The sequence below is a fragment of the Syzygium oleosum genome, unplaced genomic scaffold (genome assembly GCF_021117445.2).
Source record: "Syzygium oleosum isolate NSW1041296 unplaced genomic scaffold, Sole_v2.1 Sole_v2.02, whole genome shotgun sequence".
Lineage (NCBI taxonomy): Eukaryota > Viridiplantae > Streptophyta > Magnoliopsida > Myrtales > Myrtaceae > Syzygium > Syzygium oleosum.
Genome location: NW_026607486.1, coordinates 338,681 through 571,925, shown reverse-complemented (window position 1 = coordinate 571,925; position 233,245 = coordinate 338,681). Strand labels below are relative to the sequence as shown.

General features: G+C 40.5%; 23 protein-coding genes and 4 pseudogenes across 34 annotated transcripts; 12 read left to right on the top strand and 15 right to left on the bottom strand.

Moving 5' to 3' along the window:
• Positions 1 to 17,803: 17,803 nt before the first annotated feature.
• LOC130137413 (putative 12-oxophytodienoate reductase 11) lies at positions 17,804 to 21,602 on the bottom strand. Its single transcript, XM_056308652.1, has 5 exons — positions 21,340 to 21,602; positions 20,013 to 20,153; positions 19,781 to 19,911; positions 19,115 to 19,291; positions 17,804 to 18,595 (listed from the first exon to the last, which is right to left on the bottom strand). The coding sequence occupies exons 1-5, from the start codon at positions 21,576 to 21,578 to the stop codon at positions 18,003 to 18,005; spliced, it is 1,281 nt and encodes a 426-aa protein (XP_056164627.1). The 5' UTR covers positions 21,579 to 21,602; the 3' UTR covers positions 17,804 to 18,002.
• Positions 21,603 to 23,713: 2,111 nt separating this feature from the next.
• Positions 23,714 to 27,320, bottom strand: LOC130136740 (12-oxophytodienoate reductase 2-like). Its single transcript, XM_056307005.1, has 5 exons — positions 27,079 to 27,320; positions 25,752 to 25,892; positions 25,520 to 25,650; positions 24,854 to 25,030; positions 23,714 to 24,336 (listed from the first exon to the last, which is right to left on the bottom strand). Exons 1-5 carry the CDS (start codon positions 27,150 to 27,152, stop codon positions 23,744 to 23,746), a joined length of 1,116 nt encoding a protein of 371 aa, XP_056162980.1. The 5' UTR covers positions 27,153 to 27,320; the 3' UTR covers positions 23,714 to 23,743.
• A 2,637-nt stretch (positions 27,321 to 29,957) lies between these two features.
• On the bottom strand, positions 29,958 to 43,603 carry LOC115692043 (phospholipase SGR2). Its single transcript, XM_056306999.1, has 21 exons — positions 43,120 to 43,603; positions 41,764 to 41,864; positions 41,158 to 41,340; positions 40,553 to 40,708; positions 40,203 to 40,274; positions 39,943 to 40,095; positions 38,885 to 38,935; positions 36,939 to 37,109; positions 36,456 to 36,605; positions 35,532 to 35,597; positions 34,893 to 35,444; positions 34,728 to 34,806; positions 34,517 to 34,593; positions 34,083 to 34,155; positions 33,542 to 33,644; positions 32,816 to 32,909; positions 32,648 to 32,710; positions 31,941 to 31,989; positions 31,749 to 31,852; positions 30,996 to 31,042; positions 29,958 to 30,734 (listed from the first exon to the last, which is right to left on the bottom strand). The coding sequence occupies exons 1-21, from the start codon at positions 43,340 to 43,342 to the stop codon at positions 30,497 to 30,499; spliced, it is 2,805 nt and encodes a 934-aa protein (XP_056162974.1). The 5' UTR covers positions 43,343 to 43,603; the 3' UTR covers positions 29,958 to 30,496.
• A 1,419-nt stretch (positions 43,604 to 45,022) lies between these two features.
• Positions 45,023 to 50,807, bottom strand: LOC115692069 (uncharacterized). The gene is made up of 7 exons (XM_030618821.2): positions 50,208 to 50,807; positions 48,769 to 48,821; positions 48,356 to 48,448; positions 48,052 to 48,275; positions 47,367 to 47,433; positions 45,828 to 45,938; positions 45,023 to 45,261 (listed from the first exon to the last, which is right to left on the bottom strand). The coding sequence occupies exons 1-7, from the start codon at positions 50,695 to 50,697 to the stop codon at positions 45,238 to 45,240; spliced, it is 1,062 nt and encodes a 353-aa protein (XP_030474681.1). The 5' UTR covers positions 50,698 to 50,807; the 3' UTR covers positions 45,023 to 45,237.
• Positions 50,808 to 53,132: 2,325 nt separating this feature from the next.
• On the bottom strand, positions 53,133 to 63,959 carry LOC115692033 (bifunctional aspartokinase/homoserine dehydrogenase 1, chloroplastic-like). Of its 2 annotated transcripts, none has more exons than XM_056308236.1 (18): positions 63,748 to 63,959; positions 62,939 to 63,003; positions 62,414 to 62,779; positions 61,910 to 61,998; positions 61,503 to 61,806; positions 61,300 to 61,352; positions 61,009 to 61,223; positions 60,795 to 60,882; positions 60,602 to 60,715; positions 59,695 to 59,793; positions 59,271 to 59,465; positions 58,377 to 58,459; positions 56,282 to 56,531; positions 55,541 to 55,686; positions 55,264 to 55,399; positions 54,488 to 54,571; positions 54,305 to 54,397; positions 53,133 to 53,847 (listed from the first exon to the last, which is right to left on the bottom strand). In XM_056308236.1, exons 1-18 carry the CDS (start codon positions 63,933 to 63,935, stop codon positions 53,602 to 53,604), a joined length of 2,814 nt encoding a protein of 937 aa, XP_056164211.1. In that variant the 5' UTR covers positions 63,936 to 63,959; the 3' UTR covers positions 53,133 to 53,601. The 2 variants fall into 2 exon arrangements, with proteins under 2 accessions (XP_056164211.1, XP_030474640.2); XM_030618780.2 differs by having other exon boundaries at positions 56,282 to 56,507; positions 63,748 to 63,954.
• A 2,420-nt stretch (positions 63,960 to 66,379) lies between these two features.
• LOC115692034 (probable protein phosphatase 2C 2) lies at positions 66,380 to 70,070 on the top strand. The gene is made up of 5 exons (XM_056305242.1): positions 66,380 to 67,436; positions 67,997 to 68,170; positions 68,910 to 69,080; positions 69,175 to 69,354; positions 69,517 to 70,070. Exons 1-5 carry the CDS (start codon positions 66,741 to 66,743, stop codon positions 69,661 to 69,663), a joined length of 1,368 nt encoding a protein of 455 aa, XP_056161217.1. The 5' UTR covers positions 66,380 to 66,740; the 3' UTR covers positions 69,664 to 70,070.
• A 5,329-nt stretch (positions 70,071 to 75,399) lies between these two features.
• On the bottom strand, positions 75,400 to 76,966 carry LOC115692035 (nuclear pore complex protein NUP50A-like). Its single transcript, XM_030618783.2, has one exon. It carries the CDS (start codon positions 76,964 to 76,966, stop codon positions 75,716 to 75,718), a length of 1,251 nt encoding a protein of 416 aa, XP_030474643.1. The 3' UTR covers positions 75,400 to 75,715.
• A 6,944-nt stretch (positions 76,967 to 83,910) lies between these two features.
• On the top strand, positions 83,911 to 91,067 carry LOC115692075 (histidine--tRNA ligase, cytoplasmic). Its single transcript, XM_030618830.2, has 7 exons — positions 83,911 to 85,365; positions 86,051 to 86,230; positions 86,527 to 86,784; positions 87,260 to 87,394; positions 88,042 to 88,323; positions 89,098 to 89,238; positions 90,530 to 91,067. Exons 1-7 carry the CDS (start codon positions 83,992 to 83,994, stop codon positions 90,821 to 90,823), a joined length of 2,664 nt encoding a protein of 887 aa, XP_030474690.1. The 5' UTR covers positions 83,911 to 83,991; the 3' UTR covers positions 90,824 to 91,067.
• A 4,328-nt stretch (positions 91,068 to 95,395) lies between these two features.
• On the top strand, positions 95,396 to 102,706 carry LOC115692076 (histidine--tRNA ligase, cytoplasmic-like). The gene is made up of 7 exons (XM_030618831.2): positions 95,396 to 96,781; positions 97,484 to 97,663; positions 97,969 to 98,226; positions 98,699 to 98,833; positions 99,520 to 99,801; positions 100,732 to 100,872; positions 102,146 to 102,706. The coding sequence occupies exons 1-7, from the start codon at positions 95,396 to 95,398 to the stop codon at positions 102,461 to 102,463; spliced, it is 2,700 nt and encodes an 899-aa protein (XP_030474691.2). The 3' UTR covers positions 102,464 to 102,706.
• Positions 102,707 to 108,206: 5,500 nt separating this feature from the next.
• Positions 108,207 to 112,481, top strand: LOC115692077 (uncharacterized). Its single transcript, XM_030618835.2, has 2 exons — positions 108,207 to 109,295; positions 112,067 to 112,481. The coding sequence occupies exons 1-2, from the start codon at positions 108,342 to 108,344 to the stop codon at positions 112,196 to 112,198; spliced, it is 1,086 nt and encodes a 361-aa protein (XP_030474695.2). The 5' UTR covers positions 108,207 to 108,341; the 3' UTR covers positions 112,199 to 112,481.
• Positions 112,482 to 113,230: 749 nt separating this feature from the next.
• LOC115692036 (molybdopterin synthase sulfur carrier subunit) lies at positions 113,231 to 114,888 on the bottom strand. The gene is made up of 2 exons (XM_030618784.2): positions 114,795 to 114,888; positions 113,231 to 113,813 (listed from the first exon to the last, which is right to left on the bottom strand). Exon 2 carries the CDS (start codon positions 113,775 to 113,777, stop codon positions 113,460 to 113,462), a length of 318 nt encoding a protein of 105 aa, XP_030474644.1. The 5' UTR covers positions 113,778 to 113,813; positions 114,795 to 114,888; the 3' UTR covers positions 113,231 to 113,459.
• An 8,529-nt stretch (positions 114,889 to 123,417) lies between these two features.
• LOC115665299 (uncharacterized) lies at positions 123,418 to 124,168 on the bottom strand (annotated as a pseudogene).
• A 7,432-nt stretch (positions 124,169 to 131,600) lies between these two features.
• LOC115668323 (mannan endo-1,4-beta-mannosidase 5-like) lies at positions 131,601 to 133,325 on the bottom strand. The gene is made up of 5 exons (XM_030589787.1): positions 132,996 to 133,325; positions 132,710 to 132,904; positions 132,480 to 132,602; positions 132,181 to 132,383; positions 131,601 to 131,967 (listed from the first exon to the last, which is right to left on the bottom strand). The coding sequence occupies exons 1-5, from the start codon at positions 133,323 to 133,325 to the stop codon at positions 131,601 to 131,603; spliced, it is 1,218 nt and encodes a 405-aa protein (XP_030445647.1).
• Positions 133,326 to 137,972: 4,647 nt separating this feature from the next.
• LOC115665617 (mannan endo-1,4-beta-mannosidase 5-like) lies at positions 137,973 to 140,306 on the bottom strand (annotated as a pseudogene).
• A 9,080-nt stretch (positions 140,307 to 149,386) lies between these two features.
• LOC115692044 (endoglucanase 3) lies at positions 149,387 to 152,106 on the top strand. Of its 3 annotated transcripts, none has more exons than XM_030618796.2 (6): positions 149,387 to 149,644; positions 150,129 to 150,632; positions 150,748 to 150,897; positions 151,065 to 151,176; positions 151,287 to 151,450; positions 151,526 to 152,106. In XM_030618796.2, the coding sequence occupies exons 1-6, from the start codon at positions 149,435 to 149,437 to the stop codon at positions 151,856 to 151,858; spliced, it is 1,473 nt and encodes a 490-aa protein (XP_030474656.1). In that variant the 5' UTR covers positions 149,387 to 149,434; the 3' UTR covers positions 151,859 to 152,106. The 3 variants fall into 3 exon arrangements, with proteins under 3 accessions (XP_030474656.1, XP_056162028.1, XP_030474655.1); XM_056306053.1 differs by having other exon boundaries at positions 150,748 to 150,923; positions 151,091 to 151,176; XM_030618795.2 differs by having other exon boundaries at positions 151,287 to 152,106.
• Positions 152,107 to 152,621: 515 nt separating this feature from the next.
• LOC115692045 (uncharacterized) lies at positions 152,622 to 154,828 on the bottom strand. Its single transcript, XM_030618797.2, has 4 exons — positions 154,672 to 154,828; positions 153,770 to 153,981; positions 153,232 to 153,385; positions 152,622 to 153,128 (listed from the first exon to the last, which is right to left on the bottom strand). The coding sequence occupies exons 1-4, from the start codon at positions 154,703 to 154,705 to the stop codon at positions 152,965 to 152,967; spliced, it is 564 nt and encodes a 187-aa protein (XP_030474657.1). The 5' UTR covers positions 154,706 to 154,828; the 3' UTR covers positions 152,622 to 152,964.
• Positions 154,829 to 157,477: 2,649 nt separating this feature from the next.
• LOC115692038 (pentatricopeptide repeat-containing protein At1g71420) lies at positions 157,478 to 161,297 on the bottom strand. Its single transcript, XM_056306018.1, has 2 exons — positions 158,697 to 161,297; positions 157,478 to 158,114 (listed from the first exon to the last, which is right to left on the bottom strand). The coding sequence occupies exon 1, from the start codon at positions 161,052 to 161,054 to the stop codon at positions 158,820 to 158,822; it is 2,235 nt and encodes a 744-aa protein (XP_056161993.1). The 5' UTR covers positions 161,055 to 161,297; the 3' UTR covers positions 157,478 to 158,114; positions 158,697 to 158,819.
• A 9,110-nt stretch (positions 161,298 to 170,407) lies between these two features.
• Positions 170,408 to 174,886, top strand: LOC115692047 (SUN domain-containing protein 4). 5 transcript variants are annotated; one of them, XM_056306039.1, is made up of 5 exons: positions 170,408 to 170,820; positions 171,662 to 171,879; positions 172,499 to 173,754; positions 173,837 to 173,922; positions 174,540 to 174,668. In XM_056306039.1, the coding sequence occupies exons 2-5, from the start codon at positions 171,720 to 171,722 to the stop codon at positions 174,583 to 174,585; spliced, it is 1,548 nt and encodes a 515-aa protein (XP_056162014.1). In that variant the 5' UTR covers positions 170,408 to 170,820; positions 171,662 to 171,719; the 3' UTR covers positions 174,586 to 174,668. The 5 variants fall into 5 exon arrangements, with proteins under 5 accessions (XP_056162014.1, XP_030474660.1, XP_056162002.1 ...); XM_030618800.2 differs by having other exon boundaries at positions 170,410 to 170,820; positions 174,613 to 174,886; XM_056306027.1 differs by lacking the exon at positions 170,408 to 170,820 and adding an exon at positions 170,828 to 171,183 and having other exon boundaries at positions 174,613 to 174,886.
• A 5,763-nt stretch (positions 174,887 to 180,649) lies between these two features.
• On the bottom strand, positions 180,650 to 182,107 carry LOC115668262 (uncharacterized; annotated as a pseudogene).
• Positions 182,108 to 183,089: 982 nt separating this feature from the next.
• On the top strand, positions 183,090 to 184,607 carry LOC115667742 (uncharacterized). The gene is made up of 2 exons (XM_030589286.2): positions 183,090 to 183,621; positions 184,201 to 184,607. Exons 1-2 carry the CDS (start codon positions 183,214 to 183,216, stop codon positions 184,465 to 184,467), a joined length of 675 nt encoding a protein of 224 aa, XP_030445146.2. The 5' UTR covers positions 183,090 to 183,213; the 3' UTR covers positions 184,468 to 184,607.
• Positions 184,608 to 184,869: 262 nt separating this feature from the next.
• Positions 184,870 to 221,172, top strand: LOC115692070 (putative clathrin assembly protein At1g33340). Its single transcript, XM_056303922.1, has 3 exons — positions 184,870 to 184,881; positions 218,019 to 219,616; positions 219,931 to 221,172. The coding sequence occupies exons 2-3, from the start codon at positions 219,561 to 219,563 to the stop codon at positions 221,141 to 221,143; spliced, it is 1,269 nt and encodes a 422-aa protein (XP_056159897.1). The 5' UTR covers positions 184,870 to 184,881; positions 218,019 to 219,560; the 3' UTR covers positions 221,144 to 221,172.
• Positions 187,274 to 188,628, top strand: LOC115692065 (uncharacterized; annotated as a pseudogene).
• Positions 194,123 to 196,432, bottom strand: LOC115692049 (trans-cinnamate:CoA ligase, peroxisomal-like). Its single transcript, XM_030618803.2, is given in 3 exon segments — positions 194,123 to 195,127; positions 195,130 to 195,745; positions 196,198 to 196,432. Coding segments are annotated over 3 exon segments (1,683 nt in total). The 5' UTR covers positions 196,396 to 196,432; the 3' UTR covers positions 194,123 to 194,258.
• LOC115692048 (sucrose-phosphate synthase 4) lies at positions 204,344 to 212,858 on the top strand. Of its 4 annotated transcripts, none has more exons than XM_030618802.2 (15): positions 204,344 to 204,528; positions 204,627 to 204,980; positions 206,751 to 206,840; positions 207,562 to 207,788; positions 208,118 to 208,181; positions 208,341 to 208,540; positions 208,644 to 209,121; positions 209,323 to 209,454; positions 209,646 to 209,777; positions 209,870 to 210,046; positions 210,401 to 210,454; positions 210,623 to 210,685; positions 211,156 to 211,998; positions 212,074 to 212,201; positions 212,384 to 212,858. In XM_030618802.2, exons 2-15 carry the CDS (start codon positions 204,747 to 204,749, stop codon positions 212,658 to 212,660), a joined length of 3,099 nt encoding a protein of 1,032 aa, XP_030474662.2. In that variant the 5' UTR covers positions 204,344 to 204,528; positions 204,627 to 204,746; the 3' UTR covers positions 212,661 to 212,858. The 4 variants fall into 4 exon arrangements, with proteins under 4 accessions (XP_030474662.2, XP_056159889.1, XP_056159880.1 ...); XM_056303914.1 differs by having other exon boundaries at positions 209,870 to 210,050; positions 210,405 to 210,454; XM_056303905.1 differs by having other exon boundaries at positions 204,612 to 204,980.
• Positions 213,408 to 218,382, top strand: LOC115692071 (uncharacterized). Its single transcript, XM_056303945.1, has 6 exons — positions 213,408 to 213,938; positions 214,135 to 214,210; positions 214,753 to 214,883; positions 215,408 to 215,478; positions 215,671 to 215,752; positions 217,741 to 218,382. Exons 1-6 carry the CDS (start codon positions 213,507 to 213,509, stop codon positions 217,759 to 217,761), a joined length of 813 nt encoding a protein of 270 aa, XP_056159920.1. The 5' UTR covers positions 213,408 to 213,506; the 3' UTR covers positions 217,762 to 218,382.
• A 708-nt stretch (positions 221,173 to 221,880) lies between the features above and the next one.
• LOC115692058 (glycerophosphodiester phosphodiesterase GDPD4) lies at positions 221,881 to 230,226 on the bottom strand. 2 transcript variants are annotated; one of them, XM_056303926.1, is made up of 9 exons: positions 229,882 to 230,226; positions 227,640 to 227,726; positions 227,202 to 227,299; positions 226,076 to 226,136; positions 225,254 to 225,334; positions 225,041 to 225,133; positions 223,303 to 223,435; positions 222,655 to 222,778; positions 221,881 to 222,277 (listed from the first exon to the last, which is right to left on the bottom strand). In XM_056303926.1, exons 1-9 carry the CDS (start codon positions 230,056 to 230,058, stop codon positions 222,115 to 222,117), a joined length of 1,017 nt encoding a protein of 338 aa, XP_056159901.1. In that variant the 5' UTR covers positions 230,059 to 230,226; the 3' UTR covers positions 221,881 to 222,114. The 2 variants fall into 2 exon arrangements, with proteins under 2 accessions (XP_056159901.1, XP_030474674.2); XM_030618814.2 differs by having other exon boundaries at positions 222,655 to 222,782; positions 223,346 to 223,435; positions 229,882 to 230,221.
• A 529-nt stretch (positions 230,227 to 230,755) lies between these two features.
• Positions 230,756 to 232,956, top strand: LOC115692056 (pentatricopeptide repeat-containing protein At5g66520-like). Its single transcript, XM_056308323.1, has one exon. The coding sequence runs from the start codon at positions 231,018 to 231,020 to the stop codon at positions 232,617 to 232,619; it is 1,602 nt and encodes a 533-aa protein (XP_056164298.1). The 5' UTR covers positions 230,756 to 231,017; the 3' UTR covers positions 232,620 to 232,956.
• Positions 232,957 to 233,245: the final 289 nt, after the last annotated feature.

Here is a 233,245-nt window from a genome sequence, read left to right as displayed (position 1 = left end):
AGAAGCAAATAGATCCACCTCAGTCCACAAAAGAATACATATAATCAACACATGCACAAAATCATCGACGTTAGCTTGTGACTGAAAAAAAGAGTAGCTGCCCCTAAGAGATCAAATTCTTCCTTGCAGTGAAAGGATAGCAAGAGTGAGTTACAGGGGCAGTAGTAAGCAGCACCAGATAGTCCACAATTTAAAAACTCAAGCACAAGAACCGTGTGTCATAAGTATGTGAGAGTGGTTGAGATGCAAAAGCAAATAAAACCAGTTAGAGACCTCACTATCTCGTTTGCGGTCATGAATAACTTTGGTGACGTACATAGCCTCGAGTGCAGGCTTGCAAGCCTTCATGAGCATCTCACCTCCCTGAATGGCATCAACCAAATATATAGCATCTGGAAAAGCTAGCTGCAGATTACACAATGCTTGAATCATCGGAAAAGAACTCCAATTTTCCAAAAAAATGAGTTCTTAGGTGGAACTATTAGAGACTCTACTCGATTACAAGCACGAAAACCTAAAGGACATTCAACATTCAATGAGCAGAAAGAGACTAAGGAAGCAACACAGTATGGAAAATAGGATTCAAATGCTTCTTAACAGCATATATGAACTGGACACATAAAATTATTCCTACAATGGACAAGACCTACCACATTACTTCATACCTCTATGGAAATGCAGACCCCTAGTGGCCCAAAGTATCATGGAACGAGTTGCTTTGACACATACAAGTGAAAATGAAGTAAATCCCACTTGCTTGCTTAAAAGATAATCGAAACAAGATGAAGATTTACTTTCTATTACAAATACCTCACTTCGAGACAATCTACAATCTGTATATTCACACAAATTTTTTTTTCTTTTCTTTTACGTCAAGCAACCTTCAAGGTAGTGTAAATTTAGTTAAAATCCTTTCGCAATGCATTGACAGAACAATGGCAAATCCCAATGCACCGCCGCCTTAGCCGGCTTCTCAAATAACTTTTCCCATCCCCTGTCCATAAGCACGGCTCCACAAGACTCAACACAAAACCACCAAGCCAAAGGCAGCGAGAATTAGCCAACCGGATTAAAAGCAAGCAACTTTAGCGCTCGACAAATTAGGTTTTTCACGCACTCAAGAGCTCCGTCACAAGCAAATTTTCTCGCGATTTGACACTATTACGTTACGTCACGTCACGTCACGTTTCCCTTCCTTCCGGCATTTCACTGGAATCAACATAGGCGAGGAAGACGAAGAAACATCAACCTCGCCACCCTACAAACGAAGGGTTCGACTCGAGAGAACGATCGACTCCCGAAATCGACACAGAGTGTTCAGCCAGACAGACACTTTCGCGAGAACGGCGGAATTCGGAGGATGATCGGAAGGCGGGTTTACGGGGGTCCGGCGGCAGAGGGTCCTGCGTCTGGGCCGACGGAGGAGGAGGTGCGGAAGACCCCAGCTTTCTCTCTCTCTCGCGAAGCTGATCAAATCTCTTGCTTCGAAAAGCTCGTTTTCGAAGCTCGGCTGGGTACTTGCTCCAGTTGAGCGACGGGTCCTATAGGGGTGAGTAGCCAGCCCCGGAGGTGTAAAGCGGGTCGGGTCTGGGTCTTGTCAAGGACCAGCCGAGGCGTCGAGGACGGCGACAACGTCCACAGGGAGTTCGACTTCGCCTCTCTTCTGGGTCGTCCGGCTAAAACCACGACTCGCGTCAGTCTCTCTCTCCGACAACCTTTTCTTCAGAGGGAAGCTCGTGCCATCAGCCCTCCGACCCCGACTCCACTCCACCAAGCCTCCGTCGTTTTCCAGCGGCGCATTCGGCGATGGTCATCCAGAGATGATCCTTAGATTTTGCGAGACGAAGAGAGGGAGGTGCGAAGCGCGAGGTCTGAAATTTTGAAATAAAGAAAGAGAGAGGGTGGGGGAGAAGAGGACGGAAATGAAAAGAGACAGAGCGCGCCTTCGAAAAAACCTATTTTCTCTTCTTCTTTTTTCCACGTCACTTGACACGTGTCAACTTCTTAATGGAACAGATACGCCATGTAGGACAATGACATGGCAGTATCATACCACTGAATATTTTCTCCACCTTTAGAGGTTCTCTGGGAATAGTACAATATGGCGTGTGGCTGAGGAACATTCTTGTAAGATCTTTGTCTGGTCAAGGGTGCTAGAACAACTCTGAAAATACAAGTACCGCAAAGGCAGTTTATTAGATGATCTGTTTCTGCTTGAACTTTGGAATAGCATCAAATAAAAAAACATTAGATCCTTTGGCTATTCTAACAGATCAACAATGGTTTGCTAACCGTTTGCGCTACCAATAAAGCAACACCACTGAAGCACCTGCACTCAGTCATTATAGTTGGGGTATAACAACTCCCACTTATTGCCGAAAGCTTAGCAATTTGACAACTAGCTATGTTTCAGCATGTCAAACCATTTAACAGTCTAAAGCAATGACCTTTCAGTTCAAGGGATGGTCCGGCATATTCTAGGGTCCTAATGTTTAGCACATTCAGGCATGCTGCCTAAGGCTGCGCATGGCAACCATTCTGTGCCCGGGAACAGATTCTGATCAGAAATGATTCTTTTTTATTCTGTGCCCAGGAACTGATTCTGAGCATTTGAAGGCATTTGGTAACGGCCCAAAATTTCTATTCCTGAAATAGTAAAAGAACATAAATGCGTTTGGTAACGGCATAAAATTTCTTTTTATTAATAACATTTTAAATATTTTAATATTTCTTTCTTTTCTTTTTTTCTTCTCCTCCTTCTTGGCCATGGCCAGTAAAATATTTTTTAATTAATAATTTTTTTATTAAAAATAATTTCCTATAAATAATTTTTTTATTAATAATTTTTTTTAAATATTTTATTAAAAAATATTTTTATTGAAAATATTTTTTTTCTTTTTTTTTCGCCATGGCCTGGTCGTTGGCCATGGCCGGTAAAATATTTTTATTGAAATTATTATTTTTATTTTTTTTTGCCATGGCCTGGTCGCTGGCTATGGCCGGTAAAATATTTTTTTATAAATAGTTTTTTTATTAATACTATTTTAATCAAAATATTTTTATCAAAAAAAAATTTCTTTTTTCGCCATGGCCTGGTCGCTGGCCATGGCCAGTAAATTTTTTTTTATTAATAATATTTTTTTTATATTTTTCGCCATGGCCGGTAAAATTTTTTTATTAATAATTTTTTTTTATTAAAATATTTTAATATCGCCAGATACGGCGAGGGTGGCCCTCGCACCAGACATTAGAAGCTATATTAAAAACAAAGAAAAAGAAGAAGAAAAAAAAACTGATTCTCATTTTTGTTCCGAAAATCAAGAAGCTACTTTTTTTTTATTCTTGATTCTGCTCCAAAACTGATTCTGGGTACAAATTTGCAAGAATTTGTGCCCAGAATAAAAAAACTTAAACAAATGGATTTCTATTCCACAACTGATTCTGGGAACAAAAGAACAGAATCAAACACTATTTGGCAAGTTACCATACGCAGCCTAAGAGTCGGGGTTCAAACCCCATCACCGGAAAAGCAAAAGAATACAGGACTGAGAGATTTAAGCACTAAGATGAAAAAAGCAAGTCTCTCTCTATAGTTTAACAAAATGGCTTTGGATAGTGTACAGGGAGTAAAGGGAAGAGGCGCTCTATGAAAACCAAAATTACAAGGACAACTATAAGAGAGTAAGATAAACTCAAAAAGGGTTTGGCAAGGCATGCGGCAACCAATCTTTCCATGTACTATGTATGAAAATAAAACCCGATTGACATACTAGAGTAAGGCTTGATCAGAGAAGCATATGGGTTCAATATCACCCATTACTACAGTAAATGCAGCCTATGCTCTAGGAAAGAATGAAGCAGCGGAATCATAAGCAAGTAAAACGACAGATAAATTGATCCATCATTCTCACACCCAGTCTAAGAGGAAAAATTACAAAAATGATTTACTTGCAGCATCAGTAACAGTCATTCAAACATTTAGGAGCTGTATGCTCATTTGATCACTTAAATGCATGCTCAACTTACCTTGAATTTCCAAGTCTCTGTGACAGAGAATACATTTCATGTTGAACTTGTTCTAGCTGTCAAGAATTAGAACCTTGACAGCTAGAAAAATCACAATTTGAAACACCCCGTTGACTTCCCAGAACAACGTCCAATGTAAAGATCAAATTTTGACACGCCACAACAACAACAAAGCTTTCCCACTTAAAGGGAAAGATCAATGAAGGAACTCCAACTGAGTAAAACAGTAGATGGCATGAAGAGCAAGCACGAAACAAGATCGAATATGAAAGAGAAATTTTCAAGAACAAGAAGATGGGAACCTGTGGGAAAGATCGAATCTTCCCATTTTGTAGGGAGTGAGGAGAGGAGGGGTGGGCATTTCCTGGGCAGACATGTTGTGGGTGTTGCTGAATCTCACTCTCTCTGTGTCGGTCGTGTCGTGAAGATGGTGTTCCTGAGCTTGAGCTTCCATTTTTTCCCTCGACTAAAGAAGTTATGGTCGCAAATTGAGACAATCAGCATGTCGTTTGGACCCTCTTTATAGGAGCACCGCACCATGAAAGCATCCACGAAGAAGGTCCCTCCACTCCCACTTTTGAGAGAGAGAGTCTGCATTCATTGACCGGTTTAATTCAATTTCGTCTCGAAGACACTGCCAAGATTACGTGAGCAGGTGCGTCGTTAAGGCTCGAAGCCTCGAAGTGAAGTCATGACCAGACCGGTCCAAAATGAAGGGTGATTTGGTTTAAAATAACGTCCCAACTCGCCCACTGGCCAGAATTATCGCTGACTAAAGTAAAGGCAATTTTATCCAAAATTTGCAGCTGGATGAAAATGGACAAAATATTCTTTGTGGTTCGTGATCATTGTATCATTTATTTTTTCAACTTTAGGACATGAATTCAAACGTCACTTTAGGGCATTTATTCTTTTTTTTTTCTTTTTTTGATCGGAAGGTGTAACGACGTGGTTCGACGAAAGCATTATCATGATAGGTGATCTTTTGAAAAAATGCCTATTCGTATGTTGAAAGGCACAATGCGAGATTTGATGTCGAACAGGTCAAAGCGGGAGAAATGTCGAACTTGTTAAATCTTGAGGATATCGCAAGAGGGGCATTAATTCAAACTTGGTACATTAATGACCCATTTTTTATGGTCATAAAGGGTACGAACGTAAAAAGTCCACAATTTCGTACGTAAGCAAACAAATTCGAAACGGAAGCCTCCCTCTTTTTATATTGAAAATATCAGGATTATCATATACAACTTTGTTGCGATGGTTCTTAGTAATACAATATGTTATATGGACACACATATATAGATATATAAATGGGTAAAAGCTACCAAAAATCCTAAATTATATTCACCTTGATACATTTACCCTAAAATATTTTCTATGACATCAAAAATTTCAAATTTATACCTGTATGACACATTTACCTTTCATTTATCAATAAGAACCGTTAAAAATTTACCTAGATGGACTTTAGAAAGCAAATAGTATTGACATGGCGCCCACTTGGATTAAGTGAAATAAAAACGATATTATTTTGACTGAAATGTCACATAGGTACAAGTTTGGGGTTTTTGATATTACAAAAAAAAAATAGGTTAATACCACGAAAAAATCTAAAACTGATACTCTTGTGACAAATTTACCCTTCGTTATTCTGTTAAATTGGATTAATACCACGAAAAACCAAAAGCTCGTGCACCTGTAAAAGACGGAGGGTAAAACCACGAAACTAGTATACCCATCATTGCCACATATCATCCAATTGAGCAATTTGACCGTAAAATTTAACGAAACTAACAGAGGGTAAATTTGTCACAAGTATACCATTTTGGGATTTTTTGTGGTCAAAAAGTTGGTTCGGATAAATTTATTATAGATATACCAGTTATGGGATTTTCGTGGTATTAACCTAAAAAAATTTAGGATAAATATGTCACGGTAAGTATAATTTGTAATTTTTTGTGGCTTTTTCTCTATATAAAGCCATATAATGATGATGATGATAATGACATCTGAAAATGGACAGGCAAGCAGACAATTGAGGATCTGGATGGCACGCATGTCCAGATTCGGACTAAAAGGAACAACGTGAGGGAGACAAACCTCATGGGCGGCCAGCCAATAGCGCTTCCCGTATTCAACAGAATTCGAACATGTCTTTTCAGCCTCAGCTCGTTTATGTAGAAGAAGAAAGTCATCAACTTCGAGCTGCACTTGGATTTCTTACTTCTGTTTTTCTTTTTTTCGTTTTCGGTGTCGTTCAGGAAAATATCAGAAACTGCGAATTACATACTTTTAGACTTTTAATACACTGGCGTTGGACTTTGTTATTGCTGAAATTAACGCCCTTAATCATTACTGCTTCTAATCAAGTAATTTCTCGGATAGCTCTTATTTATTCGAACAATTATAGAAAGAAATGAACACTAAATCAGGGTGCAATGTACATTCATGACTTGTCCTATATATAGGATCAAACTTAAGTGTTTATAAATTGAAAGGTTAAGGACTGAATTGGCATCCGTACAATAAGTTTAGCACTTTTTTCGATAATTCTCGTCAAATACATACACATATAAGAAAATAATCACGTATATTTTGTCGGTAACTTCAAAGAATTTGTCTCCTTTTTTTATAGGGTTAATACAACAAAAAACCCCAAACTTGTACACCTATAACAATTTTACCATAAACTAATTTTTTTACCATCAAAAACCTCAAATTGGTACATCTATGACAATTTTACCTTGTGTTAGTTTCCGTTAAATTTTACTGTTAAATTGCTTTGTTAAAGACACGCGGTAATTGATGAATATACCAGTTTTGGATTTTACCCTCCATTTATCACATGTGTACCAGTTTGTGATTTTTTTTTTTTTTGCATTAATCCAATTAAATGGAAACTAACAGAGGGTAAATTTATCACAAATGTACCAGTTTGGGGTTTTTTGTGGTCAAAAAATTAATTTTGGGTAAAATTATCACAAGTGTACCAATTTGAGGTTTTTGGTAGTCAAAAAATTAATTTTAAGTAAATTTATCACAGGTGTACCGGTTTGGAATTTTTCGTGGTATTAACTCTTTCTTATGTATCCTCGATGGATGGATAAAATAAGGGTTGAGACAGCTAAGAGCCCGTTTGGCAACGTACCAAATAGTGAAAATTTCTGTTCTTTTGTTCCCAGAATCAGTTTAGGATAAAAATTTTATGCCCGGGCACAATTTTGCAAAAAATTGATCCCAGAATCAGTTTTGGAACAGAATCAAGAAGCAAAAAAAAGTAGCTTCTTGATTCTGGAATAATTTTTCCGGAATTGACTCTTCTTGGTTTTCTTCTTTCTTTTTTATTTGTTCTTCATCTTCTTCTCGGCCCGCCGCCGGCGACCGGCCACCAGCCAGGGACGGCGAGGTCGGCCTTGCCAGATCTGGGCGAGGTTGAGCCTCGCTCGACCAAGGCGAGGCCGACCTCGTTGTCGCCACCTTCCCCGCAAAACCCGTCCCGTTGTTGTCGCTAATGCATGCTACTTTCGGAGTTGATCAGAAACTCTCCCAGATAACGGGCACAGTCAGTTAATCGGGAGAAATGAATGAAATTTTTCTTTCGAAAAAAAACCGTTTAAAGGCCGGATCCATCAGTTTGGATAAATTAGAGATGTTCGCTGGACAGGATTGAATCGAGCCTCTATGTTTCGCAAAAAATAAATAATTTTTAAAAATAAAAATTTAAAAATAATTTCATATATAACCCACAACAATAAATGAATGAAAATGTTTTTCATCGTTCACGAAAATGTTTAAATATAAATTTTTATTGATAATGAAAACATTATTTATTGATTAAGTGATCATTTTTAGAAAAATATTTTCCAATTCATTCATTTTTCGCGAGACAAACGGAGCCTAACGTCGGCCTAACTTTTTACTCAAGAGATTTTGATCTATGTGGATCCGATCGAGTTTAATAATATATGTTGGTCGATCAAAAATTACACAGTAAAGAGTTGCGTCTCTCCCTTTACACATATACATCAGAACACATGAAACACAATGCACATTTGGATTCCGTTTGTTTCACAGAAAATAATTGATTTGGAAATCATTTTTCGATAAGCAATCGCTTATATCGCTTACAAAAATAAATAAATAAATAATATTTTCATTGTCCACAAAATAAATGGAGTCTTAGTTTTTTCCTAACTATTTTTTTTTTTCAATCGGCGTGTCGCTGTAATATAGTGAATAGCCTTCATCACATGAACACAAGGGTGCAATACATTAAAAAATAATTGAATCAACCAAATAGCTCGATCAACCCTTTGGGAAAGCGAAGGGCAAAAGAGAAACAGAAGGAACTATTGGGAAAATCAAGTGGAGGATCTTGATATGTGATATACAGGTGAAATTATCCAATCAGTCCTCAACCTATTGTACAGATGTCAATTCAGTTCTAAACTTTTGTGCGAAATTTCAATTCAGTCCTTTCGGCCAATTTACATAGGAAATCGCCAATATGACAGTGCAACACGTAGGATGGCCGGCGATAATTGAACTGCCATGTTAGCAATTTCTGACAAAAATTGGTCAGAATGACTATATTAAAATTTTGTGCAAAAGTTTAGGACTAAATCGACAAAATTGAAAAGTTTATGACTGAATTGGTAACTATACAATAGGACTCAATATGATTGGTTTATCTTCCCAATAAAGATGCGTCATTGTAAATGACTAGCTACAACGAACAATTTTTTCCCATTGGAATTTAACCAAATGATCTTCTGTTCTTTGTATCTGTTAAAGCAAACAGTAAATAAAATGAGATGAGGGGATGAATCAATCCAAGCATCCTTAAAAAACACACATTTCGACAAAGCATGCTTTTGGCAACTAAAATTATGCTGTCGGAACAACCGTAGCTACTTAATTTTACTTACTCTCTAAGCTAGCCTAGTCTGTCCAAAACTGGAGCTTTTGAGACATCAAAACTTACCTTTTCTATAGGAAATTTCACTAATAACATAAGAGAAGTCATTAAGTTTCGATGGCAAATCAATACAACCTTTCTTTTTTTTAGGGTTAATATCACGAAAAACCCCAAACTAGTACACCTGTAACAAATTTACTCTAAACTAATTTTTTGACAACAAAAAACCCCCAAACTGGTATATTTGTGACAAATTTACCCTCCGTTAGTTTCCGTTAAATTGGATAAATACCACAAAAAATCACAAACTGGTACCTATGTGGCAAACGGAAGGTAAAACCCTAAACTGGTACATCCATTAACTGCCGCGTGTAAATTTAACAAAGTAACTTGACAGTAAAATTTAACGGAAACTAACGAAGGGTAAATTTGTCACAAATGTACCAGTTTATGGGTTTTGGTGGTCAAAAAATTAGTTTTGGGTAAATTTATCATAGGTGTACCAATTTGAGATTTTTTGTGATCAAAAAATTAGTTTTTGGTAAATTTATCACGAATGTACCAATTTGGGATTTTTCATGATATTAATCCTTTTTTTCTGAAATGGAAAGTTAATAAACATGCTGGAAAATGCTCAATATAAGAGTTGCTGGGTAAAAACCGTATGAGGGAGTTATTGATATTTGATAAGTTAAAAAGGATTCTTTTTTCTCTATAGTGCTTCAAAGGGTTAATTACCAAAAAAGTTATAAACCTCTTGCACTTATATCAATTCAATCATAAACCTTTCAATTTGATCAATCTAGTCTTAAACCTTTAAACAATTTGCCAATTGAGTCATTCTAGCTAATTTTAATCGAAAAACGCTAACGTGACGTTGGACAATTTTTGTAATTATTTTAAAAAATTATCTTTTTTGTTATTTTTTTCTTTCTTTATTTTCCTTTCATTTTGGCCAGCGAGGCTTGCTGGCCTTTGCTAGATCTCGATGAGGGCTGCCTTGCCCGCTGCTGACAGGGCTATGAAGGCCCTCTCCCAAACTAGCGAGGGCCTTCACACCCACACCCGCAGCCGATGAGACCACGATGGCCTTGCCCAAGGCCTTCACAGCACTACCTAGATCTAGCTAGGGCCATCATGCCCTCGCCCGGGCAAGGCCTTCACGACAGGCGAGGGCCCTCACCAACCACAATGAAAAAAAAAGAAAAATATGAAATTAAATAAAGATTAAAAAATTACAAAAAATGTCCACGTCAGCACCGGTCGTGTCACGTAGAACGACCGGCGTCCACATCAGCTATTTCTGATCAAAATTGGCCGTAACGACTCAATTGGTTGATAAAGGTTTATGACTAAATTGAACTAGAAAGATAAATTTGCTAAATTGAAATGTTTGGGACTGAGTTGGTACAAATATAGTATGGGTTAATGACCTTTTTGGGTTATTTTCCCTGCTTTAAAGTTTGTCCCAACAGGGTTATCCTTTGAAATGTAATGGCCAAACTCCACTTGAATTGCACATAATGACCCGAATAATAACTCTTAACTGGATGATTTGAAATAGTTTAGAATTGGAATTATGATTATAAATCTATAACAACTCAAACTTATCAATATTACATTCAACTCATTAATAGGAGCAATACTCTGATTCTACGGCATAACCAATTGCCCTGCTGATTTTAAGATTAAGATAGGATGTCGTAGCCTTCGATCGATTTGAACTTATAAAAAAAACTGTTTATACACTAGATTTAGTAACTGAGGTTCTGTTTCTTTCGCAAAAAATAAATAATTTGAAAAATATTTTCCTAAAAATAATCATTTATATCGCTTGAAATAATTGATCAATAGAAAATGTTTTTGTTATCGATAACAATTTATGTATATTCATTTTCATAGACGATGAAAATATTTTTTGTTTATTTATTTTTATAAGTGATACAAGCTAACTTTTTTTAGAAAAATATTTTTTAAATCATTCTTTTTTCCGCAAAATAAACATAGCTTATGATTCATCACGTCTTACCAAGCTATAGGATGCTTCGAAAAAATCTAATCTGTCATCGAAAGATGTCCTGTGTCACATTAGCGAGAACAATGCTCTCATTACGATTCCAGCATTCATACTTTGATATTATTCTTATTGAAAAGAAGAAAAATAATAACAAGACTGATCGATTATTATAATATATATGAGTGGAATGTGATTAGCCTCCGCATTTGCCTTTACATTTAACATAAGAAACGTCCAATCACCTGACAGATAAATTAGATTATGGTTAACCAAGAAGCACACAAAGAAAAAACGGTATGCTGTCCCCGGATAATTTAACACACCAAATGCTCAAAGTAAGGTAATTAACCAATATTAGACCCATCATTAGAACAGCCAATCAAATCCAAGAGATTCCCTTGTGGGGCTTGTCACGCCCCGTACTCTACCGGAACGCAACATCCCGTCGACGGTCGATTATGGTGCACCCAGGAAGCGTTGCCGACCCAACGCCCAATCAGAGATCAAACACATACGGAAGCAACGTATATAAATAAATATATACACCCATACAATTTATCGCATGAGACTAAGGATAGCCAAGCAATAAACAACGATCAACGCAGAAAATATGTACATACTTATATCACTATTTTAAAACTTTTTTTACAATGCTCCCAACAACTCAAGTAAAACACCAACTCCTAGGAATAACCAAACAGCCACTTCTCCGATCTGCTCCGTCTCCACTGGGGTGCACGCTCAACGACCGCTGGATGAATTGCAGCATCCCAAAAAGTGGTGTTGTCCTCGGCATCCTACGGCTGAGGGTCTGAAAATATTTCGGTTTACACATCCGTGAGACGAATCTCAGCGAGTATGACCCCCTAAACCTAGGCTAGGCTAACATGCAATCTCCTGACCGACAGCACAAAACAACATAACCAACCAATTTATAAATAAACTCCGACCTAGGCCCTCTGACCCAGATCTCTTACCTGGCTGACCCTGCAGGTTATTGACAATCATGATTTAAATCAAGTCACATACGCGAGCACTCGGTTCACGCGTACGTCAAACGTATGCTCATACTTAATAATGGTAATAACGCGTGTCAATCACCGAGTCCCGCACACCCGCAAACCGGCCCATGCATTCTTATGTATGCAATGCTATCGTCACACCATACTCATGCCTCGGCTCACTAGCCCACACTGGCACCTTGGCACTTGCTCAATTTATCATTTATTACGACCCGCGTAAAACGCATCAGGTCTCTTCATTTAATCACAACACTTCGTGGCCCGCGTTAAAACGCATCAACTGGCCCAGTGTCTCTAGCCCGCGTCAAAATGCATCAGGCGCAACACCGATCTCCTTACGATCCAGAGCCCGCGTAAAACGCATCAGGTTGGTCGTCTTCCGGACGTACCGAGCATCGTCCCGCGTAAAACGCATCAGGACGGCACGCCCCGCGTAACATGCATCAGGGCGAAATTGTGATCACACATACACACAATCAATTATTATTTGCGCCCCGCGTATCACGCATCAGGGCATTTAGGTGATCACGTGCTCATGGCAGGCACGCATTCTCGCACAATTCATCACACGCCTCGTTCCCGGCATTCACTATGCGTGCCATGAAATGCAAAACAATGCAACATGAGCATCAGCACAATTCAAGCATTCAGTTAATTTCATGCCGCAACAATCGTTCACTGGCCAATTAATACCATGCGGCTCAATTCCACAATGTGCAATTCAATAATCCAACCAAGCCATCATATGGCCAATCACACTCCGCACAAGTCGGCCACGCAGTCACGCGACATGGCATTACTCAATTTCCCAACAATTGGGTACAGAAATCAACCAGTCAATCAACCCGGGCATACCCAGCAGTCCAATCACATAATCCCCGATTAATCTGTGCTAGTCCAATAATTATTTCTAATAATCCCACTAAATTCCTTAGACTTAATTTCCAACGATCGATCCTCAATCCAATCCGAATTACACACCGGTACTACTTAACCCAGTCCAGACTACACCGATAATACCTAAGCCAACATGCCGAACACAATCATTCACCAAATCAACGAATTCAACGCATCCTTGGCACATTCAATATATTTCCACTTTGGTTCAACGAATCCCACATTCATTCGCACGTTCATTCCAAGGTAGTTCAATGCATTAAAGGCCTACCCTGGGCAAATCCATCTCAATAGTTGTTCTCACCACTTCGGGGTCATTCAATAGGATTTATACACGTCCTAATCATCCCCTAAAAATGCCTAAATTCTTGTCATTAGTCCATTATTCTTAGAATATTCAACTTGGGCACAAATTAGGCATTTTCGGTACTGAATGAACAGTACCAGGAAAAATTAACATTTAGGCACTAAACCACCTTTAAACCATCTCATTAAGGCCTAATCACCTACCCCAAACATCCAACCACCAAATACATATAATTAAGCCTCAAATGAGCTTAATTAACACTTGAATTGTCTAATTTCAAGCCTTGAATCATTGAATTCAATTAGTGCAAAACTTAGACAAATATGCACATTTTCGGTACTTTGTGAACAGTACCAGAACATGGGCTGTTTTGAACACTAATCCACACTCAAATAACCTCATTAAGCCCTAATGACCTATCATAATCATCCTACACCCAAATAAACATCATTAGGTCCTAAATGAGCTTAATTAACCCCTAATTACCCCCTAAGAACACAATTAGACTAATTAAGGGTTTAGGGGTTTATACTCGCCTATTAGCGACTCGGGACGACGGTAACGGGCGGTCGATCACCGACGCGCGGTATGGATCGACGGCGGCGTTCCGGGTGCAAGCCGGCGGTCACGGCGACGACGGAAACGACGATCCGCGGCTAATTCTGTTCTGTTCAGGGCTAGAACAGGGGCTATGGTGGCTGAACAGGTGAGAGGGAGGTCCAAGGGTGCTGTGGCGACGGCTGGTGGGCGGCCAGCAGCTCCGGATGGTACTGTTCCGGCGTGAACAGTACCAGGACGTGCAGAATTGTGCACGGCAGAACAGAAATGGCGATGAAGAGAGGAAATGGGAGGGAGCTCTCGGCAGATCAGCAGAATGGAAGAGAGAGAGAGAGATTTCTGGTCAAATATCGGTCAAATTTGGTCTTAGTAGAGTCCAAGTGTCAAGATCTAGGCCAATTGGACAATTTTGCCCTTGATCCAAGGGCTATCCTTCCTTCTCATCCAATAATTTAGGGGTAAAATGGTCATTGATCCTTAACCCAAGCTGACCAGACCTGGTTTAGCCCTAACTCACCTTGGTTAGTCCCCTAATTAAATCCAAAATTCGGAATTACCAAAAATGGGTCCAAGGGCATTTTGGTAATTTTTCGGTCCCGGGTCAAAATTTCAATTTTCGCACATACGCGTTCCATATGTGCGTGGCCAACATAATATGGCGTCAGAATCACGAAAATTCACTTTTTAAATCCTCGAAAACTTACTGCAAAGTTTCGGGAATAAATAATATTATTTTTCCAATTTTTGTCAATATTCCACTTTTTGGCCAAAACCACTCTAAATGTGCGTGGCCACCCCAAAATGACATTGGCCGCGAAAAATAACCTCAAACGGCCTCCGAATCCGGCCTCGGTGCCCACAGGGGCAAAACCGTAATTTCTCACCCTCTTACCGAAATTCCAATTTTCTCTCGTACTAACCCCAAACGTGTGTGGCCAGCGTAATATGGCGTCAGATTCCCAAAAATAGTCTCTTAAGCCTTCGAAAATCGACCTCGAAATCCGGGCTCAATTCCGTGAACAAAACTCGCTAAACTTTCAATTTCAGGGTCTCTCACTAACGGGCAACTGTCTAGGAGTTACGCGTATCGACCTAGGGCTATCCATATCGTAATGGTCTCGATCATTGAGAGAATGAGAAATTATCATTAGTTTCAGAGGTCACGATCACTCGGTTCAAGTTCAAGACTGGTTGGCCACGTGTACTTTCGGTCTTGCAGAATCACCTGCGATCCGATGGTACATCGTTGGCCTTGGCCAAACCAGATCCGTTACCTTTCCTAAGATCGGTCCATACTGGTTCATAATATTCTCTCGTCATTTCTCGAGATCGGTGCCCAATTCACGATCGGGTCCCTGGTCCACGTACCATTTTCCTAGTTAGCCATACCACATTGGTTAGTATCCCGAGAGTGATCAGCTCTAGGCGAGACTTACTAAAATGAAATGCGAAATATTTTCAATTTATTAATCCCGAAATTACATCGAAATTCAGGCTGTTACAGGGCTATTCGCTTTATTCATGTGATTCCTTAAAGAGGAGGGTGGTTCACACCCGATCATGTTTTTTTTTTCCTTTTTCTTCCCTTTCTTTTTTTTTTAATTTGCTAAGCTGACATATTTGAATATTATCTTGTTTACACCAAAAATATCGGGTTGTCGACATGAGTAAACACATGCTTGATACATGAGCAAGAAGAGTCATGTGAATATCGTTACACATGACGTCTTGTCGACGACTATAGAGACTAGCGGTCGATACCGATGTACATCCATGGTACATATTCGGTTGTTGATATACGACGACGAGTAGATAGTAGCTGTTGATACAGATAGGCAAATAGCAAAATGCCAGTAAAATCATTCGAAAGCACAAAAAACATAAGGGTATAGTTGCTAGTGCAAGATGAAACAATTGGAAACATTAGAATGAACGTCTGGGATTCGCTAGAAGGGGCATAGAAGCATAAAACAAAGCCGATGGATCTGAAGAGGAATGGGCATGTATGCCTGGAGGGAACAGTTATCATTTGAAAATGAGATAGTGAGACATGTCATGGAGTGGCAAGATCGTGTGGCAGTTATTGTTGAGCCATTATCAGCCATCATTCAAGGATAAACATATGGGACGGCCTACAGGGAACAATCATCATTTGAAAATAAGATCACGAGACATGTCATGGGGCGGTAAGATCTTGAGGCTGAGTTATCAATGAGCAGTTATCAACCATCATTCAAGAACAAGCATGTGGGACGGTGGTGGGATCGTGATATAGCTAGTGCAAAGAAACCAACCATTCGAAAAAGTGGCATTAGGCGCTAGATTTTGAAGCCGAGAGGCGCAGAAGAAACCGCTTGAAACCACCTTAAAGCAGCTATCGTTATACAATTATAAATACCACCAGTCGTCCACTAAAAAGCTTCCCGCACAAATTAAACAAACTTATCATTATCTTTACTTTCTTACACTATACTTTACTTTCTTTACCTGTAGCATTCAAATTCGCATCGTTGATTAAATTCTGGCATGTATCTCTATCCTGGCCGCTTGGATGCTGCGTTATCGTTTAAATTCTAGCGTTGTCACGTTGTCAAGCTTTGTTGTCAATTAAATTCCAACAGGATTTGTCACCGTTTGGTTCGTTTGTACCAATTGTACTTTCCAAGTTTGGTCGTCAATTAAATTCCAGCAAGGCTTGTGCTTGTATAATTCTATTTGGAATAAAGCTGTCGAGTATTGTATTTTCCTGGATATTTCCTATCCCGAATCACCACAAGACCTGATCTCCTTCAATTCAAAGCCTAAGAACTATTTTCGGTGAAAGGTATTTCGTCACCGGAGCAATTCCGGTGAAACAAATCTAATATAAGATTAGACAACACTCCTTGTCGATGCACTTTATAAAAATGTTCATTGTTGTCTTTGAACTTGAAATAATTGAAAGACAATATTGAATATTTTCATATAGTCTAGGGACTACATTGACCAGATACCAGAAGTCTGAGACTACATTGAACGAGTTAAGAGTTCATGGACAACATTGCACATTAGAATAAAGTTCAGGGATCATATTGAATAAATAAAAAATTTAGGGACCATATTGCACATTATGCACAAATTCACGGATCATTTGTGTCATTATCCCTATCTAATACAAGATTAGACAACATTCCTCGTCAATGCATAAATTGATCTCCTTAGGGCTAGTCAACGATTGAGATAACTTAATGTGTAGATCCACCAGTCACTTGTTCATGAATTACTCGAACTTGGTTTGATTATTATCAAGTTAAAATCTTAGAAGATGACACGGCATCTTTATCGCGGTTGCACTATCGACAATGTCTTCCAACAGTCGAATGTAAATTCAAAAAAAAAAAAAAGATATTTCTCGAGTCTAGCTTGGAAACATTCTGAATGTGAAGTACACTTTTGCAAATACAATTTCGTTTGAATAAATGCCAATGAAAATTTGTGTGTGCAATTGGGCAATTTTCCTTTGATCTTTCAATTGGTCAATTTAGCAAACTGTGTCGCTTGTTTGCACTTACTTGCTAATGGGTTTGCAGATGTAATATATGGCAATTGGCTAGCAAGCCCATATGAAATTAGTGGGTCGATTAGGAAGAGAATGATCCAGCAACTCCAAGGTCTCAATGCTGTTGTCATTGATTCAACTTCAATTCTTGTTTCTGTTCATCGCGGATGAGCTTCATCATCTCACCAGGCACACCCCATCCCTTTGTGTATTTGTCTTCATTTCATGTTTTGAGTTTTCTTTTAAGACTTAACACTCCGCCATCATCTGACGACCCATGTACGACGCCGCTATATGTTTATTGCGGTCGTCTTTGAACAAATGGTAAGATATTGGGAAACCTTTCTGATTGTATGATCGCAACTCGATCCCGTGCTTATCGGAGCGGATTTTTCCAAATTGGGAACTTTTAAACTACCTATCTCTTAGCTCGGTGGTGCTCAACAGTGCAGTAACGGAACTTAGGACGACGATCACATTCTCATGCAATCCATCAAAAGGAACAGATGCCAAACTATTCCAAATCAAGCAATTCATTGATCAGCTCGTGGCCCGTCATTGTATCAAGACATACAATTTTCTTACGTATCAATGCAACAGAGCTACAAGGGCAAGAAAATTCTCACCAGCATACATAAAAGTAGGCAAGAATCAACGATGAGCTATTTTATTCCATGTCATGTCCGGCAGTGACTTAAGCCGTGTCCGGCAGTGACTTAAGCCGTGTCCTCCAAGAACGGATAATCGGAGTACCCAATCACCGGGTCCGATGTGTAGAACGTCTCTATATTATACTTATTCAAAGGTGCGTCCAACTCAAACCTCTTAGGCAAATCCGGATTGGCCAAGAATAAACGGCCGTAAGCAACAAGATCAGCACGGTTCTCGGCCACAGCACCGTTTCCATCTTCCCAGGTATAACCTCCGGCTACAATGAAAGTTCCCTTGAACAAGTTCCTCATCGGGACGAGACTGTGCGGACATTGGCTTATTTCGCCCACGGTCTCCATTCTCGGCTCAACCATGTGGCAGTAAAGGATCCCATACTTATTTAATTGTTCGACCATGTAGTTTCCTAGTGCTTTGGGGTTCGAGTCTCCTGCTTCCGAGTAGGTTGCAAAAGGGGAAAGCCTGATCCCGACTCTGTCTGCGCCTATTTCATTAACAATGGCCTCAACGATCTCGAGAGCGAAACGACACCGATTCTCCAGAGAACCTCCATACTGGTCTGTTCTGTCGTTTACCTGGTCTTTCATGAATTGTTCTATTAAGTAGCCATGAGCACCGTGTATTTCAACACCGTCAAAACCTATGTCGTGCATGCAAAATAGGCATCACTGAGATAGTATCATAAAGCAAGAGTTGGTATTTAACGGAAGCTTATATGATCCGACGTATGGGACAGCAATCACACACTTCTTAAATTGTTAGGCACCAAAATGTAGATTCTAAAGCCAAACTCAAACAATACAATATGTAAAACTGATGTGAAAAATTTTCCGCTAGTATTTCTACATAGTTTCCTTTTTGTCGTTACCAGCTACTTCATTTTTTCGCCACCTAGAGAAACATTGAGTGATTTCTTGTCATACTTTTGAACTTCTCTTGTGCCATTATATTCAGATCTGCTGAGGCTTTAGATATATGGAGATCATTGTCATGTGATTAAAACTTTCTTCGGTCTCTTATACAGCCCTTTCTTTTTCCTGGTCGTGCTCTTACACAGGTTCAGATGACAAAAACCACACCGTAATAACCAAACTCATCGTAGTAAAGCTCCCATTATTGACTTGAAAAAAGAAAACACAAAAAACGGAAAAGGATATACCAGCTTCCATTGCATTCCTTGCAGCAAGTCTAAAGTCATTGACAATGTTTGGAATTTCATCAGTCCTTAGTCGCCTTGGAGGCGTGAACTGACCAACATCAAAGCCATTACTTGGAAGTTGAGGAGTCAATGACTTGTCAGAGGATGAAATTGGAGCTTGCCCATTTGGCTGAAAACCTGCAGAGAAAATACAGATGCAATAAATAGAGAGATTATGTTAATTGCCACTGAGAAAAAAATTCCTGTTCCAGTATTATATACTGGCTTCATCTCATCTAGTCATTTTCTTTCAAGGAAAATCATCTATCCATCCAGAAGAATTCGACCTACATCACTTCTAAAACTGATAAGACTTGATATGTCATAAAAACTCATAGCCCCCATTCATTTTCACGAAGATGCACATAAAACCAGCAACAAAGCTCAAGCAGACAACATATCGTTTGCACAAAAGTATTGTCAGCAGGACTATGCAAACTTTTTTCTCCTCATTGTGTATAGACGTCATCACTTATCTTGCATGTCTAAAAGTTCTAAGCAGGGGTTCAAACTATTTCAGTTGAAAATCACAGCCAATTTGCATCAAGTTGAAAATCAAATTGAGCATTTCTTTTGCGCCAATTATTTAAAAACAATATTTATATAGGAAATGGAACACAAACAAACCTGCACTTGAGACCCTCCCCACATGCCTGATCTGACAAAAGAAGATACCACCTTTGGCATGAACAGCATCTACAATGGGTTTCCAAGCCTCGACTTGCTCTTTTGTCCATATGCCAGGTGTATCTGGATACCTAAAGAAACGGGTGCAGGAAGTTAAACTCGAGCTTGGGGAAGAAAGTTGAACCTCACATGCTTGGCAAAGTCTATTGGCTGTACAAGTGAGATTGGTTACCCTTGTGCAGTGTCAGAGACTCCTGTGGCTTCGGCAATGAGAAGGCCACCTTTAGAGGTTCTCTGGGAATAGTACAATATGGCGTGTGGCTGAGGAACATTCTTGTAAGATCTTTGTCTGGTCAAGGGTGCTAGAACAACTCTGAAAATACAAGTACCGCAAAGGCAGTTTATTAGATGATCTGTTTCTGCTTGAACTTTGTAATAGCTTCAGATAAAAAAAACATTAGATCCTTTGGCTATTCTAACAAATCAACAATGGTTTGCTAACCGTTTGCGCTACCAATAAAGCAACACCACTGAAGCACCTGCACTCAGTCATTATAGTTGGGGTATAACAACTCCCACTTATTGCCGAAAGCTTAGCAATTTGACGACTAGCTCTGTTTCAGCATGTCAAACCATTTAACAGTCTAAAGCAATGACCTTTCAGTTCAAGGGATGGTCCAACATATTCTAGGGTCCTAATGTTTAGCACATTCAGGCATGCTGCCTAAGAGTCGGGGTTCAAACCCCATCACCGGAAAAGCAAAAGAATACAGGACTGAGAGATTTAAGCACTAAGATGAAAAAAGCAAGTCGCTCTCTATAGTTTAACAAAATGGCTTCAGATAGTGTACAGGGAGTAAAGGGAAGAGGCGCTCTATGAAAACCAAAATTACAAAGACAACTATAAGAGAGTAAGATAAACTCAAAAAGGGTTTGGCAAGGCATGCGGCAACCAATCTTTCCATGTACTATGTATGAAAATAAAACCCGATTGACATACTAGAGTAAGGCTTGATCAGAGAAGCATGTGGGTTCGATATCACCCTTTACTACAGTAAATGCAGCCTATGCGCTAGGAAAGAATGAAGCAGCGGAATCATTAGCAAGTAAAACGACAGATAAATTGATCCATCATTCTCACACCCAGTCTAAGAGGAAAAATTACAAAAATGATTTATTTGCAGCATCAATAACATTCATTCAAACATTTAGGAGCTGTATGCTCATTTGATCACTGAAATGCATGCTCAAGTCACCTCGAATTTCCAAGTCTCTGTGACAGAGAATACATTTCATGTTGAACTTGTTCTAGCTGTCAAGAATTAGAACCTTGACAGCTAGAAAAATCACAATTTGAAACACCCCGTCAACTTCCCAGAACAAATTCCAATGTAAAGATCAAATGTTGACACGCCATAACAACAACAAAGCTTTCCCACTTAATGGGAAAGATCAATCAAGGGAACTCGAACCGAGTAAAACAGTAGATGGCATGAAGAGCAAGCACGAAACAAGATCGAATATGAAAGAGAAATTTTCAAAAACAAGAAGATGAGAACCTGTGGGAAAGATCGAATCTTCCCATTTTGTAGGGAGTGAGGAGAGGAGGGGTGGGCATTTCCTGGGCTGACATGTTGTGGGTGTTGCTGAATCTCTCTCTCTTTCTGTCGGTCGTGTCGTGAAGATGGTGTTCCTGAGCTTTGAGCTTCCACTTTTTCCCTCGACTAAAGAAGTTATGGTCGCAAATTGAGACAATCAGCATGTCGTTTGGACCCTTTTTATAGGAGCACCGCACCATGAAAGCATCCACGAAGAAGGTCCCACCACTCCCACTTTTGAGAGAGAGAGAGTCTGCATTCATTGACTGGGTTAATTCAATTTCGTCACGATGACACTGCCAAGATTACGTGAGCAGGTGCGTCGTTAAGGCTCGAAGTCAGGTCATGAGCAGACCGGTCCCAAATAAAGGGTGATTTGATTTAAAATAACGTCCCAACTCACCGATCGGCTAGAATTTTCGCAGTCAGACTGCTTTACCTTAGTCAACAACGTGGAAGCTTCACAGAAACTGCCGTGGGAACAGAGGGCCCTAATCTGCGAAGCTCGCGGGCTGCTTCTTTCTTTCTGTAATGTTAACCTCCAATATTGAAATAGAAATAGAAATAGAAATAGAAATAGAGTGACGGACTGGGTAGCGAAGGCCTACAGGAAAAAAAAGCTCTCTCAACACTGGTTGACTAGTCCTCCGCAGGTCCTCACTGAACTGCTTTGTTTTGAGACCCCGTTACTGGGTTCCTCTGTCTCTGGTTATCAATGAGAAGCCTTTAGTTCTGACCAAAAAAAAAAAAAAGTAAAGGCAATTTTATCCAAAATTTGCAGCTGGATGAAAATGGACAAAATATTCTCTGTGATTCGTGATCATTATATCATTTATTTTTTCACTTTAGGACATGAATTCAAACGTCACTTTAGAGCATTTATTCTTTCTTTCTTTTTCTTTTTTTGATCGGAAGGTATAACGACGCGGTTCGACGAGAGCATTATCATGATACGTGATCTTTTGAAAAAATGCCTATACGTATGTTGAAAGACACAACGCGAGATTCGATGTCGAACATATCAAAGCGGGAGAAATGTCGAACTTGTTAAATCTTGAGGATATCGCAAGAGGGGCATTAATTCAAACTTGGTACATTATTGACCCATTTTTTATGGTCAAAATGGGTACGAACGTAAAAAGTCCATTATTTCGTACGCAAGCAAACAAATTCAAAACGGAAGCCTCCCTCTTTTTATATTGAAAATATCAGGATTATCATGTATAACTTTGTTGCGATGGTTCTTAGTAATACAATATGTTATATGGACACATATATATATAGATATATAAATGGGTGAAAGCTACCAAAAAACCCTAAATTATATTCACTCTTGATACATTTACCCTAAAAAAATTTCTGTGACATCAAAAATCTCAAATTTATACCTGTGTGACACATTTACTTTCCGTTTATCAATAAGAACCGTTAAAAATCTACCTAGATGGACTTTAGAAAGCAAATAGTATTGACATGGTGCCCATTTGGCTTAAATAAAATAAAAACAATATTATTTTGACCGAAATGTCACATAGGTAGACATGGCCACGGTTCGGAACCGGCCGATTCCGGTTTGTGGCCATGTATAAACCGGAACCGAAACCGCCCCTGGCGGTTCCGGTTCCAGTTCCGGCCGGTAAAAATTTAAAAAATAAATTATGAAATAAAAAAATAATGAATTATAAAATTTTGAAATAATGAATTATTCAATATAAAATGTAATCAAAATATACATTGTAATCAAATTTGGGGAAAAAAAGAGTTTCTCCACTGATCTTTAGTTTTTTTTTTTGGAACCGTTTCCGAAACCGGCATTTCCGGGCCGGTTCCAAAATTGTTGGAACCGGAACCGGTTCCGAACCGCAGGCCCGGTTAATGGGCCGGTCCCGGGTTTGACCCCGGCCAAAACCGGCCCGTGGCCATGCCTACACATAGGTACAAGTTTGGGGTTTTTGATATTACAAAAAAAAAATAGATTAATATCACTAAAAAATCTAAAACTGATACTCTTGTGACAAATTTACCCTTCGTTAATTTCCGTTAAATTGGATTAATACCACGAAAAACCAAAAGCTCATGCACCTGTAAAAGACGAAGGGTAAAACCACATAACTAATATACCCATCATTGCCGCATATCATTCAACTAAGCAATTTGATGGTAAAATTTAACCAAACCAAGCAGAGGGTACATTTATTATCACAAATATGTCACGGTGGGTATAATTTGCAATTTTTTGTGGCTTTTTTCTCTATATAAAGCCATATAATGATGATGATGATAAAGACATCTAAAAATGGACAGGCGAGCAGACAATTGAGGATCTGGATGAGCTATTTTATTCCAAGTCATGTCCGGCAGTGACTTAAGCCTTGTCCTCCAGGAATGGATAATCGGAGTACCCAACCACCGGGTCCGATACGTAGAACGTCTCTCTATTATACTTATTCATAGGTGCGTCCAACTCAAACCTCTTAGGCAAATCCGGATTGGCCAAGAACAAACGGCCGTAAGCAACAAGATCAGCACGGTTCTCGGCCACAGCACCGTTTCCATCTTCCCGGGTATAACCTCCGGCTGCAATGAAAGTTCCCTTGAACAAGTTCCTCATCGGGACGAGACTGTGCGGACATTGGCTTATTTCGCCCACGGTCTTCATTCTCGGCTCAACCATGTGGCAGTAAAGGATCCCATACTTATTTAATTGTTCGACCATGTAGTTTCCTAGTGCTTTGGGGTTCGAGTCTCCTGCTTCCGAGTAGGTTGCAAAAGGGGAAAGCCTGATCCCGACTCTGTCTGCGCCTAATTCATTAACAATGGCCTCAACGATCTCGAGAGCGAAACGACACCGATTCTCCAGAGAACCTCCATACTGGTCCGTTCTGTCGTTTACCTGGTCTTTCATGAATTGTTCTATTAAGTAGCCATGAGCACCGTGTATTTCAACACCGTCAAAACCTATGTCGTGCACGCAAAATAGGCATCACTGAGTTAGTATCATAGAGCAAGAGTTGGTATTTAATGGAAGCTTATATGATCAGACGTATGGGACAGCAATCACACACTTCTTAAATTGTTAGGCACCAAAATGTAGATTCTAAAGCCAAATTCAACAATACAATATGTAAAACTGATGTGAAAAATTTTCCGCTAGTATTTCTACATAGTTTCCTTTTTGTCGTTACCAGCTACTTCATTTTTTCGCCGCCTAGAGAAACATTAAGTGATTTCTTGTCATACTTTTGAACTTCTCTTGTGCCATTATGTTCAGATCTGCTGAGGCTTTAGATATATGGAGATCATTGTCATGTGATTAAAACTTTCTTCGGTCTCTTATACAGCCCTTTCTTTTTCCTGGCCGTACTCTTACACAGGTTCAGATGACAAAAACCACACCGTAATAACCAAACTCATCGTAGTAAAGCTCCCATTATTGACTTCAAAAAAAAAAAACAGAAAACGGAAAAGGATATACCAGCTTCCATTGCATTCCTTGCAGCAAGTCTAAAGTCATTGACAATGTTTGGAATTTCATCAGTCCTTAGTCGCCTTGGAGGTGTGAACTGAGCAACATCAATGCCATTACTTCGAAGTTGAGGAGTCAATGGCTTGTCAGAGGATGAGATTGGAGCTTGCCCATTTGGCTGAAAACCTGCAGAGAAAATACAGATGCAATAAATAGAGAGATCATGCTAATTGCCACTTAGAAAAAAATTCCTGTTCCAGTATTATATACTGGCTTCATCTCATCTAGTCATTTTCTTTCAAGGAAAATCATCTATCCATCCAGAAGAATTCGACCTACATCACTTCTAAAACTGATAAGACTTGACATGTCATAAAAACTCATAGCCCCCATTCATTTTCACGAAGATGCACATAAAACCAGCAACAAAGCTCAAGCAGACAACATATCGTTTGCACAAAAGTATTGTCAGCAGGACTATGGAAACTTTTTTCTCCTCATTGTGTATAGACATCATCACTTATCTTGCATGTCTAAAAGTTCTAAGCAGGGGTTCAAACTATTTCAGTTGAAAATCACAGCCAATTTGCATCAAGTTGAAAATCAAATTGAGCATTTCTTTGGCGCCAATTATTTAAAAACAATATTTATATAGGAAATGGAACACAAACAGACCTGCATTTGAGACCCTCCCCACATGCCAGATCTGACAAAAGAAGATACCACCTTTGGCATGAACAGCATCTACAATGGGTTTCCAAGCCTCGACTTGCTCTTTTGTCCATATGCCAGGTGTATCTGGATACCTAAAGAAACAGGTGCCGGAAGTTAAACTCGAGCTTGGGGAAGAAAGCTGAACCTCACATGCTTGGCAAAGTCTATTGGCTGTACAAGTGAGATTGATTACCCTTGTGCAGTGTCAGAGACTCCTGTGGCTTCGGCAATGAGAAGGCCACCTTTAGAGGTTCTCTGGGAATAGTACAATATGGCGTGTGGCTGAGGAACATTCTTGTAAGATCTTTGTCTGGTCAAGGGTGCTAGAACAACTCTGAAAATACAAGTACCGCAAAGGCAGTTTATTAGATGATCTGTTTCTGCTTGAACTTTGGAATAGCTTCAAATAAAAAAAACATTAGATCCTTTGGCTATTCTAACAAATCAACAATGGTTTGCTAACCGTTTGCACTACCAATAAAGCAACACCACTGAAGCACCTGCACTCAGTCATCATAGTTGGGGTATAACAACTCCCACTTATTGCCGAAAGCTTAGCAATTTGACGACTAGCTCTGTTTCAGCATGTCAAACCATTTAACAGTCCAAAGCAATGACTTTTCAGTTTAAGGGATGGTCCAACATATTCTAGGGTCCTAATGTTTAGCACATTCAGGCATACTGCCTAAGAGTCGGGGTTCAAACCCCATCACCGGAAAAGCAAAAGAATACAGGACTGAGAGATTTAAGCACTAAGATGAAAAAGGCAAGTCGCTCTCTATAGTTTAACAAAATGGCTTCAGATAGTGTACAGGGAGTAAAGGGAAGAGGCGCTCTATGAAAACCAAAATTACAAGGACAACTATAAGAGAGTAAGATTAACTCAAAAAGGGTTTGGCAAGGCATGCGGCAACCAATCTTTCCATGTACTATGTATGAAAATAAAACCCGATTGACATACTAGAGTAAGGCTTGATCAGAGAAGCATATGGGTTCAATATCACCCGTTACTACAGTAAATGCAGCCTATGCGCTAGGAAAGATTGATGCAGCGGAATCATAAGCAAGTAAAACGACAGATAAATTGATCCATCATTCTCACACCCAGTCTAAGAGTAAAAATTACAAAAATGATTTATTTGCAGCATCAACAACATTCATTCAAACATTTAGGAGCTGTATGCTCATTTGATCACTGAAATGCATGCTCAACTTACCTTGAATTTCCAAGTCTCTGTGACAGAGAATACATTTCATGTTGAACTTGTTCTAGCTGTCAAGAATTAGAACCTTGACAGCTAGAAAAATCACAATTAGAAACACCCCGTCAACTTCCCAGAACAACGTCCAATGTAAAGATCAAATGTTGACACGCCATAACAACAACAAAGCTTTCCCACTTAATGGGAAAGATCAATCAAGGGAACTCGAACCGAGTAAAACAGTAGATGGCATGAAGAGCAAGCACGAAACAAGATCGAACATGAAAGAGAAATTTTCAAGAACAAGAAGATGGGAACCTGTGGGAAAGATCGAATCTTCCCATTTTGTAGGGAGTGAGGAGAGGAGGGGTGGGCATTTCCTGGGCAGACATGTTGTGGGTATTGCTGAATCTCTCTCTCTCTCTCTCTCTCTCTCTCTCTCTCTCTCTCTCTCTGTGTCGGTCGTGTCGTGAAAATGGTGTTCCTGAGCTTTAAGCTTCCACTTTTTCCCTCGACTAAAGAAGTTATGATCGCAAATTGAGACAATCAGCATGTCGTTTGGACCCCCTTTTATAGGAGCACTGCACCATGAAAGCATCAACGAAGAAGGTCCCTCCACTCCCACTTTTGAGAGAGAGAGTCTGCATTCATTGACTGGGTTAATTCAATTTCGTCTCGAAGACACTGCCAAGATTACGTGAGCAGGTGCGTCGTTAAGGCTCGAAGTGAAGTCATGACCAGACCGGTCCCAAATAAAGGGTGATTTGGTTTAACATAACGTCCCAACTCGCCAGACCGGCCAGAATATTCGCCGACTGAAGTAAAGGCAATTTTATCCAAAATTTGCAGCTGGATGAAAATGGACAAAATATTTCTTTGTGGTTCGTGATCATTGTATCATTTATTTTTTCACTTTAGGACATGAATTCAAACGCCAATTTAGGGCATTTATTCTTTCTTTTTTTTCCTTTTTTGATTGGGAGGTGTAACGATGTGGTTCGACAAGAGCATTACCATAATAGGCAATCTCTTAAAAAAATGCCTATTCGTATGTTGAAAGACAAAACGCGAGATTCAATGTCGGACAGGTCAAAGCGGAAGAAATCTCAAACTCGTTAAATCCCGAGGATATCGCAACAGGGGCATTAATTCAACCTTGGTACATTATTGACCCATTTTTTATGGTCAAAAACTGTCCGAACCAAAAAAGTCAACAATTTCGTACGCAAGGAAACAAATTCGAAATGGAAGCCTCCCTCTTTTTTTATTGAAAATATCAAGATTATCATGTTCAACTTTGTTGCGATGGTTCTTAGTAATACAATATGCTATATGGACACACATATATAGATATATAAATGGGTAAAAGCTACCAAAAATCATAAACTATATTCACCGTAATATATTTACCCTAAAATTTTTTTCGTGACACCAAAAATCTCAAATTTGTACCTGTGTGACACATTTACCTTTCGTCTATCAATGAGAATCGTTAAAAATCTGCCTAGATGGACTCTAGAAAGCAAACAATGGAGCCCACTTGGCTTAAGTGAAATAAAAACGATATTATTTTGACTGAAATGTCACATAAGTTCAAGTTTGGGGTTTTTGATATTACAAAAAAAAATGGATTAATACCACGAAAAAATCTAAAACTGATACACTTGTAACAAATTTACCCTCCGTTAGTTTTCGTTAAATTGGATTAATACCACGAAAAACCAAAAGCCCATACACCTATGGTAAAACCACAAAACTAGTATGCATGTCATCCAACTAAGCAATTTGATAATAAAATTTAATCGAAACTAAAAATGGGTAAATTTGTCATAAGTGTACTAGTTTTGAATTTTTTGTGGTCAAAAAGTTGGTTCGGGATAAATTTATCACAGATATACCAGTTAGGAGTTTTTCGTAGTATTAACCGAAAAAATTTTAGGATAAATATATCACGGTAGGTATAATTTGTAATTTTTTTGTGGCTTTTTCTCTATATAAAGCCATATAATGATGATGACGAATGATGGTGATAACGACATCTACAAATGGACAGGCGAGCAGACAATTAAGGATCTGGATGGCACGCATGTCCAGATTCGGACTAAAGGGAACAACGTGAGGGAGACAAACCTCAGAATGTGGGCGGCCGGCCAATAGCGCTTCCCGTATTCAACATAATTCGAACATGTCTCTTCAGCCTCAGGTCGTTTATGTAGAAGAAGAAAGTCATCAACTTCGAGCTGTACTTGGATTTCTTACTTCTTTTTTCTTTTTTGGTGTCGTTCAGGAAAATATCAGAAACTGCAAATTACATACTTTTAGACTTTTAATACACTGGCATTGGACTTTGTTATTGCTGAAATTAACGCCTTTAATCATTACTGCTTCTAATCAAGTAATTTCTCGGGTAGCTCTTATTTATTCAGACAATTATAGAAAGAAATGAGCACTCATTGCCAAAATCAGGGTGTAATGTACATTCATGACTCGTACTATATATAGGATCGAATTTAGGTGTTTCTAAATTGAAATGTTTAGGACTGAATTGGTATCCGTATACTAAGTTTAGCACTTTTCGATAATTCCCGTCGAATACATACACATATAAGAAAATAATCATGTATCTTTTGTCGGTAACTTCAAAGAATTTGTCTCCTTTTTCTTATATATCCTCGATTGATGGATAAAATAAGCGTTGAGGCGAGAAGCAACTGGTCTTTTTCCTCCGTTGCTCCTCCGATTATGGAGACTCATACTTTTGTAGGGTAGTGATGAGAGAGACCCACCCCTCAATGATTAAATATTTCAAAAGTGAGCACGATTGGGTTACTCTCTTTTCTTGTATGGTTATAGATCACCGCTAATGTGTTTCGTCCGATCCTTAACTTTACGGCATGAAATTTGTCAATTGTAAGCACGAGACGAGATTATTCAACCAATCTGCGCACTAATATATAGAAACATGCATCATTTTTGTCCATGTTCTTTTCTTAAAGTTTGAAATACCTTTTGGGTTCCAGAATTTTGCACCAAAAATCGGGGAGACAAAGTGTGCCAAGAATCCACTACTTTCGTGGCACGATACGACAAGGACATTATGACAAGTTTGAAAATGGAAGGGAACACTTCCATTTCCTTCTGCTGTCTCGGAAACTTTTCCACCCGATTTCCCCGACATACAGCCCAAGAGATTGGACTTGACGAAAATGACAGGAATTGTTCTTTAAAAATAGAGAAAGTTTACAGGAGAAATTTCTGAGGCAGCAGGAGCAAAGATAAGCTCCTTCCATTTACACATTCTTCTATTGATTTGTACACATGGAAACAGGGAACTTCTTTGGTACGTTAGTTTTACATTTCAACGTGTATGTATATATCATATAAGCGACCGTCCTAATTATTTTGCACAAAGAAACTGTATCCAACACAAACGATCAATTTTCCTGCAGCAGTCTGAACCTGCTTCTTCGTTTTTATGTACTGGGTGGGCACTGAAAGCGAAAGATACCAAGCAAAATGCGATAAAGCAACAAGCTATGCCGTGTACAGTTGAGGGCCAACGCCATACCGTTGATAACGGAAAGTCCCTGCAGCTCGTCATGGCACGTATGGCTGATGGCCCGAGGGTCCGTTGTTGCTAGTTTGCGCAAATGCCACTTTGGCACTGTCAGAAATTGCTCCATCCAGAAGGTATATCTGCATTTGCTGGGGTTCCGTAAGGCATGTGCACGATTGTTCAAGGTTTCGTGACTTTTTTAGCTTTCTTAGAGAAGCTTCTGACTAAGATTTTGTCCGAAAATGTTAAGGGAAGCTCTTCTTCAGCAATCTCTCTACCTTCGCACCAACCTGCATCACCAGCCCCATTTTTTGCACCAGATACTTCAGGGTCTCGAGAGAAATATGGTTCGTCGGGTATTTCTCGATACAAGTGTTTCAATATAAATAGGGCAGTGTCATGATCCCTCCAATAATTTCTGCATCATCCAAATGAAAAGATAAATGCAACATTGGGTAAGTCATTGGGTAATGAGTACATCTTTTCATGCTTGCAAACATAAAAAGGCAGAACGCCGATATCGCGAAGCAACATATGCACGAAACAACTTTTGGCAGTTTGCACATTACTTATGAAGAGAATCAAACAAAACTCAAGACCATGAAGAATGCACAAAAAAATCGAAGTGCTTAGAAGACCCAAAGTACTGAGAACTTGGATATTATGTCTTAATACTTACGTATGTGAACCCAGGGCTGATATATAAGGATGCTGAAATGTTTTATCCTGCAACCCAAGTAAAATAACTAGCATTAGCAAATCACAAACTATAAAACATGAGTAGAATGAGTACTTAACAACAATCCAGCCACAACAGTTTATATCCAAGACCGAAAATGTTATGACAAAACTTGTATCTCATATGAAGAGGACTCTAATCTCAAAGACCAGAAGACACTGCATATTTTGAAACATCAAAAATGTAAAGATACAACCAAAAGCTTTCAGGACCAACACATTCGGGGAGATTACAATTGGAATGGGAACTAAAACATATAATTGACTCAACAGGAAGATGACGTCTTAAGCTTGTCTATTTTCACCAGGAATACAATGAATGCCCAGTTTACAAGATCTAAGGACAACCTACAGGAGATTTCTTGGCTGCACCATTTCACAACTTATTTGAAATGGGATACACTACTTTCTGATCACAAATTCTCATCCTCACATCTCATTATTTTCACATCAGTCTTTGGGCAATGATTACCACTGAGAGTAACATAAGGAGAAATTTCACCACACATGCAAAATGTAAAGAATCTTCAAACAAAACAAGATGTCAACAGGTTTTGAGCAGCAAAGAGCAACAGTTTAAAGTAAGACAACATCTCGCTGTGAAGGCAACTTGAGGTCAACATGTATTCGTAGAACATCATTCATCTTACACAAAAGAACACATATAAACACTTAAATAAGTAAGACAACACACTTGAAGCACGTGATCTATCCTTCCTTCTTCTCTTCTAGTTAGTTGCTCCATCATAAGCGAACCATATGATCTCTCTTGTTTCTCCTGGGCATCTTCTGCTGCTTCTGCAGATTTACAAGAGACAGTTTCCCATCACTTCACTTAATCATGTATGTGCATTCATGGGTATACCATTTCTTTGGTGTACAGTACCTTCAAGGCAGTCTCTGTTTTTTGATTGGCATACCGTGAGAACCTTGACCTGATAGACCATTACAGCACTAAAATTTAGAGTTCAGTTCTTCATGAAATAACATTAAATAAATAACAACTCCATCATTGCTGATTCAAGTTGGCAAGTCTAGGTAAAAATTTAAGCCATTTTCAAATCAGAGAGAGAGAGAATTTTGTTTTTTTTTTTCTTGGGGGTGGAGGGGGAGGGGTGTTGGTTGGTTTCGTATACCATAAGCAGATAATTCCATGTAACATCACAATTCAATTCTCGTCCAACGGCCCCTCTTGCAAAGCATAACCCAATGTAGTCACCAGAAATCCTATTAATTAAGTAAAATGGGCACGACTGGTTGTCCATAATGCATCTCTCACATATTTTACTGCACAGTGAACCTACGATCTCTCTCTTTCGAAATACTTTTCACTCACGGCACTTGAAATAGAGTACCAGAGACTACATCGTGTTTCTTTTTTCTTTTCCCTTTTTCATTGCTGGAAAATACAATTTCATCTTTCAGAATGGATCAAAAATATCTTCCCCAATGTTAACTACAGAAAATGCTGACCTCTAGGGCCAATGGTTGATAGATGTTACCTAATCAAACAATAAAAGAATTTTCATCCACAATGAGTGTGTGTGTGTGTGCGCGCGAGAGAGAGAGAGAGGGAGGTCTGACAGAACCCACCCTCACAAAGTTTAGGTTATCCATTATTGCCTGAGAACGCGCAGCTAAATCTTCAGTAAATTCCTACAGTAGGAAAAGATATAATCAGTAACTGCTTAAACATGATAAGGTATAAATGGAAATTTCCAGGTTAAAGTCAATATCAACATGATCGATAGTTTATCCAACCTGGAATCCAATATGCAGCCTCTTTCCACCTCTGTGGTATGGAACAATCACAGGACGTTTGTCGGCGTATTCCTTACAGACCAATGGTTCCACTCTGCATCAGAAATGTGAGTGCTTGCTAAATGAGGAACTCTAACGCTAGGAAACCTTATAGACCAGACTTTAAAGAATGAAAGGACCCCAGTTTGAAATGAATGAATGAAGGAATATGTGAAGTGTGTTGACAACAAGGAGGGAATCAATCGAACAAGCCTCCATTTTCTAATCCTTAATATGAACAATGCCAGACTGCATTATTCATTATATACGTACCCATTTATTTATATGAATATATATATGAAAGGACCCAGTTTGAAATTAATGAATGACATGTGTTGACAACAAGGGCAAAAAGAATCCAACTAGAGTTCATTTTCTAATTCTTGTATGAGAATGCAAGACTGCATTATCTCATTATACTATACAATGCAAGGCTGTACTATTTCATTATATTAGTGGAAGCTTGTTGGATCTACATACACACACACATTTATATACAGCACGTCTTGCACACAACACCAACCAGACGCCTTTGTTTGCCCAAGCTTGGCGAATCACTGTTAGTTGGGCTTGGAAATGGATCACATACATCCAAAGAGTCAAAAAAGAAATTTCAAAACGATATGTCTGAAAGGGGAGAATGAGTTTTCTGAATATCTCTCAGCCGACGTAGGCACTGGAACAAACCTGTATGCTACTGGATCAAAAGGGTGAAAAATGTTGAACATTTGACGACACGCAGGCATCTCTTCAGTTATGTTTTCTTCACACCAATAGTCTTTCCCTTTCCCTAAAAACAACAAAAGTGGGAAGCAAATGATCTCATTACATACAAGAGACCTGATGGACAACCAAAAGTCTATACAACTAACAGCTCAATTATTAAAGAGCATGAGAGCTTTGATATACTCCGGCTGTGATGACAGCCAAGTTGGATTGCTATTAATGATGCTATTCAATCCTTGTCCCTAACAGATTTAGACACTTCCTCATATATACCAACAGGAGATTTTAGACTGAAATGATACAGAGAGCATAAGCATCCTAAAAACAAGTCAGAATTCTGTTGACATAAATCATGAGCAACGTATCTATAATTTTTACGTGCAGGATGGTAATATCTGGTGCCTGTCCTTTGTGTAATTGGTAATCCATCTACTTCATATATCACAAATTTGAAACCTTGCAGAAAAAAGGAATAAATATAAATGAGGGTCAAGGCCATTACCAATTCCTAGCCGAATATTGCGAAGAGCAAGAAAGAGACCAAGGGGCGATCCAACCGCAAAGAATGTATCAACCTAACGTAAGAAAAAGAACATTGGTCATGGACCCAATCAAAAAAATTAGCTATATGCAGAATACCTTTCATCTTCGGATATACATTGAAAGGAACGAAATAAAGTGAACCATGCCAAATACATTTTGTTCAAACTCCAACGAGAAAGAGAAGCATGAAAACTACTTATGCTCTACAGAATATGAAAAGGCTAAGTCTCCAGAACACTACCTAGTGATACGAGTGCAATAATTAAACTTTCGCTAGTATTGAGGACTCATTAACATTAAATTCTTCCCATTTCCTACAGAAACCTCCCACATCAAAGTCAAAATAACCTGATCAATTGCAATTGACAAGAGTATCTTTTTCATATTCCCTACCTTGAACCCAAGCTTTGTATACTTGATATAAGGGGTATAACTCCTAGAAGCTTCATCATTTTGCCCAAGAGAATAATCTGCAGATATAGATTGCATTGTGTTATGCCTCTAATTTCCTGAAGGAGTGATGCAATAGAAGTCAAAGCCAATCTAGAAATTCCTCTTAATGAAAAGAGGTGCATGACATGAACAGTTCTCAAGCAATAATTACCTTGTGGCAATACTTCATCCGCTTTCTTTCCAAAAGATTGCAATTCCAATTCAGCAATTTTTGCTTTCAGAGAATCAATCTGAACGAACAGTCAGATACGGAGTTTCAAGACAATGAGATAGGTAGCTTATGGAAAAAAATACATTATTCAGTTTAAACTCCCACCTCCTCTTTTAGAAACTCTATTACACTTTCCTTGTTCTCAGCATCTTCATATGCCCTATGATTCAACCTTTCTTCGCTGCCTTCTTTTGATCCACAGTTTTTATTTGTTGCTTCATCTAAGCTGTCTCTATCTTGGGAAAGCATGTTAGTGGATTCATCAAGGGATTGATGAATATCATCCTCATTCTTTGGTTGGTTGGATGCAGAAGCCCATGGAGAAAGCTCGTCAGAATCTGGTTTTGCAGGAGCAGCAGAACAGGAACTCTGAGTACATTCTTCGTCATGCACTGATGGAGAAGGCTCTGTGCTCTCCTCATCCTTGCTAGTGGGAAACAGCTTCTCGGAGGATTTATCCATTGATGAAACAGTCCTATGTTCCATGTCTGTCAATGATTTGCTTTTAAGATCTTGGTGGTTACCAGACAAAGATTTTTCATTCTCATTTTGTTCCTTATACACCACGTTCATTGGAAATGGAGATGATAGGTTTTCTTGTTGGCAAAGTATGTCGTATGAAAGGACACTTCCCAAAGAATGCCCGTATATAGAAACCTAATCAGGAACTCTTTCAGAATTAGAACATCTGACTGAATCAGCCACAAGTAACAGAAGGCTAATCACAAGGCAGAGGTCTAATACCTTTCCACTGTAACCAGGATTCCTTTTCAAAAACTTCAGATACAATCGATTCAACTGATTGGAGACCTGGAAAGAAGTGATTACTCATCACCTTGCACAGAATAGCACAATTCACATATTTTAGAAATTGCAAATAGGACAACAGCAACCGGTGTTGTTCATCTCCTTAAGTGAACCGGCAAGACCAATAAAAATAGTAGCGTACTACTTTGAGTCCCCTGGTAGGGCTCTTGAGATCATAGGCTTCTCCGGGTATTGAAATGCTTAAGGCAGGCTAAGGGTACAAATGCTGTTTACTTCAAAGACATGGTTGTTCAAGGTGGGTCTTTACCTATTAACATCACAAGACTTCTCATATCCAATCTGGGTTTATGGTGTTACAAACTCCACCATTTAAAGCACCAACATCCTCGTGAGTATTAACCCATGTTGCCTAGGGATATCCCAGATGTAATATGTGATTTGCTCATTCCTGCCCCTCCGCTCTCCTAGAAGCCTACTATGAGCCACACCTTGTTCGAGCCCCTTTCCAATACAGCCCTTGTCAAGTCGGATTAAGGGCCTAGCCTGTCTTCGAATCACAAGCCTACTAGAAGGTGTGTTGCTTTGATACCGTCTCTAAGGATAAGACCTGGTCCACGAGTCAAGCTGGTGACCACTTAGGGTTGGTTCTTACAAATGAATTACGTCACATTAAAAAGCTATATCACTTGTGGTGTTCAATCATCAAAATGAAGATATACTGCACACCCAGTACTTTAATCAAAGGCTTCTCTTAAATGTGGTCTTAAGAGAATTTACCTTAAAAAGCTATATCACGGCATTATCCGACACAAACTACTTCCATTAACAGTAAAAATATAAATTTGTATGCACGAGCAGTGTTTATGCAACATAATTTCTCCAAGAGAGAGAGAGAGATACCGAATCTATGATATCCTGACAATAAATAGGGCTCATATAGTATAACACATCGTGAACAGTAGCACTCAGGGTGACACGTAAACCACGAACACCATCCAGGGTAATCTTGTCAACTGCAGCTTCACCACTGAGCTTCAAGCCCTTTCTCCACTGAAACCAAACAGAGCAATATATGTAGAAAATGCATCAAGTACAGTGCGAATTGAGATTGATCGCTCACTCAAATTAGAAAAGAGAATATGTGACAACTGACAGAACACAAGATATTAGATGGATATATGCAATAGTTTCGTCTGTGGTGTCTCACAATATCCGAGAACTCTCAGATTTTCCAATTGATAATGTGATACTCTTTCTAAGCATCACTTACTAAACAAATAAAAGTTCAAGTGGTTGATATGCAAAAGGACTTCATTAATGATAACTAATCTAGAATCTCCAAAAGACCATGTATATAAAAGTATAAGAGAGCTTATTGTCTACCTGGCAGGGGATGAAAAGAACCCTTTGGGTACCCTGTTGGTGAGGAGTCAAGTGTTCTTCAGCAAGACTTGCTGTGACATGCCGAAAGTTGCCAACATCATCGACCAAATTAGATTTTTCCAGCCTTTGCCCGATACCGTGAACCATAAAAACTAAGTGCCCAACAGGAACCTAAAATCAAGGACGTATTTTTATATTATCAGCAATCTAACAAACTAATTGCATAGAGGAGAGATTAAACAGCATTGTAAAGGAATCTTTTTTTCTGATGATAGGTCAATAAACAAGAAGATGTGCATACTGAACTCACAGATGGTTTTCATGTTACGTAAATGCAATTAACCATCTAATAGATTGTTTGTACTTAAGATTATCTCAAATCCATCAGTATAAAAAATATATAAATAGTTGCCCATAATCTTTCTAGAAATATGAAACCACTGCCTCAAATCTAAAAGCCTAAATTGTTAAATAAAGGCATAATCTAATAGTTTACACGCTTCTACACATTCTTTAAGCTTGAATTGCTTATAAATAGGGAAAGAAACTTCGGACTTGAAGATACTCAAACATAGGACTTACTGGCAGGGTATAATGTACAAATATTTCAGATCACTACCAACTTTTCTTAAAACTTAAACTGTTAAATAAAGATGTGGTGTATTACTAAGTGCATGATAAATTCTTCCTGCTGGACATCCTTTTTTTCCCTCCCCAATCTTTGGTGTGTATTGGTTATATGACTCTGAATGCAAATATTTACGTTTTGAAACTATGAGTTATGATCAAATTTATTGACCACATGTTATAGTCAATTATGAAAGATCAATCAGATCCAAACACCGAAAGTACTGCTAACATCAAAAAATTTTAGATCACAGAATCCTGACAGACACAAATTGTTAAGAAAATTAGTTCTGCCTCATCCAAAGAAAGATTTTCGAAAACAATAGCCGATGCCAGAATGAATAATTCTCGAGAAAAGATAAAAATGAACTAAGTATATCTTTATGTTGACAACAAAGACAGGGAAACAATTTTTAGGGGGCGAAGCATTAATGAGCTTCAACTACATCGTTATCTGATGCTGCTAAATTTTCAAATCCTCCCTTTTTGTTTCAAGTGAAATCTGAAGATAGTGCTGGAAAAATTTATAGTTTTGGTCGTGGCTCATGCTTTCCCAGTTATCTATATATCAAAAACAGTGTCATATTAACTATCAAGATATGATTACCATTTTCCATGTTTCCAAATAAGATCATTAGAGTTCTAATCCTACCAAAAGTCCACTTCCACCTTACAATAAATAAATTAAAGCAGTACACTGAGCACAGATAGAAAGTGATAATCTCAAAATCTTCAAACGAAACTAAATATTGTGAGCTTCCCCAGAAGAAATAGTATGCAAGTTCTGGAAAATAATTTCACACTGAAGAAGTTCCCTATCCTAGAAGCTTCCACATTTAAAGGAACTCATCCAAGATGTAGAGCATTAGCTTAGTTGAAACGAAAACTGTGCCAATATTTCAGTGTTTAACTGGGTTAAGTCATGTTTAATATATATTATAACCTGACAAAGTCCTAGACTTTCGTTCTCAGCCTCTAATCTCAATATCCCCTTGTTGATCTCCTGTTTGCTACACATTGTTTACATACTCTCTCTGCAACTTCTATAAAAAACAACAATCAAGGAAACTGAGATTGGATATTTACAGTTAAGTTCTTTCTAACAAGTCATCACTAATGTCGGCCAAAATAAAACAAGGTATCACTAATTACAGATACGGGAGTGTTGCTATGGGACTGGTTATATCCAACCCTACTTAGTCGCCGGAGTTCTGTTTTCCACCAGATTATTTTATTGAAAAATATTCGATGCCGTATCTAATAGCCAACATCTTTAAATGCATTTTTTAATGCAAAGCAATAGGTGGATGCTGCAGTACCTGTGAACAGTAATCATCCATTTGCTCCTCCTTCTGCTGACGCAGTTCATTCTGCAGCAAACAAAACTCTCACTTAAAGCATCAAAGATTTCATATATTCAACATAACTAAAATAGATGGGAACCCCAAAAAAAAAAAAATCTACTCCAGCACTGGCCCAAGACAAACAAATCGACCAACTTAGCCAATTCAGTGATGATTTTCACATGATTTTGCCCATACATTTCATGACATGTTCTGTGATCCAAAAATGAGTTTATAAGTGTCCATCATTTTATATGCCAAAACTGTTTATAAATTTCATTTTAAGTCGATTTTTAGTACTTCAAAATGTAATTGAAAAGTTTCCCAATATTCCAAAGCTCGATACCACATTTAGAGCAAGTTGCCCGAGTGAAACAAACTTCCAGTTCAAAACCAAAATCTCGAACTATCACAAAATCTCTCTGACCCATCTTAACCATTCATATGACAGAAAAGGTTACAAACAAAAGGGGAAAAGAAGAGGATTCTGGCAGCTCCTGACTCCTCTCCACATGCAAGAGCAAAAGCCTCTAATGGTTGAGAACATACTGAGTAAGACGAATTCCAACAAAACTTCTTTTAAAAGTGTCAAGATGCTCAAGTTAACCAGGCGAAGCCCAGGCAATGACAATGCTTGCAGCTACTTATATCCATTTAGTTGGAGACAAATAATTTGTACCTGTGACTTTTCAAAGGAATGGTAGGTTGATTTTAGAATAAAAGAAATTAATAAGAAGATCAAAGTTCACATGAAGACACCATTTGGATTAGCAGGTACTGCATAACCAGATAAATGGCCTGAAATTCATACAAGTCTCCTCAACCAGATGCAATCATGACGGAACTTCTCCTCTCATCATTCCGTGTCCAGCACGAAAGAAATTTAAAGTTCCAAAATATTTAGCTGATGGTCTGAGAAGACCAGCAGCAAATATCATCATTCTTTTTTCGCCAGGACAGTACTTGACAACAATCCATCAGTTAAAATCGTAATCTCAGTCCTAAGGTATTAACAGCATGCAAAAATAATTCACCTGTGTCGGTTTTGGTGACTGAGATGCAGAAAAGCCACGCCTCAGTTTTATCCCATTCCCAGAAAAACCAATAGCACCAGAAAAACCAGAGGAATCAACATTTAGCCAAGCCTCCCAAGTGTCATCTTCTCCAGTGAAAAGAGCATGCAATCCCTACATATACAGTGGCAGAATGACTGAAAGAGTAAAAAACATCCAATGTGGATCTTCAAATATAGTGTATTCATACTAGGTTAGTTCTAACGAAAAGTGTTTCGTACAGGGGTAGAGCCTTGCACATCAACTCGAGCCGCAAATAATCCAGATGGTTGAAACGTTCTCCTGTGCCACACCTAGAGAAACCAATCACAAATTTGACTGACATAACAATAAACCTATAACAAAAGAAAAACTGTCGTTCTTTTGCCTAAAAGTATGTACAGAACTTTTCCCATCTTATTGTTGCTAACCGTTATAGAAACTTCTTGTAAAAGTTACTTATAAGCCTGAACATCATAAAATTTAAGTAATAAGACATCATTTTATCTTTTGTTTTTTTTGGTAAGGGACATCATTTTATCTTTTATCAATGCAAAAAGTCAAGAATGCAAAAGAAACAGCACTCGTATACCTGGCATCGGTATGCAAACTCTAACTGCTCTGCGACGTCTTCACGGAGAGGAAGCCAATCAAGCCCTCCCTTTCGAGCAAACCAATGCCCTCGTAAGACACGTCGGTTTTCACCATCCCAATAAACAGGAAAACAATGTCTTCTCACCAAGTCTACCTATCACAATGTGTCACAGAAATTCCACATCATGTCAACACACATGCAAAGAAATTCAATTTTGCTGTCATGGAGGAATAAGCTGGCGTGATAAATCCAGAGATTTCTTCATAGAGATGGAAAATGCGAAAGCGATACAATGCAATAAAGAAGATTTCTTGCATGAGTAGTGGTCGTGAGGGTCTCATGCAACATGCTCTTGAGGAAATGCTTCATTTTCAAATCTTTTTTCCAACCATCATGGGCAATACAATAAATCTCTTTAAACTTTACCACAAAGTAAGTAGTTTTTGCCCCTTGTATTTATGATACAGAGAGGAGAGCAACAAACTTAGTTTCAAGTGCTAATTGCTTGGTCATTTAAAAGTTCAGAAGACCTTTCTCACAATAACAAGGAGGAGATGGTTCAAAGTGATAAAAGCCCGAAAAGACTTGAAAGCAAGACACACCTCATAAAGTCCTCCTTTGACTGGAACACCAACTCTCTCTTCCTCGACTTCATATAGCTGAGTTGACAGATCGGTGGATGTTCTTGACTGTGGATCCTCACTACTTGAGATTAGCCTTGCTCTTGGACCATCACTACACTCTGCATACTCTTTCCACCAACAGGATAGCAATTCGTCCTCTCTCTGTGATTCAGAAATCGAATAAAAACAGAACCCTCAGTACCCAAACTGAGAAAGAATTTCTCGCATGAAGCACATGAGCTAAACTTCAGGCAATCGAAATGATGACAAGAAGTCGAACAAGTTATATAGTAATCAGCAGAAGAATCCACCATCACAAGGACAGATTTAAGGAGTCTGTTATGGAAAAAGAAGGCACCCATATGGTTGGAGAAAACAATAAGACCCACCCTGCATCTTAATGCGGTTAATTTTATACTTAACAGACTGTCTTTGAGAAAAATACTTTTGGATACCAATTTGACAAAAATACGTGATGTAATTGAAAGATGGCAAAGTAGGAAAATGTATTCTATTGCCAACTGGATTAGCTAAGAAAGAATAAAAATATCCTGAGGAATTATACCAGGGGTCACAAGAAATTACCTGTAAAAATGAGGCTTCTATTGCCAGAGAATCTCTCATACCAAATCGAAGATATTCACTCTTTCCCACTATCTCAGTGCGAGGAACAGAGGCAGCTAACTCTGCAATAAAAAACAAAAGAAAGTACACAAAGTTAAGCAATAGGCTGACCGACGTCAGAACTAAGAAGCATAGAAACACTGATTGATGCCATCTGAAACATCAACAACATGAGATCAGACTAGACTAAACATTAAGTGGATGTGGCCCAAAAATGTAAAATACATCCACTCTGCCACAAAAGGGACCAGACAGAATTTGAATTGTGTTGTTTGTGCAAGTTTATTTTTCCGACGGTTCTTATGTAATTAAATCCTCTCAGAAACCCAAGTTTTACAATCAAGTCCATCTATAATGTCCCTGATACACCGACATGGCAACTTCAATTTTTAAAGAAAAGAATATCAAGATAGATTGCTAAAAGTCTGATATCTATTAGCAAAATCAAAAATAAAAATAAAAGCAAGAGGGAAAATAACAATGAATAATCTAACCTACTCTTACAAATTGAAGCAATACACTAATATATATAAGTGGGTGATGCACCCAAAGTGATTGCACCAGATTGCATGACCAAAAGAGCATCACCTGTTAATTTCTTTGCATCTAGTACTCTTATACTGTCATTCAGAGCACGCGTATTTGGCGTATTCCACTATTTATTATACATGTTTTGTCCTCAACAATGATTATTCTTCTTATTGTCACGACCCATTACTTCTTTGCATTTAGTATTCCTATTCCAGCATTGAGTGCACGTGTTCAATTTATTCCACAATTTGACACAAGTATACTATAAATTCACTGATAATACTTATACTTATATTGGTAAGTTACGAAGAAAGGGAAATGCATAAAAAAAAATCAAGCAAACACCACGTAAAGTCAAAATTACTTGTTGAAATTTTGTTAGTTTTAATACGGTTTTACTCTCCGGTTCCACTGTGTACAAAGAAAATCAAGCAAGTAAGCATGTCATACCAAACGATTACTTCGAATGAATCGTTCTTGTTAGAATAATTAAATATTAAATCACGTCTTCGTCTAACAGCTTAAGCTTTTAGAACAATTGACTGTGGTCTCATAGTTCTTATGCCTAAAAACGCTCCCCATGATTTCCGAAGCTTCAATGACACAAAAGAGTGCCCATTCATTTCCACTTTGTAACTTATAATCAGTTTGTTCAAGCTTCAGCTTACTCAAATAGCTTCCTAGACTAACATCAACTAACTCTCACAAAGCATCTCATGGAAGAAACAAAATGAACCAAACCAATGCACGAAAGCAGAGAACGAGAAGGGACAGAAAGAACCGCACCATTCACGGCCAAAGGGACCTTGTAGAAATACCACCGGACATCGCTGCCGTCCGAGGGACTCCGAGTCCGAGCCAAGTACTTCCGCCGCCCCTCGCAATGCTCGATCACATCCTCCAACCTCGCGATGTTCGAAGGCGTGTTCTTCAGCAAATCGGGCGTGGCCTCCTCGATCCCGGACCCGTCCCCCTCCCCTCCGGGCTTCGCCTCGGAGCCGCCGGCCATCGGAAGCAGGGCCCCACCCGCCGAGACCGCCCGATTTCCACTCGAATCCGCCCCCGAGACCGCGACCCGCAACCGGCGTATCACATCAGCACGCACCCCAAATCCCTCAATCGATCGAGCAAGTCCCCGGACGAACCCAAACGGCTCCCCGAAATCTCAATCTGGCCGCAGGCGCAGGCAGGGCCCCGAGCGGCACGAATCGGCGGGTTCACGTTCCGCGAATGGGGAGAAGAGGGAGTTGACCCCACGCAAGCAATCGCTTGCGCCCGCGCTCCGCACGAATAGCAACAAGGAGCGGAGGTTCCGTGAGGGCGACGCACCGTGCTTCCTTCACGGAAGCGAGATGCTTCGACCAATGCAAGAACTTGGAGAGAGAGAGAGAAAGAAGAGAGAGAGAGAGAGAGAGAATGAAGAAGAAGGAGAAGGAGGCCTCCGGAGGAGGACAGGTTGGAGTTGAACGTTCGGTGGGAGCAGCAAAACCAGAAGAGGAACAACCCAGCAACCCAAAAATGGCGGTTGCAATCAATTTTTTGTATTTATATATATGCTCTTTTCCCCCATTTTCTTTTTTTCTTTTTCTTTTTTTGGGCTTTTTTTTTATTCCCTGTTTTTTTTTCTCTCTTCTCAATTGTTGAGAAATTGAAAAATAGCAGAGATGTCCTTTACAGTTTAAACGATGGGTGGCCTGGAAAATAATATTGATAGTAGTGAGCATCATGAGCTCGCGTAATTGAACCACGAATTAAGGTTTTGTAGAGGATTCAAAATATCTTGTTAATTATGGATATTTACATGTCTGGAAAATGAGATTTTACACCGGGCGAGCGACGTTGAAAGAGCTCGAACTATTTACAAGGAGAGAACCCACTTATGTGCAGCGTGAATCGATGCCTGTGTTGGGAGGGAAGAGAAAGAGTTCTAACTACACAACCGAGTTTGGGAGGAAGAGAAAAGACGGATGAAAAGAATTAGGAAGGATTTGGGGAGACACAAAAGAGACTGGTACTTTTTATTAGGAGACGTTGGGAGGGAAGAGAAAGAGTTCTAAATACACAACCGAGTTTTGGAAGGAAGGAAAAGGACGGATGGAAAGAATTAGGAGGGATTTGGGAGACACAAAAGAGATTGGTCCAAATCGGATCATACATTTTAGTAAATTCATTATTCGATCCCTTCAAACCCTCTCATCTTTTCTCTCGTAATTATCTTAATCCCTTCTCTTATGCAATATCAGATAATTCCTTCTCTTATGCAACAACGCATGCACAAATTGATATTCAATTAAAATAATCGTTTATATCGCTTAAAATAATTAATCAATACAAAACACTTTTTATTATTTCATTAATATTTTCGTGGGCAACGAAAACATTTTTTATTCGTCCATTTTTGCGAGCGATACAAGAAATCATTTTTTATGAAAATACAATCCAATTCATTCGTTTTCCGCAAAATAAACGACAACTAATACAACAAAAGGTTTCATTTTCCTATATTGTTTCCTAGACAAAGCATATTCTCTTCTAATTGGCTTTTTGGCGGTCATTGACATGTCCGAAACAAATTGACAACCTACGAGTTCTCCGTCCTCGACCGCTAGGTCGTTTTGTAACTCCCGATCAATACGACGTGCCGCATCTACAAGCGGCAGTGTGCGATGTAGTACCAGAGAGAGCCAAGGAAATAAAATCATCATGGACTTTCTAGCTATATATTTATAATTACAGGAAAGGTCAAAAATGGGAAGCACGTTAGTAGTTGGAACAAAAATGGAGGGATGAACAGAAATCTACTCTGATTTCACTGAGAATGCGACTTTGCTATATCTTTACATGCGGCTAAGTTCATCCTTAATTTTACAGTTTCCCACCTACGGTCTGACCAGCGACCGGCGATCACTCGATGTCTTTCACGGCATCCTGCACGGCCGCAATAAAACACAGGGCGAAAAAATTAGGTGATGTAAGAGAACATGCGTTTTTCATCGCAAATACAAATGCTAAGAATGACCGTGAATCAACACGAGCACATAGGCAAAAGGGCATGCTCAGCTTTTGTGCGAGCGTCTGCGTGCGCAAGAGAGAGAGAGAGTTGTTGTCTGCCATCATTTGAGACTTGAAAGAGTTTTAACGTTTCTCCAAGTCCCCAATTAAACAAATTTAGCTCTGTACATCAGAGCCAAACAAGAATCCGCACTTTACTATATACGAAAGAAGCAAATATCTAACATGCGCCAACAGGAACTCAGAAACAATCATGATAATGATATAATGCTCTCGCTGACAGACGAAAGGATTGCCCCATACGATCACAGTATTTGCCAGTGATACGGGTCAACTGAAATTGTGACCCAGTCCATTCGTGTGGAAACATTACGCGTTTTCTTTTGTCCATTTAAGTAGCTCACTTGGGTACACTAAGCCCCCAAGCAACAGTTGTGCTTACGGAGGGTAGAAGAAGAGTGTACCATGAGTGGAGGTATTACCTTTGCAAGCTTGGTCACATAGGTTGCCGCTAATGCAGTGGCCAAAAGTCCAAGCCCAAGGGTCAGCAGCTGACCATTTCCTCCAGCTAAACCAATCTCGGATTCTTCTTGCTGCAAAGATCGCATGGTAATTAACAAATAAAGCCTTCAGCCTTACTCTAATCACTACATCACCTTCCCAGAAGAGCTCGAAGTTTGAAATCTGAACTCATCAATACAAGGAATATGGCGTGCTCAAACATACAAAAAGAACAGTGAAGTAAAAGCTACTTCGACAAGTTATTTGGCTAGATCTCAAACAGAATAACATTTCAGGGTATACCGTCAAGGTCTTGAGGTTATTTTGCTAGCAGTGAGTCCCTGGAAACTATTTCGAGGTGTCCTTCTAAAAATAAGTGCCTCTAGGCTCTAGCAATAGACAATCTACAGGTGCTACACTTCCAGCTACTTCGACAGGTTACATTTAGACATCCTTTAATGCCACTTATTGAAGTATCTCCTTACACAACACAAGAGCATACAACTAGTCCTGATGAAATTTATGCAACTAACAGGCTGCTTCTTGACACCAGAATATTGTTTATCACCGAAGATAAGACTACTGCATGGTTAATTCAAATAGGGCTATTCGTTATACTTTGAAGGCTAGGAATTATGTGCTGCATGATACATGCGCTCATTGTGGCGATGTAGTTGTCAAAAGAATTAAGTTTGCCTTTACAACTTGTCTAGAAGGATATGAGAGCTTGTGTAGAAAAAGTTGCAATGACATGCACAGAAAACTGTGTTAATTGGGTAAATAAAAGGGTTAATGACACCGCCAGTACCCCACTTTATAATTGAGTACCTAAATTTTTTTTGTTCAATCAACTCCCTCAACTTTTCAAAATATGGATCAATGTGAGGCCTCCTGTAAAATCGCGGACTGAAATTGCCAACATGGACACTAACGCCATTGAATAGACATTAACTATCTACATTGGCATCCAATGTAGCCACTTGAGACAGCACTCTCTCTCCCCTAATCACCCAACACCTAAATGCAGATGACACCATTATTGCTAAATAAGCAAGCCACGTCAAAAATTGTGCTTAAATTTTGTCAACTAAGCAAGCCACGTAAGCGAAATCACATTACATGGCAATTTATTTAAACGATGTCTCACATTGAGCTAAATTTGAAAGTTGAGAAACTTGATTGAACAAAAAAAAAGTTAAGGTACTCGATTGTAAAACGGCAAAAGTTCAGTACTTGCAGTATCATTGCCCCTAATTAAAATTTGATTATCAGCATGTATTGGCCATGTTGTTGGGGCAGTACTCCTGCAAATGTTTCTTGAGTAGGCAGAACAAGTGTTGCTCACTTATCCAAGAAAAAGAAAACATAATATGGTCTTCTCCATACTACTTATGAGAATTAGGTTTCTTTGGAGCAAAACAACCAAATGACTAAAAAATATATGAAGTAACAGCCACTCAATCAATAACAAGATTTTGTTCCAAAAAAAATTAATAACAAGATGGAAAAGGTCAACATACAATGATCGCTCGCCCGAAAGCACCAGCACTAACATATGCCCACGTTCCTGGAAGCATTCCTAACCAACTGCATCCAAAGTAATGAGAAATTTGACCCATGGGGAAGGGTTAGAATAGGATTCCCAGTAGTATCCACCAAATGCACATGAATCTAGCTCATCCCTATATCCACATTTTTTTTATTCTTGCACATTAGCAATATCTTTTAAGTCCAGCGAAAAGAGTTGTCTAACAAATTACACGGAAATTATAAGGGACTTTATTACTTGACCTCGTGATTGAGAGAGAGAACATAACAGATCAATGTGATCATTATCACCTCACTTGATAAATCCAATTTTCAAACAACTAAAAACCATACAGACAACAAAAAAATGAGAACTGCTGATAGCTCAAGAGCAAAGAAGACAAAAAAGCCATTATCTCATATCTGGCTGTTACAACTTATCAGCAGGCCAGAGATAGCACTAACTACGAAACTTTCCTTTAGTCGAAATAGTTTGCATCTCTTAGTACACAAAAACTGCAATAAATCTAGTTCAATAATATTGAGACGTATATGACCTTCTAAAGAGATTGCAGTCGCACGCTCATATGCTCATTAAACCATAAAATTCTTGGATCACAAAAGTTCGCAATGGTATACATGGCATTAATAATAATCAAATTCAACAAAGATATATACCTTCCCAATACGTATGGGACAAATTTGACAGATGTGAGTCCATACAAATAATTCCCAAGAGAAAATGGAAGCAAAGGGCTCAGACGCAGAAGGGTAACGACTCTGAAGCCATTTTCCCCAATAGCTCTGTCAATTGCAAGAAATTTCTTATTTCCTTCAACTAACTTAAGAATTCGCTCCCTAGCAAAATATCTGGCAATGAGAAAAGCAACACTTGCAGCCACCTGAAAGAGGCAGAATAAGAACATGGTTAACAGTGAATGTCTACTATACCAATTAGCATGCTCTGGAATCCAGAACTCACCGTTCCACTGATGGAGACAATGATTGTGCCAATTACGGAACCGAAAAGAAGTCCAGCTGACATTGTTAAAGGGATTGCGGGGATTGCAAGGATCTACATTGAGATGAACCAGTTACCGACGGGTTCCATGAAGATTCGGAAATCATAAAAACAGCTAGTAGAAAAACATAGCGAAAAGCCAAGAAACGAAAGGTATCATGCCATGACAAGTTCGAGAGATGTGGTGGCTCAGACCAACAAACCCAAACCCACTCTCTGCTTTAACAAAGAATAGCATGCATGCTTAGGAAAGTAAAGGAGGTTACATTTAAATTTCTGAAACATTCTAACAGGAAATAAAAAACATTTAGATGAAAAGGCGGAAAGTATAGGAGTCGCGTTGCAATGATCAAGTCGGAGAATAGAATTTTTACTTCTAGACCAGCATAAACAGCTACAAATAGAGCATATCCTGCTGGGCCATAACCTGTAAATGAGAAGAAACAGTTTGAAATAAAAATGTTAGCCAGGAAAAAAAAAACAGGTGAAAAGATATGAAAAGAAATAAGTTGGATGACATGAATGAAATCACTAATTCTACTTCCACACACTGTAAAAGGTGAACGTGAATATAAGGTTATAAAACAAGATAAGTGCCGCTACTTCCCCCCATAGTGCTCCTAGAATTAAAAGTCTACAATAATTAGATAAATGTGTTCACAATATACCAACTCACAAGTCTGAACCTGTGAACCAACAAAGTAAAATGTGAACTATGACATGTTATGACAGGTATGGGTGCGTGTGAGCCTGAGGTATTTGAAAAAGGGATTTGCTAGAAAACTTAGAACAATGAAATTTCCTGCATTGGATCTGAAGTGGTGGCGCTTCCACTGCTTATGCAGGAAGAGCTGCCGCAAAGAGGGAGACAATAACTTGGCACGACCTTGTTGCTGATCAGATTGTTTTGAAAAAGCCTGAGTAACTTAAAAGGCACGACTACAAAGTAACATCTTCATTAGAACGAAAAAGGGACGTCTAACTTCATTAAACAGGCACTTTGATAAAATTGAATATTCAATATAAGCATAAACTGGTTGAGAGTGAGATGCCTTTGTCTACTATGCAAAAGCTTCCTGATAAATGCAGGCTTCCTAGACAAGCACATCGACCGTTAATAACTCGCATAAGGAGGAAACTTTCGTAACTATGTTCATTCTCCCCCAAAGCATTAGTCGACACAGTGGACCCCATGGACTGTGATCTTCTAATTAGGGGATTAAGCTAAGTTGTGGCAGAATGAGAAGAGCAACTTAAATGCTTAAGAGGGAGAGAAACAGGAGACCATTGGATTGAATTAGAAAGATTTTGTGCGTATTAACTTTTGGCTGGAAACAATCTTAGTTTCGATTTTTTGACACACATTTAAAAAATAAAAAAAAAGGTTCAACTATGAACTCTGAAGAGGACTAAAACTCCCTTGTTCTCTTGCCAATCAAATATTCCTTTCACTATGATTATCGACATTGACCTCGGGCCACAGCACTACTGTCCAAAATGACCACATTCAGGCACAAAACCTCGGCTTTTCTCCATATAATCAGAGGTAATACTGATTCATTTCGCAGTGCCCAAATGCCACGCACAGCAATACTGCTTCTTTCATGACAACAATCATCAATGCCTTGATTGAATGCCCATCCCCACTACCAATCGCAAGATATCAACAATGGGGTCCTCAAAAATTTCAACTTTAACAAGCAATCACAAGAAATTGAGAGCAACAAGATTCAGACAGAAACCCGTCTCTACCTCACACACACACACACGGATGACAAGAGAAGCAGCAATTAAATTAGACTCGCATCATTACCGTCAATGAAGGTAGAGAACTGGGTCAAGAAGGCGTTGATCTGGTCCCTGTACACGTACCCAACGGTGCCGAACCCGCCCACCACGCCCACCAGCAACACGCCGGCCAAGATGGTCCCCTTCACCGCCGCGTCACCTTCCAACGCGCCGCCGCCCTCGCCCTCGCCCTCTCCCTCTCCCTGGAGCTGCTGCGGCGGCTTCTTCTCGTCGTCCCCGTCGCCCTTGGGGCCGAAGAACCACTTGAGGCTCTGCGGGGCGCTCGTCTTCTGGAGCGACTGCCGCTTCTTGGTCTGCTTGAGGGACGAGCATGGCTTGAGGAAGTGGAAGCGCTTGTTGGGTCTGAAGCTGAAGAGGAAGGAGCAAGGCGGGGACGCGAAATGGAGGTTGTACACGAGATATGACGACGATGACGACGGCGACAGCGGCGGCGGCGGCGGCGGCGGCGACGAAGAAGAGGGTGGTAGCGGGGGTCTCAGCCGGAGAGAGTGCATCTTAGGCTTGAGAGCGAGGAGGCCACAAGTGACATCTACCTCGTATGGAGAGAGAGAGAGAGATATCAGAATGAGAATGCCATGGATGAATCTGTATATTGGCTGTGGTTTCGTGGAGTTTCTTCTGGTCAGGGTGGAGCCATGGGGGCGATAAGGCGGAGTGTGTCCCTGCTTCTTCTTCTGCCTCGCGATGGCACCACGTGTAACTGCGCGGAATATTCTTTTTTCTCCCCAGAAAACGAAACAAATAATCTCTGAGCTTTGGCATAATGTACAATTTGATTCTTGAACTTTTAATTTGTTCAATGTAATCTCTGAACTTTAGCCTAATATTCAATATAGTCCCTGAACTTTTAATCTACATTGAACATTTTCATATAGTTCATGACTAAATCAATACGCGAACCACATCAAAAATTAAAAGTCGTGGATTACATCAACAAATTAAAAATTTCGTGGACTACATTGAATATTAGGCTAAATTTCAGGGACTATATTGAACAAATTAAAAGTTCAAGGACTAAATTGCATATTAAGCCAAAGTAAAAAGACTGTTTGTATCATTATCACAAACAAAATCTGTCTTTTCAATTTACTCCGGTAGCTAAGAGCGCGAATGATAAAATTTCTCTTCCCCGACCCTATTTCTGATCTATTCCCCGGATGAATTTTTGAGCGACACAAATTTTTGTGCATGGAATAGAAATTCGTTTGATTCGTTTGATTGGTTATTCTTAAATTTCTATTTCCGGCGGCCAACCGGCAAGTGGAAGCGGCAAGCGAGTAGACAGCTAGCGGGCGGCAGCGACGGACAACTAGCAAGTGGACGACCGACGAGCAGCAGCGACAGACAGCCGGCAGGCGGCGACAATAGACGGGCGGCGAACAACAGACGGCGTGGCCATTTATGTTACAAACCTAAAAATATGTCTCGGAAATAGAAAATTTATATTATTTTACCAAATAAATTTCTATTCCAAACCTATTCTCCGGATAAAAAAAATTAGAAAAACAGGGAAACAGAATGGTTATCATTCGCACCCTAAATCATGTAAAAGTCGTTCGACCCCAAAAAAAAATCATACAAGAGTCAATAACAGGCATGCGGCCCTGCTAGTAAGGGGATTAGGGGTGGGACTGAAAAGCATTAGGTCCGAGATTTGATCTCCGTGAGCAATGCACACACTTGTACATAGGAGAGAGAAGTAAGACCAAAAAAAGAAAAATCATATAAGAGTCGCCTATCTTTCATGAAACTACAAGTTCTAGTAGCTGTCGAGAACTCACCTCCGCTCAACTTATGACTTGGACATTTGCTACCTCTTAGGACTAGACCGCCACATCAACGGAGTTATATTGATAAGCTTTAAATCTCGAATTTTTCGAGTTTTGGATGAATTACATGGTACGATGCCTAATGTAGGGACGACCCCCTACTAAGTTACAACGGTCGCCGTTCGCATTTTGCGCGTATGACAAAAGTTAATCGTTTGTTTTTAATGTAAGGTCGAGTCCTATAAATTGATCCTCCCATGATCTTGTTTTTCCTCCACTTTTGTGGCGCCTTAGTTCATTTCCTTTCCCGACGGAGCGATTCGAGTTTCGCCTTGGGCTAATTCCCCGGAATCCATGAACACCCTGTTAGCCCGTGGCTCGATTAAGCCGCGGGCGTTGTCCCAAACAGGTGCGCCATGAGGAAACGGCAGGACTCGCGGACAAGGGCAATCGAACTCGCGACGTGGTCGCCATCACAATAGCTCATGTTGCAATACCTCGTCGACGAAGATGGTGCGATGAACCTCGACGATTATTGACTAGGCTCAAGCCCGATGGTACATGTCTTCTACCTCTTTCTTCCTTTTCTGGCTAGCAAATATGCATGTGAGTTGCCTGAGCGTTAAAAATTATAATGTAGAACATTGAGGTTGTCAATTGACAAGGCCATTGAAACTCCACGATTTAAAGCCTTTTCTTTTTTGAGATCCTCTTTCAATTGCCATGTATATGAACCCTTTTGTTTAGAACTTTTATCTCCAATGTCCCCAATTCAGAATATAAGGGTGTGTTTGTTACCGAAAAAAACTTACCAAATCGTCTTTCAGGAAAAAGCTTTCTTCTTATCGGGTTAGGAAATCTATTTTTCTAACTTCAAGCATGCACATTTTCTTTGACCGTAAATGATTTTCCATTGACTGATCAGTTTCGGCAAACCAGATGCATAAGAGTTTAGAATACTAAATCGCAGAAAATTCTTCCGCTCAAACAAATACACCCTAAGCTTCTGTCTTTTTTGTAAGATCTAGATTTTCTCCATCGCAAATAATATTGCAAAGCAGCATGAAGAATAGTTGCCTTCCCAAGTAGGAAACACTTTCTTAGAGTGAACTTCCCCTTCGTAGTTCTTCTGGAATGACTAGACATAAGAGTGAAACTCATTACTTCGATTCTTATTCAATTGCATTTATTCATTATTCTTTATTCCTTCTCTAAACTCACAAATGCAGAAGTCAAGAAGAATGTGTCTCAGTTACAGCACTAACAAACTTCAGCACTACGCCATAACCTAATAAATTAGACCCCGAGACGAATTACACTTCCATCTCGCATTGCTCCCATTCTGGCCCGACTCTACCTGTCTGCTGCAGTAAGATTCTTACCCCGACACATGAAAATGTCAACTTAAGCAGCTACTAATCACCAAATCCGGCATGTTCAAGGGACCAGCAGAAGTTTAACCCATCCAACGCAGTATCACTGAAAACCACATAGGACGGCCAAAAGTAGCAAAAGAAAGCAACACAATGTATCTTAACCGAAGTAACAGAAAAATCGTGTCACCCAAGGTTGGAAGAACATCAACACGCTTGAGAGGAGGAGACTTTCTTTAGGCACTATATCACTCAGCTAAGATGGGGCACCGAGATAAGAGGCGAGCCGAAGTATGTCGCTGAATATGCCACCAGCAGTGACCTGAGCCCCGGCACCTGGCCCACGGACTATCAAAGGCTGCTTACTATACCTTGTAGTGGTGAAAGCAATTATGTTGTCGGTGCCTGAAAGTTGAGCGAATGCATCATCCTTCTTGTATGTCCGCAGCTCCACCGCCCCTCTATGATTCAACAAATCCACTACACCCACATATCTCAGTACCTGCAAATGGGACATGTTTCATCATAGAGGAAGAATAGGAGAAAAGTTGACTATGGCATGCTAAAAAAGCAGACGGAATTTCAAAGACGAATTCTACATGCACCGATAGGATGTATACAGATAATTATGGACTCCACCATACCCACCAAAGAAGAGAAGTTCAATGAAGCTATGAAGTTAGGAGAAGGGGGTCATTAACACCCCAAACTCCTTGGAAGCAGTGGCTATAGCTAGTGCAGTTTCTTGCCGTAGTAGTACATCAAATGGAAGATCAAAATAACACTGCACTTAGATTTCATACACCTGATTTTAGTATGCTTCCAACTACATACAGATGAACTTCATCACAAGATAATCTCATCTGACTTTAGTGAAATTAGAGGTTTCATTGAAGTACTAACACCAGAAGGCAACTATTGGATATAATCTAAGTAGTATTATGAGTTTATATACTCACTTTGCCAGCAGCCTCGGCTTCCTGTTGCTTGTTAGTCCATTCTTGATCAAATTGCGGTAGCTTCTCCATAAACTCCTCAGCTGATGCACTAGTCTACGTAGCATAATCAGATAAATGCATCATAAAGTATATTCCCAATAATTCAACTGTTAGATCTATAATTGGGGAAAACTGAATTCTCACTCTTAATGGTTCTGGAACAAGATTGTCCACAGGGATATCAGAAAGTTCCAGCTTCAGACCAGATTCTCTAGCAAGAATAATCACCTGAATTGTCGAGACTGTGTGAGATGCATCGATATTGGAAGAGGAACTTAAGGTTTTCATGTATGAATCGATGAAAACAAATCAAAGTCCATGGGCTAAAGAATTATATTCAATATTATATCAAGAATCCAGAAAACTTCGGGAGAAAGTAAAGAAAAAAGGCTACTTCATACAAAACCATCACAACAAATAAGATATCCACCAGAACATAAGAATTCACATGTGACAGTAAGGGCATCAGTCTTTTGTCATGCACACCTACTCTGAAAGGAATTACGTAAGTAACCAATTTATCAGACAAGAGTGCTGAGGCAGTGCATGTTTTTAGGTCCTTAAAGGAATCGTTGAAAGACAAAGGTAAATTACAGTCCAGATGCTCTGCAGATCCATTAGTTTAGAAAGCTGTCTCCCTATGAAGAAAACTCTCTTCGGAAAACACATTTAAATGGAAACAAGCCATTGAAGATCACACAAAAACATCTTGACAAACAGAGGATGTAAGTTTGTTCCCCCTCTCCTCAACAACACGCTGCGTGTCCATTGGGCACCATACTTTCATATGAGGTTTAAGATTTTTGAAAATCACCCTGAAAGATACTACTGCTCTAACGTATAAACACTCTCCTAGTAAGTAATAATCCTCTGAACTGCAGTTATTTAAAGCATCTTCACATATTCAAAATAGGACATACCTTTCTTTGAACATCTGTCCCAGAGAGATCATCTCTTGGGTCTGGCTCTGTATAACCTGCCTGTTTTGCCTCTGCTACCACCTCACTGAACGATCGCTCGCCAATGAAGTTGTTGAATATATAGCTCAATGTACCACTGCAACAGCATAAGAAGAATTTAACAACTCGGAAAGGATACACTGCACGCACAAGCATGCATTCAATACCTTGCTCCACGTGCAATATCCTGAAGGCCCTGAACTGCAAATATAAAAAAGAAAGTCCAAGATGAACATACCTAAATATGCCTTCAATACGGAGAATCTTATCTCCAGTTTCGAGAAGACCTCGTAGAGTGCTAACAATTGGGAGACCAGCACCAACCGTAGCTTCATAAAAGTAATGAGTATATGATTGCCGTTGTAGAGCTCTCAATTTCAAGTACTGCCCAAGGAATAATTGATGTAAAAATTCCATGGCATCGCCTCAAAGTCTCAACATGACTATGAAAAGCAATGGGTACAAGACAGTTCAAAACTGTAAATAGCATTCAAGCATATGGCATTCACAGCTTTATAAGAAACAAAGATTTTCAATGAGCTCTGTTAGATAAAAGTCTGCGACCGTCTTGAAAGTGAAAATCATCTATAAATAGGGTTTTTGGCAGTGTCCATTATTGGTTATGAGCTGATTCCCTTGATGTCTCCAAAGAGACAGTTCAGCTAATCTAGGTTTATCCAGTCTGTTTCTTTTTGTATCTATCCCTAAACCTCTAATCCACTAACGTTTGTCAAAATAGTTTTTGGCAATGGAAAGGGTAACATAGAACTGCATGCATTGCAGAAATGCAGGGAAAGAGTGCTCGACAATTATGCCACCATTATTATGATCATACATGAATCTTAATTCAATATCAAATTCGTCAAAAAGCTAAGTGGCAGAGTCATACAGGACAAATGAAGGATCTGTGTCATTCATAACATTTTCAAATCTAGAAAATTAACTGCTCTTTTCATCATGATGCTGGTAGAGATATTACCTGATCAAGTGGCCCAGAATTCGCCTTTTTATTTGGAGTGATCACATGAATTCCCCGTCGCAACCAATTGTAGTAATGACTAGCAACAACAGAATCTGCTGTACAATCTACTATCACAGTATTGGGAATAAAGCCATTTCCATGCACATGCTGAACAAATTTCTCCAAATTAGCCACTTCTCCTTTCTCCTTTAAGAGCTCTTGCCATTGAGATAAGTCAATACCTCTACAACCAGAATTATCAATTGAGCTATTACAATAAACAGAAACTTCATATGGGTTAGTGTTGCTAAGTTCTACCCTTGAAAATGATTCAGACAGAGATAGAGAGCAAAACATAAGCATGCATAGGAGAATTACACCCTTTACTGATAAATGACACATAGCAAGAAATTGCAGATGTCCAGAGAAAGGTTTAGTGGGCAACCATTGTGGTAATTGAAGATTTTCAGGTCGATAGTGGTGTGCTTTGAAGAAGATCATTACCGTATCACAAGATGTTCCCTCAAAAATGTGTGTATACATTTTCTAAAACATGCATTTCAATTAAAGCTCATACTTGTTGGTAGCATTTACAAAAATAATCCACGTCCCATTCATGTTATGATATATGATATAGCTTTTTCCACTTTGATTTGTTAGTAAGCCAGACTAGCGGAATATGAGAGGATGCCAATGAATGAACCATCTAATTAAGCACCAGTTTTTTATTCTGTGCAAGATGAACAATGGAGCAAAAAGCAGAGGGAAATTGGAACTTGGCCAGAGATGGTTGGGGAGAAGTAAAACAAACTGATGCAAAGCCCAAATTCAGAAGTGGAATGACTGTGGTGTAAAATGTATCTTCTGCCACATAGATTGTGGTGAACAAAACTAGCAGCATTACAACTGGCCATTACAAGCAGCTCTCAACCATCTTAGTTAACATATATATAAGGGAAAGATTCTAAGGCTAGCAGATTTTGATGGTTGACGTATGGCAACCCATATTAACAGCCATCAAAGTGACTATGATTCAGATTTTGACAGCTGGTTCAATTTGAAGGAGAATAATGGAGTCCATTTGACAAGCTGGGAAGAACTAAAGAACAAGCATGATGTTCCGTACAAGAGTACTTTCAAAACCATAACCACTGGTTGAAAGTTAAATAATTTAGCTTATTTTCAAAATGTTCAGGGTAAATTTATGGAAATGCGTCATGCAAGAATATAGCATGCATTATACTTTTTGTCCAGATGATCTGTGCGTAAACTGATGTGCACCTCTATGTTAGTTCGCCAGTAGAAAATATTAGTTCCTTATTTTCTCATAAGGAATTTATGCCATCATAAAAACCTATCATTTCCATTTTATGAAAGATTTGAATAATCTAAATTCAGGCACAGGGGGCAATACCATACTTTAACACTCCCATAAAGTTGGATCCTTATTTGATCCATCTACTTATCTAATTTAACATTCTACACAATGATTTTCCAGCCCAAGACCTAATCTACATCATTACAAATTTCTAAAATTTCCACAGTTTTCACAATGAGAAAACTGGGATTCTTCATCTTATAGACTAGAAGTGAACGTGACCTAAAATATCACACTTGAAGAACTTTATTAGGAGCTCCAAGACTTTTGCTCTCTCCCAAAGCACCTCAACCATTTACGATGTGAAGTTGAATTCTATGAAGTGCATTATACCCCATGACCAATGGTTGACATGCATAGGTAGCAATGCTCCAGGAGTATGTAACAATTACTCCTTGGGTATGAGAAACTGTCTCGACTCTCAAGAGGCCAACATATAGACGCTACTAAACTAAAACGGGATATATTATTTAAATTCATGACGATTCTGCCAGCTGCACATTATTAACTGGACAAAGTAATTGTTATACCATAGCTGTTAACACAAATCAGCTACAGACCAGAGTGAGCTTGAAATGAGAAAAGAGTTAATCATCTTCTTATTAACAGTGAAGCAGTAATGATATGGCACAACAGGTGAATAACACACAGAGCTTTACAAAAAGTACTTAATTTTGAAACTGTCACCGGATGATTTCTGTAGCAAGAAAATTTATTCAGAGTCTTATGACTTACGCTTCACTCAAAAGCATCGACCTTGATCCCGCGATTCCCATGACACGCAAGTCAATATTGAAATCTTCCTTAAGAACAGCTGCCTGCGCAACAAATATAGTGTTTGTTTACATGTACAACATACATAGAGAAAATGGAAAATTTTGCACATGAACCAGCACAGAAAAATGGAACACACTAGTACTAAGCATATCTGAGAGCTCCATACAATACTTCCATTACTTTTAATTTAGCTGCTTTTATGCTAGATTTTCAACAAAAAGACTTGAGACAAGCTATACCCTTCTTGTCTGATGAGGACATAGCATCTAAAAGACAGCGGTTTTTTAGGGGCACGGCAGCCTCCTACCACTTGCAAGAATGAGAATCTAGAAAGCACCTTTTTAAAACATACACTTAACGGCTGTCTTCATGATCTAATCCACCAAAATTCTCACAACCACAGATCCAAGTATGCTGAACTTTCCACCTCTTCTCTTTGTACATTATAATAATATCGCTTTGTCAACCCAACATGAAACATCTATTGCTATAGCATAGAAATAACATTGAACCAGCATTGAGGAACCAAACTTCTGCAACTAAGTCCATAACAGATATATTTGGGTCTTCAAGGACAATGTCAAATGGGCCAGGTCTAACCGCAACAGCTTGTGCTTTGTTCAACAATTCACCCTTCAATTATGTGTTACCATTATGTTGTTAACCATCCGGATTTAAAAAGAAAAAAAAAGCTCATAATACGACATCGGAAAAAAAACAATATGATCCCAAACCTTAAGTAAAGCAACATTTTCTTCCAGCACGTTCTTATTAAATTACCAAATACTATGGTGAGCGCCACAAGCAAGTACTACATGCTTTTAAGTAACATAGACTATCACCGAGATGCACCTGATCCCTCAGTTGCTCGAGTAAGGTGCTGCCTATTAATCCAGGTCCAATGATACCCATTGCAATCGTTGTCCTTGAAAGATAGAACCTTGAGTGGACAGCCCTAAGGGCTCTTATACAATCTTCCCGCATTACAACTACTGTGATATTATATTCAGAGCAGCCTTGAGCTATCGCGCGGACATTGATATTTGCCTGCATCAGATAAAGACAATTTCAGAGGACTGATTGCTTAAAGTTCAAGGAGAAACAAAATCTCTTGGACCACATCTAAAAAGATGACAACACACCCAGATTAAGTAGCATGTACTTAAGAATAAAATTCAATTTCGGAATCAGTAACACAAGAAAAGAGACAAGTAATGAATTATCTTTATTTCAGCAAGCAATCACAATAGACCTAGAGGATATATAAATTTCTAACCTTTGCCAGGGCATTGAAGAGTGTGGCACTGACTCCTGGGGTACTAGCCATTTTCTGGCCAACTGCTGCCAATATACTACAGTTTGGAATCACTTGAACCTGAAAAGAACTGAGTTATTTAAAAATCCACTAAACTGATATATAAATTTGACATTTTCTGGAATTCTGAGAAAAAAGCAACTAACGTACTCAAGTGTGTTTATTCCTCAGGATAAAATCTACAGTCGGAGGCAAAATTTGATGCACTCTATTTCAAAACATGAACTTCTGTTACAAAGTCCGGCACTGTTTAAGTATTGTCCCACATCGCTTGACAATGGATCCTAAATGCTCTTTATATTTATGTGGTCTATCTCCACCTATTAGCTTAAGTTTTCGGGTTGGACTTTCTAACAGGCACCAAATAGAAAAGCAACTTAATGGGGCAACCTCCCTTCCCCACTCTCTCTCTGACACACACACACACACAAACACAATGCCATGTGCATTGATGCAACTGGTAATGAACACAAAACTGAGATCTCATGATAGGGAGAAAGCTAACAAATTATCTTCTGGTGAGCCTTAGAAGACAGTCTCAATAATAAAGAAAATCAGGGACACAGTAATAACGGCAAAAATAAGCCAAAACACTGAAGGCCATAGCCAAAAGAAAGTATAAAGACTAAAGGCTTGCTCAAAAAAAACTTCCATCATGCAGGATTGTTTCTGGTATGCTGCACAGCTTTCTATATAGAGAGTCTGTGACACTCAGCAACACTGAGGTCAGTTTCCTCTGTTTGCAAATGCAGGCACTGCCTATTTCATACAAACTAATAATAGGTGCATAAGGTATTTCCCACAAGTGACCATAACCAAATAAGCATCTACACACTAGATGAACCCCGATTACAAAAGATGTAAACACCTTTGAGAGACGCCCAGCATCAAGAGCCTGACGAAATCTGGACTGGAGAGCCTCAGCAACCGCCTCAACTTCCTTCTCAGGTACAGCAAAACAAACAGAATGCTCACTGCTAGCCTACAGTGCATCGTATAAGATTCTTGATCATACATTACTTAACCAAATGTAGTATCCATCAAACTGAAGATTGAGGTACCTGAGATATCATGATAACATTGGCTCCTACATCCTTCACAGCACCAAATATGGCACTGGCAGTACCGGGAACACCAGCCATTCCAGTTCTGGCAAGGGGAAAAAAACAGAGGATATGAAAGAGACTCAACCATACAAAAATTGCAAAATCCTACGTAAATTGAAATAGTGATATGGAAGCAACTTGTACTGGCCATAATATGCAGTCCCCTCACCCCTCAACATTAACGAGGGCCAGATTGTCTATTGTTGCAAATCCCTTCACATAAGACTCCAGCATGTGAGAATCCTCATCTTCGCACACAGATGGATGGCAAATCTTTGTTCCAGGTGCAGAGAGATTAAAGATATTTCTTATCACTATTGGAATGTCGTAACGCATCACTGGGATTATGGTGCGAGGGTGTAAAACATTAGCCCCGAAGTATGACTGCAGATAAATGTAAATGAATGAGAAGCAGAGTAGATCGATGTTTGATTGGTATTTAAATAGTCATCTTGTTCACCATTTCCCAAGCCTCTTGATAGGACAGGGTCTTTAGTATCACAGCCTCACCAACTGCAACAAGACAAGCCCAACATTTCAAACAGATATCTCCCGGTTAGCACCAGTTATCATTGGTACCAATACCAAATACTATCTCCAAGAATCAGAAACTTTTAATTGGCTATCTTGGCTCATAACCAAGAGAACAGAACCATCACAAACCTTTTCTTGGATCAGCGCTATAAACACCATCTACATCTGTCCATATAGTGACCTGTCGCGCTCTAAGTAGAGCACCCATAATTGCAGCTGAGAAGTCACTCCCGTCTCTTTTCAATGTTGTAGGAATATTATACGGAGTGCTAGCAATAAAACCAGTGGCAATTATGGTCTTAGATGGATTCTGGGAGTACCATTTCTCTAGTCTTTGTTCAGACTCAGGAAAGTCAGGATCCACTTGATTAGAATTAGTAGGACATACAATTAGGACTTCCCTTGTATCCATCCATTGGCAATCGATCCCATTCTGCAGTGAGCAGAAAAACAGTATAGAGCAGATGCTAATATCAGCACATCAGATATCAATAATAATAAAAATTTGCCGAAGAAGGAAGTGGATATGATAAAACCTTCTTAATGACAGAGGAAAGCAGTTGAGCTGACCAGAGCTCCCCATGCCCTACGACAAAATCTGTGAAAGATTCTGTTGCGTGGCCAGCTGCAGGACAGCATAGACAGTCAATCTAAGAACCTACTATGTGCAACATGATATCACCCAAAGAAATGGCGGCATTGGTTGCCACAACAAAACTAAAGGTGGCAATAAACATTAATTGAATGAATTAAATGAAAAATCTGGGTACATAAATAAAATAAAACAAGTTTCTACCGTAAGCTATGAAAGTTAGGTATATTCACTCTTTAGGCTCTGATCATTAACAGTCCAAAGGGTCTTTGAAATGTACAAGTGGCAAGGATATTCTCTACTCCTTGAGATGAGCATACCCTTTTAGCGGCCAACATCATACAAATGCAAATGTAAGGTGCAAAATGCTAAAGTCTAAGGTAACATCTACAGATGGCCACAAATAATGTACACAGAGAGAGAGAGAGAGAGAGAGAGAGCTTGATACCAATATATATTGCTCGAAGCATGGCTTTTAGGTTATTGATGTCGTCATCCAACTGTGATAGAAAATTTGCAAGATCGTTCCCCTCGAGTAGATCAAGTGCCGTTGATCTATGTTTTTCTAAAACATTGTCTAGTGCAAACACATAGGTATCATCTCGTGACTGTGCCTTATCGATAAGGTCATACATCATATCAGTCACCTTTGACATTGCAGAGACAACCGCTAATTTCCGTTCTGAATCATCCTTCATAATTATATTGGCCACATTCTTTATCCTCTGAGAGTTTCCTACGCAAGTGCCACCAAATTTATGAACTGACCATGTTTCACCTTTAGGGAGCTGAACCTCTTCCGTAGCTATATCCACTGAAACATCCGGCAGCAATTCGACACGAGGAGTTGATGGGAAAAAAGTTAGCTTAGAGTACCATTGTGTTCTATATGTTGACAATTACATTGAAAGATAAATATTACTACATATGCTGATAATTACACAAACAAGAGACAAATGCTGAGGGATCGAACCTGTGACAGATGCATGAATGGTCTTTGATAGATCTCTTCTTCTCTGAGACGGTACAACACCTACTCTGCAATGGCAACATGTAGAAACAGATTCTCGGTGATTTTTGGACAACTACGAAGGTATTTACAGCAGCTCCTTATTAGAACAAACGTACTGCCATAAACTCACGAGCAAGCTAGCAAAATTAGGATACCTAAGACAGAAGAAAATTGAATATGTCCCAAATAACTAGAATCATAAGGAAAAAAAAGAAAGGCGTTGATTAGCGTTCCAATCCTACGAGAATCTATCGCGATGCAGCCCGAGTTTCTGGGACCTCTCAAACTCCACGATTTTCTGTATGAGTAAATTGCTGTTCATGAACCGTAGACGAGCGTCATGCGTCCAACTAAGCAACTGCTTCTTCAAGGGTGAAAAGGAATCTCTAATGAAGGAATTACAAACTAATCGAACAAGTTCTGTACAAGAATTATTCTTAGCAACGGCAATGTAAAAATGCCAAAAGACCGCAGCAAACATTCGTCGCCACAAGGTACGCCGGTTGCTCGCGAAGCAGCTAATTACAATGCTCGGTGGGCTATAGCCACGCATTTCACGCGCATTATTCCCTGTCTCCGCTGAAGACTAGCGAGAAAGTCAGAAACTTTCATCCACCCACGCAAAATCCGTCCCATTGGGTAACCTGTGCCGGAGCTCTTTCGCGGAATCAAAATGAAAAACAAATCTAAACTCTCTCGTTTCATTTTCGCCCCTTCCGGCGAACTTCCCCGGGGAGAGGCCAAGGAAGCGCGAGCGAGAGGACACGCACCTGCGAGCGAGGGAGCGCGGGAGGGGAGAGAGAAGGGACGGAGGGCAGCGGGCGGCGGCGGCGGCGGCGGCGGCGGCGGCGGTCCTCCTCCTCCCCTCCCTCGGCTTCTCTGCTCCGCCGAGCAATGCGCGCGGGGGCGGGGGCAGCGAGGAGGGGCGGCAGGAGATCGAAGCGGAGAGCGACGCCATGGCCACTGCCGAGCTCCACCAGAAGAGCAAGAGCGAGAGAGAGGAGAGAGAGTTTAGAGAGAGAGAAAAGAGAGAGTTTTGCGGTTGCAGGGTGGGCTGCTGCTCCTGCGCGTGCTTCCGGTCTTGGCCTTCTTGGCGGCTTTCGCTATGCTCTCTCTTTCTTGGGAGCGGCGCGCGCACCCCGCTTTTCACTTTGATTTGCGCTGAGACATACGTCTTGTCTCTCCTCCCCCCCGCCCACCGTTAGGGATTGATCGCCTGCGCCCGGAACTAGCGTTCGCCCATCTCCTTGCGCCTGCCCTACGTCTCCGGACGTTAGATTCATCATCACGTGGCCCTCCGTCCACCCATCCATCGAGAGCGTGCTTAGTGACGGGATTACATCACACGGCGACCTTTGGTACCTTTTTTTTTATCGAAAACGAAAGGGAATGCCGTTGGGTTCCCCAAAAAAGTGTACGGCCCTTTGGATCATTACGCCCCTGTTAAACGGTGTGCGTCGGTCCGTCGGGTGAAGAATGATCCGACCCAAATCGGCTCATTTAATCATTGTTTGACTTATTTCTACGCGATACAAATCTAGTAACTCATATCCGATCGCACCCTATTGCTAAGATAAGTCTGTATCTAACCCAATCTGCTATAACTCATACGCAAAATTGAGGTGAGAGGACGGAGTGACCGAGCCCGAGATCAAATGGGGCGAGAGAGAGAGCGAAGAGAGAGTCAGAGAAGTGAGTTGAGTTTAAGAAAAGTTATGAATCCATTTAACGCTCGTATTATTTTGGGTTTTACCGTTCTAAAGCCATCTATAACACATTTATCGAATATAACTAACTCATATGGTAATTTTAGACATGGGTCTATAATCCATTTCGACAGGCCTACCAACATGGACTTCGACATGGACAGGATGCGAGTCTTTCGATCTTACTCTCGACATGATTATGGCCGATCCGATCTAGTCTGTCCGGCCATTCTGAAACGTGCCCTAGAAAATGTTCGATGCGTGACGAAAGCGCACATCGAAAGCAGCCAATGCGCATTTTTTTGTACTAGAAAAATCTATTCTATATGATAAAATATGCGGAATTAATCTATATGCAATGTTAGAGATTCTTCACCTGCGAAAATGCCTTATAAGTGACCAAGCATGCGATGCATGACTTTTATTTCTCTTTTTCTTTAATGTTGCGCAAATACGGATTAACTAATGTGAAAATAGCAAAAAGATAAATAAATCACTTAATTTGTCCAAAAATAATAATAATAAATCACTTAAATGATCCTGAATGCGCATCAATTCGAAATTTTTACATGATCTTTTTATTTCTTTAATGCGGTGCGAATATGAGACTCGTTAATCAAGCGAGAGATATTTGATTTTGTTTTTTTGTTTTTATGCACACCAATTCTATGTTTAGAAGAACTATTGAGACTTTGCGAGTTGATTGATGTTGATGGAAACCAAAAAAATTCAAACATCAGATTGTCTCCATCGTCAAGCTCTTCGATCGCATGCCATCATGACAAGTGGTGTTAATTGTTAAACCCTCCTTCCAACCAGCAACTGTCTAACAAAAGTCAATATTGATGTTGTCCTTCGATTTGTACATATTTATAACATGCTATCCGGCACATGAATACGGAGAAATGTACCAAAAGTTTTCAATCTATTTCATTAGTATCAATTCGATCATAAATATTTTCATAATTTGATCAATTTAGTTATAAATAAATTTTAAATCTGTATTAATTCATTCCATCTAGCCAATTTAGAGCGGAAATTGCTAACTTGGTGTCAGCCGTCCTACCTGACACATTCGGCATATGACCGGCGGTGACGTTGACATTTTTAATAATACTTTAATCATTTTTGAATTATTTTTTCCCCTTTTTTTTCTTTTTTTTTCCTTCTCTTTCCTTTGGCTTGTGGCCGGTCAGCGACCCCCGCCACAGGTGAGGGTCACGCTTGCCAGATCCACGTTAGCGCCGGTCGTTCGTCGGCCGTGCCACGTCAGGACGGCCGGCGTCCACATCAGTAATTTCCAGCCTAAATTCGCCGGATGCACTAAATTGGTACCAATATAAAAATGGTTAGGGCTAAATCGATCCAATTGAAATGTTTAGGATTGACTCGGTACAAATGCAACAGGTTTAGAATTAGCACCTCTCCCCCCGTGAATACGCAATCAGCATTTCCTCCTAGCATTACTTATAATACAAGGTAAGCTTTATGATAGCCGACACGGTGGGAAAAGAACTCAAAACGCTCAACCCCAAAATAACAGGCGAGCAAAAACGCCAGAAAGAGGTCAAAGATTTAGGTGGCTTTACCCAGTCAAACGATCTTGTTTCCTTATCGGGCAAGCTTTGAATCAGCAAAAGGGAAACCCCCAAAGCGAAGTTAGACGCCGAAACCCTCATATAACAATACAAACACGCACTCTTTTGCCGATTCCTAGGGGCAACGACCACTTCCTTGGCTTTGAAGTTTTCAAGAAAACCTTGGCCTTTGTTCATCTCTCTCTTTGTCTCTGCCTTCGTGGGCAAACACACTACGTCCTCGTAATCCACCAAAACTCCCGTCGTTGCTAATTCCGTTGACCCAATCCTCGTCCCTTTCACCGTCCACCCTTTCCAAATTGGATCAAGACTTCCATATTCTTCCTTGCTTTGCAGACACAATCATCCCTTACAGGCCTTTCACGAATCACACATCGTGCATGGTTTCCAGAGGGGTCTCTCTCTTCATTCCCATGCAGCGTCACCAGCTTCCCAATCCTCGTCCTTTTTCATCCAGTGATGATGATTGATTTGCATGAGCTTCTGTGGGGCTTCTCTGTTGTCTCTCTGGTGCTGTTCTTGATCCGAAGGCTCCGGAGCCTGATGATGTCTGTCGCTGTTGGGCACGAGTCTTCGGCGTTCCCGGCGTCTCCCGGTCCCCTGCCGTCGCTTGCCAAGGTCCTCGCGGCATGGAGAGGGCCGTCCCCGGCTTCTCCGAGCTTCCGGCCTGAAACCCTAGAAAGCCTAGCTTCCACAAAGGGAGAGATATCGATCCTCAGGAACGGGAGCGCCCCTAGAGAAGGCGAAATCTCCCACGCCGAACCGGAAGATTCACAGGACGAATCGCATCCAGCGAAATATGATGATTTGTTGAGGCACGAGCAATGTAGAGAAGTGCGTGAAAAAGGTATGCACGATGTAGGTGCACACGAGATTGATTCCGAGGCCATGTCAGATGTCCCGGCTTTATCGGTGGAGAAAGTGATTGCCGGCGAAAAGGGGAGTGCTAACAAGCTCAGGAAGAGGCCGGCGAGGCTTATTTTGCCGGAGAATTTCCCGGTTCTCGAATTGGGCTGCGAAAGGTCGAAGAAGAGAGAGAACAAGGAGTTTGAGATTGAGGGAAGAGATTACTGTTTGGCTAGCAAGAAAGGGAGGAGAGATGTAATGGAGGACAGGTATGGAGTCACGGTCGATGTCGCCGGAGATCCCAAGCAGGTAGGGTTTAAATTTATTCGCAGGCATTTTGTTCTTTTTATTTTTCATGTTTTTGCGAATTGATGATGATTCATTCTTTCATAGTAATTCTACTAGCTTTGCTATATTGGTGACCATCATTATTTCGTAACCAGTCTTCCGATTCTCGTTCATCACGAGCCATAACGCTACACTATTAGTGTCGACCTTTTCGCAGTCGGTGGTAAGAAACCATGGATCATGGATAGTTTTGGATTCCTCACTGGTACAGAATGATTTAAACAGAAGAATTCTTGTCGAGGATGACGCAGAGTCTATCGCCACACAGGCGAATGGATTGGTCATTCTTAGGTGCTGATTAGTATTTTGGACGATTGCATTCGGCATGGAGCGAGTGACGATTAGTCTGCTCGTTCCTACCTTGACCTTGCTGTTTTCCGTGAGATCAATTTTAATGTGTGAATCAGGACTTGATCCGGTTGTCCTAATTATTCAACTTCAGAGCTTATTATTTGCGAATGCATAGGAAGTGCTATACTTTCCGACACTCTTGGAGGTATAATAATTCCTCTCATCCGCAGGCGTTCTTCGCTGTGATAGACGGACACGGAGGCCGAGCCGCGGCTGATTACGTCGCTGAAAATCTAGGAAACAACATCCTTAGAGAAGTCGAAACCCGGGGGAAGGAAAGAGGTTCTCTAGAAGGGGCCATTCGCAAGGGCTACTTGGTCACAGACAAGGAGTTTCTCAGTCAGGTAAGCCGTCTGCTTTCAGGAAATAATATAAGAAATAGTGATGAGTCTCATGTTACATGCATGTGCTTTGGGGAATTTCAAATGGGGACTAAACAATTGAGAGTTGAATCAGTTGATTGAAGACCTGAAATTTGCTTAGGAAACCTTGCAGTCTAGATGATTGGGCTTGGTCGCTGCTCCTCGTTTTGGAATTTTGACCCTGAGACCTCGTCCTACTGTTTTTAATAACGTGCTTTCTGCTTTTAAAATCTGTAAGCAGAAATATTCAAAGGACAATTCACCCAGAAATTGCGCCATATTATGACTTTGCTCAATAACCCAAAAGTCATCTTAGATGATTTCTTGGACTTTGAAACGAGTCGAGTCGAGCTTTTTTTAAGCTACTTGAATTTGACTCCGCCTAATAACCATACTCCACACAGACTTTGGCTATTCCTTGCAAAACTGAGTCGAGTCGAGCTCGAGTACACTGAATAGTTTGGTCAGTGAAGACCGATAGCTAGATAAATGAAGATCAACCGAGTTTTGAGTGAGTATGGATTGTCGAGTCGACTGTTCCCCTTGAGTCGGCATAGTATAGGTGATGGTTACTTGGCCAAACTAGATCTTACTTGTACAATCTCCAAGAGAGTTTTCCTTCATGAACATCATCATTCTAACGCTTTCTGTTTAGTTTTACTAAGGAATTGCCAGAGCTGATACAGTTTGATAACAGCCAAAAGGATTCACATAAATGCAGGGTGTAGCTAGTGGAGCTTGTGCAGCTAGTGTGCTGCTGAAGGATGGGCATTTACATGTAGCAAATGTAGGTGATTGTAGGGTAGTTCTATGTAGGAAAGGAGTAGCTGACACATTGACCAGAGACCACCAGGTTAGCCAAGAAGACGAGCGCCTCCGGATCGAGAACTCGGTAAGTCGTCTTTCCGATTTCAGAGCTCAATAGCATTCTTCATTACCCCACGAATGAGGGTCGGACATCTAATGAAGAATCGATAACTTTGCAGGGCGGCTTCGTACATAGCCGTAACGGGGTGTGGAGAGTACATGGCTCTCTAGCAATTTCTAGAGCAATCGGGGACTCGCATTTGAAAGAATGGATAATTTCCGAGCCAGAGATTAAGATGTGTCAGATAACACCGGACTGTGAGTTCATCGTCATGGCCTCAGATGGATTGTGGGACAAGGTAAGGTCATACTGCTAAGGGTCGCAGTTATATTGTTATCAAAGACATTCAGGTTCATATGGTTAAAAAGAAATTATCCGAATCTGATGCAATCAAACTTAAAGGTCATGACTACAACACGAGAACCTTGAATCTCGGCTCAACCACCTCGTTTTGTTACAGGTCAGTGATCAAGAAGCAGTTGATCTGGTGTCCAAACAGATCAACTTGCAAGAATCTTGCAAGAAGCTTGTGGAACTAGCTTGTTCCAGAGGCAGCATGGATGACATAACCGTGATGCTCATCAATCTTCAGAACTTTCGTTCCTGACAGCCGCTTCCGGCTCAAATTAAAACGTCGATCCACAACAAGCTGGAGGAAGCATCACGCACATGTCTTTGTCCTGGAAGGACCGGATGAAATGTCACGCACCTCGCGAGTGGGCGAGTAATACTGCATGATACAGTTTTGCAAGCAGCAGCGTGTTTAAGTGTATATACGGAGAGTTCTATACTATGAAGAATGCTAGTTTGGACTGCAAATCAGGAGTAGATTCACATGCCTTCCCCCAGAGAACATGCAGATGTAAAATTAAAGTGGATTTCACATTCCTTTCGTTACTTCAATTGTCATCGTTCTCTTGCAAATTAAGCCCGCCCCATCTTTGGAATTTGTACTTGGAATGATGTATTCTTTCCACTGAATTCGTTTCTAATCCTCAAATTAGTGATTGGCTCGCCGAACGCAGGCAAAATATATTATGAAGGAAAATAACTTTTAGTGCAGTAATAAACCCACTCAACCGTTCGACTGATATAAATATAAATGTAACCATGTAGACACCTAGATAGATTGATGGAGGTAGACCTGTTAAACGGGTGGGTCGGGTCGGGTTTGGGTCGGGTCATAAATGGTCCGACCCAAATTGATCAATTAACCCGTTTATGACCCATTTATTCATAGTGTAAATATCTCGACCCATACCCGACCCGACCCATACCCAACCCATACCCGACCCGATCCATATTGCTAAAACACTTTTATATTTAACCTAATCTAGGAATACTTATTTCTTATGATTTTTTTTTTAAATTATACTGCTAAAACATTTTATGCAATACAAAGCTAGTGAAAATTTTTTATAATTTTTTTTAAAATTGAGGTTCTGTTTGTTTTGCGAAAAATGCGACATTTCTAGAAAATATTTTCCATAAAGTCATTATCCAAGAAAATAAAAAAAAATTAATATTTTTTTTATTTTTTAAATCGAATTTTTAATTATTTTTTATTTTTCCTTTATTTTTGGCCGATCGCCGGTCGCCGTGGCCGGCGACCGACCACAGGCGAGGACGAGCTCGCCGGAGGCCGGCGAAGCTCGTTCTCGCCGATCTGGGCGAGGCTCCAGCCTCGCCGATCCGGCGAGCTCGAGCTTCGCCGCCTCGGCTCGCGATCGGGGCGAGCCTCGAGGTCGCCGAGTCCGGGCGAGCTCGAGGCTCGCCGATCGGCGAGGCTCGAGCCTCGCCCGAGGCCGGCGAGCTCGAGCTTCGCCGGCCTCCGGCGAGGTCGTCTCGTCCCGGTGGCCGGTTGTACGTGGGCCGACCACCGGCCGGAATAAAAAAAAAAAGAAAAAGAAAGAAGAGAAAATAAAAAATAAAAGAAAAAGAGAAAAAATAAAAATAATTAAATTTCGATTTTTTTTAAACATTTTTGTAAAGAGGGAGAGAGTATGTGGATGGGTCTAGTAGGTGGGTTGGACATGGGTTCCAAACTCAACCCATTTATTTTTAAACTTTAAAAATTTAAAACCCATTTAAGGTTGGCTCTTTAAAATTAAAGTGATATGACCCATTTATTTTTAAATGGGTCATATATGAATTTAAGACCCATTTTGACACCTCTAGATGGAGGGTTGCGTGTCGCCAATCCGTAGTCCCCCTCCCCATAAAAGGGTTAATACCACGAAAAATCCTAAACTCATACACGTAGGACAAATTTATCTCGAACTAATTTTTGATCACCAAAAACCCTAAACCGGTACACCCGTGACAAATTTACCCCAAACTAATTTTTTGACCACAAAAAACGTCAAAGTAGTACATTTGTGACAAATTTAGCCTCTGTTAAATTGGATTAATACCACGAACAACCACAAATTGGTAAATATATAACAAATGGAGGGACAAAACCCCAAATTATTACACTCATCAACTACCACGTGTCATCCAACTCAGCAATTTGACAGTAAAATTTAAAGGAGAGTAAATTTGTCACGGGTGTACCATTTTGGGAGTTTTGGTGGTCAAAAAATTAGTTTTGGGTAAATTTGTCACATGTGTACCGGTTTTGAGTTTTTTTTTGGCATTAACTAAAGAAAAAGGAGAGAATTGATTAACTAACCGCAAGTGCCATATCCGCCGCTAACTGCATGAAAACCATTCTGGTTCTGTCCAGAACTGATTTTTTGTTCCCAGAATCAGTTTTGGACCAAAAACCCGTTTGGTAACGCAATTTCATTTTTCTATTTCCGGGACAAGTTTGCTTCCAAAACTGATTCTGAAACCAGAAATGAGAACCAAAAAAAAGTTGGTTTTTCATTTCTAGAACAAAAGTTAGAACCATTTCTAAGGAATTCATTTTCTTCAACACACATATTCATATGGAAGTCACGATCTTTGAGGTGAGAAAAAAAAGCAAAAAATCAAAAATTTCAAAACTTAACAAAATGGTTTAGAATCTGTGGCTACCCACTTTCAGTGAAATTTAAATTTTTTTAGGTACCGAAAAAAATAAATAAAAATAAAAAATTTCAAAATTTCACAAAATGGCTTAGAAAACCTATGGCCACCCACTTTGAGCAAAATTTAATTTTTTTAGTTGCCAAAAAAAATAAAAAATTCTAAAATTTAAAAACTTCACAAAATATCTTAGAATACCTGTGGCCACCCAATTTGAGCGAAATTTTATTTTTTTAGGTGCCGAAAAAATAAAAAAAAGCAAAAAATCAAAAATTTCAAAACTTCACAGAATGGCTTAGAATACTTGTGGCCATCCACTTTGAGTGAAATTTAAATTTTTTTAGGTGCCGAAAAAAATAAAAAAAATAAAAAATTTCAAAACTTCACAAAATAGCTTAAAATACCTGTGGCCACCCACTTTGAGTGAAATTTAAATTTTTTTATATGCCAAAAAAAATAAAAATAAGCAAAAAAGTAAAAATTTCAAAACTTTACAGAATGGCTTAAAATACCTGTGGCCACCCACTTTGAGCGAAATTTTATTTTTTTAGGTGCCGAAAAAAATAAAAAAAAAAAAAAAAAAAGAAAAAATTTCAAAACTTCACAAAATGGCTTAGAATACCTGTGGCCATCCACTTTAAGCGAAATTTAAATTTTTTTAGGTGCCGAAAAATATAAAAAATAAAAAACTTCACATAATTGCTTAGAATACCTGTGGCCACCCACTTTGAGTCAAATTTAATTTTTTTTAGGTGTCGAAAAAAAAAAAAAAAAAATAAGCAAAAAAGAAAAATTTTCAAAACTTCACAGAGTGGCTTAGAATACATGTGGCCATCCACTTTGAGTGAAATTTAATTTTTTTTAGGAACCAAAAAAAATAAATAAAAAATAAAAAATACCATTTGGGCATCTAAAAAAATTAAATTTTACTCAAAGTGGGTGGCTAGAGGTATTGTAAGTCATTCTGTGAAGTTTTGAAATTTTTGATTTTTTATGTTTTTTTTCACCTAAAAAAATTTAAATTTCACTTAAAGTGGATGGCCACATGTATTCTAAGTCATTCTGTGAAGTTTTGAAATTTTTGATTTTTTGCTTTTTTTTCACCTCCAAAAATTAAAATTTCACTCAAAGTGGGTGGCCACATGTATTCTAAGCCATTCTATAAAGTTTTGAAATTTTTGAGTTTTTGAATTTTTTTGGGCAACTTAAAAAATTTAAATTTCACTCAAAGTGGGTGGCCACATGTATTCTAAACTATTCTGTGAAGTTTTGAAATTTTTGATTTTTTGATTTTTTTTGGGCACCTAAAAAAATTTAAATTTCACTAAAAGTGGGTGGCCACAGGTATTCTAGGCAATTCTGTGAAGTTTTGAAATTTTTGATTTCTTGATTTTTTTTAAAAAAAATTCAACAAATTTCCTATTTTCCCGAAATCTAAATTTTTTTTATTTTCTCGACATTTTGATGATTTTTTCTGGAATTTTTCAATTTTTTGGGATTTTCTGAATTTTTTTAAAGATTTTTATGAATTTTTCGGATTTTTTATTATTTTTATTCCATTTCTAAAAAAATGGATTTTTGTTCCTGGAAATAGAATTTTCTGTTGTTTATCAAACGGGTTTTTATTTCAGGAAATAGAAATTTTGTGTTGTTATCAAACGGGTTTCTGTTCTAGAAATAGAAATTTTTGGTCATTATCAAACGGGTTTTTTTTCTCAGAAACTCATCCAGGAACCAGAAATAGAAAAATCTATTTCTGGTTCAGGAACTCATTCCGGAACAGAATGGTTATCATTCGCTACCTAATATTTTCAATGAAATCGGGAAACTCTTTTACTTGGTGAACAGAAAATATCCCAGAAAATCTCACTTGGGATTTGCTCAAATCTCATTAGGTGAGGTCCTTGAATATTAAAAAGAAAAAGCAAGGGAAAATTTTAATTTGAAGAAAATTGAACACTACAATATGATAATCACAGGTATCAAAATAGTATCTCTAAAACGAGATTGTTAAAGCCATTAAAAATAAGAATTAGATTTCCAAAAAGAAAATAACATTAGAATTAGGCCTTCTTCGGTGCCTTTTCGAGTTCTCAACGAGTCGAGAAGGTTGCCTACAAGCTTGAGCTTCCCCCAAAGTTAAAGTTCCATCCAATGTTCGATGTAAGTATACTCGAGTCATATCACAAACACACGGATGATGTGTCTTTTACATTAATGAAGATATTATTGTACGCTTACGGGGCTTCTCATTCTACGTGCTTGGTTAAGTTGGTTCGAAAGGGCTTTTTGCTATTTGTCTCAAACTCCGCTAGAGGAATTCTCGCCATTGTTAAACAATCGAATTGACTTTGGCCGATCCATTTTTCATCTAGTGCAACAAAAAACCGCACCCTAGCTTTTTTCTCTCTATTTTTTTGTTTTCTACGATTTTGAAACTATAACGCAAAATATATTTAGCACTTAATTTAAATAATTTATACGTGATATTGTCATCCTTTTATTTATTTAAATTTTGAAAAAGAACTAGCTTTTCTTTAGAAAAATTTCTGAAACAGCAAAAACAACACACTAAATTTTGCAACCGTATTATATTCATCTATATATTACAAATAAAGTATTATAGACAGATTACACTAGATTTTGGAATGATATACATCGCCTCAAATTTGCAGTTGAATATCCCATGGCCTTTTTTTTTTGGCTTGAATAATATCCTTGGATTTATTTCCTTAAATGCATCAAACTATCTCTAATCCTCGTTCCGGTTGTCCCATCTTCCCCAAATTGCAATACGTGGTCATCCTTGCACCGCAAAAGAGATTGTGGGTGCATAGTAAGGGTGCTGTCCTACTAGCAAGAAATGCTAAAAAAAAAATAGTGAAAAGAGATTGTGGGCGAGTGCAAGGATGCGGAAAACCCAAAATTTGGTGCGCCAATCCTAACGAATTAACCTTTTTAATATCCTATATATTAGAAAAGAAGCCTCATCACTGGTAGACTCCTGTACTTACCGAGACGACATTCTTGATTTGAATTTGACCAACCACAGACAAATTATCAATGCCATGCAAATTTCAAAACAGATGTCTTTATCCTATTATAGACCCACCCAGAGAAGGCTATAGCTCTCCCGTTGGAACATGGAAGGACTAGACCACTACTACTCAGTTCAAGCATTCAGTCGCTCTTCCTAAGGGAACAGAGGATATAATTGACAAATCAGAGAAAATATGGACACAGTGAATTCTAGTCTAAGGCAGTGTAGACTGTAGAGCCAAGTTTAATGACTGCTATTATGAGCTAATCGCTTCATGCTTAGCAACCCAGGAGAAAAAATGAAGCTGCTTCATTATGTCCTATGACCGGTTAACTCGTCGAGTAACTATCCCATCGGGACAATAGCTAATCCTCTCGTTGCTCCGTACTCTCAGGTTTGTAAATGATAGTTGACAGTTTAAGACGCGATACATGAGAAAGGTAAAAACATGTCAGCAAAGGCCAACTCGACCAAAAAGATCATATACCCTAAACTCTGCTTCACGAGGACCCGGAAATTTGCTTAGTTATGAGATTATTCTCACGAACGACTTCCACAAACGACATCGACCCATAACAGAATCATCTATTCGGACGTCTACTACCTTTCACTCACTTGAATCTTCAGGGGAATTTTCTGGAGTCTTCAAAACCTCGGCTGCATCATCTTTCTGTGCTGTATTACCTTGGTGCCTTGTGACAGACTCACGGAACTCTTCTAAGATGGAGACATCTTTGAACTTAAGAGCAAACGTAGAAAGATTGCCCTTTTCTTCAGTGATGCTGTTAACGCATGCAAAAGTGATGCCTTTCTTGTCCATATTTGTGAGCTTCATTTCTGGGTAAAGACCGGCATTCAAAATAAGCCTGTAATTCCCCTTAGTTCTCATGAGGAGTCTGGCTTTCTCATTACCAGTTGTCGACACATTCACTTTGATTTCACCCTTACCACGTTCCTTCCAGCTAGCCTCTACATATTCAAACAACACAGAATCAGCAGAAAAAACCACGTTCTCATTTTCTTCACCCGTCTCAACCACAACCTCCTGCAGAGTCGTGACACCGCTATTCTCCCCCTTGGACACGACAGAAGCGCCAAAAATTGAGGAGTTCCCATTACTGGAGAGACCAAACCCAAAAGAAGGTTGGTCACCTTTGAGTCCAAAAAGAGAACCAGAACCAGTGCCTGTTGCAGACCCTTCCTTCGGAATAGACCCAAATGAGAAGGTAGAAGTAGAAAAGCCAGTACCAGCAAGACCAGTGAATGCATTTTGTGTACTTGAAAGCTGTTGGAATGAGCTCAGCGGAGTAGTTTCAGTAGTTGAATTTGAATTTTCGTCGTCTTTCTTGACATTGCTTTCGCTTTTTTCGCCTCCAGTTGCTGCCTCACCCTCTGGCTTTTGTTCGGGTGAGTTTTTAGCATCATCGTCAACATCCTTATCTGCAACATCCTCCTTATCTGCAGCAGATTCCGTTCCGACCTCATCAGTTTTGCTTTCTGCTTGTTTATTATCACCATTGGTGTCCTTCTCGGTCTCTTTATCCTCTTCATCCAAACCAGCAGTAGCCTTCTCACTCACAGCTTCCTCTTCAGGGCTCACCTCCGCGGACTTTGCCTCAGCAGGTGGAACCAAGCGAATTCCAGCAAAAGGATTGGAAGAAGGGGCAGATGTGCCTTGATTTCGACGTACTTTGACAATTCTCCTGGTTGCTAGCACTTCATTACTTGCCCTCTTGAAGGTCCCGCTCTCTTGTTCTGATGCATCCTCCTCATCATCAAGTTCAGGTCTGTCGCGATTAAGTTCTCTACCAGCAGCCCTTTTCTTTGAGGGAGGAAGGGCGTTCTCTGCGTCTCCCATGGAAAATACAGACTAAATTCCTGCATGGTTGAGATAAACTGCTAGAGTCAATACACCCATGAACTTCTTCCCTGAAAATTATATTAGAAGCATAGCGGTATACATCCTCATAAAGAGTGTAACTAGACATGGCAAATGACATGTTATTGCCTGTTCCTTCTAATGCAAACAGCAAAAAGATTGCTGCGACCTAAGGTTTAGCAGAGTTGGTCAATACTCAACACCAGATTGCCCCTCAAGAAGTGAGGCCATGATTCACGTCCCAGCAAGCCCCAGTGAAGGCAACTTTCTTATGGTCATCAACCAACCTTGTACCTCAGTAATGATCCCATTGCAGAACAAGCCACACAGTTTCATGGATGCTCTAAGACACCTGATCAACCAACATCTTAAAGAAAAAACAACAAGAAATTGACCCAAAAGGATTTAAGTATTTTCATTCAACTTTCGCTTTACATCAATTCAAGAGCAAATAAAGGCTGAAAGACAACTCACTATATTTCGTGCCACCGTTCTGGAAAATTACATAAAGTGATCTCGAATGAACGCTCTCGAACAACTATTTCAAATGACAACTGAGACCCCCGCATTTTTCAAATCTAAATGAAGAATAACCAGCATCCCGACCAACATAAAACTGAAACAACATCAAGTCGAGAACACGACGCATACTCGCCGAATCACTAAGCCAATTTCTCATACACACAAATCAAAGAGGGAGTCTGAACGAACATATAACCAAATACACCGAACTGAAATTCCGAATACTACGAGCAATCCTAGAAGGAAATCTAGTCACACGCATCGCGTAACTGTCGACTACAGCTGTTGAAGCATGCACACAACCCGTGCGCCTTATCACCAAAACACACGCACGAAAGAAAAAGGCCTGTAACCGAATCTATGCAATCGGCAAAGAACACAGCAATCTACAATCCGGTATATCTTCGCATTCCAATTAATAGAGACCAAAACCTAATTTCAACAGCGACAGCAATCACTGTACGAAACTCCATGTTTCGCAATTATTTATTCAAAGAAATGAAGACCAGGTCACCACTCACTCACTCCCGACGATTCCGCGAAGCTACCGCCATTTCTGCGGAAGACGAAGCTACTACCCCCAACAAACAATAGAGAGAGAGAGAGAGAGAGAAGGAACAAACCTGAGAGAGAGAGACAGAGAGAGAGCGAACAAACGCTGACGAGAAGAGCACGAACCGCACGAACCGACGGCTCAAATGGAGGACTCCGGCTTGATCTGAGAGAGCACGAACCGCATGGACTTGGCGGCCGAACGAAGGAGCTCCGATCTCCGACGACCGCTCGCCGGAGGCAGCGGAAGTTTCTGGAAGCTGGAACTTTGGAAGAAGAAGAAGATGCTCCGCGAGAGAGAGAGAAGAGAGAGAGAGAGAGAGGGGGGAATGAAAGTGGAAATTAGGGTTTAGACACGGCCATGTTAATTGAAAAGACGAAAGTAACCTCGCAAGAGGATCACGCCCGCAGAGACCACCATAGACAAACCAATGTGAGCCTTTGATACCTCGGAGCTGAGACGGTCCTGCCTGGACCGGGTCGATGGTCTCTACGGGCCCATTTGATAACCGGCTAAATAGTACCTGATTCTATTCTTTTATTCTCGAGAAAAAAAAAAACAAAAATTTATTTGGAAAATTTTTTGTTTCCGGACATAAATTTATTCCCAGAATCAGTTTTGGAACATGATTCTTGATCCTGGGAACAAGAATCGAAAATGGAAAAAGATTTTTTTTTTCTTGTTTCTGGAAACAGAATGATTACAAAACACACCCATGTATGCAATCATTTTAGTTCGGTAGACATGACCGGAGTATACCAAATTGAGATTTTTGTGATATTAATTTTATTTTTAAATATTTTAGAATGTTCATATAACTTGATATCAATATTGTCACGATAAATTATACGTGTTGATTATTTCTATGAAAATTAAGATTATCATTTTTTTTTCTCTTTTTCATCCACATTCTGATTGTTAGGATTCCCTCATTACTATGTCATAATCTATCGGGATTAATACCATAAAAAAAACTCAAATCGGTGTATCTATTCTGTTTTTACGCCAAACTAAATTTTGTGTCACAAAAACTCCTATACTAGTATAATCGTGTCATTTTACCCTATACAAGGGCACCCGTACCATATTTACCCCAAACAAATTTTTTATATCATAAGAAATCTCAAACCGTGCAACCGTACCACATCCATCCCAAACATGTGCACCCGTGTCACGTTTACCCAAAAAAAGTCATAGATTTACCACAATTTAGGGTAAAAGTGGCACGGTTATATTAGTATGGGGAAATGTGATAAATCTTTGTGACACAAAAATTAATTTGGGGTAAACATGATTGAATGTACTAGTTTGAGGTTTTTGATAGTATTAATACAATCCATAAAAATCTCCACAGTGAACAATGCTCGATAATGTTTCGACAAAAAAAAAAAACAATGCTCAATAATGCGTGTATGAAAGTTAGCAAGCTAAGCTTGGCTAAATTGACTCCGTGCTCCAAGTATGTATCATTATTGAATAATATTAAACAATTCAATCGTGACATTTCCTTCAAATATATCATAAATTTATAAAACTGGTTATCCACCGAGTAAACAAAAGGAAAGGAGCATAAAAAAAAGTAAGAAATACTCTTCACCAAAGCCAACATAAGAAGTGGACCTTGGCAAAAAAAGAAGTCAAAGCTCGAGAAGTGGACATGTGCAAAATAGTATCATTTTAAACCCCTTTAAGATTTGATCAACGATGAATCTAGAACAACTTTGTCCAAATATTGTGGTAGGTTGATGATAAGACCCATCTATCTTTCACGAGAATACATTTTCGACAGGAAAAGTGTCAAAAAAGTCCTAAACATTTTGCATTGGTGCCAATTTAGTCTTTAAACATTTTGTATTTGTGCTAATTCAGTCTTAAATCTTTTTGTCTTTGTGCCAATTCAGTCTTTCCAATCAATTTTGGCCGGATTTTGCTGACGTGGACGCTGGTTGTTTATTGGCGCTGTCGTGGATAAATTTTAATAATATTTTTAATATTTTTTGAATTTTTATTTATTTATTTATTCTTTTCTTTTCTTTTCTTTTTCCTCCCTCCTTCCTCCAGCCGGTCACAGGATCGGCGACCGGCCAAAGGCCGGCGAGTTCGACCTTGCCGGAGGCTGCGACGAAGGCCTTTAGTGAGGTCCAACCTCGCCGGTCGCTAGGCGAGGCACGACCTCGCTAGATTTGGCGAGGCTCGCCTTCGCCGTTGCCGACGACCGGCTTGAGGAAGGAGGGAGGGGAGGGAAAAAAAAAAGAAAATAAATAAATAAAAATTCAAAAAAATATTAAAATATTATTAAAAAGTTGTCCACGTCAGCAAAATCTGGCCAAATTTGGCCGGATGGACTGAATATGCACAAAAACAAAAAGGTTTAGGACTGAATTGACATCAATACAAAAGATTTAGGACTGAATTGGCACCAAAAAAAGATTTAGGACTAAATTGGCACCAATGCAAAAGGTTTAGGATTGAATTGGCACCAAAAAAAGGTTTATGACTAAATTGGCACCAATGCAAAAGGTTTAGGACTTTTTTGGCTCTTTTCCCCATTTTTGACTCCCAAAACCGAAAATGATCGTTTGGTTTTTGCACTAACTTTATTACTATCTCGAACTACCGCAATACGAGTAAAATGTTAAATGTGTTTATTTTAATGAGTTAGTAAAAAGAGAGGTAGGTAGGTTACTAAACGACGAAGTTATGATATTATGTCGACGTGCATAATTAGACAAATTGGGTACTAGACTCATCAAACTGACAGGTCAGGTCGAAAGTGGTTTAACCCAAATTAACCTATTTATGTGCAAACAATTTTAGCAATCCATACTCAACCCAACCGGAGATCCATTTTTAGCAATTTTTCTCTTTAAATTGTTGCTTTTGAAGAATGGGCGACTCCATGCACAAGTTCATCTAGTTAGCAAAGGAGCTCAGGGGTCAAGTTTTGGATGGGCTGTGAAGGTGGTGATGAAAGTTTGACCCTGATCATCCACAAATAATGATACAAAAATAAAAAAATATATGCAATCGATCCGATCTGGTCCGGTTCCCTTTGGAATCGGGAACCGGACCGGAACGCTCGGATATCAATTCTGCTTTTAGGAACTGAAAACTGGACCTACACTCCGGAGAATTGGACCAAACCGGCCGGTCCGGTCCGAACGATTCCCGATTTAGACAACACCCCTAGGTCAAGCTAGTTTCTTCACCACAAGAGTCACTGATTCAATCAAAGTGCTAAAAGACTTGCACCAAAAGCTACGACATAGGGGTTGTACCAACACCTGGTGGGCATTGCCTATGAATCTTAACATTCTCTACGAATTTCTCTCCACTATACAAACCTTGACTTAGATAGCATCCATCAAACTCTCCTTCTCCCCCTTGCTCGTGCGGCCGCAAGTGATCCTCACAACCCACTAAGTGTGGCCCCCGTGGTCACGCCCAAAACCCGTGAATTTGGTACCTGCTCTCATCAACAACACGCTCCCCCGCATCCCTATTCACCAGGTCCCTCAGTTTCCCCATGGCCTGGTTCCACAAATTCATGCTCTGGATGGTCTAGAGCTCGAACCTCTTGTGGAGTTGCGACACACAGACGAGCCCGTCGACTAAGCCGACAACCTCGAAGGAGAACGTGCGCTTGTCAAAAGGGATGGCAAACTTTGTGCGGAGGATGAAGGAGCCAGAGATAGGGTTGGAGCATAGGACGAAGCAGAAGTCGGCGTCGTGGGCGGGAATGGGCCAGTCGTGCGGAACGCGAGGCAAGTGGAGGGGGAGGAGGTTCTGGTGAGGTTTGGAGCGGGAGAGGGGGAGACGGAGGTGCCCGGTGGCGAAGGACAAGGGGTGGATGAGCGAGCTCCATGACTTACAGACGCGACGGAGGTCAAGGAGTGTTTCGACGGGGGAGTCTTGAGAGTATGTCTACGATGAATCTTGTGGGAGGTGGCAAGGGAGCCGCGAACAGAGCCGTCAAGATCACGGGCGGCAAGGGAAAAGCTCGCAAGTCAAAGAGAGAAGAGAGTCCGAGAGTTGTCTAGCAAGGATGAAAAAAAGAAGAAAAATTATTAGCGAGTGTATTTTTCTTTTTGCCTGTCCCACTGAAACTCTCAATTCACTCTCAGATTTTTACTCCGCCTCTTTACAGAGTGGAGTCGAAATCCACATCTAAAATTAAACGTCCCCACTTCTAATCCCATAAAAAAGTGGAGAATTCGATTCCCCACCTCCCTTTTTAGATAAGTTGGAATTGGGTTCATGACATAACCCATTTAAATCCATTTACTCGTGGCTTGCGCGCGCTTCTCTTACTGTGCTTTTCAACAAGCTCCTTTGCCTCATTCCTTCCGGTACGCGAACGGTGCTCGGCGACCTCATTTCAGATTACCTTAAGTTCTGTCCCTCCTAAGGCATGCTCGGACTTTGACAATTTGGCCGTGACCGATGAAGAACTGTGTGTGGAATTTAGGCTGTTTTGGACAACTATTCTCTCTGTTGGCTGAGTCAAATATTTTTTTTTAAATGATAAAAAGGATAGATCTTTCACATTTTTGTATTAGAATTTTTTAGTCAAATTTTTATAGTTCGTGATTCTCAACTTAACTGAAAATGTTAGAAATTCTTCTCAATTGAAAGTCGCCGGTTTGGGAGTTATATAAAATTTCTTCGAACTTTTCTTCCGAAATGCAAAAACCTAAAGAACTTAGTTTGAATCTTAGAAAACTACGAGTGAAGGATATGTATCGTTGTCTCGATAGTTTAAAATTTTTCAAGTGTTTCGTATCAAATAAAATACTTGTAAGTATGCAAGCATATATATCCACACAATAATATAGGGCCAAAACTGAATTAATTGTGTGCTATACAATTCGAAGTATATCAAGATTAGGCTGAATTCAATTAAATAATACATCACGAAACAGAAATAGTATGTAAAACTGTATTAATTATATTACTTTTTGTGATGAATATCTTTAATCATTTTTACATAAATACGAGTCTACTTCATAAAACAAATGGTAAAATTGCATCTTTTTTTGTCCAATGCAACACGTAATAGAATTGTTATTTATTATGCTAACTAGAAGGGTGAAGAAAGTATATATGTAAGTCACTTTAATTTTTTATTATATTTTCAGTTTTTTCATTGTTTTTTTAATCTCGCATGTCAAATTTCATGATACTTGTCACAATATTTTTAAAAATATTAAATTTTGATAGAAGCGGGATGCATAAAATTAGAGAAGAAACTTTAATAAGTACGAGCACTTGCACTGCTTATAAGTTGAAATAGTCTCCGGCCTACGGTATTGAGTAGATTGGCACCGTATTGTTTTTCTTAAAATTTAGCTTTTTGGTTATTGAAGTATAATTTTCACTTTTTTTTTTCCCAAACGAATCTATTCTTTTAGGGAAAATGATTAAAATAGTCTTGAACTTTGACCCAATATATAATGTGATCCTTAAATTTTCGGTACATGTTTAAGTTAGTCCTTGGATTAAATGAAAATATTCAATATCATCATTCCATTAAGTTAAGTTCAAGGACAACATTGAATATTTTCATATAGTTGAAGAACTAAATTGAGCATGTATCAAAAGTTCATGTTGAACAAATTAAAAGTTTAGGCTGAACAAATTACACATGGGGCTAAAGTTCAGGGACTATATTGAATAAAATAAAATTTCAATGGCCACATTACACATTAAATTAAAATTCATGGATTGTTTGTGCCATGTTTCCGTTCTTTTCACAAAAAAAAGTGATTTTTGTTTTTTGCAGAGAATTTTTTATTCTCTTTTGGTTGATAAAAAGTCCGGATGCGTTGTTTCCAAGCTAAACTGCCCAAACCTCCCAAAACCCTAGACGCCGCCATCGGAGCTTCTTCGCCTGGAAAGAAAGCCAGCCTTCTTCACATCTGCTCTTGCAATGGCCGACGGCGGCGAAACCGCCACCGCCACCGCCGCCGCCACCGCCACCGCCGTGGTGGTGACTCTGGGAGGCAAGGGCTCCTCCCTCTCCGCGTCCTCGTCATACGCGGTCGCCGCCGGTACCGCCCGCTTGCGCGTAGACTCGTCGGCGAGCGATCGCCTCGCGGCTTCGCCGGCCAATCGGATCTCTCCGGCCGCCAATTTCCAGATATCCTTCCCCCCTTACTTCAGCGTTGTGGAAACCCGCGCTTCTCTCACGGTGCTTCTCAACAAGCTCCTTCTGTCGGGTTCTTCCGGCACGCGCACGGTACTCGTCGATCTCATTTTGGATTCCTTGAGTTCCGTGCCTCCTCGGGATTTTGGAAATCTCGCCGTGACCGATGAAGAAGTATGCATATTGGAGAATGCGCATTCCAGTTTGTACGGGATTTGTGCGGTCTTGGACCACTTGTCGACGGCCTTGTCCACGACGGTCGATGCGGTTGCTGCATTGTCGTGCGAGGCCATCAAAGCTAACGTGGCGGTCTTCAATCCGATGGACTCGGGTGATGGGTTTGTCCAGAAGGATGAGATCGGAGTTGCTAGTGATATGAAAGTCTTGCTTAATGGGTCTAAGCTGGTGGGTGAGGTGGAGAGCGAGGCAATTTCGTGCATTCCCAAAGTTCATGCGACATTGAGAAGGGTGGTCAAATCGGTGCATTCAGAGGTGCGAGTGTACCTGCATTCGTCTGTTAGAATACAGAAAACTGGGTCCGCCGCTGATGGCGCGGCAGATGACGTTGTGAATGTGTTGTTGCCGCTGGCTGATGCGCTGCTGAGGATCGGTAAGAGCTCTTTGTGCCGTGCGAAGATGAATTTAGATTCAATTGCTGCCGATGCCCTGAAAAGCAGCTTAACAGGTATGTTTGAGAAGGACTGTGTACGTATGGATGATTTGGAGAATGAGAAAAAGGTTATCGTGGATGCATATATTGGCGGAGATTTTGAGAAGTTTGTGCATGAATTGTATGTGCTTTGTGATCGTGTCTGGAAAATAGTGGCTTGGGAGGCAATTACCGCATTTGTTGCGCTTGAGGGAAGTGAATTGATCGAAAAGGGAAAGCATGATGAAATTAATGGAGTGCAAGCAGATAAGAAAAGTGAGAAGAAAAAGAAGAAGAAGGTGTTGTTGGGGAGAGGGACAGCTGTTGTGGTGCAATTGATTAAGGATAGATTTCAGAGGAATGGAGATAGTACAGGGTCGCTGGAGAAACTTGTAAAAGATTTATTACTGTTCCTAGACACGAGGGGTCCGGAATTTGACAATTTCTTGAACAAAGTGAAGGACATTGTGGACAGTAATGAGAGTAGAAGGCTGCCCAAGCTTGCCAAGGTAATTTATTCAAGCTATGAAATGATTAGTATGATATCAACAGAATTGCTTTTATCTACTTTTTTTTTTGTAGCCCTAGCATGCTATGGTTTGTCATATGATTTGTTTGTTTCGAAAACTTTGAATGGACTATATCGACCTCATTCATGATGTGGCTGCTTGATGACTAAAGGCAGGGTAAACTAATTAACTAATAGAAATTTTGGTGTTCCTAATGAGGCTGCTGAAAACTTAAGTTGGGGTGTGGACTTAGCAGAACTGGTTTCTGTACGTTTACTTCTTCATAGTTCTAAGTAGTTTATGGAGAGAGAGAGTAGTATCAAGTTAAGTAACTTATGTTGAGGATAGCATGTGATTGCAGGACAAGAAATATTGAGCTTCTCTTGAGATATCTGTTCGGTCCATGCAATTTCCTGAGTTCTATCGAAGCACACCTTTGTGATAGGTTAAGTTGTTGCTTCAACTCACATTCAAAATAGTCATGAATTATTCTGCTTACAGACAAGGCCATCTTTGTTTAACTTTCACATTAGAATATCATTTTCTATGATTGGAAGAACTTTATCCTGTATCGGAACCTGCGAAAGCCGTTGCTGACTTCAACCATTTTGATTAATGTCGACTACTTTTGATGTCTGTCGGAGATTTCAGTCAGTTTGACATTTGCATGGTATGGTCCATGCAGGGAACTCGTGATTTTGCGAAAGAACAAATGGCAATAAGAGAGAAAGCATTCTCTATTATAACAGAGGTTTTCAAGAAGCATGGTGCCACGGCACTTGATACTCCTGTTTTTGAACTGAGAGAGACTCTGATGGGAAAATACGGCGAGGACTCAAAGTTGATATACGATCTTGCTGACCAGGTAAACATCGAGGATATTTTATTAAGTTCACCTTGCTTCCTACCTTAGATGTATTGATGGCTGATATTCTTATGCATGTCATGCTTAAGAAAGTTCTTAAAGTTGCTAAAATCCCTTGCTCTGCGAATGTGACGTTCTCACTGACTTGGAGAACCAGGGATTGGCGTAATTGATTCACTGTACTAATGTTACGTATTTTCTGTGTTGTGAGCCATACTCATGTTTTTCCTTGACATCTGAAATGATGAATGATCTTTTGTCTTCCCTCTGAAGGTTACTGTCCTTTTGTTTGACAGGGTGGAGAGCTTTGTTCTCTACGATACGACTTGACTGTTCCATTTGCGAGATATATGGCTATGAATGGACTTACGTCATTGAAGAGACACCAAATAGCTAAAGTATACAGGAGGGATAACCCTTCTAAGGGTAGATACCGCGAGTTTTACCAATGTGACTTTGACATTGCTGGGCAAAATGTAAGGATGGGGCCAGATTATGAGGTCGTAGTAATTCTTATCGACTTGCTTGATAAACTGAATATTGGAGACTATGAGGTAAACATCCTCTCTCTTGTCCTCCACCCGTCCTTCACATGTTTTATCCATATCCTGAAATTTAGAAGACAGATTAAAAGAAGAAACAAAAAAATAAAGTTTGAAAAGGAAAATGAAAAAGAATGCAATATCTTGATGGTTAAATGGGTGAGGCTTGTTTGCCCTCAAGGATTGTCCTTTTATAATGTAATAATTATGTCCTCGTTGTTGATGTTCAGGATGGCGTTTTAATGTTTATGTAGAAATTCAGGAAAGATGTTGCACTTCAGTCGTAAGGTTTCTGACTGTCTTTATAGTTACTTTCTGGATTTAATGATTGCTGGTAAATATTTAGTATCTGGTGTTCAGACTAGATATGTACATGGAAAAAGATGTTCTTGATATTTGGCATTTTCGTCGGAGTTTAAATACCTTCTTCTCAGCTGTTGTTGTTTTTGTTTTTCTTATTAATTTTGCTCATAATGTTTGTTCTCAGGTAAAGCTGAACCACCGGAAGTTATTGGACGGTATGCTGGAAATATGTGGTGTGCCATCAGAGAAATTCAGAACTATTTGCTCAAGTATCGACAAGTTAGACAAACAGCCATTTGAGCAGATCTGGAAGGAGATGGTAAGAGATTATACCATCGTTGTATGCATGCTTATGTCTGAATTAGGAAGGTAATGATGAGAAACTCTTTAGTAGCCTTGCATGTATACTTGTGTCTGAATAACTGTCGGACCAGATCAAAACCAGGTTTGGTATGTGGTGTTGTGAATGTCATTTTCTTTGTGAACTCAATTTTTGTTCGACTTTATTTGTACAATATGTTCAATTGATTCCGATGGAGGAAAAGATAGCATTGGGTGATTTAAATGTGGACATGCTTGAAAGCACTTGCTAGATCTCTGTTTTTATATTTAGCTGTTGACAATCGATTTGTCATTCGCCATTGGAGGGAAGAGTTTACGCACATTTTAGGCTCCTCAAATGAATGCATGAGTCCTGAAATATCCAGAGAAGTTAAAGGTAACAAGCATGTGTTATCATTCAGTAAATATCAGCTAGTTGTGTTTTGTTCCAATTCACTGCTTATGCATGAATATGTACTCAGTTGTCATCTATTTGATGGGGCTCTTTAACAACTTTATTGTTGGGTTGTTTGTCATGTGCTGTGGTGATTATGGAAACATGTGTTCTTTGGGTGGATAAACTGATCTTTTCACATGGTGTTTTATTGTTAAACAAACGAGGCCAAATTTCTTAACATCATTTAGGTGGAGGAAAAAGGTTTAACTGCTGAGACAGCGGACCGCATTGGCAATTTTGTAAAGGAAAGGGGTGCACCTCTGGAATTGTTGTCAAAGCTTCAACAGGAGGGGAGCAAATTTTTGGAAAATGAAGGATCTGTGCATGCCCTGAATGACTTGGAGATATTGTTCAATGCCTTGGAAAAGTCAAAGTGTATCAACAAAGTTGTTTTTGACTTGAGTCTTGCCAGAGGTCTCGATTATTATACAGGGGTGATATTTGAAGCAGTTTTTAAAGGGGCCACACAGGTAATTCCTTGCAAGCACTTCCTATTTAATATTCCATGTATAAGCAATTTTTATCTGACATTTATGTTTGTGAAAGATAGGACATAGAAGTAACCGCTTCTGATTACAAAATGGAGGAGTTGCCTTGCAGTTGCAGTTTTCTTGTCACCATGGTCATTTCTAAACGTTTCAAAGAACACGCTCGTGCCAGAGTGAGACATATGAAAGATTTGAGGCGTAAAATTTGCTAAGAGATGTTGATGAGGTCTTATTGCTAAATTGTTTGCATCTTGATAGGATACTTTTCACTTTATTATGTTAATGTTCACATGAAAAATCTGGAGCATAGTTACGGAATGTACCAAAGGCTTCTCTTTGGGAAGACTGATGAACTGAATAATTGCACCGCCTGAGTTGTTTAGAGAAGCTACCAAATTAAATTATTATGCCAGGTTTTGAAAGTGAATGTGAACTGCCATCCACATTTCAGAGCCTTGTTTTTTCTGGTCTTACACAGGTACTGCTTCTTGGAAGCTCCAATGGAACAAATATTTGCACTTAGCCACTGTTGCAAGAGATGAAAGAGTCGAGTGCTTTAGTGATCTTGGATGGTGATGTGGTTGAATGTGGTAGATATAGCTTTTGATCCATTACATGGTGCTTGTCATGATAGGATTCGATGAAACTGCAATTTTTGCTTTTTATAAGGATAGAATAGTGCAATCAATTTCATGCTTTTAATCATCTGATTGATCTTGTTGGTCATTAGACTGTAATAACAGATTATATGCACAGGTTGGAACAATTGCTGCTGGAGGGCGTTATGACAACCTTATAGGAATGTTTGGTACAAAGCAGGTTCCGGCAGTTGGTGTCAGTCTAGGAATTGAACGAGTATTTGCAATAATGGAGCAGCTTCAGAAAGATCAGAACCAGGTACTCATTTAAGATCTATCTGTAATTCTACTTGCTTCACTTCTCTCCTTGGTCTCTCTTATTGTGTTTAAGCATTCTCGGAGATTTTGAGAACTTGTACCTTGACTTACTGTATTAATTGCAGAAGCAGTTGGATAGTTTAGATGCCTTTCTATAGCTAATTAACTGAGATAATCTTTGAGAAGGTATAGATGACCCACTATTTATTAACAGAAATGTGGATGGCTCATAGATTGATTATTTTGTGGCAAAGCAAAAGAGTAATAAATTTGTTGTATTGGTGTTACGGACCATTTGAAGGTACTTTCTGGGATTTAGAGATCGTAATGGCCATAGGAGGCTAATGTCAAATATCAATAGGAACCTTAGCTTGTATGCCCCACCAGAGCCAAGACTTCCGTTTTTTTATCCTAGGGGTTCTAAACCTTTTTTTGCCTACTTTTTGGTTTGAAACGTGATAAGTAAGATTTTGAGTAATTAATTTTCATCCTCCAATTAGTTTTTTTTTTTTTTGGTAAGGACCCCACGGCGGCAGCGGACGCTCCTCCAATTAGTTTTATCTCTTCTTATGACTAAAATCTCTCTAGGCTCTTCCTTAATTGTGAAAAAAGTAAATTGTTTTGTTTGCTTCAATCCGATTCTTGGAGGAGTGTTAGATTACGTTTATCAAAGTTTTTTGAATAGTTATGACGATAAGTACAAAAGAGCACTTAGTGGGTGCAGCTTACCATTCTAACCAGTTTATTTGTTTCTGTAATACCATGCCTGCATTCTTTATTTTTTTTATGACTTGCTCATTTCGAGATAGTAGGAGGCTTTATTTGAACTGTGAGTGAACTAAGCGAAGAAAAATATTGACGGGCACTTTTGTTTGATTTTTCCATGCTAGTTGACGTGAGATTAATTTTATAATCTCAGCAGTCGCTGGACCTTTCCACCATTGTCAATTTCTCATATCCTTATGCAGGATTGAAATCCCCGAGCATATAAAAGAACAAAAATTTCTGATGAAAAAAGTTTGAAATTTTTCCAGAATTCAATCTATTCTTTGTAACCGAATATTAGGATCATTGCTTTCTGTCACCTTCACAGAGATCTAATTCTGACAACTGAGCTTAACATTCTCTTTTAGCATCTCCCATTTTAGATGGAAGTTAACTATTTGAAAGTTTTAGATGTTCTGTAGACTTTCAGTAGTTGAATTTACGTAACGTCCTAAACTTATGGATGATGAGAATATCATTTGGAAAATGTAAATAGAGTCATCTGATTTCCTTTTTCACATCAACAGATAATTCGAGCTACAGAGACACAAGTGTTGGTTGGATTTTTGGGGGATGATCTGCCTTTAGCAGCAGAGCTAGCGAAGGAGTTCTGGGATGCCGGATTGAAAGCAGAATTCCTGGTCAGTAAAAGAGTGATGAAACACATTGATTACGTCAAAGAGTACCGAATCCCCTGGATGGTTCTAGTAGGCGAGCGGGAACTGAGGGAAGGCGTGGTAAAGTTGAAAGATTTTGAGAATGCCAAAGAGGAAGTAGTTCCTCGAAGCGCAATCGTTCAAGAACTTCTCAACCGTTTATGATCTGTGAGAACTTAGATTACGCTACTAGTGCTATACTGTTCATGCTTTTAATGCCACATACAAGCCTCTATCGGCGGTAACATGCTGCTTCCAGCAACAAGATTGAAACAATGAAAAAAGATAGGGAGGGACGATCAGCCTAACTATCTCCTGTTGTTTTCCCTATTTAGTGGAACATACTGTCATTAACCATTTTGATGTTGGAGAAACTCTTAATACAAAATTTCTCTGGTTGTAGCTGAAATTGTATGATTTCTTTTCTATTGAAAGTCGCCTGTGTGGGAACTTACAGAATTACTCATTTGTTCTGCTTCGAACTTTATTAAAATATGTGGAACTTTAAAGAACTCGGTTCGGATCTTAGAAAACATCGAGAAAAGTATACCTGACTCTACATTATCATTCTGTGAATACTTTGAAAGATTTCAAGTGAATTGTGAGTATTGCAGAATATGCAGAAAGTTAGAAGTCCAAGTCACTATAGTCCATTTAACTCTATAGTAAGGCGTCTACAGTTAATTCCACTCAGACCAGAAGGCAAGATGAATGCTTGAAACTCAGAAGGCCAATTCTATCGGCATGAAACATGATTCAGGCAACTTGATGATAATGGCAAGGATTGACTTGGACAATGTGTGGATATTAGTGCACAGAATGTCGGCCTCATGTCTAAGGAATTCACACTCTCACGCAAGCAAAAGATTAGCGAGCTGATCTAAGTTTTGCAGTGAGTCCCGTATAATTTCTCTAAGTTAATAGTGAGTCTATAGTACCTAATTTGTAACTCAAGCTCAAGGGACCCATATCATTTTCGAGAATTCAGAGTTGTGATTTATCTCCCTCGATCGAATTTATTATCGCAATATGTGAATGACTCATAGATTTGAAAAATCAAAAAGAGAATAGGCCGCGGAGAAATTCGTATATGGCAATATTTATTAGACAAAGAAATATGAAAAAAAAAAGTTACATTATAAAGTGTATTATACATTTGTCAATCATTCTGAAATAGAAGGTGGATTACATAACATGTGTCTATATTTACATAGTCAATAGAGTATGAAGAGAATTAATATAACAAAAAAGAAGTAGGAGGATAATTAAAATCTTTCAAAGTCGAAGACTCTATTTGTTCCATGAAAAATGAAAATATTTTTTTAAAATAATTTTCAAAATCATTTATTTTCAACGAAACAACCGGAATCGTAGTAAAGAAATCTTCCCCCACAAGTTGATACAAAATTAATTCCAAACCCACGACAATTTAATTTGACTGCTGCGGCATGGAATAAAACCGATCCCTGTTCAGTTAAGTAGGTCCATTAGAATGCAATTGGACCTCATGCTCATTAAATCGGTAATTTAGTGACTTAGATTCTATGTGGGGACCAGAATTTTTTTTTTTTTGGTCAAGATGTGGGGACCAGAATTGAACATGCAATGAATTAGGTAGACATTCTTAATCAATTGCCTCTTCCAGACATGGAAGTGAGACTGAGCAATTCCTAACCTATTAAGCTTAAGACTCACAAAAGTCGAAACGAATTGACATGCCTTGGATGAATTCGAAAATTTTAATCGCGAACGGAAGTACCATATTTAATTCGAAAAACAATTTGGGGTTGGATCATATAATATAAAATTTTTCCTATTTTAACCGGCTAGACCTTTTTTTGGTCATCCTTGTGGAGGGTGACGTGTCACTGTGGGTCCAGTCTACGTACGTTTGGTGTCTGCGTGCATGCATGGTTTGTGTTTGCAGAGGGGATGATTTATTGATTTGTTTTATCTATTTAATCACACCCTTTTCCTGGGAAGCAGGAGCAGAATTCCTATTATTCGTATTTCTAAAAATAATCGCCAGTATCACTTATAAAAATAAATAAACGAAAAATATTTTTATCGCTCACAAAAATATTTTGGTATAAATCATTGTCGATAATGAAATCATTGCCGATAATGAAAGTATTTTTCATCGACTAATTATTTTAAACGAAACAATAAATTATTTTTAGGAAACTTTTTTCAAATTATTCAATTTTTCACGAAACTAATGGAGGCCGAGCACTCTTCAATGCTCTTGTTTCTCTGTTTGCTTAATCGACCACTTAACATCGGAGCCCTTGGTGGTTACTTGCTCTTGATCTCGCAAGAGTCAGATTATGAAGAACATTAAAATACCCAATGCATTTCCAATTTCCTAATAATCTATTGATCTTAATTTCTCTGTTATGTGAAAGCAAAGAATGTTTGAAATCCCTTCCTCTAGCAAAAACTATCCGATACCTCGACTCCCACGTTCTGTAAAGAGGCTAAGCAAAAATCTGAGAGTGAATTAAGAGTTAAAATAGAACATACCAAAAAAAAAAAAATCAACTGGCTACCAATGAATATCATTATTAATTATTTGTGATAAGAATTATGTGCAGAAGGGAGAATCAAGAAATTTCTTTATAATTTCGACGTTACCTAATGAAAAGTACATGAGCCTATGTGTAGGTTTTATTCGATATCTATTTAATGTAATCAAATCAAGTACAAGCAATCAAGATACACAAAATCGTGGATATAGAGAATCTCCCAAATATATGAACAATGGCTAAATCACGAGAAATATGAAAAATATCCTAAATATCTCTAGAAGATATCCTAATTATCTCTAATAATTTAAACGCCAGAGATATCAAAGTCTTTACTTATTTGGATATTTTCGTAAGGACCGTAATACAGAAATATACGGAAAAACTTGTGAAAATTTTCCTCTCCTTATTCTCAAACAAGCCCTCGATTGTATAACTGAATTTTAAGTAGAAATTCTTAGTACATAGTTACTAAATGAAGAAGTTGTGATATTATGTCAACTTACGCAATTAAATTAAGATTGCCACATAAATTTAGTGATGGAGTGTTGCTAGTGTTCTACGCAACATAATGAATTTCTCCTCTTGTTGCAGCCACAAAAAAAGCAGTCCCCTTTGTGTAAATCTTAAAAAGAAAACATCAATATTCAACAAATTCATCTCTTTATGATGTCTATTCAATCGCCATGTATGTCCATTTGGATTTTGGGCTGATTCCAATAAAAAAGCACAAACTTTACCTCGAGTAATATTTCTGATTCCAAAATTTTTTTTTGTCTCAATAATAAGTTCCAATTTTTACTCTAGTCCCAAATCTGACGCCTATGATGTCAAATTTTCAGATTGTTCGAACTAGATTTGGGATTAAAGTGAAAGTTGGTGAATTTTTATAAGACAAAAAGAAAGTTCGGGCCACAATTGTCATTTAAGGTAAAGTTGATACTTTTTTTTTTGCTGGAATTAGGCCTTATCGAGACGGTGAAATATGGATAAACATCTCATCTAATCTAATATAATCTAAAATAATATATTCAATTTCCCTCTTTGTACCTAATACTGTATCATTAACAATATCAAAGGGATTGTTGTTAAATTATGTTCATGATTTTGTCTAGAGTTCTTTTCCTGAACGCAATCTAATTGCTCAAGTCTGTTATATCCCCGAACGGTCTTTAATATTTTCGACTCTGGGTAAAGAAAACAAAATCGTACGAATTTTTTTGGCAATAGGAGAGTATTCATAATCATAGACTTGAATTTATTTTATTCGGTTGTTCGCATCATTCCATGTGATAAAAGAGAAAACTTATAAATACACAAGCATATATATACCACACGATAATATAGGGCCAAAATTAATTGTGTGCTACAATTCTCAGTATATCAAGATTAGGCTGAATTCAAAAAAAAAAAACACGTCATAGTATGTAAAACCGTATCGATAATATTACTTTTTGTGATGTAGATATACCTTTAATCATTTTCACATAAATACGAGTCTACTTCATAAAACAGATAGTAAAATTACATCTTTATTTTTTGTCCAACACAACATGTAATAGCTTTGCTATTTATTATGCTAACTAGAAGGATGGACAAAGTATATAGGTAACTGAATTTATATGTAAATCGCTTCGATTTATGGTATTGCATATATTCTTTTCACAGGATTTTTTCCGTTTTTTTCGTAGTTTTTTTTTATCTCATACTTCAAATTTCATGATCGTCATCGCAATAATTTTAAAAATATTAAATTTTGACCTAAGCGGAATGCACAAAATTAGAGAAGAAACTTTGACAAGTATAATTTGTTTTTTAGAAATTAAAAATGACAAAACCCATGTGAAGCACGAGCACTTACGCCACTTATAAGTTGAAATAGGCTCCGGCCTACGTTTTCGAGTAGATCGGCACCGTATTACTTTTCTTAAAAATCAGTCTTTGGGTTATCGAAGTATAATTTTTTCCTTTTTTTTTTCAAATGAATTAATTTTTTTAAAAGGATAAATTTTAGCCTAATATACAACGTGATTCCTAATATGAATTTATTTTTTTGATTATCGAAGCGTAATTTTTTAAATAAAAAAATATGATTTTCTCCGTACAGAGAGAATTTTTTCTTCCCTATATTATTAGTTGATAAAATCCCGGTTGCCCATTCTCCAAGCCAACTCCCCAAAACCCCCAGAGACCGCCATTGGAGCTCTTTGTAATGGCTGACGGCGGCGACACCGTCGCCGGAGCGGTGGTTTTGGGAGGCCAGGGTTCTTCCGTCTCTTCGTCCTCAGTATACGCGATATGCGCCGGCACTGCTCGCGTGCGCGCAGACTCGTCGGCGCGCGATCGCCTCGCGGCGTCTTCTTCGTCGTCGCCGGCCGGTCGGATCTCTCCTGCCGCCGCCGCCTCCGATTTCCAGATAACCTTCCCTCCTTACTTCAGCGTTGCGGAAACGCGCGCTGCTCTGACGGTGCTTCTCAACAAGCTCCTTATCTCTGGTTGTTCCGGTACGCGAACGGACCTTGTCGACCGTATTTCGGACTCCTTGAATTCTGTCCCTCCCCCGCAGGGACGCCTTAATGTTGGGAACGCCCTTACCCATGAAGAGCTTTATATATTAGAACATTCGCACGCTACTTTGTATGGGATTTGTGCGGTCTTGGACCACTTGTCCACGGCCTTGTCCACGACGGTCGATGCGGTTGCTGCATTGTCGTGTGAGGCCATCGAAGCTGACGTGGCGGTCTTCAATCTTATCGACTCGGGGGATCCTTTTGCCTCAAAGGAGGAGATCGGGTTCGCTAGTGATATGAAAGTCTTGCTTAATGGGTCTAAATTGGTGGGTAAAGTAGAGTGCGACGCAATTTCGTGCATTCCCAAAGTTCATGCGACATTGAGAAGGGTGGTGAAGTCAGTGCATTCGGAGGTGCGAGTGTACCTGAATTCGCGAGTTAGGATACAGAAAGTTGGGTCTACCGCTGATGGCGCGGCCAAGGCCGTTGTGAATGTGTTGTGGCCGCTGGCTGATGTGCTGCTGGATATTGGTAGGACCTCTTTATGCCGAGCAAAGATGAATTTAGATTCAATCGGTGCCGATGCCCTGAAAAGCAGGTTAACAGGTATGTTTGAGAAGGAGTGTGTAAGTATGGATGATTTGGAGAACGAGAACAAGGTGCTCAATAATGCGAAAATGGGCGGAGATTTTGAGAAGTTTGTGCATGAATCGTATGTGCTTTGTGGTCGTGTCTGGAAAATAGTGGCTTGGGAGGCAATTACCGCATTTGTTGCGCTTGAGGGAAGTGAGTTGATCGAAAAGGGAAAGCATGAGGAAATTAATGGAGTGCAAGCAGATAAGAAAAGTGAGAAGAAGAAGAAGAAGGTGTTGTTGGGGAGAGGGACGGCTGTTGTGGTGCAATTGATTAAGGATAGATTTCAGAGGAACGGAGAAACTGACAGTGATAGTTCAATTTTACTAGAGAAACTTGTACAAGATTTATTACTGTTCCTGGACACGAGGGGTCCAGAATTTGACGATTTCTTGAACAAAGTGAAGGACATTGTGGACAGTAATGAGAGTAGAAGGCTGCCCAAGCTTCCCAAGGTAAATTATTCAAGCTATGAAATGATTAGTATGATATCAACAGAATTGCTTTTATCTACTTTTTTTTTTGTAGCCCTAGCATGCTATGGTTTGTCATATGATTTGTTTGTTCTGAAAACTTTGAATGGACTATATCGACCTCATTCATGATGTGGCTGCTTGATGACTAAAGGCAGGGTAAACTAATTAACTAATAGAAATTTTGGTGTTCCTAATGAGGCTGCTGAAAACTTAAGTTGGGGTGTGGACTAGCAGAACTGGTTTCTGTACGTTTACTTCTGCATAGTTATGAGTAGTTTATGGAGAGAGAGAGAGAGAGAGAGAGAGAGAGTAATATCAAGTTAAGTAACTTATGTTGAGGATAGCATGTGATTGCAGGACAAGAAATATTGAGCTTCTCTTGAGATATCTGTTCGGTCCATGCAATTTCCTGAGTTCTATCGAAGCACACCTTTATGATAGGTTAAGTTGTTGCTTCAACTCACATTCAAAATAGTCATGAATTATTCTGCTTACAGACAGGGCCATCTTTGTTTAACTTTCACATTAGAATATCATTTTCTATGATTGGATGAACTTTATCCTGTATCGGAACTTGCGAAAGCCGTTGCTGACTTCTACCATTTCGATAAATGTTAACTACTTTCAATGTTTGTCGGAGATTTGAGTCAGTTTGACATTTGCACGGTATGGTCCATGTAGGGAACTCGTGATTTTATGAAAGAACAAATGGCAATAAGAGAAAAAGCATTCTCCATTATAACAGAGGTTTTCAAGAAGTATGGTGCTACGGCACTTGCTACTCCTGTTTTTGAATTGAGAGAGACTCTGATGGGAAAATACGGCGAGGACTCAAAGTTGATATACGATCTTGCTGACCAGGTAAACATCGAGGATATTTTATTAAGTTCACCTTGCTTGTTACCTTAGATGTATTGATGGTTGATATTCTTATGCATATCATGCTTAAGAAAGTTCTTAAAGTTGATAAAACTCCCTTGCTCCCTTGCTCCGCGAATGTAAAGCCCTCATTGACTAGGAGAACCAGGGATTGGCATAATTGATTCACTGTACTAATGTTAGGTATTCTCTGTGTTGTGAGTCATACTCATGTTTCTGCTTTACATTTAATATGATCAATGATCTTTTGTCTTCCCTCTGAAGGTTATTGTCCTTTTGTTTGACAGGGTGGAGAGCTTTGTTCTCTAAGATACGACTTGACTGTTCCATTTGCGAGATGTATGGCGATGAATGGACTTACATCATTGAAGAGATACCAAATAGCTACAGTATACAGGAGGGATAAACCTTCTAAGGGTAGATACCGCGAGTTTTACCAATGTGACTTTGACATTGCTGGGCAAAATGTAAGGATGGGGCCAGATTTTGAGGTCATAAAAATTCTAACTGAGCTGCTTGATAAACTGAATATTGGAGATTATGAGGTAAACATCCTCTCTCCTGCTCTCCCGTCGCCACCCCAACATCCCCCCCCCTACATTGTTTATCTATATTTTGAAATTTAGACGACAGATAAAAAGAAGAAGCAATAAAATTTTAAACAGGAAATGAAGAAGAACGGAAGGAGAGTTTTTGATGGTTAAATGGGTGACAGTTGGCTGCCTCCCTCAAGAATTGCCCTTTTGTGATGTAATATTTATATCTTTGTTGTTGATGTCCATGATGGTGTATGATGTGTACGTAGAAATTCAAGAAAGATGTCGAAAGGTTTGAGACTATCATTATATTTACTTTCAGGATTTAATGACTGCTGGTAAATATTTAGTATCTGGTATTCAGACTAGAGATGCACATGGAAAAAGATATTCTTTATGCTTGGCAATTTTGTCATGGTTTGAATACCTTCACCTCAGTTTTTTTCATTATTTTAATTTTGTTCATAATGTTTATTCTCAGATAAAGTTGAACCGCCGGAAGTTATTGGACGGTATGTTGGAAATATGTGGTGTGCCATCAGAGAAATTCAGAACTATTTGCTCAAGTATCGACAAGTTAGACAAGCAGTCATTTGAGCACATTAGGAAGGAGATGGTAAGAGATTATACCATCCTTGTCTGCATACTTGTGTCTGAATTAGGAAGGCAATGGTGAGAAATTTTTAGTGACCTTGCATGTATACTTGCGTCTGAAGTAACTGTCAGACCAGATCAAAACCAGATTTTTGGTGTTGTGAATGTCATTTTCTTTGTAAAACTCTTTTTTTTTTTTTCAACTTTCTTTGTACTATTGTTTCAATTTTGCAATGGAGGAAAAGATATCATTGAGCGATTGAAAATGTGGACATACTTGAAAGCACTTGCAATGCAAGAGCTCTGTTTTTGTAATTATCCGTTGACAATTGATTTGCCCTTCAACATTGGAAAAAGTTATTAATACTTTTCTCTGGAATGAAGAGTTTAAGCACATTTGAGGCTCCTCAAAAGAATGCGTGGTTCACGAAATATCCAGAGAAGTTGAAGGTGAAGTGCATGTGTAATCATTCAGTAAATATCAGCTAGTTGCATTGTGTTCTTCACTGCTTATGTATGAACTTGTACTCAGTTCTCATCTATTTGATGGGGCTCTTTAACAACTTAATTGTTGGGTTGATTGTCATGAGCTGTGGTGATTATGGAAACATATGTGTTCTTTGGGTGGATAAACTGATATTTTCACGCAGTATCTTATTGTTAAATAAATGAGCTCATATTACTGCTAACAATTTTAACATCGTTTAGGTGGAAAAAAAAGGTTTAACTGCCGAGATGGTAGACAGGATTGGCAATTTTGTAAAGGAAAGGGGTCACCCTCTGGAATTGTTGTCAAAGCTTCAACAGAAGGGGAGCCGATTTCTGGAAAATGAAGGATCTGTGCATGCCCTGAATGACTTGGAAAGATTGTTCAAGGCCTTGAAAGAGTCAAAGTGCACCGACAAAGTTGTTTTTGATTTGAGTCTTGCCAGAGGTCTAGATTATTATACAGGGGTGATATTTGAAGCAGTTTTTAAAGGGGACACACAGGTAACTCCTTGCAAGTACTTCCCGCTTAATATTCCATGTAAAAGCAATTTCTGTTGGACAGTTTGTTTGCGAAAGCTAGGATAGAGAAGTTATCGCTTCCTTTTTTACAGAATGGAGGAGTTGCCTTGTAGTTGCTGTTGTATTGTAGTGTTGGTCAGTTTTGCACATGCAAAAGCAAGCGTGCGAGGAGAGGGGGGGGGGGGGGGGGGGGGGGGGAGGGAGGGAGGGAGCGGGAAAGGGAGAGGGAGAGAGGGAGGGAGAGGGCACGAAAGGGGGAGGGGATGAGGGAGAGGTTGAGAGAGAGAGAGAGAGAGATGTAAAATTTGCTAAGTGACATTGATGAGGTCTTATTGCTGAGTTGTCTGCATCTTGGTAGAATACAGTGCGCAAATTATCACTTTATTTTGTTACTGAAAAATCTGTAACATAGTTACAGAATGTATCAAAGGCCTCTTTATGCGAATAGAGATGAACTGAATAATTGCAAGGCCTGAGATGTTTAGAGAAGCTACCGAATTAAATTAAGATGCCAGGTTATGAAAGTGAACGTGAACTGTCATCCACATATCAGAGCCTTGTTTTTGTTTTTTTTAAGGTCGTAAGAGCCTTGTTTTTTCTGTTCTTGCACATGTACAACTGCTTTGAAGCCCCAGCGGAACAAATATTTGCCCTTAGCCACTCTCGCAAGAGATGACAGAGTTGAGTGCTTTGGTGATTTTAGATGGTGATGTGGTTGAATGTGGTAGATGTAGCTTTCGATCCATCGCGTGGTGCTTGTCATGATAGGATTTGAGATTTGATGTAACTTCAATTATTGCTTTCTATAACGATAGAATAGTGCAATCACTTTATGGATTTTCTTCATGCTTTTAATCTTCTGATTGATCTTGTTAGTCATTAGACTGTATTAATAATAGATTATATATGCAGGTTGGATCAATTGGTGCCGGGGGGCGTTATGACAACCTTATAGGAATGTTTGGTACAAAGCAAGTTCCAGTAGTTGGTGTTAGTCTAGGAATTGAACGAGTATTTGCAATAATGGAGCAGCGTCAGAAAGATCAGGGTCAGGTACTCATATTTAAGATCTATCTGTAATTCTATGTATTTCTTTTTTTTTCCTTGGTCTCCCTTAACGTGTTTAAGCCTTCTAGGAGATTTTAAGAACTTGTGGCTTGACTTACTGTATTAATTGCGTAATCAATTTAACAGTGCAGATACCTTGAAATTCTTTAGCTAACTGACCGAGATGATCTTTCAGAAGGCATAGGTGACACACTATTTTTTAACAGAAATGTGGATGTGTCAAAAGATCTATAATTTTATGTTAAAATAAAAGAGTAATTAAATTTGTTGTATAGGTGGTACTGACCATTTGAAGGTACTTTCTGGGATTTAGACATCGTAATGGCCATAGGCTAATGTTAAATATCAATTGGACCCTTAGCTTGTATGGCATACCAGAGCCAAGACTTCTGGCCTTTTGTTTTCAAGGGGTTCCAAACCCGTTTTCGCCTAGTTTTGGTTTGGAATGTGATAAGTAAGATTTTGACTAATTAATTTTCACTTTCCAATAAGTTTCATGTCTTCTTATGACTACAATCTCTCTAGGCTCTTTCTTAATTGTGAAAAGTAAATGTTTTGTTTGCTTCGTTCCGATTCTTGGAGGAATGTTAGATTACGTTTATCAAAGTTCTTCAATAGTTATGAGGATAAGTAAAAGAAAGCTCTTAGTGGGTGCTGCTTACCGTTCTATCCAAATTATTTGTTTCTGTAATATCATGCCTGCATTCGTTTATGCATTTTATAAGTTGCTCATGTCCAGATAATAATAGGCCTTCCTTTTTGAGCTGTGAGTGAACGTAGTTGAGGAAAATTTTGACGAGCACTTTTGTTGATTTTTCCATGCTAGTTGACACGAGGGATTAATTTTATAACCTTAGTAGTCTCTGGACCTTTCCGTCATTCTCATATCCTTATACAGGATTGAAATCCCTGAGCATATAAAAGAACAGAAAAGTCGGATGAAAATAGTTATAAATTTTTCCAGAATTTCATCTATTCTTTGCAACCGAATATTAGTGAGGGTCATTGCTTTCTGTCACCTTCACAGACATCTAATTCTGACAACTGAGCTTAACATTCTCGCTTAGCATCTCCCGTTTTAGACGGAAGTTAACTACTCGAAGGTTTTATATGTTCTGTAGACTCCTAGGAGTTGAATGTACGTAACGTCATAGACTTGACTCATACTGCTGAGGAAAGATGAGAAACTTATGAATGATGAGAATACCATTTGAAAAATGTAAAGATTGAGTCATCATATTTCTTTTTTTCACATCAGAGGATAATTCGAGCTACAGAGACGCAAGTGTTGCTCGGATATTTGGGGGATGAGGATGACTTGCATACAGCTTCAGGTCTAGTGACTGAGTTACGGGATGCCGAATTGAGAGCAGACTACATGCTCCATAAGAAAGTGATGAAGCACATTGATTTCGCCAGAAAAAACCAGATCCCCTGGCTGGTGCTAGTAGGTGCGCGGGAATTGAGTGAAGGTGTGGTGAAGTTGAAAGATATGGAGAATGCCAAAGAGGAAGTGGTTCCTAGAAGCGCCATGGTTCAAGAACTTCTCAACCGTTTGAAAGTTGTGAGAACTTAAATTACATTACTACTTCTATACTGTTCATCCATTTTTAACTTTGCTACTTCTATACTGCTTCGGTACTGTTCATCCATTTTTAACATTACCGGCAAGCAATAGTAGTTGTCTTTCATGCTTATGATGCCAAATAGAAGCCTCTACGGGTTGTAAAATGCTGCTTCTAGCATTAGCAACAAGGTTGAAACAATAGAAAATATTATTTAATATTCATTTATATGTAGAAATTGTTGCCAGGACTTACTACAGGAATTCTGAATTGTAGGAGTCAAATCTTTTTCTTTTTTTATATAGTAAAATGGATAGGAAGGAGCGACTAGCTCACCAACCTTTTGTGATGTAGGAGTCAAATCTATATTTGAATTGGAGCTGCGCTTTTTCCCTATCTATTAAGACGCACTCATTGTCGTCTGTTTTGTGGAAAACAGCTTCCACAAAGAAGTTTTCCGAATTTTTCGGTGTTTGGTTTATAGAAAATAAATTGGTCAAGCAAAACATTATCGATCAATAAAAAAAAAAAACACATTCAAAAGCGGAAAAATAGTTCCTCTTTTTCTCCTCCGTGCACTCTTTCTCCTTCCTCTTCTTGCCTGTGCACTCCTTATCTCTCTTTGGCTCTATAGCTCCTCCTTCGTCTCTTCGCCAATCCCTTAAAGTCATTTTCCTAAAAAACATTTTCCAAAAAATGTTACATTTTTCGCGGAACAGATGGAATCTTAATTCTGCTTTGAACTTTCCTTACAAATTGTCGGATCCTAAAGAAACTTAGTTTGAGTATTAGAAATCTGTGTACATGATACCACATGCGATTCTTTGATTACTTTTAAAGATTTCTACTATTCCATATCAAATGAAAATGGTTGAAGTCTGAGTACTATAAATATGCGGAGAGTTAAAAAAAGTGTAGGTCAACCTAAACAAAGCTAGTGCCCTGTACTCCATTCATTCCACACCGTGCGTGACGGTATGATTTGTCTAAAGCTAATGGCCAGACGAATACTTGGACTCTGAAGGCCAAATCTATCAGCATGAAGTATGGTTAATCGTGGGTCTCGATTGGATTGGTACATATGAAATCAAACAACTTGATTGTAAGGATTGTCTCGGACATTCCGTGTTGTAATTTATCTCCCTTGATCGAATTTATACTCGCAATATATTAAGGACGAGCATAAATGAAAAGAAACAAGAAAGAAGTGTGGACCGCGGACAAAAAATCATATGTGGCAATATACATTGGACTTGGAAAGATCAAAAAGAGTCCCATCATAAAATGCACTGTACCTTTTCTCTATCACTGTGAAATGGAACTGGCGTGTTTGACAAGCATGAGGTCGGTCACACGTCTATAGCAAGTGAACATGACAGATAAACGTTTTCATTGTTGCTCAGGAGTATAGTTTGACTCTAGGGAAAGGCATGGTGTGCGTAGGGGCAAGATCCGACATTACGCAGTCAATAAAGTATGAAAGAGAATTAACATAGCAACAAAGAAGAAAGAGTCCAAGGAGAAATGAGAAATCTATGAAAGTCAAAGTAAAGAAAATCCGCGCCACAAGTTATGTAGCGTCAAACACCACGCCCACGGCGGTTAAATTAGGTGAAGATTTCATGATTGATTGCCTCTTCAAGACCTGGAAAGGAGACTAGCACTTCTTGAATTCTTGGTATTGTGCTTGTGCTCCTACCAGGGCCTCTGCAGCTTGTCCACTTCCACGAGTGGTGGCAGGCTCCACCGATGCACTTCTTATTTTAACATACCGGGGTCAACACGCCTTGCACTTCTCAATTCCGCTGTAGTTATATTAGATGGACATTTCTTGATCAATTGCCTCTTCAAGACATAGAAAGGAGACGAACACTTCTTGGATTCTTGGTATGGTTAAGGTGCTTGCGCTCCTGTAAGGGCCTCCGTAGCCTCTCCACTTCCACGAGTGGTGGCGGGCTCTACTGATGCACTCTTTATTTTAATGTGTCGAGACCCACACGCTTTGCACCTCTCAATTTCACGACAGTTATATTAGGTGAACATTTCTTGATCAATTGCCTTTTCAAGGCATAGAAAGGAGACGAGCACTTTTTGGATTCTTGGTATGGTTAAGGTGCTTGCGCTCCTACAAAGGCCTCCGTAGCCTCTCCACTTCCACACCTTATTTTAACATGCCGGGGGCCTGCACGCCTTGCATCCTCAAATTCCTTCCCGTTCTTTGTCTTTCCAGAAGAGTGAAAACACCCTATAATTACTTTAGATTCCGGGGACTTCGAGACCCAGGATGAAGCCCTCTTTAGGTCTTGCTTAGGACCATTAATCAATTGCCTCTTCAAGACATGGAAAGGAGACGGGCAATTCCAGGCCCTATGAAGTGTAGAGACTCGTAAAGTAAGGCATGAATTGACATGCCTTGGATGGATTCACCTGCAGGGCGCGCTCAAACCGGTTGCGCTGCTTCTGGGGGGTGGAATTTGGGTTGGTTTGTTGACCCCATTTTGGCTAAGTTTGTGCTGATAACGCGTGCTGGTACAATGGCACTTGAGTCTGTCATCACGCTTCGTCGTTCCGCTGTCAAGACACCGACCGATGCCACTGAATTCCGTCCCAGGCGCTCGAATTGGGCTCGATTACTGGGCGAGCTCAAGCCGGGCTCGCGCGCACTGGGAAATCGGCGGAATTCCGTTTCCCCCCGTGCCAAACACGACACGACTATTATTACCCGTTAAGGAAAATTCTGATCACAAACAGAAGGACCATACTTAGGGTAAAAAACAATTTGAGGGCTCATTGATATAATACAACATAACAATTTTTCCATATTTTAACCGGGCCACTGCGACGTGTCGTCCCGGGGGCCGTTCCACGTGTGCATGGTGCCTGGCTGGAGGGGCACGATTTATTTTCTCTATTTAATCATATCCTTTCTTCTGGAAATCTGGAGGAGGGATGCACATTTATTCATTTTTTTTTTAATTTTTAATTTTTTTTATTATTGGAATTTTGCGGACTGGATAATGCACTGTCGGAAAATACAGTAATGGCAAGCGATAAAATACGACGGCACGTGAGGATCGCAATTGGGTTAATAAATAGGGATGGGAGCTTGCCTGCCTTTCGTCCTTTTTATACATGCTTCCCTATATTCTAGTATTTATGTGGTCCGTCGCGCCGAAAAAAAAAAGAAAGGAAAAAAATTCGCACTTCATTTATCCTGATATTGTAAGTTCAGGACCGACATGAGAAGAAATTGATTTTTTAATCTTTTTTTTTTGGGGGTTTTATGAGACGTTTTCGGAGAGTTTTGATCCGATGTGCCAAAAAAAATTGTGTTTTCGGACGAGTCTACAATCCGACCAAATGCACTCTTGATTGCCGTGTCTTTAGTGTTAGATTCTTGTTAGATCTTCGTAGATGACCCCCTACATCAACCGCTCATAGGTAAAGTACCCCCGCGAAAGAAACATCTTTAAATCATTTAGGGGCTTGAAGGCAATCGATCGATTGAATTGTTATCGAAACTCACTCCCACGTTTTGGGAAAAAACATCAGAAAAACCCAAATTTATCGTTTTGTCAACACCATACAACATTTAATTTTTTAACCCTTTTACTCACTTTTCCTTTTTTGCCATTCTTACGTAAGTGACGTCCGTCCTGAACATGGACAATATTTCAATTTTTTTAATTTTTCTTTTTACTTCTCTTTTCCTTTTTTCCTTTTACCGTGGTCCTATGAGGCTGGCTTCGCCAGCGGCCGTAGTAAAAAGAAGAGGGAAAAAAATAAGGAGGAAAATGTTTTCCATTGAAAATTATCTTTCAAGTAAAACGGTCACTTTTCATTTGTTCATTGATTTATGGAAAGTGATTTCCTTCTTACCCAAAAAAAAAATATCGATTTCCTCTTATTTAAGCTCGTGGTTTTCGCTTTTTAGTCCACGAAAAATATTTTCTTTTAATCGATTAATTCCCCCTCATTGTTCAAATACCGAAAAATCAGACCCCTGTACAAACAAAGGGACCCTTTCTCGCCAAATCTATGGATCTCAGTTTCTCTGCCACGTCAAGCAAGGCATGTCTCGACACCCTCTTCTTCAATCCACTGGCCACCCCCCAACCAAAAAAAAAAAGGAAAAAAAAGGAAAGAAAGAAAAATGCAATACCAGCATTAAATTATTGCAAAAAGCGTAGAGAAATCAAAGTCATAGTCATAACCAAACCTTACCTGGCCCCTTGCGCTTCGCAAAGCCATCCCAAGTCCCACAATTAGGGGTATGCAAAAGAACCGGGACTCGTCCGGACCGCTCGGAATCGCTCGGAACCGGTGGATCCCAAGGAAACCGGTCCGGTTCCCGGTTCCAATTTTTTGAAACCGGTACTGTTTGGGCCGGTTCCCGGTTCCCGGTGTGGAACCGCTCACCCGCCCACCCGGACCGAACCGGTAATATAATAATAATATATTTTTATTTTTTTAAATTTTTAATTAAAAAAATCTGACCAAAAAAAATTTAAAAAAAGAAGAAATTTTGTTATCATGTCTGAAACTCTTGTGAGGTTGGGATACCTTGGTCATTTTTCTCAATAATTAATGGGTACCCATTTGATTTATGGATGACGTGGTTATTATAATCGATCATAGTGTAGGAATTGTATGAAAAGTTATGTTCTTTTCCTTTTGTTCTGTTGATCCGATGTTGGTCCATAGATTTTTTTTTTATTTGTCTAGGAAAACTTGTTAAGACCGGTTCCATGGACCCGCCCAAGAACCGGACCGGACCGGCGGTCCGGTTCTCGGGCGGGTCCATGAAACCGACGGGCGGTTCTCGGTTCCAATTTTTGGAACCGGTCCTGTAGCGGACGGTCCACGATTCCGGGATGGGAACCGCCCACCCGGACCATGCACACCCCTACCTACAACCAGTAAAGCAGCAGCGATCCCAACTCGCACCCCCATCCATCCCATTCTGACAGATTTCCACAAAATGATCCGCAAATTACCAAACATAATCAGCCCAAACATTTTTAAAAAATAAACAGCGCTTAATGTAAGATTAAAACAACTCGTTTATTAAAAAAAATAAATAATCACCATCGTCTACGAAAATCTACTAATAAACCGCGAATGACGTGGGGCCCCCGAGCTGTCGGATCTCGCATTCTCTATCTCCTCTGGGGGGTGAGCATGGTCCGGACGCGCGGTTCCCAAACATGAAACCGGGAATTGCCCCACTAAGGACCGATTCCGAGAAATTGGAGCCAGGAAACCGCCCGCCGATGGGATCATGGAACCGGTTCCATCAAGTTTTCCGCAAGTGGAGGTGACCGAGAGTATGAGAGAGGTGGGCAATGAACTGCTAGAGGCGCGACCGTAAATTTACGAGAGTTGAGAGTTGAGTTTCAAATTATGGATTTTATGGTTTGCCGGTTCTTGTGCCGGTCCGATCCGATCCGGTCCCAGACTGTTCCCGATTCTTCTGAACATCACTAATCTCCACCGCTCCAGATATCTCAAAAAAAAAAAATAAATCATAAAGGTTATTATTTTTTTGGGTCTGACAATTATGAAAATTACAAAAACAAATGGTGGTAAAGTAAAGTTAGAGAGAGAGAGAGAGAGAATGTGACATCCTCGGTGGGTTTTTTTAGAGAGAGAAATGACGAGGGGAGGTGTGTGCTGTTGGTAAGAACACATCAACTGCTTCAAAGTTTTTCCCCCATTATTAATATATTGTCTCACCCATAAAAACGGCCTCCTCTTCCTCCTCCTCCACATCTTCCTTCCTTCCTTCCTTCGTGCGGTTCCGGCCGCCGCTCGTTCCTGTAAGAATTTCCCTCCTCTTCCTTTTCCCTTCTGGGTTTCTCGCGGCGCGACCCCCCCGATTTGCCTGCCATGGAAGGCGAGTTCCAGGATTGGGAATTGCTCCACAGCTCCTCCTCCTCCGCCTCCTCCGACGACACCGACTCGGTCGTCCGAGGGGTCAACCCTAAGAGCCTCGACGACATCGAGGCCGAATCCGGGGGCATGATCCGGCCTGATTACTTCTCGATCGACGGCTCCGGCCCGTACCCCAGGTCCGCCGCCGCCGCCGCCGCCGCCGCCAGCGAGGAGGGCGACTCCGTCCACTCCGACAACCCGAGCTGGATCGATCCCGCCGGGCCCGAGGCTCGGTACCCGCGGAAGGACTCCGGCGAGTTCTGGTCCGACTCCGGCAGCGACCTCTCCGACGAGCGCAAGCTCGTGGATTTGGATCCGAAGGTGGGCGAGCTCGTTGCGGCCGCGGCGTTGGCGGGGAGCGCGAAGGTGGCCGCGGAGGCGGAGGCGGCCGGGGGATTGGTGGGGAAGAGCGAGAAGTCGGGTTTCGGGTTGGGGGAGTTCGATTTGGGGGATTTGGGCGTGGAGGGCGAGTATGGTTTCTCCGGAAGCGGCAAGAAGGAGGTCGATGTTGGTGAAATTCAAGGTCCCGGCGAGGATTCTCCTAAGTTCTGGTCTGCTTCGGGTGGGGAGAGATTGGGTGCGATGAAACTTGGAGAGGACATGAGCGGGGAAGAGGTGTTGGGGGTTCGAAATGATCAGGCGGCGGAGGCAGAGGGTGGGGACGGAGCAGTCGAGGACGAAAGCCTCGCGATCAAAGCGGCGAAGCCGGAGGGTGATGAAGATAAAAGAGGAACGGTGTGGTGGAAGGTGCCTTTTGAGCTGTTGAGGTACTGTGTTTTTAGGGTCAGTCCCTTTTGGTCGCTCTCTGTAGCTGCTGCTTTTTTGGGATTTGTCATCCTGGGAAGGAGGCTGTACAAGACGAAGCAGAAGACCCGCACTTTGCAGCTGAAGATTACCGTGGATGACAAGGTCAATCTGCTTTTCTTTTCCTTGTCTCGATTGAACTCAGCTCGAGCCTTTTCTCTGTCCTGTTTGCTGATATTATACACGATGTGCTTTGAATTGGTAAAATTGGTTGGTTGTTTGGTTGTTTTCCTTCGTTGCTTCGCAAAGTGGCAACGTTCTTTGTTCTATGGGCATTGTTCTATTGACAAGACTGGATTCAAAATGCTATATACTGTTTCGTAGTACCCTCCCGTTATTATATACCTGACAGAGTGTCTGGATTGAGGGAATGACCATTCCATTCCCAGCCCATTCTTGATGATGACTGTTCCGTTTCTCGATTTTAACAGTTATTGGGTAGCGTCTATCTAGGTGTATTCTACTCGTTTTTATTCCCACGGAATTACCATTCCTTTGGTTCATTTCCACAAACCAAGCTTGCCATGAGAGTTACATGGCTGATTAATGAGGTTAAATTAACTTTTTTTGAAAATTTTTTGGAAGGGGTTGCATTGTTAATATTCCCATTCTTATCTCCAATAAATATTCTCTTTTTTGTATTGGATTGATGTCAATTCCATCTCCTAGAACCAATAACAAGTGCTTTTTTGACGTTGGATTGATGCCATAATTGTTTGATTGTCTTAGCAAGTACATGGTCGTTATGACTTGATGATGTTTCTTTTGTTTGGAGGTACTTCTGCTTTTTGTTGTTGTGGGACATTGCATTTTCTTTGAATTAGCACAGACGCCTGTCAGTCTCTCCTTCGAGGTGTACCTACTATCAGATCTTCATTCTCTCTTTATGTGTCCCAATCATTACTGCGCTGTGATTCTTATGAAATAATGGATGCTTCTGTTACATTATTGTTCGGCTTTTCTAAGAAATGTTACAGGCTCTGAGTAAGTTCTCTCATCCTCTATTCAGTTTTGGCACTTTCTCATTGTAAATAATTCTTCTGGTGGCTATTTTGGCCAAATTGTCAATTACCATCAAGTGCACTGATGTTGTGGCTGCTATGAAGTCCTTATATTTACGAACTTTGTGGCTGTATAATCTGCGTGGATCTATTAAGTTTTGAGTCAATTTGGTTGATGATCCCTTCAAGCACGTCCTTTTAATCTAGTTTGATAAAATTACATTTGAAAGCATGTTTCCACTACCAAGGTCTCGTCCTGGTGCAAATACACTGTACTCCAGCTTGACATAATATGGATATTTTTTGTTCTGCTGTCCACATCTGATAATCTACTCAAAAGAATGCTTAGGCTCACAAAGAACATGTTCACAATTTATAATATGTTTGGACTTGATGCTATTCAGGTTCAGTATTTGTTAAAAATTCCAATGCAAAAGCTTAAGCTGATAGGTGGAGGAGGCCACATGAATATAAAAAGCATTTAGGACCCGTTGTCAATCGATGGGATAATACTTCAACAATATTAGCGTTATCAATATTCACTTATAGCATGGATATGCCATTATGTTTAGCACGGTTAGGTTTCTTCTGGTAGTTGGATAATGAATTATTAAAAGCTAAATCTGAACGTGTAATTAATTTTCTCATTTAGCCGCAACAAAAAGGAGTAATTTTCTTATGTTAGCGGCAGGTACATAGTCAACCAGATTTTGATGCTTCTGATATTTTGATGTTGTGTGCTGATGGTGATTTCATCATTACTATGACATGTATAGCAAATTATCATTATGAGGAAAAATAATCTTATCCTCTGAGCATGCTGTCACATATGAGAGATGTGGAAATAACTGTACTCTATGACTAGTCATCTTCTGAGTTTCAGGCTGAAGCTATCTTATCAGATCTGGCGGTGCTTTACACTTTTCTCTAGGCACATCAATTCAGTTTGTGTATCCAAATGGATTTTCCATGTGTTTGGACCTTAGAAAATCTTTTTAATACGGTGCCGTTGATTTATCAAAAACAGGAAGGTTGACACAGTAATATACCCAAGTAGCACCTTAAGAATCTGTGCAAGTGCAGTATTCTTATCTAATTGCGTGGGTTTGTCGGAATCCTCTATACAGAAAAGAGAGAACCTGTTCTTCTTTATATAAAAGGGGTAAATAGTCTAAAAAGCTACTGTACTTTAGGGTCGAAAATACTGTACTTTGGGGTACACATTGACGAAAACGGTCCTGCCATACAACTTCTATCAGGTTTTAATGGAGCTAGGTCTTGAAACTCCACTAGAACCCCTTTAGGAGTTGGCCTGAGGTATTTTTTAATCATTATATACAAGAACATTGACTGGTTATCACCAAGTTCAAAAGTATGGAAACTCAACATTACAAAAAGGATGCACGGAAAAAGGTTCGGGCCTAGGAAAAGATTGGGCGTTGTCATCTTATACAAGAGTGTGACTCGGGAAAGAAAGACATGTACCCTATGAAAAGTTTTCACTATTATAGTAGATGTCCTATTCTTTCGAAATCTTAAAAGAAAAGGACATGGAAGTTTTTGTGTTTCAATAGTTTTATCTTCTTGGAAGAGACTAAAATACCTGATTGTTCACATTTGTTAAACAAGCTGTTGAGAAGTGCCTCTTCCGTACTATGTTAGAGTTGGAATGAAACTAGATGCTGTTTGTTGTACGCCTTCCTCTTGCCCCTCTCATTTTTTGCATGTTGTCAATGAAGAAGTAAGCTTTATATATAATTTGCCTGTTACTAAGACCGAGTTTGCCCTCCTTCGGGAGTTGAGGAACGCTTCGGGTCAAGTCTTTTTGCGGGAATCATATCTGACTCCCTTCAAATCTATGATTAATGCTCGCAGAAGGTGTCCCAGTTCATGAGTCGTGCAGCACGTCTCAATGAAGCTTTTTCAGTGGTGAAACGCGTCCCGATTGTGCGGCCTGCACTTCCTGCGGCTGGTGTTGCTGCATGGCCTGTCATGAGTTTGAGATAAACGTCTTTGAGACGGTCACAAGGAGCAGCAGTATGTTCACTGGGAAACTCTTCAGAGTAAATTGTCGTGTTTTTATTGGTATGTGTTGTATCGATGAAAGTGGTACAACTGTTTGTGTATAATCTCTCAAATATGTCTGTCTGGGCTTGTTTAAAAAGATATTGGACCTTGTGGGATTTGGCATTAAATCTTCTATCTTTTGCTGTGCTTTTTCTGGGGGTATGTACTCATGTAATTATGTTTCTGGTGCATATGAATGAAAAATCTGATGAAACCATTTTAATGTGAGGTACACCACATGCCCACGTTTCATTTCTCCTCAATTCATGCTCCCACCTGAGGCACCCCTGCAAAGGAATTTGGGAATCAAGTGTATGGCAGTTCCGATCTATTATCTGATACTCCGTTTGGTGAAGAAGATCCGATCCGTTATATATTCGCGCGTGGCGTTGTGGGAACAGGTGGACACAGGCCTTCGACCAAAGCTGGGTTGTATGTTTCATATATACTCGATTTGATTTAGCTCCACTGGTTATTAGTGAATAGAGACAATTTGACAAAAAGAATGCTGATGGAAAAGAATGGTAGTTACTGTGTGTTAGGAAGAACCTGCGATTTTGGTTAGGTTGTTAGTCAGAGTCCGCAAAATCAGAGAGGGTTCCGCTCAAATCAAAGTGTAACGTCGCGTCTCTAAACCGTGTCTGCCTCATAATAAGACATAACTTACGGACATGTCAACCTCCTCCCTGCAGGGACTAAAATGGCCAACTTCAAACGAAGGCAGAACCCCTGTCAGCCTCCTCTCCTCTCCTTAAGTATATTTCTTTCTCTAAAATCCACACGCATCAGATTCTGCAGTTTCTTAACAAGTCTGCAAGTTCAATTTGTTTTTCTTCTTTCTAATTTAGAAGACAAGACCACCTCAGTTGCATAGATAGTGATACCATCCTAGAGCCCGAATTTCTTGAAGTTCTTTAGACTGCTATGAAAACCCGAATTTGGCAGACTGTAGACTTTATTAAACATATCTCATTTGAGGAATTGGTCCTTGATGGGTTTTCCCATACAAATGCAAATCAGGAGTTAATCTTTACAGTGTTCCATACAAGGGAGGAAAGTGGTGTTTGAAACAAACAAATTACACACCAGTAACTGGGTCTTAGTAATTTCAACAGTACCCCTCTCTCTAGATGAAACATGTATGACATAATAGCTTGTGTTTGTGGGTGATGATTGCGCCAATGGCTGCTAACAGGAAGAATCATCCCCCGCTTATGGGAGGGATGATGGCCAGTTCGTCGTTCTCCTTAATAACGGTTGATTCGCTTGCATATTCTTCATTCAGTGCCAGAACTATGCATTGACGGATCTCTTCCAGGCCCGGAAATCTTACAGCGAGCTCCTTTAAACAGTCACTTGCAGTGCTACCAAAAGGGACCTCCAAACGCACATCACTCAACCCAGTCAAATCACGAGCTCTCGCAAAAAACAAGACTTTTATGCCAACCGACGAGCCCTCTTCCTTCTTAGGCATACATTGCATGGTATCATAATTGGATTCTCCTTTAACAGCATCCATGGGGAAAACACCTTACCAACTCATGAGATTTCTCGTCTGCAACCAGAAATCAACAATTTGAATCTACACAACATGGTTAGACCAAGTAAAACTCGCCAGTACAGTAGGATAAGCTAAGCTAAGCTGGCAGCAACTATTCTCGCGTGTAGAACAAGAACATACAAGGTCAAGCGAAGGTCACGAGATTGTTCAAATGAAAATTTCTCGAGAACAATACCAATCAAGGGTTTCAAAACTCAAAATCATGTAAAGATAATAATCTCAACAGCAAATTCAGCACAGAAATTTACCCACTAAGTCCTTAGATAATTATAAAGAATACCCACCAAGTCCTCTGAATACGTTCTTTCATAAACAGCCATCCCCGTTTACGCGAAGACAAGCTGAACATATACATATCATAGCACATAACAGACTATGAATTTCGATTGCAACTTCTTTTCACAGGGTTCAAAAGAGTGAAGCATAGATCCAGACCCACATGCATGATCTTCTTTTTCTTTATCAAGAAAACTCACTGGCACACACCAGTCAGTTACAAGAATTCTCTTGTGCCTCGAGCGCATTAATGGGTAGCAAGCACCATCATATATCCACTCAGGATTCACCAAATCCTAATAGCTCGACGGTCTCTTTTCTTTAACATTGCATAAACAATAAGCTTCAAGCCAATGTTGTAACGTTCCTATACCCACGGAAACCAATCCATGCTCAAAACACCAGACAAGTCAAAAGCCCAAATTCACGTCGTGACCAAACAGGAAGAGCAACAACACATGACGCAAGCGCATGGAGTTACTACAGCCAAAAGTCTCGATTTTGCGGATGCCCAAATAGAACACAAAATCAAACTAGCGGAATTCAGGCGATTCTGGTGATGGGTTAGCGACTGATCAAGTGAAACCCATCGAATTGGGTTCCAGAAAAGAAAGGGAATTACACAGGAAACTGGAACATCGGAACCCAGGAATTCATGCAGAGAGAGAGAGAGAGAGAGAGAGAGAGAGAGAGAGTGACCTTCAAATCCTTTGTAGACGTCCTTCAGAGAATCGCAGGTGAATGGCCGAAGAGGGCGTCTATATGAAGGGGCTTCTTCGGGAGCGGAAAGTCCACTCATTGATTATATGACTATTTCCACAGCTTTTTCTGTGAAGAGACGGAACTACCCTTTCTACAGTCTCGCGGGCCTATCCACGGCAAAAGAGGGAATTGCTAAAACATTAAATAAGAAAATTTGTGAAGAACTGAACAAAAATCTATTTATTAGATTATGGAGACTTGTGAGTGCTATCGAATGGAGAATTCCAAAGTCAAAAATCAATTCTGGAAAATGAGAGGGGAAAAAAAACAAAAAACTTCCAACAACCGAAAGCATTCGACTCATGTGAGGGCATTTTCGTCACTTTAGTTGATAAATATCGTGCATATAGCTCTTTAGAACGTGGAAATAATGCATCCCTTTATTTATTTTTTCTACATTAACAATTAATTTCAATCACCGATATCTCCATATATCTAAACGTTTGAGCCTTTTGAATTGGAAAAAAAGAGGTTGGAATCGTAAAAGTAGCAAAAATTGCAAGAGACAAAACGCAAAAAAAAGTAGGTCATTCCAAACAGAATCGTAACAAGCGCGTATTTCATCTTTTATTCTTATCATCTTATAATCCCAACCATTTCATTAAAAAGGGCCAAAATGACCTAATTAACAACAAAATGAATCCTGTAAGTGAGCTGACTTAACTGCACCTGTCTCTTTAGAACTCTTAAAGAAACAAAAGAAGATGTAAAAAAGAGATGTTCGTCTAATTTATATGCAAGAATGAGAAGAACTAACTTACAATCACGTAAAAGAAGAAATCACGTAGAAGAAGAGGCACAGTAATAGAAGAATAAAGCTCTTTTTAATTAGCAAAAGATATCGTAATTCTTTTACCATAAATAACAGATCTCCCCCAGTTTTCTATGTTTAAGTTTTTTTTTTATATTAAAATGAGGAAAAATTCAAAGTAAGGGCCTTAAAGTGCCATCATTTTCTCAAATAAAGGTTCAAAATGCCCACAGTTTCACAGATAAGGGCGAAAAGTGGCTATAACAATTTCAAATAAGGGCCTAACCTCGCCGATCGACCAAATTTTCCGGTCGGCGAAGGGCATTTTTTGTAACAGCCCGAATTTCGATGTAGTTCCGGAATCAATAAAATTGACAATATTTCGCATTTCATTTTAGTAAGTCTCGCCCAGAGCTGATCACTCTGGGGATACTAACCAATAGGGTATGGCTAATTAGAAAGCGGTACGTGGACCAAGGATCCGATCGCGAAGCGGACACCGATCACGAGAAATGATGAGAGAATATTGTCGCGACCTCCCCGAACCGGTCCCGCCGCCTAAGGGGTTTGGCTAATGGATTACTAAGTTAAACCTAGCTCGAGCTCTCCCAAGCCCATACCAATTCGCGACTTAAGTTTAAGTTGTTAACATGCAAATAAATTTCATCTAGGAGTCGCCACTAATCGATTTTTGGTGGGTCGATTAGACACCCAAGTAAAGCACGGGAGAAATGCTTTACTTCTACGAACCAGAGATTCAATGGGTACGGAAACTTAATTACACTAATTGACTAATTAGTGCCCTTTCGGTACCTAATCTTGTTCAATTCACCACCTAACGTGTTCACACCAATCGGGAGTCTCAAAATCCCATTCCTAACTAAGCTAAGGGAAGCAACAATTAATATCTAAACCTAACTTGCATAATCAATCGCATGCGAGATTAAATTAAACGCGCAATTCAGAGTGTGTGCACCAAGCAACGTGCGATCGAATGTGATAGTGATCACACAAAAACGGAGTGAAAAACAATTTTAAAACCTAATTTCCAATTTTTGATTTTTCGAAATTTTTTTAATTTTTAAAAAAAAATAAAAAAAAATTTGAGAAATTTTTTAATATTAAAATAATAAAATAATATATAAAGAGACCGGGTCGGATCTCCACATCCGACCCGGATAAAATATTTTTTTTCAAATAAATTTTTAATTAATTTTTTTTAATATTAAAATAATAAAATAATATAAAAATCGGATCCGGGTCGGATCTCCACATCTGACCCGGATCGAGACTGACCCGGGCGCGCCGGCCCGGGTCCACGACCAAACCGGGCTCATTTGTTGAGCCCGGTGTGGCGAAATTTTTTTTAAGAAAGAGGGCCCAGCCCGAAAAAAAAAAAAAATTTAAAACAAATTAAAGTCCAATCAAACAATTAAAACACCAAAACCCTAAACACTCCAGCCCACTACCTATTTCAGCCCCTCTAAATAAAACCCTAGAGTCAAACCCTACCCGGTTCGCGACCCACACCCGACCCGGAAAATGCGGCCGCCGCCCCGGATTACCAAAAACCCTACCCGACTACAGCCCGTGCGCCCGAGCCGACCACCGGTCGCCGACCCGACTCCCGGCCGCCACCCTGAGTCGCCCAACCTGGTTCGCGGTCGCCACCCGACGGCGAGCCGCCGATCCTACTAGCTCCGGCCTCCGCGGCCGGCGCCCCGCCTAGGTCCGCATCGCCGCCCCTCGGGGCGGCGAGCGTTTTCCACCCGGGTCATCGCCGTGGTGACCGGTGATCGACCGAGGCCATCCAAGCCCTGACGAAGGGCTGGACAGCCGCGAATCAGCCAAGTCCCGGCGAGGGACTGCCGGTCGCCTCCTCCCGCGGTCACGCTCGTGGCAACCGGCGTCCAACCGAGACCACCAGGTGTTCCAGCACAGAAAACTCATCAGCACATAGACAAATTCAAGGAGCTCGGTTCAGACACAACAACAAACAGTTGGAACGCGCGGCAAAAAACGATGGATTTCTGGCACGATCGAGGCTCAAACTCGCCGGAAAATCACACACAACAACACGCGGAGCAGTAGGACCGAGCCCGAGGTGTCACTGGCCGGAACTCGCGCAAGCCGGACGGCCGCGAGCTCCGGCCAGTGAGCCCAAGACAAGACCAAACGGCAGAAACAGGGGAAGAAAGAAAAACAGGGGAGGGGGGCTGTGGCACTCCCTATCCGGCTCGGCGGCGGCGAACAGCGGCGAACTCGACAGATCGGACTACGTCCGGTCGCCTCGCACGCCTCCGAGCCGAAGTCCTCGGGAAATCGGCCCCGGGTCAGACCAAACCAAAGTAAAATCCGGCGAGTGCCCGGATCCGGACCTACCGTGACAGAGGATCTTCGGCCACGGCTTGGGCACGGCGGTCGCCGGCGAAGGACCCCTCCGCCTCGGCCTCTCGCTCTCTCTTCGGAACTGCCTCTCTCGGGTCTCTCTCTCTCGGGTCTGTCCGTTCTCCCCCCTCCCTCTTGCGATCTCCCTCTCGGCTTTAAGGTCGGCCGGCAGGCGCGCATGGCCCCTGCCACCGCTAGCCCGCGCTGCCGGCCTGGCCCCGACCCGCGGATCACGCTGGGTGATCGCCTACTCCCCCGCGCCCCTGCTCTGCCTCTGCTCCTGCCTCTCTGTTGATGCTGTGGCTGTGGCATTTTGCCACTGTTCCCCGTCTTCTCCCCCCCGTACGCTCAGAAATGTTGACTGGGGGGAGGTTTGAACAGTGCGCGGGCCGGCCCACGCGAAAAATAAAAAGAAGGAAGAGCTAGATGGGCCACACGAGAGGATGGATCGACTAACTTGGCTCGGAAACCCTTTTTTTTTTTTTTTTTTTGAAATTTAAGTAAAATATGTCCTAATCGATCATGTTAATGCAAATGCACCTAATGTCTATATGGCATGCAATTTAATGAAAATATTTTTGTTAAGGGGTTAAAAGATTAAACCCTAATTTTTATGCGATAAAACCCTAAATGATTTGGGCAAAATTTAGGTGTCAACAGCTGCCCCTCTTTGAAGGGGAGCTCGAAGAGGTTCCTTTCAAATATAAGAGACGCCTAAATTTTGTTGACGGAGGGAACGGGATGATGCAATGCAAGAAAGAGGAGAGAGAAAATAAAATAAAATCTAAATAAACGAAAAGCATAGTTTAAAGAAAATGTGGTTTAAGGTTGGACCACAAACCTTTGGAAGCGTGGTTTAAGGTTGGACCACAAACCTTTGATGCGTGGTTTAAGGTTGGACCACAAACCTTTGAAGCGTGGTTTAAGGTTGGACCACAAACCTTTTGGAAAAACGTGGTTTAAGGTTGGACCACAAACCTTTGGAAACGTGGTTTAAGGTTGGACCACAAACCTCTTGGAAAGCGTGGTTTAAGGTTGGACCACAAACCTTTGGAAACGTGGTTTAAGGTTGGACCATAAACCTTTGATGCGTGGTTTAAGGTTGGACCACAAACCTTTGAAGCGTGATTACAAACCTTTTGGAAAAACGTGATTTAAGGTTGGACCACAAACCTTTGAAAAACGTGGTTTAAGGTTGGACCACAAACCTTTGATGCGTGGTTTAAGGTTGGACCACAAACCTTGGAAGCGTGGTTTAAGGTTGGACCACAAACCTTTTGGAAAAACGTGGTTTAAGGTTGGACCACAAACCTTTGAAAAACGTGGTTTAAGGTTGGACCACAAACCTTTGATGCGTGGTTTAAGGTTGGACCACAAACCTTGGAAGCGTACCTGGGTTTACATACCTGTAGGTTGGATCAGATTGCTCAGAGGCTCTTTGCCAGCGAGGCTTGAAAAGATTCAGTGAATGAGCACTCGGGGTTCTTCACCCGAGAATTTGATAGATTGTGCCTAAGTTTCTCACGAAGGACTTGAGGTGCCTAAGTTTCTCTCAAAGGATTTGACATAAGGAGCATGGCTCAGGGACATACCTATGAAGGCCCCATTTTTCTTTTTTTATTTTTTTTTATTTTTTTTTAAAAGAGGGTAAAAAATACTTACCTGATGTTTACAAGAGAAATAAAGGAAACTCCGGGCTGCAAAAGTTCACCGTGCAAGGAAGAAGACTCTGGGCTGCGAAAGCTTGCCAGGTCGAAGGGGTGCTCCGGGCTGCAGAAGCTCACCGTGCAATGAAAAAGACTCTGGGCTGCAAAGGCTCGCCAAGTCAGTAGGGTGCTCCGGGCTGCAAAAGCTCACCGTGCAATTCTGAGGCTGTAAACCTATCCATCAAGAAGATTCCGAAATGGCCACTGCACATCTAACGGAATATGTTATAACAGATGCCCTGGTAGGGAAAGCATACCGGGCGAGATTGATGTTATTCGAATGTCATGAATGACACTATCAAAATAATACATTCACTGAGAAAGTGTCGATTGCATGAGTGAATCAAACTAAATTCAATTGTTTGGAAAACATTCAATATCATTCAATATCACAAGATTGCCATCAGGCTTGAGAAGTGTTATTAATCATCAAATTCCCTTAGGAGAAAGTTTTTTGTCAAAATGATCTTAACTTGTGAAAAGGGCTTGTTAAACATGCCAAACAAGAGCTGCATAGTCGGAAAGGGCTTCTCATAACTCTCAAGAAAGCTATTTGATCCAATCCCTTAATGTGGGAAATAGTATGATCTCTCTGTATACCTCACATTATTCGTGTCGGAGGCTTCGAGAATCATTCGCAATAAGCACACATTGACCAATCCAAGAGGTCTTTTGTAAGGACTATAATGCGGGCTTAGTCATGGATGGTTTCAACAACGGATAAGCATTGACGGCTAAGAAATGAAATAATCATTGATCATCATTTTCGCCAGGTTTACAAGTCAAGAAACCTTTAGATGAGATAAGACAACCTTGCCTCCACTTCTTCAAGCGACAGCTTCTTTGTAAAGTCCTTATTTTCACTTGAATCATCCCAATCAGAAGAGACTTTGGGAAATGGTTGTAATATTGGTTCAGCGAAAGTCTCGAAAGGCTCAGAAATTCTCAAATGGGATTTAGGAGTTGGTGATTATCATGGCATCATTACCATATCATCCAATCTTTTTGAAGGCACTCGACTTTTGAAATCCAACTTGTCTCGAAAGTCCATTGACTAATCATTTTAATGTAAGAGCTTTGCTCTTTTCTCTAACGACTTTTGCATTTGCAATGATTTTTTTTTTGCAAGCATTTTGCTTTTGACATTCCCCTTTTTTTCATGAGAATTTTCTCTTGATGCAACTTCTTTTTTTTTTTTTTTGCTCTTTTTTTTACAATGGGCATTGGCCTTGCTTTTACCAGGCACACTGTTTTTTCATGCCCCCTAGTTTTCATTTGACTTTTGCTCTTTTCATTTTTTGAGTTTTTAAAACTTTCGAGATGTTTTTCATACTGTCTCATGAGTACCAATTGTCTTGATAAATCACGTGCTTTGCCCCAGTGTAGGGAGGTAATCACCATTCGGGCTTTAGAAAGGAATATTCAGGCTCAACTTGGCTGAACAAAGGGTATGAGTGTTTGGATAGAGAAAGAAATGCTCCTCTTTATTTTGGGATGTTTCAAGCTTCCATAAGTACTCACCTGAAGTTATCACAAAAAGATTAATACAAGTAAGGGCAAAGAAGTCTTTCTCATCTTTTCCTCCAAAGAACGTCAACCAAAACCTCCAAATTTGCCCCAATTGTGGGGTGGTTCTTGACAGGGGTATTTTGAGAATTCTTCACATTTAAAGGCTCAAATGGGCTTAACTGTGATCACCTGTAGTGTATAGGATATAAGAAGGAAATGCCTCTTTTCATTTCGATCTGTATACTATTCACGAATGAATCTCTCGTCCTTAAACAACACGAGTTTCTCTTTTTCGCTCCTCTCAAAGTGTTTACAGGACGTGTTTGGGAATGGTTTGTCTTTCCTCATCTTAAGTGTTTCTCACTTGGCATAATTTACATCTCCTTTCACTTCGTTGAGATCATCATGAATTGATCAATCTCCACAGGGAATTTTGATTCAAAATGAATGATCTGCCAAGCATCAAGGCAATTTTTGGATAAAGACGATTTTCAAAATTTTCGTGAAAAGTTTGCTTTCACAATTCTACTTTTGTGCTCTTTTCTCAAATACATCAGAAACTCCCCCATTTTTTCGTGAAGAAAATTTTCATTTGATTTTCATTTGAATTTTGGAGGAAGGGTACTTACCTGCGGTATGGCGACTTGGCAACCCTGTAAAGAATAAGAAAGAATGTGTTAGTTAAAGACCCTTTAGGGATTGGAAAATTGAGAACGATACAACATTACCCCTCGTTTGCATTTGTCCTTCAGGTCTTTAATGCTTCCTATCAAAGGAAAAGAGAATCATGTCAAGAATTGTATTAAAATGGATAGTTGGAAACGATACAATTTACCCTTCATTTGAATTCGCCTTCTTGGGTATTTGACAACGCCCCTTCATGCGCTTTTGTTAACATTTCCTAAATGAATGATTTGGCCTCATCGTGTTTCTTTTGTTGGAGATGTTGCTCATGTGGTCAATGCACGCCCTTTTTGTGCTGAATCGAATGACTCCGCTTTATCATGCATCATGGATGAGGGTTACTGCCCTTTCAGTGACCTGCCCTGTTTATCACCCTGCAAAAAAGAAATGGAATATGTTATCTCCATTCTCGATTGAACTTAATTTAGGAACGATACATCCTTTTGTGCTAAGTTGGATGGTTTTGTCACGATTTGTTGACGAGAGGCGTTGCCCCTATGATCAGATACACGCCTCTTCAATGTGTGTTGCCTCATCATGCTTGGAGGAAGTTGTTGTCCCCATGGTCAAACACATCATTTCATCTGCAAAACGAGAGATGACACTAGTCATTTCCATTCTCAGTTGGACTAATTTGGGAACGATATACACCCTTTTTTTTGGGATGGCGCAGTTCTGGGCTAAGTTGTCCTCCTCATGCAATCCTGTGGATTCCCGGGAATTTGCCTTACATCAACTCTTTTTTTGTCCTCACGAATTCTGCACAAAGGGGAGGAACAAGTCATTCTTTAAATAAATCGAATTTAACTTGGAACGATTACAACCTTTTGCTCGGGGGCACCATTTGATGGCTGATTCTTGCTCGTGTACATCCATGCCTTGAAGGATCATTTCGCGAACCACCGATAATCATCTCCACGCTGGATTAAATGCCGAGAAGCTATTTGAAGGCGTAAAAATTGCAACTACTAATGCTCAGCAATTCCAAATGGATCATAGCTCATTCCTCTTCTTGTCTTTTGACAATATTGTTTGGATAGTCCGCATCCATATATGTGGACCCGTCAAAGAGCTTCCCATGAGTTATAGATGCCACCAACCCAGGAAGTAGCCTTGGTGCCGAGGAATCTTCGTACATTTCTTCTTTTGAGAAGGTTGTCAAATTGATATGAGATTCTCCAAGATGAGAAATTTTTTGTGGACTCTGCTCTAAGAACAATAGGGATTACTTGAAGCACAAATTTTAAGAGCATTTCTTCATCCACGTTGACGATTGAAGAAAGAAGTGGATTCACAAATGTGACCCTAAGGTCAAATTTCAAATTTAGGAATGTTCAGATGTCATCCCTCCTCGGTCTCATTTCCCGAAAATGGTGACGCGTAAAGGCTTAGTGGATTCTTGAAATGGAGCTCTTTATGAACACTAGGGTATCATCGTCTATGCCAAGAGCCGCAAGTCCTTCCATCCTTCATCAGTGGGAGACTAGCCTTTTCCATATTGCTTCAAGGTAAGCATGAGAGATCATGATGATCTCTTACCATTAGTCAAATTTGAAATCTCCTTTTTTAAGCTTCCAACCATTGGCTCGAATTCTGGAAATATAATCAAGTAAAGCTGGTCTTCACTTGTGTCGGGATCCCTATTAGGCACAATGTCATGGTGCGTATCATACCTTCACGCCTGAGAAGTCTTCTTCTAATGTCCACGATTGCTAGTAGCGGAAGGTTTCCCCGATTTACAATGTCCAGAGAGACCTCAACAATGAAAATTATTCCTCCAATCTCGTGGTTCTTTGCAACAAAATGAGAAACTTTCTAATGAAACCATCGTGGAATCTCACTCCCAGCGATATTCAAGTTGTCCAAATGCTTTGGAGCAACCTTTTCAATTCTTCTCTTCACTACTAGGATGCATGCCTTGCAACCAACCAAGAATAAAATGCCTTAGACGCTTCATGGAGACCAGGGACATCAACTAAATTGCTACAATTAGTAAAGTCCAGCTCCATCTAAACCATCCACATTTGTCAAGTTGTACATGCGCTCCAACGCATTACAGTTCACCATATTTGATTCAAGCAAGCTCACGAGAGTGTGGAGGCAGATACAATGAGATAAATTGAGTTTTTTTTTTTTTTAGAAGTACAAGGCTCCCTCAGACTGGATGGAAAGATGGAAAAATCGTTACGACCCAAATCCAAATCCTGCAAGGAGGCAGTTCTTTCAAAATTATCGGGGATTCTTCCCAAAAATCCCCAAGCATGAGCACCCATTTCCTAAAGCCTTAGTTGCTTTGAATCCAGAAGTTGCCTCTATTCCAGTTTAAAATCTCAAGGATGCGAGCAGACTTCATCATGCAAATGTATGCATGAATCAAATGCCAATCCAATGTGTGTTCCAAGAGATTACTTATGGAGTTTGAGAAGACGGGCAGTATACTTTGAAACTTCAAGAAATTATGTCTTCTAGACCTGCCAATTTGTACTCTCTATGACGCAATTCCTTCGACGCTCATGCCTTGCTGCATGCGCCTCGAGTTCAAAGGGCCCACACTTTGGTTTTGTAGGGAAAGTGAATGCCAATCTCGAACAACCCTTTCATTTTACCTGTTTTCATAAAAAAATGGAAAACAAGTCAATTGCTGCATGAGAAGTTCTTATTGGAACGACGACATTTTACCATCCCAGAATGTTTCTCCCAAGTCTCCGTGGAAATTCAATCCATATGGGTGGATTGCAGCATCTCCAATTGGACCCAAGGCAAAAAGCTACTTATGACCTTGAATTTGAGTTGCATGATTTACAAAAACATTCAATTGGGTTCACAATCAATGTCCAAAACGCGAAACATGATTCCTACTAAGAATAAAGACGATGACAAAGTACAAAAAACTCTTGCATAGAAGAGTGCAAATCTCGTCCTAGCTTCTAAGTCCACTTCTTGGCGTGATCGAGCGAGAAGATTCCAAAGAAGGCCGTTGCGTATAACCTTCAAAAGGAAGACAATGTTAGTACGTGAATGGAAAAAGTGATCTCTCAATGAAGCCGCCTCTTATAACGAAAGCAAGGCGACGATACGTGCCCCATGATCCCTATTTGCGAGGATTTGGTATTTCGCCAAGGTTTCGTAGTAAAAGGAGACATTATTAAAAGATCAAATCGTGGCTATCAATCGAATGCCCATTCTATTCCAAAAGTTTAATGTGCAAGATGTGGCATCAATTGTGAAAAACTGATTTGTGATTTCGGATTTTTGGAAAGACGAGACAATTCTTGTTTTAAGAAAAATACATAAAATGTGATTTGAATTCCAATTCCGGAATGTGAACAAGAAATAATTTGTTGAAAATGTGATTTCAATTTTATGCCCCAAAATACAATCTTGACTTGGAAGAAATTCTATACAAACTGTGATTTTAAACCCATCATTGAAAATTTAGACAGGATCATCTGTTTTGTAGGGCCAAATCAGAGATGTTTGAGATTCATGCTCCAGGCTCACTGTCAAGAGTGATTGTCCGAAATTTTCAATTATGAGCTTAGATCACCTAGGGCATTCGCTTGATTTCCACGAATTTCAAAAATGAAAGTTTTGACCAAAAGTGAACAAGTAAAGAGAGAAATCATACTTACAGTGGATGACAAACTTTCAATCACATAAACATGCGAATGTAACGTGCAGCTCGACTTCTACTCTAGATGGCTTAACAAATTGGAGTTACGAGGGTGGGATGACTAGTCGCGGCCTCACGCACTAAGCCAAGTCCTCGTAACTCCGGCTCGGTCAAGAATGATACCCCGATGCGACGCGGCCTCGCGGGCAAAGGTAAGGATTCTTGACACCAAGAAAGAAGCTTTCGGGATTGAGTTGGGCAACCTCTACTACGCGGCCTCGCGGTCGAAGTCGTATCCAACTCAATACCATCCTAAACATTCCTAGTGCAGCCAGGTCCGGCAGCATGGTTGTGTGTGCAACAGTGTAGTGCTAAAACATTTAAAGCATGCACAACAGTTTATAAGCAAACAATGCTTCAAGCATCCGAAAAAATAACCATTCATTCCCCAAATCCCAAACCTGCAAAATAAGGGGTCAATGGCAAGAACATTCACGTTAGGGATGTATTTGAACAAGATAAACAGCCTAAGTCCTCTAAAAACTCCCCAGCGGAGTGGCCAAGCTGTCGCGACCTCCCCGAACCGGTCCCGCCGCCTAAGGGGTTTGGCTAATGGATTACTAAGTTAAACCTAGCTCGAGCTCTCCCAAGCCCATACCAATTCGCGACTTAAGTTTAAGTTGTTAACATGCAAATAAATTTCATCTAGGAGTCGCCACTAATCGATTTTTGGTGGGTCGATTAGACACCCAAGTAAAGCACGGGAGAAATGCTTTACTTCTACGAACCAGAGATTCAATGGGTACGGAGACTTGATTACACTAATTGACTAATTAGTGCCCTTTCGGTACCTAATCTTGTTCAATTCACCACCCAACGTGTTCACACCAATCGGGAGTCTCAAAATCCCATTCCTAACTAAGCTAAGGGAAGCAACAATTAATATCTAAACCTAACTTGCATAATCAATCGCATGCGAGATTAAATTAAACGCGCAATTCAGAGTGTGTGCACCAAGCAACGTGCGATCGAATGTGATAGTGATCACACAAAAACGGAGTGAAAAACAATTTTAAAACCTAATTTCCAATTTTTGATTTTTCGAAATTTTTTTAATTTTTAAAAAAAAATAAAAATTTTTTTAAAAAAATAAAAAAAAAAAAAAAAAATTTGAGAAATTTTTTAATATTAAAATAATAAAATAAAATATATAAAGAGACCGGGTCGGATCTCCACATCCGACCCGGATAAAATATTTTTTTTCAAATAAATTTTTAATTAATTTTTTTTAATATTAAAATAATAAAATAATATAAAAATCGGATCCGGGTCGGATCTCCACATCTGACCCGGATCGAGACTGACCCGGGCGCGCCGGCCCGGGTCCACGACCAAACCGGGCTCATTTGTTGAGCCCGGTGTGGCGAAATTTTTTTTAAGAAAGAGGGCCCAGCCCGGAAAAAAAAAAAATTTAAAACAAATTAAAGCCCAATCAAAAAATTAAAACACCAAAACCCTAAACACTCCAGCCCACTACCTATTTCAGCCCATCTAAATAAAACCCTAGAGTCAAACCCTACCCGGTTCGCGACCCATACCCGACCCGGAAAATGCGGCCGCCGCCCCGGATTACCAAAAACCCTACCCGACTACAGCCCGTGCGCCCGAGCCGACCACCGGTCGCCGACCCGATTCCTGGCCGCCACCCTGAGTCGCCCAACCTGGTTCGCGGTTGCCACCCGACGGCGAGCCGCCGATCCTACTAGCTCCGGCCTCCGCGGCCGGCGCCCCGCCTAGGTCCGCATCGCCGCCCCTCGGGGCGGCGAGCGTTTTCCACCCGGGTCACCGCCGTGGTGACCGGTGATCGACCGAGGCCATCCAAGCCCTGACGAAGGGCTGGACAGCCGCGAATCAGCCAAGTCCCGGCGAGGGACTGCCGGTCGCCTCCTCCCGCGGTCACGCTCGTGGCAACCGGCGACCAACCGAGACCACCAGGTGTTCCAGCACAGAAAACTCATCAGCACATAGACAAATTCAAGGAGCTCGGTTCAGACACAACAACAAACAGTTGGAACGCGCGGCAAAAAACGATGGATTTCTGGCACGATCGAGGCTCAAACTCGCCGGAAAATCACACACAACAACACGCGGAGCAGTAGGACCGAGCCCGAGGTGTCACTGGCCGGAACTCGCGCAAGCCGGACGGCCGCGAGCTCCGGCCAGTGAGCCCAAGACAAGACCGAACGGCAGAAACAGGGGAAGAAAGAAAAACAGGGGAGGGGGGCTGTGGCACTCCCTATCCGGCTCGGCGGCGGCGAACAGCGGCGAACTCGACAGATCGGACTACGTCCGGTCGCCTCGCACGCCTCCGAGCCGAAGTCCTCGGGAAATCGGCCCCGGGTCAGACCAAACCAAAGTAAAATCCGGCGAGTGCCCGGATCCGGACCTACCGTGACAGAGGATCTTCGGCCACGGCTTGGGCACGGCGGTCGCCGGCGAAGGACCCCTCCGCCTCGGCCTCTCGCTCTCTCTTCGGAACTGCCTCTCTCGGGTCTCTCTCTCTCGGGTCTGTCCGTTCTCCCCCCTCCCTCTTGCGATCTCCCTCTCGGCTTTAAGGTCGGCCGGCAGGCGCGCATGGCCCCTGCCACCGCCAGCCCGCGCTGCCGGCTTGGCCCCGACCCGCGGATCACGCTGGGTGATCGCCTACTCCCCCGCGCCCCTGCTCTGCCTCTGCTCCTGCCTCTCTGTTGATGCTGTGGCTGTGGCGTTTTGCCACTGTTCCCCGTCTTCTCCCCCCCGTACGCTCAGAAATGTTGACTGGGGGGAGGTTTGAACAGTGCGCGGGCCGGGCCCGGGAGGAATGGGCCGGCCCACGCGAAAAATAAAAAGAAGGAAGAGCTAGATGGGCCACACGAGAGGATGGATCGACTAACTTGGCTCGGAAACCCTTTTTTTTTTTGAAATTTAAGTAAAATATGTTCTAATCGATCATGTTAATGCAAATACACCTAATGTCTATGTGGCATGCAATTTAATGAAAATATTTTTGTTAAGGGGTTAAAAGATTAAACCCTAATTTTTATGCGATAAAACCCTAAATGATTTGGGCAAAATTTAGGTGTCAACAAATATTATAAACCAATGTGGATCAATCTTAGGAAAGGTAACGGACTTGGTTTGGCCAAGGCCAACGATGTACAATCGGATCGCAGGTGATTCTGCATGACCGAGAGTGCACGTGGCCAACCAATCCTGAACTTAAACCGGACGATCGTGACCTCTGGGATTGGTGATAATTTCTCATTCTCTCAATGATCAGGACCGTCATGACTCGGATAACCCTAGGTCGATACACGTAACCTCTAGACAGCCGCCCGTTAGTGAGAGACCCTAAAATTGGAAATCGAGCGAGTTTTAGTCACGAAATTGGACCCGGACTGGGGTCCCTAGGTTAGCAATACTCCTAAGTAAAGCGGGTTACACCTTTTTGACTGAAGCCCGTCTTAGTCCCGTCCAGTACCCCTAGCCACTGACCCTTTTGACCTAGAGGCTGCTATTATGAGTGTTGACTGCTGTTGCTGTATAAACGAATATTGTAAAAAGGTTTTCTATAGTAATATAAAGTGTACATATTTTTAGTAGCGATTGATTGTTGTCGTGCTATCCATTGTTTCGTATTATTATTGTCAGGGTTTGTTTATTTCTTCCGCTTGTGCTTGTTCTCTGTTGGGCGTTGGGTCGGCGACGTTTCCTGGGACGTCGCACTATAATCGACTGGAGGTAGGATGCTCGCGCTTTGTGGGGTACGGGGCGTGACAATTTTCGAAAGCAATTTTAACATAAATTTTAGTTAAAGTAGATTAAAAATTAAAAGATAATTAGAAAAAGAAAATACACGCCCCAGCCGTCCTGCCTGTGGTCATCGCCCCATAACCGGTGGTGCAGTGCCTCAACGAGGGCCGATGACCCTCGCTGCCCTCGCACAAGTCTAGCGGCCCTCCCTCAAACTTGAGCAAGGGTCGACAACCCTGGCCTAGACCGGGGAGAGGGTCGCTACCCCCTTTGTTCTGGCAAGGGTTGTCTACGACCCCGCTGCCCCACCGATGATGGGGTAGCGGCCACAAGCGGGAGGGCTGCTTGTATTTTCTTTTTAATTTTTAAGCTAATATTTTGAGTTTGTTTTATTATGGAAAGAAAAGAAAAAAAGGAAAAAAATAAAAAAAATTAAAAGAAGAAAATGCCCTTAACCCTGGTGATGTGAGTTTCTTTTTTGAGATTGACACGATCACTTCAAACTTTTATTTGAAACAAGGTTCACTATAGGCCTTTATTTGAGAAAATGAGGGCATTTTAGATCCTTATTTGAAACAGTGTCCACTTCAGATCATTGTTTGAGAAAATGAGGGCACTTCGAACCCTTATTTGAAAATTTCCCTTACAAAAAGTATATAGACATGGACAAAGCGATGTAGGATATTTGCTAATTAGAAACAATCACTCTGAAAAGAGAGAAGAGTTGGAACATTTAGATATATGATTAAGGCTTTGTTTGTTTCGCAAATAATGTGACATTTATGGAAAAAAAAATTTAGGAATATTTTATGATATTCGGCTGAAACGTGAAAATGAACTGAAAAATATTTTCCGTTGTTTGGTAAGAAAAATCTTAATTGATTTTCTTAAATAGACGTACACTATTCGGATGGGAAAATCACCAAAATTACTATCATGGGCACCAGCCGTCCTACTAGCATGGTTGGTGCTGACATAGATAATTTTACAATTTTTTAAATTTCTATTTATTTATTATTTATTTTTATTTCTTCTTCTGTTGGTTGCCTTGAGGCCTAGAGACCGGCAAAGGAAGAAAGAAAAAGAAAAAGAAAAAGAAAGAAAAGAAGAAAAATAATAATATATAAAATAATAATTAAAAAATTCTAAAAATTTTAAAATAAAATATTAAAAATTATCCACGTTAGCTCCAACCATATCACGTAAAACGGTAAATGTCCATGTCAGCAATTTCCGAGCCTAACGTCCCGGGCACCGGTGTCATAAGCTTGGTGTCGATGGACTCGGGTACTATTGCCGGGGTCTCGGGCACAGTTTAGAGAGATTGGGGCCCAATCTCGATGGACCTAGGCTTGGGCGCCGGGGACCTAGCCCCGTTGCCAAGGGCTCAGGAATGAGCATTGGAGTTCCGATGCCTAAGTGCAGAGTTTTTGGTCCAAACACCAATGCCTAGTCATACTTTGGGAAATGATTTCCAATTTTTTTAAAGAAAAAATCATTTTTCTGAATTTAAGTTTTGGTAGGAAACATTTTCCATTGACTGAAAAAACATTTTCCATTGACATATTTTCCTAAGCGAACCAAACGTTGGAAAATGATTTCTAACGTTTGGTTCACAACGTTTGGTTTGCTTAGGAAAATGAGAAAAATGTTCTCTTGGAAAATGTTTTCAGGGTTTTCCGGTGTTCGGAGGGCGGAAAACGTTTTCCGTGGGAAAATATTTTCCTTCCCCCCTCACAAAATAGCCTAAGTCTACGGAAAATGACTTCCGCTTCTTCAAAAGCGGAAATCATTTTCCGGAGCTTCTTCTTCTTCTTCACTAAGGTCGCCGGCCGCCGCCAGATGTCGGACGTTGGCCATCGGTCGCCGGCCGCCGCCGGACGCCGGACGTTGGCCGTCGGTCGCCGGCCGCCGGTCGCCGGCCGCCGGACGCCGCTGCCGCCCGCCGCCGGTCGCCGGCGAAAAATATTTTCCGAAACTTTTTCATATTGGTCGCCGAACACCGGAAAATTATGTTCCAGAAAAATATTTTCCAGGAAAATGACTTCCAGGAAAATATTTTCCAAAAGGAGAATATTTTCCGCCAAACGAACGGAGCCTAAGATGCGGATAAATCTAAAACCATAAGAAGTTTGTTCAACTAAAGTTCGATACACTACTCATCAGGGACATAATAATTCAAGCGTCGCTGCTCAGCCTAGTTCACTAAGGAAAATTCAGCATCTCGTTAGCTAAGAACTGTTTGATTTTCATTATCTGAACGCTAATCGCTGCGTCCATAGCTCTTCGTCTTCAATTACTTAACCCAAAGTGCGTTGAAGAGATGTCATTCTCGCTGATTGCTGAGAAATAATTGCATTTGTGGATGGCTCGTCTGATAGTACGATCTCGTACCCATCATCGTAGGAGTCCATCCCCTCGGCCAGAATCTGCCACACCAGGCCCCCGCCGATGGTCCCTCCGTTTCTCGCGAGGTTGTAGATGTCCAAATAGACGGTGTTCATGTACGCATCCCGCACGCTTATGCTGTAGTCGGGGTCCTTCTTCGATTTCCCGAACTCGGTGAAGACCAGCGGTTTCCTTATGATCGCCTTCGCGTCGACCTGGTGGCTTTCCAACCACCTCTGCACGAATGCCGTTTGAGCATCCTCGTCCTGACCCGACAACCTGTCGATTGGAGCATAATGTTCGCACACCATGTTTATGAGAATTTGTGTGTCGACAAAAACAACAATTCTCGTCTCAACTTGTGCATATTTCATGCTCATGCAAATGATTTTTCATTAATTAAGCTTCTAGCTTGAACTATGATTGAAAATTTGGACCAAAGTATTCTGTTGCAGCAAAATTTAATGTGACAATACACTTCGAAAACATTACCAAATATCAGGATATGCATGGATTGTCGCGAAATCGATCTCTCTTATGAGATTGTTCTTGATATAATCCGTCCCGACTTGGTAGCCTGGGTTATACTGCTTCCGATCCGGCATGGAATCTCCGTAGAAACCTTCCATGCCGATTGCCAGCAAGTGCTTATTGTCAATCGACTTCACATAGGATGCCATCTCTTGAGCCCAGTCCTGAATTTTATTTTATCCACAAAACTACAACTAGTAAACAATGAACGGACCAAATTCTCAAATGTCACGGAAAAATGAACATTCTCCGTCGCTTACATTTACAGTATCGCCAGAATAATCAACCTGACAACGAGGTTCATTCATTAGCTCCCATCCCATGATGGTTGGGTCGTCTCTATATGCGACGCCGGTGATCGTATTGACCCTCGTTAGCACTCTCTGAGAAAAAAAAAGTACTCAAGGATGATCAATCATGTAATTCTGAATAAGTGAAAAGAAGCCTTCAAATTCTTTTGCTGATCTCTTAATTGCTTGTTAATTTTTACCTGGACGTGGTTCTTATAGTACCCCTTCACAACTGCATTAGTGTAGAAATCGTCATCGTTGTTAATGGGGATGCCGGCATTTCTAGCCCATTGAGTATACTGAGGCCTCCCTCCATAGTCATGGTAGTTATTGCTCAAACTCAAAATGAGTCGAACCCGGTATCTTCTCGCCTCCGAGATCACGAAATCAAGGGCCTGAGGAAGTGGTTATCAGATTCGTCTCTTACTCAGTTCAGAAACTTCTTCCCTAACGCAAAAAAATCAAAGACATAGGGCGAAAAATCACCTGGAAAACACGCTTGTTGTAGACACCGGGAGACGTCTGGAGAGCCCGATCACCGCCGTCACTGAATGCCCACGTCCTACAGACGCTAAGACCCGCTGCCGAGGCCTCGCGGAAGACGTTAGACACCTTGATCCTATCAGTCGGCTCGGTGGCCACGTTCATCATCCAGTAGGAGTTGAACCCATTGAAGAGAAAGGGCGAACCATTTAGGATGAATTGAGTGCCTCTAACTTGAACAAATCCTGAGGGCGCTAGAACCCTAGCTTCACAGACTAAAGGCACCAGCGCAATCAGGCCCAGAATGCAGCTAAGTTTCCTCAGGCATGCCATTTTGCTTAATGCAATGCTAGTTGTGTCTCAAGAAGAGGACGGTGGGATGGATTAGGCTGGGGTTGGTGGGCATTTATAGGAAATGTCTGATGAGGCTTGAGAGAGAGAGAGAGAGAGAGAGAGAGAGAGAGAGAGAGAGAGAGAGAGAGAGAGAGAGAGAGAGAGAGAGAGAGAGAGAGAGTAACTGAAGGCGTTAATGCAAGTACCAAAAATGGTATTGAAAATGAGGAAAAATCATAAGTTGCGAGGAGATGAGGAAAATTAAAGACGGTGTTGAAAACGAGGAAAAATCATCAGTTGCGAGGAGCTGAAGAGGAAAATGAGTAAGGAGGAAGGAGGTGCCGTGCATGCGGTGGGTTTGCATCTGGCTGGAAAGAGACAACAGGCGTGATAAGAGACCGAACTCGACTGAGCATGTATTGGTTACGTATTCTAAAGCTTTCCGGTTGATACGTGAACGCATGCGATCGATTTCAACAGAAATTCCTTAGGATCTGCAATGAAAGTTGGATGCTAGAACATGGCAAGTCATTGATGGCTTGACCCAAATGCATATGCTCTTGATCTTGTGACATATTGATGTTGCCCAAGCAAAATACAGCAGAATTTCCAAATGAGAAATGTTGAAAACACTGTAAAAGGTCTTTTCAAACTAATTTGTTAATCGCAATCGTGTTTCGGCAAAACTCGTGCTCCGAATTCGTGCATCACAAGTTCTTTACTTTGTATTTCAAAGAAAAAAAACTATATACTTTCGTTACACTTAATTTTCTGTGATTAATTAGGTGGACAACTTCGTGGTGCATTGGGTTTACATCAAAACTATCATCAGCATATAAATATCGCCCTCCACCTGGCTATACCCATTTACTTTGTTTTTACTTGGAATACAAGCCCATCCCGGGAGCTCATGACTAGGGTTTCCTCTCGAAGAGCAAATTACTCTCCAGAGTCCTCTAAGGAAACTTCAGGGCTCGCAAAAATTAACATGAGATGTTAGATTTTAATCTTGCAAAACCGAGGCACTATGTCACAAACATCTGTCAAATTAAGTTTTGGAATCAAAGTATGTCCAATGGCATGATCACGAGTGCGAATTTGGTCTCATTGCAAATAAATATGATCAATATCGCGCAAAACTAGGTGACCCCTCACTTAGGCTGCGCACGGCAACCATTCTGTGCCCAGAATCTGATTCCGGGCAGAAATGATTCTTTTTAATTCTGTGCCCGGAAACAATTTCTAAGCATTTGAAAGCGTTTGGTAACTGTCCAAAATTTTTGTTCTTAGAATAGAAAAAAAACAGAAATGCGTTTGGTAACTACACAAAATTTCTTTTTATTAATAATATTTTGAATTTTTTAATATTTATTTTTTTTTTTTTCTTTCCTCTTCCTTTCTTAGCCATGGCCGGCTGCCGGCGCCGGCGACCGGCCACAGGCCAGAGCCGGCGAGGGCGTCGTGGCCCTTGCCGCCGCCCTCACCGCCGCCAACCCAGGCGACGGCGAGGTCGGCCTCGTCTTGGTTGGGTGAGGCCGCGAGCCGCCCTCGCCCAGGCGGCGAGGGGGACCCTCGCCGGCCCGAGCCTGTGGCCGATGACCGGCGGGTGGCGGGGCCAAAGAATAACAACAACAAAAAAAAGAAAAAAACCAAGAAGAATCAGTTCTAAAAAAATTGTTCCAGAATCAAGAAGCTACTTTTTTTTTTTTTCCTGATTCTGTTCCAAAACTGATTCTGGGCACAAAAAATTTAACAAACGGATTTCTGTTCCCAAACTGATTCTGGGAACAAAAGAACAGAATCAATCACTATTTGGTAAGTTGCCAAACAGGCCTTAGTGAACCAATATTGTAAACTAGTCTTAGTAAGTTTAGCAGTGCTCAAATGGATATAAACTCAATGTTATAATGACAAGGCTGATGCACAAATTTGCGTCTTTCATTATAACATCGAGAAGCTCTACCAAATTTACTTCTTTGCTACACTTTACTCAGACATTCTAGGCATTCCAGGACATCATCAGTTTCAATGGGTCCCTTCTCAAACAACAATGTTTCACTTTCCCAATGTCCTCAAATTGGGGAAGGCTTTCATCTATGGCCCTAGCCATAAATTTCTCTTCGGTAACTGCTTCTGAGCTCTGCAGCAAGTGCATTCAACGGATCACGTTCCATGCCACTAACGTTATTCCTGCTATACAATAATGCTCACGAGTCCTGACTCGGAGAAGATAAGGAAATAGTGCTAAATTTTTGGAAAAATACTATATTTGACATCACTCTCTTTAGCGTCATGTTTCAACTGAAGCATTATAGATTTTTCATCTCGATATGAAAAGAAAAATAGCCGCTGGGTGAGCGGTGGATCAGAGGCATAAAGGGTTTTAAAGAAAGCAATTGATGCAGGATGCATGTGGTTTGTCGAGTGACGTCCATGTCGAGGCTAATTCCACGAATTGTCTACGGGGTTTTGGGTTGTATAATCAGCTCAAACGTGATAAATCTATCTCTTTTTATGAGTAATTCCATACTAGATGTGATAAATTTGCTATGCTTTCAAAATTCTATTGACCACAGAAACGCGGTTATCACGTTTGAAGTGGCTCTATATATCACTAGGGGCCCAAGAAGAAACCAAACTCTATACTCGTAAGTCATAGCTATTCCGATGTTGCAGGCGAAATGAAAACGGAACCTACTTCGCATTTAAAAGGAAAGGCTACTTCGCATTTGAATTAAAAATATTATTAAAAAGTTAGTACAATTTTTGCGGTTTGGTTCGACTCGTGAACTGTTTTTCGATTCAGTTTGGTTGGCGTTTTGAACCATTTTTTATTTATCAAAACCTACAATTTTTCTCAATAGTTTAATGTTCTCTACAAATATGTATCTGTGTGTATATATATAATATTATATTATTTTATATCATATACTGTGAAAAAGTCCTATTTGTCTCACTTTTTCACTTCCAAAACTATCCATGCATTGCAGCCCTAATAGGTAACCAGCCACCCACAACAAGTAATTGTTGGGGAAAAAGGCATTTGCTTCGCATCAGATTTTCAAAATCATCCTCGCACTACACCTATAACCACCCATATCATGTAAACACTCATACTCCGTATGCATAACCATCTAATTGGACATGCACGTAACACATGTTATTCAAGGACTCATAGATAGTAAACTTATGAAGATGGCATTTATCCCCCGTAGACTCATTCTATGTAATATCGCAAAAAAATAAGACTCGTAATGAATTAGTGATTGTGCCAAGAGAAATAATATAGGAAAGTGGAAGGGACTTAGGACCATCAAATCTTAGTAAGTTCCTTCACTTACTTTTGATATGTGTAATCATTAATTTAGCTTCCTCATTATATCAAAAATATAATTAACTTCAAATGGCACCTTCTGTATACAAGGGACTCATGTCAAATAAAAAATTGAGGGATTTACTAAAATTGCTCAGATCCTGAACCATCAAGCCTTCGGTCTAATTATATTAGAGGTAATATTATTTTTACGAGTTGTTTTCCTAATTATAATATTTTCGATGGCACTCTAATTATGAGAATAGGTGACTCCAAATTATCACTATAAGCCTTGACACTTTAGGTTTAGAGTCGGTCAATATACATGATCATCAGTGCAGACTAAATTCTTTGTTATTTATAGAATTCAATTCAAGATATACCACCCGCATTTACTATTGTCGCAAAATTATACAACCATGTAACGAATAGCAAGTTCATATGATTATGTATAAGGCCTTTTAGTTTATTGTTCGAGCCGATGGGGCTCCGGAGGTGACGGCGTAGGCGAAGGGGGCTCAAGACCCAGCCACTGCGATCGGTGGGGCTCTTGGGAGAGAAAAGACCTTGGAGGCCTCTTCCGCTTCCGCTTCAAAATCCACAGAGAAAGGTTCTTGGAAGCCTTTCCACCGGAATCCCAAAACTATGTCACTGGTATATCCAGCCTCACAGCCTCTTCCGTTTCAAAATCTTTTTCCGGAGTAGGGGCAGGAGCCGGAAAGGCAACGACGGCGACGAGGATGAGGACGAAGGTGAAGAACGAGGATGGAAGGTTGCTGTAGAAGAGAGTCCAAACTTGAAAGGGAAAGCCATTCAAACGAAATCAATTTTGTTACAAAGAGGAGAGAGAAGGAGAGAGAGAGAGAGGGGAGCAATAAATGCAAGCTTGCTTGGCTCAGTCCTTTTCGCAAGTACGCCAGAGGAGAGGGAAAATATCGCTTACGATTTTAATTTTTTATTTCAGGTTAGAGAACATGTGTCACATTTTGAATGGAGCCGCATAGGTTCAGTCACACCATGTAGGTTGGTGACATGATAGTTACGAATCACTGAATATTTTCTTGTTCAAAAGAGTTCGCTGCCTCATGGTCCGGGTAAGAGATAAGTTACTATTTTTATGGCATACATCCCTAATAGTTGGATTAGATCGAATCCCACATAAAGCTCAGCGACATTGTTAAGCCACCAATTACTAACATATTTTGGCAACAAAAGGAAGAGGAAAGCTTTATTGTTTACCATGGTTTACAGCAAAAAACCCAAATAAATTGCTAACCATTTTGGCCACTATTAATGTCCAATCCTTTCTTATATATCTCTTTATCTGCAACTAATCAACCATGATGAGCACTCAAAGTATGTTCGAGAGAAGCCATCTTGTTCGACTGCCGAGAAACAATCGCATTAGTGGATCGGTCCTTCGATAAAACAATCCAGTATCCATCGTGGTATGACTCCATCCCTTCGGCCAATATTTGCCACACCAAACCCCCGCCGAACGCTCCTCCGTTCCTCGCGAGATTGTAGATGTCCGCATACGCAGAATTTGTGTACGAGTCTCGCACACTTGGGCTGTGGTCGGCATCCTTCTTCGACTTCCCGAACTCAGTGAAAACCAACGGCTTCCTTATTATTGTCTTCGCATCTGCTAAGTGGTTCTCCATCCACCTCTGCACGACAACCATTTGAGCCTTCTCGTCCTTGCCCAACAACCCGTAGATTTCGATTCGAATGCGCACCCGTCATGTTAGCTTGATAGCGAAAACAAATTTAATTCCTATTAGAAGCATCATCAGTGTGAAATAGTTCATTTACTATTGTATAATAAAAAGACTGCTAAACATATGTATTCTGTCCAAAACTAACTATGCATAGGTGTCATCTTTTACTTCATGCTCATGGTTTCTTAATATATCTTGTACACTAGTAGTGAAATGAGTAAACATTGGAGGCAATCATTGTTAGAGAACGTTAATTACCAAATATCAGGATACGCATGGATTGTTGCAAAACCAATCTCTCTAATGAGAGTATTCTTTGATATAATCCGTCCCGACTTGGTAACCCGGGTTATATTGCTTTCAAGATGGCATGGAGTCGCCGTAGAAACCTTCCAAGCCTATCCCCAGCAAGTGTTTGTTGTCAATCGACTTCACGTATGATGCCATCTCCCGAGCCCATTCCTGAATTTTTTTTTTCAATAATCATGTGTGCTAGTTAGGAATGTACGAACAAGAATATGACGCTCAAAAGTATGGTGAAACTGAATGTTCTTAGGTACCCACATTAACGTATTGCCAGAATAATCAACTTGGCAACAAGGTTCATTCATTAACTCCCATGCCATGATAGTCGGGTCATCTCTATAAGCAACATGCGTGATCGAGTTGATCCTCGTGAGAACTCTCTGAAAAGGTAAAACAAAAGTGATGAGAAGATGATCATACTATAGAGTAAGTTTAGAAAAGAATCCTTTTGAATGATGTATAATTATACCTTGACATGGTTCTTGTAATAACCCTTCACGACGGCATTAGTGTAAAAATCATCGTCGTTGTTGATCGGTTTGCCGGCATTTCTTGCCCACTGAGTGTACTGAGGTCTCCCTCCAAAGTCATGATAGTTATTTCTCAAACTTAAAATCAGTCAAATATCATGTCTACTTGCCTCCAAGATCACGAAATGAAGTGCCTGAAAGTCATTAGTTGAGCAGTGTCCTCTTTAGTTAAAAGTTACTATCTCTTCGACCAAAAAGAGGAAAATTCAAAGCATGTATTTGTTTCATATATTCAAAATTATATCTATGTATTTGTATCATAGTAAAGAAAAGAAATCGGAACGATAGTGTGAGCGAAAGATAACCTTGAAGACACGTTCATCATAGACTCCAGCAGATACTTGGAGGGCCCGGTCTCCGCCGTCACTGAACGCCCACGTTCTGCAGACAGTAAGACCTGCTGCGGAAGCCTCGCGGAACATGCTGGACACTTTGATCCGATCGCTCGGCTCGGTGGCCACATGCATCAATTAGTAGGAGTTGAAACCATTAAAGAGAAAGGGCGGGGGCGAGCCGTTCAGGACAAATCTGGTGCCCCTAACTTGAACGAACCCCGAAGGTGAAGAACCCTAGCATCACAAACTGAGGCCACAATCACAAACAGGCCCAAAATGCATCTAAAATTCCCAAGACATGCAGTTTTCGCTTATACACTACGCTTTAGGAAGAGGAAGGTCGGATGAGTTAGGTTGGGCTTCATGGGTATTTATAGGAAATTCCTGGGGCGACTTAGGATCAGAGAGAGAGAGAGAGAGAGAGAGAGAGAGAGAGAGAGAGAGAGAGAGAGAGAGAGAGAGAGAGAGAGAGAGAGGATTTCGTTGATGAATGTATACCGGAAAGGAATTGAGACAGTGTGCAGAAATCGTTATTTGCTTGTAGAAATCCGGAAGAATGAGCGAGGAGACAGACGATGCATGGATTGGTCGGAAAAGGGACAAAAGAGCATGATAAGATGGTGAACCTGCATTGGCTTATCTTTAAGGCTTTGGTCGATCCATGAGCACGGGAAAAGAATCAATGGACGTAACTGAAATTCCTGAGGATCTGCAGTGAAAGTTTGGCTTCCTGATGAAACATGGCAAGTCATTGAATGGCCCGAGCAAAATGCCATGTGCTTTTGATACGATGACATATCCATCCGTTCCATATTTATGCATAAGTTTACAAAAATTGATTCGCGAACTGCAGTAACAAATTGGCAGTGGGTATTCAAACATTTCATTCATATTCGACATCAGATGAGAGTGTCTGGCATTGATTGGTAACATAAATTTACAAATTGGTCTTACACTTAGATTTATTCGTGTTAAATATAACTTATGCCGTTGAGTAAATTATCCAATTATTGTGGTGTTTACACAAACTCAATTAACAAGATGTCCACGTATGTAACTTACAAAATAGGGGAAAATTGTCCAAAAAGTCCTAAACCTATTGCACTTTTGTCAATTCAGTCCTAAACTTTTTAAGTTTGTCAATTCAGTCTTAAACATTGTCACTTCTCGCCAATTGAGTCCATCCGGTCATTGCTGACATGGTAATTTTTAAATATTTTTTTTGAATTTTTGAATTTTTTTTTTCTTTTTACTTCTTCCCTCTAGCCGGTCCGGCGACCAGCAAGAGGCGAGGGTCGGCGAGGTTGACCTCGCCCCCGCCGGCCCTTGGCTGGGCGAGGTCACCTCGCCCAGCAAAGGCGAGGCCAACCTCGCCGTCGCGACCAGGCAACGACGAGGTCGGCCTCGCTAGATCTGGGCGAGGTTGAGCCTCGCCTAACCAAGGCAAGGCCGGCCTCGCCGTCACGACCCATCTCCCTCGCCTAGGTCGCGACGGCGAGGTCGAGCCTCGCCTAGCCAGGGCGAGGCCAACCTCGCCGTCACAACCCAGAAGATGGCGAGGTCGACCTCGCCTAGCCAAGGGCCGACGAGGTCGACATCGCCGGCCCTCGCCTCTGGCCCGTCGTCGGACCGGCCAGAGGGAAGAAGTCAAAAAAAAGAAAAGAAAAAAAGATTAAAGAATTCGAAAAAAAAAATTAAAAGATTGCAACGTCAGCGCCAACCGGCCAAAATTGACCGGATGGACTCAATTGGCTAGAAGTGAAAATGTTTAAAACTGAATTTGCAAATTTAAAAAGTTTAGGACTAAATTGGCAAAAATGCAATAGGTTTAAGACTTTTTGAACAATTTTCCCTGCAAAATAGAGATATGGTTGGAGGAAATTTCCTCCGATAGCAATCCTAGAATATGGTTGTCTATAATCTTTCATTCCCTTTAATGGCCCATTTATCAATTACTTATGACCCTAACACAGCCAGCTATAGCCCATCAACGACTCGTCGACTTCCAACTACCCTACTGATCGACTGCGCCGAAGAACTACCATGGCGAAACCTCATCGACGACCCACATTGTGAGCTACCATTGCCTTAGGTAATCCACCATCGACTATCCAACACTGGCAACCGCATTGACATAGAATCACAATAAGAGACTGTTTGGCAACTTGCCAAATAGTAAAAATTTATGTTCTTTTGTTCCCAAAATCAATTTGGTAACAGAAATCCGTTTGTTAAATTTTTTGTGCCCGAGCACAATTTTACAAAAAATTGTTCCTAAAATCAGTTTTGGAACAGAATCAAGAAGCAAAAAAAAAGTAGTTTCTTGATTATGGAACAATTTTTCCATTTCTGATTCTTCTTGATTTTCTTCTTTTTTTTTGGTTTGTTGTTGTTCTTCAGCCTGCCGCCCACCACCCGCCGGTCGCCGGCTACCGGCCACAGGCCAAGGCAGGCGAGGGCATCACGGCCCTCACCGGTGGCCGGCGAGGGCAGCTTGTAGCCGCGATGGCGAGGCCTCGCCTAGCCAAGGGGAGGTTGACCTCGCCGTCGCCACCCAAGTCCGTCGCCTGGGTGGCTGGGCGAGGCCTGCCTCACCTTGGCTGGGCAAGGCTCAACCTCGCCGTTGCCACCCAAGTCCGTCGCCCGGGTGGCGACGGCGAGGACCGCGATGCCCTCGTCCGGGCTCAGTGGCTAGGTCGCCGCTGGCGCCGGCGACCGGCCATGGTCAAGGAAGGGAAGGAAAAGAAAGAAAAAAAAGAAAAAAAGAAAGAAATATTAAAAAATTCAAAAAATTATTAAAAAATTATTAATAAAAAGAAATTTTGCGTAGTTTCTAAATGCATTTATGTTCTTTTTCTATTCTAAGAATAGAAATTTTAGACAGTTACCAAACGCCTTCAAATGATTAGAAATTGTTTATAGGCACGGAATCAAAAAGAATTATTTCTGAGCAGAATCTATTTCTGGGCATAGAATGGTTGTTATGCGTAACCTTAGTGACCCTACCGCCAACTATGCAGTAATGGTCACATTATAAGATTTTGTGAAATCACTTTCAACTGTTCTAAAAGTTTAACCTATTAGATTAAAACGTGATTTGATATCTAGATATTCTAACATGCGTAATCTTCGACAGCGCCCTTATCGGGCGATGGTTGTGGTAAAGAGAATAAAGGGGGTGGCAGGACATTTCGGCCGTCCTTTCTTTTGTTCCTGCAGCGTTTAACCAAATAAAAGCATTTCATTTACCGAATCAAACAAAACCACCAACGCACTGACGTAATTCTCCTCTGTTGTAGATTTACAGTCGAATGGTGAATTGCTGCCCATCAGAAAAATTTCATTTTTGCGACCAAAGACACCATCATCACCAACATTCCATTAGTGTTTTTCAAGGCTTTCTTCCGACCATTTTACATAGTTTGACGATGCCGAGATGTGATTTTCCAAATGGTGGGACTTGGAGTGGGGAGACACGCGTAGGTTAACCAACCATATGCATCATGCGTTAGGTGTCCTTTTTCTGAGGTAATCTCTTCTTAGCTTGTCGCTCTGGGATGAACAATCTCTCCAATTTTTCGGTTGAATGATGACGCCAAAAGAGATAAATGAATGTTATTGAACAAACCACCTTCCACTCTTTTATCTATATCGAGTCCCTAGGGAAAGATTATAACTTGTGGCCAGCAAGGGCCGCGACGCCCTCACCTGTGGCCGGCAAGGCCTTGACAGCCAGAATTGTAAAAAAAAATAAAGAAAAGAAAAAAATTAATAAAAAAATTCGAAAAATATTAAAAATTATTTACGTCAACGTCGGCCGTGTCACATAGGACGTTTAGCGTCCACGTTAGCGATTTCCGTCCAGATGGACTTAATTGGCAAAACGTGAAAATGTTTATGACTCAATTGGTAACAATTCATTGCCCACGGAAACAACTATTGGAATGAGGAGCTTTCCATCTCTCTACATTTCCCTAGTTCCCATCGCCATTGGCGATATCTCGCAGCTCTAGAACGACGCCATCTTCAAACTCAAAATCACGCAAAGAGGAGCAACAACCAAGAGAGACGGGTATATCCAGTTAAAGCAAGAAACAGATTTTCAGGATTTCAGTAAGTCCGCGAATCAAAAAGACACAAAGCTTTGCTTTGCATTAAGTATTTTACAAGGTGTCCACCGAATACCATGTATATGCAAAGTTTTTGGGCAAAAACTGCCTTAAACGCAGCCCCATGATATGCCATTAATTTTTGGGTTAATACCACGAAAAATCCCAAACTGGTACATTTGTGACAAATTTACCCTCCGTTAGTTTCGGTTAAATTTTACCATCAAATTGCCAAATTAAATGACACGTGACAATTGACGGGTATAATAGTTTGGGGCTTTACCCTTCGTTTGTCATAGGTATACCAGTTTGTGATTTTTCGTGGTATTAATCTAATTTAAGGGAAACTAACGGAGGGTAAATTTGTCACGAATATATCAGTTTGGGGTTTTTAGTTGGTAAAAAATTAGTTTGTGTAAATTTGTCACATGTGAACTAGTTTGAGATTTTTGGTAGTAAAAAAAAATAGTTTAGGATAAATTTATCACATGTGTATCAGTTTGAAGTTGTTCATGGTATTAACCTTTAATTTTTCTTGGCCAAATATATGCCCTTAATTGATACAAGAACTTGAGCCATGAACATAAACTGCATGCCATCCAACATCTGAAAGCATTTATAAGTTGCCATACTTTTCTTTTCAGCGATCGGATGGTGTCTGAACTAGCTTTCGCGCACCTCAACTAAACCACCTCCCATTGAGATCTAGAAGCGCACTCTCCCTCATTCGCCGGCTCCCATTCTTTATACTCATGGAGTGAAAATCAATCAAGCTATATGCCATGGTCCCAAAGTCTCGGAATTCACTTCTATTACATGCATGCTGCACGAGATACTATAAACCATGCATTAAAAGACGCGAACAATAATGAGACTATGATATGCTGCAATTGGGGAAAAGTGCCAAAAAAGTCCTAAACCTTTTGCATTAGTGCCAATTTAGTCCTAAACCTTTTTTTGGTGCCAATTCAGTCCTAAACCTTTTGCATTTGTGCCAATTTAGTCTTAAACCTTTTTTTGGTGCCAATTAAGTCCTAAACCTTTTAAATTGGTGCCAATTTAGTCCTAAACCTTTTATTTTTGTGCCAATTTAGTCCTTCGGTCAATTTTGACCGAATTTGCCGACGTGGACGCTTGTCGGCCATCGGCCAGCGTCGACGTGGACAACTTTAATAATATTTTAATATTTTTTGAATTTTTATTTTTTTCCTTTTTTTCTTTTTTTTTCCACTTTTTTTTTGGTCCCCCTCTCCTTCCTTCTAGCCGCCGCGTCCGGCGATCCGCTGCAGGCCGGCGAGCTCTACCTCGCCGGCCACCGGCGAGGGTGGCGGCCTCGCCCGGGCGAGGGCTAGCCTCGCCCGACCATGGCGAGGCTCGAGCCCTCGCCGCGGCCTCCGCGAGGGCTCGAGCCTCGCCATGGTCGGGCGAGGCCCGACCTCGCCGAATCGGCGAGGTCGAGCCTCGCCCGCGACCTCGCCGGATCCGGCGAGGTCGGGCCTCGCCCGACCATGGCGAGGCTCGAACCCTCGCCGGAGGCCGCGGCGAGGCCCGACCTCGCCGGATCCGGCGAGGTCGAGCTCGCCATGGTCGGGCGAGCGCGACCTCGCCCGATCTCGGCGAGGTCGAGCCTCGCCCGACCAAGGCGAGGCATACCCTCGCCGGGCGAGGCCGCCGCCCTCGCCAGTGGCCGGCGAGGTCGAGCTCGCCGGCCTCTGGCCGGTTGCTGAACCGGTGACCAGCCAGAGGAAGGAAGGGGGGACCCAAAAAAAAAGTGGAAAAAGGAAAAAAAATAAAAATTCAAAAAAATATTAAAATATTATTAAAGTTGTCCACGTCGGCGCCGGTGACCGGCCGCCGGCCGGCAGGCGTCCACGTCGGCAAATTCCGATCAAAATTGACCGGAAGGACTAAATTGACACAAAAACAAAAGGTTTAGGACTGAATTGGCACCAATTAAAAAGGTTTAGGACTTAATTGGCACCAAAAAAAGGTTTAGGACTAAATTGGCACAAATGCAAAAGGTTTAAGACTGAATTGACACCAAAAAAAGGTTTAGGACTAAATTGGCACTAATGCAAAAGGTTTAGGACTTTTTTGGCACTTTTCCCGCTGCAATTGTACGCCTCAAAATTTCGCCGTAGACTTCAAAGGGATGGCTTCAAATAGCGGCAAATAGATATCTCACGAAACTTCCTTTATCCAAGTAAACGATTTCCATGATAGAGGTCGCCAATCTTGATAATAAACCTAGCTGCAAGTCATTGAATGAGAGCCTAAACCCTAATATACTTAACCTTCATGCCACTCGACACATGTTCACGAGTTTGACCGCACAATTTATATCAAGTCTCCAGCTTTGCAAGACACCCATTAGCCGCCATTAATCCATTGTTAATGTCTTTCTGATTGATTCCAGTGGTATTTCCCCGTGAATTTGTTCCATTTCATAATATAAACAATGTTCAGGCCCAGATCGTGTGATAGAATATATTACGTGAGTTCGTTCTAATCATTGACGAAAATCCCAGGAAATGAATAACTCTTTGTACCATCGCTGCAGATTTTTGGGGCATTGTTCCATGTGCTTATGCATCGAGCCTATCGCCGCACCAACTTGTCTGGTCGCTCGATCTATCTTTGAACATATTCATGTTAATTTTGTTATGTACTACAATCGGGTACCTCGGTCCGCAAAGCAAGTTCCTCGAGATGAAACCACCATGAGATAAGATAACTTATAATCAAGTTCTCCCTTCTTTAATAAAGGTTTGCTTGTAGAGCTTGTAAAAGTTTTCCTGTTACGTTATGCACACGCTCTTAATTTGAACATACTCAAGATGAATAAAGGTATCGTAGTACATTATCATGGCGGCGAACATTCCTTAACTCTGCTTTCAATAAGATGTACAGGTGTGGACATAACTTGTGTATGTATATGAATAAAATCTGACTTACATCAGATGTCCGGATGCATGTACAATGATTATGTAATGTATATGTCACTGATTCTTGAGCAATTGTTTGAATAGTTGTCCGGCCATTCCACGTGGCACAGCCAACGCTGACGTGGAAATTTGTTAATAATATTTTAATATTTTCTTAGATTTGTTATTATTTTTATGGTCTTTTTTATTTTTTATTTTTTTTCCTTTGTTCTACCCCTTTTGTTGGTGACTGGCCATGGGCGGGCGGGCTGGCCTTACCTGGGTCAGGGTCGCTGTCGCTGCCACAAGTGAGGCCTGGTCGAGCGAGGACGAGCCCGGGCAAGGGTTAGCCTCGCCCAGGCCAGATCTGGCGAGGGGAGCCCTCGCCCATGCCCGACTAGGCCTCACTTGTGGCGGGCGATGGCGATCCTCGCTTAGGCAAGGCTAGCCCACCCGGCCATCGCCTATGGCCAATGGCAGATCACTGAAAAAGGAAGAAGAAAGAAAAAAAGCAAAAATAAAAATAAAAATCCAAAAAAAATATTAAAATATTATTAATAATTGTCCATGTCAGCGCTAGCCGTGACACGTAAAATGGCTGGCATCCACGTCAGCGAATTCCGGCCAAAATTGGCTGGATGGACTCAACTGGTAAATTCGTAAAAGATTTAGGACTCAATTTATAAAATTGAAAAATTTAAGATTGAAAGGGCAAAAGTGTAAAGTTTAAGACTTTTTGGACAATTTTCCCCGACCCTAATCGCGTTCCCACCACCGCAAGAACGAACTTTTCACACAAGAGCCGAAGTGATAAAGGTTGCGAAAGCGAAGCTTAGTCATAAAGCAAGTTTAGAAAGTGGGATTAGGTCAAATGCGATCCCAGGGAGCGTTTCGAGCGGAAGCAACAAACGCCCATAAAGCAATACCTTTGTTTAGTTCCCCACTTAATAACTTTCTTCAATTTTTTTTTAATCTTTTCCCTCTTATTATTATTGATTTTTCTTTTTGTAAATTTGTATTGGGCTTTCTTTCTACTATTATGTTCTTTTTTTTTTCATTTGAATTAATCGGGAGGCTTTCTTTCTAACTTTTGGGCGCCGATTCCTTAGCGTGATCCAAGGGCGCCAATCGCGCCTTCATCTGCAAATTATCATATTTGACCTAACTGGAGATTAATCAAAACACAAACACACAAAAAAAAGGGGAACATCATAATTTTATAATAACTTTGACCAAAGTGGAGTTGAAAAATCAGCCACGAACTTCCTTACCAAAAAAAAATCAGCCACGAACTTTCAAAAAGTAAGACGCTAATCTGCCGGTTTTTCTGTTTTAAGTCTCTCGTACCTAAAAAGAGGAATACAATTTCTCTATTTGATAGGAAAAATTAGGCAAAATTCGGTGCTCGAACTCTTTTCCCGCACTGGTCGGGTTAAACCTAAGCACGACCACGAAGATGAACTCATGCCCGAGGCCTTGTCGTTGTTCTGTCAGGAGTGCAGACAGCCAAAAGCCGCTTAGGAGTACGATGTGTGGATTTAATATTCCATGTCGCACTTAGTAAAATTAACATCGTATTTGATGCCCTTTTCCGGTTGAAGCTCATGTTTGTTTGCTGATTCTATGAAGTTAACGACATAATTCCAAGGTTAGATAGATGTCTATCATCCTAAAGTGGAGTTCTGTATAATCATGCAAAGGCGAAGAAAATAACTTATGTGACCCGGTCATTGCATTATTTTTCCTGCCTATGTTAAATGAACAAAGCCGAAAATACGAACAAAATCATCTAAACTCATTGATTTCCTTTCAGATAAGTATAGTTTTCCATGTAGTGAATGTGATATATTGAGTTAGATTGTTCGATCCGGGTTAGATTTATATCCATTTACTTCTCACTGTTCAATTGCGATGTCTTAGAACACGGAGGAGAGAAGATACATAAGTTAGGACTCTTTATTTATTATACTTTATATGAGAAGTTTCGTAACCTTAAATTGTGACTACATATCTCGAGGGATATTGCTCAGCAAAGTTATACAAATCTGTCGATTGAAAACACAGGATCTTTCGTTCGAGACAAGTATTTTTAACAACTGATGGTATCTTTGGGGTTTCCTTTCTCGCAAGTGACTTTCTAAGGTGTTTAATCCTTGATTACTTAACTCGTAAGACGTCGGCCGATGTATTATGCTTAAAAAAAAAACCAAATACCAGGTTCTCAAGTTCGAGTTCTCCTAAAAGTCTCTCGGCTAGTCTTGGTGTAGATGAACTTCCTTTGAGCGGGCAATCATGAATGCGAAATTTTGTTCGACGATGCTCGGAAACTAGCGTGCCATGTCGCCCTTCTTTAGCAACGAAAACGACTCAAACATGGGGAACATAATAGTAGAAAAAAACATATAGAAGACATGGGACATGCACAATGTCTGAAAATGAAAGATGGTCAAAAAGACGAACGACAAAACGAAGGAAATGACTTTGTAAATGAGGATACAAACACGAGGGACAACTCCCCGTTTTCTAAGGCATCTCATTGCGGCTCAAAAACGTAGGATTAACGGATGTCGTTGCAAGATTGGTGGACTGACGTCCAAATCATTCCAAAATCCCCCCCAAAGAAAGTGCAAAGACAACAAACTAAAGTTTGAAATTAGGGAGCATCATGAGCAACTCCCCTTAATTTACTACGCGGTCAACACTCAATGAGACCCTCAACGAAAAAGCCTAATATTGCGCTTGGCGATTGGCCAGCCTCTCTCTCTCGCTCTATATAATGACTTGCCCTATCCAAATCAAAGACCATATGAGCTAGGACAAATCGGAGAGGCTAGCTAACATTTGCACTTTAGCAAGTAACATTCTTCACAGATGGAGACGAGGGTTACTTTGTGGCTATTATTGTTGTTGTGCTCTGTTATGTGCTTTGGCACTAGTGTTGTACAAGGCAACCCGAATTACAAAGATGCTCTTGCGAAGTCCATATTGTTCTTCCAAGGCCAGAGGTCGGGGAGGCTCCCCACCAACCAGCTGCTAAGTTGGAGGTCCACCTCTGGCCTTTCAGATGGTGCCCTTGCCCATGTAAGTATACAGTCTTTTGTGTTATGTATTGTTATGTATCATCAATCTTTTTCCATTGTGGGCAAAGAATGCTCAAATTTTGGTATCTTCTATTCCAATGGAGGTAGCTTCAAGGGCATCAAAGCAATTTCAACATGTTTTTAAATGTATGGCTCAAAAGGAAAACATACATTCAACTGGATCTTTCTGCCAGCCTCTTTGCATGCTTGAAAAGTTTTAGGCAATGCACATTTATCGATCATGTATGATGTTCTTTTCTTATTTTTGTGGGATCAAAGCATCCTCTGTGATAATGTTGGTGGTTGTGATTGTAATGATGTGAATTACATGCATGGACAGTGACAAAATGTGCGTCAATCACGTTATGTTGTCCAATTGCCATCACAACTTTATCCCCCAAAAGAACACACGAAAAGCATATTAGATCCTATAAACAAAATAAATTTTTTGCATGTGCAATAAGTTTTTCATTTTTTTTTGCCAGGTGGATTTGACAGGAGGATACTATGATGCTGGAGACAATGTGAAGTTCAACTTCCCCATGGCCTACACCACCACCATGCTCTCTTGGAGCACCCTCGAGTACGGCAAGCGCATGGGGGCTCAGCTCCCCAACGCAAGAGCCGCGATCCGCTGGGCCACGGACTACCTCCTCAAGTGCGCGACGGCGACCCCCGGAAAGCTCTACGTGGGAGTCGGCGACCCCAACGTGGACCACAAGTGCTGGGAGCGGCCGGAGGACATGGACACTGTCCGGTCCGTTTACTCAGTCTCCCCCAGCAACCCGGGCTCCGATGTTGCAGGCGAGACTGCAGCCGCCCTCGCCGCTGCCTCCTTGGTCTTCCGGGTGGCCGACCCCAAGTACTCGAAGTTGTTGCTCAAGACGGCGAAGCAGGTGATGCAGTTCGCTATACAATACCGCGGTGCATACAGTGATTCCCTCGGTTCCGCCGTTTGCCCATTTTACTGTTCGTACTCGGGATATGAGGTATAAATTTTCTTTTAATGATTGATTATGTTTGTTGGTTTCACCGTATGCATTCTGTCTTTGGCTAATTGGATTGTCAATCTGAAGAATTTGGTCAATTGTCATAAATTATCAGGATGAACTGCTGTGGGGAGCTGCATGGCTTTATAGAGCAACGAATGATGTGTACTATGCCAATTTCTTGAAATCTTTGGGGGATAATGATGCCACGGACATTTTCAGCTGGGACAACAAGCTCGCCGGCGCTCGAGTTCTTCTTTCGAGGGTATATCCCGCCCCAATAAATAAAAAGTATTGACAAACGTCCAGAAGATTTTCAACAAAACATCTTATATAACTATAATGACGTACAGGACAGTTTTCGACAATAAATTAGGACACACTTAACCCTTGATTAAGCTTCGTAACAACCTCGTAACTGTCTTTCTTCAGAATGCGTTGTTGAACAAAGACGGTAGCTATGACCAGTTCAGACAACAAGCGGAAGATTTCATGTGCAGGATTCTCCCCAATTCTCCTTCTTCCACCACACAGTACACTCCAGGTATGTACTTTTTCTTTTATCCCACATGGCAATCAGTAGTTGAAAGATCATATTACAAGTTGCAAGCGATTTAGAAACTTGATCATTGCGTGCTTACGGCCGAAGTGCAGGTGGGCTCATGTTCAAGCTGAGCGAAAGCAATCTCCAGTACGTCACGTCCATAACGTTCCTGCTTGCAACCTACTCTAAGTACATGGCCTCAGCAAAACACACCTTCAGTTGCGGCAACATGCTCATCACCCCTAGCACTTTAAAGTACCTTGCCAAGAAGCAGGTCTCTCAAACTCCAACTCTCTCGCACTTATCTCTCTCTTTCTCTCTCCCTCTCTCTCAACCCCAGAAATTGCAGGTTGACTACATTCTGGGGGTGAACCCTCTGAAGATGTCATACATGGTGGGATATGGAACCACATTCCCCAGGAGAATTCACCACAGAGGATCATCCCTGCCTTCCCTGGTGAGCCACCCGCAGGCGATAGGCTGTCAAGGTGGCTTCCAACCATTCTACTACACATCAAGCCCGAACCCCAACATCCTCACCGGAGCCATCGTCGGGGGTCCAGACCAGAACGATGCTTTCTCAGATGACCGGACCGACTACAGCCACTCCGAGCCTGCAACGTACATCAACGGGGCCATCGTTGGACCTCTGGCGTACTTTGCAGCATCATACTCAACTTGAATGAAAGAATTTGCATCTCAATGCTTACAAAGTTCATAAACTTTGAATAGGCCAGCGTTGACGATTATGAACTACCTAGCTAGGAGGGATCTATACTGCCAACCAAGTGTAAATGAAGATCCCTTGGTCTTAGCTTGATTCACTAATCTGAAGTTAATAATCAGTGTGTCTTGTTCTGTTTTCTTAATTTCATAATTACAGGATTCGTTTGACATATTCCATCAAAAAATATTAAAAAACACCGCAAACCATCCTCTGGCCAAACAAGAATAACATAAAAGAAAATTCAAGACTGCAGAGTTTATTTTGACTTGCTTGAATTTTTGTTCCCAATCTTGATCAGTACTATTATTTCGAGGATATTTACCGACTACTGAACCCGAGAAAGTCCAATATAGTGACTGTGATAGAAAAGATGATGCAGATCATAGTTCAGCCAATCTACAAGTGGTGTAAAAGAAGACTACATCTCCAAACAAACATCATTCATTCTTGATAGATCATTTCCCCAGAAAATAAAAAATTGAAAGTAAGAAGCAGGAGATTTGTTTTCAATTAGAACATTAATACTTTAACCACTGCAAACTATCTCTTTCCTGCTCTTGAAACATATTCTAGCAGCATCCTTTCACTCCGAACACATCAAAATGCCTTCTCAAGTCACGCACTTGACAATTTTTCACCCCAAAAAAAAGAAAAAGAAAGCCTGAGTTTATTCACAGGCTATCAAAAGAAAATATCAACAAAAAACAGCATAGAAGCAGAGGCAAGAACTGTACTACTTTACTACAAGCCGAAAGCAACCACAAGCAACCAAATGAATATCCAATGCCTAAACAAGGAAATTCAACCTTCACAAATAAAAACTAACTAAAATACTTATACAACCAAATGAACTACTTATGAACAAGTCTAGCTCTAGCTGCTAAAGCAAATGCCACCAAGACTTACCATCTATGCTAATTTACAAGGATGACTAACCACCCGCACTACCCCACTTTCAATCAAGAGAACGACCAAAACTACAACACAAATTAATTGACTACCAAGCTACACAAATTTGAGAAGAATGGTGATGCATGATGTGAAACTAGCTAGCTTGGCAATTAATAGGAGGGATAAGACACCGGGTTTCTTGTATCATAACGGCGTGACCTACTGTGGTTAATATTTTCCAGGGTTGCCCCAAAAACTCTTCGACTGTACTCATAACTACTCGAACGAGATCCAAAGCCATTAAGTTCTTCTGTCATACCAGTAGGAACGGAAGCTGAACCAAAAGAATGAATAGACCATTAATATAAATGGAAATGACAAGTTCATGCATGCTCAAATACAATACCCACAGAGATAAAGAAAAAAATGTACATTACCATGAGAATGGTTATCTGAAAATGCTGAAGCTCTGCCAGGAGTAGCGGAATTTTGAGGAATGTCAACACTGTCACTTTCTGGACGGTTGGGTCTTAGATTCTGGGAGGAATGTGCTGCAGAAGTATGTGAGGACGACTTGTCCTGCCCAGATATCTGCACATCAAATTTTCAATGCCATTATAAAAAAGCTAAAGCGCAGTACTATCGGGTATACAGTAAAAGTCAATCTATCAACTGGTTATGATCATTTGAAAAGATTGCTAGTGATCATAATGATCCCCAACCCCATCCATGGTCATCTGACCAACTAGAAGTGTTAATGACATTAGAAAACAAGACTAGCCCCACTTGAAAGCTTGAGCACAGGGAATATGGCAAACATACATACATCAGAAACAAGGTAAAGCCATAAGAGTAATATTAATCATCTGAAAGTGTTTTTTGGCAATGCAAAATCCTTGGAAAATCACCGAAAGATGATTCAGCATGCAGCAGCAGGAGAAAGGACAAACGACATATGAGACAATGGGAACATACCGCAAATTTAAGTGTTCGATTGTAGAGAGTAACGAGGCCCGAGAACAGCCTAACAGCATAGTTGGCTATTTCCTCTGTCTCATACTCTGCAAAAGCATAACCTTTGGGCTTCTCTGTTTCCTTATCACGAGGAACATACAGTTCTACTACCCTTCCTGCCTGTATCAGAATGTCGTACAAGACTCGTTCACTCACCCTCTCATCCAAGTTGCCTGTGCAAGATGGATATTATGTTAGCAGCATACAGCTATACCGCTAATAAGAAGAGTCAACACTGGCAACACTTAAAAAAAAAAAAAAAAAAAAAAAAAAAAAAAAAAAAAAAACCCCCCCCCTCAATATCCTTTGTATCAATACAGCTACACCAATTACAGTACACATCACATAATAGATAGATTAAACTGATTGCCCGGTCTTACCATGTCAATCCTAATGAATGAAAGTCCACAGGTTTTCTTTAATTTTTGTCAATTTCGAAGCATCAAGAATCAATTTTCATAATCAAGCAAACCAGCCCAAAGACGAAAGAAGAAGCTGGGTGATCATCAATTGCAAGATTCTCATCAGGGAAATCATCAGACAAAAACCCAATAGGAAATCCGATCCTCAAATCCCAGACCCAAAATCAAACACTTGCACTGCAGCAGCACCCAAAAGAGAAAAAAAAAATCCCCGATTTGCCCTAAGCCCATGAACACGACGTTTACAGATAAAACCCTAAACACTCGTAAAAGAACGACGCGACACCAAACGCTCGAGAGAACTCTCGCTTCAAGAATTTGCAACTTTCCCCCTCGACCAAAGGAAGAAGAAATCAATCGCTCGACGAAAGAAGGGAAAGAGAAAAGTGAAGAAGCGATGTGACTGCGGGGGGGAGAGAGAGAGAGAGAGAGCATACTGACCAACATAAACGGTGCGATCTCTGTTCGCGGACATGATTGTCTTCTGGATCGTCGCCACAAGAAAGATTCACCGGATACTCTGTTCCCGTCTGGATTTAGGGAAGAAGAAGAGATGCGGGAATTGGATAAAGCAGCTGCTCATATACATATAGATGGTCGGTGCCGCCATGTGATTGGGTGTCCCTCCAAGAATTTTCAAAGTTCAAAATTGGGTAATTATTACAAAATATCTTATTCTTCTTTTTCTTTTTCTTCTTCAACTTCCTCTTGAAAGACTATATTATGATTAATATCACGAAAAATCTTAAACTGTTATATTTATGACAAATTTACTCTAAATTAATTTTTTAACTATAAAAAATCTCAAATTAATATACCCATGACATATTTACCCTTCGTTAGTTTCCGTTAAATTTTATCTTCAAATTTCTTAGTTGGATTACACGTGCGATTAAAAGGTGTACCAATTTAGGGGTTTACCTCTCCATTTGTCACAGGTTTACCAATTAATAGTTTTTTGTAATATTAATCCAATTTAGCGGAGGATAAATTTGTTACAAGTGTACTAGTTTAGGGTTTTTGATGATCAAAAAATTAGTTTTTAGTAAATTTATTATATGTGTACCAGTTTGTGTTATAGTATTAACCCAATATATTATAGTGTTGTTGAACCACTTGTTAAAGGTCATTAATTGTTTTTCGAGAGCCTTAAAGGGTCCGTCTGTTTGAAAAAGAACTGTTTCGATAAATTATTTTCCGACTTTCTGGTGTTTTGATGACAGAATACCAATCGATCTACAAACTGAAAAACGTCAAGCTTAAACGGGAAAAACAACTTCCTCTTCTTACAAATGTTGTAAATAAGTGACGATAACAAAGATAATAACTCTAAGAAAGCGATAACAAATTCAATAACAACCAAGCCAATATAAATATAATCCTAACAAGAAAAGATGATCAAATCACAAACCAAATATAGATTTGCTAAATGCTATAAAATCGGAAAAGAATTAAACATTAGGTGAGCTACGAATTATGGAATCTCCTTCAAGCAATTAGTTCTTAGTGCTTTGCAGATTTGAGAAAATTATGCCTCACAAGATGCAACACCTCAAACCTGTTTGTATTAGCATCTATATAAACATGATTCGGTCGAACACTTCTTGATACCGACACACCTCGAGAACAGACTTAAACACGTCTTCTTAAAGACAAAGAACTTCCTACAAAGTCTACTGAAGAAAACCACTATTAAATCTTCTACACACGAGCAAACTGAAGAGACGTCTCACTAATGTTGAGCCATTAATGACCTATAATTACAATAGCAAGTAGAAAATCACTTTTCTTAAATCATAAAACAAATGAAAACTAAACATTTCCTTTATCATGAAATTTTCTGTGAAACCAATGCACTCGAAGAGTCCATTTGTTTTGCGAAAGATAATGATTTGAAAAAATATTTTTAAAAAAATGATTGCTTGTATCGCTTACAAAAATGAATGAATGAAAAATATTTTCATCGTACACGAAAATTTTTAGACATAAATTATTGTTAATAATGATTCACTATTAACTATTTATTTAAGCGATATAAGCAATTAATTTTAAGAAAATATATTTTTAAATTTTTTTTATTTTATGAAATAAACAAAGTCAAGGTGAGCGAGTTTTGTTAAATGTGTTATTGGTCAATTTCGTAAATGAGCAGATATGCCTAGTCTCAACTAATGACCTTTCAATACTTGTTAGCAAGACCTTGAAATTGACTCTAGAAAGACTCCTTTTGACTTAACATATGATTCGTTGTCGAAAAATTCTGTCCTTTTGAAAAATATTCATCGAGAACGGCACCGAATGTTCAGTTAAAATTATGTAAATATCTAGAATATTGACAGTGAAAATCTTAACTTCATGTCAGTCTGTCACTTCAGTTTTCGTTTTCTTTGGATTTTTTTAAAATTTTAAAATGTCGTTGTTCTTTACATCAATCCTTATGCTAACTTCGTCAATTTTTCTCCAATGAAATATTTCACGTGACATTTATATTTATATTTATTTTATTTTTTTATAAGCGATACAAGTAATTATTTTACATAAAATATTTCCAAATCACTCATTTTTCGCGAAATGAACGCATCAAAAATGAAAAAATCGCAGTAAAGTGAGAGAATCGGAGCTTGTAAGCATGCTAGAGGGTAATCAAGGCAAGGTCCTCGCTTACTCACGGCGGACCTCACGACCCATGCAAGGGTCGCCATGGCCACCGCCGCCAGGCGAGGGTGCCTGTTGACGGACGTAGTAACACAATTAATTCGAAAGATGGCAATAAGTTCAAAGATTTCTCTCCCACGGAAACTATTTTCCCTCCCATGGGCAATTTTGCCTTCAATTTGGGGGAAAATGATTTCCTCTTTATGAAAAGAGGAAATCATTTTCCTCAAAACAATAAAGGATTTGAGGGTGAGGAAGGAAAATGTTTTCTCACGGAAAACATTTTCCGCCCCCAAACACCGGAAAAATATTTTTCCGCAAACGAACACAGCCTTAACATATGATTATCATTGTTGATATCCTAAACGTTCTGTTCCTTATTGAGCTGAGCATAGTAAAGCCAATACACGCATTGACTCGACCGTACGTACGTACGAAATACGTATATGGAGAGTTCTATGGATCCATTGACTCGAGTCTCGACCTAGTTCAGTGCCTCATTTACAGAATTCATCTAGTAATAATAATTTTTGAAATATGTTAATAAGCATGACAGTTAAATTAGGTAACTGGCAAACTGCTCAACCAATACTGGCTAGTAAATCAACAACTTGGATTTGAATACACCGATGTTTTACACTTCTGGGGATTTGCAATATCAAAGGTCCAAATCATGTATTACCACACACTACACATGCAAAATGAGATTAGATCGTCAAACAACTGAGGACCAGATACCTTCTTGAGGCAAACTTGCCAACAGTCAACGTCTCTCAATGGCAAGTGTCCGTTGACTTAAGGCCAAAAGATCAAAACAACAATTTCACCAACTTGGTATTGATGGATGTCTGTGTTGGAACTTTAACTATGTACCTCGGTCCAGAACGTATAAGACACTTTCCGTTGTTTTGAAGCTACAAATTTTACTACTGGAAGCATAGCTCCCGAGTTGACTTTGCCTGGATTCGCTCATTACTCGTAGCATCTCGATTTGTTTGTATGTCTGCTCGCCATTTTGTTGCCTCATCCGCATGCCTAGTGTCTTTCTGAACTTGACTTTCTAGCATTTGCAAGACCCCCGGATTAGAAGATGTCTGAGGCTTTTGGCTGGTCCCCCAAACCCCGGATGTAACTCAATTTCTTTGGACCGAGGACTTATTCAAACATTTCATCCTCATCAGCAGTAATATCACCATCCTACATGAGAGTTCTCCGAGATTAAGTTGATCCTACAAACGAAAACACGCATGGAGTCAAAACTAAAAACATGCATATATATAATAATGCAAGTCCTAGATATGGTAACAACTTTTATACTGCACAGAATGCATACATAGATGTATTTTTTCTAGTTGAATGAGATCAAGGCACTCAAAATTCTCCAAAGGCCCGGTCAAAACTTAAAAAAGGCTAAACATGCAATTATTAGATTAAAAAATAATACAATAAACATCAATAACGAGAAAAGAAAATGAATTCTCATTGTGCTCAGCTTCACGACCTAAAAAGTCGGATGATGTGCCCACCACACAAGTGCCACCAGATTATGAGTTCAGAAAGTGCAAAGGAGTGAACTTGAAGGATATTCATGTCACTTAAGACATCATATCTTACTGAAAAGTAGTTGAGCTCTTAAAAAGCTACTAATACGTGCTTAGAAGCTGTAGTATGATCATCTTCTAAGACTTTCAACATCCGGATTGAACATTCTAATTCAGGTGCTTCCATGTCCAAGGAGCTAAAATGGGGCTCGATGGAACATATATGTAATTAATCAACAGAAAGTGCTTTCTGCTTCACAAAATTCTTACCATGCTATGATGCTGAACAAATTAAATGCCACTCAGCCATATAATCTTGGAGGGGTTGCTCACATCCTCTCAAGAAGGGACTCTGATTATAGCCTCTTAATCCAATCTAATCGTGCAAACGAGTTACCAATAGTCATTGCAAGAGCAAACCCTGCTTTTGAAATGGTGGAATCGGTTTGAATCTCTCACAACTATCTCCCTGTTGAGAAGATCTGCGGCTATTTTCATGAAGTTGTGGCAATCAACACAAATACGGATATTTTTCATGATTTTAATAACTGTAGGCAAGCTACTTTCGTTCATTGTTGCAAATACCAAAGCCAACTTCTCACTGTGGTAATACAATTGCTCCTCTTTGTGCTCCTCTTCCAAGTCATGCAATGCCAAGCATGTTTCTGGCGTATAACCCAGCTCTTTTAGCTTCCCAATAAATACATTGAGCTTCGCATATATCTTGTCCCTCATTGGATGTCTCCATCCTCCAGACGCAAACTCATGGATCTGATTTCCTATCTCGATCCAGCTTAAACCTGGTTCTTTTTTCACTCTGGACCGATTCATTTCAGATCGTATTAGACCTGCTTCATCAAATCTTCCACCTGAACAACATATGTTTGACAGTTGCACATATGCCAAGGACTTACTAGGTTCTAACTCTTTCAGTTTAATAGCCGCTGTTTTTGCTAATTTTGCATTTCCATGTTTCCTGCATGCTCCCAGAAGTGCACTCCAGACCACTGAATCAGGTTGCATAGGCATTCTGTTTATCAGTTCCTGTGCCTCAAGAACACGCCCAGCTCTTCCAAGAATATCGACCATGCAAGCATAATGATCAAGCTGTGGAGCAACATCATAGTCCGTAGACATGGCATCGAATATGCTAATTCCATTTTCCACCAGTCCAGCATGGCTACATGCAGAGAGGAGAGCAACAAAAGTAGTGCTATCGGGTTGGAAGTTCATTCGTACAAAGAGCTGCAATGCCTCCTTACCTTGCCCGTGCAGAGCATAAGCTTTAAGCATTGAGCTCCAAGAAATCAAATCACGAGAATCCATCAGATCAAAGACTTGCTTAGATGAAGCCATGCAGCTACATCTTGCATAAGCATGGATTAGGGAGTTGGCAAGCACTGTATCCCCATCAAATCCAGATTTAATTACTCGACAATGCACTGACAAGGCATGTTTCTCGGTCATAAGACCAGCACATGCTTTGAGGACACTAGAAAACGTATACCAATCTGGAGAAATTCCCTCTCGAAGCAACTGGCGAAAGAGGAAGAAGGACTCTTCAGGTTCCCGTTCTGCCAATGCTGTTATGATGCCCGTCCAACAAATAACGTCTTTGTGAGAATTGGTCTCCAAAAAGAGCTTGTAGCAGTCAGCGGCATCCCCTCCAAGATCTGAATAAGCCTTCACCAGTGCGGTCGTCACTTCTACTTCCGAGGTAAAACCAGTTTTAACTGTGAGACAGTGTAACTGAAGACAACAATTGAGAGCAAATCCAACACTGGCATTGCTGCTTCCAGACAAGGAAGAAAAAATTCCAAGAAGTGTAGCACGATCAAACCCATATCCTCCTGTATGCATTTGGGCGAACAGATCGATAGCCAGTCTTCCAAGGCCACGGAGCTCAAACCCTGCAATCATTGAGTTCCAAGTGATCAGATTGCGAGACTCCATACTTCTAAACACAGTCCAAGCCTCATCTTTTTGCTCATCGAAACCACCTTGGCGGCCACTTGTCTTGCTATACATTGCAATGAGAGAATTCCCAACGTAAAGACACGCGTTCAAGGACATTTTCAGGGCAAGCGCATGTACCTGTCGGCCACGGTCACCGTCGCACTCCCGGCACGAACTGAGCACGCTGGCGAACGCAAACTCATTCGGGCGGTGGTGGGCCAACATGCCCGAGAACAGACTAAAACACTCGTCCCCGCGGCCATGCTGGGCATACCCAGAAACGAGAGCCGTCCAAGAAACATGGTTTCTGTGCGGCATATCATCGAACACCTTGCGGGCACCCTCTAGGTCCCCGCACTTGGCATACATATTGACCAGGTGGTTCGACACGAAGAGGTCCGGCGGCCCATTCTGGTTCAAAAGCATGTAACGATGCAAGGCCTCGCCTTGTTCCAGGCATCTGTGGCGGGCACAAGCGTGGAAAAGAGCGGCGAAGGCCTGGTCGTCAACGGGCGAAGCGAGGGCGTATAATCGATCCAGGACTTCCTGGAGCTGGGCTCGGGTGGAGACAACGCGCGCCCAGTCGAGGAGGGGAGTTGGGTATCGCGGAGTCAGCGACGCGAGCGAGGATAGCCTGCGAAGGTGGTGCGACCTTGTCGTCGTCGTCTGCATGGTGGTGAGGTGACATCACCGTCTGTAATGCTCGCAGATCACAACCTTCTCAGCTCGCTTCGCACGGCAATCTCCACCGTTCGTGAGCTCCATTGACCATCGAATTCGAGCACTTTCAGCAGCAGCGGCAGCAGCAGCTTCCGATTTTCCTCCGCAAGCTAAGAGCTTATGGCTGGGTTGGTTAGCACATGGTGGACGGTCCAACCCGGTTCGATGTCCAATTCGGCCCACTCCGGTTCAACTTCACGGTTTTGCACGGTTTTAGGCATTTACGTGAAGTCTGTGTTCGAGCTCGTTGCATGTTAATACGATGTGCAACCTGATCATAATAGCCATGACGATCCACGGTTCCCCAAAGCCCGTCCACGCAAAACGAGCTCGAAAAGGATTCACGGACAGGCTTTGGAATTTGGATAAGGCCCGTTTTGCTTTCGGCAACCTGAATTTAAGCTCGGATCGAATTTCACATTATTCAGCTCAATGTTTGGCAACGTCCTTTGGATGGAATAAAACCTAGATATGTTTGTATAAAATATCAGGATTCAAGGATGGGATAGGCTCGAATTCGATAAGTGAAATTAATTAAACAAAAACCCTTTTACAAGAGGAAAAAAAAAAGAATGAAGCTCGTGTTACTATTGAAGGCTTGAAACTTAATGTTCATTTGAGTCGCCATCAAAGCCGACGGTGGCACAACTCAGGACCGCCACACGGGGGTCACCCCTCTCCTCTCTTTCTCGTTATCTCGTGGCCTTAGATCTATAAATTAGGATCATGTGCGACCATCGCGGGGGTCACCGTCCTCAGGGACCACTCGCAATTGGTTGCACTCCCTAAGTGACATCGCCATGGCGCCTTGATCACTGTAGGACGCCGCCGCCACCCACAATGCCCAAACTTCATTTTCCTATCGCCCTCGACTTGCTATGGTGGCAACTAGAATTCTCAGATCCAGAATTTTCCAGATTATTTTTTTTTTCAAATCCTATTCTAAATATACCAAACACTTGATAAAAATAAATATATCCACATCTACAATTTGAGTAATTTTTTTTTTATTTCACCTTATCCTATTTTATTCTAATCCTATGCAAACGACTGAACCCTGGTACGAATGGCCTAACCAACAAGTATCTGCCAACCTTATCCTATTTTATTTTGAGTCCTGCTATGGAAACGTGCCTATTTTATCACAAACGACCACCAAAATAGAATTGGCAACCGGAATCTTTACAATAAAAAAAACATGGAGCGAAATTGAAAACTAATCTAGACAAAATTTTTAAAGATATTCAACGATATTTCTTCTTCCAGAAAGAAAATGAAACCAAGACTAATAATGGATCAATAGCAGATCGTAAAAGAACAGCCGCTGAAATTAGATCTGATTTGTTTAACTTATTTTAAGATTCTGCACAAGTTCCGATTTGAGAAGCAACCATTGCGAATGTAGTTGGATTTTGGTGAAGTAAAGTGATGGATTGTTACTTGGAATCCATCGTGAAAGATTTATGGGAAAATAACACAAACAACACATTAATTTTGGTCTAATGTGTAATGTCATCTCCGGACTTTTAATCTGTTCAATATTGTCACTAAACTTTTGGTATATATTTAATTTAGCCCTTGTACTATATGAAATTGTTTAATGGAATGAAAATATTGAACAATTTCATATACTTTAGGAATTAGACTGAATATGTATAAAAAGTTTAGGGACCGCATTGAATAAAGTAAAAGTTCAGGGATAACAATGCACATTAAAATAAAAGTTCAGAAATCACATTGAACAAATTAAAAGTTCAGGATGATATTTCACATTGGATAAAAGTTCATGGACCATTTGTGCAATTATTAGAGGTGATCAGTCTCGGCTACTTGAAACCTAGAATTTACCTTGTTAGAATTAGTTTTTGGAACTTAGAAACTAACATGTTTACCTTAGAATTGACTCTGAAACCTACCTTGTTTCTTCGGTCCGGTTCCAAAGTCCACTCGAAAACCTATTTTTCTTTTGTTCCTTTTTATGGTTTCATTTGTTATAGCAAAACAATATGAGCAACATAACGGTTCAAAATAAAAGATTAACAGCAGAAATCCCTATCCGCCAAAAGCAACAATCCATAAGATGAATACATAGTCACGTATAATTATAAACGATAAAAAATTCAAACACGTAACATAAAACATAAATTATAAAACTCCATTCCTCATTCATCCATAACAATAGTGCTCCAATTTCTAACTACCTGAAAATAAAACAAACAACATAGTTAATCGTGTAACAATAGTTTAAATTAAATTAGTATTAAAAACTAAAATAATTAATAGAAATTCTCACCACATACATTCATTTTACTTCAACACGTGAACTCTATTTAGCAATGACAATGTCCTCAGCAAAACAATCCAAATCAAAAAACCAAAGAAGAAACTAAATACATGATGAATTAATATTTAGTACGATATTGACTCTACTGAAAATAAATTAAACATGATGAAGTTATGAGCATAGTTGGCATACTTTTTTAAACACGGTGCTCCAAGAGTGTTAATAAGACCAAATACACACGCTGAGTCGCAATTCAACAGGGGGAAAGGCATCGTTAAGTTTTTGTCAAACATCTCCAAAGCCAACCGAACATCCAAAAGGAACAAACCATGAATTTTGAGCTCAAAAAATCTTATACCTGGACTCAACCTATTGGGGCGGGGCGATGGCGTTCTAATCCGCACATGGTGGGGGCAACTGGTGCTCGCCGGGCACCGCATCTCGCAATCTGACAAGCTCGCTCACAAAGGAGGAACGAGACTCACCTTGTTTCCAATGAAGAATCGGCATGCTAGGTACATTGACGGCAAAGATAGGCCGTAAGTCAGAGTCGACGAGCCGCAAAAGAAAGAGTGAGGCGGAACTAGGGTTGCTATGGATAAAGAGAGAAAGAGACAGAGAGGGAGGCAACAACTAGAGAGATGAAGCTTCGTCGCTTCAGGCTGGGTTGCTGCGGGTGCGGGTGGAAGTGGGAGACTAAGAGAGGACCAACCATGGTGCCGAAGGGTTCATATGGCGAGAGAGGGCGACCGCGCCGCGCGAACGAAGAAGAAAAAATAGAGTATGAGAAGCACGGAAGAAAGCCGAGGTTTGAAGAAAATGATGTCAAGAGAAAAGCTATGGTATTCCAAATTCAGTACGATTCCCAGGTAGTTCGATATGGTCTGGTTCTCGAGTAGAACTAGTCCGATTGCACAGGGTTAGTAAGGGTGCGCATGGAATGCATTCCGGAATATAAAGTTGTTCGGAATGCATTCCGAAACGAAATAGCGTTTGTTAAAAAATTTCGAATGCGTTCTGGAGCGATTTTTGCGTTCCGGAATAAAAATGCGTTTGTTAAAAATACTTGATTCCAGAATGCGTTCTTGATTCCGAATGCATTTTTGATTCGGAATGAGTTTTTGGCAAGAAAAGAGAAGCTACTTTTTGTAGCTTCTGATTCGGAATGCATTCTCTCATTTTCTCACAATTTTTTTTTTCGAAAATGCATAAAATTGAAAAATTCTAGAAAAATTCATAAAAATTTCCAGAAAATAAAAAAAAGTCAGATTTGGGAAAATATGAAATTTGGTGAATTTTTTTTTAAAAAAAAAAAATCAAAATTTCAAAACTTCATAGAATAATTAAAACACATGTGCCACCCACTTTGAGTGAAATTTAAATTTTTGAGGTGAAAAAAATCAAAAATTTCAAAACTTCACAAAATGGCTTAAAATACCGTGGTAGCACCTCTTTGAGTGAAATTTAAATTTTTGAGGTGCCAAAAAAAAGAAAAATAATAAAAATAAAAATTTTCAAAACTTCACAAAATGGCTTAAAATACTGTGCCACCCACTTTGAGTGAAATTTAAATTTTTGAGGTGCCCAAAAAATAAATAAAAAATAAAAAATTTCAAAACTTCACGAATGGCTTAGAATATCCGTAGCCACCTACTTTGAGTAAAATTTAAATTTTTTGAGGTGCCCAAAAAAAAAAAAAAAAAAAAATTCAAAACTTCACAAAATGGTTTAGAATACATGTGGCCACCCACTTTGAGTGAAATTTAAATTTTTTAGGTGCCCAAAAATTTTTTAAAAAAAATCAAAAGTTTCAAAACTTTACAGAATGGCTTATAATACATGTGGCCACCCACTTTGAGTAAAATTTAAATTTTTTTAGGTGCAAAAAAATCAACAAATCAAAATAGATTTACGTTCAAATCACTTTACGGAAGCAGAATTAGTCATGTTTTACCAAACGTTTCTCCTCCGAAATCAATTCACTCGCAAGAATTTGATTTCTGGAGCAGAATGGTTACCATTCGCACCCTAATTATCCTAATATTTATTGCTTTTTCGTTGCCAGATTTGGTTTTACAGATGGTAAAAGAGAAGAACTTAGTGGAGGATGTGGTAAAAGGTGAGATTTCCGATGCGATGTCGATTGAGGAGATCAGCGAGGATGACTTCAACGAGCAGGTTGTGAAGGAGACAAAGGAGGTCTCGACTAGGGTTTGGATGATGCGGGATTTGTACATGTAATTGTTAAGCGAGGTTGTCATGATGGAAGTTGATGCGGCAATGGCGAATGGCAAGGGATGAGAAGAAGGGCATCGGTGATTCGGTGAAGGAAGTGGAGAAGAAGTCGCGATTGACGACAGTGGGGACGAAGGGGATGTGAAGTTTGGTGGCAATGAAAAGGAGGAAGGATAGCTTGAGGAAGGTGAAATCTATTTGGACTCGGAGGTGGTAGATAAAAGTTGATGGAGAAGGTCGAGAGGCAAGTTTGAGTGCCGAGTCTGTCGTAATGGCGAGTGTGAGATGGAATTGGGAGAGGAGGAAGTGGAGAGGCGGCTGCACTTTACTCAGATCGCATAGTAAAATGGCAAAACAAGACTAATGAAATGATGGACCACCAATGGTAGTGTGAGAACTTGTTGATATCAGGCTTCCCTTTGTTTTAGTTTACAGAAGCGATGTATGAATCACACACTGTCACCTTCTTCGCGTTCATCACCGCAAATATTTCAGAGAAACCGGAGAACTAGCTTTACCGATTTCACTTCCTCCTCTACCAATTCCATCTCACGCTCGCCATTGTGATAGACTCGGCAGTCAAACTTGTCTCTCTCCCTTCTGCATCAACCTTAGCTACCACCTCCGAGTCCAAATCGATATCACCCTCCTCAAGCTCTCCTTCCTCTTTCTCATCGGTACCAAACTTCGCATCCCCTTCGTCCCCATATCATCCATCTCACGACTATCTCCACTCCATTCATCGATTCGTCGCTGCCCTTCTTCTCGTCCTTGCCATCCACCATCGCCGCATCAACTTCCATGATAACGACCTCGCTTAACAGCTACTTGTGCAAATCCTGCATCGTCCAAACCCTAGTCGAGACTTCCTTGGTCTCCACCTCCTGCTTGTTGAAGTCGTCCTTGTAGATCTCCTCAATAGACATCGCATCAGAAATTTCACCGTCATCCTCATCCTCCACCAAATTCTCCTGTTTCACCATCTTCCGCGATTGATTTCAAGGATTGCTTCACAAATCGGATCTTGTTTAGAGCCCCAAGAATAATTTAAACAGATCTAATCTGATTTTGATGGCTCTTCTTTTACAATCTGCGATTGACCGTCATTAGCCTATATAGTTGAATATCTCAGAATTTATTTCTCCTATTCTTTTCCAAATTTGCTCCACGTCTCTTTATTGCGAAGGTTTCAATTGTCAATTCTATTTCAATGGCCGTTTGTGGTAAAAAAAAAGACACGTTATTGATTAGGGTTGTATTTAGTTATCCGGATTCGGATTGGGATATGATAGGATAAGATATGATTAAAAATGCTCCGAATATCATCCGGATTGTAAAAAATCACATCATATGTTTGGTGTAACCTAAAATATGATAGAAAATTTTTAAACATCCTCTGTCATATCCAGCTACTTCGGCCTCCACCCGCCACTTGACACTCCCCGTAGTGCCCCGAATTAGTTGTCCCATTTGTGGCCCTCTCGATTGGCTTTCTCGTGATCACTATTATCTATGCAAACCTCACGTGAGGGTCAGAGACAAAGAGGTAGAGATCGGAGGGGCATCAGTTCTGCACCAGGAAGTGAAAAGATGCTCTTTTGCATGTCCTCAAGTAATCTATTCAACAACGACCCAAGTGTAAGATCAGGTTTCCAATTGGAAATCTTATTTCACTGCATTTTTCTATATAGATATCTTGGTTTCAACTTTACTCTTATGAAACTTTGTTTGCACAATAGAGAGTTACCAGTTTACTAGAAATTTTTTTGTTGCAATACTCGTGAAATTAGTGCTAAAATGCATCAGACCTTTTAACTCATGCACCGAGTAATTAAGATTGGCTATTTCTATATTCAAGATATTTGTATACATTTTCATTTAGTGTTTGACATATTTTGTATATATACACAAAAACATATTTTCTTTATAATTATTTCATGACCCTTTCAGTCATGTTAGGTTAAAGGGATGTCCCCTTTTTAAAGTTATTAATTTTGCATATTTCAAATTTAGATTTTCAGATTTTTATAATTCGATCGTTATTTTTTTTCAAATTTTTTGTCCTTTCGGTCGTGTAAAAGGGTGACAGCCCAATCGGAAGGCGGAATTGCCGGAAATTCTGTGCGGCCTCCAGCTCATGCGCATGAAAAGCCACGTTCCCGAAGGCCGCTCCAATGTGCCGACGTCTCGCCTCCGTGTCGGTGGAGTCACTTGACCATCACATGGCATCGCCACGTCCTCCACGTCAGTACATTGACTCTTTGGTATTTGAGCTTTGGCAATTTATAATTTAATCTAGGGGTGAGCAAGATGAACCGCCCAAACCGGGACCGGACCGGACCGACCAGTTTGGTCCAGTTCTCGGAAATATCGATCCAGTTCCCGGTTCCAAAAAATGGAACCGATTTTCGAGCGATCCGGTTCCCAGTTCTAGGGTGGAAACTGGACCGACCAGCTCGGATCGATAAATATATATTTCTAATTTTTTCATATATATATTTATTTACATTTTAAAATTTTTGAAAAAAATAGAAAGTCTAATCTAATTTTCCCAATTCCCTTTCGTCTTTACCAATAAGTGATTGGTCCCATTGGAACCGGACTGGATCCACCATTGGTCAGTCCGGTCCACGATCCCAGGATTAGCCGGTCCGATCCATGGTCCCAAGATTAGCCGGTCCGATTCTCGGTTCTTGGATTGGATCAGACCGGACCGAGAACCGATCACCCCTAATTTAATCTCAAGTTGTGTGCCTCACATCTAACGATAGAACTTGCGGGATAAGAACAACAATAGTGCAATAACTTTTGTACGGCGCTCACTTGAATGTCATATATTTGAAAAATCAATCACTTTGAATGTCATAAATTTGAAAAATCAATCACTTAAGTGCCATCGACAATTTGCCTCGTCGGAAAATCCGCCGCCAGCTTCACGCAAATTTGGTGAGGCCGTAATGGCCCTGGGTGAGGCGGCCTTGCAGTGAAGACCCTTGCCTGTAGCTGGCGATGGCCTCGCCTAGGGCCTTCGTGTCCCCGCCAGTCAAGGGCGATGCCTTTGTGGCCGACACACAGAAAAAAATAAAGAAAATAAAAAAATCGTAAAAATTTTAAAAAAAAAATACAAAAAATCCATGTAGGACAATTTGTCAGAAGTGGCACCCAAATGATCAATTTTACTTCAATGTGGCACTTAAGTGAGCGAAAAGAAAGTTATGACACTTAAGTAATCGGTATACAACTATGGCATTTATGCCGTTCTTATCCCTAAAATTTGTCGTTCAAATTCTAAAAACTAAATATTACATGGCCCGGATTAAGGAACATTAATTTAGGTTTGTAATGTTTTTTTTTTTATTTTGCTACTTTGGTTGGATTGGGAATATTATACATATATAATCTTTGATTTTCCGGCAATCAATCATTCAGCAATGCGTGGAGCTCTTTCTGACGTGGAGACAACTCCTTCTCATTTATATATTCTTATTGGAGTTAATCCCACTTCGAGTAATCCTAATATTAATTATTATATTAATGATCCAACGATGAATAGAAACATATTTTTACTCGAGGATAGACTTGTCCTTCAATTTTGTATTCACGACATCCGGCAGGGTCGATAAAGATGGGCCGGTGATTCGCTGGCTGCCACGCGGCTAGATCCCACTTCACCCCTCCTCCAACTCATTGCCTTTAGTCAACTCCTCGTAGCCGGTTTCTTTTCTTTTCTTTTTTACAACTTCTCCTTAGGTGAGATTTCAATTCTCAAAGGGTCTCTACCAAGATAGTGTCATCTGCATCGTTCCATGTCAATTCATAAAAAAAAAATATTACTCTTACCCAATCATCATAAGCAAGACAAATCTTATTCTAGATCAGCATGATTGAGTTTTTTTTACTCTATTTACAATGTTCAACAATAAAATCAGGACACGGCGAGTCCCCCTCTTCGATAATAACCCGCAACCCTACAAGATAAAGACTCCCCGAAGCAAAAACGCTCGCAACGAAAGTGAAATTTCTCATTATTGTGATTCTTCCTGCCGATTGTTTCACATTTCGACTGGACTTGATAATTCTAATGGAATGGGTCTTCTAAAAATGATGAAGAAGTTCGATAGCAAATTAGTGAGATAGAAACCACGGATTTTTCACACACGGGTCTTTTTTTTATTAATTTTTAATATTATTTTTTATTTTTTGAATTTTTTTATTTTTTCTTTTCTTTTCTTTTCCTTTCCTTTTCTTTTTTTTTTTGTTTCACCTTCGTCGACTGGACTTGATAATTCTAATGGAATGGGTCTTCTAAAAATGATGAAGAAGTTCGATAGCAAATTAGTGAGATAGAAACCACGGATTTTTTGACACACGGGTTGAGACAATTAAGGGCATGCCACGTTGTTGTGGATGTCAAGGATTTCCCTTGAAAGGAAAGAAATCCTCCTCTTCCAACACCCATCAATACATGTTTGTCGTTCATAGCCTAGAGTTTCAAACAAAAAAAGAAAAGGAAAGGAAAAAGAAAGAAAAGAAAAATAAAAATTCGAAAAATAAAAAATAATATTAAAAAATTGACAAAAAATGTAGATTTGACAAATAAAATTGAGGTTTTTATAAGACAAAAAAAATTTGGGATATAATTGAGACAAAGGGTAAAGTTGGGGATTTTTTAGGGAATTGAGCCCTCTTGAAAGGAAAGAAATCCTCGTCTTCCAACACCCATCAATACATGTTTGTCGTTCATAGCCTAGAGTTTCACCTCCTGTACATATACATACACGCACTACAGATGGAGAGAGAGAGAGACAGAGAGAGACTAGTAACAGTAGAATGGAGTAAAATCCAATCTCGAGATCGAGAGACAGAGATTTCAAACGCGAACGCGATTTGAAAACGGGGGACGCGTCCGGCGGAAGCACGAGGAGCATCCCATTTGCCCCCCGAGGCGAACGTTACGGGGAAAACGGAAGGGAAAAAGATGAGAGCGAGGACGAATCCGAGCGCGGCGACAAACCCACCAGCCAACGCCAAGGATCCCCGCTGCCCAGCTCCCTCCCCGGGCTCCCCGCCCGCTGCTCCGATAGCGGCCCTCCGCCCGCCGATCTCGCCGGAGCTCCGCATGTGAATCCCCGCTCCCCCGCCCCCCCTCCCCGCCGGCGATCGACCGGAGACCGAGGGTCCCCGATTCGGCAAGCCCAGGTGATTTGCGCCGGACTGAGTCCTTCCGAGAGTTTCGAATTCTGGTCATTCCTGAGCTGTGTCGCGTGCCGGAGATCGGTCTTGCCCGGTCTTGTCTTGCGTCGGTTAGGACATTGGGTTTTGCTCTTTCGGGAAGCGATTGAAGTTGACATCGCAGTCACTGAGATCTGCCGACATGATTTCCGCCTCCGTCGACGGGCCCTGCCCCAGTTTTTGTTTCTTGAAATGCTATGTGGAGATCAGATTGATGGGTGCTTTCGCATGGATGCGGATGATGGGTGTGCTTCTTTTAGGACGATGATGATCGGTCTTCTAGTTCCTAGGAAAATTGAAACTTCGAACCGATGCTATTTGGTTGCAAAGGTTTTTTTTTTTCCTTCTTTTCATGTTCAGTCTTTTGATTCTGGTGGCAATTGGACTCCCGTGTGCAGTGCTCTGTTGAAGTTTTTCTCGTCTACTTCAAGAAAAGGTTGCAGACTTAGTGATTTCCCGGTCATATCTGTCATTCCTTCTGTTTAAAGCCTAGTTTTACTTGACGTTCAAGTAGATTTTGTCTTTTTATTAGAGGGGGAATGCAACAAACTGTGAGCTGCCCAATGAATTTATAAGTCAGAGCAATAGCTGATTCTGCAATCGGTTCGTATCTAACTCGAAACTTTAGGCTTTAGTGATCAATTTCACCACTAGATCATCTGCCTCTGAAGTGAGCTTTGCTTACTCTCCTTCCCCATTTAGATGCCAGTTTTCTTCTATGTGTCAGCTTCACCGAAAAAAGAAAGAATTTTTTTCTTTTCTGTTTCTTGTGTTGCGGAACTAAACGGGATGCTTGCATTTGTTGCAGGACATTCTTTGTTATTTTCTCATCCTAGAGCGCAAAGATTGATTGGATTTGATGCCCGATGCAGAGATCACGCAGAGCTCTTCTGCAAAGGAGGGCTTTAGACAGGGCGATGAGTTGTCGAAGTCGATTTTACAAACTTTCTTTGTCATTAGTGTTTGTTCTATGGGGCCTCGTCCTCCTTGTCAGCTTATGGATCAGCCGTGGTGATGGCTACAGACGTAAACTTCTGAATTCCATTATTTTTGTGTCACATGGTTGATTTTTTAATTTACTTTCTTTACTGTTTTCTAATGGAATCTTAAATGAGTGCAGTACCCACTGTTTTCATGAAAGATCATTTCGAGCCCTAGGTTGTGTTCTGAAATTGAAATCATCTCTTCTCTTCCCTCGGTGAGATTATTGATGGGCCACTGTTTCAATTCAGCGGAGATATTCATGTCGAAATGCATTGGAGGCTATAAATGCAGTTTGTGTGTCTATGTACAGATCAGGCATATATTTGTGGATTCAGAGTTAGATTTAGTAAGTCTATGAACACATCAAGTTTTTATGCGTCTACCTCTGATAGGTGGAATGCTGTATACCCATTATAACTTCTGGTTACAAGTAGTGGCGTGAAAATGGAAGTATATAGCACACAATGTGGGACAAACTGATAGGAAGTACTAACATCTGTTACTCTTACAACTTATTGCACAAGAGCTACCCCTATCCTACAGTTGGGCTATAGATGTATTTTCTTTTGAGCTCATTCTTGCTCTTATCATAAATAGTCTTAGGAACTTGCTCCAAGTCTTCTGTCTTAAGAGATTGTCCTTGTCATTACTCTGGTTTCAGATGGATCCGAGGAGCCTCCACCAACCACATCACCTTGGGCTGAGGCAACGTCGGGACATCATCAACATATTGGACATATTGATAGACCGGTGTCAGAATCTTCTGTTGATAGCAATGATGATGCTGGATTCAAGGTTCCCAAGGGCGAAAGTCATTCTGCTGAAGGAAATACACGCAACTCCCCATCTACTAAAGAGTCCCCTGAGACAGAAAGTTTAGGCTCAAATTATGTATCTAGAAAAGATACCATGGCTACAGACCGCCTATCTCGTGCAGTGCCACTTGGTCTTGATGAGTTCAAGAGCAAGAGTTACAGTTCTAAAAGCAAATCAGGCACCGGTACGTCTGAAGGCATCACCCACAGGGTGGAGCCTGGGGGTGCAGAATATAATTATGCTTCCGCTGCAAAAGGAGCAAAGGTCTTGGCTTATAACAAAGAAGCTAAGGGTGCTTTGAATATCCTATGCCGGGACAAGGACAAATACCTGAGAAACCCATGTTCTGCAGAAGGGAAGTTTGTTGTCATCGAACTTTCAGAAGAAACCTTGGTAGATACAATTGAAATTGCAAATTTTGAGCATTATTCTTCCAATCTCAAAGAATTTGAACTTCTTGGCAGTTTGGTATACCCTACAGACACATGGATCAACCTTGGGAATTTTACTGCCGCCAATGTCAAACAGGCTCAGAGATTTGCTCTTCCCGAACCAAAATGGGTGAGATATCTGAAGTTGAATCTCGTAAGTCACCATGGCTATGAATTCTACTGTACATTGAGCATACTTGAGGCTTATGGAGTTGATGCCGTTGAAAGAATGTTGGAGGATTTGATTTCTGTTCCGGAAAACTCGCTTGCCAATCAGGAAGAAAATAACGAGAAACAAGCAGAATCAAAGCAGCCAGAATCACCTAATGCTGACGATTTCTACTCAGATCTGGCTCATGTAATGGAACCTGACATTATGCCGGAACAAATCAATGTAAAGCATGACGTTTACAAGAATTCACGTGACTCTGTAGAGGAGGGGCGTCAGCAAATTGGCAGAATGCCTGGGGACACTGTCATGAAGATTTTGATGCAAAAAGTCCACTCCCTAGATGTGAATTTGTCTATTTTGGAGCGTTACCTGGAGGACTTGAATTCTAGATACGGCAATATTTTCAAAGAACTTGACAAGGATATTGGAGACAAGAATCTACTTCTGGAAAACATTAGATCAGATATTAGAGTTCTCCTGGATGAGAAGGAGGCTACGGTCCGTGAGCCAAACATATTCCTTTTCTTTCCTTTTCTGGGTGTTGCTTTCACTTCAGCTAATCCTTAATGTTTGGTTGCAGAATAAAGATGTTGGTGATCTTGTAGCTTGGAAAACTATTGTTTCCGTGCAGCTTGATAACCTGGTTAAGGATAATGCTGTCCTCAGGTTTCTATTCTAAACTTAGCCTTTTCATTTACTTGATCATCGTTAGTCAGCTTGTAGATGCGAGATTTTTCTCCCATCATGGCATAACTTGAGTTTTGCAAACCTTTACGGCGAAAGAAGGAAAAGAAAGTCTAGCAAACGTAGTGTTCCTAGTAATGCATCCTGCAAAGATTTTCTGTTTTTTTTTTTTCCCCAAGCATTGATTGGCAGTACGTGTCTGAAATAAAACTAGTTATAAACGCATGGGTTTTCGCATGACTTAATTCTTGTTCTGTTTAAGGAACTTCAGACATGGAATATTTTTACAATGATTTCTCATTAAGAATACGATTATGACATTTACTTTTCATTATCTCCATGAAAAAATTTGACAAAAAAGATTGAATTGCAAGAATTGATGAGACTGGAACAAGTTAAGCATATAATCTCACTTTAATTCATGAAATATGAATCAAATTACAATAAATGACTTACAAATAAAGATTCAGTCTTTCACTTGTGACGAAGTTTAGGAAGTAATCATACCCCACATTGACATGTAACTTTGCTGCGTTTATTGAATTAGAACCTGTTTGTGCGAGGCTGGCATGCATCTGCTTGATATACATTCTCAATAGCATTAGTGCAGGATCCAATCATTGTGTCAATGCATGGCTTAACTGAGACTTAAGAAATTCCATCGATTCGCAGATCTGAGGTCGAGATGGTGCGGAAGGATCAAACATCAATGGAGAACAAGGGTATCGTAGCATTTATGGTGTGCTTTATCTTCGGTTTAGTAGCAGTTGTGAGGCTATGTATAGATGCGGCGGTGGGTGTTTCTAGAGTTTTGTTTAGCGTTCATACAACAGACAAGCCCGGGAAATTTTGTTGCATGAGCTCTTCCTGGCTTTTATTGTTGTTCAGCTGTAGCACTGTAATTTTCATACTTTCATTATAGCCGAGGAAAAAATTTACTTATTCAGCTTCCTCTGTTCATGGCATTTATGGTGTGCACTTAGAATTTTTTAAGCATTGCGCATGTTTATGTAAGAATCAATGTTTACGTCCAACTTTCCAAGGAAGACATTTGACAAACTGGGTACAATGACTTCCCTACTAGGCAAACTACTGGAAAATGAACCTTATCTTGCATTGTCAAATAATTATCGTCACTTTTCGTGAGAAATTATTGAGAAAAGGATATTGTTAATCGTCGCTAACAATTCATATAGATGCAATGTAGCAATAAGAGGGCTAACAATTCATATAGATGCAATGTAGCAATAAAAGGAAGAATTACGGCCATTATAAATGGCTGATTAGAAGATCTGTACTCTACAGAGAAATTGAAACTCAGGGACTAACGAAGGCGTGAAAGTAGACATGGCCACGGTTCGGAACCGGCGGTTCCGATTCGTGGCCATGTGTGAGGTTTCGAATCGGCCGGTTTCGGTTCGTAATTTAAAAATTTAAAAAATAAATTATGAAATAAAAAAAATTATGAATTATAAAATTATGAAATAATGAATTATTCAATATAAATTGTAATTAAAATGTAAATTGTAGGGGTGATCGATAGCGGAACCGGACCGAACCGGTAAGACCGGTCCCTTAATTTTAGAACTAGGAACCGGACCGGCAAATCATAGAACTAGAAACGGAACCAATGGTCCGATCCGATTCTAGGCGGTCAAATGGAACCCTTTGTTCTTAACAAGCAAAGGATCATAGCCACAAAAGGCATACAACTTCACATGCTCATGGCTTGGCTTGGATTTTATACACAACTCCTTTGATGGTCTCTTCATTTCCATTCGATGTGGGACTCTTGACATTTGCACGAAGACAAGCCAAGAGTCTCACATTGAAGGTGTTCAAGGCAAGCTGAGAGTCCCACATCGAATGGGAACGAAGAGGCATTAGAATTATTGTGTATAAAAAGCTAAGCCAAGCCTTGTAATTAGAGTTCAATACACCCAAGCCAAGCATTGTAATTAGAGATCAATGCACTTACAATGCATGGCAATTAGAGTTCAAATTGTTTTATAAAAAAAATTTAAATAATGAATTTTCGATGTTGTCACTTTTTTGACAGATTGGGGCAAAGGTGGCGACAACAGTGGGAGTTGAATTGGCCTCTGGGCAAACAAGTCATTGATGCATTCTTACCTGGCTCAGGCATTTGAAGAAGTGCTCGACCACTGAACGAAGAACTACATATCGAGTATTTCGCAACGCTCAATATAGTCCCTGGAGATTCAGAATAGGAGGGGTCATCGATGTGTTCTTGAATTTCTTTGACAAGCGAGCAGTAAAATAGAAGAATTGAAAGTTCGATTATGCTTTTAATGGGTAGTGTTGTTGGTACTTTGTACTTGTAAACTTGGCGTTTAATGACTGTGTATTATCATTGCGAAGATTTGAAGTGCACTTTCCCGTTTTATTTACTCCTTTCACGTAGACATGGCCACTGGCCAGTTCCGGTTCCGGTTCCGAACCGCGGGCCCGGTTAAAGGGGCCGGCCCGAGTTTGACCGGGCCGAAACCGGCCCGTGGCCATGTCTACGTGAAAGGAGTAAATAAAACAGGAAAGTGCAGTCCGAATCTTCACAATGATAATACACAGCCATTAAACGCCAAGTTTACGAATACAAAATACCAACAACACTGTACCCATTAAAAGCATAATCGGATTTTCAATTCTTCTATTTTACTACTCGCTTGTCAAAGAAATTCAAGAACACATCGATGATGGCCCTTCCTATTCTGAATCTCCAGGGACTATATTGAGCGTTGCGAAATACTCGATATGTAGTTCTTCGTTCAGTGGTCGAGCTAGAGGTGGCCACGGTTCGGAACCGACCGGTTCCGGTTCGTGGCCAAGTGTGAACCGGAACCGTACGGTTCCGGGCCGGTTCCTATTTTTTTCTGTTTTTTTTCTTTTCCTTTTCCTTTTCTTTTTTTTTTCTTCCTCCGCGGCCGGCCATAGCCGGGGCCGGCGCGGAGGTCGCCGGCCTCTAGGCGAGGCGGCCCTCGCCGGCGTCGGGCGAGGCCGGCCCTCACCAGGGCCGGGCGAGGCCGGCCGCCTCGCCACGCCGGCGAGGTCGAGCCTCGCCGGAGGGCCGGCCTCGCCCGGCGCCGGCGAGGTCGAGCCTCGCCGTACAAGCGAGGCCGAGCCTTGCCGGCGTCGAGCGAGGCCGGCCTCGCCCGGCCCGGCGAGGCGGCCTCGCCCGCACGCCGGCGAGGTCGAGCCTCGCCAGCTGCGTGCGAGGCCGAGCCTCGCCTCGGGCCCGGCGAGGCCGGCCGCCCGGCCCGAGAGGGGCCTCGCCCGACGCCGGCGAGGCCCCTCGCCCGACGCCGCGACCTCCGCGCCCCGGCCATGGCCGCCGGCGGCCGCGGAGGAAGAAAAAAAAAATAAATTATAATTTTAAAAAACGAAACAAGGAAAAAGACAAAAGAGAAAAAGGAAAAACAGAAAAGGAAAAGGAAAAGAAAAAGAAGAAAAACAGAAAAGGAAAAACAGAAATGAAAATAAAAAAATTAAAAAAAATACTATTCTTGTGATAGAACATTATTCAATATAAATTGTGATTAAAATGTAAATTGTACTCAAATTTGGGGACATAAAGACAAGAGAGAAAGAGAGGGCTTCAAGCCTTCAACTTAATAAATTATCATTAAGCACATTACAATTCGTTACAACGATCTTAAAAAAAAAGGAGTATAATATATATACCCTAAAATTATCCCAAAACCTAAGCATTCCGTGCGCAGGGGACCAAAGGTCACATATCGTCGGATTATATTTCGGTTTCCCTAAGCTCACGTGGGCGTACCCGGTATGAGAAACAAGAGTTCCCGAAATATTTGCCAACTCCAATAGTTCTTTTACCCTCAATCGTCACTACCCGTTCCAAGTACCGATAGTGGTAGCGGTAGTATCTCCGTCGTTAAAGAATTCGGATTCATTATTCCGATCTATCTCTTTGTTGCCGGTATTGAGCCTTCGTCCAATCAGCAACACAAGCTTGCATCTCCACTGATTCTGGATATAATCTTGAACGATGTTCGTTCAAAATATTACCTCCGGCACTGAATGCTTGTTCGACCGCAACTGTAAAACAAGGGGTTGAAAAAATCTGTTTTGCAATAAGAGAAAGTATTGGGTATTGGCTTGCGTGCCTCTTCCACCAATCCAAAATAAAAAAATCTGTACCACCTTCGGCTTCAGTAAACTCAAATAAAATGGTTAGATAACTCTCTAATTCATAAATATTTCCTATTACTCCCTTTTGTTTTTTTTGTCTATGTAATAAAAATTGGTACCCTCTACTAATTTTACATGTATTGTCATTTTGTATCTCCGTAGATTGAGAAGATCTAATATCACCTAAATTATATTTAGTATAAAATTCATTATATAATTCTATTACTACGTTTTTAACCTCACGTACTATGGTTATAACATTTGTCACATCATAATGTAAACATTGATAATACGCACGCAAAAAATCATTTAAGCCATCCAATTTGCAACGCGGATCAAAAACACAAGCAACTAAATAAATCATGGGAATTTCACTATAATAATGAAGCCATTTCATTTTCATTGCAACTACAGTATGTTGTAATTCAACATCATTTTCATATTCATCAAAAGTTCCGACAATATTAGTACACTATACTAAAAATAAATGTGTAGTAGGATAATAAACACCAGACAAAGTATAAGTTGCATCATTAAAAACCTTTAAAAGATCTAAAATTTTTTGGCAAATATGCCACTCTTGTGGGTATAAATTAATCTCAGGTATATTATTAGAAATGAATGCACATAATAAATCTTTATATGCTAAAGATTTACTAAGCAAGTGGAAGTAGTAGAATTCCAACGAGTTGGAACATCTCTTGGAAATCTTTTTGGCTTTTTGCCATTATCTCTACAAAATCTACCCCATTCTTTCATTTTTTTTGGGGTGTTTCCATAAAACTTGAATCGCCGTTTTTATTGGTTGAAGAAAAATATCAAGAGTTTTCAAACCATCTTGTACACATAAATTTAAAACATGACAAGCACATCTATTGTGAAAAAATTTTCCGCCAAAAGCGGGTTTACAAATATTTTCTAACTCGGCAATTGAAGCGGTATTTGCTGCGGCATTATCAAAACCAATTGAAAAAATTTTGTTAAGCAAATAATATTCTTCTAAAACTTGCCTAATTAGTCTATAAATATTATTTGCCATATGATGATCATCGAAAACTCTAAATGCAATAACTCTTTTTTGAATAATCCACTCGTCATCTATCCAATGACATGTTATGCCCATGTAAGAATGATTTTGCCAATGATCACTCCAAATATCACTACCTATATGCACGCATCCATTAAATTGCATAAAAAAGTTTTGTAAATCATTTTTTCCATTTTTGTAAAGATCTTTAATTACTCGTTTAGTTGTATTTCTAGAAACACGTTTTGCTTGTGGAGCACATGCTTTTTGTACAAATTCATTAAAACCAAATCTTTCTCCAAAATTAAATGCTAAATGCTCAACGGAAATAAATTTGCCTAATTCTTCCTTATAAGTTTTTTCATTAAAACGAAATAAAGGGGAAGTGTTAGGATTGACGTACTCGGAAATTTGTTGTTGCCCGATATCGATTCCCGTTTCAGTTGGATGTTTGCTCATAAGATGTCGTTTAAATGTTCCATATCCTTGTCCACCTGTATATTTATATATTTTTCCACAATATTTACAAATTATATCATACCTTTTTTGACCGATATCAAACCTTTCCATTTTCGTGAAGTGATTCCAAATGTCGGATGTAAATTCCCGTTCCGCTTCCTTTGTTGTAGATATTTCAGCAGGAGGATGAAAACTTTCTTGCGTCGGGACGCGCTCCACATCGTGAAAAATGTTGATTTCATCATCTTGAAAATCTGCATATTCACGAGGATCAAAAGAATGATGGGATTCCGTCGCGATATTCTTACCTTTGCTAGTTGGCACTCGACTTCCACTTGCCATTTTTCGAATGGATTGAGAGAATTGAGCGGATTAATTGGGAGAATTAAGAAAGAATTGCGTGGATTGAGAAAATTGAGAGAATTTCAGAGAATTTGAGAGAATTTCGAGTATTGAGAAAATTTGAGACTTGAGAGAAGAGAATTGGAGAGAATTGTTGTGTGTGTATTGTGAGAATTTGAGAGAATTTATAGGAAAATAGAAGAAAATTTAGAATTAAAAAAAATAAAACATAACCGTTGCAAATTTTGCAACGATTATGTGTGTTTTTTTTTTTAATTATAAAAAATGCCCGTTGGGGTGTAGCCGACCGTTGCCCCAACGGGCCGCACGCCGCAGCCGCAAGGTGCTGCGGCGCAGCAGGGCCTGCACGTCTGCAGGCCCTGCTGCAAATAAATCTATTTTTTTTTTTTTTGGTTGGGCCGTTGGCCCGTTCTCCTGCGGGCCTGCAGGCTGCTGCAGCGCTGCAGCATGGCCTGCACTGCAGGCTGTGCTGTAGCCTGCACCTGCAGCTTCTTTTTTTTTTTTTTTTGAGACCGGCCGGAACCGGCGGTTCCGGCCGGTTCAAATTTTCCTGGAACCGGAACCGGGACCGTATGCCACGGGCCGGCTCCGGTTCCAACCGCGGGCCCGGTCAACGGGCCGGGCCCGGGTTTGACCGGGCCGGTTCCGGGCCAAAACCGGCCCGTGGCCACCTCTAGGTCGAGCACTTCTTCAAATGCCTGAGCCAGGCAAGAATGCGTCAATGACTTGTTTGCCCAGAGCATTAGAGGCCTATCCAACTCCCACTGTCGTCGCCACCTTTGCCCCAATCTGTCAAAAAAGCGACAACATCGAAAATTTATTAGCCTTTTCTGCCGGTTTTCGCATCAAATTCGTGGAGCTCTATGTCCTAACCGAGAGGACGTAGATTCGCTCAAGTCATAGCTACGTATAAAGGCAGTCGAGATAATTGGGATCACTACATAGACCCCAATAGGGATGACTTCATGTTCGCGGTTTAATTCGATGAATGGATTTGGTTCCTTACTAGAACAACTTCTCTAGTGACAATGCAGCGAATGGTATCGGTACTTCAAACAATCTCAATATTACCTTCTGCTTGCATCCTTTCACTAAAATAAAAGTTAGGCCCACCTTGTAAAATATACTTAGCGCTTTGAGATGGATATATATAGGTAAAAGGACACTATTGGTGCCATAACTTGTGTACGGAGATCACTTTAGTACCATAACTTTTTTTCGGATCACTTTGGTGTCAAAATCGGAGAAAAAAGATCACTTTAGTGACTCCGGCCAAAATTCCGGCCAAAAAAAGAGCCACGTCAAATTTCCGGCGAGCCACGTCAGATTTCCGGCGAGCCATGTCAGCATCGGAAATTAATAAAAAAAGAGCCACGTCAGATTTCCGGCGGCCATGTCAGCATTGGCACAAAAGTGATCGTTTTTCAAAAAAGTTGGCACCAAAGTGATCCAAAAAAAAGTTATGGCACCAAAGTGATCTCCGTACATAAGTTATGGCACTTGTGGTGTACTTTTGCCGATATATATATGTAACGGGCCACGAAGATCTTAAGAAGCTGACAAACTGAGAGAAGAGAAGATGGGAGTTAAAGGCAACGTTTACGACACATACCGAAACATCCTTCGGCGGCTTCCGGACATTGTTGACCATGGCATTGTTACTGACGAACAGATTGTGCGCATGAGAGAACTTGTTCCCGAGGTAGCATCTCGGACAGAGGTCATAGGTCGGCGGTTTCGACTCATCTGCGAATTAAGCACTGAAGACAGGTGTAGAAGACGAGCTTAACAATTGCCTTGCAATGGCGGCAGACCGGCCTTGTCTGGAACAAGTAGCGGTATATGAGTAAGTCCTGAAACGTGAGATAACCGTCGCAGTCGTCGTCGAGCTCGGCCGCCAAGTTGCTACTCGAGCACCCGGGCAGACGCTGCCGGAGGTGCTCGTCAAAGGCCTTCTTGGTGACACAGCCTGGTTTGGTCTGGGTCAAGGTCGAGAATTCGGTCAGTGCAATGTTCTTCGATTGCGGGTTCTGCTCAAAGAATAATGAAGCAGCCAAACGGATGTCTTCCATTGCAATGCTACTGGTAATGTGTGTTCTTGTATGTTTTGCAAAACTAGCCCTCTGCTGCTTTATACTCTTAAGTTGCATCTTATTTCTCTTATATTTTCCACTTGTGGTTATATCATGCATGAGTCTTCATCTCGAGCGTGTTGAATTTTCTCGAGCCCACGCATTTCAGTTACATCCCAGAAAGACATTGAATGCGTCAAAGTCTGCATAACATGGTATGGCAACTTCCTAGGAGTCGAATGAGGAGAAGACCAGTGACTTGCAAATCTTTGGAAGGTTGGCAAGTCTCTCTACTTATGCTTCGGCAATCGCAAGTCGTCTGGTCGTCTAGGAGACTAGAATCGACTCAGCACCCTTTTCCATGAACCCCGGAGAGCGACTTTCAAACTCGCCAGCTCGGCAGAGAGAGATAGAAAGCATAGACCGAGCAAACATGATCTCAGACCGAGCAAGTCAATCACATGTGAAGAGCATAGACCGATTACACACCAAGGAATGTAACGTATCTGTATATTTAAACAAAATGTTCTTCTGATAAAAGTTTTTTTTCAAATGCTAAAATTGCAAAATACACACTATTTGAAAAATAAAAAGGAAAACTACTCAAATTCACTTATGAAAATATATATCGCGAAGCACTCGTTGATTCTAGTATATAGTTATACAGAAGCGTCATATCTAGTGATTGTAATAAATACGGCATGACGTCAAATCTTCGGATTATCAATATCACTTTCACCTATAGCCCGTTGGAACTAAGATTAAGCTCCTTAAATATCTCAACTTGACCCTTAAGTAAGTATCTAGAGGGAGATATTTTAATCCTATTATTTTCAATATTGTCTGCAATACATGATCAAATGGCAAGCATAATTTCTATTGGAAGTTACGACGTTGAAATAGTCACACCATTTGCAGATTAAAACCATAACGACCTTAACAAGTTGCCGTGTCGTGTCTGATGTAAGAGCTCGAACGTCATAACGTCTGCGTTTGTCACTTCTTGGTAAGTTGCAGGGCAATGGTAAACACCGTTTACTTTGACTACGACTTGGTCAAGCAAGACTTCAATCTATTTCAGGAAGCTCTTGCCTTTGTAGTCATCATTATTTTTAACAACAACAACAACAACAAAATCAACAACAGACAACCATCTAACCGATCTGTTCACAGAAGAGCTCAATGGAAGAACTCAGGGCTGCTGCGAAAGTGCACTACCGCGATAACAGTATCTTCAAGAAGGCCATCCAAGCGATCAACGAACGCGTCGACTCTCAGTTCGACAACTGGGTGGATTACCGAACTTTTGTGACCCTGGTTGAGGAGAGGTCGCGGCGCTGCACTTCCGAGGCCCTGTTCCGCCAGCTGGACAGGGGCGGGAAGCGCCATCTTGACCAGGATGACATACGCATGCTGTACTATCTGATGGACACGAGAGGCGACTGCTCTCACTGCAAGTCGCCAAACAACCCGACTTTCAACGTCTGCACTGCTTGTTATCGTGCCAAGGCCTTCAACCACCCGCACCATAATGTTTTCGTGGACAATTACAAGTTGCTGCAAAGGAGGAGATTCCAACAACGGAACTGGGTAAACCCTCCTGTTTTCTTTTACTTTTCCTTCTTTCGTTTCGGTCAGCAAACTCAGTGTTAGTCTCTCTAGGAAGAATTGCGACCAAAAAGATCTTAGTTTTGCTTTCGGGTCTACCTAGGGGTTCATCTGGTATGAGGTAGTAAGTACTGCCTACATTCATCCTAATACATCGAGTCAATAATATTTTTAGACACAGTGGGTCATAATGTTGGATCCGCACGTTTCTTGCGATGCGATTCACCTTGTTCACGACTTAACTGATAGAATAAGCCTGTACAGAGTTCTAGCGTAAAAGCTTATGTGGCTTTATCATCTACAGATAAACTAATCCCAGGAACGATCACCATATTGTTTACCTATAACTAGGTTACTTGCAGCGAACTAATTAGCAGCATGCAAAGGCAAATCATCTCGTGTACGCACATAATTGTGTGGAATAAGGGATAGACTAAACAAGGGGATACCCGGTGCCATAATAACAAGCTTAGCCCCTCACCAGCTCTGGAAAGAGACAAATGAGATCAGTTAGATGGGTTATAACTCATGAATATTTTCATTCTCGTTGGCGATGATTAGGAGGAACTCCGACAATCAGCGGTACAAGGCGCCGCGACTGGGTTGTTAGTTGGAGCAACAAAAGAAGGATACAAGGAGAGCGAGGCAATAGCTGAACAATTCAATGGACTGATAGGAATGGCTGGTGAGCAAGCTCCGGAGGCCGGTGTGAGCGAAGCCCCGGGCCTCCTCGACCCTGGCTTCGATTCAGTGCAGGGAGCCATCACTGAGACAGGGAATGGATTGGCAGACACATTCACGGACATTATCAGCTTCTTTTTGCAATAGGATACCCACATCTGGCTTCTCCTCCTTGGAGACTTTTTTTTTATTTATGTTCTTCGAATAACTGTTTCCTTGAACTTTTCCGGTGAAAAGCAATGGAATTGGCAAGTCTAAACTCTTTATTCTACCTTGACATTTTTGCATGATAAGTAGAGGATTCCTAAAGGATCATACACTTGAAAGTTTTTTTTTTTTCTTTCCAACAGAGAATAATCGAGAGAAGAATACTAGAACGTGAACCGTCAACTTGACATTTGACGTAATAACAGTTTTTTCTGCAAATGCTTAAACAACGTATATCAAACATAGAGAGAGAGAGAGGCCTCTCAATTAGTGGAATCAAACTTTTTCCCTTCAAATCAAGACATGTCGACATATGAATTTTTGCCGACAATTCAAGCGTTTGTTCTTATAAAAGTATAAATTAGGAAAAAACAAAAGAAGGGGAGCAAAATACATATGGATGAATAAAGGCCGAAGAAAATGTTTAGTCGCACCATCTCACCCACTTAAAGTCAACTTACATTATTTGGACCCAACTTGCATTACTTGGACCACTAAAAAAACTAGAAGTTAAAAAGGCCCATTCGGACGTACGGCCGATGGAGTTCAAAAAGGCCCAGCTTCAAGTCCTCCTAGATTTTTCTTCACATCTGAAGCGTGACGAGGGTCGACGGCACTTTAAAAATAAAAAAGGGATAAGTGCGTTAGGTAGAAGTTCTAAACCTTGTCACGAAAGTACTATTGAGTCTTGAAACTTTCAAAAAGTGCAATTAAGTCTTAAAACTTATCACGAAAGTGCAATTGAATCTTAAAACTTTCATTATGGCCTATGAAAAAAGTTACTTGTTTAGCTTCCTTTGTTCATGGCATGTCTGGTTGTTGACACCTAAATTTTGACCAACTATTCAGTCATTTATTGCATAAAAATTAGGGATCGACCTCGACCCCTAGACAAAAATATTAGTTAAAACTACATATAGATTTTAGGAGCATTTTTTTTAATATTGATAGAAATAGGCCCATAAAATTGCATTTACACTGGACCAGCGGTGGATGGGTCTAAGAGGATGGCCTTGAGCCTAAATTAAAACTATCCGGACTGTGCCCGCGGTAAAAAGAATTCGACCAAGCCCATGAATATTATGGCCGAAATTCACAAGGATAGATATTGCCAAAGTGGAGAATATTAATGCAAGTTCGGAAAGAAAATAAGAAGTTATCTTTGGAATGCTAATGTGGTATCTTATTTTCACCAGGCAAAAGAGCTAATATATTCGCTTGGTACGAAGAGGAAGATACGGGCTGAATCCATGTTTTTTCTTGGCAAGGAAATAATTATAGGCACATGTGGGCAAATAAAAATAAAGAAAAGATAAAGGGATCTGGCTAAGCTGGTGGGCAGGGACCAAGCGTGCGGACAAAGGGAATTAAAGGAAGGCAAGAAAAGATTTTAGCATTATTCACATATAAGAAATATTGAATAAGGGACATAGATTTGATCTTATTATCTTTTTGACAACATTTGTTATTCGCAAAGAAGGCGGGGACATTTCCAGAAAATGTTTCAGGGAAGTTATTTTCGGGAAAATGACAATATTTTCCGGTGTTCGGCTAAAATGTGAAAAAGATTAGGAAAATATTTTCCGCCGTTCCAGACTTCACCACCATGCACTTGCCTTTAAGGCCACAAGACAAACTTACTTGGCATCTCTGTTCCCTCACCATCGCTAAACACCCATCCTTCCTCTATGGATTTTGAACTTCTCTCGCAAAGCTACAATCTTGAACAAATAATCTTGATAGTATAAGATTTCAACAATTATGCATAAATAGGAAAGATATCAAAACACTACCAATCTTACCAAAATGAGGTATTGGACATTCTTCAGAAGTCAAAATTTGATTAGCATGTATCAAAAGTCTAATGATCATATTGAATAAATTAAAAATTTAGCGACGGCATTGCACATTGAGCTAAAGTTCAGATTTCATATTAAACAAATTTAAAATTCATGGATTATATTACACATCGAGTTAAAAATCATTTGTGCCATTACATGCGGTTATTTCGTGCACGTGTCTTCATCTCACGCGTTGACTTTTTTCCAGAAGCTTGTCATTTCAGTTGCATCCCAGGGAGGCATCGAATAAGTCAAGTCTTCTTCTTTTCTTTTTCTTTTGTTTTTTCAAGTCTACATAGCAATGAATTTCAAGTTCCTAGGAGTTGACTGAGGCAAAGGCCAGTGAAGTGACTGCGTCAAATCATTGGGAAGGTTGGCAACTTGAAAATTTCTTAATTTGGAGTCTTCTTGTCTTTTGCTTCGGTCAGGAAGTCATCACAAATCAGCCTTAGCGTTTCGGAATCAAATGTGCAATCGCAAGCGGTCCATGAGATTTATATTGCAATCGCAAAGTCTGTCTAGGAGTTCTGTACCGACTAAGCAGCTCAGTAGAAAGAGAAAAAGCCACGTTAAATTTGAATAAACATGATCTCAGGCCAAACAAGTCAATCACATACGAAGAGCATGAACAGATTGTTACGTATATGTATAATTTAAACTAAATACGAGGTTTGTGCCTTTCCAAATTTACCATCTCTTTTCTTTTAAAGGAAATAATGCCTGTTTGCTATCTAGTTTAATTTATTCTTCTGATAAAAGTTCTTGTCAAGGCTAAAATTGTAAAAGCGTGAATTTTTTTATAAAAAAATACCCATTATGTTAAAAAAAAGAAAGAAAGGAAAACTGCACAGATTCACTTACGAAAACATACGGCGTAGCTCGTATTGATTCTAGTGTATAGTTAAATGGAAGCGATCCAGGTGGATTACCAAACTTTTGTGACCCTGGTTGAGGAGAGGTCGCAGCGCTGCACTTCCAAGGCCCTGTTTTGCCAGCCGGACAGGGGCGGGAAGGGCCATCTTGACCAGGACGACGTACGCATGCTGTACTATCTGATGGACACGAGAGGCGACTGCTCTCACTGCGGCGACGTCCTGAGGAGTGTGTACTATACCTGCCTTCCCTGCTTCGACAACTGCAAGTCGCCAAACAACCCGACTTTCAACGTCTGCCCCACTTGATACCACAACAAGGCCTTCAACCACCCGCAACACAAAGTTTTCGTAGACAATTACGACTTGCCGAATAGGAGGAGATTCCGACAGTTGAACTGGGCAAACCCTCCTGTTTTCTTTTACTTTTCCTTCTTTAGTTTCAGTCGGCAAACTCAGTGTTATTCTCTCTAAGAAGAATTACAACGAAAAATATCTTGTTTTGCTGTCGGGTTTACCTAGGGGTTCATCTGGTGCGAGGGAGTAAGAATTGCCTACATTCATCCTAATACATCTAGTCAATGATATCTTTAGAAAGAGTGGGACATAATGTTGAATCCGCATGTTTCTTGCATTGCGATTGACTTTGTTCACGACTTAAAATGGTAGAATAGGCCTATACAGAGTTCTAGTGTAAGAGCTCGTGTGGCTCTATCATCTACAGATAAACTAATTCCAGAAACGATCGCCATATTGCTTACCAATAACCAGGTTACTAGGCAGTGAACTTATCAGCAGCATGCAAAGTCAAATGATCTCGTGTACGTACATAATTTTATGGAATAAGGGATAGACTAAACAAGGGGATACCCGGTGCCATAATAACAAGCTTAGCCCCTCTCGAGGTCTGGTAAGAAAAAAATGAGATCGGTTAGATGGGTTATAACTCATGAATATTTTCATTCTCGTTGGTGATGATTAGGAGGAACTCCAACTATCAGTGCTGCAAGGTGCTGCGACTGGGTTGTTATTTGGAGCAATAAAAGAAGGATGCAAGGAGAGGGAGGCAATAGCTCAACAATTAGATGGACTAACAGACATAGTTGGTGAGCACCTACACCAAGCTCTGGAGGCTGGTGTGAGCGAATTCCCCGGCCTCAACACCAACTGCGATTCAGTGAAGGAAACAATCGCCGAGGCCGGGACTGGAGTACTTGACAGCTTGGGGGATATTATCGATATTATCGGCTCAATATTTACTTAGGATACCACATCTGGCTTCTCTTCCTTGGAGACTTTCATTTATTTTCTTTGAATAACTGTTTCCTTGATCCTTTCCGGTGAAAACAATGTAATTGGCAAGTCTAAACTCTTTATTCTACTTTGAATGATAAATAGAGAATTCCTAAAGCACCACATACTTGAAAACTATATTCTTTCCAACAGAGAATAATCGAAAGAAGAATACCAGAACATGAACCGTTGACTTGACATATGATGCAATGACAGTCTTTCTGCAAATGCTCAAACAATGTATCTCAAACATATAGAGCACCTCTCGATTAGTGGAATCAGATTTTATCCCTTTAAATCAAGACACAATCACCATTCAGAGATCATTGGCAATATTTCAGACGACTTAAAGGGATCCTAATCCTAAACATAGTCCTTGGCAGATCTCCATATTCAGTCTGAAATTATACATAATGGCCGAGGATCAATCGCATCCAGCAATATACAACCATAAGAAGCAGCATAGTCTGTGCTTTGCTCAAGAAACCCGTTGCCATAAGATGAACTGTTTGTTCAGAAATGATATCCAATTAAAGTCCAACAAATATAGCCTTGAAGTCACCATGTCAGATCGAGTCACTAGAGCAACATCAAAGTTCTTTCCAAATGCTAGAAGCAACTAAGCTCACGAATAAGAAAAGTTTAGGCGCTAAGTCCTACAACAAGAGACATCCAAGCACCTGATTGTTATAGTTCAGTGCATCATGATCTGTAGTGCATGAGAAGATAATATCTGTAGTTTCATTAAGAAAGTCAAGGTCGAAAGCAGTTGGGTTATAGCAGTTTCACTAATATCAAGCTCCTCTAAGAATTCCAATCTACCAAAGCTTGAGCAGCCACAGAGTTTTACAACTTTGAGAGATTTCTGGAGGACTTTTGAGTTTCATGCCATCACCCAAATCGAGTACGTGTCAAGCCTTTGGAGAACTCCAATAGAGGGACCAACCTCTGATAATCTGCTGCAAACTTTGGGAGAGGAACCAGAGAGGTTAACGGCCTTCAATTTGGATAAAATCTGCATCCAAACTGGCCCTTCAGACTTACGTATCAAAATTGTTGTAGAAACAAGCGATCGAATAGTAAAATAGATAGAACAAGAAAATAGATCGAACACCGGATCTATGTGATCCAGTCGGTGTAACCTATGACAGGAGAGCAGTAGAGAATTCTATTATAGATCAAATGATATAACATAGATTATAACCATACTCAAATTACTCAAATACTCTCAGTATTTCCCAGCCTCCAATTACAACCAATAACCTCACAGTATTTAGCCCAACAATTCCTCACGAAATAATATTTCGATCTTACAGAGGAATGCACAAATCTTACGAAGAAGATTTTGTTGGCTTTTACACTAAAAGCTCTCAGGTGTAATTCACAAAAAAGTCGCATCTCAAATACTTTTCACAAGAAGTTACACCTTTTATATATAAATAAGAGTTGGAAACAAAAAAGAAAACCTACTCAAATTTGATAACCACTCAAATAGGAAACCAATTCTAACTAGGAAACCTATTCAAATTAGGAAACTTTTCCCTATTGGCTCAAACTCGAGACATTTTCAACAATCTCTACATGGATTCGACGTTTGAACTAAGTCACAATTGCTTTGTAAGAAGCTGAACTTCGATGCTATTCTTCCACAACCCATCAAGGACTCACAGATATTTTCCAAGTCCAAGCCACGCTTGAACTTCATTATAACCATAGACCTCATTAGAATACTAACTCCACCTGCACCTTCAATTGCTCCATAAGGATTTTCCGACTCAACCTCCTCTACCATAGGTAAAGCAAAACCACCATTGCATCCAATCTGTCAGGAGATCAAACTTGCACCTTATCATACTCAGCAGCTACAGCAACAGAGGAATTACTAACAATAATATTCTAACTATCAAGCAATGGGGATAATTAGAACCAAAGCAAATACCTCATCTGCAAAGTTAATTTGAACTAAGCTCAATTAATTAACAATTACATTGAATTCATTGATATGATCAACAAGTGACACACGTTTGCCTATTTTTGAGTTGAACAGATGTCGCATCAAGTAGACATTGTTGATTACAGAGGGCTTTTCTTACATGTCCGACAAGGTCTTCATCAAACCCATAGTGGTCTTCCTTTTCATGATGTTAAACGAGACGTTATGAGCTAACGTTAGCCGAATAACACCCAACACTTGTCTATTCGGCAATTCCCATTCAGCATGCTTCATCAACTCTGGCTTTTTTCCCACACAGGGATAAGTGCAAACTCCTCTAGTAGAAATAATCTTCAATTTGCATTTTCCAAAAACCAAAATCCTTCCTATCAAATCCGTCGATTCTCACTTTTCCTTTTTCTATAACCATCGCTTCCTCTCAACTCGGCCAAGCCTAGCTCTCATACAAATTGTTGTGAAAGCAAGAAATCAAACAGCAACATAGACAAATAAGGAAATAAATCGGACACCAGATTCACATGATTTGTTTGGTGTAACTTATGTCCATGGGGAGAACAGTAAAGAATTTTATTATAGATAAAGCGATACAACAGATATTACAACCACACTTAAGTTACTTAAACACTTTCAGTGTTTTCCAGCACCCAATTACAATAATTTATTGTAGTAGTAAATGTATGCGATAAATGTCACAGGTGAAAATTATAGTTGAATTATTAATGTGGTAGCAGCGGAAGGCTTGAATTGTATTTCCAAGCCTGTAATTTTCAGAAAGTGATTTCATTAGGGTTAATTAATGAATATTTATATTGCGGATTATCTAGAATGGCGTGGAGGAATGTAATGCCACATTGGTTGTTAACAGAGACTAATACACTTCGAGTTTACGTATCCGATGAGTGGTAGGTTGAAAATTTACTGAGTTGAGTCATTTCTAGCATCCGGTAATTTTTACTAAACGTTTTAGTGGGTTTAAAATATTATACTGACTTATCAATGTTTAAATTGGACACCGATTTCCTTATTTATATATTGATTTACTTGATATCTTAACAAATTATCAAAATATCTACTTTGAAACCAAAAGCTTAAGCCATTTGTAGCATTTTAATTTGACCACATCACTTCTATTTTTCACCACATGTTTTTAACCCAATTTTATCGTTACTTTTAACCCATGGTTAGTTGTTCTTATCGTTTTGTATCTCATGAAAGCCTCTAAATACATTTCCCTTGGACATATACTTTCATTCCCAAATGCTTCAAGTCCTCAACATCTCTCTCTCGATGCTCACTGTCCAATCTTCCGATTGAAAACAAGAATTTCACTCTTATGTTTTCTTGAAGCTTCTAATTTCATCTTTTCGAGTATATACAAGGTGAGTTATTGTATTTCATCTTCATCTTATCAAACTAGTTTTGCTGCTTACAAGGTTGAGAGTTGTTAATTTATGTTTCTTGATTATTTTGCTTTGAAGGTAACTAAAGCTTTGATTTGTTCAGGTCATTTTTCAATGTATGTGAAAACTTTGGGGACTAAGCTAGAATGATCTACTTAGTACTTTTGACTTGGTTGTTTGGTGGAATGTTAATTTCGGTTTGAGCTTTGATGGTAATTGTGAAAAAGCTACGATGATTGCGCGATAAATCGTTGTGTTCATTTAATTTGAGTTGATAAGTCTTTCCATGCCGAGGTAGGGATTAATCAACTTCCATAGGATTCGATAGGATAAAACAAAGTGGAAATGGTGAATTTAAACTAGAAAGTTAAATTTTTATAATTCGACCAAGTTACCGAATTGATAGCTATGTGTTGTCGATTTATCGTGAGGTTGATTGTTTGTGTTGTCGAAATTATACCGGGACACGAAATTATCAGAGAAAATAAAGTGATGAGCAATAAAGGGCACGGGAGATTTATGTGATTCGGTTCGAATGTTGGCACCTACGTCAATGGGAGAGCCAGCAAATAATTTAATGAATGATCGGAGAATTACGGAGTTTCAATTGATTCACGCCCTCGAGTGTTTTCCAACTCTAGATTTCACCCAAACCCACAATATTTAGCCTCACACAAACGCTCAATATGAGCGTTTGGAACTCTCTCTCGTACGACCGAACTAACAAAATATAAAAATGTACTCTCTTTATTTTGTTTTTGTTGATCTTTCTTGACCGTGCCTTTCATGTCTTCTCCCACGTCAAATGAATCACCATCATGCCTTAAAGAAATGTTGCTGCTGCGCGTGGATCACCTTCACTTAATATTTGTGGCATGGAAAGTCTCCTTCGCACAGCTCAAGAAAGTCACAGAGACACCATCTCATTTGTCTTCGACTCAAAACAACATATTTCTCGAGTGATTTGCAGTTGAAGAATAGATCTCTCCTGCGGCAGCCGGTCAGAAATGAAACGCCATGCGCAAGGAGTGAACACTATATGAAAAAGCAACGAAACCCATGTGCAACTAAAATCTCACAAGATCAGCTAGGTGCTCCACGTAATTAATTTGAGATCTGGTTTTGTTCGATAGCTCAAACTCAAGACATAATTTAACAGCTTCCAAAAGATAAAATCTGCCTTTACAAAGATATAACACAATCTTCCATTTATGTTTTTTTCGTTGTTTTCTCCGTTTTCTTCTAGAAAAGTAAATCTGATTGACCTCACCTAACTAATTCAATTTAATGAATCTATGGCACACAAGATTTCCATGCTATTCGGTGCGACGACTTTCCATCATGCAAAAAATATTGCATGGTCTATGATCAATAAACTAAACAATAACTTGTCTTCTGCAACCTAACTTCTCATTAGCAGCACACCCATCTCTCACTCTCTTCCCCCTGGCGGCCCTTGTCTATAGAGCAGATACAGTATCTTTTCCTGGTCTCAGTTCTAACTGTCTCATGTTTTCTAATATTTGGGGCCACATCGTCCCATTCAACAATTCCGATTATCTTCCTGACTTGGCGTCGTTCCTTTGGGCTAGAACTAGAAGGTATCTGATGCCATGGAGAAGAGCTTCAGAACCCGGACAGACCGAATCCATTCAAAAACAAGAAAAGATATGAACAGATAAGTTTACATGTCACGATCAGTTTCCCGGTATGATCAAGCCAAACATACTTGACAGTACAACATATATATAAGACAAAAGAAAACATGGCCCACGCAGTACGAGAATACACGGATGAACTGGCTCTGTCCCCTAACCTAATTATTCTCGACATCCTTTCGGCGTTTAATTTCGCTCTGGACCACAATGATCAGATTAAATGGCTTCGCGAGTATTGCGTACTATGCACCGCTGTCTGGCGGTGGCTAGCTTTGAATGGTTTGCGCCGGACATTGTGCAATAATTAGGAAAGTTCAACAGGCTTTGATCAAGAGGGTTCTTCCTAGGTCTCCAGAATTCATCAAATAGAGATGAGTCCTCGAGTACTCCAGCTTAACATGAACCTGAGTTTTTAAAATAAGAGTAGTGTCAGGGATAAAAGTTCATAAAACTGATTTACATAACGATGCGGCAAACTTAGATAAGTATTTAAAAAGTGAGCCATCTGCTGTATCGTTTTTTGAGTCGAAGTTTCTTAGCCTTTCTGGCGATTTTACATAATCCTGCGAGAGGTCTATTGCAATAAACCACTCTTCGTCTCTCTAGCATTATTGTTTGGAAAAGACTAACAATGAATCCGAAGCTCAAAACATAAAGCAATTATTGGCGGGAAAAAGAAAAGAAAAACGCATCATGACAACTTCTATCTGATTTCAAAGACGAGACAATGCACGTGAGGTGGTGGGAACATCCTCCGAGACGACGATTGTCTTCGCCAAGGCCCTCAACTGAAACTTCTGGATTTTGCCTGTGGAAGTCTTGGGCAACTCCGGCATGAACTCCACCTTCTTTGGAACCATGAAACTTGGAAGATTCTTCCTGCAAAAAGATAGGATCTCCGCTTCTTTCACGTCGTGAGTTTCACCTTTGGAGTTCTTCTTAATGCTGATGAACGCGCATGGACTCTCCCCCCACCGCGGATGTGGCATTGCCACCACCGCCGCCTCCAAGACCCTAGGGTGCCGATAGAGCACGTTCTCTAGCTCGACACTGCTGATGTTTTCCCCACCGGAAATAATCACGTCCTTCGACCGGTCCTTTACCTCCAAGTAACCGTCGTGGTGGACGACTCCAACGTCTCCGGTGAGGAACCACCCATTTTGGAAAGCCTTTGCTGTTGCTTCCGGGTCCTTGTAATAGCCTTTCATGATGCTGCTCCCACGCAAAACAATCTCTCCCATGGATTTGCCGTCATGAGGAACAGTCCTCATTGTGTCCAAGTCCTTGACGTCGACTTCAGCGAGTGATAATACGCTGATTCCCTGGCGCACCTTGAGCTCTGCCTGCTTCAATGGCGGCAGGTGGTTCCAGTTGGCCTGCCACTCGCAGACCAGGGCTGGCCCGGTGGCTTCGGTTAGCCCGTATGCATGCGTGGTGTGGAAGCCGAGAGACTCCATCTTTAGGATTAGGGCCGGTGGCGGCGGAGCACCGCCTGTGAGAATCTCTATGGGGGCAACAATTTCCCGGCGTTCGTGGGGTTTGGCCTCAAGGAGGATGTTGAAGATGATTGGAGCGCAGCACTGTGGGTGACCCTGTGAGCAACGATGTTCCGGTAAATGTCAAGCGCAGTAACATTGCGTAGGCACACATTGGTCCCGCCACGGGCGGCGATGCCCCACGTGAGGGTCCATCCGTTACAGTGGTACATCGGCAGGGTCCACAGATACACCGGCTCGCTTCGCATTTCCCACCCGAGGATCAAGCCGAGGGCGCTGAGGTAGGCTCCTCGGTGGCTGTACACCACTCCTTTCGGCTCCGATGTCGTCCCAGAAGTGTAATTGAGCGCGATGGGGTCCCACTCATCTCGAAGCTCCTCGGGGACATAGGCCAGGTCACCCTTCCGAATGAGATCCTCATATTCCAAATCGCCAATTCGAACACCGGTCGGCGAGTTAATGTCGTCAATGTCGATGACTGAGGGTAAGTAGTAACCGGTGGCTGAGAGCATTGTGAGCGCCTCGCGAGCCACCGGCATGTGCTTGCAATCGATGAAGAAGACCTTGGCTCCAGAGTGGCGGAGGATGGTAGCGATGTTGTTGGCGTTTAGACGGGTATTTATGGTGTTGAGAACCGCGCCAGCCATCGGCACGGCAAAGTGCATCTCATACATGGCCGGAATGTTTGGAGCTAGGATAGATACCTGCGAGCACAAAGAGGTATAAACGCTAATGAATATAATTTTGATTTGTACCAATATTTAGACGAATAGTGGAAGAAAACGATAACATTACTACAAGTAAGCTTTTGATGATTAAGAAGAATCGCTTACATGCATATATTTAGTTTATTATTAACAGAATGATCATGTGTTTGATATTACCATAAAGACTACCTGTAACAAAATTTTCATCCGCCTGATAGATTGTTATATATATGCATTTCATATGATAACTTTATCTGGATAAGGTTCTCTATAATCATGTACAGCCAAAGCAAAGCAAGTCTATAGCTGAAAGACAAAATTGAGTCCCAAAATGAATCTGTCCACTTCAGACATTTTCCCGCCTATCAAGAATATGATTTCATTGAACCCGAATGAACTCAGAGCAAAGTTAGATGAAACCAAAGAGAAACTGGGAGCATAAAACGTACCACATCGTTCTTGACAACATTGAGAGAACGGAGCGACGAGGCGAGGCGTAGGCAGCGCTCGTGGGTTTGGCGCCATGTGAAGCGGCTGGATTCGTGAACAACAGAAGTCCGGTCGGCGTACACGGAAGCGGCTCTCTTCAAGAATGTGAGAGGTGTGAGCGGGACATAATTCGTTTCGCATTTCGGGAGGTCGTCCATTGTTGTTTGTTTTGGAAGGTGGCGAGAGAGAGAGAGAGAGAGAGAGAGACAGAGCTGTTTTGTGCGCTACAGTGGCTGAATGAATACAGTCTTTGGGTTTATATAGGAAAAAGAACCTTGTTTTCCTCGCATGAATCTCATTTGCTGAAGGAATAAACGATGCTGTTGATAGTTTTCACCACGACAGCGTGATTCAAACATATCTCCAAACTATATCATTAATAAATGCCACGGAGTTCTTGTTCGACTTCTTTAATAACGCCCTAGATTACAAAAAATAAAATGCCATTTGCCGACGACGCCCGACGAATAGTTTGACGCTGCTCTCGTTCATTGTGTTGGAGGAATCATAGGAGGCCAGCCATCAAGCCAATTTCTCATCTTGAACGGGGTACACGAGATCACCTGGGTAGAGTAATATCCCGATCCAGGAGGTGGAAAGAAGATCGAAGACGAAGTAGGGAAGCTCCGATGGATGAGATGGAGGGGAGGTGTGCATTAAATTATGTACCGAATTCAACAAAAGCGGTCCCATCGGTGTTAAGGGAATCAATCAATCACCGAAATTTAAGAAATCTGCAACAATCAAGCAATCACAACATTCTGGTTCCACCGACAATGGTAACACCAAAGAAGGAAGATTGGAAGAATCAAGCAAAGAAGGAAACCCACAACATAGTCTTCACCAAAGAAAGAAACAAATTGATCGAATCAAATCCCCACAAATCAAGCATCAACAAATCACTACATCAATTCCCAATCAGTGAATTACGTTTCCTTTCAAACCCCCTTAAGTGTAGACATTGGTCTTCTTGTGAAAGTCTATAAATAGAGCCTCTGTAATTGTACAAAGGCACGACAGAAAAAAAACAAAACACAGAAAGATTATTTACACGTTCCTTCCTCTGTTCTTCTGTTCAGTCCTTTCTCACTATTCTTAGTTTCAAACAATCAGGATTGGAGGATGTAGATTGTCGGACGATTTTCGGCACTGTGGCATTTATTAAAGGAAGTAATCCAAGTTCGTCATTATTTCCTTTTTGTGAAGAAAGAAAAGAAAACTCCCTCTTGAAGACTAATGGTGTAATTCTCCGAATCATGAGTGGATTACTGGCGGTCGGCTTTTCCCTATAGATATAGGTTCCGACACTTGGACCAACCAATGTAAATCTCTTGTATCCAGCACTATTGCTTGTTTTATTTCCCTGTCATTTTTCTCTCGCTCTCGATTCAATTGCAAAGTTCTGATCGGCTTCCGTGTTCTCTTTTACAATAATGCGATTGTCTTAACTCTGTCCATCTTCATTTTCGATAGCTTCTGAGTCTCGTCGAGATGATCGCTATACCCGACATTCTTGTACTTAATGTGGACGGTAGGTTTGAACAGGTATCGAGCAAGAACCACAGCCTTACCTTACCTTTGCGACGACACGGGTTTCAAGTTCTTATGGCAGAGCTCGAGGAGATATGTCATTTTCTTGGCTCGGTGTTTGTCTTCAGCATCACCAATTCACAATAGCATCCTCAAGAAAGATACGATTTTCAACATTAGCACCTGTCGCCTGTTGGTACGCATAGGCCAGATCAACAGCAATTGGAGGATGAAAGCCCCGCTAGGCGGAGCAAGGGACTGTGCAGGCCCAAGTCAGAAGATCATAAACAGCGACTTTGACCAAATTCAGAGCACACCCCTTCTCGGCCCTTTCCCAACAGGAGACACTATCGATCTTATACTCATCCCAAGCAACTCGGCTCGGGTTTTGAATTCAATCCCAAGCCTCAAACCCGCCTAATTATCGAGTTGCAGAAACGATGATCTGAAACTCGGTGCACGAATGAAAACCCGAATCTCCATAAAACACGAAGGCAAGTGATAGATTGCCAACCGCACGCCCAGGAAAAAGGCCGACTTGTACTTTCACCGTTTGGTTCCATAAATATCTGTATGGTTATAGTGCAAAATCTTCTATAAATCAACGTGAAGATAACACATTTTCCGTAAGTTGATCATTTGGAGATTTTTTATGATTTGTGTTTTTATTCAATTTCCATGTAGATCAAATTCTTATATTTTTCTCTTTAACTTTCACTATAATTATAGGTGATGATATTTTTATTTTTACTATACAACATATCAATGAAAACAGTACACTTCATCGACTCAATTCTTTATTTTCTTTATGGTATCAAAGCCATGCAAGGGCACACTAATCTTTTCTTGTTAAAAAACAAAATCGATACAATCATGTTGCCTCCTTTGAACCCGAGATTTCCATTTCCTTCAAACATCATTGTGGCAAATTTTGTTCCATTGAAGCTCAACAAAAACAACTTTTTACTTTGGGAAACACGGGTATTATCATTGATTGCAAGTCAAGACCTACTTAGTTTCCTTATCAGAGAGATAGTTGCACCACTGCAGACACGGACATAAGAAAATGCAACCGAAGTTAATAATCTTGAATATACGTCATGGGTGTGTAGTGATCGCCTCGTAAAGTTTTGAATCATGGGCACACTCTCAGAAGAGATTCTCGGACATGCCATTAGACTTCAAATAGCAGCAGAAGTATGGAAAGTTCCCAACGATCATTTCAAGGAAAGCTGGGTGACTCATGTACTTGACCTCCTTGGACAACTTCAACACATCAGGAGAGAAAATAAGTTCGCAACTTTAAATTTATTTGCAATTAATTGCATTCCATTGATAAACCTGAATCGAATGCTAATGAATTTTTCAGATTACTTGAAAGATCTGATGATAGCTATGAGTCGTTTAAAACGACTATGTTAAGGCCTCCTCTTCTATCTCATGCGGAAGTGGTTGCACAACTTCAAAGTTATGAGTTATGAAACAAAGGCACTTCAACTGTGCTCCCGAACAGTTCAATGGCGTTTATCTCGTGGCGACGTAACGGTGGCTACAAAAACAACCCTAGATGAAGGAGTAGAGTACTCACGTTTAATTCTAGGGGTCGTGGCTTTTCTCAAACAAACCATAATGGTTGGCACTTTTCAGGAAACTATTATACCACTCAGCAAACCAAAACCGTTGGTCTACTGTCAAATTCAAACTTAGGAGTGGTATATCTCATATGTCAGATATGTAAGAAGAGGGATGCATTGAATTGCTAGTATCGTTTCGACAATAGTTATCAAAGCGTTAATATACCCCCATGGCCTGGCTGCTCTTCATATCTCAAACTCACGAGATGAAGACTGACATATGGACACTTGTGCTAATACTCATATGACGGATAATCTAGGTAATCTTATAAACATAGTTCTGTACCATGGCCATGATAATGTGATAGTTGGGAAAGGTGCAGCACTACCAATTACTCATGTTGGGACTAGTCAATTTGGCAATGAGACTGGTCAGTTTTCACTTAATATTGTTCTAGTCATTCCACAAATTAAGAAAAATCTATTATTAATCTCTCAATTGACAAGAAATATCCTTGCTATTCTAAGTTTGATGCCTCTGGATTTTCTATCAAGGACTCCCGAACACACTAGGTATTATTAACAGGAAATAATCATCAAGGATTATATACCAATAAGGACCCGCATTTTATGGCATTCTTTTCATAGAGAAACAAGGTTGCGGATGAACTTACATGGCATCGCCGATTATGCCATCCAATAGTCATATTTTACAGCTTTGCAATATGATGATTTAATTCCAGTAAATAAATCCACTCATACTTTATGTACAAGTTGCCAGACTAGTAAAAATTCAAGATAGCCATTTTCTTTATCCGATTCTCGATGCTCCCATCCACCGGAGAAAATAAATTGTGATATTTGGGGATCGAGCCCAATTCCTTCTATGCAAACAGTTCAATATCATGTGGTATTTATAGATGATTTCTCCCAATACTGTTGGTTATCCATTGAAGTGAAGTCAAATTTCTTTATGATTTTCCTATCTTATCAAAAATTAGTTGAAAATCGGCTTGATAGGAAAATTAAAGTGTTTCAATCTGGTGGAGGAGGTGAATTCACGAGCAATAATTTTCTCAAGCATCTTCATGAATGCGGCATACAACAACAACTCTCTTATCCAGGTACACCGGAACAAAACGGTGTTGCTGAGAGGAAACATCAACACATTGTTGAACTCAGGCTTGCTACATTATTTGAGGCTTCTATGCCACTCAATTATTGGGTGGAAGCGTTTACAACAACAAATTATTTGATAAATCGGCTTCCTTCCACTGCTCTGGGCAACTACAATCCATACTTAGTCTTATTCGAGAATGACCATGATTAATCATTACTCCGAATGTTTGGCTCTCGTTGTTATCGATATTTACGCAACTACACGATGAACAAATTTGACAAACACTCTTTGCCGTGCGTATTTTTGGGATATAGTGAAAAGCATAAAGGATATCGTTGTCTTCATCAATCTACTGGTCATGTTTATATATCTCAACATGTTGTTTTTTTATGAGCACTATTTTCCTTTTGCCTCTTCATCTCAAGTTATTGCTACAACTGAGAGGGAGCCATTGTAATGGAATTCAACTTTAAGTCCATCACAAATAAAAGCTTCTAATGATCATTGGACTATGCCCCGACCTAGTCCAAAAGTTGGTCAAAATGGTTTTTCACCAACAAATCTTGACTACGCAAGCAAACATGTACAACTGTTTGCCGAGATAGAACCAGATTCAAATGTTTCATCTGCTACTCTGTCTAATCATGTGCCACAACCAACGAAGAGTGAAGCTTTAGTTCAGTCTCAATATGAAGCTTCCACATCCTCAGTTCATTCCATGGTTACACATTCAAAGACCAGGATCTCAAAGCCAAATCCCAGGTATGCCAATATAGCAATATCATCTATCCATCCCGAGCTAAGCATTGTCCATTCAACCTTAAAATACCCTAGTTAGATAGCCGCTATGCTTGAGGAGTTGGATGTTCTTAAAATCAACAAAACATGGGAACTTGTTCCCCGTCATCCCTCGATGAATGTGGTTGGATGTAAATGGGTATACAAGACAAAGCTACATGCAGATGATTCACTTGACCGATTGAAAGCTCGACTTGTTGCAAAAGACTTTTATCAAGAGGAGGGCATTGACTTCCTATAAACTTTCAATCTGGTAGTCAAACAAGCCACTATTCACATTGTCCTATCTATCACTACTATTAAGAATTGGGAAATTTGCCAATTAGATTTCATGAACACTTTCCTACACGGCTATCTCTATGTTCCCATCTATTTGGAACAACCACCGGGCTTCTATGATTCATTTCACCCTAACCATGTATGCTTACTCTAGCGTGCGCCATATGGCCTCAAACAAGCTCTCGAGGCACAATTCGACAAATTCAGCAATTTTCTTTTGGAGTATGGATTCTTCTGCAACATTGCTGATCCATCACTATTTGTTTATGGTCATTGTGGTCATACTATTATTCTATTGCTCTACGTGAATGATATGGTCCTTACTGGTGATTCCCCGAAATTACTAAGCCATCTTGAGCAAGCACTTGGTCAAGTGTTTTCCATGAAAGACCTTAGCGTTCTTCATTATTTCTTGGGCATTAAAGTCAATCGCTCCACTGATGGACTCTTTCTCTCACAACAAAAATATTTCATTTTTTGATTGGACTCACAACAAAAATATGCCTTGTATCTTTTGAGTCAAGCATCAATGGCGCAATGTAAGCCGATTGCTACTCCAATAGCTACCAAGCAACAACCACTTAAACATGGTGATAAGCCCTACCTTGATCCATCCCATTTCCGAAGCAATGTAGGCACTCTTCAGTACCTTATCCTCACTCGTCTGGATCTCTCGCTTGCGGTATGCATGCCCCAACTGTTACTATCAAATGTAAAACGTATTCTTCAATATGTTTGCGGTAATTTATACCATAGGCTTTGCATTTTATCTTGTAGTTCTCTCCATTTATTTGGCTTTACCGATGTAGACTAGATTGGGCGCAAACTCATCCGACGATCTACCACTAGTTTTTGTACTTTTCTCGCCTCAAATTGTACTTTATGGTGTTCCAAGATACAACTTACTATGGCCTGCTTCACAACTAAAGCCGAATACCGGGCTCTTCCTTCCATAGCTACTGAATTCACTTGGATTTCATACACATTTAATGACATTGGGATCAACTAACATCAACCTTCATTACTTTTCTCGTACAACATTTAAGCATTACATCTCACAAGTAATCTAGTTTTTCATGCTCAGACAAAGCACATTGAGATCGATTATTATTTTGTTCGAGAAAAGATTGTTTTTGGTTCTATTGTAACTCGTTATGTTCCATCTTCCTCACAAGTTGCTGATATCTTCACCAAACCATTGACTCGAGATAGATTTATCAGTTTACAAACCAAACTCGGTCTCTGGTCCTGCCTATTGACCGATTTGAAGGGGAGTATTGAAGTAACAAATTAAAAAGCAAAATATCAAGATGGTTATAGTGCAGAATCTTCTACAAATCAGCATTAACACATCAAGCAAAGTATCCACGAGTTGATCTTTTGGAGATTTCTTCTGATTTATTTTTTTATTCAATTTCCATATAGATTAAATTGTTATCTTTTATCTTTAACTTTCACCAAAATTATAAGTGATGATATCTCTATTTATACTGTACAACATATCAATGAAATAGTCCACTTCATTTACTCAATTCTTTGTTTTCTTTACCGTGCTATACACAAACAATACTAACCTATATTCATAGAAGAAATATTAACGTAATATGGCTGACTGAGTTCTTGTTTTGGGATATTTGTCAAATGAATTCCGAGCCATATCCGAAAACCAGACCTTATATCGTTCTCTAGATGGTAATCTAATGAGTCCAGACCCCAACGCCCAAGAGCCGACAAAAATCTAGTAGGGTTCAAGCGGGTCGAGAACCCAACGAATCCCGATCCATTTTCCATTGGTAAGTTATTGGTAGAACCAAGAATATCGCGAATGTCAAAGCCACACACATGGTAATCATGCAACATTGATGTACATCAAATGACTACGACCGTCCTTCTTGGCACCCTTCTAGTGAAATGTAAGATTGGGCTTACTAGGTATGAAGGAATCTTTTAGGGGCGGTCGAGGGGAAAATTGTCCAAAAAGTCCTCAACTTATTGCACTTTTGCCAATTCAGTCCTAAACCTTTTTACTTCTTGCCAATTGAGTCCATCCGGCCAATTTTGGCCGGCCGGTGCTGACGTGGCAATTTTTTAAATTTTTTTCAAATTTTTTTTTATCTTTTTTTATCTTTTTTTTTTTGACTTCTTCCCTCTGGCCGGTTCGGTGACTGGCGACCGGCCACAGGTGAGGGCTAGCGAGGTCCTCTGGCGAAGCTCGCCCCCGCCGGCCACCGGTGTGGGTGAGCCTTGCCCAGCCAAGGCAATGCTGACCTCGCCGTCGCAACCCAAGAGCTTCGCCAGAGGCCGGCGAGGTCAACCTCACCGACCCTCGCCTCTGGCCGATCGCTGGACCAGCAAGAGGGAAGAAGTCAGAAAGAAAAAAAAGATTAAAAAATTCGAAAAGAATATTTAAAAATTGCCACGTTAGCGTTGGCCAGACGGCCGGTGCCAGTCGGCGGCCACGTCAGCACCGGCCAGGCAAAATTGGCCGGATGGACTTAATTTGGCAAAAAGTGAAAAGGTTTAGGACTGAATTGACAAAAGTGCAATAGGTTTAGGACTTTTTAGACAATTTTCCTGGCGGTCGAGAGATGATGGGACAGTGGGAAGAATAAGGACATTTTGGTGAAGCAACCCCCGGAATATGGATGTCCGGAGTAATATGCCTTTTCTGGAGGATCATGTGATTCTTGAAAGTTGATAGTCACTGGCGTGGGTGGAATAACACAACGTATGGACCTTGTTCACATCCAAGCCCTTTATAAAAACAAAAGGAGAACTCGTTAAGATCACAAAGCCCTTCTCAGATTTATCAACTCTCTCTTTCTCTGTGTGTAGAGACCTCGTCCCCGAAGATATTGCAGGAAAATCTTTTAGCCTTGGAAAAATCTCTTCATTCTTTCTCTTTTTTTTCTACTTTTGGTGGGGGGAGCTATTTAGGTTTTGTCTCAATACCTCTCACGCAATCTTATTCTCGTGGAGAAAAATAAAAGGTGACTTTTCTTGGGCAAAAGAAGTCTCTCTTCTTCTTCTTCTTTAATATCATCTCTGTCCTAACAGTAATCTTGAAAAAAAGTTCATCATCATTCAGGAGAGTTCTCTTCTCCCTGCCTTTGTCGTGTCCCTTTTGGGTCACGAGATTGAAGGGAAAATTGTTTGAGAGGAAGAAGAAGCAGAGACGGAGACGGAGACGGAGAGGAGAGGAGTGATAATGGCGGGGAACGAGTGGATCAATGGCTATCTGGAGGCAATACTGGACGCGGGACGCTACGACACGAAGAGAAGGGGCGATGGGAAGATTGGTGGTGGTGGTGGTGGTGGTGGTGTTGCTAATGAGATTGGCAGCAATGAGAGGGAGGGAAGCTTGTTCAGCCCCACCAGGTACTTTGTGGAAGAAGTTGTCAATAGCTTTGATGAGTCTGATCTTCACAAGACATGGATCAAGGTTATTATACTCTCTCTCTCTCTCTCTCTCTCTCTCTCTCTCTCTCTCTCTCTCTCTCTCTCTCTCCGACATACAACATTGTACCGTACGTTATTAGCTATCTCTCGTTAGATGACATTGCAATTGACAAGAAAAGTCGAGTGAGCGACTAATCTCGACTGTTGAACGTCAATAACGTATGATACTCCTTTTAGAGTGTTACAAATAATGTGTAACAAAGTCAAAGTGACGTATCGTGAATAGATTGACCATATTTTTCAGCATTAGACTACATCCCTCTTCAAATTGAATCTTGTAAAAAATTTATATCTTTATTGTTCCTATCTTAACTTCTTGTGAATCGATCTTTCCAGAAAGACACACTGCAAGTAACATTTCAAGTTTGCCATACTAAGTGAGAAATTCTTAATTAGGGATTACTCCCATCTTGTGGCTTCTTAACGAGTAGCAATTCAAATGCAAATGTATGCACACTCCCTTTCCATCGGATCATTGAGCTCAATTAATTCGCATCATTATCGGTTTCACTTATTATAAAAGAAATAAGAATTGTACTCTATGGGGCTCAACCCTCATAAATCTCTTTTAAATATATATTTAGGCATATTTAGGTGGGCAGCTACGCATATACCTCTTTAACATATATGTGTATGTCAAGTACATGTTTATACATCTTTGTGCAAGAAATATTTTCTGTTTTTTTTTGGTTGAATTTGATACGATTGATAAGCCCGTTATGTTTAAATTTGACAAATCTTTATCATACACAATAATGATCTAGACAACAAAACTATCACCAACTTTGGCCCCACACTCTCACATGCATATTAAAACCAATAGGTTTGGCCTCACAATAGTATATTATGGGGTATCCTGGCCTAGATATTTCTTTAAATAAACAAACAAAAAGAAGAAAAAGAAGCGAATAAATTCCTAAAAAATCTAATTGCATGGCGTTAACTCAGAAAAAGAATAAAAGCTTAGGGAATATATTCCACCAATTGTCGTGACACCTACTCTTTTCTGGCCCAATCCTTGGTGTGACACTTGAATAATAACGTATTTAACGGCTTCCCCCAGTTGCGCTCGGGACAAAAAGCTCTTAGTTTCGTGGCCAATCACCATCACATAAAATTGGGCAATACCCGAAAATATTAATTGCTAAAAATTAATTAATCATTTGGTGCATCTATTTCACTTATTTAAGTATGTCCAATATGCCTTCACATAATTTACTAAACAAATTCTATTAAAGTACCATAGTAATATCCCTGCTATCGCACCTATGCTTAACGAGTTTGCGGATGCGACCAAACCCCATTTGCGATTGATTGTGAGGGAGGAGGAAAATGGTCTTATTGGGTTAGCTTGATCAACTCTTTTGACTCGGGGAAAAAAGAAGATAATTATCATGTGGAATTTAATGTTATTTCCGAAATGATGACGTGTTTGTCAAATTCAATTGTACATATGTCGATGTTCGATGCATGCCTAATGTGTAATTTCACTAGACGCCACATGAATTCGAAGCATTCCTCTCTATCAAAAACTTTATGTGGCGAACGGAATCGACCGCAGTGCATGGAACGCATCGGAACTCACACTCGTGACCGGGACGATCTAGTACATTTGATTTATGGGATATTTTACCGAAATCAAAAGAGGAGAGGGAGGAGTTGGAAAAGGAAGTCTTTCTTTTCTGTTGCTGCTGCTGCTGCTGCTGCTGTTGATGATGTTGACGGTGAAGTTGTGAATGGCTTGGCAATGCAGGTGATAGCAACAAGGAATACTCGTGAGCGCAATAACAGGCTCGAGAATATGTGCTGGCGGATCTGGCATCTCGCCCGCAAAAAGAAGCAGGTATTCCATGCTTTTTTGCTTCTCTTTACATGATTTTGCATCAGTTCACCAGCTTTTCCATGGCTAATACAGAAAAGTGGTAACTTGGCAAATAGGTTATTTCGAAAGTAGGAGATGCAAAGTGGCACGCGAAAGAAGTCTCAGGGACAAAATATTGAAGCATCGCCCTTCTTCGCCCTACCCTCATAATAAAATGTTCATAAAAAAAAATAGGTAAAAGAGAACCGGAAACAACATAGTTCTAAATCTTTTTCATGAAACTTCAATGTAATCCTTTCGGCTAACCTGACGTTGCTAACATGACGTCCAGTTATGGTCGGCTGTCCTACGTGACACGACCGACGATTTAATGTGACCAATTACGTGGACTACTGCGTCAGTAATTTCTAGTGACAATTGATCAGAATGATTATATTGAAATTTTGCGCAAAGATTTATAACTACATTGGCAAGATGGAAAATTTAGAACCAAATGGGCATCGCTAAAATAGGCTTAGAACTGAGTTGGTAATTTTTCCCATAAAATAGAGTAGTTATGACAAAAAAAATTATTTTCATCGGATTCTACAATAGGGATTTCAATTTTAGTTTTTATTCGTCCTTCCATTACATGTCCGTTGGTAAATTCAACGAAGAGTAAATGTTAAAGAAATGATCAGTTATCAATGGCCATTGTATAGTTTGCAAAAACTGAGGAGAGAATTAAACCTCGTGCTTGCAGATAGCATGGGATGACGCACAGAGGCTAGAGAAACGGCGCCTCGAGCGCGAGCAAGGCCGTAACGACGCGGCGGACGATCTCTCTGAGCTTTCAGAAGGCGAGAAGGAGAAAGGCGATGGCAACAACAGTCCCGAGCCCACCAAAGACAAGATTGCCAGAATCAACTCTGATTTGCAAGCATGGTCGGACGATGTAAAGCCGCGGCGACTCTACATTGTCTTGATAAGGTACTCACTATTTTTACTAAGATTGATTCTTTGCCATATGAATGACGACTTAGGGAATCATTCCTTTAGCCATTGGACCAACAGGAGTATCATTCTTGATACGTAAGGCTAGTGCTTTCCTTAAAGCCAAGTTCAGCAAGTGCACTTTCTCATGCATGCTTGATGTGCAAATACATGTATGATTTGTGGGTTCAAACTTATAAAATCGAGACAAATTTCTGGAAGTGCTAAGAAAAGCAGTTATAATAATGTGAAGCGAAAGAGATTATCTGATAACCTTGATCATGTATGTTGGCTTTTGAAACATATAATGCTTATTTTGTATGTAGTATGCACGGGTTGGTGCGCGGAGAAAATATGGAACTCGGACGGGACTCCGACACTGGCGGTCAGGTAGAGATGTATAAGAAATCCATGTGCGGATCAGCTTAAATGCTTCTGCTCCAACTATGGACAATGGATTGAGACTAATCAAGTTGGAGTGCTATGGACGTTTTAACGTATAACATGTCCTAGGCGATCCTTGGTAACTAGTTTCGGTGCAATTTTCAGGTGAAGTATGTCGTTGAACTTGCTCGAGCTCTGGCGAGCACTAAAGGAGTGTACCGTGTTGATCTGTTGACCCGGCAAATCACGTCGCATGAGGTGGACTCGAGCTATGCTGAGCCCATCGAAATGCTGTCCTGTCCCACTGATGCCGGTGGCGGCTGCGGTGCCTACATTATTCGCATCCCTTGTGGGCCTTGTAACGAGTAATCACATTATCCATCATCCAGTTTATTGTGCCATATCTAGGCATATAAGCATACGTTTATAGCCATGGAAGGTTTATAACATTGATTGAAACATATTCAGGTACCTTCCAAAGGAGTCACTTTGGCCTCATATACCCGAATTTGTCGATGGAGCACTGAACCACATCGTCAACATGGCGAGAGCTCTTGGGGAACAGATTGATGGTAAGCCGGTTTGGCCTTACGTGATACATGGCCATTATGCCGATGCAGGGGAGGCGGCAGCACTCCTGTCTGGTGTCCTCAACGTGCCGATGGTCATGACGGGGCACTCGCTTGGTAGGAACAAGTTTGAGCAATTGCTCAAACAAGGAAGGCTTTCTAGGGAGGACATAAACACGACCTACAAAATTATGAGAAGGATCGAGGCGGAGGAGCTGGGTTTGGATGCCGCCGAGATGGTGGTAACGAGCACGAGGCAAGAGATCGAAGAGCAATGGGGCTTGTATGATGGATTTGATCTCAAGTTGGAGAGGAAGCTTCGGGTTAGGCGACGGCGTGGGGTGAGTTGCTACGGACGGTACATGCCGAGGATGGTGGTAAGAATTCAACATTCCGTTTCTTGGTCACGGCTATCTAACCTTCGAAAGATCTGATGCTGTTTTTCTTCTTAATTTCTTTGGCAACGTGATATCTTTCTTGGATACATGGAAATTGCCCCTAGGGTGCCACAAGCTGTGACAAGTTTTTCGATCTGCAAGTCTCTTAAATGTAAAACACTGATCATCATGTCGGTATAGGTCATACCTCCGGGAATGGACTTCAGCAATGTAAAAGTAGAAGATTCAACTGAAAGCGAGAGCGACCTCAAATCCTTGATGGGTTCAGACAAAACTCCTAACAAGAGACATTTACCACGCATATGGTCCGAGGTAGTCCTTATGAATCCTCTTTTATTTCCTAGTGCCATATTACTCAAGCACCAGATGATGGATGTGCTTTCAAGTTTCATACATGAAGGAAAGAGGACTTAAACTAATTCTTTCACAAATAAAGAGCATGACAAATCTGTCTCCTTTAAATTATTTCATTTGTATTCGTTTAACTCACTTTTGCCAAACAGGTGACGAGATTTTTCACGAATCCTCATAAGCCAATGATACTGGCATTGTCCCGACCCGACCCCAAGAAAAATGTCACGACCTTGCTGAAGGCTTTCGGGGAGTGCCAACACCTTCGAGAATTAGCCAACCTGGTAAAACTTGCATCTGATTCGCTGCATACAAACCCACTGCTCTTTGCCATTAAACTAAAGTAGTTGCTGCTATATCTGATTTCTTATTGCAGACATTAATTCTCGGTAACAGAGATGACATTGAGGAGATGCCGGAAGGAAGCTCCGTCGTGCTCACGACTGTACTCAAGCTTATCGACAAGTATGATTTGTATGGTCAGGTGGCGTACCCGAAGCACCACAAGCAAAGTGATGTTCCTAAAATTTATAGGCTGGCTGCTAAAACAAAGGCACGTTACTCTTTCACTAAGCCGACACTAGGATGTCGTCATCCAAATAAATCCAGTCGTGCATAATTAGAAAGAATCTCATTCGTCTCTCTCGACCTATATTTACCTTGTTAAAGTTATTATCAAGGTTGAATTTATGACACCTTAGTTAATGGAACATATGGCACAATAAAGAAGATAAACCAAGTAATCAGGACAGTATGAGCTCATGTGTACACTGATGGCAATGGCACAGCCATATACTTCCATCATATGTTTTCTTTTTCTCCTTTTATCATCTTTAAAGTCAAATAAATTATGTTCATTGGCGGCAAAATACTGAGTTAAAGTTATCTGTTTATTGTTTTGGTCAAGGGAGTTTTCATCAATCCGGCACTCGTGGAGCCATTTGGTCTCACACTAATTGAGGTAAATGCATCGATCAGTTTCCGTTTGTGAATATTCCATGGTATAAATAGCAAGCAACTTTTTGCCCTCTGTGAGCTGAAAAATAAATCCATTGTCGCAGCATAAAGTAATGCTTTCAGCCTGAAAACATCAATCGAGTCATTTTTCCGTTCTTGTTATACACTGCAGGCAGCTGCATATGGGTTACCTATCGTAGCCACCAGGAATGGAGGGCCTGTAGACATCTTGAAGGTAGAAAGAACAACCCTATGTATCATTTTGTACTGCTTTGGGATTAAGCTTATTGCTCTCGATAATTATTTTGCACCTGACAATAGTTCAGCAGCAATTTTGCTTGGTTCCCTGAAGGTAAATTTTCAATCAAATCTGTCAAGTATTAGATATCATCAAAAAGAATAATAATTAAGCTTTCTGATATACTCAACCTGAAGCACATTGACAGCCACTTTGTTCTAGATCACACCAGAAGTTGTCGTAGCACATTTGTCTAAAGGGATATTGTGCATGCAAACCACATCATCCTGTTGAGCACTCCAGCTTGAGTTCAGCTGCAACTAATTCTCTCTACATTTTAAATAGCCATATGCGGTTATTTTCTTATGTACTAAACATTTTCACTAGTATCAGATTTTTTGGAGGGGTTTAAAATTTTATTCTTGATGAGCAATTACCACCTCATTAGCTAATGAACAAGTCTGCAGGCACTGAACAACGGCCTCCTCATTGACCCTCATGATCAGAAAGCCATAGCAGATGCTCTTCTGAAGCTCGTGGCCGACAAAAGCCTATGGGCAGAATGCCGGAAAAATGGCTTAAAGAATATACATTGCTTCTCATGGACGGAGCATTGCCATAACTATCTCTCCCAAGTTGATCACTGCCGGAATCGCCATCCCACTTCCCGTTTCCAAATTATGCCAATCCCAGAAGAACCATTGAGCGAGTCACTCAGAGACGTCGAGGACCTATCTTTGAAGTTTTCCATAGATGGCGAACTCAAGGCAAACGGAGAGCTTGATCTTGCAACCCGACAGAAGGAACTCATTGAAGCTCTTACAAGAAAAGTTCACCCAAATGGCAATTCTCCTTCCATCAGTCTACCAAGTAGAAGACAGAAAATATTTGTGATAGCCCTAGACCCTTACGACAGCGGCGGCTTGTTCACCAATATCTTTACAGTGACAATCAAGAATATTATGAAGGTTGCACGAGGGGACTCAGGTTTGAACAGGGTGGGTTTCGTGCTTCTCACTGGTGCAACCTTACAAGAGACATCGAATGCGCTTAAAGGCAGTGACATAAACATAGAAGAATTCGAGGCAATATCATGCAACAGTGGAAGCTCAATATACTATCCAGGGAGAGATTTGATAGCCGATGTGGACTACGAGGGCCATTTGGAGTACAGGTGGCCCGGTGACAATGTTCGCTCGATGGTCTTGAGGTTTGCCAAGGCGGAGGACAGTGCCGAGGACGACATTGTAGATCTTAAAGCCGGATGCAACTCGAGATGCATCGCTTACAGCATTAAACCAGGAGGAAAGGTAAGATGTTTAGGTCTTAAGAAAATCAAGACGCTTGGGACTGACATTCTCTTGATGTTATACTGTCAATATTAGGTTCGAAGGATTGATGACCTTAGGCAAGGGCTCAGAATGCGAGGTTTTCGTTGCAACATCGTCTATTCATGTTCAGGATCAAGGTTGAGCGTGATGCCTCTGTTTGCATCAAGAATACAAGCACTAAGGTTGGTCGAAGATGCTAATCAAACAACTACTACACCTAGTACACATAGCCTGCATTATACATGCACAACAACAATTTTTTTTTTTTACTCTTGCCAAGTTCAATTGGAATGTGAGTTTGGAGATTTGAATGATAAAACTTATGGCTTTTTCTTTGTCATGTCTTCTTGATTTGGCCAAGCAGGTACCTTTCAATCAGGTGGGGAATCGATTTTGCGGACTCGGTCGTATTTGTGGGTGATAAAGGAGACACAGACTACGAGCAGCTGTTAGGCGGCCTCCACAACACTATCGTACTGAATGGCACCGTGGAATGCGGCAGCGAGAAACTGCTACGCAGCGAAGAGAACTTCAAGAGGGTCGATGTCGTCGCTCTCAATAGCCCCAGGATCAGGGTTGTAGAGGATGGTTCTGAAGAGAAGGACATCTCGAGGGCTCTGGAAAGCTTGCGGATGAAGTAATCCAAGTGCCATTGAGGTTCTGTCATCCTCTGAAACTTTGAAATAGCTCAGTGAATATTACATACCAGTCACAACGGAAAACGAAAAGCAAAGATATGTAGCTATGTGACCTGACAAACAACACGTCTGGTCAAATACTTGTGTAAAATTCCCACAGCATGTACTGTCAAATACTTCAGTAAAATTCTCTCTTCTGTATATCATGCAGTATTTAGTTTTCTCTGCAGTGTGCTCGAAGAGGGTGACAGTATGTCATGCTGTATCATCTATGACTGCAATGTACCGCATATAAAATGATATATTATTGTCTGCATTGGAGATCGTTGTTGATGTTTTTTCAAGTACTCATATTATCACGCTTTCGAAGCTAATTTTAGGTACTTCCGATTTACGTTAGCCTCACATGCACCATTAAATCATGTGAGTCTCACGTGGGTCTCACACGATCTAACGGCTCATGTGAAATGGACTCGTATAAATCAAGAGCGCCCGATAACTTTCCCTGCTCAAGAGAAGAATTGGAAAATGACCCATCGTCCCCTACGGAAAGAACACATCCCACATTTTCGACGGTTGGGAAATAAACCTGGTTAGGAGTAACTGCGGAAGCAACAAGATGGTGGTTACAGAGAGAGAGAGTGTGTTTTCGCCCAATCAAAACGACGACGTATCAGAGGAAGGCATAAATGACAATATGGTCCTGAAGTTTCGTCAATTGTTCAACATCGCCCTGCAAATTTCACTTCTCTTTTCAATCGAGCCCCTGGACGATATCTTCCAGCTCCGGCCTTCCCTTTACTTCCTAACCTCCCGGAGTTTCGCCCATAAGCCGCTCTGCGGAAGAAGATGAAGATGTCAATGGCGATTCAATCGCTGCGGAAATCCCTGCTCCGCAGAGCTGCGTATCTCGGGAATCCGCCTTCCCTCTCTTCGTTCCCGAGATTCTCCGAACTCGCAGTCTCCGCCGGACCTCGCCCGATCGTCGCGTCGAGCGCAACCCTGAAATGGCGAGCCGGAGAGCGAAGATGCCACCGGGGCGGCGGCTTCTGCTCCGGCAATCCCGAGCACAACAAGGCCCTGGGGTCTTGCTTCTACAGCAACGGGGGTCCTGCTCCCTCGAGTTACGATGGCGGTGGTTACTTGGGGCTGACCGACGAGGAGCTGATGAAGCAGTGCGAGATGGGCACGTTCAAGGCGTCGGGCCCCGGCGGCCAGCACCGCAACAAGCGCGAGTCGGCGGTCCGCCTCAAGCACGTCCCCACCGGTATCATTGCGCAAGTGAGCGAGCTCGGTTCGATTTCATTTGTTGTTGTCGTCTTGAATTGGCATGAGTTGCTGATTTTTATGCTGTCTTTTTGGTTTGGATGATTGACTGATGGATGAGTAGGAGTAATTATCTTATAGATGTGAAGATACAGGTGTTTTTTTCCCTTGGTACATTGTTTTGGATACTATGTGGAGTGTGTTTTCGCAGGCTGTTGAGGACCGATCGCAGCACAAGAATCGAGCGTCAGCTGTGCTCCGCCTGCGTACTCTCTTGGCTCTTAAAGGTGGCCCCTTTTTCGCTCTCTCCCTTTGTTTTTGTTCATAGTACATTGTATTAGAGGACTTATGTAATCGACCCCAATTACTGGAATAAGACGCAGCTGCTGCTGCTGCTGCTTCTGCTGTATTGTGAAGAGAGTGCACTTGCAAATTTCTTTTGATGAACATTTGAGGTTGAAAATCCTTTTTGCAATAATCTATGAAGTCCCTGGTTATAGTTAGAGTTGGAGCTCTGCATAGCTGCAGACATCCAAGAGATTCAAAGATCTTGCCAGGTTAGTCATTAGCAGCGTACGAGTCCTTAGATATAGAAATATCTGGCCCCCTAGTTGAGTGATCATCATCCTAAAGTACATTGTAACTACATGATTATTATGAAACACAGTCTGCAGTTATTATGCCTGTCTCTGTAGTGATTTATGCCTTTTTTGACAATGGTATTGCAACTATAATCTCTAGTGTCCTCATTTTCGTTGTATTGGATGCTTATCTTATACGTGTTATTTTGGTCTTCATTGAGAGATAACATGGCATTCTTTTGATCTAGTGAGGAATGCTGTTAATCTTGAGGCATACTCACCTCCCAAAGAGCTCCTTCAAATACTTCCACTGAAGTCAACTGTTAGAGGATCTGATTGCGGACCCCAAATTGGGCCCAACAATCCAAGGTTTATGCTGGTATGCAGATGAGTAACCTTAGATTTGTCTTAGATGTAGAAGGGTCCTTTATAAAAATTATTATTGTTATGATAAGGTACTTGAAAGCCGCTGTTCTGCAACAAACTTATACTTTCACACCAAAATCCTTTTCTCTAGGAGAAAGTTACTGAGCAAGGAGCTTAGGAAAGATGTGTTGTCAATTAAAGTTATGTAACCGCTATGGTCCATTGATGGTATGGCTACTGCCAAGGCTACATCTAAGAATAAAAATATGGAGTTTGAACTGTGAAGAGGAGCTATGTTCATCGATATCACCATGGATAAAGAATTTTCTTTGTCATATTGAGCATTCGTGATATCGAAATCTGGAAGAACTTTTACAAGAGGTTTTAAGACTAAATTAATGATGGTGGCAGATTTCATGTCATCACTATAGTCATCTGTTTGTAGGTTGAACCAATTCTGCCATGGCAGTACTTATCATTTTAGTCAAATAATGAGAATGCAGTTGTCATTTTGAATGCTACCTATCATTTTCACAGGGAGTGCAAGCCTTGCTGGATCTACTATCTGCCCTTGAAGGTTCTGTTTCTGAAGCAGCAAAGTTACTAGGGTATAATTCTCCGTTGAATAATATTAAAATTCAAAACAAGTGTTTGTTGCCAAATGAGGTTATTATTTGCCAAATTATTAATTATTTGTATTACAAGAGCGCGCATGCATTAATCGAATTTGCAGTGATCTTGAGAGTAGCAAATCTGTGATGCTGCCTCACTTTTTAAGTAATATTTATTTCCTATTGCAGTCTAAGCACAGGAGCATTATCACGATTGATTCTGTCAGATGATTCTCTTAGGCTGGCAGTGAATGAGTTAAGGGCATCTAAGGTGAGTTTTTAATGAACTATGAGAGTACTTGGGTTTTAACTTGGAGAAACTGGGCGTGTATTATGTTTAAAATCATCGTCCAACTGCCTCGGTAAATGATGTTTCAACTGATGAAAATCATGTATTGATCATACATCCATCCATAATGCATCTTAGAGAACTGTTGCAGTGATACTAATGCGTTCTGATAATTTGATACTTAAAACAATGCTCATCTTAGGCTTACTTCGTTTTAATTTTGGTTGGAAAGGTATACATTTATTTTCCCTTGAGAACCTGCTTTAGAGAGCAGTGTTGACCTAATGAGGCTTGATGTGAAAATGCTGAAGAAGCTACTTTTGTTACTGGAAAGTGTCGTTACCGAGAAGCAATTTCAATAACAGGCTATATTCTCTTTAAGACAAATGACAGTTTGGGTTTTCAAAGCGTATGCCTTTTCTTACTGATGTTGCTTTTGCACTTCTCTGATCTGAATATGAGAAACTGGTCTAAGCTACTCATTTATCTTGGGAAAAGGACATTAGAAGTGTCATAACTTTCGTACGGCGCTCACTTTAGTGCCAAAGCTTTTCACCAGATCACTTAAGTGCCAAATCGGAGAAAAAACGATCACTTAAGTGCCTCTGGTAACAAATTCCTGCCAAAAGTCCTATGTGGCTTTATTAATTAGATGTTTATTCCAACGTGGCTTTTTTTAATTAATTATATACAATTACGTGGCTTTTTGATGAAAAAAAAAGGCCAACTTGAAAATTCCGGCCACTCTCTCTTCTTTCTAACCAAATGACGTCCTTCCAATTGATCCATCCATCCTCCCTGTTGCCACCATCTTCGTCTCCTCCAGATGTCCCTCGCTCGGCTTGATCTCCTTTTGTGCATCACAGCCGTGACACCCGTTCTTACCACTTAGCCCTCTTTCAGCACCGACGCTACCTTCGGTGGGCCTCCAAGATAGTTAGAAACCTTTGTTGTTGTCCATGGACAGCTATGACCAAGAGGCTCTATTTGTCGCCTCACTGTCTCCATCGCTCAAGAACTCACTCTTCTCGTTCAAGCCTTAGTTTGTTCCTTCCTAGAGCCCCCAGACATTTACCTCGTGTTCCAATGACGGTTGTCGAAGCTCCAGTTTCGCCTAGAGTTAGTGCCGGAGAAGAGGAACCAAGAGGCCCTGTTTTTGAAGCTATTGTTTGCACTCTTCAAGAGCTCGCCATTCTCATCCGAGCCTTCACTCATTAACTCTTGAAACACGAAATTGAGCCGCTTGTTATGCTCCTACTCTCCATTGCAAGATTCAGGTCAAAATTTTGGCCCAATTTGCCAAGTTTTGAATTAGGGTTGAAGAAGAGGGGATTTGGTCGATTTGGCTGAATTGGGGTTTTAAATTAGGGCAAACCACGCTAAACAACTTCACATAGGGCACAGATGTTGAGTCAGGTTGCTGGCGAGACACGTCGATCCAAAAAAATGATAAAAGATTGTCATATCAGATTTCCGGCGTCCCAAATAGGAGTTGGCACTTAAGTGGTTGCTTTTTTTTTTTAGAGTGGCACTTAAGTGACCCGGGAAAAAGTTTTGGTACCAAAGTGAATGTCGTACAAAAGTTATGGCACTTGTAGTATCCTTTCCCCCATTTATCTTAATCATTTCAGTATCTTCCGGGTGCTTGACAAGTTTTTTTTTTCCGTTTTTTCAGGTTAGTGTTCTTTATGGCAATGTTGTCGCCTTTCATTTCTTGTTCTTTTTTAGGATAATGAATTGTTTATCCTGTCTATACCTTACCAAGATGTCACTAGGCAGAAGTAGTGAACATCAGCACAAAGTTATGCCAATTTCTGATTATAGATAGTAACAAGCTTAATCGTTCAAACTATATTTTCTAAGGTAATTACATTTGATTCTAAAAAATGGGGAACACGGCATTTATTTCCATATCTTTTCATCTGTCTTTAGCAAGTTATTTTATTCAGCCTTCTCTGGGTTCTCTGCAGGGATTGAAGCCTCTCAAGTGAGACATTTAAAAGCTTATCCATACCAGATATTCTGAATGGTTGTGGTGATAAGCGCCTTTCTCGTCTCATGTAGAAGCCTTCAGCATGGACAGCATTACTTGTACAATTTAGCAAGCTAAGCTGACTATCCCACATGCATTGGACACCTTTATGTATCATAAATACCATGAAGGATCCTTTTCATCGGTAATTATTTTTATTGCTTGCTCTTTGCTCCTCTGAAACAGCCTGACATAGCTCTTATACTACTGATGCAGGATCCAAGCAAATATTTTTCAGGTCTTGGTTTTTACCTGCTGACATTCATTTAAAGTTTACTGACCAGCTTGAGTCTGAGGCTGACCAAGAGTTGGTTTTCGCATCTTTTCAACTTGCCAAATCAGTTTGTGCTCTTGGTTACAAGTTTCTGCTAGGTGAACAAGGACAATTTTTCGCCGGATGTCCTGACCTGCTGATATCGAGCATAAAAAAGACTTTTGTGTATTTGTAAATATTTATTAGAATAACATCAGAGAGATTGATAGTCAGTTTGCAATATGTTATTACTAGAGGTATTGCAGTTACTTTGGACAGCACACTCTCACTGAGATATTTACTTGAGATTCTACCTTCACTTCTTAAGACTAGCTTTTTCTGTCTACTTCAGGGGAGGTTTAGCCCCTGGACTGGCACCCTTGTACTATGAATGCTTCTATATTTGATTGATGGAAATGCAACCTAAACACCATAGCATGAATGCCAATCGAAATTTTCCATGGTATTAGTCCAACTTGGCGTGTTCCATGATCAAACCGTATGTTTGATGAATCTTTTACTCAATACGTCCCTTGACAGCAAATGTGGAAAACTCCTGGTTAGGATCATTTTCTAAATGAGTTACTATTGCAGAAATGAACTCTTCTAGATAATAGACTTAGCATGAGAGCTACACCTGCAGCAGCTAGAAATGACTTTGAGCTGTTCTTGAGCACTAGGGAGTGAGGGTTGCCTGTTTGTTGAAGCATAAATTATCTGTTTTGTGAGAAAGCAAAATCATAGCATTGATGCATTTTCTTTTTCTTCAAATCCGTGGGGTTGGAACTGTTTGAAGTACCACAAGAAGCTATTGAATGAGGTCTTGGCCTTGGTGATTGCTACAATAATGTACTTTTTCACTGCACATCATATGGAATGATTTCGTGCTGCATGAGACTTTCTTTACAAAAAGCATGATTATGATGGTTCAGTTAGCCAATCACCTTTTCTCAAGGCTGTTATCGGGCCAGGTCTTTAAGGTTTCATTTATTCCTGTAGGTGCCTGGATATCAGAGGTTATGTATACTCGTGCTCGTTGATTGCACGGTGGATTAACTTCAACAAAACTACAAATAGAATTTTACTTGAACAAGCATCCAGTACTTGCAAAACTGTTACATGCATAGAATTCGTCTTCCTTTCAGTTTCATCGACCTAATCCATTTAACTTCGGATCCTTCTTTAGGGTTTTTTGCCCAGAAAAGGTTTTGAGGCCCCCATTAATTCCTTCCGTCTCTTTGTATTTGGGTATGCGAGTGTAGACTTTCATATCATCTCTGACTTTCTCTTTTTAGAGGAAGCATATGAAGCAGGGATTTGATTGGCACAAGGAATAATGCAAGTTGGAGAGAGGTAGAATCTAATCAAGTGCAAGTGTTTGGCCACCTATCTTGAGCTTTATTCATACATGCTAGATTACAAACATTGACAAAGATTGTGATGATAAGACGCTGATGAATCTGGAGGAGGGAGCTTTTTCGAAGTCAAAGACAACATAAACTGTGATGCTGCGAATTGGAAGAGAGATTGATGCAGAAGAATCCTATTCCTTGAGAATGAGGTTCTCTCCAACACTATGACAACGCTTTGGTTCCGTTGACTCTTTACAGTGGAACACTATGCATTCATATCCAAAACCCCTCGTCTGTGATGTCCTTCTAAAGCATTCCCTTTTCCTATTCCTTCTTTAGTAGACTTTTAACATATTCTTCTGGCTTTTCATTTAAATTCTTCTAAATCCGGGTGCCTCTTTATATGTCTTATACTTTTCAAGGATTACACTGCACGTTAATGCAGATTTGATTCCGTGGCTTCCTGAATATTAAATCGCCGTCTCCACTCTCCCATCATTATATTTGCGAACTTCTTGCTCAGTTATTTTGCACACACTTTCCTCCTTCCATCTCCAAGCTGCAAAGGAACAAGAGGAGAAGGAAGAATGGGAGCCGATGCGCATGCCAAGCTGAGGCTTGCTATCGGTTTTGTCAAAGACCATGCTTCAGTTGGCAAAGCCATATTAAACAAGAAAAGTGGGTTGTCCGAGATTGAAATTGCTATAATTCGTGCAACTGGTCATGATAATAGTCCAGTAGATGACAAGCACATGCACGAGATCCTCTTTCTTGTATCGAACTCGCCGGATTCAATCTTGTTTCTTGCCGAACGGATTTCTCGACGCCTCAATAGGACGAGAGACCGCCATGTAGCGCTCAAGGCACTCATGTTGACCCACCGTCTCCTTCGTGGAGGCAACCATGGCTTCGAGCGTCAGCTGCGTAGCGCGCACTTTTCGGGCCATCTCCAGATGAGTCCTGGCTGGTGGTTCTCGAGAAGCTCCGATCCCCTGGTTTGCTTTCTTCACAAGTATGCGGCTTATCTCAATGAAAGAATGGGGTGGATCATAAACCCCGGTGGGAAGCTCGAACCGTTTAAGGCTCCAGGTTTGGATTTCGGGTGTTACAGAGAAAGATCATTAGAATTGGTATTTCACAGATTACCAAAGTGTCAATTATTTATCGACAAGGTCCTGGAATGTTCACCTTATGATGATTTGCCCTCAGATAGGCTGGCTCAAGCAGCTATATGCAACACTTTGAAAGAGAGCTTTCAAGTTTATACGGCGTTCTGTGAAGGCGTGGCGGCTCTCATGAACATGTTCTTCGACTTGACCCCACCAGCAAGAGTCATAGCTTGTGACATACTCAAAAAGGCATCTCAGCAGAGTGTACAACTTCAAGAATTGTACGGAAAATGCAGACGGACGATAAGAATCAGGAACTTGGAGTACCCTTCGGTCAAAGTCATGACCCTGGACCATGTCAAGGCATTGGAGGAATGCTTAAGCAATATCCCCTCTGGAGTTTGCAATTCTCTAAAGAGTACGTCGATTTCCAAACGACTTCTGCATTCGGGTTTGGATAAATTCGACGATGTGAGGGTGAAGATGGAGTGGAAAGAAAGGGAGGATGCTAGGTTAAAAAAGGGTCTGTCTTATTCATCTGCTACTTTTGTTTCCTGGACGATGGAGACAAAAATAAGCAATGTATGGGTAGTATTTGAAGATGAAGATACTACGGATTCATCTTGAGATTAATGAGATCAATATTTGTCTTTAAATGTACTGCAAACGCATTTGCACTGCGAGTTATAGCCAAACCCATTGACGTTTTAATCTGAATCAATTCAGACAGATTACACAGTGCAAAATTTCTACTTACCAGGTGGGAGGATGATGCACACAATGTTCCAAAAACTATTCTAACAGCAATGTGAATTACAGCTTTGAAATATCTATTCACAGAAGTAGAAAGTCTCACATAGAATGAGAGGTCATGGACGAATTTGATGTCGATTTGATTTCCCCTCCCAAATGTTACGAGAAATAAGCCATTGATTCACTCTTTTGAGCCTTAGTTCATTGCAATCGCTCTCACTCCGAGAATGGTAGGGCATAGCCTTATTTAAATTTCATGCCATAAGTTTCTACTCTGATTTAGACTGGGAAATGCCAGCATAAACAAGTCACCCAGCTTTTGAATGGACAGAATTTGCCGTCATGCATACCATTTATCTGATGCTACTTTTCATTCGCTCAGATGAATTCTCTCCTGGAAAACGGAAGGAAACCGATCCTACTTCTCAGAGTATTCAGCAGTTTCAAGTATTTTCCAATGATTCCAATTGTGAACAAATGCCAAAGGCACACAGAGTTAGGGTATCTATGGAAGTTAGGCACAAGACAACCATACTTGAATAGGATCTACTCTATACACTCGTTCACAAGAGAACCATTGTATATATAGCAAAAGAACACAGCAAAAAGAATATTAACAATCTTCAATAAGAACACATATCTCTGGCATGTAGAAGTTAACTATACAAAATTAATAGTGCAAAGCTTCTTTTCACATCCAATTGCACCAGTTCCCCCCCTTCAAAGTGTCTAAAAGAGTTTAACTTGCAATATATATTACGTATTATACCAGCTATGCTTGATCACCAAGTACAGGAATGGCTCTTTGTCATAAATGTCATGCAGCTTCGAGCTACTACAACCATTTAGAAAGAATAACCTTCTTCAAGACATTGTGTTCCGATATTTTGCATCAAATGTTGAAGTACAGTGGGTTTACTAGTAACAATAGCATCGACATGCTCATACAACATCTTCTGCATGGAATCCAAATCATCGACAGTCCATGCATATACCTTCTTCTTTGCACTATAGAAAAAACCAAAAATTCAGGATTTACAATTTTTACCTTAGACAATTAAGCTGTCAAAGCCATTGCACCAGCAAATCACGAGAGATTACCTCATTTTTCTATTAAATGAATAGTTAGAAGAAACAATTTTGCAGAAAAGAGAAATTTTGGGAGCAAGTTTCAACAAGGACCTGTTGAATCTCCTAGAACATGCAGACTTAATGATTACATAAAAACATTTGAAAGTAGCATAACTACGACATTCTACAGTCAAGGGTGGTGAGTGAACCATCCTCCATATTTCAGGAGGCTCAGAAGCAATTTGAGAAGTCCCCTCCCACAGGACCCAAAGAAACAGAGAAAAATCAATTGTAGGTTTTTGAAAGTAAATTACCTATGAAGAGTTCTCATAAGCCTGTCATCAATCAAAGGATGGGAAACACCAACTACTCCAGCTCCTTTCACCCTCAAGAGATTACTTCTTAGTCCAGTGGATGGATCTTTCATGACAATGTAGCCTACCTATAAAGTAATCAAGTAGCCTATTGACTACCAAAAGCACAAATGAAAAGAATATTTACCACTCTAGCATAATGGTGAAACAGCCCCTTATAGCAGTGGAACAAATTTTTACTGTTCCAACCATTTAATCAAGCTCAATAAGTCCTATGCATTTAGATAGAGCAAATATTATCAGGTACCCTTCCCACGTGCAATGATGGCAGGGGTTAAAACTACCCACAGATGTAGACAGTATACTTTGCTGGATTTATATTTCCTTTTTTCAGCCAAAACCGAACTCAGCACAAGTCTAGTCATCAAGGAGATTTAGCCCAAAAAGTTGACACCATGGGAAAGTCACTAGGATTAGTAAAATTCTAACCGACTCCACTTGCTCAACATTTTACCATATTTACAAAACGATAAAACAAAGACGATTTAGAAAATTAGGATATACATCATCTCGAAAGATTGTCTCCGACAGCTATAAGAAAAAACATCTCTAAAAATCTTATTGCAAAACTTTCCAATGCCACAAGACTATCCTGAAACCTGAAGAAAAGAGAGAAGTGAGAAGTTCTTACCGTCAAATTTGACGACAATTTAATTACTTCTCTGACTAGATCATCATTTTTAGCCCACACGAGGCAATTGTTGCATTCCGTCATCTCGACCTGAAACTCAAAAGGTGTGTGATTCATTACTCCTGGAGGTCATATGTTCAAACAATTATTTTACAGTCAATCTCTTGATCGTCAGTCACAAACTTATATCAAGTCTTCATGGTAAATTCCACATGCATTTGTTAGCAATTCCACAAGGTGAAAGATCATTCAAACTCATTGGGAAGCCAGAAATTCCATAGAAGTTGTACCAAAACTACACATGAACGAGGAGAATCAGATATTTTACTCACTGCAGATCACCTTAATGTGTCATTACTGGGAAGAAATGACAGACAGGTTAAGAAAGGAGCTTGCAATTGAGTACCTGAAGATATTCCTAATTCAGGTTTTAGTGACTTCAAAAACTTTCCATGTAGATTAATATGCTTGCGAGAGGAACATGCAAAGTGCAGCTAAGTGGCACAGCAAGAAAGTTCTATAATGGTAGTCAACACAAATCTTTACTCTCTCTAATCTAGCTTACAATATCTATTACTTATGGTTGAGATGTGGTTTTTACACCTAAATTTGAGGTTGCGTTTGGAATTTAGTAGCTGAAGGCATTGGCACACTGAAGAATATATTTGTTCAGCTTGCCTAGAAGTTCAACTAGCTTTAATAACCAAATAATACCAAGAATAACCAGAAGCTAAGTGGGCGTGACCTAACACAGAAGCTAATATAGCTCACATGTTGTTCCATTATTGACATGATTAATCGAAGTCTTCAATGGCTTTCACAATTGCTTCTCAACCAGATTTAGAGCGTTATCAGAATTTATCATCTTCCTCCCTTCATGATGAAATTCCTAAACTCTGATTCTTCTTCTTTCATGAGGTTACTTATCCTGGAGTTTCCAATGAGATACTTCAAAAGAAATTAAAATGGACCCCTGTTGTATGAAAATTAAACAATCATCACGTTTCTAGAACGATATTTCCGACCATTAAACTTGACGATGTATTGAATTTTTTTATATTTCTTGTATGAAGGACACGTGAACTACTACTTTGCATGCATGTGGACAAAGTCCAAGCCCAATAAGTACAAAAATATAGTGTGAAACCCTTATGATAGGAAAAGAGTGTAATTTCTAAATAGAGGGTGTATAGTAATATAACCGAATGCAACACGTTGCAACATAATTTTCCCCATCTTCTGCTAAAGAAATGGAGAATTTTGAAAGCGTCAACTGCCTGCCTTATTAAAGTGGAAGAGTAAGCTCCTACATTATCTGGTACAGGCCTTTACCGTCATGTGTCAGGAGACCTTAGAGGTCACTCATCTGATGAACGTGGTCTGCTCAAAGCAACAAATTTGAGCCTCATAAGAAGCGCTCTTTATGTATCCAGATTCTGCTAATATCCTTGGTCTTATCATAGACCCAGTATACAGAATCTCACAAAAATGACATTTGTGATCACACAGATTTGGGGTATTTGCTTGCGTAAAGCTATTTACAGTTTTGGAATATTGTTGCTTGATCACACAGATCTGTTCTAGTTTTAGTGATCAAGAGAAAAGTTTTTCATGAATTTTTCTGGAAACAATCTCCACCAACAAAACAACCAATATGATCAATCTATCTATTTTCAGAGAGAGAGAGACACTCACAGCAGAAAGGATATCCTTTGCTAGTCCACTCTCATATGATGGAGGACTGACTTTGGCGTCGAGAATCACCTGCCGAACTGATCTTGATACTGACTATTTAATCATCAGGAGTACAGGGAAAACCCATCAAAAGGGAGAATATAGCAAAAAGAAACTGAAGAAAATGATAACGCATCAAAATCAGATTCAGAGGTCCACATATAGGTAAGATACCTTCAAAGCTTCCGCAGCAGTGAGAACTTTGCTATCAGCAAACTTCAATGAAGACTGACGGGTACTCTCAAGTTCTTTAATCTGCAACAACAAGCTAGAAGAGAATCTCAATCAGAATTTAAGTAGAAGCCTTCCACTGTAAAAGACTCTTTCAGGAGCTAAAAGGCCAATTTTTTGGACGTAGCAGACGTATAAAGTGTGAAATCCTCCCAAAATAAACTCCCTGTTGAGAATTTTTATCCATAATTAGACATCTTAAAGGAATATAAATTAGATGGCTGCATCTGATTGCCACAGCGAATGCAATATCATCCTATTGGAACTTTGTTAGGCCATGCACATTTGTAAATAAGATAAGTATTTTCAGCTGAAATGAAATCATAACCCCCCCCTCCCCCCCCAAACCCAAACTCAAATGTCTTTGATACTGAGGAATTTGTTCTTCTTGATGCTATTGCTGCTGCTATTGTTGTTTTATGGATGTTGAGGTGACGATATGCTGTTTGAACCATGTAGATATTTAAAAAAAAAATTCTTTGATAAAAAATTGATGAACTGAGATTGAACCCCTCTATAGAAAAGTATGTTGGACAAGGGAACAATCTTCCCTGTTAAAACAGAACAGACTCGTTATGATGTGAAAAGATTAGGAGGTCTAACATCTTGTTTACCTTGACAAATTTACTTAGATTAAGAATGTAGTGGAATTTTCTCACAGAATACTTTGGACATTGTGTATGCAATCCATATTTGTATTTTAAATGTTTAATTTAAGTATCTTTGCATGCTAAAAGCAACCATTACTGACTCGACCATACTGACCTCTTTAATGCTCAAGTGACCGACTCTGGAAGTGCCATCACCAGATATCCGTTGCAGATCCCTGCCATTGAAACTTAAAAATCAGGATTCTCTCTTGCTTCGTTCAACGTAGATTGCCAGCCTAGGATACCCAAATTGCAAAAATATTACGAGATCAATCATATAATTGAACTTATTCATTTATTTCAACCAGTACAAAGTCTCGCTTTCCTCCCGCAAACTTAACACAATTTCTCAAAGCAGGTAGCATTTTGTCCTGATGGTAGAAAAGCTTGTGCATTTATTCAGGTAAGCTGGAAATGACTAGATCAACAAAACATGTATGGTCGACATCATCTCAATGATGTAGCAATAAATAACGTTTGCTGTTTTCACTTAAAGCATGAATTCTGATATATTTAAGGCGTTTAGCATACATACATACAGAAAATTTGTTGATGAAAAAGTACAGCAAGTATTTTCTTGAGGTATTAAACATAAAAACACATATTAACCTTCTACTATTAGTCTTTCATTTGAGATTCCTTTTCTCTCACACCCCCCCCCCCCCCCCCCCAAACAACAAATCTCTAGATCTGTCCCTGGTAATACACATTTAAGAAATGAACACAACACTCAGGGCATGTGGTAGTAGTAGAAGAGTGGATTTTGGGACCGAAGCTCACATATCCTCCTTCAAAGACAATATATGCATATTATTTGAAAAAATCTATTTCCAGGAAACTACTGCATCCAATTCTGCTAAAATCACCAATGGTACCTAGCATGTCACCACAGTCTATATAAAATCCCTAATCATGCATTTCATCTATGTCAAAAACCAATTTCCATTCAAATTAAATTATGTTTAACCCAGAAAAGTGCAAAATGGGGCATCATGAGCAAAACCGATGAACCTTTTCATTTGAAGAAGAATAAAGAGAAAAGTCAGAGTTCAAGGCTTTGAAATGATAGCATTGTGAGAAAAACACAAATGAAGAGCTCAATCACATAACGAGATATCTGAAAGAGAAGTTATAAAAGTAGTCAAGTATTGAATTATTTAATTGAAAATGTCAATTGCTTGTGGCAGAATGAGGGTTGAAGCAGTGAAATGTTACATAAGAAACAACATTAGCTAATTTACCTGTCATGTAGAGCAAGCAACACACCATCTGAAGACCGAGAAACATCAATCTCAATGCAGTCTACCTGGGAACGAAGAGCATCTTGATATGCAGCCATCTGCAGAATAATAGAAAGAAAATTAACTCATCAATTTAAAGTTTCAAACATTGACAAAGTGATGCTGAGGAGGCCTTATTTGGATTTATCCATCAAACTAAATAATTTTCTTATTCTCTCTTATCATGGTCCCATATCCAATGAAGAGGAAAAGGGCATGGTTCCTCCATAGTCTGCAGCAAGCAAATGCCTTTCCTTTACCAAGCTTTTGTTGTTTGAGTCACTTGCCTTAACTAGAGCCTTGCGCCATTTAGAATAAAACCTCTTGACACATTGGATTTTCCCACCCTGGCTCAACAAACATTTTCATTAAACAATCTAAAAAGAGATGGATGCTCACTGTGTTGGCAAATGCCTTCGACAAGTCACCACCATGAGCACACACAAGAGGTGGACTGCTCAGCCAACTGCACTTCTTAAACTGTGCCTGCATGATGCTAGGAAATTCGTTAATGCAGGGAGCAGGCCAGATTATGTTGACCTCAATACAATCATGACCAAGAAGTTTGACCTCTACAAAATGAATCATACTGCATTGCCCATACAATCTAACTCAAACAGAAGTCAGATGATGAAGAGTAAATGTCATAATCCAGAACCGGATGAATCAAATTATTGGATGGATTAGGCACTAGTTAAGTAACCAAATGAGGAAATATCACAATCTCCAATGCACTGATTGTCATTGTATATACACAATCAACGCTTTAAAATCCAACTTTCTCATTAAGCATGTCTAACAAGTGCTCCGGGGGCACTTGTTAACAAGACCGTTATTTGATATGTGGCAACTCTCACATCAACATTAAGGCAGCTTCCATACAACGTCCAGGAAGCTTGGGTTTGGAGTAACTGAATTCAGGCCAAGGGTACATTAGTGAACCCTCATCACTCTTTCATAGTCAAAAACACCATTTATCACACCAACACCAGTATCAAGTCAGCAATAAAACTCTGAATACCCCTCTGAGGATACAACAGCACAAGTCTATTTCAGTTTAACTTGTGCACACAACTCCTCAGCTGTTGTATCTGCTTAGCCATTATCACTTAATTTTCAAGAATAACCCATGTAATTGAAAGAGAAACCCTCAGCCAGAAACATCCAAAACCAGGAAACCGTATTTGAAGCTCTTACTTGGAGTTAGAAATATATGCATGACGGAACAGCGATAGATGTTAACTAACGTCCCAAACTTCCAAACATCACACTCTTATTCGACATTTGGAAGTGTTGCCAAAAGATTCTTCCTCAAAATATCACATATGAAGCACATTCATCAATGTAGCACCACTTTTGGTCCTCAACAACTAAAGCTGAATAGACTTTAATCTATTGAATAAAAGCATGAACCTGTTGACAGGATAACAAGCAATGCTAAACTTCCAAGATCTTTAGTAAGGAAATCACTTTACAAGACACATATTTCATCAGACATGCCAAAATAAATAAGAAATGAACAAGACAAGTTCCAGCAAGAAAAATATGTTGGTAAACAAGAGCCAGAATAATGTCACACTTTTCCCAACATCTCTGTCACAACATAACAACTTCTCACCAGAACATCTAAAGAATGTCCAAATCATTTAAGATAACTTTCTCTCTTCTTATCTGTAATTGGAACCAAACTCTAGCTTGAAGAAAGCAACACTGAATTTGGAAGCTTAGTTGTGATTTTAGTATAAAAATAGTACACGGACTAAAAAGATATGGAAACGAAAGTTCAGTGACGAATCTACAATTTACCTAGGAACAAAAGCAAACACTGATATCTGAGGGTATTTCTTTGAGTATATTGCTGTGGTATACTAGGTATTTGGAATCTTGAGTAGGCATAGAAAGCTAATGAATAATAGGTGAAATACCTATGCAAGTGCACTGATGGCTTCTTTTTCTATGCGATCTCACTCAAAAGTAATGAGAAAGGTGCATTGAGTTCATTAGATTTTTTTCTCGCACAGAATATTAGATGTCGTGCATTTTGGATATTAGGTGTTTACTGCTAAAGTAGCAATGGTCACGAAGAGTCTAGTAGAATATATCAAAAAAGTCTCAAAGTTTTAGTATTTGGACAGGAAGTCTTGATTTGTCAGTTTCGGTGCAATATGCAAAAAAAAGAACGTTGTTTTTCTCTAATTCTCACAACTAAACTACTTAAAGAACACTGAAAGCTATGCCAAGTAATGATTTCACCAACCAGGACTCAAACATGAATGAATACAACCAAGCTTTTGCGAACATGGGAGACAGAAAGAGAAGGCACAAGGCAGGCACAGTGAATTGACCGACCAAAAGGGTACATAACATTGAAATCATCACCGGAGATGAAACGCCAGTGCAGACATTTTCTCAAGTGTATATCTTTTGCTTCATCCTAGACAGAAAAATTACTTTCTTGTAGCACCGGAACGCGGTACAGAAGAAATTAGAACATGGGTCGATGCATTAAGCCAAAAGTTCCTGGCTTTGGTCCGGAATCAATTCCTGGCGAACAATATACGCACGTACGAAGAACAAAGAAACAGAACGCAAGCTCAACTCTTTGTGGGCATGTAATGCGAGGTGAGGACAGAGATGAGACCTGGCGGAAGTTCTTGAGCCGGAAGTGGAAGAAGATGGGAGGGAGGATAGCGACGAGGGCAAGGCAAATGATGAGGATGCGGAACTGTCTTCGCCACGAATGCCTTGTCAGTCTTATTGGAAATCGATGCGATCCAACGCCTAGCTCTCGCTCTCGCCTCCTTCCCAAGATCGCCATGCGTGGAGATCTCCAGGGGACGAAAAGGGTTGTCTTCTTTCACCCCCTTTTCTTCTTCGCAGGTGTGGTGTACACCAGAAAGCTCGCGGCGCGTCCCTGCTTGTATGTTGCCGGCAACTGTCGAATTCGGAATGAAGCTTTTTTTTACATCTGTGGGGGTTAAGGAAGGAGAATGAGCGAGTGCTTTTGACCATTGACTCGTATAATTTTACACTACAAATCTTTAGATATACTGGCCAAAGAAAGTTTTTTTCACATAAATCACTATTGAGACGCAAAGTCACTTGGATTTGAATTAACCCGTTAACATTCCAAAAATCTTTCATTTTTGCCATTTTGACCGAGAAGTCGCCTGTAATCTCTATATTGTCATGACCATATAACATGTATTGTAAAGCGAATTCGTATACACACGTATGGTACTATATACAAACGGAATACATCACAAGTTCGGCTAAACCAAAAGGAAAATAAAGATCGAAAAAAGGGAGGAAAGCAGAATGCTCGAAATCACTTGATTTAAGCTTATTCAAAGGGATAATGACACAAACAGTACGTAATATGGTCCCTGAATTTTTTAATTTGTTCAATATAGTCCCTGAATTTTAGCTTAATGCTCGAAATGGTTCCTGAATTATATGAAAATGTTCAACGCAGTCGAATTGCTCGTGGCCTTACTAAAGCAACGAAGAAAGTATGTGCATTTTAGTTACGTTAGCATATCAATGAAACATTCATGATTGTCTCTCTCAAATTTCATTGTACTGCAAAGCTAGAGATGGAGCTTGAGTTCGAGCGTGAATGGTTTGATCTCATGTGCATTTGCCACAATTCCATGGAAACGCTCTTCTCAAAGCTTGACCACTACCGCCTCCAGGAACCTCGACGATCCAGCTAAAGATGCGAGCGAGACCATCACCACTCACTGACCACGACTCTGGAGACCGACGACCCCTTTTATGAAAGCGAGCCAGAGATCCCTCCTCCTCCTCCTGGAACAATGCCTCACCATGACCCAGATGAAGCAAGTCCAGTCCCACCTCGCCGTTTCCGGCACCCTCCTCGACCCTTACGCCGCCGGCAGGATCGTCGCCTTCTGCGCCGCCCGCGACTTCTCGCACGCCCACAGATTCTTCCTACATCTCCCTCGCCGGTGTCGAACCGCCTACGTCTGCAACACCATGATCAAGGCTCTCGTGGATGTGAAGGAGCACGCGCCTGCCCTGGCTCTGTACAGGAGAATGGTGGCGGAGTCCGGCTTCTTGCCCAACAACTACACGTTCTCGTTCTTGCTCACTGCTTGCGCTCAGCTCGGCGATGTTTGCTCGGGCTCTAGTTACCACTGCCAGGCCATTAGGCTGGGGTGGGAATCCTATGACTTTGTGCAGAATGGGTTGATTCATCTGTACGTCACTTGCGATGTTCTTGAATCAGCTCGCAGAATTTTTGACGCGAGTGTGAACCGAGACGTGATTACCTGGACCGCTATCATTAATGGGTATGTGAAGTCTGACCAGGTCGATGTCGCGCGCAATCTGTTCGACGAAATGCCGGACAAGAATGCCGTTTCTTGGAGCGCGATGATCAACGGGTACGTGCAGGCTGGCCTGTTTAGGGAGGCTCTAGAGCTTTTCAACGCCATGCAGACTCTTTCCGGGCTTCGTCCGAATCATGCAGGGGTTGTGGGCGCGCTAACCGCCTGTGCCTTTCTTGGTGCTCTGGATCAAGGAAGGTGGATACACGCGTACGTGGACAGGACAAAGATGAAGCTAGACAGGATATTGGGCACCGCACTCATCGACATGTACTCGAAATGCGGCTGCGTCGAGACTGCCCGTCGTGTTTTCAAGGAGATGGAGGAGAGAGATGTGTTCGCCTTTACTTCCTTGATCTCATGCCTGGCGAATCATGGTCGCAGCGAGGATGCGATCGAGTTGTTCGGGAGGATGCTGACCGAAGGAGTAGCGCCTAATGAAGTTACTTTCATATGCGTGCTGAGCGCTTGCAGTCGGATGGGCATGGTCGACCACGGTTCGAAAATATTCAGAAGTATGAGCGAGAAACACGGGATCGAGCCGGGAGTTCAGCATTACGGGTGTTTGGTGGATCTATTAGGTAGAGCCGGGATGCTCGAAGAGGCGAAGCAGGTAGTGAGAGGTATGCCGATGGAGCCCGACTCTTACGTTCTCGGGGCATTGCTCAACGGATGCAGAGTTCATGACGATGTGGAGTTGGGAAGAGAAATGGTCGAGAGCATAATTCAGAGGAGGCTCGACCACAGCGGAGTCCACGTGTTGCTTTCGAATATGTACGCCTCGACGAGCCAGTGGGACGATGTCGTGAAAGTGAGGAAAGGGATGGAGGAGAACAGGGTTAAGAAGGTACCCGGATGTAGTTCGATCGAAGTGAACGGTGAGGTCTGTGAGTTCGTCGCGGGAGACCGGTCCTTTGCGCTCATCGAAGAGGTCGGGTCATTGTTACGCGGGATCGAGATGCATTTGAAGTCGATTCGCCTGGAGGAGGAGAGCGGCATGGGAGTTGCCGACAATTGTTTCTTCTAACATGTGCACCACCGGAGCATAAATTCAACAAGTAGAGCCCAAACGATGGATTCAGTAAGTTGTTGCCATTCAATATTCTTTCATAGTATGCACATTGGTGAGATCTCTCTCCATGTATATCACCGTTGCTTAAATTCAACTTATACTGATCTCTCTCCATTTGAATATTTCTTCGGGTGAATTGGATCGTTAGTCCTTGAAGTTTAAGACCGGGAATTGGAGGGTCCCTAATGTTATACTTGCGACAAAACTAGCCTTTATATCTGAGTTCTTTTCTAATGTGATCGGAGTCAATTTGGGCTATTTAAACTGAAGGGTACAGTCTTTTTATGTGTCATGCATCATTCCATACGGCACCCAAAAGAATGCCAAGTGGCTTATTCCCAGCTATTGGTATCATAAGAAACCAGACCCACCCCAAAACACCAACACTAGCAAGAAAACACAGATTCGAGCTGGGATTGCCTTCATGAAACAAGTTACCTTCGATTCGAGCTGAAACAGGTTTCTGCCTTACTGCTGCTCGGTGAAAGTGTAACCGATGGAATTACTTGACAATGGAAAGAATTAATCCGGCAATGTAGCACGCTTTTCGCTATTTATGGGGACGTAGAGTTAAGAAACAA

Excerpts from the sequence above, each read along its gene's own strand:
- LOC115692056 (XM_056308323.1), top strand. The coding sequence starts at position 231,018 with ATGAAAGCGAGCCAGAGATCCCTCCTCCTCCTCCTGGAACAATGCCTC.
- LOC115692044 (XM_030618795.2), top strand. The coding sequence starts at position 149,435 with ATGGAGACGAGGGTTACTTTGTGGCTATTATTGTTGTTGTGCTCTGTT. Across the intron at positions 149,645-150,128 it reads CAGATGGTGCCCTTGCCCAT|GTGGATTTGACAGGAGGATA; the intron begins GTAAGTATACAG and ends TTTTTTTGCCAG. Across the intron at positions 150,898-151,064 it reads CTCGAGTTCTTCTTTCGAGG|AATGCGTTGTTGAACAAAGA; the intron begins GTATATCCCGCC and ends GTCTTTCTTCAG.
- LOC115692038 (XM_056306018.1), bottom strand. The coding sequence starts at position 161,054 with ATGCAGACGACGACGACAAGGTCGCACCACCTTCGCAGGCTATCCTCG.
- LOC115692058 (XM_056303926.1), bottom strand. The coding sequence starts at position 230,058 with ATGGCGATCTTGGGAAGGAGGCGAGAGCGAGAGCTAGGCGTTGGATCG. Across the intron at positions 227,727-229,881 it reads GGCTCAAGAACTTCCGCCAG|GCACAGTTTAAGAAGTGCAG; the intron begins GTCTCATCTCTG and ends AGCATCATGCAG. Across the intron at positions 223,436-225,040 it reads CAAAGGATATCCTTTCTGCT|GTCGAGATGACGGAATGCAA; the intron begins GTGAGTGTCTCT and ends TTTGAGTTTCAG.
- LOC115692076 (XM_030618831.2), top strand. The coding sequence starts at position 95,396 with ATGGCTGACGGCGGCGACACCGTCGCCGGAGCGGTGGTTTTGGGAGGC. Across the intron at positions 98,834-99,519 it reads AGCACATTAGGAAGGAGATG|GTGGAAAAAAAAGGTTTAAC; the intron begins GTAAGAGATTAT and ends AACATCGTTTAG. Across the intron at positions 100,873-102,145 it reads GTCAGAAAGATCAGGGTCAG|AGGATAATTCGAGCTACAGA; the intron begins GTACTCATATTT and ends TTTTCACATCAG.
- LOC115692077 (XM_030618835.2), top strand. The coding sequence starts at position 108,342 with ATGGAAGGCGAGTTCCAGGATTGGGAATTGCTCCACAGCTCCTCCTCC. Across the intron at positions 109,296-112,066 it reads AGATTACCGTGGATGACAAG|AAGGTGTCCCAGTTCATGAG; the intron begins GTCAATCTGCTT and ends TAATGCTCGCAG.
- LOC115692048 (XM_030618802.2), top strand. The coding sequence starts at position 204,747 with ATGGCGGGGAACGAGTGGATCAATGGCTATCTGGAGGCAATACTGGAC. Across the intron at positions 207,789-208,117 it reads CTCTACATTGTCTTGATAAG|TATGCACGGGTTGGTGCGCG; the intron begins GTACTCACTATT and ends TTTTGTATGTAG. Across the intron at positions 210,047-210,400 it reads GGCTGGCTGCTAAAACAAAG|GGAGTTTTCATCAATCCGGC; the intron begins GCACGTTACTCT and ends GTTTTGGTCAAG.
- LOC115692075 (XM_030618830.2), top strand. The coding sequence starts at position 83,992 with ATGGCCGACGGCGGCGAAACCGCCACCGCCACCGCCGCCGCCACCGCC. Across the intron at positions 85,366-86,050 it reads GGCTGCCCAAGCTTGCCAAG|GGAACTCGTGATTTTGCGAA; the intron begins GTAATTTATTCA and ends TGGTCCATGCAG. Across the intron at positions 87,395-88,041 it reads AGCAGATCTGGAAGGAGATG|GTGGAGGAAAAAGGTTTAAC; the intron begins GTAAGAGATTAT and ends AACATCATTTAG.
- LOC115692034 (XM_056305242.1), top strand. The coding sequence starts at position 66,741 with ATGATGATTGATTTGCATGAGCTTCTGTGGGGCTTCTCTGTTGTCTCT. Across the intron at positions 67,437-67,996 it reads TCGCCGGAGATCCCAAGCAG|GCGTTCTTCGCTGTGATAGA; the intron begins GTAGGGTTTAAA and ends TCTCATCCGCAG. Across the intron at positions 69,081-69,174 it reads GCCTCCGGATCGAGAACTCG|GGCGGCTTCGTACATAGCCG; the intron begins GTAAGTCGTCTT and ends ATAACTTTGCAG.
- LOC130137413 (XM_056308652.1), bottom strand. The coding sequence starts at position 21,578 with ATGGTGCGGTGCTCCTATAAAAAGGGTCCAAACGACATGCTGATTGTC. Across the intron at positions 20,154-21,339 it reads AGATTCGATCTTTCCCACAG|AGTTGTTCTAGCACCCTTGA; the intron begins GTTCTCATCTTC and ends TTGTATTTTCAG. Across the intron at positions 19,912-20,012 it reads GTCTCTGACACTGCACAAGG|GTATCCAGATACACCTGGCA; the intron begins GTAACCAATCTC and ends CCGTTTCTTTAG.
- LOC115692043 (XM_056306999.1), bottom strand. The coding sequence starts at position 43,342 with ATGGCCGGCGGCTCCGAGGCGAAGCCCGGAGGGGAGGGGGACGGGTCC. Across the intron at positions 41,341-41,763 it reads TAGAAGCCTCATTTTTACAG|AGAGAGGACGAATTGCTATC; the intron begins GTAATTTCTTGT and ends TCTGAATCACAG. Across the intron at positions 32,711-32,815 it reads GGCTGCATATTGGATTCCAG|GAATTTACTGAAGATTTAGC; the intron begins GTTGGATAAACT and ends TTCCTACTGTAG.
- LOC115692033 (XM_056308236.1), bottom strand. The coding sequence starts at position 63,935 with ATGGCGTCGCTCTCCGCTTCGATCTCCTGCCGCCCCTCCTCGCTGCCC. Across the intron at positions 58,460-59,270 it reads TCGAGCAACTGAGGGATCAG|GCAGCTGTTCTTAAGGAAGA; the intron begins GTGCATCTCGGT and ends TTTGTTGCGCAG. Across the intron at positions 55,687-56,281 it reads ATTCTGGGCCACTTGATCAG|TACTTGAAATTGAGAGCTCT; the intron begins GTAATATCTCTA and ends TTCCTTGGGCAG.
- LOC115692035 (XM_030618783.2), bottom strand. The coding sequence starts at position 76,966 with ATGGGAGACGCAGAGAACGCCCTTCCTCCCTCAAAGAAAAGGGCTGCT.
- LOC115692071 (XM_056303945.1), top strand. The coding sequence starts at position 213,507 with ATGAAGATGTCAATGGCGATTCAATCGCTGCGGAAATCCCTGCTCCGC. Across the intron at positions 213,939-214,134 it reads CCACCGGTATCATTGCGCAA|GCTGTTGAGGACCGATCGCA; the intron begins GTGAGCGAGCTC and ends GTGTTTTCGCAG. Across the intron at positions 214,884-215,407 it reads ACAATCCAAGGTTTATGCTG|GGAGTGCAAGCCTTGCTGGA; the intron begins GTATGCAGATGA and ends TCATTTTCACAG.
- LOC130136740 (XM_056307005.1), bottom strand. The coding sequence starts at position 27,152 with ATGTCTGCCCAGGAAATGCCCACCCCTCCTCTCCTCACTCCCTACAAA. Across the intron at positions 25,893-27,078 it reads AGATTCGATCTTTCCCACAG|AGTTGTTCTAGCACCCTTGA; the intron begins GTTCCCATCTTC and ends TTGTATTTTCAG. Across the intron at positions 25,031-25,519 it reads GGGGAGGGTCTCAAATGCAG|GTTTTCAGCCAAATGGGCAA; the intron begins GTCTGTTTGTGT and ends TTTTCTCTGCAG.
- LOC115667742 (XM_030589286.2), top strand. The coding sequence starts at position 183,214 with ATGGAAGAACTCAGGGCTGCTGCGAAAGTGCACTACCGCGATAACAGT. Across the intron at positions 183,622-184,200 it reads GATTCCAACAACGGAACTGG|GAGGAACTCCGACAATCAGC; the intron begins GTAAACCCTCCT and ends GGCGATGATTAG.
- LOC115668323 (XM_030589787.1), bottom strand. The coding sequence starts at position 133,325 with ATGGCATGCCTGAGGAAACTTAGCTGCATTCTGGGCCTGATTGCGCTG. Across the intron at positions 132,905-132,995 it reads ACAACAAGCGTGTTTTCCAG|GCCCTTGATTTCGTGATCTC; the intron begins GTGATTTTTCGC and ends CCACTTCCTCAG. Across the intron at positions 132,384-132,479 it reads ATTCTGGCGATACTGTAAAT|GACTGGGCTCAAGAGATGGC; the intron begins GTAAGCGACGGA and ends AATAAAATTCAG.
- LOC115692070 (XM_056303922.1), top strand. The coding sequence starts at position 219,561 with ATGCTGCGAATTGGAAGAGAGATTGATGCAGAAGAATCCTATTCCTTG. Across the intron at positions 219,617-219,930 it reads TCCTATTCCTTGAGAATGAG|TTATTTTGCACACACTTTCC; the intron begins GTTCTCTCCAAC and ends CTTCTTGCTCAG.
- LOC115692036 (XM_030618784.2), bottom strand. The coding sequence starts at position 113,777 with ATGGATGCTGTTAAAGGAGAATCCAATTATGATACCATGCAATGTATG.
- LOC115692069 (XM_030618821.2), bottom strand. The coding sequence starts at position 50,697 with ATGCACTCTCTCCGGCTGAGACCCCCGCTACCACCCTCTTCTTCGTCG. Across the intron at positions 48,449-48,768 it reads CTGTTTATGCTGGTCTAGAA|ATCCTTGCAATCCCCGCAAT; the intron begins GTAAAAATTCTA and ends ATCTCAATGTAG. Across the intron at positions 45,262-45,827 it reads ATGTGACCAAGCTTGCAAAG|GATGCCGTGAAAGACATCGA; the intron begins GTAATACCTCCA and ends GCGGCCGTGCAG.
- LOC115692045 (XM_030618797.2), bottom strand. The coding sequence starts at position 154,705 with ATGTCCGCGAACAGAGATCGCACCGTTTATGTTG. Across the intron at positions 153,982-154,671 it reads AGATCGCACCGTTTATGTTG|GCAACTTGGATGAGAGGGTG; the intron begins GTCAGTATGCTC and ends CATCTTGCACAG. Across the intron at positions 153,129-153,231 it reads TTCAGATAACCATTCTCATG|CTTCCGTTCCTACTGGTATG; the intron begins GTAATGTACATT and ends CTTTTGGTTCAG.
- LOC115692047 (XM_030618800.2), top strand. The coding sequence starts at position 171,720 with ATGCAGAGATCACGCAGAGCTCTTCTGCAAAGGAGGGCTTTAGACAGG. Across the intron at positions 171,880-172,498 it reads CCGTGGTGATGGCTACAGAC|ATGGATCCGAGGAGCCTCCA; the intron begins GTAAACTTCTGA and ends CTCTGGTTTCAG. Across the intron at positions 173,755-173,836 it reads TGGATGAGAAGGAGGCTACG|AATAAAGATGTTGGTGATCT; the intron begins GTCCGTGAGCCA and ends GTTTGGTTGCAG.